Source organism: Acinonyx jubatus, chromosome F2, assembly GCF_027475565.1.
Source record: "Acinonyx jubatus isolate Ajub_Pintada_27869175 chromosome F2, VMU_Ajub_asm_v1.0, whole genome shotgun sequence".
In the NCBI taxonomy this organism is placed as follows: Eukaryota; Metazoa; Chordata; class Mammalia; order Carnivora; family Felidae; genus Acinonyx; species Acinonyx jubatus.
Window position 1 is genome coordinate 70,308,282 of NC_069394.1, and position 259,535 is coordinate 70,567,816.

General features: G+C 45.3%; 1 protein-coding gene across 4 annotated transcripts; it reads right to left on the reverse strand.

Annotated features, from left to right (window-relative positions):
• Nucleotides 1-24,297: 24,297 nt before the first annotated feature.
• On the reverse strand, nt 24,298-213,655 carry CHD7 (chromodomain helicase DNA binding protein 7). 4 transcript variants are annotated; one of them, XM_027042926.2, is made up of 38 exons: nt 213,314-213,640; nt 147,112-148,948; nt 107,508-107,938; nt 93,019-93,160; nt 88,556-88,693; nt 87,419-87,484; nt 80,762-80,817; nt 74,212-74,326; nt 70,919-71,002; nt 69,041-69,178; nt 68,823-68,944; nt 67,983-68,226; nt 66,102-66,278; nt 62,452-62,595; nt 61,037-61,292; nt 55,180-55,390; nt 54,231-54,426; nt 53,732-53,899; nt 53,059-53,238; nt 50,010-50,120; nt 49,715-49,920; nt 47,545-47,744; nt 47,188-47,347; nt 42,295-42,384; nt 41,714-41,817; nt 40,225-40,354; nt 39,760-39,832; nt 39,545-39,602; nt 38,638-38,866; nt 38,177-38,385; nt 37,380-38,051; nt 36,303-36,463; nt 33,476-33,703; nt 32,808-33,251; nt 29,172-29,393; nt 27,781-27,921; nt 27,484-27,588; nt 24,298-26,207 (listed from the first exon to the last, which is right to left on the reverse strand). In XM_027042926.2, the coding sequence occupies exons 2-38, from the start codon at nt 148,771-148,773 to the stop codon at nt 25,272-25,274; spliced, it is 9,009 nt and encodes a 3,002-aa protein (XP_026898727.1). In that variant the 5' UTR covers nt 148,774-148,948; nt 213,314-213,640; the 3' UTR covers nt 24,298-25,271. The 4 variants fall into 4 exon arrangements, with proteins under 4 accessions (XP_026898727.1, XP_026898729.1, XP_026898728.1 ...); XM_027042928.2 differs by having other exon boundaries at nt 36,303-36,460; nt 213,314-213,639; XM_027042927.2 differs by lacking the exon at nt 213,314-213,640 and adding an exon at nt 212,626-212,747.
• Between the last annotated feature and the right edge of the window lie 45,880 nt (nt 213,656-259,535).

A 259,535-nucleotide genomic window follows, 5' to 3' on the forward strand; every position in this document is an offset into this window, starting at 1 on the left:
GTGACCGTGGGTGAGGCCATCTGCAGGCATACACAGCCCTGGGATGGGGCCGGGGGAGACCTCGTTCTAGACCTGCCTCTGCTCTGATCTTGCCCTTGATCCCGGAAAAACCATGCATTCCCTGCTTTCTCAGCAGGAAGATGAGGAAATTGGAACAAACAAGTTTTAAGGTCTCTTCCAGCTCTGAAATTCCATGATTTACCAATTTACCGGTTGTAAAACTCTTCCTCATTTCAACATGTTGCTGCGGTTTGGCTGGCCGAGTACATACATACATACACATCTTTAAAATTGTAACTCTTTGCTGTAGTGAGCCGTATCATGGACGACAGCAAAAAGGTTTAGCTAGTCAGCAGACATTAGTCACGTATGGCTCTTTACGTTAAACCTTGGTCTTCCATTATACGAGCTACATTTCTAGGGCTGCATGGCCACACGTGGCTAGTGGTTAGGGTTAGGGTTAGGAGAGCACAGACATAGAACGTTTCCATCATCATGGAAATTTCCATTGGACAGTGCTGTAATTAGCAGGGAAATCATTTCTTTTGTTTTTTTATTTACAAAAAAAATTTTAAGGGGGGCGCATGGGTGGCTCAGTCAGTTGAGCGTCTGACTTTGGCTCAGGTTTGTGACTTCGAGCCCCACAGTGGGCTCTCTGCTGTCAGCATGGAGCCTGCTTGAGATCCTCTCTGTCCCCCTGTCTCTCTGCCCCTGCCCAGCTTGCACTCTCCGTCTGTGTCTCAAAAATAAGTAAACATTAAAAAAAAAATTTTTTTTAAGTAATCTCTACATCTAACGTGGCATTCGAACTCACAGTTCTGAGATCAAGGGTCACATGCGACACTGAGCCTGCCGGGTGCCCCAGAAAGAAAATAATTTCCAAGTAATGGACTAGCTCAGGTGCCCAAGACGGGCTACCATCCCATGGGGAATTCTTCCTCAGAAGAATGATAGATTGAGAAATCATGATCTCCAAAGCCAGGCCCATAAGCAAGTAGTCATTTTTTTTTTTTTTTGGCAGATTTTAAGGCATCCCCAAACCCCATTTAAAAACACCTTCCCCACAAGCTTGCCATGGGGTTTCCCCACCCACTCTTACTCGCTTCTCTCCCTCTCTCCCACCCCTGCCAACTTCCTCCTGTCTCCACAGATCTGGTACCTAGTGACCCTGACGTAATAACTGAGGGAAGCAGCAGTTAGACAAAAATACAGTGTTTTCCTCCATTCAAATGTGTCGTTGATCATAGGGCATAATATTGTTTGATTTTGGTCTTTTTATTTTGGGATAATTTTTGATGTTCAGATGAGTTGCCAAGATAATACAGAGTTCCTGTATCTCCTCATGCAGCTTCCGCTCTGTTAACATCTTACATAACCATCATGCAATTATCAAAACGAAGAAATGAACGTTCCTATGATTCTGTTGGGTAAATGGCGGACTTTATTTGGATCTCATCAGCTTTTTCACTCATTCCTGTTTCTACTCCAGACCCAATCTAGCATCCCACATTGCACTTGGCTATCACATCTCCTTGTCACCTCCTCTCAGTGACTGTTCCTCAGTCCCTCCTTGTCTCTCATGAGCTTGACACTTTTAAAGAGTGTTTTGTCAGGAAGGTTGTGGAATGTTCCTCAACTTGGCTTTCCTTGATGTTTACTCATCATAAGATGGAAATCATGCATTATTGGGAAGGCTACTTCAGAGGGAAGGTATCTACAACGTCCCTCACAGTGCACCCTATCAGGAGGTACTGAAGTTCTCTCCAGCACAGGGATGACTGAGGCAAATTAAGCCCCTGAGAGAGTAAAGTCAACGCCCTGGCTCTTGTGCCCCAGGACTCAGCCAGTGGCATCGGGGTGGGAGCCAACCTGGAAGACAATAACCATGGGGTCTTCACTGGAGAGGTTCTGTGATGGAATCTGAGGGCATTATTCCTTTTTCTCGCACCCTCCTAGAAATTCTCTGAGATTCCCAGTAGCTTTTTAAATGAGTTTCTTTTTTGCTTAAATCAACCACAGCGAGTTTCTGGTGCTTGCAACTAAGAATGCTCACAGATGGAGAAATTGGAACCAGAGGTGGTTATAGGAAACAGACTTTGAGGGAACGAGGGAAATCTGGGATTGGTTAATAGGCCTAGTTGGGGAAGGTAGCAGGGGGGGGGGGGAAAGTGCAGGTAAGGATGTGACTCTGTCAGGTCCTCCAGCACGGTGACAAAATAGTTCACTGTGACCTGTCGTCCTCTGAATAAAGCACCCATTCACAGCAGGTTTCAGGGGAACATATGACTACTGCCAAACAAAGGTACGGAAACCATAAGGAATTAAAGCTCTAAGGGTGGGGTCGGTATCTCTACAGGGGATGGGCAATTAACGAAGGTTCAAATATGTAAATTCTCGGCCCAAAGCATAGTCAGACGATGCGAGACTTGTACGGCTGTTAAAATAAACTCTTATTTCTTGCAGCCATATGCCTGAGGAAGCCAAAAGCCAAACTCAAAGTTGGATCTCGCAGGCCGATGAACTCTGTTGCCAGTTGAATTTACAGCCTCACTATGCCTTTTGTGCAAAATTTAGAGCATTGATTAGGAAAGAGTAAAAGCCTACAAGTTGGAAAGCGGATCTGGGGAAGATCCAACAGGCTCTGGGGACTAAGAATCTCTGGCTCCCCCCAAACCTGTCACAAAGGCCACGACTGCCCCTCTCTCCTCTGACGAAACCACCGTTGCCCTGTGGAAGAACCCCAGTCACTTCATCTGAGCAAAACTGTCCTTATACCCCACACTATGACACTCTTAGACTTCTGAGTGTCGTAACTAGAGTAAGTCCCAGCATGTTCTGGAAGGTCAAGTCTAATACCAAACCTGAGCAGAAAAGACTCACATACCAAAATAAGAAGTTTATTTTAGCACAAATCTGGCAGATGGATCGGGGGATGTATTCTGAAGAGCCACACCAAGGAGGGAAATACGTATTTGTAGACTGAACTGGATTTTATTATGGGTGTATTTTCCAGAGAGGCTGGATTCATTGAGTTAGCTCAGGCAGCTGGAAAGAGTTTTAGTTATTTGTTCAGTTGACTAAAGTCTGTAATGATCGACAGTCCCTGCTGAATGAGACTGAGATGCCAAAAATTAGTTGATAAAATGTAGTTGAGGGAATCCAAGGACTTGGAGTCTGGGGAGAGAGGAACACTCGGAGAAGGTTCAGCATAAGTTGTGAAGCGGAACACATTCCCTCAACCCTTATGTCTCCAAAGAGGGCCTCAAGAAAGCATCCCTTCATCAAAACATCGAGAGATGCATGGGTGAAGTCAGGGCCAGTGTTCTTATATGGCACCATGGTTGCCATTTTCTATAGGCTAGGTTGCTGGTGGTCATAGGAAACACCCACTCCTGGAGACCTGGAACACCACCGAAGCTGACCAAAATCCCATCCTAGGAGATTCGATGGAATCTGAAACCCTTCCCCCATTACTGTGTCGCCTCAACAGTTAGTGGAATCCTCACTCCGGCTCTCCCTTAGAGGCGAAATGAAGGCTACAAGGGTCAGAGAATCTGATGGAAGTCCTTGAAGCGTGCGGACAGCCTCTTAAAAAATAGTAAATAAAAAACTATGCTTTTTCTCTGGGAGAGTTGCAGAGATAAGCTCTCTCACCAAAGACATAAGGGGTTGTATAGTACACAAATCAGTCACAGTCCATTTCTGTTGCTTCTGACTAAAAAATGCTCATTGATAAAGGAATCGAAACCAGAACTGTTTACAGGTGACAGACCTCAGGGTGATGCAGAGGATACATAGGGTTGGGCGAATGAAAGACAGGGGATTATCATGAGGTTAATAAAGCGGTTGCTCTAATTGCCCTGCTCTTTCAGGTGAGGTCTCCCTACTGAAATAAATAAACATGGCCTCTGGGACTTTCTGTGTAGGTACTGACTTTTAAAAGGCGTGTATTCTTTTGGGGCGCCTGGGTGGCGCAGTCGGTTAAGCGTCCGACTTCAGCCAGGTCACCATCTCGCGGTCCGTGGGTTCGAGCCCCGCGTCAGGCTCTGGGCTGATGGCTCAGAGCCTGGAGCCTGTTTCCGATTCTGTGTCTCCCTCTCTCTGTGCCCCTCCCCCGTTCATGCTCTGTCTCTCTCTGTCCCAAAAATAAATAAACGTTGAAAAAAATATATTTAAAAAATAAATAAATAAATAAAATAAAAGGCGTGTATTCTTGGGACGTCTGGGTGGCTCAGTTGGTTAAGTGTCTGACTCTTGATTTCGGTTCGGGTCATGATCTCAGGATGGAGAGATGAGTCCCGTGCTGGGCGTGGATCCTGCTGAAGATGCTCTCTCTCCCTCTCCCTCTGCCCTTCCCCCACTCCTGCCCTCTCTCTCTTTCTCAAAACAAACAAATAAGAAAAGTAAAGGAAGCAATTTACCAAAAAGTGCGTACTTTTTCCCTCCACCTCCACGAATAGAGAACATCAGACGTTTGTTTTCGCCTGGTTGGGCGGCAGGATACCTCTGGATCATCTTGTTCCAGGGGCTGTGCCAAAGGTCGCCGGTCATCTCTCTTACCCAAAAGACCTCACACCGATCTACTGCAGTGATAACGTCACGATGATAAAACGTGCAGAAAGTCACAGGTGCCGACGATGTCTTGGCAAGGGATATGTAAGCCAAAGGTATCAGATACATCCCACGGAAACAAAGGCCACCTCAGTCAAGTTTCTGGGAGGGCCTTACGGGCCTAAAGTGAAGAACTAATCATTGTGCCTTACAGCCCCTAAGAAAGCAGCACGATGCCTTGTGAACTTCTTCGGAGTTTGGTCGCGACACATGGGACATTTGGTAGGCCGCCCCCCGCCCCCCCCCCCCCCCCCCGCGTCCATGTACCAGGTAACTTTAGAGACTACTCTCCATGAGGAGGGGCCAGCTCACCTCCAAATTGCTGGTCTGAGGCAGCATCAGCCCTTGCACTTGAGCCTTATGACAGCAGATCCAATGGAGCCAAAGCGTCCATACGAAACCTCCACTGGGCCCCCTGCAGTATCACAACAGGGGCCTGTAGGTTTGGGAAGCAGAGCCACAACCTCTCGGCAAGAACTCTTTCTCTTTTGAGAAACAGGCATGGCCACCGGATCTTGACGGATGTTGAAACTCGATGGGTAGGGGCGCCTGGGTGGCTCAGTCAGTTAAGCGTCGGACTTCGGCTCAGGTCATGATCTTGCGGTCCGTGAGTTCGAGCCCTGCGTCTGGCTCTGTGCTGACAGCTCGGAGCCCGGAGCCTGTTTCAGATTCTGTGTCTCCTTCTCTCTGACCCTCCCCCATTCATGCTCTGCCTCTCTCTGTCTCAAAAATAAATAAACATTAAAAAAAAAGAAACTCGAAGGGTAGAACACCAGGACAACCGGAATTGCGCATCACAAAGTGGGCCTCCTCTCGTCCTCCTGGCCATAAGTCAGCCCTTCCCAGAAGCACCCAGCATTCAGGCTGAACAGATCCCGAAGGCACAAGGAAACTGTCCGGGCAGATGGCTCACCTCCCAGTCTGCCTCCTCCTAGTCTGACCCTTCCCTCCACCCACACCTGGGCCTCGCGGAGCATCCTCCCGATCAGTTGACCGAAAGTGGAAAAAATCGATCGGTGCCTGTATGGTTGTGCACAGTACGCAGCTGCCAGCCGGATGGAGGCTGCTGAAGAGTTACATCCGACTCAGGGGTGGCCTTGAAAGACGGTTAAGAAAAGAAATCTTCCCAATCAATATAACCTTGGCTGTTTTTCATTCTCTATTTTACCTCAAAGGAGAGAGGAGATGCTGAGGTCAGTCTACATAGGTAGTGGTTAATCGTTTGGCCAGATGGTAAGGAAATAGGAAAGTGTAAGATTTACGAGTTGGCGACCAGATTAAGGAAAGCATATGGATGGGCCCCTAAGAATAGGCTTGGAGAGTGCCAGGTACATATGCACCAAAAGCCCCCTCGCAGTGGAGGAGGCTTTTGTTAATACGGTGGGCGTGATGATTTATCTTCTGGGTATCTGTCAACCACGATCCCTGGCAACCCTGTGTTCACCCGACAGGGTCATGAAGTGAGTGGCCATGGAGGGTGGAAGGGCAGCTGAGCACGCGCTCAAAAGCGTGGGCACTCGGCTGGCTGAGTATCCCACTTACCTGCCGCAGCGATTTGCCCTGTCGATAGGGTGCCATACCCAGCCAGCCTCGTTGTAGCTGGTTAATCACACTGCGTTCTTTCCATAACTGAAGGGGTAGTAATTCATCCTCCCTGGAATAAACATGTAGTCTGGATTTGGATTACATTTGCTTTCCTTCCTAGAGTGCTTCTCCCTACATGACCCACACAGCCTTCTTAATCATCACAGTATCCCTCATTCACCTAAAGTTCCTTCTGTCCGAAGCACGTACTTCTGACCGAAAGGAGACAGTGGGCTCATGTCCACAAGATTCACCAATTTTACCATGCAACCCATTTCTTGGAAGCAGGTGCCTTTATGGAACAGCAGAATAATCTATTGAAGCCTTAGTTCTAGCAACAGCAAAAGTAGAAGAAAATGTTTGCTCTTACACCGAACCAAATGACATTGCCAATATACAACCATTTTTGACCTGTAAAGATGATGAGTTCATGCCCGTCGAGCTCATGGTTTGGGGTCCACAGAATGTGCTGAGCTAGCGATCAATATGTAGTGTTCTTTCACGTGTAAGAGAGGGTGATCATGACAATGGTATGGCCTCATGATCACTTGCAACCATTTTGTTTTCCAATCCCACGGCACTGGCTTTGGTTTAGAGGTCTACTAAACAAGGGAAGAATGCTTCCTCCAGGTGAGGTAGGATGGGTCCCATTGTATTGGAAGCTGAAACTCACACCTACCCATTTCCTGACTCTCCTGCCATTGGATGAAGAGGCAAAAAAAGAGAGAGATGGGGAAAGAGAGAGAGAGAGTGTGTGTGTGTGTGTGTGTGTGCGTGTGTGTGTGTGTGTGTGTGGTGATGGGGGTGTTATGGATTCTGGAGTAATTGATCTCCTTTCAAGGAGGAAATGGAGTTGCTGATCCACAATGGAACAGAGAAGAGCCTGGATGGGACGCAGGAAGTTCCCTGGGGTGCATTTTAGGAATGCAATATTCTTGGAATCTGGAGTCTTGAGTTTCAATACGTTTTCCTTTATGAGCCCAAACTGGTTACTCTGAGTTGTAACTATGAACTCTGGCACATTGGGCTGCACTTTGGGTCCATAGCCGTAAAATGGAGGTAAGAAAATTGGCCACCTGTAGGGAAATGGTTAGGGACGCAGGCTTACATATCGGAGAGTTCTTAATTCAAGTCCTGGGTTGGCCACTTTCTAGTTGTGGCATCTTGGGCAGATTGCTTGACATTTCTGTTCTCTTTCCTCATCTATAAAATAGAAATGACAATAATAACAACCCATATCAGGACTTTTATGGGAATTAAATCCACATATGGGAGATAATTATGGCTAGGATCAATGATGTTAGCTATCATTATCTATGTTTTTTCTGAATTGATGTGAGTTTTAAGGAGGAGTATCTAAAATTACACAGTGTTAGTTATCATGTAGGATACATCTGCCCCTTCCTTTATTTGATGATTACTTTAACTGGATTTCACCTTTGTGAAGGTGGGAGGAGGGACCTTTGTGTGCTGGTGGAACCTGAGTGTTAATAGCTGTTTCTCACTGTGTGGCCTGGGGATGGTCAGTCTCCCCGTCTGTGACCTGAGTGGGTTAGACTTGGTTTCCTTCAGTTTTTTCCAGCTCCCACATGCTCAGGGTGGAAAGAGAGGAACTACAGGCTGCACTCCTTCTGGACTCTCATATCTCTGGGGTAAGTCTTGCAATGGAATTATTGCTAGGCATTGAATACAATAGAAATGTATTCAGATCCCAATTTTTCCCAGCATTAGACCCAATGACAGTTCCCCTCAAATATTTCAGTGAAAGGAATCAGAACTCTCAAATGAGCTAAGACATAGCAAATGCTCAGCATAACTTTGGAGCAACCAGATGAGTATAAGCTATGACACCACACTCTTCCTAGATAGGTGGAGTTCAAAAGATGTTCCAAGGTATTTGTTCCCTTTAAAAAATATGATGTGAAAGTGACTTGGAAAAAATGACCCAATCTTTATAGAAGAGGCTCGTTTTGAGCAGTTTACCGACTATATATATTAAACAAATAACTTGAAGAAAAGGAAAAGATGTAGTAATCCCCAGAATGCTGAAAGAGAATAATTACTGGGGACTTCATATCATTACTGTCAACGTTTTATCCTTAATTCTGCAAGTTCTCTGAATTTGCTTCCTCTCATTACATTTCCTAACCAGATTTCAAAGTGTTGACTAAACAGAAGATTCTAAAGAGAAAGGTCCAGCAAGGCGTGTATTTTTAATAAGTTTAAGTAGTTATAACTCTGCAAATTAACTCTCCTATTCTTGCCTTCCTTATCAGTATCCTGACATGACAGTAAGAGAATATCATTTGGTGCATTGCAAGTGTTAGACGTAAATGTATGACATCAAGAAATGTCTTGAATAAGGGACTCCCTAATTTAGGCAATGACACTTGGATAGGATTCTGGGGGAAAATGTTTTCTAAATCAATAAACAGGCAGTGTTTGCAGGTGATGTGATCATCTATGTGGTGGACGTGCAGAACAAGAAACCGCTAGAACTAATGCAGAGTTTAGCAAGGTCATTTGTATGAGCAAACTATTAAAATAGCACTTTCTGACGGCAGAAAATAGCCAACTAGAAATTTTCATAAAAAGTAAAAGAAAATCCTTTGTTCGTAATCGCAACAAAACCTATGAACTGTCTATGAATTAACCAAAAGTCCTCAAGTCTTTTGTGCAGAGATCTGAATTTGATAAGCACATTGTTGATGATCTAAAAAGTGGGGAGATGGTCTGTGCTCTTAGACGGACAACTTAATAGTTTAGGTCTGTCAATATGTCTAAATTAAGCCATGATATAGATACAATCGTAATCATGATCAGTTATGGAATATTTGACTTATATTGGAAGGTTATTATATTAACTTATATTATATAACATATTAACATGCATATGGAAGAATAAGACCTTCAAATCCATCTCGAAAATACTAGAGAAAGAACTCTCCACATTAGAGAATAAAATATACCATAAAACCATAGTAATAAAAAAAAAGTGTGATATTGGTACAAGAACAAAGAAGCTAATGGAATATTACACATACATATACACAGAGAGGAACTTACAAACCAATGGAAAAAGGATGAAACTTTTAGCAGCTAGCATTGGGGATACTTGTTCACTCTGGAGAAAATAACACTGCATTTTTATGGAATAGCATTTATAGAAGTGGCATCCAGATAGATAAAAACCTAAATGTGAAAGGTAAAACTACAAAGTCAAGAAAACCTAGGATAAGACCTTTCTGATACAAGCTTGACAGCATACTTTCTTTTTCTTTTTCTTTTTTCATGTTCATGTATTTATTTGGAGAGAGAGAAAGAGAAAGAGCACAGGTGGGGGAGGGGCAGAAAGGGAGAGGGAATCCCAAGCAGGCTCTGCACCATCAGCACAGAGCCCGACATGGGGCTCTATCCCACGAACGGTGAGATCATGACCTGAGCTGAAATCAAGAGTCAGACACTAAACCGACTGAACCACCCCGATGTCTCCTGAAGGCAGACTTTCTAAATAAAACCAAATTAACTAGAAAAAGGCAACCCTGATGGAAAAATAGGAAAACCAGTTGAACAGGCAACAAAACGAAGCCAAAAAGGCTAACAAACACGGAGAGATGCTCAAACGCATTGGTAATTAGAGAAATGCAAATAAAACCGCAGGACAGAAATTTACACCTGGCAACAATTAGCCAGACGATAGCAAATGTTGGTGGGGGTGCAGAGACAGAGGAACGTTCGTTCATGATTGGTGGAGGGGGGACTGGTACAGCCTCTCTGGAGACCAACCAGTCACTGCTCAGCCACAGTAAGTGTATGCACCCATCAGTGTCCTTGAAGTCTTCTTCCTGGGACAAATCTCAAGGAAATGCGTATACAAGTCCCTAAGAAGACATAGGGAGGATGTTCTTTGCAACATTCTTTGTAGTGGCTGGGGGGAAGGGCCAACCTAGTGTGCATCACTGGGAAATGTGTACCTAAAATGTGGTGGGTGCATGTGCCATGTGGACAACCCAAATATGTCCCTGTCCTAATCCCTGGAACCTGTGACCATTACTTTATATGGCAAAGGGGACTTTGTAGGTGTGATAAAGTTAAGGCTTAAAATGGGGTGAGTATCCTGAACTATCTGGGTGGGCCTGATGTGATCACAAGAGTCCTTACAAGAGGAAGGTAGGGGAGGCAGAGTGAGAGGGAGGTGGGCTGACAAGACCAAAGTCGGAGTGATGGGCTTTGAAAATGGGTAAGGGCCACAGCCGAAGAATACAAGCAACTGCCAGAAACTGAAAAAGGAAGGAAATAGACTCTCCCCATCAGAGCTTCCAGAAGGAACCAGTCTGGCCGACCCCTTGACTTTTAGCCCACCAAAACGGACTTCAGATTCTCATTCCCAGGTCACTAAGAAGAGAACACGTTTGTGCTGTTGTAGGCCCTTGAGTGTGTGGAATCTTATGGCATCAACAGGAAACTAACACACGCTGATGTTATGCCAGAATTAGAAGCAATACAGTAAATACACACATAGCGACATAAATTAATCTTGAGATTTTCAATGTGAAGAGAAAAAAGTTCTTAAGAAGATATCACGTACATGGATTTGAAGACTCGGTATTGTTAAGATGTCATCTTGCTCAAACTGGCATATAGAGCCAAGGCAGTCCCAATAGAATTCCCAGCAGGGAGTTCTGTAGAAATTGACAAGTTGATTCTAAAATTTATATGGAAATACAAAAGAACTAAGCTAACTAAAACAGCTTGGAAAAAGAAGAATAAAGTTGGAGGATTATACTACTTGACTTCCAGATTTATTATAGAGTCATAATAATCAAGACAGTCTGGTTCTGGCATCGAGACAGACATATAGACCAATGGGCAGAACACACGGTCCACAAACAATGCCAAAAATACGATCCATAAAAAACCAAACTGCTAAATCAAACTTCATCAAAACTAAAAACTTCTGCTCTTCAAAGGACTCTATTAAGAGAATGGACAAAAGGCGATAGGCTAGGAGATTATATATCTGACGAAGCACTTGTATCCAGGTTACAGAAATAACTCAAACTAAGTATAAGAAAACAAACACCCTGGGGCACCTGGGTGGCTGAGTCGGTTGAGCATCTCACTTTGGCTCAGGTCATGATCTCGTGGCTCATGAGTTCAAGCCCCACATCAGGCTCTCTGCTGGTAGCACAGAGCCTCCTTGGGACTCTCTGTCTCCCTCTCTTTGCCTTCCCCCTCCACTCGTGCTCTCTCTCTCTCTCTCAAAAATAAATAAACATAAAAAAAAAAAGAAAAGAAAACAACACCCTCCTCCACAAATGGGCCGAAGATTTGAGCAGACGTCTCACCAAAGAGGATACGCAGATGGTGAATAGCATATGACAAGGATGCTCGACATCATTAGTTATTAAGGAAATGCAAATTAAAACCCTAATGAGATACCACTATTAGAACGTCTAAAATTAAAAGGAGCATCTACACCAAGTGCTGGCGAGTATGTGGAGGAACTGGAGCATTCAGACATTTCTGGCAGGAGAGTAAAATAAGGCAACTTTGGAAATAAGTTGGGCAGCTTTGTAAAAAGTAAAACATACACTTACCATGTAGTGCAGATATTTCACTCCTCTGCATTTATCCCAAAGAAACAAAAACATAGGTCTAATTAAAAATAAGTACATGGCTCTTTGTGGGAGCTTTATTTCTGAGAGCCAGAAACTGGAAATAACCCAAATGTTCCCAAGCAGGTGACTAGGGAAAGAACTCGCCGTATCCATACAACGGAATGCTGCTTAACCACCAAAACCAAAACCAAACGAAACAAACGACTGATACACACAACATGGATGAATCTCAAAACCAGTTTGCTGTGTGACAGAAGTCAGATAAAGAAGAATACATACCATGTGATTCCATTTCCATAAAATTCCAGAAAATGCAAACTGATCTACAGTGGCAGAAAGCAGATCACCTGTTGCCTGGAGGTGAGGGGATGGTGACAGGTGAGAGGAGGGATTACGGAGAAGCCAGAGGGAATCTTCGGGGCCGATGGACATGCTCATTGTCTAGAGCGTGGTAGAGTGTAGTTTCACAGGAGTCCACACGGACGTGCTCAGTGTGACGCACGCCAATGAGCCCTCAAGAAAGCTCTTCAAAATACGATAAACTCGCAAAAGTTAAAGAAGTAGAACGAGATACATAACAAAATGCTGCTTACGTAATTAAATATGCATACAAAACAACACACATTTTAAAAGAATATAAGCAAAAATAAACACACCTATATATACACGATATAGAAGATTTGATACACACATTAGAAAGCTGTCCTCTAGGTGGGAGGGAGCCGAGGGACCGGAAAACTGAGTAAAAGAGAATTGAAGAAAGAAAGAAAAGAAGAGGGAGACTTCTACAGACCCATGAGGATGAGGGAGGTACACGATGAATTCGACATTGTGCGTAAAAAATAGTTATTTTCTCTTTATTGATTATTTTATTGTATTTTTTTAAAGCTTATTTATTTTGAGAGAGACAGCGATAGCCAAGTAGAGGAGGGGCAGAGAGAGAGAGGGAGAGGGAGAATCCCAAGCAGGCTCTGCGCTGTCCGTGCAGGGCCCAACATGGGGCTCGAACTCACGAAACCACGAGATCGTGACCTGAGCCGAAACCAAGAGTCAGACGCTTAACCAACTGAGCCACGCAGGCATCCCATTTTATTGATTTTTTTTTTAAAGTTTCCTAGGACACGGGAAATTTCTATCTCAATTCAAAAAGGGAACATTTCTGAGACTTTTATGAAACTGATCAAATAGTTTTGCCTTCAGAGGGAGACAAGTGACATCTTAGCACTCTGGGGGTTGACTTGCGGCTCGTATAAGCCCCAGCTCTGAGGAGTCTGCTAGAAATCCTGCTAGCAGCAAAATGCTGCCATTCAATAAGGGCATAATTACCTCGATGTTAGTAAAACTCCATCATCCCCTCTATGTAGGCCCATTGCACAGATGTTTAAATACCTTCAAGCTGTGTGTTCATATGTACAGCTAATAACTCCTAGCCGTGGTTCCCCTTTAAATAAAGCCAACAGTAACCAGGAGATATGCTTGGCAGAGGAGTGTTCCCCTGTGTAAAACATCATTTACTTTTAGTTTATTGCAGAGAAATGTGGGTGGGGGGGGGTGCTTAGAAAATAATTAAAAGTGTGTGCTTCCTTATAACATGCTATCTCTACTAACTGAACTTCTAACCTGACATAAATACATTGCATACTGTAACCTGTTTCTCCTGATTATTAACCTTGAGTGTGGCAACCTATAAATCATTCCCGAAACAGCTGGCGCTCAGCATTGCCCCAAAGGTATATGATTACGATCGTTTTATATATATCTTGGTATGCAGACATGAAAAATTCATTGAAGAGGTTGGTATTGTAAGACTCATTGTAATGAATTTTCTCAAAAACATAGATCATGCTTAAAATAGGTGTCTGCTTATTATAATGCAGCCATTTATATCTTCTTGAATTACCTTGCCCATAGCTCAGCCATTTTCTTAAAGTCAAACACGATGATACCTAAACAGATTTACGGCAGTCACTTTGCCCTGCTTAAAAGTAGAAGTTTGCTTTTTTTCCCCCCTTTTGGTATTAATGCCTACCGAATCCAAGGGTACAGCGTTCTTTATTTCTTAAAGGAATCATTTGGAAGGTCGTTCCTTAAAGGCATCCCCATTTACTTGGGTCTGTCAACCATGAACACGTAGAGCCTTGAAACCCCAGAAAGCGTTATGCTCCTCAAACTTACCAAGATGTTCCAATACTCTCTCGAGAACGGTTCGTATCCACATTTATTGGAATCATAAAATCCTACAGCTGGAAAAGTCCTCAAATGTCAATGAGGTCTTCGATGGGCAAATGGAGCAAACCAGGACGGTGGTGACTTCTTCGAGGTCACACATCTGGCAAGGGGGAGGTTCCACATTTGGAGCCACGTCTCAGGTTTATGATGAGAACAAAATAATCACTTGGGGAGTGCTTTCTGGGTGAGGGTACAGTGTGCTAAATGCCCAGTGTGCTAAATTTACCCAGTGTCCTCACTTGCAGGCTTCTTGAAGCGGGCGCTGTCATCACCCCCGTTGTCATCCTCGTCATCACCGTCATCTTCATCATCACCATCATCCTCCCTTTTCATCCAGCACAACAGGCCCAGAGAGAGGGTGCAGCTTGCCCCGGGGCAAACAGCCTATAATTGGCTGAGCAGGATTCAGCCGGACTTACTCCAGCCCGAATCTACATTTCAACCACGACATTCTATGACATTCTACCGTGTTTTCCTTCCGCGAGGTGGTTTCTTACCGGTTCCTTTTCTGACGTGTTTGGCCAGACTTGTAAACTGTTACTGCACGAATTGATAAAAAAACACAGGGTAGTAGTTTGCTAGCGCGGCTGTAACAAAGTGCCACAGATTGGATGGCTTGAACGAATTTATTTTCCCACAGTTCCAGGGGCTAAAAGTCCAAGATGAAGGGTGAGCTCAGGGTGGGCTCCTTCTGAGGCCTCTCCTTGGCTCGTAGACGGCTGTCTTCTCCCTGTGTCTTCACAGGTCTTCCCTCTGTCCACGGCTGTGTCCTAATCTCCCCCTCTTGTAAGGTCACCAGTCATTGCAGATTAGGGTCCACCCATATGGCCTCATGTTACCTTAATTACCTCTCTAACGACCCTAGTTTAAAATACAGTCACATTGTGAAGTACTGAACGGGAGGACTTCAGTCCAGGAAGGCAGGGGACACAATTCAGCCTATACCACGCAGTGGTGTGAAAATCAAATAGGCTCAGTGCCTATAGGTGTGTAAAGCTTCGTCCTTTACCAGGGGTGAGCTGTTAACATCAGCAAAGCCTTGGTCTCCGTGTCTGTTTAAACTCAGCTTCGGAAAACAAGAGCCGGCTCCTGCAGAGGACCTGTTTGCGGGCATTTCATCCACTCCTCGGGGCCCAGGGCCCGACCCAGGGGTCCAGCGGAGTCTGCTTCATCCACCCGTCACCACACGCAAGGGTGTCACTACTGTGTGGGGCCCCCGCATTTGGGACTGAGCAGCATGGCGGCAGGAGGAAGTGTGGACTCCTCAAAAGGCCAGCGACAGACGCAGAGGCCTTTTTCCTTTGGCGGGAGCTCCTTCCTCGTAAGGATGGAAAGCTGAGAGCAACTCTCCAGGGCCTTTTTGATTGGGGTTTGGTTTCATTTGTGTCCCAAAGGGCAGATGAGAACAGGAGTGGGTGTCCTGGGCGTGCAGCGGCCAACGGGGGCCCAGGAACCTGGGTTAGCTTGGCAGGGACGCCATTCAGGTCCCAGAAGTCAGACAGCAGCACACGGACTCATTTCTGTCTTCCAGATTTGTGTGAGGGCAGAGGGGAAAGGCCTAAAGGTATATTACATTGCCCTGAATTTCTTTTTTTTTCTTTTTTTAAAGTAAGCTCACTGCCCCAAGTGGGGCTTGAACTCATGACCCCAAGATCAAGAGTCGCCCAGATTGCCCTGAATTTCTATCAGCCTCCACGCTAATGAATGAGGGAAAGAATTCATTCCACTCAAACACACAAGTCACACAAGAACTGGGCTGATACAATGGGGACAACCTTCTCTGCGGGCCCATCACCACGCAGGGACAATATGCACAATAGTTGACATTGTGGACATGTTTACTTTGTGCCAGCTCTGCTCAGTACTACACGCATTATCTCATGAAGTCTTCCAAACAGGCCTGTACCGGGCACGCTGTTACCCTCCCCGAGGCGGCCATGACTGCAGGCCCTTACACGACAGGGAGAGGAGGGCCTCCCCTGGGCAGCCTGTGTGTGTGGGGGGGGGGGGGGGGGGGGTTGCGGGGGGGGGCGGATACTGAGCCTAACTGCGAGCTGGGTTTTCCTCTTCACGGGCTGGCCTTTCATCACTTCTTCATTTCCAAGTGGCATGGAAAGAGAGCCCCAATCAACGCGAGTCGAATTTTCTGCCTCTTTCTCACTACCCTCTCAAAGAGGGAGTCACAGATGCTTTGAGGGCCACATGAAACTCAGGGACGCTCTCTCCAGAAAAACACACACACAATCGTGCATCAACTTCTGGAGATGTGGGGCCACCTTCACCTCCCTGCCACAAAGCCCATCCGGGGAGCCAAGTTAAGAATTCCAGTTGAAAAGTTTCTAACCTCTGCATGCCTTGATGTTCTTAGTAATAGTGCTACACACACAGCAGGTGAGACCTCGTTATAGGTCTCTCTGGAGTATTTGCTTTTGCCACCGTGTTCATGTTTCTTTGATAAAAATGACAAATATAAGACTCATCGTTGGTTTCAAAAAGGGGGCGGGGGCGCCTGGGTGGCTCAGGCGGTTAAGCATCTGACTTCGGCTCAGGGCGTCTCATGGTTCGTGAGTTCGAGCCCCGCGTCCGGCTCTGTGCTGACAGCTCAGAGCCTGGAGCCTGCTTCGGGTTCTGGGTCTCCCGCACTCTCTGCCCCTCCCCCACTCGACTCCGTCTGTCTCTCTCTCCCTCAAAAATAAATAAACATTAAAAAAAAAAAAGAATCCTCATTTAAAACATGATCTTTCAAGAAGCAGGCCCCCACCTGTTACTGAATCATAAAATCAATGAGGACAGGCCTGATCACTTATTTTTTACTGAAGTAAAACACAACAGAAATGCTTCGAGTATATTAGAGGGAGTGAGACCATGCTGTCTCTTGCGAAGCTTTGGGGAAAATTACTCATATTCCAATATGAATACGTGCGACGTGCCAGTGTGAGTTGCATTTGTCTCCAGCTGGAGCGCCAGAGCCCCGTGAAGGCTCATACCCAGCCTGACTCCCCACTCCCGGCTGGGCCCTGCGCTCGGCCCGACATCGGCCTCATCTCTGCAGATGTTCCTTACGGACCAGATCACTCCAGCCACTCTGTCAGTGCTTCTAGACTCCGTTCTCTGAAGCCATCTTCTTTTGGAACTCATTAGACGATGGTTTTAAGGTCAACGTGTATCGTCCATTCAGAGCCAGATGCTAAAGATTTTGCATCTTCGCTATTTGTATTTTCGGTTTTTGTTTTTAATTTTTGTGAGAGACAGAGAGAGAGAGAGAGAGAGAGAGAGAGAATATGAGTGGGGGAGAGGCAGCGTGAGAGGGGGAGAGAGGATCCGAAGCCGGCTCTGTGCTGACACAGCTTTTGTGATGGCGAGATCGTGACCCGAGGCGAAGTCGGGCGCACAACCAACGGGGCCACCCAGGCGTCTCCGCATATTCACTATTTGTAATCCTCACGCGACACTACAGGGAAGGCATGATCACGATTGGTGCTATTTGTTATTATTCCAAATTTACAAGCGAAGGTGAGGCTCAGAGAGGAGTCCGGACTCTCGCAGGGCTGGGCTGCCAGACTGTGTAGGGTGGAGTTCGTTCCCCTTTTGGTGTCAAGAGTGTGGTACAAAGGTCGCTGAGTTTGGGGTCCGAAGACATGCCTGTAAGACCCAGCTGAGCCGCCTGCAAGCGTTGGGTTCCTGAGACTTAATATCTTGAATCTCTCGAGTCACAACTGACCTGCGATTTCAAAGTTGCATCCACTGAGATAACGCACGCATGCTTTGAAATCTGTAAGTTGCAGCCAGCTATGTGTTATTTGTATAAACTACGTCAGCGACATGCGAAGGCCCTTGAGAGCAAGGACCCTGACTGCCTTCTTTGTCCCTCACCCCCACCCCCCAGCACACCCTCCAGCTGCACATGAAATATTTGCCAATTGATTGCTGCTTAAGGACAAGAATGATGCCTATTATTCCCTTTCTCTAGCCAGCTTTAAAAAAAAGTGTCCTTAATACACAAAAAGACTCCCTGACATTTGTCCTTGAGAGAGAGGAGGCTTCATGGAGGAGGCACAACGTGGCCGCCTTGAATCCATCAAGCAAGAGCGTCCAAGCCTTGAAGGAAATCAGCCTGTGGACGCTGGCGGCAAGGATGCTATTCTCGACCGCCGCCGAAGCCACTTTTCAATCGCTCCCGGTGGCACCTTCGGGAGAGGTGGCGTCAGGACCGTGTTCACGCGGGAGGGGCTGATGTGCAAGTCGTTTCAGCTAAGTTTCTGAATTTTGTGGGGATTTTTTTTTTTTTTTTCTGGCAATAACTCAGAAGCCTAGATGGCTCGCCTTCAAGTACAAGAAGATTAGTTTCAGCCGCTCGTGCTCTGGGTGAGGTTGTCAGGTGCGGGGAGCTACAATTACCTGGAGCCGAGGACCACCAATCACGCCCCCCTGCCCTGTCCCAGGATCCATGGGCTCAGGATCTTCGTGATTATTCCATACATTTAGCCACAGCCGACAAGCAACTGGCTAGGATAACTTGTACAGCTATTAAAACCCGAGTGGGCCCCGACCCTCGGGTTACGGTGGCTATGTCATTGTCCCCTTGAGGGCAGGGAGGGGCACCGCGCTCCGTACCACCCACGGGGCTAAAGGGGCCGCATCCACACGCACCGACTGCGCACGCGCGTGGCATTGCCATCCACCCTGTCCTCCCTGTCCTCCACGTGGTACCCATAGCATCGCTTCGGAAGCTACCCCGACTAGGCTTTTCTGATGACAAAAGCATAGGACTGTTGGAGGCCTGCAACGTTTGAAACCCCGCTGGAGATGCGTCTGGAGCTCCACACACATAAACAAGTGATTCTCAAAGTTGCTTTCCTACTTGCAGGTCCTTTGCACCTTGGCCTCCTAGTTCCTTCCCACCATTGACAGGTCAGTTGCTCTGTTCGGCCTGTTCCCAAACCACACTAAAAACTCGCAGAAATACAAAAGGCTTTTGTTTCCCTGACATCATCAACAGCGACTATCCCCAAGAAGAGGGTGTTTGGTGGAAACCTCGGCGTTTGGGGACTTTTTCGGCTTTAATCCTATGCATTCTCCCTCCCACTGCCATGCGTTCTGATGGCCAGTGGAATTCTTCTCTCCAGAGCCGGCTGGGGGCCGAGGGGCAGAGCCCAGCCCATTGTCATCGCGTTGCCATTGCTGTAGTTACTCTGTTTTCTCTCTCAGAACACGCGGGTTCTGAGCAAAATGGGGGGTTGGTGTGCAACTTTACGTTTTGGAGAGTAAAGGAGAAAGGGAGATTTAGGGGGACGGGTTTACATAACCCTGCAGGCTATTTCGAGTCAGCCCGGCTGCTCCCCAGAAGCTGGCCTTGGCCGAAGAAGCCGACACCGAGGGGCTGAGAAACAGGCCAGCTCCGTCCAGGGGAGAACAATGCCTCCGCAGTCAGACACAATGGCCGCCTCTCATTTTCCAGGAACTCTTACAATAAGATGGAAAGGGTCCTGGAGTTGCCTCACTGGGCCCCCAGCTAGGGAGAGAACATTAGCTCAGCAGCTACAGATATGCAAATCTGCTTTGAGTGCTCCCACAGCCCGGGGAGGTCTGGGGGGGGTGGGGGCAGGCTGAAGAAGCACTTCGGGGTCCTGCGGGGCCCATCGCCTATCCTTGTGGGGACCTAAAGTTCCAGGCTTAGCTGGGCCTGCCTTTTAGGGCCAGATACAAGGTTCGCTAGCCAGAGATCCTAGAGAATAAGCTCCAGCCACTGTGCGAAAATACTATCACTCAGTGGCACAGGTTCTATCATGAAATCAGCACGGTTGTAACGCATGCTTGTAATTGCTTAAACTGTTTTGTTTTGTTGTTTTTTAAACTTAAACATCTTTCAGCCATCCTTTACCAGTACTGTTGTCTGGCAGCATGAGATTCTGGAAACATCTGGTTTGTTCTTCTTCAGATCATGACATCAGTGGTTAGTAAGAGCGTGCAGCTTACTTTATTTTAGGGTTGGGGTTTTTAAGATGGCAGGCCTAAGTTAACACGAACGGCAGGTTTTTACTGAAGACTGACAGTCCACCACTAGATAGAGCTTACACGGGAGAAGCCTAGATTCTAGTTCCCTCCACACTTGTCTACTCGGCCTTGGGCAGTGACCCCACCTCACCAGCTAAATAGGGGTGGTGGCAAGAATGTTGACCCACCTCACTGGGGTGTGGTGTGGATTAGCTCACAGGTGCCTTTCAGCGAACAAAAATGCTGAATGCTAACATGTCAAGAGCTTCCCGACTCCTAAGGAAACACGGTCCAACACGTCCAACAGGATGAATTTTCTGTTCTAAGATGTGACGTGTATTCTCCTGACTATTAAATTTACAGCCCGCTTAGGTTTCAGTCGCCCAGCCAACATCCAAGTTGAAGTCTCTCGAACTGTGGCTGACAATGACCAGGTGGTCTGGGCTGCGACTGGGGAGACACCAATGGACTTAAATAACTGTCTGTAAGCATCTGGAGGTGGGTTCTGCCATGTTTGTTCAATTGATAAAACTTTCAACCGGCTTAGGAGCTGAACAAATGATACAAGTAAATGCTTCTGAAGATAAAGATGTCCGATGAAAGAATACTGTATTTGAAGTTTTAATTGTCATCACCCTAGTCTTCAACTTCATTTAAATTACATGGTAGACATTCATTCAATAAGGAGATGGAAATTAAAATTCAACTCTACATTCGCAGATTCAGAGTAAGATCTGCAGATCAACAGACCCATTAGAAGATTAGAGCCACATTGCCAACACGTATACACAAGGAGTTGTTTTAGTTTTGGTTTAGAGACTCAAGAATAAGGACGGGTGCAGAGAAGAAAGTTAAGGAGAAACCTTAAAACATACAAATGACGTAAACAGTCCAAAATGCTTTGTAAATCATCCTAACCCCCGCCACAAAAATCTCCGAATTGGGTGGCTCTCCCAACAAAAAAATTCAATGATGAAATGCTTTTCACCGAAGGAGTCTTAATGTTAAATATTCCAGAAGGCAATGTATTCATCTATTTTGCCACATGTAGTTTACTTTCCTATAAAATGTCTATAAACCTGTGGTAAATCTTATCTGTGCTAAGAAAATACATAAAATTGCTCATTAGAGAGCCCAGTTGAATGAATAAGATATATTCTAACTTTTAAGTGCTTGTTAGTAGAAGTCATTTACATTGTTTTGCTTCCTAATTTAAATTTATGGATGGCTCTGGAGGCACAGTGAGGTTCACTGCGTGCACACATCACTTCAACAATGCGCGGACCTTCTTAACCGCCCCTACCTGTTAGAAATAACGTCTAAGAACTCTTCGCAAAGATAATTAACAATTTTCACTGGAGAGAGAATTTTGTAACAGAACACGGAAGGAAAATTTTCTGTTCCTAGTATCTTTTCTTGTCACGTTAATCCTGGAATTCCTTAAAAAAAAAAAAAAAAAAGGCATCGCAAACCTTGGTTTCACCTTTGGATATACTTCAGAAGAAGTAATCCCCAAATTAATTCAAATTATTCCCATACTTTAAATTGGAGGCTCTATGTCTCTGAAATATATCCCAAACGGCTTTCCACCTCCATTAGCATCCACTTCCACCTACAGCCGTCTCCCGGCTAGAATTCCCAGCTCCCCTTTACAAGCCATTTTTTTCACATGGCAGCCATGGTGATTCTTTCAAAAATACGAATTTGAACATGCCGCTTTCCTGCACAAAACCTTCCAAGCGCTTTCTACAGCACCTAGAAGGAAATCCTAACCCTCCGACAGGGCTGTCCCTGCCTCCTCCCTTTTCTCCTAGGTAGACAGGCTGCCCGAGAAGACCCTTCTTCCAAGCTCACTCAAACTCAGGGTCTTTGCACTCGGCTCTCCCCTTCGCCTGGAACATTCTCCAACCAGATCTTCATCTGGCTCCTGCTTCTCATCACTCAGCCGGTAAACAGAGCTGCCCTCTCCACAGTGCCCCTCCCTGACCACCCCCTTACATTATTTAATAGTCTGCCTTGATCTATAAAAGTTTTATCTGTAATCTGCTTATCACCTGTCTCTCTGCCTACTCGAATGTAAGTTTCGTGACAGCAGGGGACTAGTCTGTTTTGTTGTGTTTTCGTTGCGATAGTCTCGCCCTTGAAACTGCATCTAGCACATAGCACCCTACAAACGGCTGGTGATGAACATTAATTATGCTAGCTCAGCAGTTAAGTGCCTGGGCTTTGGAGCTGGATCAATCTGGGTTCAAATATCAGGTTTGCAATGTACTAACTCTGAGGCTTGAGTACGTTTGTCTCTTTCAAAGACCTGATTTCTGTATCAAATGGGAATATTCATGGGGCAAGATAGACCCAAATTTAAACGAAGTCACCAGGACTCAAGTTTCCCTCGTCCGAGCTCATGCTCTTCTACATGACACAGGCTTTCTCTTAATTCCCAGTCTGAAATTTAAGATCCCTTGTGGAAAGGTGAGGGGGCGGGAAATGTAAAAATACAGAAGCCCCAAACACTTCAAATCATCATCAGACAATGATTTTCTTTCAGAGACCGAAGAGTGCAGTATCGCAGAAGACCTTAGGTAGGCTCTGATGTCAGACTGCCTGGGTTCCAACCCACTGCCGGCCAACTCCAAAACCTCTGTAAGTCTCAGTTTCCCCGTGGAAGAAAAGCACTTCCCTCACGGAGAAGTAAGATTAAGCGGCAACGCCAGGGAAAGCACTCAGCACTCAGTACGTAACGGACACTGAGCGCACAAGGAACGCTAGTTAACGAAGCATCAGGCGGAATTCCAAATGTTTCTTACTTAGGTCAATTCAAGATCTATCATCAAGAATTCATTTCGTTAGAAGAAATAAAAAAATGCATTTTCCAACATGGAAGTCTGAATGACTTTAAAGCCGTGTTAACAAATAAATCCCAGATAATGCAGAGCCAGCTGGTGGCCCGTCTCTCAAGTCAGGGCTCCTTCTGGCCACAAGCAACTGACGCCTTTGCTCTTGGCATTTTCTTCTCTGACAGAGAGTCACATCGCACGTTTCAGTTACACAAGGTCATGGGAAAACTCCCAATACTATCAGTATTTTAGAAAAAGACCCTTTTAGGACTCATTTTATTAAATAGATCCTCCCTACCTCAGGTCTTCTTTTAAGGCTTAAAAAAAAAAAAAATCTTCGCTTTAAATATTTAAACTCCCTACACTTTGTGCACATCTAGTCTCCCTCCCCCGGCCCCCCCTCCCCACGTTCAAAGAACTTCATTTCAGAAGATACTCTCTTCAAGGCACTTTTTCCTCCAGTGCAAACTACCCATTTTTTGACTTTCGAGAGAGAATAGTAATGATGGTGGAGAAAAGCTACCATAGGGTCTCCAACATGGAGGCTTCAGGCTGTTCCTTTTCCAGAATCGTACGGGCAGGTTTTCTTCTCGGGATGTAAATCAACCAAACCTTGGTGTCTGTAAGGAATCTAGACAAACCGTTTCGTAGCGCATCCGGTCGGGCACGGACCGCGAGGGCGCGGAGGGCGCGGAGGGCGCGGAGGGAGGCAACGCAGACCAGCTCATCCACGTCCTTCCCTCTCCTCTCTAGCTGCATGGAAATGGAGCTTTGTGTTCAGTCAGGTGACATGAAAGGTGAAAACAGTAGCTCTCAAATTACATTTAACCTCAAATAGCAAAGGTCACGAAGGAGAGCACAGATCGGCAGCTCCCGAGACTGTACGCGTGCGCACGCGGTGGCTTAAGCGGGCCTCTTTTAATCCCACATGGGTTTTCCACACCGTTTCTGGCATCAAGCACCGGCCCGCAGGACACCAGAGCGCCTTTGTGTCCCTTGCTGACACTCCGGCATTGTGTTTTCCTACCCATTAACCAAGGATAAATGACCTAGATATTCTGCCTATTAAAGCCTCATTTTTCTTTTGCCCTTTTGTTCTTTAGTGTACCACATTATCAGACGCTGCACACATTTTAAAGTATTCTCAGTCTCAGATGCCCTTTTGAGGGAGTAATAGGAGGTTTTTGTCTGTGGTTCTGCGGAGATATCTGGAGTGGAATTACGCGAAGGTAATTTAAGGTTTTTCGTCCTGTCTGGTCTGAAGACAATCAGTTTAGCATATTACTAACAGCTCATCTAGGATAAGAGGATATAGCAAGAAACCGTACAAAGGCCAGAATGCTGTATTTGCATCTATTGCGAATACAAAAAATAGAGTGAACACCAGTTCCCCTACATACTACATTCTCTAATTACATCTCTGCATATCATGGGTCACTTTTATTAAAAGCATCATTACTACAGTTGGCAGCAATTTACATTTTATCTTACATGATAGCAGTTTTCAAAGAAAAAAATAAAAGGACATCACAACAAAGAAAAACAATACATTTACAAAGTCATGTCTGTAAACTTCAAGGCTAGTTTAGAGCTGAGGTAATGCTGTTTTAGCTTTGTGGCTAAAGTAACAAAGTCCTTTAATTTAAAAAAGGTACCTGATTCTCTCTTCTCTCACTCTTTATTTATCTATTTATTTTGTTTATACCAGTGCATTACAAGACCACGAGACAATGGAACTGTAGTTCTGTCTGGCAAGAACCCTCCCAGTAGGTTAATTTCCAAAGGGACCCTTCACATTCAACAGCTGCCTTATTATTGCTGCGCCTCGGGACAGAGACGTTCACACTAACGTGGAGATTGTCAGAGTGTATGGATGTGTGTGGATGCGCAAGTGTGGGAACCCCCATACAGTCAAAAGGGAAACAAATGAGCAAGTATGATATGTATGGTAAATTTCATCTTGACCTTCACAGCAAAAAAATTAAAATTAAAAAATTAAATATATAACTTCATACTTCCTTTGAGCAGCACTTCCTTCCATTAGTGCCACTCAGTTACAAATTGCTCTTTATTATAATACCAATGGTACCAAAAGGAAAAAAAAAAAAGAAGAAGCAGAGCATTATGTAAGTTTCCTTAAAAAGACATGATCACCTCTCAAATTTCATCTCTCCTAGGGATAATAAATAATGCACTGCACAATACTTAATGACCAAGATACCTTTTGACACACCTGTATAACATGACTTGGACTTTTTTTTTTTTCTTTTTCTTTTTTGCTACACTATGTTACAGAACAGCTTATAAAACTAGGTATGAACATTAACTGTGAGTGTAAACAGTAGGACTACCACTTGTCAAAAGTTTTAAACACTTGAACTGGAACTGGTACTGGTTATTCATCATTTTCGTTGTTTTCTAGTTCATCCCCCCCATCGAGCGAGTCCAGCTCTTCACCCTGTGCTCCTTCGTCTTCGAAGACGGAGGACCCCGCGGTCTTTTCCGGGTTCTCCTCGGCGTCGCTGCCGTCCAGGTTCTCCTCTTCCTGGAAGGCGCCCCCCTCGGCCTTGTCGGGGGCCTTCTCTTCGCTGGAGCCCACGGCGTTCTGGAGTCCTGCTAACGCGGGGAACCCAGGCAGTGTCAATCCCCCCAGTCCCGGAGGTAGAAACATGGACGGGTAGAAGAGGCCTGGCGCCACGGTGGACAGGAGGAAAGGGTTGAAGGCGAGCGGGTTGGAGGGCAATCCGGCCGGGGCAGTAGCAGCACCAACAGATCCATTCGCAGAGTCAGTAGCCGAAACAGCATCTGTGCTTTTCTCGGAGTCTTTGTTCTCGTCTTCGTTCTCGTTGCCTTTCTCTTCCGCTTTCGGGGCGCCGTCTTCCGGCTCTCCCTGCCCGGGAGCGGCGGCGGCGGCGGCCGCGGCGGCGGCGTTGCCAGCAGCAGCGGAGAGCGGGTTGTTCAGCAGCCCGCCCAGTCCGAACACGTTGGGCAGGCCCGCCATGCCCGGCAGCATCAGGGGCAGCACGGCCGCAGGGTTCTTGGCGTCGCCTCCGGCGGCGGCGGCCGCCGTCGCCAGTCCTGGAGGGAAGCCCATGAGCCCCGCGAGCTGGAGAGACTGGAGGTTCTGGAGGTTCTGAAGGCTCGTGAGGTCCATCCCGGCAAACAGGCTGTTCACCAACAGGGGGTTGATTCCGGAAGTGGAGGCCGCCGCGGCCGCCGCGGCCGCCCTGGCGATCTCGCTCTTGGGCCTTCGTCCTCTCCTGCTCGCTCCTTCCCCCCGCACCACGGGGCCGGTGAGAAGGCGGTCAAACATCGACTCGGGAACAAAACCCTGAAGCAAACGGGGACAGGCAAACAGTGGCTATAAACGTCGCTGGCGAAAACTTAAATTTCAGGGTGGGCCTTTCTGATGCGCTGAATATCGACACTGAGTGGAGATACGCAAGCAGTCATTTCCCTCCTAAAAGCTCAATGGTGAAACTTACGAAAGAAGAAAGTCTACCTGTTGGCACTACGTTAACTCACGGAATTATGGCGAGCTGCAGAAAAATGGTTAAAGGCTACTCTACCGGTGAGGTGAAGGTCAAGCCGTCAGCGTCCGTAACTATCTCGAGAAACAACACATCAAAATGAAGTTGAAAAGTCTGGAACATTTAACTATAATTACGTTTTAGCGTCTACCCTGGAGAAACAAAAATTGTGTTCACCCCAAAACCTGTACACAAAGGTTTCTAGCAGCTGCACTCATATCTGCCCAAGTCTGGAAACAACCCAGATGTCCCTCCATGGGTGATGGACAACCGCACACAGGGGCACGTACCTGTACCGGAGGAGTGCTCAGCGGTAAAAAGGAACAAACCTCTGACACGTGCAACCACTTGGATTGATCGCAATATAAAGTCCTCTTAAAAACGTTATATAATTTATGCCTCTGCTTACAGGGCATCCTCAAAAAGACAAAACCCCGGATGGAGCGCAGACCAGCAGCTGCCGTGGACTCGGGGGAGGGGGAGGGGAGACTACAAGAGAACTTGGGGTGGGGGGAGATGAGGGCACTGTCTGTATTCTGATTATGGTGGTGGTTCTTCAAGAAACTGTACATGTGCTAAGACTGCTGGAACTGTAGGTCAAAAGAAAAATAAGAAATTGTAGTGTATACTTGAAACAAGTAAACAAAAAGAAATCCAGACTTTAACAAATTAATATTTTTGGAAGAAACTGAAGTGGAAAAAAATTTTAGGCGAAGGTGTATTCTTTCTTTTAAAATCAAAATTCCCAGTTAACCTTAGTGACCTCAACCACCGCGAATTCCATCCTACAGGTGAGCTGTTCATAACCAGGTTTACCTGGGGCATTCCGCCCGTGGTGAGTCTACCTCCAAGACCGTGAATGCGTGTTCCTCTACCGTCCTTGTAAATCAGAGCTGTCCAGTTCTTCCACTTTGGATTAATGATATACCAATAGGAAAAACGATGATTTATTATGTCTTTTAAGTGAAGAATAAGTTATAATTGAATAATTAATGGTCAACGGAAAATAAAGAGAAGCCCAGGGCAACGGTTTTGTATAAACCCCTTTCCTGGTGGAAGTGCCGAGTTTGTACTTACAGACTGCTTCACTATCTCAGTCCAGTCTGGAGCGACTGCAAATTCAGGGTTCTCTTCCAGCCACCTGGGCAGGTCCTTCATCGGAGGCGCCATAGCTCCACCCATCTGGGGAGAGGCATTTGGAAACTGATCTAGAAGCACGTACATCCCCCGCCCCCCTTCCCCGGTATACACGCACATATCCTATACAGATAGTCTAGGAGAAACCAGGATTGCTTTTCCTTAAAAAGGATAAAATGCTGCTTTCTGGGATAAGAAATCACACAGGGAGGTCATTTCCCTTTCCCAAACGTTCACCTTCTTTCCATTTCGTTTATTGACAACAGGCACCCTTTCTTCTCCTGTCAAAGTGTTTATATCCAATTTATTAGGGTTTCGACATCTATGTCGTTTCTGTTTCGGTTTCTGAAATGAGGAAAACAGCACATCCGCATTCTTCTGCAAAGAAAAAGCCCCCAAATGCGTATTTAGTATATTGTATTTAGTACTTACTCTTTCCTGCATAAATGACAGAATAGTGAAGCCATTTTTTCTTTCTTTCTTTCTTTCTTTCTTTCTTTCTTTCTTTCTTTCTTTCTTTCTTTCTCTTTGTCTCTCTCTCTCTCTCTCTCTCTCTCTCTTTCTTTCTTTCTGTTTTTTTTAAAGTAATCTCTATGCCCAATGTGGGGCTCGAACTCACGACCTGGAGATCAAGAGTTGCACACACTACCTACCGAGCCAGCCAAGTGCCCCCAGTCATGCCATTTTCAATTACTATGGAAGGTTTGGGCATCGTTTTAGTTATCAGAAACTAAGATTTTCTTTAAAAAGAAAAACAAACAAACAATTTTTCTCTTTGTACACGTAAGCTGAGAATCTGCTTTTCCTTTTGTTTATCAGTAACCCCACATAAAGCCTTTTCTTTAAATGTTTAACTAAGTCACGGTATCTTTAAAGGAAACTTTCTCAAGTACCCTTACTAATTTCTACCCAGTGACGTGGATGAACACAGAGATGACCTCATGTCTATGATACAGACTGTACATGGACAGGAGCAACCCGGGGATAAAAGGCCCCGTGCAGGAGGGGGCCTTCTGAATGGCAAGGACTCAACTCGAGCTGAACTCAATGAAATAAAATGTGAAATCCTACACTTAAGGTTTTTTTAAAAAAACCAGTCACTAAGTACATAGGAAGTAAAAGATTTGTTGTGCTGCCAGCTTACAAGCAGTTTCTGTGACAAATCATCTGGAGATATTGTTTAATGTTTAAGGGAAGGCGTAAGTGTTAGTTGTTCGAAAGGGAAGCTAATAAAGTCTTGGGCTGTTGTTAGCTAGTCAAATTTCTGCAAGTAACAGCTTCGTAGTACTCTGTGCTCGTCAGACCTGGTCTGAACCAATTAAAGTGCATTCGTGAGTGTCATCCCACTAATGAGACCACCTGAAAACCAGGCCGTGTAAAGAATAACTGAAGAAATCATGTCTATTTGGTGGAAGGAGAAAGTAAGGGACTGCATAATGGGCATCGTCAAGTAACTACGAGCTTTCCTTCCTGACTTGAAGCTAGTTTTTCTAATGTAAAACACACAGTGACAGAAACCTGGGAACGTTCGAGATGAGGCAGAAAGACCAAGAATTTCTGTGTTCTACCGGGGAATCGTGAGGGCTCCCCTCACGGGACTCCTCCCAACTAAACTCTGCGATACTTACTGGTACATAACTTGGCATATCAACAGTGTAAGTAGGATGCAGCTTCAGCCATTCAACTAAGTCCTTATTTTTAGGAGCGTCCTCCCCCACCAGCCTAGTCCCGTCTTCAAGATTTATCACGGGGATCCGCGTGTCTGGGTCCAGCTGTCCAGGAGAAGGAATGTTTCTTGTAGGTGGGGTCTCTATATCTTCTTCGAAAGCTTTGGTCACCTCAGCATCCTCCTGCAGAAAGTTGACAGTGGTCTGAATTCTCATAGGATGAGAGATTCCAGAAATGTCTTATCCCAAGAAAATGCTATCCTAGCATAATGGATCTTTGACCAAAAAGGGAAAAAAGCTACCTGAAACACTGTCAGTTTTGGAACAGCTATCAAATTAGAAGATGAAGCTTTAATATCACTCTCCACACTACAGAATTAAGTAATTAGGGAGGAAATCCACAGCCCGCCAATGCTCCATGTTTGAGATCTTAAGCCACTAGGGCACGGGCAGTGTAGTCTGAGCTTGACATGCATGAAAGGTAGCCTCTCAATCTCTCTCGGGGATCTCGGGATAACATCACTAAAGAAATTATAATTGAAGGAATCCAGCAGCCATCTCGTGCATAGCTTTTTGGCACTCTCTGAACCGTACAATTTTATTGGTAGGACAATATTTTGAAGCAGGTGTGTGAGGCAACACTGAAAATATCACGCCCAATTGGAAGCCTGTTCTCTACCACTGTCCAACCGGTGGTCCCCACACTATTACTCCAACCTCTAGACAACTTTTCTGACAGCCCACTGTCTATTCCTACTGCTTCTACTTGGGCTCAGTTCTTCGTCACTGCCCACCCCCACCCCAAATTACTGTGATATTCCTAAATGGTCTCCCTGATTCTAGTTCCGCTCTTCTTTACTCAGACTTCCACACTGCTGTACTGCAGTCGGTTTTCTAAAATGCACTCTTCCTAGTTTAACTAGGAACTAGTTAAACTATTTAAATTATTTGGTAACTGAATTCCCCATCACCTTCAGGATAGAATCCAAGTTCTTTAGCATGGCAGCCAAGGCCCTCCCCGATTTATATCCTACCTTGTATCCAAGCTCACTTCTGTCGAACTTCACCTCCTCATCGAATTCCCCTGCTGCCGATGACTTTCAGTTTACCAACCATGGAAGGCTGTCTCTAGCCTCAGTGCCTTTGCACATGTTCTCCCTGTAAGCTCTTTTCAAATGACCAACACCTACACAATCTTCAAAACTTAACCAAAGTATGACCACGTCTAAGGAAACTTCCTCATCTGTTTCTCCCCGTATCCTTCTCCTTCCATTCCCATTCTTCCTTTGGGCTCACAAAGTACCCGAGGCATGCCTCACAGCTAGGATACGATATTATTTATCAGTCACTCATCTTAAACACTGTGAGTTTTCCAGTGCAAGCACTTGTTTAGCACTTATTCTTTGCATTGTACTTTGGGTGGGGGGGGGCAGGGGGCAGGGAGTGCACACAGGGACAACTTCTACCATGTTGTTGGATGTAGGATGACTGTATCCTTACTTTTCATGGCAACGCAAAATGGTCTCCAGTTTGAGTATGGACACAATGAAAGATTTTAGGACTTGTCTTCTTCCATATAAGTAACATTGCTGACCTTTATGCCTCTTTACTATTCCATTTATTTATAGCTCAATCAGCATTTTCCTTGTATTTTATGTGTATGCACATGACTTCGCACAATACCAAATACGTAACCCCTAAATTCTAACATTTGACAGTGAGAGAAACAAAAATTTAAAATACATTCTCTAACATCTCTTAGGAATTCTGAGCTGGGTTGTTTATGTGACTTTAGAAAAAGGAGAGACATCAATAAGTTCTTAGGGATGACTGAAAATATGTAAAATGCATAAAGTCAGCCTGAAGTTTAACACAGAGTACATAGTTACAATAGGAAATAGCACCTGGTTCACACTGTTAATTCCTGATGCCCGGACCACAGACAAATACGTGCTACGATTCAAATATTAAATACAGTAGTGAATAAATAGAGGTGGGAGATGCAGAAACTCACCAACATGTTGATGCTTATGGAGAAAGGATTTTCAGGGAACAAAATCTATCCAAGTGCTAGGGTGGTTTCGAGTAGGGAGGCTAATCACTAGTGGTACACTTTGGGGACCACACACCTAGAAACGGCATTTGAACTTAGGGAATAACCAGTCACAGTTGATCGATTACAAGGTATATTTTTATAAGATTCTAAAAGTAATCGTATGCTCCACAGAAATGACCATTATTATGATTGGTACATGGTAATGAATTTTAAAATTAACTTCTAATCACCCAGAAGCTTCTGTTTCAGTCAGACCCCACCAGAGGGCAAATCCCAGTGAATGCTATTTTGTCATTTCTAACCTTTAACTCAACCACTCCTTTTACTGCCCTTTTAAGTTATTTGGCTTTCTTGAGATTTAAGAAACAGCGGGGCGCCTGGGTGGCTCAGTCGGTTGGACGTCCGACCTCAGCTCAGGTCATGATCTCACGGTCCGTAAGTTTGAGCCCCGCGTCGGGCTCTGTGCCGACAGCTCAGAGCCTGGAGGCTGTTTCAGATTCTGTGTCTCCCCCTCTCTCTCTCCCCCTCTCTCTCTGCCCCTCGCCTGCTCATGCTCTGTCTCTCCCTGTCTCAAAAATAAATAAAAACATTTAAAAAAAAAAGTTTAAGAAATAAAAAAATGACCAAATAAGAATAGGGTTGGAAAAAGTAAGAACTGTTGAAAGAAACGTCTCCCTCCTCCCTGTTTCAAATTCCAGTGTTTCCCAAACTGTGTCCCACCTGCCCAGGGAAAGAGTCTCTCCTGGAGTGCTGGCTCCTCGTTCACAAACCAGCTCCAGTGTCCCTATGCTGATCCGGGTTCCAAATCAATAAGGCTTAAGATGCCTGGTACCAATTTGTCCTTTTAAAAATGGACTACATGAAATTGGGTTCTTTGGGGTAAAACCCTCGTCACTGCCCAGGCAGCGCATGTGTAAGCGGGGTGACTGAAGATTAGGGAAGGGGTTATTTTGGTCCCACTGTCCTCATTTCCTTTGAGTTGAAAATGTCAAAATCCATTGGCACATACATTTCACACAAACCTAAACTAGAACGGGTTTTTTTTTTTTCGATTGAGATTTTAAAAACAGCTGCAGTTACAAAGATAGGAGAATTTGCCATCACTAGCTCTGTATATGAACACAAATCTCCAGTCTGAAACTCAACATTTATACTAATCTAATAAATGTCAGAACCCCAAACAACAATATTTTTAAGAGCAGAAGCTTTTTCCGCCTCAGGAATTCAGAGATAACAATTATAGGCTCAGAAGAACGTGTTTTTGTTTTGGGCTAGTCTTCCGAGAGTAATCAATGTATCAGGATCTCGGGAGGAATAAATCCTCAAGCTACATTTGGTTCAGGCCGAGTGATCTGTATCAATGCTCGACACAATTTTTCAGCCCAGAACCACGAGTGTTCACTGTGATCCTATTTCTTTAGTGGAAGAAGCCAGCTTTAATACCACATCCCTGAGAGGAGCACAGGCCAGTGTCGTCAGAATGGCAGGGACTCTGACTGCCACCGTGGGCACACACAATGGAAGTGAGCTCCTTAACTTACTGCACTCAATGACGTCCGTTTGTGGCTCATGAAAAGCAGATCAAGACCCTCCACGTTTTTCCTCCTTCCCCGCCTCCTCTTCATGGGAGGCTCTCCATCCACCAGGGAGCCGTTAAGCAGATGCCTCGTGGGTGTGCGTGACAGGCCTGCCTGGAGCAGCTCCATTTGAGTCTTAAAGGCATCGGACACCGGTGTCGAGACATTAGGCAAGATAAACTTTGAAGTAAGAGACGAAAAATTTGAGGTAGAGCTTGCAGCCTCTCTTGAGGCCTTTGATAAATCTACAACTTTTTCTTGTCCGTTTTCTGAGACCACTTGAGACTCCCTCAGCTGAGCAACCATTTCCATGAGGTTTCGCCGCTTGGCCGCTCTCTCGGCCTCAATTTCAATTTTTCTCCTCCTCCTCCTCCGCTGGCGAGGGACAGAGAGGTTTAGGGCGTCTTCCTATTGAAAAATTACAACACGACAGTGAGCCAAAACTGTATCTGCTAACGGGCTGGCTTTCAGAAAAAAGAACAAGAAGCTTCAGGAACTAAACATGCATAACTGCTGAAAAAGAGCTGAGGAAACGGCAGCCATCTTGACTCTGAGTAGGACCAGTGAGACACGAGCTTCCAAACTGAGCAAAGACTCAGACAGCTCACCTCTGAACAGCAAAACAAACTCACCTTTGACAACTGAGGAGAAGTCGTGAGGTCCTCGCTCCCACTAATGCTAGCTTGGCCGACCATGGAGAGCTCGGCAAAGCTCCTCTTCTGCAGGGGACTGTCCATGGTGGGTGGCGTGTAACCAGGGATGAGGCCCTGGAAATCAAACATCTGGCGCCTATTTACTGGCCATTTGCCTTTCAGCACGGCTTCACAGATGTTGTCTAATCGGTTTATCATTACTCGGTCCTGGAGGGAGAAGAAAAGTCACACAAAATTGCAACAAAGACGGGGTGAAAATCACTAGATAAATATTTCCATCAAGATGCTAAAGAGCATAAAAGGTTTCAAAGGCAATCGCGGGGGGTGGGGAGGGGGGGCAGGACACGCCTGGGTGGCTTGGTCGGTGAAGTGTCCAACTCTTGATTTTGGCTCAGGTCATGATCTCACGGTTCGTGAGTTGGAGCCCCACATCGGGCTCTGTGCTGACAGTGGAACCTGCTTGGGATTCTCTCCCTCCCCCCTCTCCCTGCCCCTCCTCTGCTTGCTCTCTCTCTCTCAAAATAAAGAAATAAACTTAAAAAATAAAATTAAATTAAAAAAAAAAAAAACAACTCAACCAGTGGGAAAAAAGTAAAAGAAAACGAAAAACAAGTGAGTAAATAAACAAAATCCACAAAAACTACTTTGCTGTGGTGGGAGGTCCTAAGATAGCCCCAACATAGAAAACCTAGTATTTTTCAACTATCAACACCGGATCACACAAATGAGAAAACATTACGTAACCATCTCTAAAATATCCCCCACATTTCCAGAGTAACTTCTGTTCAAGTTTAAAGAATTGTTGGTGAACACCAGCAGACAACAATGGAACCCTGCATTTAGCTTCTGGATGTTCTGGTGCTTCAGATCCACAGGCTGGATCGAAATGTGTCCCAGGAAGTGGGACATCATTAGCGTCACTATTAATAAAGTTCAGCATTACAAAATGGGCACCAACCTAGGAACACCTAATGAATGTCAATTTGCATTCCCCACCTATTATCACTTCAAATTTCATTGAAGCGTGTACATTAAAAATTTCTAATTACAGCTCTTAGGCCCAGTTTCCATAGATTAAAAGTGTCTGCCACGACAGACTTTTTACTGATCTGGGAAACTCTTCTATACTCAATAAGGGAGATCGGCATAACAGAGAATACAGAGAAAAAAAAACATCTTTGATAGTACACTCTTCAGCTAAAAATTTCACATTGTTTCTCACATAGCTGACACTGTGGAAGACCAGCCTGGGGATCAGTCAACGGAGACTGTTTTTGTGTTGTTTGTTTTAAACCAGACAGCCCTGTTACGGTGATTAGAAATGATTATGTCCCCACCCCAAAGAAACAGACCCAAATTACATAGGGATTTATTATAAATTATGCTAGTTAGCCAAAAAAGTAATTTCCATTTTGCTTTTGGTTGCAGATAACTACATTTGGAATTACCTCATAATTGTTTGGAGCAAATGGGTCAATAGCCCACCCTCTCCCAGGCTGAGTTTCCAAACCTATGAAGGTGTCTTAACTCTGAAAGCTCTGTTTCAGATTTAAAAAAAATTAAAACCCACATTTTTTACATGTCCACATATTTTTCCCTTGTGCATTGTTGGCGGGACGGCAAATGGTGTGACTGCTACAGAAAACAGTATGGAGGCTCCTCAGAACAATCAAAAATAGAATTACCACGTGACCCAGCAATCCCACTTCTGAGTATATACCCAAAGGAACTGAAAGCCGGTTCTCAAACAGATATTCGCATACTCGTGTTCACAGGAGCACTATAATAAGCGAAGAAGGGGACGGAACCCAAATGTCCCAAGGACAGATGAAGACAGGAAGATGTGATATGTACACACAATGGAATATTATTCAGCCTTAAAAAGGAAGGAAATCCTGTCACATGCTGCCACGTGGATAAACCCTGAGCATCAGATGACAAGAAGTGCAATAAGCAAGCCACGAAAGGGTGACTACTGCGTGATTCCAACAGAGAGGAGAGTAGTGGTTGCCAGAGGCTGGGGGGAGAGGAGAGAGGGAGCTGTTTAGTGGGTACAAAGTTTCAGTCATGCAAGATAACATGCTGGAGATCTTATGGTGATGTGAATATACTTAGAACTACTGAAGTGTACATTTAAAATTGGTTAAGATCAGGGGCGCCTGGGTGGCTCAGTCGGTTAAGCGGCCGACTTCGGCTCAGGTCACGATCTCGCGGTCCGTGAGTTCGAGCCCCGCGTCGGGCTCTGTGCTGACAGCTCAGAGCCTGGAGCCTGTTTCCGATTCTGTGTCTCCCTCTCCCTGACCCTCCCCCGTTCATGCTCTGTCTCTCTCTGTCTCAAAAATAAATAAATGTTAAAAAAAAAATTTTTTTTAAATAAAAAATAAAATTGGCTAAGATCATAAATTTCATGTTGTGTAGTTTTTACCACAATAAAAAAAAAAAAAAAAAAAAAAAAGGAAGAAAGGAAGGAAAGAGAAAGACCTGTACACATTTCATTTTGCTATAGGGTGAGTCTGTGGAAACAAGCCATAGACCATACTGCACAACGTGATCGATCGCCAGCCTAAAAAACCTCAAGGAGCCAAAGATCCATATGAAGGGTTCTTTTTACCTTCCTTTCATGTCACCTCTCCTATCCTGTTACAAAAGTACCGCACAGACTTTAAAACATGAGAAAAATCTACAGTCCTCATACCCTGTGTCAAAGTTGACCTTACACTTACTTGAAAAATCAAACTGGAATGATTTCCCGTACCCCCCACTCTTTTTTGGCCCACAAAACAAAAACCTAAAAACCCCCACCAACCTTAGGCCAAAATGAGAAGGCAAATGTTCTTTCATGAAGGAGCTGAGCTACTGAAGGGTCTCCATCCTCCATGTAGAACCCATCTCGGGTTTCATCCCTAGCGGTGCTCATGGAGGCATTGCTTTCTTCATCGAAATTCTTCCCTCTAGAGACAGCTCCTGCTAAGAAATGAGTTAGTGTGCATTACTCACGACCACAGCATCACTGGAAAAGAAGTTTAGAGAGGACAGGGTGAAAAATTTGAATACCACGTGGCTCCATTTTATTGAGTACCTACTTTATGGTATTAGGCATCTTATAATCTTGTTGTTAAAGCTGCTAACGGGCCTTTTGTGCAGATGGTGTTCTCCTCATTTTATGGATGAAGAAGCAGACGGGCTTAGGGAGGTGACATCACTAGTTATCTGACATTGTGCCCGTGCATCTCGGAGGAGGTGGAATGACAACCAGGTCTCTGACTCAAGAGCCTCTCCATGCGATGTGGTCCCCCCCCCCTGCCCCCACAGCCCTGCCCACAGGAGGGAGGCTAACAACCCACCAGAGCACCAAGCCCCAGCTCCAGAGGGACAGTACGACAGGATGCTTTATTTGGTTTTCCTTTGTGTTGGGAACAGCAACCAAACTGAGACTCACAAAGAACACTGGTTATTTTCAGATTCTACTTCTACCCTTTACTTCTGATTTAAAACTAAAATTAAGCATCATTTGTTTGAAATTAATCACCAGTATTTACTCAGTGAATGACCCTTGTCCTTCACGTGTATCTGTCCAAATTAAAGTCATCTGGAATTCTTCTGATACCACTACCATCAAGCTGACCCCTCCTCTTAATCTGGAAATTGTTACGTGCCCGTAACACCCTTCTGGGCGTTGAAGTTGCTCGAAATACCGTGTTTCCACGCCACATCGGAGCAAAATGTACGCCTAAGCATAACCTGACACCACCCGTCCGGAGGAACATGTACACAAATTACCCTGAAAATGTAAACAAGAGCCCTTGTCACGTGACAGGAAACCATGGCCTGTCACGACCGCCCCGGTGGGGCCGGGAGAGAGGACCGAATGGCGAGGCATTACCTTCAGGCTGGGAAGACTCTTCTGACTTATCATCATCCTCCAGCTTTTCTTCTTCGTCCTCTTCAGAACCTTTTTCCGAAATAGACTTGGGCCCTGTGTCGGCACCGACCTCCATCCCTTTCAGGTCACTTTTCACAGAGCTCGCCTCGGCCTCACAGCCCTGCTTACTGTCCTTCTCCCTGCCGTCGGTCTCTTCTTCCTCCTCCTTCCCCTCGGGTTTCTCTTGGGTGGTCATGCCGCCAGACTCCTCCGCTTTGCCCTCGCTTTGTCCCGCAGCCTTCTCTTCCTGGGCGTGAGCAGACGGGAGGACGGCAGGAGTCTGGCCAAATCCAACGGCCAGTGGAGTCAGGGAGGACAGGTTACCTGCCCCTCGGTTCTGGGCAAAATTTTTGTGCGCATCCAAGAAAGATAACTCGGGGTCATTGAGGATGTGATAATCCGTCCGGCTGACCCCGTGTTTAGCAGCGCCGACCAGCAAGTCCCGGTCATGCCTCCCACATTCCCACCACTCTGGCAAATCCAAACTCGGCTGGCAGAGCTTCAGCCTCTCTCCCAGCTGAGGGTGATGAAGAACCTGCTCGCGTATTTTCCGCAGCAGTTCGATGCGGTAGAGAGTTCTAGAGGCACGCTCTTCTGTGATTGGCTCAATCATGGAGGAGAGGTCAGGTGGTTCTGTAACATGAAAACAATTGTATTCACTTGGAAAAAAAACCTGAGTACACTTTCAATTGTTCACTCTCTATTTTTCACTTTATTCGGCCTTTTACCATAGAACTTTCGTTACAAGAAGAACCTACCATCATCTGGCTTAGTGGGCATTCGACACACTCGCCTACACATGGCCACAAAACAACTGAAGTATTTCTCCAAACTCTCGTCAGACTTTTTGTCAAGTCTGGCAAAGGCTCGAAATTGGTTCCAGTCAAACTGCTGTTTCATGGGGTCAAAAATAACTCCAAAAGTGGATACCACACGGTAAAAATCAGCCTCTTCTCTTCTTGTCCACCTATGAGCAAGAAGACATTAGCTTAAACTGTACTTGAGTAAACAGGCTTAAAGTTTATTAATTCTTTTCCCCTTCTCCCCTAAACTTAATGTATGGTACTTATTCTGGGGGCGAGAGACAGACAGACAGCTTTGATGTACTGAGACTTTCTTTGATCATTATCTGGGACGTGATTCTCGCCTCTTGCCGGCTGAGAAGGGCAGAGAAGAGAGGCACATACCAGGAGCTCAGTAAAACCCTGCAGAAACTCACTTTTGCCGTTTCTCAGATATTATAGCTTCCCTTTCCGCTTCTAGTGCTCTCACTTCCTCCCGAGGCCGCCGTCTCCGCCGGTCAGTCTTCATTAGAGCCTCTTGCCTCATTTGTTGCCTTTTATAGCTGCGCTGATAGGCAGTAATGAGCCGGCGCAGACGGGTGGTCAGGGTCGAGGTGTTGGGCCAGTAAAGTTGGCCTAACTCAGCATTACTCTCGCTGTGCTTGCCTGGGGAAGTGGAAAAAATATTTTTGAAATGTGTAGCTGCAATCTCGCAATACACAGGATTTTCCATCAAAACAAGATGACTCATTAACATTCAGATGACAGTGTGGGAAAGGGCATCTTCGTGCTCTCATTTTTAAAATATAAATAAAGGATAATATTAGTATGAAACTTACAAACTGCTTCTTTTTTAACTCCTTGGGGGGGGGGGAGCATGTTTACTCATCAGTTTTACGTAAAGAAACATACTTTATGCCACGAACGACAATATGAGGATGTTTTCCTGTAATGTACTTGGCATACCAATCTTGAACATAAGAGCTAATCACATGATTGCTCGCTGATTATTTTACATTAGAGGGAAGGTCAGTTTTCTACAAACTTGCACTATTTCAGACACCTAGCAAATGCCCTCCCTACTCCCAAGAGATAGATTTCCAAAGATGCTGAAAAGCTTCCGCTGACCGGTAAATAAATACATGTAAATTACCTTAACCCCAAAAATAGTTATTTCATCAACGAAATTCAATGTTATGAAAAATAAACAAGAATTAAAATGACTCACAAAAGGGACGAGTCGGCGTAGAAGAAACGACACTCATGGAGAAGCCGAGGGCAGACACGTGAGCGATGCCTCACGGCATAGTTTGCTCTGCTCTGCGGGCTTCTGCGGAGCCTTACCTGTGGAGCGGATCTCCATGGATTCTTCCTTATCTTCTGGAGGAGAATTTGCAAATTCCTTGAAAGCAAAGCAAGAAACAGAATCGTTTCAATTTGGGGTTTCACTTTGCTTTATCTTTTAAGGAGAAGGCCACCATCTATAAAGTTTAACAAGTCGTATATGGGCATATAATATTTTACTGGTGCCGTAAAAGTCAATATACTCAAGTCCTTACATCTATTTCATCCTTGAATGGAGTCCTGGTTGGTTTATATTCCGGGTCTTCATCTTCTCTATCAAATTCTCCCCTGTATCAAAATTGTAAAAAACGTTTAAATCGTACAGATAAGCAACAGACTGAGGGGGCTCGCAAAAGACTACTAGCCTGCCCAACGCCAATTTTAATTCTGGATTTGACATCAAAGGCGACCCTATCAGGGTTTGAATCGTGCGGTCATGGGGGAAGGGGCTGGGGCGGGGGAAGTGTCATCATTTGGAAAAAACAAGCATGTTTCAGATTATCCAGATAATACATTGTGTTTAAATAATCATTATGACACATAAACAGACTGTCCTGGTAAACGTCACGGAAGTTCAAATCAGACGCCACGCAGTGCCTAGCGCGGTATAAGAACTGAACACTGCCAATAGATGTGACACTGACATAAAGTTTATTAAAATTTTTAAATGTCCTTCTTACCCGTCACCGCCATCTGCTAGCATGTCTGTTCCTCTTTGCTCGGCAGCTATGGCCTTGGCATCGGGCATCCCGACTCGTTCCAGGAAGCACAGTGCGGGGTCAGCTCGCATGGAATTGTACTTCTCGTAGCCTGTGCCATAACCACCGGCCCACAGAGGACATGCACAGAAACAGCAAGAGGGCCATCACTGACAAAAATCACAGCACTGCCCCGGTATACCAAGTTCATCCCTCAGCTGAGACGATCACTTAGGAACCTTGTTTTAGGGAAGCATTCCATAGGACGCTCACTGCAGGCCAGATGTGGGGCGGGGCGGGGTGGGGTGTGGGGTGTGGGGGGCCCGAGTTACATTTCAGGGATCTTAGCCGAATGACCACAAACACTACCGGAAAAACAGGTTCAAAATAACTGCGAGATGCCTGGGAAGAATTTTGACCCCATTTTCCCCAAGACCTAATTTTGCTTGACATTTAAAAGGCTTCATAATGCTCCTTCATGACCTCCGCAGGGTACTCTGCGTCCGCCCCGTCCTCCTGTGAGCGGCTTCAGTCCTGCAGGAACTCGCACCGCTGGCTGAAAATCCCTGTCTACGTAAGGCCAGCGAACCTGTCTTATTAGGTTTAGGATGATGCATGTCAGTAAGACGACACTGTTCCCTCCATGGTTTTCAAACTGCAATTTGCTTTTTGACTGCCCGAGTTGACTAGATGGAAAATGGCAGATCCCAACAGTGCACTGCGGGAAAATGATTTTTAGGCCGAGCTCACAAAACGCGGCTGCAGTACGTAGGCAGAACAGCACAATTCAATTAGGATGTGTACTACATAGAACGCATCGCTCCTAACTGCTGCAGAGCCGCAAGCCAAACTGTAATCATGAAAGGTTTTATAAGCCATCATTCTCCCCTTTAGTCAGGCTGGGCTGCTGAGAATACCTCCGTGACCCCCAGAGAATTGGGATTATAATCAGGAATCGCTCGCTGTATATATCATGCCAGTTCTGCATCCCCCAGCCTTTCAAAGTTAACAAGGCTGCATCCCACTCAGGGGAGCCGTGAGTTCTCGGCACTGACATTTGTGAAATATTGCTTGGAACAAAGCCCAGGAGGCACTTGTACAGATTAATAGCAGAGGTTAAGCCCACCGTCCACTTTGACACGGGTTGGCAGAGCTAAGCAAGGGGAGCCATGCTTCGAAGCAAAGTTTAGGGAGAGCTATAGGACGACTTGGCGATTATTAAAACAAATATGGTTTGGGTTTTATTTACAGCCAAGAAAGAAATGTTTTCTTCTCAAAGACTCAACAAACATTCAAAAACAGCATCTGATATTTACAGTTCGTATTAGATTTTTAGTAGAGGAAAATGGAAGAAGCCAAGAGTCCTCTGGAACTATCCTCATTAATATTATGACTTTGGAAAAGAGCACGCGCAGAGCTCTAACGACAAAGCCACACAGTCCAGACGTGGTCGGACAGAAACTTCACTCACCGTGTTTGAACACTCCAATTAGGAGGGACTTATCTGCTTCCTTATCCCACCAATCTGTGGGGACTTCCGCATGGAAGGGTTCAGGGATCCACACATCAGCCTCACTATAAAGACAACCGTTCACATAATGTTCGCAACACACGTAAGATTAAAAACGGATCCCGGGCAACCACAAACACGGTACACGGGCTCACACACCCCCTTCCCACAACAAGCATCTGGTCGTGGGGGGGGGGGGGGGCGGCGCGCGGAGGGGGGGAGCGGGCAAAGGTTAAAAGAAAGGGTGTCGGCCAGTTGCTTTCTGCCGTAGCCAGAAATGAACTTCATCGCACGGGGCCCCGTTTTGAAGGTCACCTCAGAACGCCAGCCATGCAGTGCACACCTTTTTATATGACACGCGCACATCCACACACGCTCTCCCCGACGACCGTCGCGCGCCCCCGCCCCGTGCTCCCAGGCGCAAAAAAGGAGATGCGGCCCCGAGGGTCTCTGGAGGTGCCGAAACCCAACCCGACCGGCGGTGTTTCCCGACCTCCCGGATTATGACGCGGAGGCACAGAGCGGCGTGCGTTTGCACTAACCTTGAGTCAGCACCCTCTAAAATCTTATCTGCCTGGTCTCCTATAACTTCTTGTCTTAGGTAGTACAGCATGCGGACACGCAGCAGGACCCTGGAGAGGAAGACAGAGGGGGGAAAAAGTTCTTCACTTCAGGACTGTTTGCCAACAGTGGCTTTTTGGCAGCTGCTGCTGTTCATCCATCATCCTGCCAAGGCTGATTAGCCATGCTGTATGGTAGGCTTGAAGCGTGACAGATGGTGGCACATAATCACCTCTGTGTGGTGCTTTCTGCTGGCTTCCAACAGGCCTGCCTGGCAACCGCTCGCGCTGCACAGAGAGGGACCGGGCTCAGCCCAGCCCAGGCGCACTTCATTCCGTTCTACCTAGTGCAGCTTGTGAAGTTTAGACACGTACCCTACCACTGCCTCTGAAGTATTGAAGCAAGTTTGTAAACAACTGAGCAGATGGCTTTCAGTAACTGTTCTGCTTCATTATCTCATAAAATTTCCTCAGCTGCTGCCTTAATACCATTTTTGGAAGCACATCAGAAGTTGTAGGAATAAACGAGATATAAAATCTGGTTTTACTACCTTACAATAAACCCTCAATATGGAATGTCAGGTTTTTCAGATTATACAACTTTGCTTCCGAGAAAGGAAGATGGTGATGGGGGTGTGGGAGGGGGTGGGTCCTCACTCTTCTCCCTGAAGGAATATTAAGCATTATTTATTCTTTCTAGTTTACGTTACCTGGAAGCCTAGGCTGTGGCTTAAAAAATAATGGCACAAAGGAGGTTAAAATGCGTCCGGTTCCTTGAAGTTCTTAGTCATTTCCAAAGAGTAAGTTTCTGAAAAGGCTTGGAATTCTAGGTACCAGAGTTTCAATCGCGTCTGGATTTCTTCGGTGGCATAAACTTAATTCTTTCGGTAAAGCCCCCCTGGCAAATCCCGGAGGCCCACGTCTACTCGGAATCCAGCATCTCCTGCTGGACATCCCCTGACCCGCATTCAAGACTGGTATTTGACGAGTGCCTAAGTGCTGTCCCCTAGCTGGCTGATCCCATCACTCACTCACAGAGCTTGTTACTGCCCACGTGTCACGTCTGCAGATACTAGCTCATCTGATCTTCACGATAATCCTACGGTGAAGCGGGGCACGTTACAAGTTCCATTTCACAGACGTGAAAACTGAGAGTCACAGAAGACCGGTGACATATCCAAGGTCACAGGGTCACCTTGAGCACGGACCACTTGGGAGTAGGCCTCCTGACTCCAGCACTGCACACTGTCTCTCAGGACGTGGCAAGTGTCCTTGAAAATATCAAAATGACAAATACGGGCAGTTTCACCAAAACAGACTACTCCCGCACACACGCCCAGGTACCCCGTGATACGCCTTCCTCTCCACCAGGTGTCTGCTTCTGAGCACCGGGGACTCTAGATAGACAGAGTGTGAGGCTGTAAATACCTGAGTACGCCCCAGGGTAAAATTTTAATTTTTTCGAGAGTTTTCTTTCGATAGGATTAAAAACTGGCTGTGCCACACTGAACTGGCAAAAGGAAACTAACAGTATGGCACTCCATGGCTGGCACCTCACTTCTTCTCTCGTTAGAGCCCTTACGGGCCAGGACCTGCTTAGAGAGGATGCTCAGGAAAGGCAGTTACACAGGAAGCACTCTCCACCCTTGGCCGGATTCTGTTTTTCACCAAAACTCAGCACAGTGGCCATGAGCGGAATGGATTCGCTCCCTTTTCTTATTTTTAAAATGTTTGTTTCTGGGAGGAAGGAGAGCACAAGCCGGAGCGGGGGAGGGGCAGAAAGGGGGAGGGAGGAGGACAGAGCTTCCAAAGCAGGCTCTGCACTGACAGAAGAGAGCCCGGAGCCAGGCTCGAACCCACACACCGTGAGATCGTGACCGGAGCCGAAGTCGGACACCTAACTGACTGAGCCACCCAGGCTCCCCGGTTTCTCTCCCTTTTGATAGAAGACAAAATTTCTTCTTTGGGAGGAATTTTAGTTACGTGGAGGCTTTCAAGAGCTAACTGTGAGTGTCACCTTTCTTCTAGAGGAAAAATTCGAACCAGTGCAGCTGGCAAGCTCAGTGCCCCTGTGGAACACAAGGTGGGCACCAGCAGGACGGTGGTAGGTACCACACGGGAGACGGGCTCTGACCCTAAGGAGTCTGCCCTTGGGAAATCCGACAGACCAGCCTACTAATGAGTCTCCCCAGACTTCATTCACATTTGACTGGCTGTCCCACTAGCGACCGTTTTCTGGACCTGCCCCCAGTCCAAGCCCATATATGGCAACGAACTCTCCTGCCCCTTCATCTCCTTTAACCCGAGACAGTTCCTCTGTCTTTGTCTCTTGAAACTTTTGAAGAGAACTGACTGGCTCTTTTCTAGGAGGCCCCTCAATCTGCGTTTCTTATTCTCTTACCACTCACGAACCTCTCCCCACTTTAGGCCCTGAGAAGTCTCGAGGCAAGATCTATCAGGGAGAAAAAGGGACTCCTTGCGTGTTCCAGAGAGCGGACGGCAAGCCTTGCCGGTCTTCTCCTGCGACCACGGGCAAAGAGCACCCTAGCTACGTCTCACATGCTAATCAGGGAGGGGACTCCACAAGAGTCTGCCACTGATCTCAGAACGGGAAATTGAAAACTACTGCCCCTGTCACTCTAGGACCCGGGCACAGGAGCCACTGTTCCCACACTGAATCACTTCACTTCCGGTTTGTGTGCCTCCAGAACTCAGAGGGCTATTGACCCAAAGCTGACATAAACCACAGGAAACAGAAGTTTTCTAATAGCTGTAAGTGGGGCAGCATTTTAGGGAGAGCTATAATGCCACAGCAGTAACAAGAAAACCGTTTCCGAGGCACCAAAATGGTCTGAGGTAATGGTTTTAAAGACTCAAAAAGGAAAAAATTTGTCAGTCAGAATCTAGTGATAGCGATCAAAGGTAGTCCCCAAAGGCACTACCATATTTAAGAAGGGACAAGAACCACCATCACTGCAAGGCTGGAGCAGCAGGGGCTCCCCGGGAATTATGTCACATGAGGCTCGGGTGACCTCATGGAGAAGGCAGGCATCCGAGGGTGTGGGGGTCACTGACAGCAAGGGCACTGCCCTCATCTGTTCTGGACTTCCAATCTGGCTCTGCCCCCCTAACTAGCTGAGGCCCTAAGTACCAGAGTCTCCATCTCTTTGTCAGGTAAATGGGGAGGAAAGAAAAAGGAAGGAAGGAAGGAAGGAAGGAAGGAAGGAAGGAAGGAAGGAAGGAAGGAAGGAAAGAAGGAAGAAAGAAAGGAAGGAAGGAAGGAGGAAGGAAGGGGGGAAGGAAGGAAGGAAAGAGAGAAAAAGAAAGAAAGAAAGGAGGAAGGAAAGAGAAAGAAAGAAAGAAAGAAAGAAAGAAAGAAAGAAAGAAAGAAAGAAAAGGAAAGAAAGAAAGGAGGAAGGGAGGAAAGAGAAAGAAAAAAAGAAAGAGAGAGAGAGAAAGAAAAAGAAAGAAAACCAAACAAACAGCACTACTTGTCTCAGACAAGTCAAACGGATAATCCACGTGAAGCACCCACGGGAAGCTGTGCTCAGACTTCTGTGGCTACTTTGGAAGAGAGATACACATTTCTTTATATCCTGCTTCATCCAGGTGAGATCCTGTTGCAGAGCTCTGCGCGACTAACAGAAGTGAGTCCTAAGGAGGGCTGAGGGACTTGCCCAAGGCCACACGAAGCTACAAGTGGCAGAGCTGTTGGGTGCTGGCCCTACGACCGGTTCTCGAAACGGCAGGCTCAGGGCACGGGACGAACCGCGCACGCGCTGATGCTAGTCTAATGTGTGTATCGTTAACAGAGCTCCAAGCAATGACATAAATTCAGATTCAATATTCTTCAATGACATACAATCAGTTTCTGGAAGGAAAGATAAGGAATATGATTCTAAGCTTACAGGTAAGAGAAAAGGACCCACTGACTGAGGTGCTCTTAAGCAAAAGATTCCAGGTAAACTCCCCAGTCCCTCTGCTGAAAGCAGCCGGTGGAAGGTGGGGTCATATAAAGCTGACATTAGCTCTCTAACAGGCCTTGGTTAAAACTTAGTTATCTGCAACGTTCTCAGCAGCATGACTCACAGTCGCGGAGAGGAGCCCATCACCCCAAGTGCCCACTGACAGATGAATGGATAAACAAAATGCGGTGTACGTGTCTAATGGAGTATCATTCAGCCATAAAAAGGAATGAAATTCTGTGGATGAACCCTGAAAATGTTATGCTAGGTGAAAAAAGGCCAGACACTGACAGACAAATACCGTCTGATTCCACTTATGAGGTACCTAGAATGGGCAAATTCACAGAGACAGAAAGGAGAATGGTATCTGCCAGGGGCTTGGGGCAGGGAGGGAAGCGAGCAAGCTACCGTTTAGCAGGTGCAGAGTTCACACTGGCATCAACAACAAGCTCTGCGGTATAGACAGTGCCGATGGGTACGTGGCATTCTGAAAGTAATTAATGCCACTGAGTTGTGCTCACAAATGGCTAAACGGGAAGATTGTGTTGTGCACCGACGACAACACAAAAACCAAATCAGGCATCTGAAGCTATGATATGATTGGCGTGTGACTTGGCACCATGTTTCAAGGAAAACAGTAAAGGGGCGCCGGGGTGTGGCTCGGTCGGTCAGGCATCCAACTTCGGCTCAGGTCATGATCTCACGGTTCACGGGTTTGAGCCCCACGTCGAGCTCTGCGCTGACGGGGTGGGGCCCAGTTGGGACTCTCTCGGCCCCTCCCTCTGTCGCTCGCATGCGCTCTCTTTCTCACTCTCAAAAACATACGTTAGAAACAAGGACACGTACTAAAGTTGTAGCCACACAGTATTACAGCTCAGCAGTCAATGTCACACACCCTTTGGCCACGTACTTATTGCAGTGGTGCTTCAGGTGTTTCTTGTAGCTGTCCTCCTGGAACAAGGCATCCGGGTTGCAACCCGCCAGCCAGTCGGCATCCTGCACCACCGGATGGGTGCTCTGGGCTTTCACCTTCTTTCCTTTCCTTCCCCTGGGCACCGGGGCCGATAAACCTAGAGTTGTAACAATAACAATAATAATAAATAATAGCAACAACAGCAACAAAAGTTTTGTACAACCCCAATTACAGTGTCAGACTCGGACATTTCCCCACATGTGTGGCAGGGAGATATGGGGTCTAGGTTGTGTCACAAGGGTCCTGGGTGGCTCTCCGGGACCCTGCGGTGCAAACGACATGAAGTGGACCTACCAGAATGGTTGACCAAGGCTCGCGTCTGGCCGTCCGCCGTGGGCGTGATCAAATCCCAGATGAAGCTTTTGATATTCTCATCCCCCTTGTAATGATTGAGGCAGTACACGAGGATGGCCCTGCAGATGGTTTCCACGTCTTGCTCAGTGAGCTGACGCTTGTAGCGCCCATGCGAAAGGATATCTGTCCACCGTCCCCAGCTGCAAAGCAGATATTCAGCATGTAGACGGTGCCTTTCAGTTTAGATCTGGGGCTTTACTTTCACAGGCAAGCAGCAGCGTTAGGGAGGCCTTGGCCGCCCTGGCAGGCCCTGCCATTTGCCCCGGCCTGGGCCTCTCTGGCTTCTATGTACTCAGTTCCTCAAACTGCAGGGCTAATCCTCACCTTCAGGCCTTGGGACACGCTGCTCTCTCTGCATGGAACTCTCTTCTCCCCGCCCAGCACCGGACTCTCTCTCTTACCCGGGCTAATCCGCGACGTCCACCCATTAAGTCACGCCGCTGTCTGTGGGACCTCCTCTTACATTCCCCCTAGCCTCAGGAGCGGGAGACAATACTCGAGCTGCCAATTCAAGGACAGACCCGCGGCTGACTCTCCCTTTGCGCCATCTTCCCTGCCATAGTACCCTCACTGTTGATTGCCACTTCTGCTTGTTCACCTTCCCTGAGGCAGGGCCCTGACTGTCCTACTCATAGGTGCATCCCTGGTGTCTGAGTATCCTACCCAGTGCCCCGCCTCCAGGAGGTGTCTACTACATAGTGATGCCTAGAGGAGGAGGGCAGCCCTTTCCTCAAAGACACCGCACTCGAAGCATACTTCTTAGCTTTAGGAGTCCTTGATATATCCCATTTCTAAAGCTATCGGCAAAACTCTCAGCTACTAACTTTGATGGTTAGGTTGAAACATACAAGCAGGTGCAAGTAGCAAAGGGCTCAGGGATCTGTCCTGCTGAGACACAGAATGGGCTTCAGCTGAACTTCATTTATTCCACAAGAAATCACTGATTTGGCACTCATTTTGTGTCTGCTAGCATCGCACTCTTCCCCGAGGACACAGAGAAAAGAGTCTCGGGCTTCGTGGAGCTCTAACTGGGGCTCTCTCAGGAGAGGGCTGCTACTCAAAGTCATAAGACAACATGACGGGTGTGATAGAACGTGCAGACCAGACTCTCTGGTGCAGGGCGCCAAGGTGATGCCTGTGCTGATGTCGACGACAGGAGCTGTTGGGCAGAGCAAGTCTGTGTACTGGGTGTGTGTGTGTGTGTGTGTGTGCGCGTGCTCACACTCTAGGCAGTGGAAAGAACTTCCAGAAAGACAGAGATGAGACAGAGCATGGCACACTGAAAGAGATGAGGCGGTCTATCCCAACAGAAGCCTGAGCTACCCACAGAAAGGACCAACAAGACACATAAGGGCCAGATAAGAGCCCTGTAGGCCAGATTAATAGAGAGTTTGTGTTTATTCTGAAATTAATGATAACCCACTGGAAGAACTAATCAAAAGCAGGATATCACCAGACCTATAGAAAAATTATTTTGGTGGCAGTTTTTTTTTTGACTGGAACTTGTCTGCAGTCCCACAGTGTGCTAAAGAACTCTTTGGAGATTCAGGTATCTACCTTACCATCATTCAAAGCACTGGGTGGCGTTTCACACAGATTCAGAAATGAATTAGATGTGGCTCCTGCCTTTCAGAGACATGTTGTCCAGCAGGACAAACACGACACATTTGGAGTTGAAATAACCACCCCTGGATGTTTGAGATGAGCTGCAAGACCTTCAGAACCAAGACGACTGCCTTTGACAGGTTTTTGTAACAGAAAAGAAGTACTGAAAGACTACTATAGTCACAAACTGCATGTGAAGCTAAAACAGGAAACGCATCTGTGGTCTTGAGACTTCATTCTACGTTATTAGTCACCGACAGGTAAGTCTGGATCTGACATCGTTCCTTAAGGGCCAAAGCTGTGCTCCTTCCCATCCACGAGGATCCGAACAACCGTGAGCATCTTTACCAAACAACCCTGGGCCCCGTCAAAGTTGTTGCAAAGTCATTTGCTTGGCTGCACTATGGGGAGTCACAGAAATCCAGACACAAAAAATACCTTCCCTACGCTGGTCAGAATTTGACATTTAGAATAAAATTCTGTGTTTCACATGAGTCTGACTCACCCATAGACGAGCAGATTCTTCTCAACTCTAAAGCACTCACTCCTCGCGTAGCCCTGGGACCTGTCCTGGGGCCGCCGCGGCTTCGTGCAAGGCTTCTCTTCGGAATCACTTTCCAAGTCTGAAAACTCCATCAGCTCGTCTTCTTTCACTGCACTGTACAGCCTGGTTTGCTTCCTCACTCTTGGAGTGTCAATAACCAGGTTGTTCTAAAAAAGACAGCAGATAACTTTAAAACTTCTAAAAAAGCACCCCTTGGGTTGTAGTAGATAGGGTTTGAGCAGGACCTCTCACTCACCCTCCCGTTTAAGGCATCAATATCCAATTCAGCCTTCTTAGCCCACTTTTGCCAGAAATTTGGATCATCCAAGGAAATGTCTGTCCTGTTTCCAGATGCAACAAAACTGGCCTAAAGGGGGAAAAATATGCACGACTTTCAGATGCTTTTCTCAGAGGCAAAATGCAAAGCAGTTTTCATTTACTCGGTCAGCCAAACACGTATGCGTTCTTGCACTGTGTGCTACATGCTGCAGTCTGAGGGCGAGGATGAGAGACCGTCCCTCAGGCAGCTCTCTGTCCAGGGGTTTCAACAGGTCAGGAAGCAAAAGGTGACAGTACAGTGTGATCAGCGGCAGGTAACAAAGGTACGTGCAGGTGCAACTGATATACAAAGGGGGGCCCTAGCCAGGTTCGTGAGGGGGTGGAGGTGCAGGGCGGGCACTGCTGGGACAGAGAACTGGCTCCCCAGAATATAATGCCTGGACCAGGCTGTTAAAAGCTCACAGACCAGGAAAAGCATGTGGAACCGTTCACGACAGAGCATGTGCAAAGGCTCAGAGGAGAAGCAAGGCAGTTGTGTCATGTGGCTGGTGATAAAGGTAGTCAGGGGAGAGCAGCAAAAGGTCAAGCTGGTGAAGCGCGCAGAAACCAGGCCATGCGGGGCCTTGCATGTCCCGTTAACGGGGTTCTGAGGTAGCAGGGAACTCTCTCAAAATGGAAATAACCTCAAGATGGACACAATCGTATCCAAAGCCACCTGTCAGAGAGATCCTACCGATGTCCTGGGGCACGGGAGGGTAGAACAGGCTACTAAAGTAATTTACACAGGGAACGGCGAAGACTGAAAATGGCTCCGGCAGAAGTGGACAAAAGGAGACAGGCTAGAAATGCGTTCTTTAAAAGGTAAAATGAAAGGAGTTAGAATCTGGGTGGATGTGAAGCATGGAGGAGAAAGAGGAGGAGGAGGAGGTCAAGAAAACCCTCAGCAGCCAAGTCTAGCCTCTGAACGGCATCACTCAGGCAAACAAGCAGGCTGTGAATGTGGGCATGTCCACAGGGTGGAGGGACGGGAATGAGGTTCTGCACATACTGAACCTGAGGTGCCTGTGAGGACACAGAACAGAGCCTGAGAAGAAACTGGAAGACGTGAGAGAGAAGGTGCTGGGTCACAGAGCCCAGAGGAGGGAGCCTTTCAAGGCTGGCGTGGCCGGGGTGACTAGATGTCCGAGCACAAGGAAGGAGACGGACCCTGATCTCACACCACACACCAAGATTCACACACAAGGGACCAAGACCAAAATGTCAGAGTAAAAACCGTAAAGGAGTAAATGTGTGTGACCTTAGGTTAGACAACACATCAAAAGCACGAATAATGAAAGAAAAAGATGGGTAAACTGGACTTGAATGAAATTAAAGACCATTAAGAAAAGACTAGGAGAAAATACTTGCAACCTGTGTTACCTAATGAGAAACTTTTATCGACAATATATAAAGAATTCTTAATATTCAACAATAAAAGACAAGTAACTCTAAAGATTTGAATAGACATTTCCCCCCAAATGATACATATATGGCTAACAAGCACATAAAAAGATGCTCAATAGCATCAATGAATGCAGATCAAACCAGAGTTGGGTATCACCTCACACTCACTAATATGGCTAGAATCAAGAAGTCAGAAAATACAAAGTGCCAGTAAGGACATGGAGACATTAGAACCCGAAAACACGGGTGGCGTGAAGGGAGAACGGGGCAGTCACTTTAGAAAACAGTCTGGCAGCTCCTCAAAGGGTTAAACACAGAGTTAACACATGACCCCGCAATTCTATTTATGGGATCCACAGAAGAGAAATGAGAAGATGTGTCTGCACAAAAACCTGTTCATAAATGTTTGTAACAACGTTATCCATAATAACCCAAAGGTGGAGACAACCCACATTTCGTTTTCAACCAGTGAATGCGTAAACAATCCCAATGTCCATTATCAACTGCTAAAAGAGGTGCATCTATGTAAGAGAACACCATTCAGCAAAAAAAGGGAAGGAATTACTGATACATGTTACAACACGGATGAATCTCAAAAAACCATGCTGAGTGAAGGAAGCCAGACACAAAAGACCACATGTTGTATGATTCCATTTTATGAAATGTCCGGAGCAGGCAAATCTATAGAGGCAGCAGATTAGTGGTTGCCAAGGACTTGGCAGGGGAGGGGAGGGGAGGGGAGGGGAAGGAGGAGGAAGAGGAGGAAGGGAGGGAGGAGACGCTGACTGCTAATGGGCATGGGGTTCTGGGGAGATGGAAATGTTCTAAACTTAGATGTGGTGATAGCTGCACAAGTCTGCAAATATGGTAAAGGCACTGGATTGTACACTCAAAAATCGGTGAATTTTATGGTAAGTAAATTACATTTCAAGAAAGCTGTTAAAAATAAAGGTGTAAAGTGGGCCCGGGTGTGGATGGGTGGAGCGACGTGCAGCGGGGGCCCTCAGAAGGCGCTCTCAGTCAAGCGGTGGTGACCTTCACCAGAGCTGGTCTGATGGCGGGGGGAGGGGTGCAAGCTGGAGGTCGAAAAATAAGCAGAAAGGGAGACCGTGGGGACAGCTGGTACAAATAACACTCGTGTGGATTTTAGCTGTGAAAGAAGGGTTATGGAGTTGTAGCTGGAGGGCAAAGCAGATGAGAGGCTTTTTAAAGATAGGAGTGGCTTGACTGTTGTTACAGGCTATGTCAGGAATCAGGATCTCAGGAAGTATGATGTCAGAGCTCAAGAAGTAGAGAGCATGGGGTCAAGGACGCAGGTAAAGGATTAGGCTGGGAGTGGGGGAGCTGACAGGAGGCCAAGGTGAGGATGACAACCAGTGCCACATACAGAGAAGGGGACCCAAAACACACACAAAGAAGCTTCTATGCATCAGGGGTTCCACGGGGAGTTAATAATTAATTCTTAACTCTCAACTACAAAGCAAATGGTACATGTGCACCTGGTGAGCACTTTATAAGGTCCTGCTTTATGTGAGCTCTGTTACACTTCTATAGAAAACCTGTCTCTTCAGGTCAGTTCGCACCTTAGCAAACGTGGAACCTTTGCCTTCAGACTCAATGGTGATAGTGTGGGTTCGCCGCAGGAGAATCTGGTCAATATCTTCTTCGCAGAACTTAGACCCTTCATCTTCCTCATCCATGAGTGCACCGTAGGCCCCCTTTCGCAGAAGATCCTCTATTTCTTTCTTGGAAAGTTGTTGGACCTGTTTTAGAGAGAGATTTAAAATAATTTAGAATTGAAATGTTTTAGACCACACAAATGCTTCGTTGTACTCAAGGAGGATAAACCTGACTTAGAAAATGTGAGGGCGCCTGGGTGGCTCAGGCAGTTAAGTATCTGATATCGGCTCAGGTCATGGTCTCACAGTTTGAGAGTTTGAGCCCTGCATCAGGCTCTCTGCTGTCAGCACAGAGCCCGCTTTGGATCCTCTGCTCCCCACCTCTCTCTGTCCCTCCCAGGCTCATCCTCTCCTTCTCTCTCTCTCTCTCTCTCTCTCTCTCTCTCTGGAAGGAAGGAAAGGGAAGGGGAGGGGAGGAGAGGGGAGCAGAGGGGAGGGAAGGGAAAGAAGAAAATATGACAAATTAGGCTGAAAATATTGAGGCTGAAAAACAATCTGATGCTGGATAATTTCTTACTATTAGTTACATAAAGCAAGGAGCCAGAAGAAAGGAAAGTTCTGGGCAGGTGTGGATTACCCCGTTGGTAGCGTTTTCTCTCCCACTCATGGACTGCAGCACAGCTTTGTCCAGGCCGAGCTTCAGACTAGCCTTGTCAAACATTTCCCTTTCGTAAGAGTTTCTTGTGATCAGCCTGTAGATTTTCACAGATTTGCTCTGTCCTATTCTATGACATCTAGCCTGAGCCTGGAAGAGAAAGGAAATGAATGGCCACCACGGAAAGAAAAGACTCAAGTCTCAGCTACAAGAGCACCTGTTCCAATAAGCAGAGGCGCAGTACAGAAGGTTAACGTCCTAAGAAATTCCTTTTACATTATTAGTAAATTGATTACTCTTGGTTTATTGGCCCGATCATGGAACACTGCTTTAGGGACTACATGGCTTTAATGTATTAGTTTCACTGGGGCTTCTCCATCACAGAATGACTTTGGAAAAAAAAAAAAAAAAAAAAAAAAAGAACGAAAGAATGAAAAGAAAAGAGAGAAAGGGCCTCAGGACGATATTCTTGAGTGTTTACCTGGAGATCATTTTGGGGATTCCAGTCGGAATCGAAGATGATGCAGGTATCAGCAGCAGTAAGATTAATGCCTAAGCCTCCTGCCCGTGTACACAGGAGGAAAACAAACCTATCAGAATCGGGTTTGGAGAATCTGTCGATAGCTGCCTGGCGGAGGTTGCCTCTCACTCTGCCGTCGATCCTCTCGTATGGGTACCTGGAAAACGTCGGGATTAACAAGGAGGCCTGATACTCGGCGACAGGACGCTTGTTTCTTTTTGTAAACGAAGTATTACAATATGGGGTATGTAGTACCCAAATGACATCATTTATCAGAAATAACTGCAGAGCAAACAGCTTTTAGGGTAGTTTGGCATATAATCGGTTGAATGCTCAAAAATTAAATTTTATTTTACTTCTTCTCTAGTAAAATAACTTAAGTCTAAAAATAGCTGACACCTCTGGGGCGCCTGGGTGGCTCAGTCGGTTGAGCGTCTGACTTCGGCCCAGGTCATGACCTCACGGTACGTGAGTTCGAGCCCTGCCGTGGGCTCCGTGCTGACAGCTCAGAGCCTGGAGCCTGCTTCAGATTCTGGGTCTCCCTCTCTCTCTCTCTCTCTCTCTCTCTGTCCCTACCCCTGCTCGTGCTCTGTCTCTTTCTCTCTCAAAAATAAATAAACGTTAAAAAAAATAAAAATTAAAAAAAAGATAGCTGACTAAAATAACAAACAATTTCAATCTTAGGTAAGACCGATTCTCCTCTAGTCAAATGAAAGAAATGGGAAACAAAACCGCCACGGAAAGTATGCGGAGTCCTACTCTGGTCACTGACAGTTTTTAGAAAGAGAGGGGACGCATTCTCCCCACTCCGTCCCCTTTATCACGAATGTCACTTGGAGGTGAAGTGCTTGGAGCCCTGGGAAAGGTCATTTTTTATTTCCTTTTTATTCTCGTGGTGCGGTGGCCTCACCGTCTTTGAATGAGGTAGTCTTCCAGTATGTCCAAGCAGCGCACCATCTGGGAAAAGATAAGCACCCTGTGGCCACCAGCCTTCAGTTTTGGCAGTAGTTTGTCAATCAGCACTAGCTTGCCAGCAGCCTGGATCATCGCCTGGAGCTGAAAATCTGGAGAGTCTGCATTGTGTGTTTCTTTAAACTCTTCCAAAATTTTCTCTTCAGCACCTGCAGAGATTGGACAGCATAACGTGAATACCGTAAAAGGTTTTTATTACTAAAAACAATGAACTTGCTTTCAAAACCCACTGCTAACTGTAGGAACCAAAATGCCACACTCATGTTTATGAATATGAATCTATCCACTTACTAAGAGTCAGGTCTGCACAAAACCATGAAAGTATAAAAGGGATCAAAGTTTTAAGCACAACACATTTAAACATTTGGGGGGGGGGGCGGGTAAAAACCACATTTTCCAACAAACAAATGTTTGCTGTCTGTAGAAACTGAATTTCAACAACAGACTGTCAAGCCAGAAGTGGCAGAAACAAGCCACGGGCCAGATACCTACAGAAAATTTGGAACCTAAATTGCTAAAGAAATGAAGAATTGTTTACTAGCTGAATATAAACACAAACAACAAAATCTGTTCTGAAGCTGAGAAACAAGGGAACAGAGGTCTAACAATTATGTTGTCAGGGCAGCGGTTTTTGTAGATAACTGCGTGTTAATACAGCCAAGAGGAGGGCACCGAAAGGGAATCCCTTTTTCAGGATAATTTTCAGAGACTTTTTAGGGGTTCTGAACGCGTATCTCCTATTGCAACCTCGAAATCTCCCTCTACGTTCACGTTCATCTGATAATTTCATGAGGTACAAAAACTCTATCTTGAATTACCCAAAGCTTTTCAAGCTTTTAGAAAACGGCGGCAGCAATCAACCCTGTGTTGCGAAAGGCTTCTACGCCTGGCCCTCTTTTTCTCATAGCCTCGTGCAGATTTCTGCTTGTACAAAGACCTGGGTGCATCAGAGAAGCCTCAAGAGGATGACACCGTCAGGAGAGAAGCGCTCACGGCTCCCCCACACCCAAACGCCAAACACACACAGGCTAAGCTTGCTTCGACTGCTTAGGTGGCTTAGCCAGAATTAGACGGCACCGGTCTGGCCTCCTCCCATCTCGGGGGGTTAATCAGGCCACGGCTGCTGCGCTCAGCACCTCTCCCTAAGGATGGGGGTGGGGTCACCCATTCTTTAGAAAACACAAACAAATCCACCTAATGGGATTGGTTCCCAGCCTTCAAGTGTGCCAGAAACTGTAAACTACCCTTCTTACCACTGGTTTTAAACATGTGAACTCACAATACGTCAGATGGGTACGCACAAAATCTCAAAAGGGGCTTGAAGGCCAGGTGGGGTAGACCCCACGGCTACTCGGACAGAACTTCTGCAAGCAGCAGCAGATGTGAGACGAGTGCCATCCCATTTCCATCTGAAGGGCACTTGTGCAGATCAAGTTATGGCACAGTCATATGCAGAAGTACAGCTTGGTAATTATTAATCAACAGAGAATCTTACTGAGAACTGATTAAAGGCACTTCATGCCTTTACCCAGGCACTAAGGCCCCTGCAAAGCACACTGACTTGCGAGGAAGGGGGCCTGGCCGGAAATGCCAGCGGGGTCGGAGTCACTGGTCTCTCACTCCCTTTTCCACGTGAGCAAGAGGCTAATACGCAAGACTTTTCTCTGAGTGGGGGAAAAAATGGGAAAGGTTTTGACTAGGAAAAGGTAAAAACAAAATGCTGTTGAAGAGCATTCGCAGGAATGTTCTTGAATAAAGCTGAATAATATTTTTCAAAACATGACACTTAGAAATCCAGGTTCTAGATTCAGGACAAGAAGGCCATCAGGAGACAGGGGAGATGGATTTAAGTGCATAAATTACATTAGGTCTTTTTAAAAAGTTTATTCCTGTGCCATACAGTATAAGCTCTTGACAATTCAGAACTAGATTTTACTCCTGATACTTGGGCAGTTATTTTTTTGTCCATATGAAAATTATACTTCGAACCAAAATATAGTACGTTACTTAGTTTAAAACAAGCTGATGGTTAACTCAATAGTTTTCAAAAATGAAATAATCACTTTAAGTATCAGACATTTGAGTAATTTTAGTAAAAAATTGAAAATATAAATACTTTAGGCAAATTAGCAGAGAAATTTTTTTCATTTTAAATTTGTTCAGAGAAAAGAAAAGTGACTTTCTTGCTTTTTCATTGCTACTACTAATTTCTCATGTTATAAAGAACAGTCAAACTTAAAATGCATTTGCTCTTACTTGACAAAAGCTACTGCCGAGTTAGTCAATCCGGCTCTTTGTTACCAATTCAGGTTCTTAAAGTGGCGGGCAGTTTTAGAAATATCAGCAAACATCTATCCTATGTGATTCCTCTAACGCCATGTTTATCACGGTCAGATTGAAGGAAGGAGGTCAGGGAAGGTGTTGGGGAGCAAACCAGTTTCTAACTTCTGAGGTCACAGGCAAATTTTCAAGTTTACCAATTAAAGATCTACCTTGATGTGAGATTCATAAATATCAATCCGAAAATTAATAGGTTATGATAAGCCAAAATACTTTGTGGACACTGCCCTAAATTAAAGCACTGTTCACGCTACATTTCAAAACGTGTGTTTGCATCAGAGAAACTTGAGACGAGTGTGGAAGTCTTTTCACTTAAACAGATGGTCACTGTGAAGGCAGTGACCGCTCTGTTATCTAGCTACAACAAGAAGTTATTATCTAGCCAACGGTGTCCAGCCACAAACAAGAAATTATTTTCTTTTGAAGACAACCAGAAACACAGTTACTATTTTCTATCCCAAATTCATTCCATTGTGCAAGCTTCAGCTTATCTTCTGTCCCCTATTCTCTCTACTCCTCCTAACCCCCAACAAGGTCAACAAATGACTCTTAAGTCACTCCTAACCATTAGGGGACGCTGACCAAGTTTTCAACATTACTTGTAGTCTCACATGGGGAACCTAAAACTGGACCTTCCATTCTATTGAAGCTGGGGCCAGGAACACTGACCGCATTTATGTTCCCCGGTTACCCGCTTATCTAAGCAAAAGCAACACCGACCAAGTGCTCACAGTGTGCCCCCAAACACTGTGCTGAGCACTTAAGATGCTCGCCCACACTGAAAATATTACTCACTTACCTAGTTTGGTTCTGCCGTCAGTTCTAATTCCTTTCCCTGTGCTTTGCTTACATGACCATGTGTTACCAACTTTGCCTTCAGCTTCCACAATTACAGAAATGTTGCACTTTCCGGGATCGAACTTTAGCTTGACAACCAATACAAATGTCAATTTAACCTCCACCACTGAAAACTTCCTTGAACCCGCTCAGTGAACACGTGTGAGTTAGCATCACATCAGTATACTTTCTACTCCGGATTGTGGATAAAAAGATGGGCGGTACCAGCCCCGGGGCAACCTTGGCGAAACCCAACATCCAGTCCACGGAAGTTATCTGGGCAGTTGTAACATCGAACGTGCCCGCGGGGTGTGCGCATACATTTCCTTTACGGTTTCTCGACATAAACGCGTATACACACACCTGCTTAACAGATACTTCATAACTTGTAGGGACAGAAAAAGCTGACCCCAAGGTGTGACCAATTAGAACAACTGCCGCAGACATAAGCCTCCGAAATCCTAAGAGACTCCTGGTGAACAATGAGTTGTTATATAAGATGATCCTGAAGAGCAATCAGCCAAGGAAGAGACCCAGCAGCTGTGTTTTTTTTTTTGGGGGGGGGACCCCTCCCTCGAAATGTTCAGTGCGTGTAATCAGCAAGTAAGCAGACAAGATAGACTTGATGGAACTGCGCGTGGGTATCTGACAACGATCGATGACATCAACCCTTTCGCACGCATTCTGCTGGCAGCATTTAAGCTCCTTTGTGAGTGCCTTCCTTTCCCCCCTTGGAGGCCACTAGCCTTCATTTGCTTTCTAGCAGCTATTAAATGCAAAAGTGTGTGTGTGTCACACGCACGCGTGCTTTACTCATACCATCAATCACCCTAAGCCTCAACACCATCTCCCCAACCCAGGAACAGGCTGGTTGACACTCACCATAATGGCCTTACAGGCTCTTAAACACACAGCATTAGTAGGTTGGCAGCATTAAACACAGAGTTGTCACACAGAATGCTCTCTTTCGCGGACAAAGCTAAAAGCGCAAAGCTTGGAAGGGAAGTTCATCGATGTCGTACCACAGCAAGGACCTCAGGTGATACCCCGAGACTGTCTTCCAGGCGTGGACCACTCTGTCACTGAATAACAAAAACTTGGGGATCTGAGGTGGCTGACAGGTGTGTAAGCCATGAAAGGGGGGAAAGATTGGAAACTCTTTAAATTAGCTGCCCTTGAACTCCATGGATCGTGGTAAAGATAAAACCAAGCTCTGTTCCCCTGGAAAAGGAACCTAATTGCATTGCTGGCCAGTTATAATTGCGCACAAACACCTCAGTTGAACTGGTCATCACTTTTCTTTAACCCGTATGAACTCCGGCCAGGTATGGCAGCAAGAGCCTCCTGGCAGGTCTTTCTGCCTGTAGGTCTTTCTCTGCTCCCTCCCATCTGTTTTATGTGGTGTTGCCAGGTCAGGCATCCTGAATCGCTCCTCAGCTCAAACACCAGCCATGGTTCTCCACTGTCTACGGACTAAAGCTAACATTCCATGAGCTCGCATTTAAGCCTCTCCACTGTGGGGGTCCCAGGATGTGTGTCTAAGGGTCACTGTCCCACGGCTACTTACATGGACTTTATACTTTGGGCAAGTTCCCCTTTGTTTTCCTGCCTCTTTGTCTTTTCTCAGATGTTATTACACCAGTCTAAGTGCCCTTCCTTTTTCTAACCCTGACTGGCAAACTCCTTCCCACCCCCACAGACTTGTCTCAGTGCCACCGCTTTCTCATCGCTCTGTAATCTCCATCCCTGACAAACCTGAAGGCTCCCATACCCTCCAGAGTGCCCCACACATCACAGGCATGCAATATGGACCCGCTGAATATTTCTGGAAGGCTACAAGACAGGTTTTTGCTCAAATCAGTTATAAGACACTCTCAATGTAGCTAGGAAAACAGGAAGGCTATAAAGTATTCATCAGTAACGGAAACAAACTGTTCTCAAAGTTTTAAAATGACCCCTCATGGTTGATGGGGGGTGGGAGGGAGGGGAGGGTGGGTGACGGGTATTGAGGAGGGCACCTTTTGGGATGAGCACTGGGTGTTGTATGGAAACCAACTTGACAATAAATTTCATATACTGAAAAAATAAAATAAAATAACCCCTCATTCTTAGGGAATAAGTCCTAAAAGCGTCTAGACTGAAACTTCTTCCTATCAAAGTCTCCAGACAGCTGCCAGCCGCCTTCTCCGCCAGCTCCTCCTCAACTTGTCTGATGCAAACGCACACACGGAACACGCGTGCGTTTGTGTGCACGCATGCGCACTCCCCCCGCCCACACACAGCCAGAAAGTCTCAATTGAGGCTAATCTCTCTTTAGCTGTTAGCACGTTTGATGCTTTTCAGCCAAGAACACTGACACCTCCTTCCAAGGGGTGAGACAGAGGCAGGGAAGGAGGAGGCAGGAGAGCTGAGGTCCTGTCACAAGCACCAGGGAGGGCAACGGTCCTCCGCCTTCAGCCACCACAGGAGGCGTCAAGAAGAACGGGAAGGCGGTGAAACCCGCGTTGAGATGACAGGATCCAGTCACGACTACAACCCACGAAGTCCTCTGGAGGGAGAAAAGGACTCCTGGAGGCTGGACAATCGTTTAAAACGCGCTTCCCAGCGCACAGGCTTACCGTTAATAAGGTATGGGTGATTGCAGCACTTCCGTAGCTCCATCATAGTGTTTAAAAGGTTAGGTACGTTAGCTTGACCACCACCTTTGGAGAGAAATGTGAAATTCTTCTCAAGGATGGCTCGGTAATATTTCTTCTGAATGTTCGTGAGCTCAACTTCAATAATGGTTTCTTCTTTGGGGGCCAAGTTCTTTTCTACATCCTCCTTGAGACGTCTCAACATCATTGGCTTTAGAATAGCCTGGAGTTTTTGCACCTGAAAAAGGACCTTAAGTAAATACTGGCATCGTGATTTGCTTGCATGTTAAAACACATTCTAACATGGAAAATCAGGACTATCTTATTCGTTTACCGTTCATTTTCATTTGTCAAAGCCCAGTAAGGGGATGAAGCCCTAATCTCTCAGCTTGCGTCACAGAAGCGCATGAAGGTTGAATGAGTCGGCGTTAAATGGCCTGTTTCAGCCAGGAGCCCGAGCAGCCAGAAGGCCTGACAAGCACACAGCAGAAAAGAACTCAGTGTATTCACTGAGCCTTCCCTTCTGTTTGTCTCAAGCCATAGGGATGATGAGGAAGAGGGAAGACACGATGTCATGGGAGTGCTGTGCTTTAGTTCCCTTCCTTTCTGGAAAGAGCTAACAGAATGAGCAAGCCAGGAGGTACCTGCTCCGTCCACCAACAAACGGGCAGAACATCTCTCTCTGGCTCTCGTTTCTGCTGACTGGCAATAGGACATACAGCTCACAGGACAGTTTTTATTTTAAGAAAAGCAAAACCAACATAAAGCAGACTTTACCCTGAACTGAACTAAGAGGCTTTAAACAGTAAGTTGTAGGGGGCAGGGGCCATAAAGACCAAGATTTCCAGTGTATCTCTATCTGTTTCAATTACAGTACAATAATGAATACCCACACAGCTCTTAGGATATATAAAATAACCAGCTGCTTTTCAAACACAATACCTCATTTATTTCTCACAGAAATCCTGTGGGGTAGTTTAAATGAAAATACAGAGAGTCAGAAAAGTAAGTTAACAAGTATGACTAGAATCCCGGAACTCCAGGGGGCGAATAACTACAAATTGCCATGGCTTCTGACACTGAGCTCACAAGTGTACATAGTGAAATCACCATCCTGAATAGCACCGCGGTCTCTGAAAATTACATGAGTAGGTAATAAGTAACCTCGCTGAACAATTCTCAACAGCCCGTCACCAGGGCAGACACACAAACAAGAACATGTCGACAATGAAGACTCGGAATGTCCAAGGACAGGAGGCGGAAGGCTCCCCTGACCAGGAGGCGAGAAAAAAACTGACACAATTTACATTTTTACATAGCTAAGTAGGAATGCTTTGCCACTTCTTGGGTTCGTCTTCAACGACGTGACTAAAGCACAAAGTAGACGTGGTAAGTACCTGTTCTTCTGTTTTCAGATCACCAAATTCTTGCATGAAGGTGGTTTCTGAAGGGAAACGACTCGGTTCCAAGAAATGAAGCAGGCTGAAGAGTTCCTCCACCGTGTTCTGTAGGGGGGTCCCCGTCAGCAGCACTTTGTGCTCCTGCGGGAACACAAGGAAAGCAACGGACTGAATCGCGACAGAAGCGGCGTCTTAAACCCAAAGCCTCTTTTTCCAGACATCCATTTGCCTACTTCTCATTCGTGCAGCTCGGCATCCACCACACGTGACGTGGAGGCGGTGGGCGCGAAGGCGGAGATACGAGGAACACTTGGACCCTGCTTCAGACACGTGGCGGGGGCCCTCTGGAACGCTGCAGACCCCATAAACATGTCTTGCCCCTTCATTTCTTCCAGGGGTTACCAGGTCGGCATTTTAGTGCCATGGCGGTGCAAGTGGCCTGAGTCCCCATGCTTTTTCCCCTCCCCAAGTTTTTTTCCTAAAATCCCTGGACTCAGAGAGAGCTCACATGCTTCTTTCTGTTCTCTACATCAACAGCATTCTCATCTCCCCATCTGCTTCCTGCATGACTCACTTTAGAGACAAAAGAAGTTCTTCTACAGGCAACAGCATATGAAAAACCATTTTGTTCTGCAAAAATTTCAAACTAGCAAAGAGGTCAGCTTGGTTTTAAATACCACAATCACTTTTTTTTTTTTTTTTAACAGATGCTATTTCTAACTTTGTTTCTTTGAACCAAGTTAGGTATTTCTTTAAGATAATTCTTCCTGTTTACGAGCTCTTTCTCCAGCTTTCCTCATGCATCTGTTCTCTTGTCTTTGTGTTTTATATGCCCAACACAGAGGAGCTGTTTCGCAGTGACCGGTTTTAACGGTAGTGAGTTCATTAATCTTGAGGGCCTCATTGGTCAATATTTTGCTTGGCCATTTCACGCACAGTACAGTGAATAAAACTAGTTCAGAAAGTGACCCTACCTTCTCGTAGATTCAAAAGCAATTGTTCCGACTTAACATGAACTCTGACAAGAGTTGGCTGCAAGCAGAGAGTATGTGCTCGGGAAATACTAGATAAATGATACAACTAGGGACACGATAATTTTCGTAATATGTACCACGCCTCATCTGCCAGTGAAGCTCTTTGAAAGTGAGGTGAAGCAGTGCAGTTTGCTTTCATTCCCCCTCTTCTTCCTTTTGGATAAAGAGGTCTCTCAGGAAGATACACAGACCACCATCATCTTCGGACTCATTAAATTCATAGAGTAAGGAGTCTGCAAATCAACTCAAGGGTTTCTACTGTAAAACCATCCTGGTGGGTAACATGGGCCACAGTCCCTGACATACTCAAGTTCTGAATTACTCAAGAATTTTTTACACTGTCACAGATTTGGGAAGGAGCTGCTGCACTGGAACAGCTGTATCGATACTGAAGATTATCTCCCAGTTTTCTCGTATCCCTTATGACCGAGCTCAATCCTTAACCTCTAACCAAACGCTTCAGAAAAAGCCTTTTAAGTTATTGATTTCAAAGTAATATTTGAAAAAAAGGAAAGGGGCTCCTTTTTCATGCTGTTTTCCCTCCAGGGCTGTTTAAAGCCAGTTATACCAAATGATTATACACATGACGTTTTTATAAGGTTACATATGAGTAGTGGAACAAAACCAGGTTTTCATTTGAAAGTGACTGTGAAATAACACCTGATGAATACACACAGTATCATAAAACATCATGTAAGAGACTGGGGCTACCAAGCTTATCACCTCCAAGCTCAACTACGCCACGGGATACGCTTTTGGCTTGAAAACGTTACCGTCCCTCCCTGTTAGCTCTGATGGAGTGATACACATTTCATTTCATTGCAGCAAACTCTTTAATTTGTGTAAGGCCTCCTGACAATGCAAGAGGAGATGACGGAATCAATGAAGGACCACGGCCACCTCCAGAGAATCCCCTCCTTGTCAATGATGCACAAGGGGATGCCGTGCTCCCCAGGGCTTCTATGGAGGATGGGTGGACCACAGACGTCGGTTAGGAAACACTGCAATTTATAACCAAAAAGTTATCTGTATAACAGATTCTAATCCATTAATGAAGTGTTGCTGTAAACAATGGAAAATCCTTTCAAGTCTCCCAATGACAATTAGATTGTTTGCTGAGAGAGTTGAATCTGTACGTATCATTGGAGGACTGCTTTGCAGTTAAGCATCAACTGCCTGGAAGCACATAAACTAGTAATAGGAAACAACTTAGATAAACTCAGGTGACGATTTAAGCCTTCGGAAAAGGATACTGCGAACCACTGTGAAGATGGGTCCCTACTCAGAAGATACAGGTCAGTATTTCGGGAACATTCGCATTTCCCTGCCGATACAGGTTGATTTCAACGTAAGGCTAACGTATCGCCTGAGAGAACGAACACAGTAGCAGAGTTTCTCTTTTCCACTTGCTTACCTATGTCTTCAAGACCATGCGCTGTTTCTAAAGTATTCTAATTTCTTTTGTGGATTGGCCATCAAATATAAACTGATTTGAAAAGTCTTAGGATGGGAAATCCCATCCTTACTAGCATAATTCAGGCAGACTTTTTCCTTTAAACACAACTAGACTTTGTTTGTTTTTGATTAAAAGAAGAGCTGGCTAATGAATAAGAGAATCGCTTCAAAGAACCAGCTGCAACAGAAAGCTTTTAAGTGTTCTTTTCGGTAGTACGAGTCTTCAGTAAAAAAAATTTATAGCCGCAAACACATAGAATGTTCCTTCCCCTCTCAAACTCTCAATTAACAAGAGATCAAATTAATCTGCAGAAGGCAACATCAAAGAGATTTTTAAAATTTTTTGCACTTTTTAAAAACTTCGCAAAAACATTCAAGGCATACTCAATGACAGTAACATTGCTTCTAAAACGTACATTAAAAATGAAAACAAGTGATCAAAACCCACCTTGCAAACTACAGATAGCAAAGAAGTCTGAGGATGACTGAAGTCACGTAATAATTTCTGCTAGGAAACCATACACACAGAAGTATGGAACAGAAACTCAGTTAAATCCTACCACCTCTACAACATGTTATCCCATAACACTCCTACTGAAAAAAACCTATCAGAAAAACCTGACCACCTCTTCGGAAGTGGGGAGAGGAAGGGGCAAGCATGGTCTAAAACTCCAGATCAAATTCAAGGTCTCATAACGCCCCAAACTTCCAAGGGTCTGTGCGAACTTGACCAATCCCAGGTATTAACCCATCTTACTAAGAACTTCCATTTACAAGCCCTACTGGATCCAATGTGCCAAAACCATGAGCCCTGGAATATAACTTCATTACCATTCCTGGACCAAAGCCTGGCCCAACAGCATATGAAATGGCAGTGTTTATAAGCAAAAGGGAAAAGTAAATAGTTGAAATTCATCTCAGTGAAACTATCCCGACTACAGCCTGCTGTAACACAATTGCACAAAGATACCGGCCAATCATGTAAGAATCAAGGACAGCAGCAACTTTTGAGTAACTAAAAGCTCAGGAGGATATACCACCATATTTGACAGGCTTTGCAAACCCTACACAGGTAGCAGTCAAATTCAAAGCAGTGGGAACACCGAGTCAGTAACGATTCTGTTCAGGTTCAATGGAATCATCACTATGATCACTGACCAAGTCCATCATCTTGAGCCCCTCCAGAAGCTTGCAGTTCCTATTCTTCAGCCTGTGGGCTTCATCGATGACGACACAGCGCCATGGAATATTCCGCAGCTCAGGACAATCCGTCAAAATCATCTCAAATGTAGTGATGATGGCATGAAACTTATAGGACCCCTTTATCACTCGACCCTATAAGAACAGTTCTAAATTACTATTTAGCATTAGCGATCACATTAACTTTGATTAATAAAAAGCATGAAACATATGTATTTCTCTTTTGGGGACATCTTTATTTTGGGTAACACATGCATTTTGTTTTCAAGGTATTTTGCAGGGGGGCTTTAAAACCCTTTTTTTAAATTTTTTTTTTTTAATGTTTTTTTGTTTTGTTTTGTTTTCAGAGACAGAGAGAGAGAGAGAGAGAGAGAGAGAGAGAGAGAGAGAATGCACAAACAAGCGGGGGAGGGGCAGAGACAGAGGAGAACAGAGGGTCCAAAGCGGGCTCTGCACTGACAGCAGTGAGCCCGATGTAGGACTCGAACTCAAGGACTGTGAGATCACGACCTGAGCCGAAGTCGGATGCTCAACCAACTGAGCCACCCATGCGCCCCTAAAAACCTTTCTTTTTAAAGGAACTCTGCAAATCATTAGTAAAACTTCTGATTCAATTTCTCTCCAGATCACATGTAGTAAAGCGCCACTAAGTATGTTCATTCTAGTTACAGCCTTCAGACTCCAGAAAGGTAAGAAGCCAAAAGGATGATGTACTAAGGCAACTTTTTAAAACCTTTTTTACTTTTGAAAACTTTTTACTTTTATTTTGCTTGGGTAACTTATTTTTTACTTTTTTTCTTGAGAGGGAGGAGTAAGTGGGGGAGAGGCAGAGGGAGAGAGGGCGGGGGGAGGGGGAGAGAGGGGGAGAGAGGGGAGAGAGAGAGAGAGAGAGAGAGAGAGAGAGAGAGAGAGAGGGAGAGAATCTTAAGAAGGCTCCACACCCAGTGCAGGGGCTCAACCTCACGACCGTGAGATCATGACCTGAGCTGAAATCGAGAGTCAGATGCTTAACCAGCTGAGCCACCCAGGTGCTCCTATGTTTTACTTTTGAAGGGCTAAAATGAAAAACCATTCACTTAGGATAGAACTTACAACAAATTCTCGAATGTAAAGATAAGTACCAAAATAGATTTCAATATTTTTCTCCTTGAAGTATTTAATTATAGTCAGATTTTACACATAAGGCAAACATATAAAACAAAACTCTGTCCTATTTCCAGCTGTAGGACTACCATTTACCACCTGTAGCTTAAAACTACTTTAGCACACACTATTCTTCCTTCTTTGTCATTTATAATGCTTTGCCGTCAATATCATACAATAACTGTATACAGGTAACAAAGAACAAGTAAGAAATCATACCAAGTGCTACCTAGAGCCAAAGGAGAAGTTCCTCCCTTTGGGTGTATTTCACTCAACATTATATGCTCGGATGTGCCACTCAACATTGCATGCCTAATCATTTTTACTTCTAGTAATAGTTTCACAAAATATTCTTTCTACTTACATTGAATAACACCATTTTTTGTTTAGCTTTTTCTTAGGCTTGCAAAATAAAACCAATTAGTGCATCAAAACATTAAATGATTTTCCATAGTTCACCCAAAGTAAAAATATTTCATTCATTCTTATCTAATAATCAGGATGACCAAAGGTATAAAAAGTAGCTATATTTACAAGATGAGAAAGTATAACACAATAAACTGGATGAGAAATCTAAAGCAAATTTCTCCATTTTGTAAAATCTAGGCCTTTCCCCAAAATGTCTGAGACCATTTTAACATCCAAAACCTTAAAACACACATAAGAAGCATCAAGAATCCACTTGTGACGTTTTACCTGGGGATCTTTGAAGTACATTTCATACAACTGAATGGTCCGACGACTAGCTTGACTCCCATGATACACAACCACGTTCAACTCTGTCCAGGTACGGAATTCCCTTTCCCAGTTGGGGATTGTGGACAATGGGGCAATTACTAAAAAAGGGCCATGGATTCCTTTCAAATATATCTCATAGAGAAATGTAATGGACTGGATAGTTTTTCCCAAACCCATTTCATCTGCTAAAATGCAGTTTCGCCTTTGGGAAGGAAACAAAATGAGAAAAGTTTAGTAAGTATGGATATTAGGTACTGCTGTCTTTTTACAAAACATATGCTATTATATTCACAAATGCCTACCTCAGATGATCTCTCAGATTCAACAGAACACATTTTCAAACAAAATCCTCTAAGACATCATTATTTCTACATACTTCTATCAATGTCGGTGTTAATGTTTGTTGGATAAATATTAAGCATACTTCCAATCCTTGCTGTTTTTCATAATTCTTATTAGAGGTTAAAGTGTTACACTATTATTTGATTAATATTAATATTATTTTTTTAATTTTTAAGTTTATTTATTTATTTAGAGACAGAGACAGTGTGAGTGGGGGAGGGGCAGAGAGAGACAGAGAGGGAGACAGAGAATCCCAAGCAGGTTCCACACTGTCAGTGCAGAGGCTGATGCGGGGCTCGAACTCACGAAACCGTGAGATCATGACCTGAGCCCAAACCAAGAGTCAGACGCTCAACTGACATCCACCCAGGCACCCCTGATTAACATTTTCAATGATTACAAAGGAAAACAGTTCTTAGGCCTTCTTCAAAGTGAAGAAAAACATGGTTTACATACATGTTGTACCAATTGAAAAGTAGCCAGTTTACTCCCTCCAACTGGTATTCCCTGAGTTTGTTATTGTTTTTGTACTCCCTGGAACTCTCCGATTTCTTCCAGTCATCAGCAGGAGGTCGCTCCTGTTTCAAATATAGTAGATCCCATTAGTGGTTTCTCCAAGACCACACTGCTATGCTATTTCCAAATTAAACCCTTCACCATTAGCCAATTCTTACCACACGCTCTGTTTCTGGCTCCCTGGACATTAGTTTCTCAAACTCTTCGATCTTTGCTTGATCTATGTCCTGCCTTAGTTCCCACGTGCTGTCTTCGTAAGGCAGGGAACACCACTTCACCAGGTAGTGAGTCACAGGCTGGGCCAAGTTTAAATAAATCAGAAATGGATTCATTTGATCAATGCGCGCGTGCGCGCACACACACGCACACACTCACACGAAAAACACGTGTTCTACATTATTTAATGATGGATGCTACCCCAGCGACAGAAAGAATGAGTTGGTGGTAGTTTTAAAACTACACCCATTACACCGTGGTTCCTAGTTAACAGTGTCAAGTCTAAACTGGAAAGAGTATTGCTGGGTATTATCAGAGTAAGTTAAATTTTATCTAATGCACTGGCATGTTCAAAAGTCAAGATACATAAAGAAATAGCTAGTACATAACACAGCTGAATTTAAGCCTTACTCTTATGTGTGCAAATCATTTATCAGGTGTCTGATTCAGACTTCTACAGTAAATCATCATAGCCAGTATTTACATGTTTACATAATTGGCTAGTTTCTTAAAGAATGAGAAACAAGCTTGAATTTATTAGTATCTCTGCCTTTTTCCTAAAGAGAGAGGTATTGTTTGTACCTGATCACTTTAAAATAAAGTGAGGTCTAGTAGGCTGGAGAACAAAATATTTTGGGTAATGCAGATCAACAAAATTTCCTTTGTCTTTCCTCTAGAAAATACTTGGGTTTGTGGACATTCACTTCAAGGCTAAGGTACACTGACCAGGTTGTGATGTTAAAAACACTCACTGTCCTATGTAAATATGCAATAATTTTCTCATAAGTAAAGCAAAGTAAAACTAGAAAAGCAAACATCCCCTTACAGATACTGTCTTTGAAACATCATGGACTTCATGATACAGAGTTTGGAAAAATCTGGGAGTTCACTGCAGACTCTCACTAGATAAGCAAGATCTAAACACTTTATTTTATTTTATTTTTTTATGTTTATTTGAGAGAGAGAGAGAGCGAGCAGGGGAGTGGCAGAGAGAGAGAGAGAGAGAGAGAGAGAGAGAGAGAGAGAGAGAGAGAAAATCCCAAGCAGGTTCCGCACTGTCAGCACAGAGCCCGATGCGGAGCTTGAACCCACAAACCGTGAGATCATGGCCTGAGCCGAAACCAAGGGTTGGATGCTTAACCGACTGAGTCGCCCAGGCATCCCAAGATCTAAACATTTTATATAAGGCTTAATTTACACAAAGAAGCCAGGAATGACAGAGCTCATGGTGGGTGGGTATATCATCACCAAGACATCATGCTTGGGAAGGCACTAGACTTGTCTCCACTCTTATTGCCCTAATCAACTGTCCTTTACAACCTCACAGAGTTTTGCAAAGCAACACGAGAATGCCAAGATCTCATAAAGAGGATTACTTTACATTATTCTCTGTGCACTACATTAAATGAGGTTCATCAACGCACAGTAAGGACGTACAATGTTAAATAACACTAAATTCCATTCTGCTAAGAGCACTCTTAATTATGTATAGGAAATTTGTGCTTCATGACAGGTTTAGACCAAAGTGTACTAAATTCTTCTTTATTGGTCATATTCTGAAATTCTGCAAAATGCCAATGTATTTGTTTCATATTGAAAATTGATTTCTTTTAAAAAGCTCTCACACTAAACAAAGAACACACTTAGCGCCATTATTAAGTCATAGAACTAATAGTCAATAAGTTTCAGTTAAATTTAGACCAACTGTGTCATGATCCAAGGCTCTGACCAGGACCAGATCTAGGATCCCATAATCATTCTCCACAAACACACATAAGCTGTCTGAGTCACTGCCCCCTAATACAAGTGATCTCTGTCACCTCTCCCCGTTCATCTGTGCTTCGTGCAAAGTCCATTATCCGGTCAACCTCCACATAATCTGGATTAAAAAGCTCATCTTCAATCTGCGCCAAAGGAAAGAAAATTAAAAAGTTAAAATGTTTATTTAATTCCTGAGAGTAAACACTATTTCACTTTTCACCAGGCAATAATATTTTGGGTCACAGTAAAATAAAATTTATATTTGGCAAATTCTATTATATTAATTGAAATGCTACAATTTAGCAAAATCATTCCCCATGAGGAAATCAGACTTCTCAGACTTTGTTAACTGGGTCTTTTAATTACTGTGTGAAACCTTTTTACTGTGAGAGAATGTTTAAGAATATTTTAAATGAAGTGTGAAATTACAATTCACTAATGAGCAATCCAAAAGGCTTATGGCATGCAATGCATTTAGCATTCTTGAAACTACAGCTTGCAATAAAGAAGCCAGGCTATGCACAGTAAGTGCTCTCGGAGTCTTGTAACTACCGGAGTTGTCTGATGCCTTATAGCATCGTTTACAGAATGCTATTCAAAAGCTAAAAACACCGAAACCAGTGAATTTCATATTTTAGTGTGAACAGTATGGGATGTTTGGTCGCCTTCGCCAATCAACGTTAGTACCTCCTTGGAATACAGTTTTGTCATTAATCTAAGTGCTCTAATGATTTATTTGTACTGAATATAGAGCATCTGGCTAAAAATATTAAGGATAAAGAAATGAGGCTTAAATAATTGGGTTATTTAGCCAACGTATTAACAATCTTCACAAAAGTAAAGTAGTACTACTTGCTTGCAAAGTTATCTCCTAGAAAAGAATAGAATGTGGCCCAAAGGGAAATTACAGACTAAATCATACTTTAGAGAAGCCAGAGACAGATAAGTTAGAAAACAAAAGACACATTAGTATGTGTTCCTAGAGATCAACTTATCGGTAACAAAACTGCATTAAAGGCCTTTTGCAGAGACATATTAGAAGTCACTTAGACACCGCTCATATGCCCTAAACTGCAGGTCGGAAAGATAAGCTGTTTGGTCACAGTCAGCTCAAGGATGACAAACATTCCCTGGGCTGCTGTGCCCATTTACAATGTCTGGTCCGGGGCCTTTGAACTCTGAATTATGAAAAAAAAAAAAAAAAAAATCAGAAATACAAAAGTGTGTTTCAGATGCCTCGGGCCCTTACACAGAGTTGATTAGAAAGGCAAAAAATCCACTGAAACGTTCAGTGTATTTAAAATGTTAACGTATGAATGCACTGGCTCTGTTCGAAGCTTCTAGATTCAGGTATGCAACACGTATGCCTTATTCACACTAACATCAACACTAAAACTCCCCATAAACTGGGTTCTGATGCTAAAAGCTCCTTTTAAGACATCTTGTCCTTAAACAGAAGCGTTCACTGATGAGTTAAAATCCTTAACCTTACTCCTAAACACTTCCACCTTGCCAGCAACTCATCCGTGCCATCATGAGTGGGACGCAGTTTCCAGTTTGAATAAAGATTTTAGTGGCGGCGGCTTATGAAGAAGCCTAAGGTGAAACAAAGAATGCAAAAGCAGTCGTAATTAAAAATGCCAAAGCAGCAGAGCCGTGGAACACCTGAAACCGGGACTGTCTACGGGAAAGGGCGCCCGTGTGTGCATGTGTGTGTGCATGTGCGTGTAAAAGAGGAAGAGAGAAAGGGAATTGCTATCCTTTTGTGCTGGCCCTTAGACCACCTTTTCAGGCTGGAATTAGTGCTATTTCCACTCAGGACAAAACTTAAGATTCCTAGTTGCTGAGTTACCAAGCAAGATAATATATTTCGATTGTGGTACAGGTTACTCACACAGATCCAAATAGATAAGGCTACACAGCTAGAGCCGGGCACAGATCCCCGAAGTGCCTCTGACACCAGCAAATGTATTTCAAATACATTTAATAAACAGAACCAGGACTGAAGGATGGGGGGAAGCTACCATCGCATGTTTTCCTTCTCCCTACACTGATCCATAGAAAAGGTCAGCAGAACATATGGCGTCTCTTTCTGAAAGGAAGCTAATGATTTCAACTTGCCTAATGTCACCAACATTTGACTTCAGTTGCATGAAGAAGGGCACAAAAAATAGAATTTTGTGGTATTTTCTTAGAAACTGCCCTTCCCCGCCCCCCCCCCCCAAAAAATCACTTAAATATTCTCCAAGAGGTGAAGACTGAGTCACATCTGAGTAACTCCATTCCCCTCAGTGTTAATTACTGTGCTTCGAGGAAGCTACATACTCAGATCAATAAAGGTGGTGATGCAGACACGTGCCCAATAAAACCACCACCACCCAAAGGCCCATCCAACACAAACTTTACGGGCTGCCTGTCGGGAGCGTGGAAATCAGATTCCAGGAGAACACAGACTTGTGACCTGAGATTATGAGGATTTTATGACCCAAAAGTACTGAATATTCTTCCATCCCTACCCCCAATGGTCCAAAAGGCCGGGGGGGGGGGGGGGTCTGAAGGTTGTGAAGGTTGTTAAACAGGTATTATTTTGCATCAAATGTCACACATCTTTGCAGTTTATATGCTGTTAAGTTCTTTAAGGAGAGGAAAATTAATCAATCAGCAAGTTTAATCTTTCAATGTGAAGGTGAAACCAAATTGGTGAGCAAAAGTCCAGAGACGCCAGTAAGCAGTCTGCAAAAGCATTTCTTTTAATGTAACTGAGCTTTTTGGAGGGGACTTGGCGCTACCTTAAAAAAAAAAAAATGCAGATTTCCTTCCCTGCGCTAGGTATGGTTACCTTTTCATCATCGATAACCTAGGGTAAGGGGAGACAGGCAGAAGACATTACACCAACTTCTATACCATAGCACATCACTTGTAAACTCTGTAATCAGGCATTGACTTGAACCAAAGAAATCTGCCGCATACTTTCCCTTACAGAAGTAACTTACATTCTAAAAAATGTTACCTTATACTTACTGCAGAGTCTTTAACTCACTAAACCTTAACAGAACTTTTATCCGCTTACTTTTTTCACTGTCTGCTAACTGTATTTTCATTACAAGATTTTAATGATACCATCATATTTCCACATAATATCACAAGGACCAGTATCTTCTAGACTAAGCAACAGGAAGAATGAGAAATTTCCTGTTTACAAATTTTTTTAGCAATAACCAGCTACCAATATGCAAGTAACAGCACAAATGAGGCAAACTAGTTTTTCTTAGTAATTTACTAAACTAAAATTCAAAATTCAGAACACTTTAATAAGGTTGCTACTTAAGAAAATTAAGTGGGTATTTCATACCTCTGAAAGGAATTTGTTCTGGCCCTGCTTTGCCTTAAATCGTTTGATCTTTTGCTGAATTCTCTTATCTTTCTCCAGATCTTCTACAGATGCCCATTGACAATGAAGATAAGAGCTAAAAGAATAAAATGATATACTTGAAACATGTAGAAAATAATCTTTTGTTATTCCAAAAATCAACTAAATAATTAACGAAATAAACTGTTTACTTAAAGAGGCTACTGATCAACATTCAATATAATTACTCATGTTTGAGAATAAGAAAAAAAAAATCAGTAACGGTGCCTAAAATTTGTCTGCAGTCCTGAGCCTCCAGCTCTCTTATTTATCTCCCATGAAAAAAAAAAAAAAGGAGCTGGTAACAAGCTGTTTTCATAAGTGAATGGAGTACACTTCAATACAAAACAATTAGCACTACAGGGTGGCCTTAATTATGAATTTACATTTTGAGTCTTTTATCATTAATTGAGAAAGAAAAGGTTTTCATCAAGTTAAGAGAATTCGAATTTAAAACAGCAAAGGTAAACCGAACTTGGTCCTTCTAGAGCAATTGGAGAGAAAAGAACCATCGCCTGCGTTCTGAACACACAGGCCGTCAGCCAGCCCCAGATCAGTTCGCGCCCTCCCAGCCGCCCTCTGCGTTCTTCCAGGAGCTCTGCTGTGATGCCCCTTTGGCTCCCGTGAAGTTTTCACTCTCTGCTATCTCCCCGGTTCCTCGCACTGAGCGACCCCCTCCTCTCCAGGCTCACCGTGGCCTGCTTGCAGCACAGGTGTTTTCTCTAATCTCAACGGGAACACTCTCACCCTCCCTCTTAAAACTCACAGGTATAAAGTTAATATTTTATGGTACCTTTGACATTTGTTTGTTATTTCAATATTCTTTTGTACCATCCTTCTCTCCCTGCCCCAGATAGCCCCGACTGCCTCTTATTTCTCTTCCTGGTGATGACATGGAAAAGAAATGAGGTGCGTGAATATATACCTATTTCAAAATCAAGGTGCTACTACTCTTAGAAATTACAGCCATTATAAAATCTGTCAAAAATGACTAAGGATACGGAAAAGGCTTGTGACATTAAGTATCGTATCGTTTATATTTATGTGAAGTCTGATATGCATTTTCAAAGGTAGGACTGATTTAGCCCTGCAATTGACTGAGGGAGATGAGGACTTTACATATGCCTTGATACACTATGAATTGATATAAACCCTGTACACACATGCACACAGAGAAAACAGGCTAGATGAAAATGCCTCAAAATGTTAATAATGATCATTTCTGGGTGGCAAGACCGCAAGTATTTTCTTTTCTACTTTCAAGTACATTCCCAATTTCCAATAAATAATATGCAATACTGTTACAATCAGAAAAAAATGCTATGCAAATAATCTAGTCTCGTCGAACTATTGGATAGAAAAAGGCACGTGCATAGGCTGAGGCTCACGTGCCTTTAAAGCACCACCAGTGTGGCCGTGAGGTGGGTGCAGGCATTCCAGTCTTCCCCTCCCTCTTGTAACCTGGGCTGAAGTTTTTGGACAGGGACTCTGCCTTACTAAATGGAGAAAAACCACAGGCTTTTCCACTAAGATCAGAAAGGGGATGCCCACTACCTCCACTCCTATTCAATACTGTATTCAAGGCAGTAGCCAATAAATGGAAGGTAAGAAGTAAAACTATCTCTATTTGCAGATGATATGACTGCATAACAGGAAAACCCTAGAGAGTCAATTAGAAAATTAATTCAAATAAGAAAATGAAATAAGTTAGCAAGGTAGCAGGATATAAAATTAACATACCGATGTCAACAGCTTCCATTTACATAAACCATAACCAGTTAGAAGATATTAACAGTAGAGAAAACTTCTTTTACACTATCAACAAAGATTAAATTCTTAGCAATACATTTAATAAAAAATATGTGAAAATTATATGGAAATATTTAAAACCTTTTTAAAAACCACAGAAATAGAGTTAACATACTTGTCTTTATGTATGTATGTATGTATGTATGTATGTATTTATGTATGTGAGAGAGAGTGAGAGAGAGAGAGAGAGAGAGAGAGAGAGCACGTGCAAGTGCACAGGGGAGGGGCAGAGAGAGAGGGAGACAGAGGATCCAAAGCGGGCTCTGCACTGACAGCAGAAAGCCTGATGCAGGGCTTGAACTCGCAAACCATGTGATGGCGACCTGAGTGGAAGTCGGATGCTTAACCTACGGAGCTACCCAGGTGCCCCTAGACATCCTAGTTTTTAGATAGTATGGTTCAACATCATATATCATGAATTTGTAAATGTAACACAATATAAATAAAAATATAAACAAGCATTTTAAGGTGCTAGGCAAGTCAATACTCAACTACATATAAAAATAAACATGCAAGAACATCCAGGAAAACACAAAAAGTAAAGTTTTGAGGGGAAACTAGAGATAGCAGATATTATATTACCTATACCAGATATAAAGCCTCTGTAAGTAAAACAGTGTGCTACAGGTTCGTGAGTAGACAGACCAAAGGATTAAAACAGGGCACAGATAGGGTTCTAAATAAATGTGTACATTTAGTATGTGACAAGGGTTACATCTCAAATCACTAGGGCAAAGATGGACTTTTTAATAATGGTGCTGGAACAATAATATTTGGAAAAGAATAAAACTGGAACAACCAAGTATCATTGTGCTTACACCATACACAAGAATAAACACCAAGTGGATTAAGCACCTCAACACAGAAAATGAAACCATGCAGGTACCGGAGGAAAACAGGGCAAATTCCTCTTTAATTTGGGGGTAGAGAAAAGCTTTCTAGCTATGGCTTAAAATAAATAAATAAATAAATAAATAAATAAATAAATAAATAAATAAATAAATCGTATCCAATACAATGAAAGATTAATAAATCTAACTACATAAAAAATGTTTAAGTTTACAATGCAATAAAAATATAAAGTCAAAGGACAACTGGAATGGGGGAAACATAGCTGCAACATCTAACCCAGAGGACTAATATCCCACAGATAAAAAGGACTCTTCAAAATTGAAGGAAGCATAACAGAAAAATGGGCAAAGACACGAAGACACAACTGACAAAAGAAGACGTAACAATGGCCATTAAACTTATGAAAAGATGCTCTACCTCATTCACAATTAAAAAAAAAAAAAACAACTAAAGCCAAATAGAATTTCTCACAAAAAGGGAACCCACCACACTACACTGGAAAGGTTGCGGGGAGAAAGGTGGGCTCGCACACTCTGGGTGCTAATGCAAAGGGACACAACCCTTAGGGAAGGGAATTTAGCAATACTTAACAGAACTACACGTATGTTTGCCTTGGGATCTAGCAATCCCATTCCTAGGAATTCACCCTCAAATTATGCCTCCAACAGTTTGAAAATATACAGACAAGAGAATATATACCATAGTGCCGTCTGTAACTATAAAATATCAGAAGCCATTTACATGCCCACATACATAGGAAACTGGTTGGACAAGCTATGATACAGCCATACACTGGAGTACTACACAGCAGTAACAAAGAATGAGGAAGAACCCATGGATTGATGTTGAGTAACTTCCAAAATACAGTATTATTAAACACCAAAGTGCTATTTTTATGCATAGGAAAACAAACAGCTGCTACTTCTGTGTGGAAGAAAGGGGAAAGTTACATATATTTTATACATATAAAATACTTTATGTATATATATTTATACACACACACACACACACACACACACCCCTCTACATGTTTCTGCCAAATATTACAGAAAGGATAAATCTGGGATTAATGAGAAGGTAAGTAGGAATGGGGTGGAAGGGAAGGGAGAAGGATGCATCTTTGAGTATCCTCTTGAACAAGTTCTGACTTTTGAACCATGTGAATATTTCATGAACTTGAAAAAAAGAAAATAAATAAGATCAACAAGAATGGTGAGGAGCTAAAATGGAATACAAATACAGACAGAAACTAAAGACCAACTGAGTATCAAATAAATAACATAACCACGCTGAAAGGGGGCAGGAGGAAGAAAAGAACTAAGCCAAGGAAATTCTGAACCAAGTATTTACTTAGCTTCTACACCCTTTGGCTAACTACAACAAATTCTAAACAAATACTAAATGAACTTTACGGTTGGTACTCTTCTTTTTCCCAAAAATATGGTCTAGTAATTTGGAAAACATTTCCTATATATTATAGGACTGACATATAAACAAATATGTTAGGGATAATAAGAGCCGGGTTTCTCGTGGCTGAAGAAGGGAGTCATGAATATTGGAAGGGAAAAGGAGAGGATGAACCCCACGGTGCTGCTGATATAAAACCACAACTATCGCTCTAAAGGCGCTGGTGTTCATTGTCTTTAGGTAAGTAGATAGGTAGGTACACAGAGGAATGTGTGTGTGTGTGTGTGTGTGCGCGCGCGCGCATACATAACACATGTGTTTATGTCATGCATATGCACACACGTGAGTGTACATGCATGTACGCATGCAGGTGGCCCGCAAAGCCCCATTCACTGAGAGGCCCCGGAAACGGTGACTCCCAGCGGCAATGAGCACACCGAGCACTCACATCTTGGTTTCTAAACGCCGTTCTCCAGGAGACACAACCAAGCCTCCTTGGAGAACCTTAAAAAGAGAAATTGTAAGAGGAGACTGGAATATCCTCTGGTGCCAGAAAGTAAGGAAGTGCTCAAAGAAGGATGGGGACAAGGCAAAAGGAGACAGGCTCCAGCCTGGAGGGGCTCCTGTGGGCCAAATCTGGGATAATGTGAGCAAAGTAAATAATGATAGGATAGTAAAGAATTATGGACCATTGAATAAAATAAGACCCCACAAGTCTACAGAGCTGTAAAGAAACAAATGAGTAAGAGGGTCAAAGCCCTCCTTACGGTGGAAACTCAACTAATAAATTTAGAACGGGTGATGGAATTAGTAAATCACCACTCAGCAACCATGATCATAGCTAATAGTCTCAAAATACCTTTCCAGAAGACTCTTGTCAATTACAAAAGGGAAAACAGGCATTCTCTGTTCTATTTTTGCACTTTTTCTGTAAATTTGAAATTATGTCCAACTAAAAGGTTAACAGAAACGGTTGATTGTATGGAAATTTTAATTTCCCTTAGAACTCAATAATATCAGACAGAAAAGCTCTTTTTTAGAACTATGTTTGCCTCCTCTCACATGACCAACGAAGGATGACAGGTCTCCCCGGCCTGGCAGTGGTTCCTGGTCAAGAATGAATCAGGCACGTCAAGCCCCACTGCCACATGCTGATTTGGATGGAGGCCTATCCAGCGGTGCCATTTTGTGGGAATTGGTACTTAAATGTCTTTGCTCTACGTTTTATTTGATAAATCTACCGGGGAACTCTCTCTGGTTCATTTAGTTACTGCCTCCTTACCTATCCCGACACTCTCCTTATACGACTAGATGGAATCGCATCATACGTATAATTTCCACCTGTGTACATACGTTCACCGTGCTATGAGTATAAAATGATGCCAACACCCATCTGATACTGACCGAGCATTTTTGATCGCTGTACTCTGCAATTCACTGACCTCTCACACTAACGATGGCAAGAGACTTCTTCATCTTTTTACTTGATGACACGTGTTTATCACAGAACTTCAGAACTACATTAGTTTATCAACACATTGCCAGTTGCAACAAGAGAGAATGACAGAAACCGTGAGGTCTGATGCTTTCATATTCTAAAAGGAGGGTTAAATTTTCTTAGGCTGCTTTGACAGCAACTCCCCAAAGCCTCTTTTAAACTCTAAAACTTATCAGTATGATGCTTGAGTTCCTTGCCTTACAAATTTTTCATTTAATTTTTACGTTATCCATGAAGATGTCTGTCTTTGTTCTGCGAGTGTTACTTCGGTTAGAAAAGGGCTGCAGGCTTCTTCAGCAGGATGACTCCTGATCCCGACAGTGCCACCGCCTCCCGAAAACGTGCCTGGCCCTACATCTACAACGCGGAACAACAACTCACTGGTGTTGTTCTTCAGTTAGGCGTTTTTAAACTTACGCAATTCAAATTCACTAAACAAAAACAGACAAACAAAATCACAGCTCGCTGCATTTCAAAAATGTGAGGGATGTCACGATTTTCTAGAGACTTTGCCTGATAGTAGAGATCTCATCTCAAGTGCCTGGCCATCTTGCGCCCAGGCAGAGGAGGGAGGGTGGCCTCGCAGAGTAAGATTCATTCTCAGAGGACAGGCAAATGTCACTTTGCTCACTTTTCTACTATCGTGTGAGGCTTTAGCCCTTCTAAAAAGGATTTCTTGGTTATACGTGAAAGTTGGCCGACTTTTGTACCAATTACACGTTTCCCAGAAAAATTAAATTCCTAAAATTCTCAAAGACACAAAAGTTGGGAGGCAACAGCCTGGAAAGCACTAAACAAGCCGCACCAAAACTTCCCAATTCGCAGTTATTTTTTAAATCCGTATTGAGGACTTTGAAAATATATCCCCCGATTAAAAATATATATATATATACACACACGTATGGATATATATCACGGTTTACTTACAAGTTTTTGTATTTCACGTAGAATTCCTCAACTTCTATCTCCTCTCCAGAGTCCTTCTGCAACAAAAGAAAATTTCAGGCACATGCTCCAAACCAGCTACCAGAATATTCCAAAAACGATGATTCACTCCCACGTGAACACAAGCCAGGGGCGACGAGCTGTGGACGTTCTCGAACGGATGAGCACGTCGCGACCGGTAGGAGGCCGGTGACATGAAGACGGACGCGCTTCGGCCCGTGCGCGCCACTCGATGTGCTACAGCTTCTGAGACATGAATCATTTTAACTCCTCCCTAACCACATGCAGCTTCGTTCACAACGACCTGACCCCAAATCTGGCTCTGTGCCAAACCCACGGTGTTAAGTAGACGCCAAGTGTACCATTTTCTCAGGCAGCAGCCAATTAGCAACTGCTCTCCTGAATGCCATATGTATTATTTTTGGCTGCCCCATGGCAACTTTACATTGTGGGTTTTCTAATGTTTTAAAATATTTAAAAGACATTTATTCCTCCATATAGTTGATAACTCCAAACAAGAAACCCTGTAAAACTAAACCTTGTTCTTACGCTGTAATTTCAGTGCATCACGATTCCCAGCTTTAGTTTCGCTCAATGGTACAATTAAAACCTCTCAGACAAGATGTCTCACACACACAGCAGCCAAATAAAATTAACACTCCCACTACTACACGTAGGTAAGGTTAAAATCGTGATATGCATCGGCCGAACCAAGAGTTCAGCGGTGAGACTATCTAGACCATCTCCCTTGATCCCACCCTCCGCAGGGTGTGAGGAAGATGCCCTCACGTGATATTTTAAGTATCTCTCTCAATATTTTTTCCCCCTTTTGCTTTTGGGCTGTTAAGTCATAGTATGTAATTTTCTCCTGGAACATTTGATCAGATAAATCGGGGATAGAAAACGTAAACACCACTTATAGATGTTTAGGGATTGCTTTTACACTCTTACAAGAGCACCCGAGCCTGCCTTAAGGGTCACGCTTGGCTAAGCCGCCTCAGAGATGCTGCGAAGAAAATTAAGGCAAGCAGGAACACGGGAGAGGACAAACAAAGGAGCAAAGACTTCTCTGCTGGATGACAGGCTGGCACAGGATCTGCTCAAAGAGGCTACGATTTCCCTCAATCCCCAACGTTGAAACTACCACCGAAGACTGTGAACGTAAACTCTTCTTTGAAACTCTCACATGTGTTGCTTAAACCTAAATTGTAAACTGTTTTTCCACCAGCCTAGAAATCAGCAATTAGAAGACAGGATATTCGAGAGTGCGGTCAAAGCCCATCAGTAGCTGGTTCTAACCTACTCATCTATAAAGGTCATAACCATAAAGCAGCTTTTGAAGCCATTTTTCAGGACACCGTCAATGTCCATAAACTTTCAGTTATCCAAAATGAAAACGAGTGTTTGCTAGATACCCAGCAACATAAACCTGGAATTAATTTAGAGATAAATTCTAGTCAATCGAGTGACAGTCCATCTAGGACCCGCCTTACTCTTTCGTAGCCCCGATAGTGCACCTTCTGCTCACACATTAGAGCAGTCAACTGAAGATTCCAATAGACAGGAAGGCCAAGACAAGACAGAAGACAACCAGGGTAAATGGAAAGCCAAGATGAGCCTGGACCTTTTGACACTGGTCATGGCATATCATGAACTTCAATCCTGGAATGGAATTCAAATGTGTCGTCGACTGCTTTTACTCTTTTGAAGCTAACTGCATTTCTTTCAATTCAGAAAGAGTGCTTCAAAATTACGTACCTTTGAGACGGTAAAAAGACAAGCTTTATCATTTCTAGGCTCTATTATTTTCTGATTTCCTCCTTCCCAATCTTTCTTCCTATACAGTCTTTTCCCTCTCATTCTAAATAGTCTCGCCATCCCATAATTTCTAAGTGGGCACCAAAGCATACAGGATTAACTCTGGAACAACAGGGATACTTTCCATTCCGTCTCAATCCTGTTGCCAAAAAGCTCTGACTCACAGCCATCAACTGTCTGTGTCTCTGACAGTCATCAATACCCATTTTCTTGTCATGACTGGCTGCTCCTCCAGGAACCTGCAGTGGAGGTGCCTAACAAGAGGGTCTAGAGCTGAGAGGAAGCAATTAGGTTCCAAGACCTCGTGTGGTAGCACTTGGAGCCGGTGCAGAATCCTACTAGGGCTCGCTCCTTCCTTCCTTCCTTCCTTCCTTCCTTCCTTCCTCTCTCTCTCTCTCTCTCTTTTTCCTTGTTTTTTAATTTTTTATTTATTTTTGAGAGAGAGAGAGACAGACAAACAGAATGTGGGCAGGGGAGGGGCAGAGAGAGAGGGAGACACAGAACTCAAAGAGGGCTCTAGGCTCTGTCTGAGCTGTCAGCACAGAGCCGGATGCAGGGCTCAAACCCACGAACTGTGAGATCGTGACCTGAGCTGAAGTCAGACACTTAACCGACTGAGCCACCCAGGCGCCCTTAACAGGGCCTATTTCTTTTGGATATCCCAAATTATAAGCCTGTTCTTCCATTCCCTGACCACACATATTGGATCACCTTCTTGCCCCTTGAACAATGAGTAGGGCTGTTTTACACTCTTGGTTTCATATAAATACAATCCTCCTGACTTCTTCTGCTTTACTAAAAGCAAAACAATTAACAAAAGTAAGTGAATGCGTAAGCCCTTGGGAACACCATTTTAATTATTCACTAAATGGCAGTTTGGCCAGCCTTTGGTGGGAGTGGAAACAGCCCCAACAAACTACCCCCAGGCCCCAACTTTCAGATACCATTCTATATCGGGAATAACCAATGAATAACGGACTCAAAGCACTATTTCTATACACGCGTGCACACACACATACAAAGAACCAGAATATTTATTTCTGAGCCCTCTAAAGCCCTCAAATTTGAGAGCCCTCTAAAGTAATTTAATGTGTTCAATAGACTATTTTTTTTTAAGTTTATTTATTTATGGGGGGGGGGCCGGGGGGGGGGGGGGGACAGAGAGAATCCCAAGCAGGCTTCTCCTTGTCAGTGCAGAGCCTGACACGGGGCTCTATCTCACAAAACCATGAGATCATGACCTGAGCTGAAATCAAGAGTCAGACGCTTAACCGACTGAGCCCCCAGGCGCCCCTCAATAGAAAATTTTAGAGAGCTGTGTATATCTTTTCATTAGACTCTAAAGCTAGCCTATGAAAATCCTTATTATTCATATGAAATTTTAAGTTCCACATATTAAGCCATACTTGTTCCCATCACTCACAGGAACCCAAAACCTCAACCGGGCAATAAACTGACTCCTCTGGCCACCTGGATTCTAGAATAGCAGTCCAGTAAATGATAATCCTGTAGCCTAAAATAATGAATGACCTTTCCCAAGCATTCTATTACTAAATTAAGCAGTCACACTGGAAAACAAAGCTAAACTATAGTGCCAAAAGGGAAAATAATAAGTTGAATAATTTACAGCAGAAAGACTAAGCACCTTGATAAAGATATCAATAAGCAAGGTATGAATCACTTCCTACTTGTGACTCAACCTACTGTATACTCTAGCAGAGATACCAAATCATAGTTCACCTTGGGAGAAAATAGGACATGATAAATGCGATGAAGAGTTTTGCCTGCTTTACATACTATTTGTTGTTGTTCTTGGTGGTGGTGGGTTCAGCTAAAGAGGATTAAAACAAATACCCTGGAATTTAAAATAAGCTCTTAAGAAAACATATCATGAGTTAACTTAAAGAAAAATAAAGAATTTCAGGGAATACAGCCAGAATTCACTTTTACAACTGTTTTTGACCTTCTGCTACAAAAAGGATTTGAATTATTCCCCAAGGACAGATGCCTCCAAGCAGACAGGGCTACAAGACAGGCTAAATGTGGAAAACAAAAGAATTAACCATTGTACAATCCAAAAGTCCTTTTTTTTTTTTTTTTTTTTTTTTTTTTTTTTTTTTTAAACAAAAAGGGAGAGAGTGTGTGTGCCAGTGGAGGAGAGGGCAGAGACAGAGGGAGAGGGAGACAGAATCCCAAGCAGGCTCCACACTCAGGGTGGAGCCCGACATGGGGCTCGATCCCACAACCCTGGGATCATTGCCTGAGCTGAAGTCAAGAGTTGGACGCTCAGCCAACTGAATCACCCAGGCACTCCAAAAGTCCACGCTTAAATCTACCTTAGAATTCAAACACAAGTATCAACTACATCCCTTTCCATATCCCATATGTCTAACACATATGAATTTGAGTTTAGAACAACATACGTGCCCGAGCCATCCCGATTAAACATGAGGTGAGTTACAGAGGCTCTGCCAGATGAGCTCTGCGTCTGCATGACTCCATCACAATGGGTCATGCTTCTCAGGCTGCAGTGATGAGGTCAACGGACTTTGAAAAACATTATCTGAGTCCCCACTATGTGTCAGCACCATGTAGGGTAGGCTCTGAGAGCTCACCGCAGGTTTCTACGGTGCTGCCAGGGGGAGATAAAGGTACCTTCTTACAGCTACTCCTTCAATTATTCATGGTAACAGGACACAGACCAGCAGACATAGCTAGAATCCACAGGAAGATCTCAAATTTCCTTTTGTTTCTATTTGCCACACTTTTCCCCCAATGTTCATAAAGCTGATAACGAAAGTAACTATTCCAAGAACATTAGCAGTTTAAGAAGTCAGTACCTGCTAAGGTTTGCAATGTTCTAATTATTTTTTATCGCCCTTTATGAAAAATACCAGTAATGTACAAGCAATTCAATGAGCTCATCTCTTCTTTACTGTAAATCACACCTCAAGGCATGTTTCCCCTTCCAGAGAAATTTTCCATTCATCTTCTCCATCCTAAAATTCACCAACTCAACAAATATTCCACCCCCATATACACTTAAAGTGAATTTTAATCTCCTATGATAAAACAAACCTGGCTGTCCATAAATGGTAACAATACCTATTTCTAACTGTGGGTACCTACCTTTTAAGGGTAACGAGAAAAGAAAAAGCTGTGAAGTGGGCAAAGCAGAAAGAAAAAGCAATGTCCTACATAATGCATAGTCTAAGTAGCTCTGAATAATAGAGCTAATTATAATTTGCAACACCCAAACCTGCTGTGTATGCCTGCTGAAGCACTATCAACTGAATGAAAATTAATATATCCCATCCAAACCACATGCTATTTACTCAAACAAGTCACTTCAATTCTGCAGAGGGGATTATTCCTTAAAGCACATCAAGTATTTAAATTTTACCATATATCTACAAGTCACAAATTAACAGTTCCAGAGTCATTAGCAGGACAAAAATGCAACCTTTCTAATGACTTAAACAGTGCTCATTTCTGCTTGAACAGGGGAGAAATTTGGTTGAAGTTTTCTCATTTGGTTCATCAGCGAGGAAACTGTCATGTTCAGAGAGTCGACAGATAGCCATCCCGTATACCCCCCCCCAACCCCACACTCAACGTGAAACTATCTCGACGTGTCATTCTTGATTATTTTCGTGGAACTAGAGTTGTATATTCTGATACAAACCCACACTCTGGAGAACACAATAGAAAAGGAAACAGTACTGCAACAAAGGTAAAGAGAAGCGCCCTGCTGGTGTAATACCATTCTCTAGGGTCTCTGGACAGTAGCTTGTGAAGAGCAAAGATTCCCTCTTTGAGAAGACTGGGGTCTCACCTCTCTCCATGGGAAGTTACACTCTGTACACAACTCACATTAAAAAAAAAAAAACCAACTTATTTTGCATATCAAAAAATGAGCTTGTACTTCCACCTACCTTGAAAGCAAGTAAGAAGAAAGAGCTGCATTTGACAACGACTCAAGCTGAAAGACAGATACCCTGTATCTAAAGGACACCGCTTTCTAGAGACACTGGAGATTGTACGTCAGAATGTGGAGATGTAGCTCATCTCGATATCTGTGTAATTCTTCAAACAAAACAAAGCATTTGCTCTAACCGGGCAAGAAGGGAGCTAGCTGGTTGGGATGAAATGAGGAATCTCAATCAGTGGAAGACAATACAGGGTTACTGGACTTCTTTGTCACAGGGTAGATGTGCTCCTCAATGACAAAGTTATCAGACTAGTGACAGGTACCCAGATTTCACCTTTGCAGATCAACACAAATGCTGAAGAATTTTGAAGAATAAGTCACATTATCTTCAAAAATTACACTTTGCACTGACAAAAAAGAGATTAATGAATATTTTAATTGTACATGAAGAAATGTTATGAAAAGTATGAGAAAACACCTACTCACTAAAATGATAAACTTCCATCCTGGGGCGGGGGCGGGGGCGGGGCAGGCAGGGAACTTCCCTGAGGGAGATGAGAGGTAAATTCATGCTTATGACTTTTATGAATAGTATTTATGAAAAAGGCAGCCTATAACTCTAAAAGCCCTATACATTTCTTTGGCGACTTTTGAGTTTCTTGCCTACTCTAAATCATGTCACAAAGCACTGACTGTCTGATATATTTCAGTTTCATTTGGGGCTAAACATCCTGAAGGTTTATATTTGGCTAACAAATCAGACAGGATTGGAAATATCACCAGAAGTTTTCTTTTAGAATAGTGAATTTTTTAAAGGAAATTATAAAGCAGAAAATAATTTAAGAGTCCTACACACACCAGAGGTTTTGATCGCTCCAAATGGTGCTTACCTGTTTTTTTATTGAACGACTGCTCATGATTTTTTCTACCACTGGACCTTCTGCATCAACAGATTCCTAAAACAAACAAACAAACAAAAAAGTAGGCTACATCAATCCAAATGGAAAACATTTCATTGCAAGCCATCAAAACAAGAAATCATTCCTTTTGCATCTACCTCTGTACGTTTTAAATTCATACCCTTTAAATCATACCCTTTTAGTCGCCGGGGGGAAACAGGATGGTAAAGAACAAGGCTCTTGCTCTCCAGAAAGGCAAAAGGAAAATCTGTGTTTATTACTTCATGATTATGTGGTTTAATTACGTGGACTAGCAGGGTCCCTAAAGCCAGAGAGCATTCAGAAACTCCAGCTGCCAAGAGAAAACAATCTCTGCATGACAGCAGTCAAAAATGTAACTTTTCCTCATCTATACCCATGGGGTAAATATCCGCATCATTCTGTTATTGTAGGCAGCTTTTATCTATGTTGGCCACGTAAAACGTTACGTAACAACTTAACATAGCACAAAGCACCAAATAGAGTAAAAAACTGCATCCAATATACTTTTCAATGGGTTACCAGTTTGTTAACTGAAGTACAGTAATAGGAACAGAGGGGCGTTAAAAAAAAAAAAAAAAAAAGATCTTTACAATGATCAATCCTACATTACTACCCATATTTTATACAAACTATTTTATCCATCATTTACATTGCACAGAGAATAAAGTATGCCCTGCTGGGTACTACAAGGCAGTAATTTCATAAAGGGGTTCTGACGGTGCCTAACAGCAGGAGACAAGCTTGAGCGGTTTATTAAAGTCCCAGAAGCTACGGCCCTGAATTCTTCAGAGGTAAATTCAGCCTCCTTGCATCGTAGCTCTGACTCTTCCTCAACACAGACCATTAATTCTCCAAAACTGTGTCAAGTTACGTATCATAGGCTTATATAAAAATGAATTTCAGCGAACGGGGCTTTGTGAAAGACACTGATGAACAACTCATTTCCCACAGCACGTTAGCCAACAGTAAATGAACGTTCTCCGGCTCAGAGTCCAAGGCTTCCACGGAGCTTTTGGGACTCCAGCTATCAAGTCTCCAGTCCACCTTCCGCGGCGTGCACAAGAGCCACGCGAACGGGCCGCTGACCTGCTGCTCTGACTGCGAGGTGTTGGAGGGGGAGTCTCTCCCAGCAGCGTCTGCATCATCTGCTTCCTCATCGGAAATCTTGAACTCCAAGTCTTCCGTGTATCGCTTCCGCTTCACCTGCCTGCTGGAACGTCGCTTCTAAAAACACAAACACAAACACAGACACAAACACACAAACAAAAACAACAAAGCAGGTGTAAAAAGCCGTCACTGATGCTCTTTGTAACCTCTCCCGGGATGCTAAGAGATACATTTTTAAAAGTTAACCTTCAAGTAGAGCTGATAACCTTATCCCTGTAAGTCACATAAGAAACCACAGGGGCAATGAACATAATGGAAACGGGGGGAAATCACCACTCCCAGCCACCAGACCTTCAGCTGGGGAATGGGAGGAACAACCAACCTGACTCCTTACTCAGGCAGTGCGCTGCTCAAAAGGGGAAACAATACAGAAGCTGGGCGATGGGTATATAGGGGTTTGTTACACTTTTCTATTTTTGTAGGCTTCAAAATTTTTCTAATAGAAGATCCAAAGAAGTGACGACATTAGAAGCTAATCAGTAGATTATAAAGTTCTATATAAATACTGAAATGGTATTTCAGAAGGCCATTTAAATAAAAGGCTTGATTTTAAGCTTGGCCCTAAAAGAAACAGACTTTTTGTTCAAAATAATTCTATATTGTTTTGACCTTTTTGGTAAAGAATTAGTTTCGTCAGTTAATTAAAAATGAGGCGAACTGACCTTTCATTAATGTGTGTATTTGGTAAAACCTAACCTGACTGTAAAACGATACATGTGAGTTTTAAACCACTGATAAATATAAGATTACAACTTATAGATGAGTTCATGAAGCACACAGAATAAATAAAAATACTGAGAAATGAACACTTATGAACTTTTTTCTAAGAATTATGAAATAAAACTTTTTAAAGAAGCTTGTGAATTGTGAGGTTGGTCAGTAAGGCAGAGTGAGAGGCGAGCAAGCTCCCCACCCCCCCCCTCCGCCCCCGGACCGTGTAGACCTAGGAGGAACAAGCAAGGGTGTACGTGGCTCCAGTCAGGACCAAGGAAGCCCAGCACCTTGTCTCAAAGGGTAGGGCTGGCCGAGTTTTGTTTTCTTACGTTTCTGCTCTCTCTGCTCTCAAGAGGGCATCGGAGGTAGCTGACGACACAAACTCGGTTGAATATGACCATCAAATGAGTCGTCTGAGGCTCTGAGCCCTTAGTCCTACACAGCCGTGACTGCAGAGGTGCAGTCCGACCCAAGGGGATGTGGGGTAACATCCTATTAACAGACTTGTTAGTGGTTTAGGCCAGTGGGAGTAGCAGCGGGGGCCAGAGGTTCCTCTTCTGGCCTTCCAGGTCAGCCCCGCCCAGAAGCAATTCCAGGTCAGGGCAGAGCAAGAACCAGCAGGGGTTCTGCCATCTGTGACCCTCCCGACGTCACGGGAGGCAGTTTGACCTTGTGAGCCCTGGAGTTGAGTGCTGAGTTTTTCAAGTAGCCCCGGTTCTCACTAGGTGACCTTGAACAACTTATTTTGTGGACCTCAGTTACCTGGTCTGCAGAACGGGATTCGTGACAGCTAACTACCTCCTAAGTATTCTGTGAGGATCACATGAGGGAATTAGATCGCATGGCAGAATTCACGTAAAGCATTTAGAACAGAGCATGGTACATACTAATTCCAGATGCAATTAGTAGGATTAAAGTCATCATTAATTAGCTCTACCTTGCCAAAGAAAAATCAGGAAGCACTGGGGCTACAAGGCCAAGCTACCTTGCACAGCTTCCTTTCTCTCTACCCAAAGTCGATCCAAGATAACTCCTGGTCTCTCAATCTCTTTAAGATATAAAAGGCTGTTATCAGAAACAACATTCTCATTCTGTGACATGTAGCATACTATCTGTATTTCCTTTAATAGGTCAATTTAACTAAATTGCCATGGATTGGTCTGTATTTTCATCTTGTTTGTCATTACCGTAAGGGGAGGAACGTGCCACTAATGACGCATCTGTGATGTTTTGTCAGGTTTCCCTGGTCGGGGCCACGTCGCGGTATCCTTCCAGCCCCAACAACTAAACGCCCTCAGCTAGAGTCTGAGACAAAGCCACTTCATACCAAAGCTCACTACTGAAGAAATGTTCCACTACAATAAAACAGGAAGCTTTTCTTTTTTGGAATAGAAATCTATGACTGGTGGGTATAACTTTCTTAGCTATGGAAGCTTCTCCTCACATCAGCTTGGTGTTACAAATGTGTGCAGCGGTGATGGGGTTCGTTGGTAGTGGACACGAGGCCACTTCCTAAGAGCGAAGACCCTCAAAATACAATTACAGCTCCATTTTCTGAAAATTCTCCAGAATGCTATGGCCGTCTCTACCTTCTAAGTAATAATTGATCTTAAGTTCATTAATTTTGGGTATCAAGAGTCCTTTTACAATTCCCCAACATGAAATTAATATATGACATAACATGCTTCTCTTATGGTCTGTTAAACGGTTATCTGAAAGAGTTCTGTGAAATCAAAATGTAAGCGTTCCCTTTAAACCACACCTCAAAACGTCTGAATTGACACTATCTGAATTGACCTATTATTTTATGGGTCAACTTGTTAAACTTGATTGCTTGAGAAAAGCTACATACAGTTAAAGCAGCCATACTCAAAGAGAAGATTTCAATGTGTTTCCAGGATGTCTGTTGTAGTATTTGGTGACACAATTTTGAGTTAAAATGATACGGCATTTACTGGTTTAAACAAATCAATCACAGAACTTTAAACCCTTCATGCATATCCTACCGGAAGAAACAACAAACAGCAGCAAGCATCACTTCCTGTGTCAGAGACACAGAGAAAAACCTGCCTGCAAAGTCAGATCTTCTTGTGTGGTTGCTTGTATTAGCTACTAAACCCCTAACAGTTAAGCACTAGCCAATTAGAAAGCATGCACTAATGTTCATTTGAGTTGAGTTGAGTTTTTCTGTAACTGAAATGCAGAAGAAAAAAAAAAATTAGTACTTCCTAAAGTCCAATGGAGTCTCTATTAATACAAATACTTTTAAGAAACAGCAGCGATATTTGTGAGAGAACAAGGGAATTTTCTTGACCTGTGTGAATAAATCTTTTTAATGTTGTCTAAATACTACTGTCAGAAAGGTCCTAGTTTAGGCAAACACGATTCAGGAAAAAAAGACCCTTGAGCATAAACATACAATGCAAAATCATTAAAATACTTTAGTTTAAAAGTCCTCAAGCAATTAAAAGATGCCCACTTACCTTGCCTATCTTTTCAGTGACGTATGAAAGGAAAAGCACAAAATTAACCCCAACTGCCAGAGGTGTCCCAGGTTAGTTACAGAACCACACCAAACCACACCGCATTCGTCCACACTCGCGCTCTCTTTCCGCTCCCTCTCAGGCCCTCTTAGCCTAAGCCATTCTGTGACATTACAGCTACCAGGGAGTTCTACTGAAAAACAAACAGACTGGCAAAACAAAAACAAAAACCAACCCTGTCTGACATTCTTTAGAATAGAGCTGCACACTGCCAATTTTTTTTTTTTTTTTCTAACTTTCAAGCAAACTGGTACAGGTGTAGGTAGCCAGTGCTTAGTGGGGACTGAGCGATCAGAAGAGGCAAGCAGGCCGTTAGGGGCCGACTTCTATTCTAGCAGGACTCCTCAGTGACTGCTCCAGGATAACTCAGATGTCATTCACAGAAGTGACATTCCTAGCCATCCCAGTGGACCGCACTGGCATGCTTCCAGAGAATGTAACAAGGAAATAATTTTTAACGGTCACGTGCAGGGACTCTTACCTTATAGTCCAATCAGGGAAGGCAGTGCACTCTACACACAAGAGCCTAAAGCCCTAATGCTTATTTCGGTTTTTCAACTGCTTCCTATAAAATTCTCCAAAAGTCAGGAGAATCTAACACTGGAAAGTTCTGCACAATTGCCATCCAGAGAGTCACTAACTTGTTCACAGAAACTGGATTATTACATGACTAAATGTCTCAACTCTGGCCACCGGATGTCAGAACACTTAAGACGAGCTACAGATTACATGTTGGTTTCTTGTTCTGCAAAATAAAAGAATGGACAGGCAACCAAACTTCAGAGAAAATCAGAAATGTGAAGGAAGCTTTAAGTGACCGAGTATCTTAACAATACGCTAACACTAATATACACATAAACAGCGGAAGGGACGCTTGCAGAAGTAAATGAAGATACTCAGCTTTATCTATCCCGGAGTCAAAGATGACAAACCCGAGACGTCGGGAGTTTAATTTCGTGTTGGCCCCCTAGCTCTCACTGCTACGGATGTGATGTTCCAGACAACAACAAAGCCATCTTTAAAGCAGCTCTATAACAAAGACAGGGGAGGTCTGGTGTACTTGGTGTGCGGCTAAAGTTACCCATGCTAAATAACCAAGGCTTGGGGTCAGAATGATGGTATTACCTGAACACCTGGGTCCTCATCTTCTTCAGGAGGAGGAGATGCTGGGGGCGTTTTGTCTAAGTCTGAATTTTCAGAACCTTCTGTTTTTCCCTTGTTGACCTTTTTCTTCAAAGCACTTGCTTCTGAATCAGGTTTCTTATTACTAGAATTCAAAGTGGATCACTTAGTGTTCACTTTTTAATGAGGTTTTCCACATGCCCCATGCCTTATATTTCCCACATTAATATCCCGAAAGTATCGATGACAACTGATAAATCAATGCGTGTTGGCCACTTACAGTTAAATGGCACTCTCAATTAAGTTTTTATGGCAAAACCCCATACTGATGACCTTTGGCAAATACCTGACCTAATTAAAGAGAAATTTCATGCAAAAACTCCCAATACCACACAGAGTACATTTGTTATCTAGACAATGCAAAATCCCTGCCAGTACACCAAACCATAGTGAAAAATCAGATTAAGAAGTCGTTTTGCTATCAAATTTTTAAGGCACAGGATACGTTTTGTTTTGTTTTGTTTTGTTTTTGAACGTCAAGGAAAACTAGACTATAATGATCATTTCTTTGTGTCTCTTGCAGAGAGTTTTAAAACTCCTATTTAAGCCCTTTTTATAGCCAACACTGCTAGGTGTCCTCCATTATGTCACCCAGCTACATTATTATCTGACGACAGCCTCTTAAAATATAACAAAACATATGGCAATTTCCTGTTCTACATGATTTTACTTAATGCTGTTTTCTTAATTTAAAATAAGCTTCATTTTGGTGCTGGGCATTTTTTTGAGAGAGTCACAGTAGCCTTTTTTTTTTTTTTTTTTTTTTCCCAAAGCTAGGTCTCTGAAATACAAAAATACAGCAAAAACAACCCCAATAATTAAAGTGCATGTTCCACAGTATGTTTCTGCCAGACGTTAACAGGATTGGAATGTTACATAAGTCAAAAGACATGAATGAACCTTGAGAAAAAAATTTTTTTTTAAATTTAACTTTACCATTGGCTTCAAAACCTTTATGTGACATTCTTTTAGAATGTACGCTTAGTGCTACTTTCCATTCCAATTTCCAAACCGGACCCAAGGTTTTCTAATATTAATTATCATGTTTTGCAACGTTTAAAATAATCAAACCTCAGTAATGGTTATATTTTTCTATTTCTAGAAACCATAAAATTCTAATAAATTTGAAAACACGGTATTTTAAAAACCTTTACAAAGTTTATTTATGAAACTTCATAAATTCCCAGAAAAGTGTGCTGACAGAATGCATTAAACAGCATATTTTCTCAGCCTCAGCTACTACAAAAGACACCAAGACATCTCTATGCTTTCATTTAAGTAAAGCACATGTCACGTAAAATATTTCAAAAGTATGTTAGCAGAATAAAGTATCCATCACCCGCCTAAAACGTATCTTAGTAACGAATAAAATATTTGGTAGTCCCAAACTAGTTATATTTAAATACTCAGACCCTGTTCTATTTTGTGAACATTTTAGCAGGGTAGATAGCCACGTAAGGAAATAACTTACAAGAATTCAAGATTAGAGCAAACGGCAGTTAGGTTTAAAGAGTTCTTTTAATTTAAAAAAATTTTTAAAAGGCAGTGTCCTAAAAACTTGAAGTCCCCAAAGATCCATGGAAAGAATAATATTTTTTAAATTAAAAAAAAAAAATCCATACAGCAGTTCCTCACCCAACTGTCCTAGTGTTTACGCTACACATGGACAGAAGTCTCCCCTACTATGAGGCTCCATTTCCAGCATTTATTTCCGCTCTAACTGCCACAAATTATACAATACTACAGCTGAACGCTGGGCCCCTTTCCTTTCATCTGCACGCCAAGAGCAATCAGATTACCCTGGTAACCAGCGGTCACATGACCAGCACCTGCTCTTTTGGCTGGATGCCACTGACTAAAGCCATCTGCTTCCCTCAATCAGCTTTCAAACATTCTCAACACCTGCGCTGCAGTGTTTTGTGGTTTCTTTTATCAAATCAGTGCAAAACTGCTTCCAAAACTTTACATATTTCTCAAATTTGTTTAAATCAGAGGTAGGCCTGTCACAGAGTTGAACCACTGCCAGGTAAAGTAAGTCGGCAGCCAGTGCCTTTCACCGTGACCTCTCTGCACCAGAGCGAGGTACACAGTTTAATTTAGTGGGGTTACCGCACCCTGTGTGAACTATCCTATAGGAGTAAAAAGGCTTCCTGTCTTAAAGCCGCCAGAGCCCAGGTTTGCTGAAATATCAATTTGCTGAAGGAGAGAAGCCCTAATGATTTTCCACCTGCCCTGCCCATGAATGAACTGCGTGGAACCTCCAAGGCTGCTAAAGTCAGACAAGACCTCTCCAAATGCTCAGGGAAAAAAAAAGCCTGTAGCCAAGGGAAGCACTCATCCCAGATCTGATTACCGAAAGATTTCCAAACTCATTAGACCTTGCACTATTAACGTTGCTCAGAGACAGGTAAGCACTTCGATGCTGACACCTTCTCGTGACATCAACACACAAATCAAAAGCGTGCCAAGAAGTCAAAAAAGCTACAAAATCTTCAATGTCCCCCCAAAGACATCACAACCAAGGACAAGATAAAGTCATGTTAATTAAATTGCCTTTGCTACTGCTTTGCAATCAGCTAATCTGGATTTTCAACTAAGTGTTATATTACAACTGCTTTGTCTCCAGAAAACTAAGGTCAGAATTTTTCTTTCAACAAATGAGGGTAATACAGACTGTGGGGTAGGCTGATGTGCATCAGACACACCTTAGCTCAAGTTCCAACTCTGTCATGTATCACCTGTCTGTCTGTGACCCTGAACAAATCACTTCGTTTCCCCGAGCCTCAGTTTCTCATCGGTAAGATGAGGTCAGTAATTCTATCTTCCTCCAAGATTCGTTATGAAGTTTAAATGAGATAATGGATGAAAACGCTGGCGGTATGTGACACAAATGCCAGTATTCACACACACATCTGGAAGGCAAACAGCTGGGAACGCATTCGGGGACACCTGGGAACATATTCTCTGGTGTGGCTCAGACCCACTCGGGCTGAATCCACTGCAGACTCGGGAGACAGAACCCCACTGCACCAAAGACCGTTTCCTCTAAAGCCACACCAGTGGAAGCGAAGTCCTTTATCCACAGTCCCCAGCACAAGCTGGGAGGACAAACAAGCAGCCGATCCCAAGGGCCACTCCCCTCCGTGGCCACTGCTTTAGTTCAGGCAGGTGTCATTTCCCACCTCGCCTGTTACAACCGCCTCCCCGCTGCCTCGTCACCCTCGTGATCCACGGGCTGGGTCACCCGCTATCAGACTGCCGAGGAAAGGACACACGTGCTACCTCCACGGTCGCTATTTAATTTAAATCTCTAACGTTCAGAGCTAGTCTTTTATAATGCCAAAGCCAAAACGTGGCCATACAAACATTCCTCTCCCAAATTATAATTTGGAAAGCTGGCAGGCACGCACGGGGCAGCTCTTCCAGCTGGGGGTAAGAGAATGTTATTAATAAGAAACATCCCTCGAGCGGACACTACAATGTTGAGAATGGAGCCACTGAGCTGCTTGGCACAGACACAGAACCTCCGACAGCTGCCGTGATGGCCACTCGCGCGGGTTTAGCCGATGCTGGCCTCCACGTGGTGACCTCCCGGAGGGAGGACCCCAAGGGGTGAGGGGTGGGGGTGCTTTCTAATTCTAGCCCTAAATGGCCTCAGCCCCGGAGGCATGGTGCCTCCCCCGGACCCGCTCTGCCTCCCGCACTTCCTACTTCAGGGACATGGCACTGCCACCAGAACGTCACCTACAAACCCACCCTCCACGCACCAGCACAGCGACCAGCTAAAACGTAAACCTGACTGCGCCGTCCTGCTTCAAGTCCGATCTACACGATGACGTCTGAGAGTCCGCACCGGCCTGCAAGGCCTTCTGCGATGTTTGCAACTGGCAACGTTGTGTTTCCACTTTCCTCGCACCCCAAACCCTCCGCACCTTCTACGTGCAGACACACAGAATGTGCTCACTAACGGGCACACCTGCCTCTTCCACCTCCGTTCCCCTCCCGGCTCCATCTACGGCTCTGCAAGACTCAGCTAGGCCATCGCTCATTCACGAGAAGCCTCACGCCACCTACGTGAAGGAAGGTACCCTGCACAAGGGGTATTTAAAACACACAGCACGGGGCGCCTGGGTGGCGCAGTCGGTTAAGCGTCCGACTTCAGCCAGGTCACGATCTCGCGGTCCGTGAGTTCGAGCCCCGCGTCGGGCTCTGGGCTGACGGCTCGGAGCCTGGAGCCTGTTTCCAATTCTGTGTCTCCCTCTCTCTCTGCCCCTCCCCCGTTCATGCTCTGTCTCTCTCTGTCCCAAAAATAAATAAACGTTGAAAAAAAAATTATAAAAAAAATAAAACACACAGAATACGGTGGGAGCACTACCACAATGAACTGAAACCAAAGCTCTGTGTGTGTGTGTGTGTGTGTGTGTGTGTGTGTGCGCGCGCGCGCGCGCGCGTGAGTGTATGTCTTTCTCCAACTATCACATAGGCTCAAAAGAGGAAGAAGTGTGTCTTATTTATCTTTGCCTTCCTAGTGCCTGGTCAGGTAGGTGCCTTATCAATTTTAGCAGATCGATTTAATTGCACAACACAAGTTAAGAGCGACAACAACAACAAACACGTATACGGCCCTTACCAGGCACTACTCAAAAGTGCTCTTCTCATTAACTCGTTGAAGAAAACCCGACGCAGATTCTGTCTTCACGAGGAGACACCTACGAAGCTCAGTGAAATGGGATTAACATGCTACCCAAACAGAGTGAGACGCAGCACGTTTGCAAAACCGATACATCTCTATACTTCTCCTCCCCGCTCATACAGTTCTTTCATTTCCTCAGCCTCATCTCCCACTGTGGCTGGTGTCACCGAGATACAGAGCCACCCGCTCCTGAAGCTAGACAAGCCCTTCCAACCTTGGAGGAAGCACATTTTCTGGGGATGGTGCTAGCAGTCTGAAGGGCCACTGTCCCTCCACCAGCTCTATTCCATTTCACATTTTATCACGAGAGTGGGTCATACTGGTGGGCAGCTGGATGTGCTCGGGGTCCATAGCTTAGTGACATTTAGGTCACCTCTGCTAGACCAGGCTCTGAAGGGCTGCAACTGTCCCCAATGTGATCCAAACATATGCCTTTAAAAAAAAAAAAAAAGTATTTATTCTGAGAGAGAGAAATCGAGCACGGCAAGGGCAGAGAGAGGGAGAGAGAATCCCGAGCAGGATCCACATTGCCAACACGGAGCCCGATGAGGGGCAGGATCTCAGGAACCGAGAGATGGAGACCTGAGCCGAGATCAAGAGTCGGACACTTAACCAAATGAGCCACCCAGGCGCCCCGAAGCATAGGCCATCTTGAAGAGACCACTGAGAACCCAAACTCTGTATTCAGAGAATACACGCCATACAGAGGGCCGTGCTACGGCCATCCCATACCCGTCACGGAAGGGTTCGTATTCAGCTTTTAAGAGTCTACAATGAAGGGCTAAGTGACAGTACCTGAAATGGGGTCGCATCAACTCCTTCCACCTAAGACACAGCACATAGACAACTAATTCTTTTTGGTGAACAAGAGTACAGGCTTTTTAAACAAGTAAGGGCCAGAACTTACTAGAAATCCAGCTAGCTGCCCTGACCTACTGCAAAACAGAATGCAGCCACACACTGATCAGCATCAGCATTAAGGACCCAAACGGAAAGGTAGTTTGAAAAGGAACCGTATTGTGGAAGCACCTGTGATGACAAGACAGCCAGTGAAGAGGTCTGGACAGCAGGAGGGGGGCCCTCAGACAGATCCTGCAGATGGGGTGATTCCCACCACACTGGGGAAAAGCAACCTTGAGGCCGGGGGTCCTGAAGGTTAATCGGATTTTTCAGAGGCTCAGGCCAAAATGTCATCTTTTAGAAGAGTAAACAGTGCTGCAATATATCCTTATATTTCACATGCTTAAAAGGTTTTTAAATGAAGAACTGAAGCTAATGAAGGAGAAGAGGGAGAGAGACGTTCCCGGCACAGGAGGTCTGCAACGTGTCGCGATTCTGAAAGATCTGGCGGCTGCCATAATAAAATCTGGAATGAGCTGTTCGGATCAAGGGCCCAATGGTGGTAGAGAGAAGAGCATCGAGCCTCTCAGCTTGAGTATAGAATTTTCCTCTACGTTTTTAAAAAAAAAATTTTAAGTGTATTTTGAGAGAGAGAGAGAGAGAGAGAGCGAGCACGAGCATGAGCTGTGGAGGGGCAGAGAGAGACAGAGAGAGAGAGAATCCAAAGCGGGTTCTGCACTGCCAGCACGGAGCCCCGTATGGGACTTGAACCCACGAACTGTGCACCAGAGCTGAAAGCGAGAGTTGGACGCTTAACTGACTGGGCCCCTCCTCTAAGTCTGTAAACAATGAGAAAGAAACTTAAAAGACAAAGAAGCAAAACAAAAAAGAGACAAGATAAAGTACTAAAAACTGAAAAATATCAATTAAGGCAACATAAAGTGGGATACATCATCAAGTAAAATCAACCCAACAAAACAAAACAAAAATTTTAAGGTCCTAAGATGAAAACTTGTTTTAATGGCTACACTAGAATGTAATAAAATGCAGGTAATAGAATAAACTGATGATGACAGAGACAGAGCAAACCCTGAGCAACAGACAGGACACACAAAAGCCAACTCCTCGCCGTGAGGGCAAAGGCCCAGGAGCACTCGGGACACTGGTCCAAACGTGTGAGATGCTCCACGGGGCCACCCTGGGCAGAGAGCTCCCGGGCGGGATGGCGGGATGGGAGCAAGACCCTCGCCTTGCCCCCTGGGCCCGTCTGCCCCCCCCCCCCCCCCCCCCCCCCCCCCCCCGCACAGTCAGCCTGCAGGTGCCGAGCCGCCCGGCCTGGGGCCAAATACTTCGCTCCAAGCAGGTGCCCTGCCACCCCAGCCCCTAAACCCCACCCATAAGTTCTTCACCCTACTCTCCTGGTTGAGAAAGAGAAAGAAGAGTTGAGAAGAGAAAAAGAGAGAGGAGGGGTGGGGGGGTGCTATTTTACTTCTGAACAACAAGCGTATGATTTCAATGACAAATTAATAGGCTTTTTTTTAAGTTCTCTGAAAGTGACTGGATGGAACACCTCTAAGACACTTAATTTAATCTAAATTGTTACCTTAAATAGCTCTTCTAGCATCAAGTACTCCTTAAGTACATTAACTATGCTAAATTTTTAGGAAGGAAAGAACAAAGAAAGTTAGATACAGAAACCTAATTTGCTTTCATTTAAAATGAAAGTATATTGCAAACAGTCATCATGCCTCATCTTTTCATTTTGTAATCAGACTTTCCAAGGATGAAGAAACTGAGGGTCAGATAGGCTACGTGCTCAGCCCAGGAAGTTGCACTGCTAGGACTGTAGCCAAAAGCTGTCTGGTTCCAGAGCCCACATTTGAGTCCTGGGACTGATCTGAAGGCATCTTCTTCGTGAGATCTCCCTAGGAGTCCAGTGCCGGCCTGGCCTTTAGGGGTGTCCTTCGGGCCTCAGAAATGTTTCCTGCTGAATGTGTTCTGTGACTTGGGACGATCGCTGGCTAGCCTTATAACATAAGAACCCTGTCCTGAGGATAGCTACTGGGTTGCCCCCTTCTTAAAGAAGACTGTGGAAGGAGGGAAGGAAGGAAGGAAGGAAGGAAGGAAGGAAGGAAGGAAGGAAGGGAGGGAGGGAGGGAGGGAGGGAGGGAGGAAAGGAGGGAGGGAAGGAGGGAGGGAAGGAAGGGAGGGAGGAAGGGAAGAAAGAAGGAAGGAAGGGAAAGAAAGATAGAAAGCTCTCCTGAAAAGAGTCAAATCCATTTTTAATAACAAATGTACTCTTTTTTAAAATGTCTATCTTGAGAGAGAGACAGAGAGAGAGAGCAAGCGGAGGAGGACAGAGAGAGACAGGGGGAGAGGGAGAATCCCAAGCAGGCTCCGCACTGCCCGTGTGAAGCCCAAGGCGGGGCTGGACCTCACGGACTGTCAGATCGTCACCTGAGCCGAAATCGAGAGTTGGACACGTGATCGGCTGAGGCACCCAGGTGCTCCAACAACGAATATATTCGGGGCGGGGGTGGGGGGGAGGGTGTAAAAAAGACTCATCATTCAGTCAAGAATTCTCACTGAAAATCTAAAGGCTACTGAATTTTATGGATTATGGATCGAATTAAGATCTGCCAGTAACACGGAAAAGAAGTCTAGTTAGAGAATATGTTCTCTCATCGCAGAAGCGCAACACAAACATTAGCCACCTGGCACCGTGGCACAACACAGACCTGGGCACATCGGGCGTCACAGGAGTGAGGCAGAAAGCACACCCTCTGACTACAGGGTGCTCTTCAAGCGCCAAGCGGGAGGCTCACGGGTGGCTGCTTGTGCCACACTGCAAGAGGCTGCTCCTGCTGATGCACAGCATCCCCACGACTCAGGAAGGGGGACACTGGGCTAACTTGGGCAGCTAGAACCGCGCTCCCTAGGTTCCCTAGATCTTCTCGGATCTGCCAGTGTGGCCGGTACGACACACGAGACACGCCGCTCACCCACATTTTAATAGCTGCCACCTACCTGCAGGGAGGTAGGGGACAAGGCAGAGCAAGTGGTGAAACCAACGAGGAGGAAATAGCACCACCCACCCCTAACAGAAGCCCAAGGACCACGACATTATACTGTTCCTGCAGAAATCAGGGCTACCCACACATAATTAGTACTCTCGTGGAAGTTCACATCAAAATAAAGTAGAAGAATGGGGTCACTTTTCCTAATTCACACCATTTCCCTAGTTGACATGTTAAAGCTAAGCCACACAGACTTCTCTGAGAAGCTGAAGGAGCTGGTGTTCCAGACGGCTGATGCTCTCACGGTGGCTCTGCACAGCACCCAGACTTGAAGGGGCCCTCACCCGGGCAGAAAGATCTTTGTGCACCCATCACGTGACAGATTTCGCAGCTGCACAGAACTTCACACTTTTCAGAAGCATGTCCAGGCGCAGATATTTTTAATGATCACTTAAAAAATGAGCCTACGATCCCTTCTGCCCTTTATCTTCCACTCCTAACATCACAACCACATCTACTATGGCGACACATCTTCTGCCCTAAAATTCCACTTGAGAGAGACTTCAGAGGAATGCATTCCAGAAACATCCCCCTTTGACATACCACTGCCACCCATGGTCTCCTCACCTCTCGACGTTCAACTGACGGGTGCTGCGAGAAGTGGAGGCGGGAGTCTACGCATCCTCTCCCACATAAAACCACAGTGGCAGCAGGCCACTGCTCTCCCTGGATGGGCACGCGTCCCAGGGTGGTCACTCCTGCATCTAGCACGGTAGGAGTCGGCAGAACCTGCTTTTTAAGGGTCAACGTTGTCGGGCCTTCTCCTCCCCCAAGGACTACGAACTGCACCACGTGTTGCTAAAGACAGCAGGGTCTGTACTCAAGAGCGGCTGACGACTCTCCCTGCCTGTCCATTCAGCAGATTAAGACAAGTCAGACAGAGGAAGGGACATAATGTGGCCTGTCACCAGCAAGAGAAAGATTTCTGAGGTGGCCATCCTGAAGGAAGAAAGGATTTGGGATGAAAAAGACCTAATGGCCCCCTTTTCAAAGAGAAGGTAACCTTTGAGACCAGGAAAGGGTCACCTGGTCCCATCCCTGACCTGGAGCTTGTTAATGAACCAGAGACCTGGCAGGGCAGGCCAGTGGGTAGAGACACGACGCTCACAGGTGCCTTTTCTCCCTTGCTCCCCTCCAATCCTCAAAGGGCTCAAAGTCCATTTTGTGACCATATGTTTAAAAAGTCTGTATCCTCTTCTGGAGGCACGGTGTCCAAAACACTTAATTCAGTATTTTCAATTATCCAATGACGTGGGTCAAAACTAAATCACTGGATGTAAATGAAAGAACAAGGAAGCAGAAGAAAAGCTGTGGGTTTCATTTATTTTATCAGCTATATACCTGGTGGACAACTATCTGACTCTCTGGGTTTTCTGTACTTACTAAGCAAAACTAGTTCAATGGTTTGCTTTTGTGTCTAATCTCCACTGAAACGTTTTTACGTGTCTAGGAGCACACTATAAAACACGTATTGGGTTGCCAAAATATACCAACGTTAGGCTCACTGGCTGACTAAAAAAAAAAAAAAAAAAAAAAATTCCTCAGGTAAAATGCTGCTACTTTCTTAGATCATAATGGAGAAGACAGTATCTGAAAAAGCAAAGTCCCTCAGAAGAAAGTGGCCACGTAGATATTAATGATAATGACAGCGTGGTTTGCAAACAACGGACCTGACATGTTTTCGGTGCTTCGTGTTTTTCAAAAAATAGCAGCAGCGTGTTTATTATCCATTTAAAAATAAAATATCTTCATCACTCTTAACTGAGAAACAGCATTTCAGTTTCCTGCTAACTTGAACACTGGGGGTGGAAAACCAGAGCAAGGAAACTAACTGCACCAGCAGCCAATCTCCGTGGCTTCGTTTCACGGGAGCTACGCTAGTCAAGTCACAGTCTTTGGCCAAGTTCCCTTCTGTATGCACATTCAAAGAATCTTTATATAGCTAAGTGGACCACTAAAGCATTCGAGAGTCATTCAAAGGAGGCGCTTCCTCCAAATTCTCTCTCATTTCACGGGGCCCGTGCATACACAACAGAAAACGCATTGAAAGGAAGAATGCAAACCCTCCTGTTTCAGCTTCTTGGATCCTTCCGTATGCAAACTGGCATCCCCTCCAGCCCACAAATGTCTTAGCTTTTATTTTCAATATTTACTGCCAATGTTTGAAAGCTATAAGGACACCTGGGGAGAGCACGAGGAAAAAAATGGGTAGAAAAATACATATTTAACATAAAAGGGAAAGGGGAAAGAAAGATACTATTTCTATTTCTAACAGAAAAGTGGAATGTGGCCCCTTTTTCTCATTATTAAGATTTTAAATGTCTTTTTCTGAGATGCTGAATGCCTTTTCCTGTTTCTCTACCATCCTATGTAACAGCCTCTGGCAGATTCTTTTAGGTTCTCCTGTGCGGACCAGACGAACGTAATTCGACTTTGGTGGCCCAAAGGGTCAGTTCACGGAGAATGGCCACAAATTCAAGCCTCAGCCACTTTATGGAATGAAGCAGAATGGCAGGTAGTGAGAAGGACATCCTAAAGGCACACAGAATCAGCCCGGTGATAACAGCCACCCTCTCTGAATGCGCTTTATCACGGACAGCGTGTGAATGATGCAAAACAAGCCAGACCACCAGTGGGTCACTTGCGTCATCACCCGCTCAAAGGACAACGCCGTCTGTTTGTAGAACGTCACCGATGACAGGGCGTACAGGACTGAACAGGGAAGATGCGAGCAGTTCTACGCGAAATTTTTCATTTCACTTCTGTGTATTCCCTTGTATTTCAGCCCTCTGTAGGAAAATTATTTTCTGTATAAACAAATTCATCAAGTTAACTTATTCAAGGATGGAAATAACTGGTATCACATAACATTTCGCAAAACAAAATTGCCACTGCTCTATTCCAGTGCTTAAAAGCAAACTGCTATGGCAATTCAACCCCAGTGCTAACATAACCCAAACCCCCTATTACCTTCATCACTGCATATTCAATTTACATAATTATTCTGCTATGCTGTTCAGAATTTACATGTAGTTGTATGCACTTCTACTGATCTGTGCTTCAGGGATGCTATTTCCTTTCTAGACTTAGCAGAACACGAGGCCACAGCTCGATGTACTCAATACATCCGGCCGATAGAAACTGCGGCTCAACAAAATAATGGGTCGGTTTGTGCCTTTACTGAAAATCTCTGCTCAGTTACCATATTCTTGGACAGCATCCCCATCTGACCATCAACAACAGGAAAGCTCTTAGAAATTTCCTCACCGCATTTCATCGTAAATCAGCAAGTGGCCCTACAAGTGGTCAAGTCCCCGGGGCCAGCAGCGTCACTCCAAACACTCCCGGCGCACCCCTCAGCATGGCTTGAGTCTCTCTTGCCGCGTGCAGATCTCCATACTCAACAGAAATATTCCAGTCAATTATTTTCACACCACTTGGGGAAAAACAACTATCGCCTATAGGAGGCATCCACTGAGATGATGCGTCTAAAGCGAATGAAGGGAGGGAAACGTACCAAACATTCCTCTTGGGAGAAAATGATCACATGCCCTTCCGCCTATCAAAAGCGTGTGACCCTAATGCAAAGCCATTACTCGGATTCAGCAATGCCAAAAATTGACTCTGCACAGACCATTCAAACGTCAGGATGAGCAGCTGAGAGCACGCAGACGAGGCCTGCCCTGGAATTTTGCCCTCGTGGGTGAAGACAGGCCCTGTCTTTGCATCAAGCAGCACGTGTGCCCAGAACCGAGCGGATGTGATGCCCTACGTTCCTAACACTTGTTTATAGTTGTTGGGGACATTTCAACAAGTTCACTGTGAAATACAGCATTTTAACATCTGCCCCAGTGTATCCCACAGGAGGTTAAGGGTATGCTAAAGAATGTTTTTAAAGACAGGATGAGGTCCGTGTAGACTCAGAACCAGAGAATCATACACTTGGAAATTTATGACACCATCCAAGATATAGTGGGGGTTATTTTTTTTTTGTCCTTTTTTCTTTTTGTTAATCAATTTTTGTCATTCGGTGCTAGATTCAAAATATTAAAAATACAAACCGAAGGCAGATATATATATATATATCTTGAGACTAAAACAAGTCTTGGTGATATGTTTTCTGAGCTCTAGGAAGCTCTTTTAGAACACAGACACTTACACTTCAAGTTTAAAAAACAATAACAACACATTCTTTTAAAATTTTGCTTCGATTTCTTTCTCCTTGGAAAAAATATGCACATGCCTCCTCCTATCAAAAGCACAATACTTAGCTTTTGGGCAATTATATTTCTAAAAAAAAAAACCCGGTAAGTCAGACCGAAATTCTAACCCTATGTTCCTTGCTCACATCCTAACACTTAACAACAGTACCTACAAAGAAGAAGTACTTAATGGAATATTTCTTAAGTAAACGAACAAAATTTATAACGGGTTGCAGGATTAGAAGAGTGTTCATATGCAGAAACAAATAATAGTTTTCAATTAAGAGACCACATACGGAGGCATCAAAGAACGTTCATAAGTAAATGCAAATATCGTCACCTAGAAGAATGAGGTGTTGAATAGAATTCAGTTATTCCAGCACCATAAAAAGTACCGATGACAAAAATTTTTAAAGGACTATGATACAGACTTCCAACACACTACAGAATAACGTATTTGGGGATGTCTGGGTATTCTTAGCACAAGTTGAAAATCCAAATTTGCTCTTTTGCTTTGCAGGAGCACCTCTGTGGTCACAGAAATCAAGTCCTCTCTCTGTTTCCGCGCGTACTCACACAGGAAAGTCTACGAGTCAAAGGCTGACAGGCCAGCGAGCTCAAAAAGTTCACGTCAAGCATGTCCATCACGGAACGGAGCGTGCATGTGTCCACGCGTGTGCGTGTACATGCATGCACACGGAGGGACGACGTGCAGTGTGTCTCCTAATGGAGTTTGCAAACAGGTTCAGATTAACCGAGTCTGACCATACTTCCATCTGGAAACTATATTTTCTAACATGAGCCATATTCTGAAAAATAGATTCAGATGTTTGGAATTGGTTCAGAACAGTTGTAAGAAATGTTCGGTACAAATGAAAAAAATTAGTCTTCAATGTCTTCTCCTCTCAGCTTTTCTTACTGAGTAAATATGCCTTCTGGGGGGTCAGAGTTGGCGGGGGAAGTACAGAGGGAAGGATGGAGGGAGGAGGGTATTTCCTAGAAGCTAAAACTCGTGCTACTCTTGCATGCATATCTAATGGATAACTGCTATTTGATTTCTCCCACGTTGCCCACTAGCATTTCAACCCTGCCCCGGGAAGGCTTACTCCGCCAAGTGGAGAGAATTAATTCTCCTGTTTCAACTTCTGGGAAACAGGGCTGAAAAGCTTAGTGAAATATAGTGACCTGTCTTGCTTCTATAATCCTTCTTTCCCTGTTTTGCATTGTCCTTGAAAATGAGGTTGCTGGCCTATACTTACAAATAACTATGCTGGTAATTTGGTTCTATTTGTTACATGACAAATTTCTACAAAAATACGAGCAAGTGATTTGAAAATAATCAAGAATTTTTACCCAGTGAAGTCTACAACGTACCATCCGAATAAAGGGTTCGTAGTAATTGAGTCCTAAATTTCAGAATGCATAAATCTGTTAACTTCTTAGTTTGGGTGTCAGGGCAAGGAACCCGACAATAATGACAAAAATCGAGGTGCCGCCCCGCCCTCCTCCCCCACCCCTCCGCCTCCCCCTCCCCCCCCCACCCCCTCTCCCGGGCCCGGACTGTGTGGTGCTCATTTCTGTACTGTGTTTTGGTGCTGGTGGTTTCCGCCCACAGCCTACCTTGACTTTTTGCTGGATTTGGGTTTTGGCGTGGCAGTTTTTGCTTTCTTTTCCTTTGGCTCTTTGGGAATCTTAGGGGCTTTCGGGGTCTTGGGTTCCTTGGGCTCTTTTTTCTCCTTGGGTTCTTTCGGTTCCTTCGGATCTTTTTTTACCTTCGGCCTTTTCTTTTTCTTCTTCTCTTCTTGGGACCCATCTAGTGAGTTCCTATTTAGTTCTTGGTTATCAACCCCACCAGGGAAGTCATCTTTACCAAAACTTTTACTGGGATCCTCGGCGACAATGTGGTTGTTTTTCTTTTTCTTCTTCTTCTGCTGTGGCTGCTGTTCCACTGATGGCAGGCAATCATCACTCTTCACTAGCTGAGCGTTCGGTCCACTAACCTGAGTCATATCCGGCACTGGTTTCTCTAGAAAGGGCTCCGATGGAGAATGCTGAGAGACAGAAATAGGAACTGAAATTAGTTTATCATTCTTCATATTGAAGAAAGGAACCGAAAGTCAGTAGCTGATGCTTCTGAAACTTACTGTATACTCAAAGCAGCAAATATTTTCCCAAATATACAGTTGTAAAATCTATCATTTTCTCTCATCCAAAAACCAAGAAAGCTTTTACATAAATAGTAAAAAGGGGTAACTACTCAGGAATACCGTGAAAAAATTCAATTCAGGAAGAAAAAAAATTCTCATTTGGCCGAAGCCACCGTCCGTTTTCTTAACAGCCCCTACGTACATAGGACACGGGGAAGGACAAAACAGCGGCAAAAGCTAAGGAAGGAAAGTAGATGGAATTCTTTTCCCTATGCGGGAATGAGAACTCGGATTAAAGATACACAATTAAGCCACTTTTAACAAGATCAAGTGTACCAAGCGCTGAAAGATTCAGGTCCCATGAAAGTTTGAAATCAAGGTATCACACACAAATCTTACACACAAATGACATAGGTCATTCCTGATTTAAATCACATTAAAATACCAAATTAAAAGCACATATCCGAACTTAACGACCTTGGATTTGTTACATTCCTTGGACTAATACGAAATGCAGAGGATGTTTTTCTTAAGTCACTAAAGCTTTACAGTTTCAAATTTTACTGAAGAACAGAAAACCCATATAGTCGAGCTGGTACACCCTGCGGGAGGAGTTTGGAAACTCACTAGGCATATACCCAGAGATGGGCTAAAACACAGTAGAGAACACCAACAATTAGGATGGGATGCTCAGTGGTCAGCCGAGATCAGAGTCTGCTCCAAACCAGGACAGGGGTAGAGCATCATCTCCACTGTAAATGAGGACATCTAGCGAACCTTTACATTTCAACAAAATTACTTTAAAATGTTGTATCTGCAAATGCCAATTTTTTGCCTTTGTCATCTGCTTCTCCAGACACTCAACAGTAACCATAATAGCAACGGCAGTAATAATGGCTGCTAGTGTTCACTGAACAATCTTCCCATGTGCCAGGCATGTGTTAAGCACTTCACACCGCTGACACCACGCAATCCGCACAGCGGCCCCGATGAGGAGCTATGTGTGGACACTGACGCTCTAGGATGCGGTAGCGTGCCCGAGGAGTTACAGGCCCTCCCTCCTGATCACACCATCTCCAAAACAGGGAGAGGGTGGGAGAGTCCCAGTCGAGGTCTGCAGAGGACTCAGGAGCAACCCAGAAGCCGTGGCTTACCATCAGCAAAGTACTATAAATTAGATTCCGGTACGACCTCCACTTACTGAGCCTCTATTTCATGCCATGTACTGGGCTAGGTGCTTTCGGGAGTTACTTCACTCGACTCTCAGAGAAAAATGTGATAACCTGCCCCCATCTTTCAGAAAGGAAGTAAGTAAAGTTTGACTAGCTTATGTGATCACCCAAGGCCACACGGCAGGAGATAGAGCTGTGATTTGAATCTAGGTTTTCTAAACCAGTTTTCTTCTGACTCTGTGCTTCTCCTCAAATCTTACATATGGGCCTCCTTCCGGGAAAGGCTTCTCAGGTTTCATTTGATTTCCAAAGTTTTCAGTGACCCTCCCCGCCGCCGCCCCCCCAAATTTTTAAGACATCACTACCTGAAAACAAAGTGGTTATATTCTTCCCACTAAGCCCTGTGATGGTTACTAGAGGAACCCACATTCAATTCTCCATCTGCACTAGTATAAGAGACAGAGTCCAGAATTGTGAGGTAAGAGACACAAATTCTAGTGCAGGCCCGGCCATGAGCTATATTATCAGTGGGAAATCATTTCTCTCATCTAGGGTTCGTCTTCCTCATCTGCAAAATGAAGGGCTTGGGTTAGATGATTTCCAAAGTCGCTTTCAAAATCCAATGGTATTAGAAAATCTTAAAATAGGGATTGATTGCCCTTTCTTAGGACAGCTGAAAGAGGATGAACCTGAAAGAGAGGAAGGCTGTCCACAAAGAGAAAGAAGCAAGGGTAGAAGTCTGAGGAAGGGCACACAGGTGGGAGTCTTCGTGAGCAGGCCTCCACACAGGGAGAACACGGCTAACCCAGCGCTGAAAACAGCTAGCCTCTCCCTATGCTTCTCCCTCACACGCACCCCCAATAAATGTCAGCCAAGGCGCTGTCCAAGGCACCATTACCCAAGAATTAACAGGATCTGATTTAACTGTGTGATTACACTGCAGTTGCTGAAGTTGAGTTTCATTGCTACATATTATTTTCTAAAGTAAATAAAAAGGAAAAGGCCATATCTTTTTTCTCCGCCCCCCCCCCCCCCCCCCCCCCCCCCGCCCAAGGGACTTAGAGATCAAACTTATTTGGGATAAACTATTTTTCAGGAAACGGAAGAAAAAGTATTTCCTGGAAAGGGAAGCAAAGAGAAAAGTCTACCAGTGAACAATGCTTAAAGCTTAGAATAGTGAATTCATCCCAGGTATGTGTACCTTGCTTTAATCTGCATGGCATTTACCCCAGTCACAAAGTGCCAGCTTCTAATGACAAATACCTGGTACACATTTATGAACTAGAAAATGCATAGGATATCTAATACAAAAAGACTGAAAATTTATCTACATACTCTAGCATACAAATGATTTCAGATGCCCTTTTCAGTAACAAATGAAGCCCTCAATTAGTATCCCTTAAAAATTTTAATCTTCCATAAGAAAGAAAAAAACAGAAAGAGTAAACACAAAAAAGGTATTAATCCTATTTGATACGCAGCAGAATTATGTTTTGGGACTGTATGATATAGGGTGGGAAAGGTGCTCAGAAATATTATAGTGTTTACCAGACCCACATCTCCTTAAATCTTGTAGAGAAAAGCTGTTTTTGTAAACATTTAACAAAGAACAGATGGCCTGCCTTAATCATGTGGGGGAAAAAACCTGGAGCTCACAGTAATACCCCGACAAAAGTCTCCCAGGCCCAGCCATGCCCCCCCGCCCCCGCCCATGCATGGTACAGTCTTCTCTAATGCTACTTAATTTTACAGCGGACATTTTCCCATCAATTCCCACTGCCTGACAGGTAATCAATGCCATTAACATCTGATATTACCATATAGGGCATTGCTAAAACCTCCCATTTATTAGAGCAAATGTGGAGAATGTTAGATACCAAAGGCATTTTTAAATACAGCCTATAGGACTTTCCATTTGACACATTTTCTATCATAATTCTATATGCCTGTTGGAATATTATGGGATATACAAGGTCTGTGCCATGGACTTTTGCAACTAAAACAGAATGACTAATATTTAAACTGTAAATAAAAATGATCCTAGGTGTGTGTGTAAGGGGGGGGGGGGTGTCAAAAAATTACCATAAATTTACCGTAAAATTACCATAAACTTTTATCCTTAACTCCTTTGTTCAAAATGTATACATGAGACAAACACACAGACAAGTTACCTCATGTCAAACAGAATAGGCAGGATGCAAAGGCGACCGAAGGAGAGCCGTGACCAAGGGAGTTGGGGCAATCCCTCTTTGACCTTTAAGCAAACAAGACCCAAACCGCTCAGGGGCTTTCACAAGAAAAGGAAACGGTGTATAGGGAAAAAACTTTTCATCTACCTCAAGTATGCTTTTCATCCAATATTCAGCAGCTTTGTCTGGCTTAGAAGCTATCATATTTACTCATGTTTCGCCTTAATTATATTCTTAAAGCCTCAACCTGTTGGCAATAGTAACAGGAGTGAGCACCGTGATATTAACACCATGCAGTGTTTCCAACACCTATAATCTGTGCAAACTAACAGCACGCTGCAATGTAGGGCACCTACGGACAAACATTTTATTTACTGAGTGATACAGACAAGCCTAAAATCGAAACACTGCTTCATGATAAAGAAAAGCCACTACCAGCTGCGCAAGACTAACATGGCACTTCTGGGAGACACATCCCCTCCCATCGCATTGAGCTAAAGGGAGGCACCTGTGTTCGCAGAGAGACGGAGATTCTGGTGAAGTGGCAGGCCAGTTGAGGCCGAAGGAACAACAAACACAAGCTTAAAGCGCACTAACTACAACTTCAATGATTTGTAAAAATTCAAACATCAAAGTGCTCACTTAAGATTGTAAAGTACTTCCCCCCGCCCCTCCCCCCACCCGCCATGGCTTTGGAAACACATCTTACTCCGAAGCTGTTCACTCTTATTTTCCCAGTATTCCCTAGGTTCTTGATCCCTTGACACTCTTTGAAAAAGGAATTCCAGGACGGTCACTGAAGCTCAGTCTTCAGCTCAGAGCACACAGCGTTCAGAAGTGCATTTAGCAAAGGCTCCGTAAGTCCTGTCGAGACTCTTAACACCCTTCTCTCGTCAGTGACATTGAGAGCAAGAAGATGCACTTGATATCTGGTGCCCAATTCAGTTCTTCATTCAACAAACATTTCGGGACAGAACAGTCAACAAGCCAGCCACAGTACCAGGCTGATGCTAAGGAGGCTTCCTGAAAAAAGTCCCCCAGGTTCCAGCCAGAGGTCACTTCCTCAGTGGACCCAGCCTGAACAATGAGTTCATGCCTGAGATCGGGTGACTGAAAGCATAAAAGTGTATGACAAGCAAGCTTTTGAAGCCCTGTTTAGGGAGGAGCAGACCCAAGATGCGCAGGTAATTAGTTTCAATGGTCAACTGATACACTTTTCAGCTTGGACTATTTGATATGAAATAAGTATCAAAATATTCTTAAGACATCAAGGGTTGGACTATTTTCTGCTTAGCTAAACTTAGTATGAGAGTCAGGGCTTCGAGTTCAAGCCTTTTATATGGCAGTAGTTTTATTCAGCCCATTTGAAATTTCCACAAACAGTAACATACTGAATGAGTACATTTATGAACAAAAACACACAAATGCATAATTATCAAGCTTGTCAGTGATATGAGTTGAGAAAGCAAAATGTATCCAAGCACATTTTCTTAAATTGTAGGTATTAAAAGGTGTTACATGAAAAGATGACTCAGATCACGTACGTTTAGAGAATCCTGGGCTAACCAAATAGGTAAGTTTTCTTTACTACAAAACTCTCCAAGCCCTTCCTACATTCTGAGTGGGGGATAATGCACAGTGTGTCCTAAAGGTATTTAATCATTGATTGCATCCCTTTTTTTCTGAGAATAACTTGAATAAAAGTATTCTTCAAAATATACTTCGGATTATACTGACTTAGCTAAAGCAGGGCAAATTCATCTGCTTCTCTGGGGTGGGGGAAAGTACGTGTGTGCATGCGTCCGTCTGTACGTCTCAAAGCAGTGGTTATCAAATGTTTTACAACATAGCATGTGACTATCAACAAATCTAATTCTATATAAAATGTGCTCAAACAGCTCACTGAATTGGCAGGGTTTTTTTATGCTCAATTTAAGTCACTGGTAGGAACAAAATAGGAATATTGGCATAGTCATGTAAGGCTGACTTGTACAATTTTTGTTATATTACAGTCAAGATAATTACCAAGCTAAATTTACGGAATGTTGAAATATCATAATGCAAGAAATTACCTTTACAAGTACCTCAGAACCATTAAATTTTAGAACTGAAAAATTGTTTTAATTACTGCCAAAATATCTCATTTAAAAGTCATCTGAAGACATTTTCAAACCTTTGGTTTTCTGCTTATGTCTTTACTCTGTCCGTAGAATAGATGTGCCATACAGACAAAATCCTAAATGGCTACAAATTAACATCGGCCACTTTAATGGCATCTAAATTATAAACACATTTTGAATTTAAGTAGAATCCAAAATAATGAAAATAATGAACCAAGCAATCGTGTTACATTTAATAGTAAACAATTTACATCGGATATTGAATACTGCACATCTTCTATGTATTTAGGGGTAAAACATATACCATAAGAACTGTCAAACAGCACTTTTAATGTGGAAAGCACTGTATTGTGGTGTTTCTACAGTCACTCTAACGAGAAGAACATTGCAGTCAAACTCCACCGATGCTAAACCCCTTTCCAAGTGTCTGAGAAACCCTCAGCGCACAGACTCCCTCCCAGCGGAGAACAGGGCATCTGGCCACCACCCCTCACTCTCTGCCACCCCGTCGCTGCCCTTCTGGCCATCTCCCCTTCCCATCCTCCACTCTGAGCAGGCCGCCACGCCGCGCGGGGAGCTGTGGGCAGGAAGGTGCAGGGCTGCAGGCTGGACCCATGCCGGGTACCTGCGAGGCTGCCTCCCGCCTGCCCCACTCAGGATGACAGGGAAGAGGGCCAGGGAACAGCCTTGGGTTTAGGGGAGAGACAACAGCCAGACTGATGGGAAGTCCTGAAGGCATCCCAGGACACCGTGCTGAAGGTTTTTAAACCACGTACCACGTACAGCTACACGCGCACTTTGCAACCCTCTTCTCCGCCCGTGCCTGTATGTAACCACGTGAGGTTGCCAAGGTGGGTGGCATTGTTGCTCTTTTACAGATAAGGAAACTGAGGCTTTAGGATGAACTTTCCCAAAGTTACACCGCTAGAAAAGGGTAAACCTTAAATTCTAACCCCGATGTGGCTACCAGCCAGCGTGAACGGGATCAGGCTTGCCCAGAGTCAAGGGAGATGAGAGGTTCTCCAAGCCCAGGAAGCCGCTGGCTGTATTCCTCCAAAACCATAAAGGCCTTAGTTTTAAGACCCCGACTGTAATCTACAGGTTAAAATGGCTTTTAGCTGAATATCAGTTTGGGACTTTTGCCTTCAAAGGATTAGGGGAGAACTCTAGTTTAATTCCAAACTAAAGCTGTGGAGAATCACTACGTTTTCTCCGAAAGAGAAGAATGTGGATAAGAACTGACATTTACATTGCCTGCTAACAAACATTATCCCATTTGAATATCAGAATCACCCTGTTTGACAGAAGTTGAACTCAATTCAATCAATCTGCTTTGTCCCAGGGAGTGAACGGAGTCTTTCAGAACCAGAAGAAAATACGCCCGCTGTCTGCCTTGCCCTGAAAACTCTCCCAAAAGCACTTTAAAAAAAAAACCATCTTACATGATTTTTAAAAGTTCAATCTACATATGGGGCACTTGGGTGGTTCAGTTGGTTAAGCGACCAACTCTTGGTTTCGGCTCAGGTCATGATCTCACAGTTCGTGAGTTCGAGCCCCACATCGGGCTCTGCGCTGACAGCATGGAGCCTGCCTGAGATTCTCTCTCCCTCCCTCCCTCTCTCTCTCTCTCTCTCTCTCTCTCCCTCCCTCTCTCCCTCTGCCTCTCTCCTGCTTGTGTTCTCTCTCAAAATAAACTTTAAAAAATAGATCAATTTAAAAAATAAAATTCAATAAAATAAAATAAAAAGGATATAACATACTTCTTTACCCCACTTGGTAACAGAGCATTCCACTTCTTAGGAAAAGCACCAGAAAAAGGAGCAGGCTCGCATCTAAGGGCAACGTATTTGAAACAACACGTTTACACACACACACACACACACACACACACACACACAAACCCCTAGGGCACAGAGTTGAACTGATGTAAATGGAACATACTTTTGATGTACCTCCACTGCTTCATAAATGCCTGGAAAAATTAGCTTAACTGTTTATACAAGACTTGAATTATGTTTTTACATGTGTTAGCTTTCCCAAAAGCATATACAGGTAATCAGACAGCATTCCTGATCGTCAGGGCCTCCTACCCCCTGAAGTGCTTCTCCTAGAAAGGAGAAACGAAGAGGGGCCGACAGAACCCATCGCTGCTCGGGGCAGCGGAGAAACAGAAACAACCACAGATTTAACCACTCGAAGCCTAGCGCCGTCCTGGTGAGTAACCTCGTAGGTCTCCTGGGCCACAAGCAGGAGGGCAGCCCCCTCTGGGAAGCAGGCCTGCCCCCCTGTGAAGACTACATCCACTCTCCCCCAAAAGCAAACCCCCCGGGGGAAAAGCAGGGTCTGCAACGTGGGCATCGTGGTGCACCTGACTCTAAAAAGCAAACTACCGTGTGAAGCCCTTAAGGAGTCTCAAACACTTTCAGCCTCTTGTTCCGAATTTCTTTCTTAGCTCCTTACAGTGGCAAATCATCAAGTAGTATCTTTTACGAGACACTGCTTCCTACAAGTAGAGAAGATAGCGAATATGGTCAGGCGCCTCAGCAAAGTCCGTTTTCTTGCCTCTCCCTTCCCTCTTTTTTCTTTCTTTTCTTCACCACCTTGCGTACCGTTTTCCCTTAGGAGGCTCAACTCAACAAACGCCAACGAATGGGAATCGACAGAACAGACTCCAGTTCGCAGGCACCGGTTTTGCTTATTTCAAGTTGGCTCTTGGGCCCATGGGTCCACACTACACTCAGAAAAAGGGCGTCTAGAGGCTTGCGTTTGGCAACAGATGCCCAGCCCTGAAGTGAGGAGCCTGCTTGGGATTCTCTCTCTCTCTCTGCCCACCACTCCCCCCCCCCCCACTCCTGCTCACATGCACGCATGCATTCTCTCTCTCAAAATAAACATTTGTTAAAAAATAAATAAAAGCAGTTAACTTCACTTTGGTAGCTTTTTACCGTGCACTTTGCATTGTATTTTGCTACCGCTGCTATACCCAATAGCAAGTTTGATCCTTAGACTGGAAAGGTGAAACATATGCACTTTGGCTCCGGAAAAGCAGTTCACACCCAGTTTGCACTGAGGTCTCTACTACTCTATAAATGTTAACAATAAATGCAACGTACTATGCTATTCCTGCGAATTTAAAAAGTCAAACTTCGACAGACTGAAAGGAAGGTGTGTCTTTATCTAACACTGAACAATCCCAAGGATCTGTGTGGAAAGGGGAGAACAATTTAAAGAAACAAAAAAAATCAATTTGTAAGGAGCTCGGTGATAAAGCTAATTTACACACGTTAGGCAGGCAGGTTCTCTAGAACTCAGTGACTGTGAGTCTAGCAAATTTAGTTGGCAATAAATGCTTAATGATAAACTACTGTAGCCCTATAAAAACTCATTCACTTCTTATAGGAGGCAGAATTCCAAGATGGCCCTATGATCTTCACCTCCCGACTGTAGGGGGACCTGTGTCTAGTTCTAGGCAACAGAACACGGCAAAGGTAACAGGACTTCATGGTGTGATTAAGGTTCCAAATCAGTTGGTTTTCAGCTACTCAAAGGGCAGGTTTTCCTGGGTAAGCCTGGCTTAATTAGGGGAGGTTTGTAAAGAGGGTGTGGGCTCTCCCTGAGGGTCAGGGATTCTCTGTGGTTGGCGCCGAAGAAGCAAGCGACCAGAGTGAGGTGACCCCAGTGGGGAACTCACCATGGTCAGAAACGGCAGGCAGCCTCTAGGAGTGGAGGGGAGCCCTGGGTGACGGCCAGCAAGAACTGAAGCCCCCGGTCATACAGCCACGGGAAATGAACTCTGTCAACAACCAGCAGGGACTTGGAAACCGATTCTTCCCCAGTTAAGCCTCCAGATGAGAACGCAGTCCTTGCGCCTGACCGTAGCCTTGTGAGGCACAGAGTACAGGACTCGGCTAGGCTGTGCTCAAACCCCGACTCACAGAAACTGGGAGATAAGGAAGGGGTACTGTTTTACCCCAGAAATTTGTGGTAATTTGTCACACGGCAGTAAACAACTAACAACCCCTTTTCTCATGCTAGACATTTATCCTCCCACATGAAAGACAGCACACAAGTATTTCTTTATACCTTTGGGATGTTGATGCTGCTGATGGTAACACTGAGCATCTTTGTGCCAAGCACCATTCCAGGCTCACAACAACCTTAGGAAATCGCCCCCATCTCACAAATGGGAAAACTAAGGCACACGAGGAGATTAATCAATTTGCCAAAGGTCATAAAAAGTTGGCTATAAGAAGAGTCGGGGTTCGACCCAGACAACTTCTCCGGACAACCCGGCTCTCGGCCACCAGGCCTGCTGCCTAACCCCTGCTGCTAAACATCTCCAGAAGGGAGGAAGACGTAAGGGCAGGGAAAGCCGGGGGTCAGGTAACAGCTGGAGAGGGTAGGACCCACTCAGACGAAATACGGGACGTGGCTGCTATAGGCAGGCTGGGGCCCGACACTATTTCATAGTTAACTGCCACTGAAATCATCACAGGGAGAGGATTTTCGTAAGAAAATCGCTCCGTTTTCAAGTAAAAAATATAAGAAACTGCTCTATAAACAATATTAAAGGCTCCTGATGTTTATTTTAAAAGAAACTTCACTGCACATTAGAAACAGTCTGTTTAACACTTAAAGGGGATGGTGTCCCCATGACTCCTTCCAGCTGGAATCACACATGAAACAGAAGATACCAAAGCAATTAAGTATTTTATAAACACTGCTGAGGGGTCAAAAAGAGGGAGGTTCATTCACTGACTAATAACGCAGTAATAAACAAACAGCAATGTTATGCAACTGAGAAAATTATTATAATTGAATCTGCACAGCTGGGCAAGAATAAAAGCCTGCTTATGTATATTAGCTCACAAATGCTTCGTGTGGGTAGGTTTTAGTTTTAGGACTGTTTCAGATTTGAGTCTCTTTTATAAAGTCAGATTTTTTTTTTCCCCTTATCTGGATATAATTCCACAATTACAAGTGCAGAACAGAAAATAAGTCAATGAACTGCCCCACCAACTTTTGCTGTTCTGTTTACACTACAGAGAAATAAATGTGTACACGGTGATTAGGAACTTAAACTTTCTTGAGCTGTGTTCATTTTTGATGAGCACATTTTACCTGATTTGTGCACAGCGGTATGAATAATGAATGACTGAGATTTGGTAGCATACTGGACGGAAAAGCCCGGAACAAAGTAGCTTTTCACAGTTTAACATTTAGCTCCTGCTGTGTTCTTGGAGTTTCCTTCACACCTTGATATTTTCCCCTTTGCGGAAGATGGGCAGGGAAACGCTGCCGATTACCATAGTTAAATTTACACAGACATGTCACAAAAGAGTGACTCCTAGATTTCCCTTGAACTGAAGTCACAGCGTTTGAATTAGAGAAACATTATTACTCTCTTGGGTTCAAGACTAAGCTTGGTAAAAAGTCCACCATCCGTCCATCAATTAAATGTGGCTAAAATGCAAACCAAAACAGAATATTTTTCTTTGGGGAAAATACTCTATCCAGATATTATCCTTATTACTACATGGATTTCTTTTTCTTAATTAAATGACTAAATCTGAACAAATCAGCGATCTATGTCAAGTTCCCGTCTGCATAAAAACCTAACTAACTTCAAACACAAATGGATGATTAGCTAACCATCAGGGCAGAGGTACAAATGTATCTTCAACAGGCACACATTTTACATCAATGATATCTATTTTTATGAGATAAAAGTACTAAAGCTTTAATGGTGGCAATTAAAACAGCCAAGAGTTTGAGTAGCTCGATGGCTGAGTCACAGACCTTTTACCTATAATGGGATCCATTATATCCCTGAACTCAGTTTGAGGGAGTAAAAGAGGAACAGATTTTTAAATATGGTTATAAAACAGCAGTACCCTCTGAACTAAGCTGTTTCAGTTTTAAACTGCTGTGTGATTTACCCTGGGCCTCCTTGTCAACATCCATTCAGCAACATTCTTTATTTATAGTTCTTAGATACTTGTATCTATTTGAAAGTATTTGAACGATGTGAAAATGCTACAAAAATGCTATTATGTAATAACTTGTGTTTACATCATTTGTTTCTATTGTAACTTATTTACATTAAAAAAAATCCCTTTTGAAAATGCAGAACTTGAGGTGGCTTCTGACAAAATCATCATTTGTGCCTAAAATGTAAGCATTTACATTTTGATATTCTCTTTTTTAAAGTACCATTTAGAGGGAACAAATAATTAACTGGTCACAATAAGAGGGTGTGTTTCAGCAACAAAGAACAGGAGCAAACGAGAGAGTGGCGATGTTTCATGGTGATTTAACATTCCTCCCCAAAGTAGGAGGATAACAAACCCTGTAGTTGCAAAACGTAATAATCATCCAACGTCTAGTCCAACACTAACCACTTCTCCAATTCAAGAACCTAAACATGTTGTCTTCAGCTTCTATCACAGCAGATTCAGAAATGGAATCGGAAACTATCTTGGGGACAATCTCACGAGTTTTTGTGTCTGTTACCGTCACCATCTCCAGAGACAGCTGGCAAACAGGAAACATCGGGCAGAATGGATTCACCTCCGACCACGAACGACCAAGCTAACGGGACGGCAGGGCAGCCAGAGTGGCCCGGGCCCAGATGGCCGAGGTCCTCAGGGGTACGTGGGCCCACAGCCCCCGTTGAGCACACCAGCACTGGGTGAAGGACGCCAGACGCCGACTTGCGTGTATTCCTTTCACGTGCTGGCCCCTCTTCGGCGACACGTTGTCAGAAGGAACAACAGCAGGATGGACCAGAAAACTCGCTATTAGGGCTGGGTTTTGACCATTCACTCTGTGGGGCTTCGACAATCCAGTGGGAAGCCAATCATCTCAAGATCAGAAAAATGAAGGAGCTAGATGAGCAGATCTGTAAAATCCTTTCCACCTCCACGACTCGGGTCTCTGCTGTTAAAGTCGGACTTCAGTCCTGCTCGGATGGTAACTGCCCCAGCCGTCTAAAGGGAAGGGAGTGTTTGTAAAGGTGGAGTGGGGAAGTGGGGACAATTTCAGAAGGAAATGTTAAGAAAGTTTTGGAGATAAACACAAAAAATGAAACTGATTTGAAAACCGACACTAGAAAGCACAAAATTAAATAAGATATACCAGAATTACTGTAACAAAATGTTAATGAACAACTTCCTTTTCCCATAAAAAAAGGGAAACTTTCAGAGCAGTATTCCAATCCTACATAATCTCATTTCCTAGATACAGAACATCTACCAGGTTTTCCCACAGAAAGCTTAGCCTCTGCTCGATGTAACATATCATAAAATAATGTCTGTCGAACGGCTCACTGGGCACAAATAATAATGCCTAGGCACACAAAATGCATTCCTGGACGTACACCCCTGAGGCCGCAGACCCACCCCAAACAAACCGTGGAGAGGTGACAGGGAAGAGGGAAGAACAAAGGTAGGGCAGAACGAACAAAAGCCAGAAGTCATTCAGCACGAGCCCCAAGACCACGAGAAATCGCGCACAGGAGCGACGCTCTCTCACCCGGACGGAGGTGCACCGGCACTCTTAGCGGGGGCAGGGTTGAATTCAGGGAAGGAAGGACAGGGACTGGTCGGGGACCCAAATTCCTCAGGGCGCAGCCGAGGACGTGGGCCACAGTGGCACAGACACGCGTGGCACCCTGTGGCAACCCCCTTCAGTGATTTCAAGTCGTCTGCCCCCGCCCCCAAAAGAAGTCGGCCACCCAGGACGATTTGGCTGCATCCTCCAAATTTATCTCCCAACCTACTTTTGGATTAGACTTGCCTTTACACAGTTCTCTCCACCCACAGCACCCTTCCCCCACCTCATTCGGTTTTTCAAGTATTTATCGAGCCTTCCTCGACCCCACGCTTCCTCCAGCTCCTGCCACCGCGTCTGCTCCCCCCGTGGAGCAGAGTCCTCGCAAGAGTGACAACATTTGCTGTCTTCCTCCTCCTTCCGTTCACTCCTGACTTCGCTCTACCTAAGCACGGCGACACTCTCCTCAAGGTGACCTCCGGCGGCTCCTCTGCCTGCCGTGGCTCCTGACCTCACAGTGGCAGCTGACCCCACTGCCCACCGCAAGCTTCTTTGCGTGACCTCCAGCCGCAGGACAGCCATCTCCCCTCCCGCCTCGCGGGCTCTTTCTTTACTCGTTTCCCATCAACTTCTCCACCTACGGCCTCTGAGATGCTCCAAGCCTTCAGCTTTGGATCTCAGCTCTGTCCGGGCCTCCTCTCTCTTCCGGTACCATCGCTCTAAACACTGCCTACAGACGAAGGATCCCCACAGCTGTCTCTTGTGCCCAGACCACTCCCTTGAACCCCATACTTCTCCAGCTGTCGGCTCGGCAGATCCACTCGGATGTCCCAACAGGCGTCTGCGGTTTAACTCGTTCTACGACAAATTCTGAATTGTCTCCACCAAACTCCAACTCCAGACAGTGTCACTCTAGCAGCGGAAGCAGCCAAAAACACGGAGTCACCCCTGACTCTTCACTCAGACTCCTTCAAGCCAGTCTGTTAAGTCCTGTCGGCTGCACCTTCCGCACGCACAGAAAACACCCTTCAACCACCTCTCCCGCTACCCTCCCCGTCCAGGGATTGCGAGGCCTTGCCCGGACTCCTGCGACGGCCTCTGTAACTGACCCGACTTCTTGCTCTGCCCTCTGCCCCAGTCTTGGGGCACAGGGCACTGGCCGCACAGTCTTGAGTGGTCCTTGAGAAATGTAAATCAAACCACCTCGTGTGTCTACTCAAAACCTCCGGGGACACCTGGGTGGCTCAGTGTTAAGCATCTGACTCTTGATTTCAGCTCAGGTCATGATCTCACAGTCATGAGACCAAGCCCTGTGTTGGGCTCTGCAATGACAGCTGGGAACCCGCTGGGGATTCTCTCCCCCTCTCTCTGCCCCTCCCCCACTTGTAGGCGCACGCTCTCTCTTTCTCTCTCAAAATAAAAACAACAACAATGACAACAATACCCTCCAATATTTGCTCATTTCATTCGCAGTAAAATCTGGAGTCCTCACCATGGCCTATAAGGCCTTATATGACGTGGCCTTATTCATCCACTTCGCTAATTCATCTCCGACAATCCTCCTTTGTGCTCTTCCGCCCCAACCACAAAGATTCCTTATTTACAGACAAACAACAGGGGTTGAAGGCCCTTCTACCTCAGGGCCTTTGCATAGGCTGCCTCTACCCTCAGAACTCTTTACCCAAATATCTCCATGGCTATCTCCCTTGGCTTCCTTCAAGAAGGTTTAGGCAGTAACAGATTAAAGGAAATATGACACGGTGCTAATACTTGCTGAATTTGGGTGAAGGACAAACAGGTAGGCGCTCACTGCATTATCCCTTCAACTTTTCTGTAGATTTAAAAATGTTCAAAAATCAAAGGTGGATGTTTCCTACCACAACATCATTCTCTCTTCTACCTCGTCTTTGACCACCCCTCCCCCGCTCACAGCAGAGCCACATGCATGTTTCCACCTGAGCCTGGATATTTCCTCCAGCACCTTGACCTCAGCAGGCCAAAAATCAGAATCACTTTCCTCCACTAAAAACTTGCTTTCCTGTCTTGCTCGCCGTCGGTACGATTCCCAGTCGCCCAACCGTGCTTCTTCCGCACCCTCGCTGGCCCCCATCCACACTTCTCCAGTCCAGGCCCGCCCCAAACGCCTTCCTTCCAAGCCTTCCCCCAGCTGGGCTTGCCTTCTTCAGTGTTCTCCGTGTCTCGCAGCGGAGTGATCGCTCCAAAGCACAAGCCACCCGCGCTGCTTTCCTGTGTACGATTTGTCAACGATCCCCATCCGCTACGTTTAAAACTGAGGCTCTCAGTGTGGCTGGTCGGGGTCTTCCCTGCGCCCCCCTTGTCCAGGTCCTGCCTCTACCACAGGCTGACCAACACAGCCACGTAACGCACTCTGACCTTTCCCCGCTCAGTGCCAGTGGAGATGGCACTCCTGCCTGGGATGCTCGCTCCAACCTCTGTGTTCGCATCTAAATCCCACTCAACCTTCGAGCTACAATGAGACGTGACCTCTTCCCTGATCTCTCCTAGTGGAGCCAAACGCTCTTCCATTTAAGAGTACCATTTACCACATGGCTTGACTACTTATTATTAGCTCCTTCTAGCCCTCTGCACCATGAGGCCCTGAAGGAAAGCAACGTGCTACGCTCGTTTCTTGGAATCCAGCGTGTGTCACACACACATATGCGTGTGTGTTCCTAACCCAAAGCAGAGACTGAAATATACCACAGGCTTAGTATTTATCGATTGAATATCCCCAGACCTCACTCAGATGTAACACAGACATCACATTCTACCTCTGTCCTGCTCACAGGTGTGCCCTTCACCTTCGTACCTTGTACCTCTGAGGTACCCAGAAGAATGCCTTCAGCCACTGTGGACCCAACAAATGCATGCATAAATAAAGGCACATTGGGTTGGCTGGGCCAAGGCAAGACTGAAACGTTTGCTATCCTTCAAGAGGACCTGCGTGGGGTCTGCACTAATTTCCCCATCACTCTTTTTCCCCGATTCAACCATCGCTACTCCTCCTGGCCCTGCAAATAATTAATTACCTACTCCCACACAAGTCTACGTTTCTCTTTTTTCATCACAGTTACGTCATCGTATAACTGAGGCTTCTTAAAGGAGGGAACCGCTCATTTTTACACTTCCACAACCTCACCCACACAGTGACTGGCACCTTGAAATGCACAATGTTCCTGATGAATGGATGGATGGATGGATGGACAGACGGAGTCACCACCTCATCTCTGAATATCCTAAATATGACTCAACAGGCAACAAATGCTGCCTCTGTGCTGTGAACTGACTGAGACAGATCCCTCGTCACATTCCCAGAGACAGTGCCCAACAAAGGCACTCCTTGGAAAGAGACCTAGAGAAAGTTCTCAGAATCTGACCTCTAAAAATGAAAGAGGTACACTTTCTAGTGACTGCTGAAATTACATTGATCATGCATTTCTATCAGAAATGGCTTATCACTTCAGTGTACGTAAATTTTAAAATAAACTTTAAAACGCTAACAGTTTATGCTCTGACCACAACCCATCTCCTGGCAGGTGTGGGGGGGATGATTATCTCTTCCTCTGAAGCCCAGAGAGGATGCCTGAGTGGGTGGGTGGCCCAGGGGGGAATCGACAGCCCAAGGGGTCGCTGCTGGGTACGCAGAGCTTCAGTTCGACCCGCCACACCCCAAGACCACACAGCTCCAGAGGAAGCCCAAGGTCCTAACTAAACCTCCAACTGCAACACCCAACTCACCATCTTCGCTTCCTGCCCCTCTATTCCTACAAACAAACAAAAAAGTTTGTGTTCTTCTTCCTGAATTCTTCCACCTAACTGCTGAGGCCACCACTCGCCTAGTGCCCAAGAAGGAGACGTGGCGGTCCCGTTGTCCGTCCTCGACCCCTCCGTGCACGCTGCCGCTGTCTCATTTCCAGACCCATTATCCCCCAAGTGTCTTTTCCCAAGGCTCGTGCTGCCCGATGTGCCACGTGGCTCCCAAGCACTTGGAACGCGGCAGGTCTCAACTGACAAGGGCTAGAGGTGTCGATACAGCAACGAAAGTAAACCGCCTGCATCTCACTAATAGTTTTATATCAAATACGTTGTTGAAAGGATCTCCAAATATCACGTGATCAAAAATATTTTGCAATTACAGTAGATAAAATACATTAAAATCAATTTCACTTTTTTTTTGGCTTTTTTAACGTGACTACATTTTACACAACACGTGTGGCTCACATCCTGTGCGCCTGGACAGCACTGCCCAGGGACATCTCTCAGTTCCTCTGCTGGCCTCACCCCTGCACTCTCACCCCAAGCCCCTCGGTCCCAGCTGGCTTCCACACACCGGGTATGATTCGGCCCAGAAGGCAGCTCCACACGAGGTCCCTGAATGTCATTCTCCCCACAGCCCCCCCCCCCCCGACACCCCTTCCGTCCCACACCTGCCATAGCCTACTGCACGCAGGACGAACACCTAGAGAATGTATGTGCCATGCCCTGAGGGGTATGAAAGGGATCCTGACCTCACCCAGTGTAGACACACAGGAGGTGAGGGGCGCCTGGGTGGCTCAGTCGGTTGAGCGTCGGACTTCAGCTCAGGTCATGATCTCGCGGTTTGTGAGTTTGAGCCCCGCGTCGGGCTCTGTGCTGACAGCTCAGAGCCTGGAGCCTGCTTCGGATTCTGTGTCTCCCTCTCTCTCTCTGCCCCTCCCCTGCTTGCACTCTGTCTCTCTCTAAAATAAATAAACATTAAAAAAAAGGAAAAGAATGCACAGGAGGTGACAGAGTATTTTAGTAAAAATACAGTCGCAGTTGAAGCAGTAACAGAGTAACTTACAAAGTAGGTACCAGCCACAATTGTAAGCACACCACACGTATCACCTCACCTAATGTTCCTAACGGTGCCGTTAGATAGACACTAGTACGAGTCCTGTTTTAGAGGTGAGAAACTGAGGCCCAGAGTTCACCAAGGCCACACAACTTCTAAGTGACAGAAGCAGGACTCCACGGCCATGCTGTTCAACGTCGCCTTCCAAGATGAGGGGTCGCAGCGCGGGGAGGCCATGAGCGGCTGTGGGGGCTTAGAGGAGCGGCCCAGAGCCCGCCCTGGGGAGGTGAGACAAGGCTTTGCAGAGGAAGCGATCTCTCACCTACAGGTGAATGTTCTGGGCCAAAAGCCCAGGGGTGAGAAGGTCTGGAAGAAATGAAATCAGGTCACTGTGCCTGAGAAGAAGAAAGAAAGGGCTGTAGCGAGAGGAAGACAGGTCTGTTTATTTGTGGTCTAAGAAGGAACTTTTTGACGGGCGCCTGGCCGGTTCAGTCGGAAGGGCGTGTGACTCTTGATATCGGGGTTATGAACTCAAGCCCACGTTGGGTGTAGAGATTCCTTAAACAAATAAACTTCAAAAAGGCGGGGGAGGGGGTACTTTTCGGGAGAACCTGCACAGTGAGTCTGTGAAGACACAAGACGGGTGAGGACCCAGAGGCCTGGTGAAGAACTGACTAAAAGGGGGGGACACAGAGACAGGCCCCTCCCACGGCATCTGGAGATAAGGGACGAGAAGGGGACACTGCGGCCCTCATTCCTTATCCTGATGGCCCAGCCACATCTTTCGGTCTCTTACCCAAAGAGAACCGGGCCATCCCTCATCCTCGAGAAGGAATCCCCAGGCAATGCTCTCCACCAGCGCTGGCCAAGGGCTTCTGAAGATTTTACTAAACTCCACACAACCGGGACATGCATCCTAACTTTAAAACAATTTCTGACTACGAGGTTGTGACGTTAAAATGTTACAAAATCACTGGCATAAGCACTTTCCCCAAGAGTACACGGTGAGTATACCAACGGGGATGCAAAGCAACCAAAAAAGCACCTATTTGTTTGGAGCAGGGGGATTAAAATAACCAAACAGCTAAGCAAACATGATACACTTGAGTGGTCTGCAAAACTTACATCCATTTTATTTTTTAAAAATTGTTTATGTTCCTTTATTTTGGGGGGGGGAGGGGCAGAAAGAGAGGGAGATAGAGAATCGGAAGCAGGCTCCAGGCTCTGAGCTGTCAGCACAGAGCCCAATGTGGGGCTCAAACTCACAAACCACGAGATCATGACTTGAGCTGAAGTTGGATGCTTAACTGACTGAGCCACCCAGATGCCCCTGACATCCATTTTGAAGATGAAAGAAATGTTTTTAAAAGACTTTAAAAGAAACGCTTATCTTACCAATTCAAGCAACACCACAGCCCCCCTCCTCCCCCGCTCCCTGCACCGACCCCCCCCCCCCCAACCTGTTCATTCTCCTTTGCTTTTAGTGGAAACAGACAACAGGGAAGTGGTAAGTGGGAAAAGCAGTACACAAAAACTGATATGATTGATCCCTTATCCAAGACCTTCATGGGAATCTGACTTCTTGTGTTGACTGAAGGGTTTCTACCGATGTGTGATACCTTGGAAGTACAGTAATTTGCTTTTCAAGTGGACATCCTCCCATAAGTATCTTCATAAGCTTTAAGATGGCTATTTTCACATGTTTAAAGATGGTGTCTGCTGGAGGAATGAGGGTGGAAACTGCAAGTCAAGGAGTCTTGGTTCTAATACTGGGCTGGCCACTGACACACTACGACCATTGTATCATTAGCTTCTACATGCTATTCGTTCAAACTTCACACTTACGGTGCCAAGTATTGCACTAGAAATGCACATACATTCTCTCCTAAGATTACAAGTCAGAGAAGTTTAGAAGGGTTTTTCTTATTTGTCTTTTGTCCCAAGAGCCAATCCCACCTAGTACACGGTAGGTACCAAGCGCTTTAGAACGACCTCTTGGTGAACTGCTACTCAAATGCAGAATTCTGCTATGATTCAACAAGGGTTAATTTGTTATATTGTAGGGGAGTCTACGAGAATATGAGAAAAGTTGGGCTTTAGGGCTGAGAGGGGTAAGGGCTCGGTCACGTGGAGCATGTCATGTGGCCCTTGATGTCAGGGTTGTAGGTTTGAGCCCTATGTTGGGTATAAGAGATTACTTAAAAACAAAACCTTCAAGGAAGGAAGGGAGGGAGGGAGGGAGGGGGGGAGGGAGGGAGGGAGGGAGGGAGGGAGGGAGGAGGAAGGAGGAAGGAAGGAAGGAAGGAAGGAAGGAAGGAAGGAAGAAAGACTGAGACAGGTAAGAGTCTGTCTTCATCTCATTCGACCTCACAGGAGCACCTGACATAACTCCTTACTCCCCCCTTGTACCGCCCTTGGTTCGAGGACACACACCCTGGTGGCGTTTCTGCCTTCCTGACTCCTCTTCTCCTTGTAGTTTCCTGGATCTCCTGGTCTAGGATATTAAGTGAGGGACCGGACAAGGGCCCTATCCTCACATTTTTCTTCTACCCATCCACTCTGAACAACCTCGTCCAGGCTTATGGAAGAAGATTGTACCATGATAACTCTAATTCCTCTCCTAAATTCTAAATTCCTGTGTGTAGCTGCCTATCTGAAACCTCTACTTGAGTCTAGTCAGTAGGCACCTCCAAATTAACATGTCTGCATCAAACGTGAGTTTTCTGCCCTGACCTTATTCTCCCAACTGCTCAAGCTAAAACCCTGATGTCTCTCATGGTCTCAAACCCCAGTTCCAATCCATCAGCAAATCCTGTCAACACTACCTTGAAGTCTGTTCCCACTTCCTAGTACCACAACCCTAACGGAAGCCACCATTATATCTCGCCTGATCAACTGTCCCCCTGTGTAGCACATTTGCCCTATCTAGTCCTCATAGAAAAGAGCAGAGTTAGTCTGCTAAAGTACACAATACATTACATCACATCACGCTCAAAACTCCTCAGTAACTTTCTGTCTCACTCATAGTAAAATTCGAACTCCTTACCATATGGCTTGCAATACCCTACTTGATCTGACCGCCCCCCCCCCCCAGTTACTCCTCCTAACCAAAGCCCCTACTGCTCCTTCACTCACTATACTCTAAACACGCTGGCCTCTCTCCTGCCCCTCAAACATACCAAGCATACTCCTGCCTCAGGGTCTTTGCACAAGATACACTTACTTCCACCAGAAGTTTACATAACTTGCTTGCTCCCTTTACTTTATTCAGGTTTCCTGCTTAGTGTTACCTCCCAAGGACATATTCCTTAACCAACTTACCACAATATCACTCTCTATATAGTTCACTATCCCCTCATGCAGTTTTTTTTTCTTCAGAATTCATATCACTTAGTATTAAACACACACACACACACACACACACACACACACACACACACTTTGGTTAGTTGCCTGGTTGCCTCTCAGCCTAGAATGTTAGCTTCATGATCACTGCTATAATCATTGCTATGCCTAGAACAATCTTTCGTACAGAATAGGCAGTAATAAATATTTATTCAGTGTAGTTCAATTAATAAAAATAAATAGATGAGAGAAATACCATCAAAGTAATGTATCCTAAAGAATAGTAAAGAGGTACCTAAGTAAGGTTTGAAAACACTAACAGCCAAGTGCACTCAAGAAAAATAAAGTAAATGAAATGCTGCATAATAATCAATTTTATAAAACCTATTAAGAAGAAAGGAGGTATGAACAGGAAAGGTATAGTCCACTAGGGACCCATAGGACATTTGTTTAAGCCGTCTGGTCACCAAGGTCCAAAAGATACAAGGGATCAAGGAGAACTTGACCAAGAAGAGGAGGTCGGCCACAGGGCAGAGATCAGTCCCAAATAAAGTAACCCTCAAGAAAACCAACGCCCTTTGTTGCTACTATATTCTCACCAAACAAAGTCTGATTATGAAACTGGGCTCCCATGTACGTTGACAGCAAAAAGAGGTGACGGTGAAAACTAAAATTTGTAAGAAATGTAAACTTCTGGGTGGCCTCCACTGTCTTTCTAAACCCGAGTACCATCTCATCGGACTGGGCCAATCCCAAACATTCTAATCAACTCTGAATGTACATCTATTCCAGATTTCCAAAGTTAGGAGCCTCTGTGAAGCTCTGTAACCCAAACAAAATGGCTTATCTTCATGCCATAACCCTACCCACTGCTTGCTCTTTACCAACATTTACTACCCACGCTCGCCACTCGGTACTAGTTACAAGCGAGATGGGAGGCAGGAGAAAGGTACTGTTTATCTTCACATTCTCCACATTCACTGCGTACATTTGATGGACGGACAAAGGGAGGAAGGAAAGAACCAATGAGCCCACTAAGGCCCAGCCATCCTCTGAGGCCCACCCAAGCAACCACACTCCCCTCCCTCTAAATAGTCTACTAAATAGTCTTGCTTAGTCTCTACTAAATAAGTCTATGCAGCAAATCAACTTGTTCGGTTACCTAACTCATCACGGTGGATATACTAGCAGGCTATGCGACCCAATAATCCAGGGCAACACGGGACTTTCTACAGAGGGACGATGGGTGGTAACCCTGTTCTCGAGTTCTTTCAGGCCCAAACTACCCCCACACTGTACTGGAAAGCAGGCCTACGCAGCCCCCAAAGCATGTCAGAGTCCCTAATGAGCGTCGCAACTCAGACCGTGAGGCCCAAGCCGGCAGCTTGTGCGTCTCTGATTAGATAACATTTGGTGACAGCGGTGTGTGGAAGATACCGGAGTCATTCTGACATTCTAGTGGTCTTCAAACCAGGATAAGAGCAACCCTGGAGAACTCCGGAGAGTTTCTAAGGGACAGGGACCGTCTGAGGGGTCATTTTCCAATTTCCTAAGCCACACACGCTCTTCTAAAAACCACCAGCCTCTGCTGCTTCTCCATTTTCCTTTTTACAATCATTTCTTTGTACCAAAATGCCTTTCATCCCGAACCTTATTATAGTACATTGGCCTGGGGTATAAAACCTGCGGGGCACCAATCGAATTGTGGTATGAGAATGAATGCCTTCCTCTAAGGGAGGTGTGAAAAAATGGTGGTCATGCGGGCATTTTAATGCATTTATTCTAACTGAAAAGACTAAAACAGAATTTTTGTTTTGATTTTTCACAATTCTTGTAAGGGACAGAGAACTTTGAGTTCTACTGCTCCATCAAATATGACTAGAATGGCACTAACACAGCAGTCAGTAGCCAGATGTGGCCATTTAAGGTTAAACTGATTGAAATTAAATAAAATTTAAGATTTAGTTGCGTGGTCACACCAGCCACATTACCAGTCTTCCTGACCACAAGTGCTTATGCATCTTGCCATAACGAGCAGTGCAGAGGACATGTCCATCATCCCAGAAAACTCCACCGCGCACAGCCACTCTGGAGTTTTGATCAACTGGTTCGGAAGGGCTGAATCCCTTCCTTCGGGAAGTCCGGATGTACCTACAATCATTTTTATGACCCAAGTGCCATGACAAGGTGAGAGAGTCCCACCCGGGGAGACAACGCACGTTAGGAATTCAACTTTCAGAACAGAATGTTCACCCTACAACCCTCTTATCTGGTTTCCAAAGAAGAGGGCTCCACTCTCCACCAGTAAGATAGAAAACTAAAACTTTCACCTCTTTTTTTGAAAATTGTTGAGATTCACATAACATAAAATACATAACAGAAACCTTTTTCAAGCAAATGATTTAGTGGCATTTAATATATTCACAGTAAGTCGGGCTCTTGATGATCTGACGAATCTGTCAAATTATCTTCCATCAAGACCCTCCTCACGACCTAATTAACAGAACACAAATCTAGGGGGACCTGCCCACGATACACAGCCCATCCACAGCAGGCAACTTGGGTCCACTTAAGTGACCAAGCAGGATGCCTGAGATGCAGTGCCCAGGTCAGATCAATGTAACCTTCACAGGACAGCTGTCACCATGTAGCCCTGATTGCCACTCTCAGACAGGAGTATCAAGGGGCAGGGAAGAAACTATCACATGCGGGGAAAAAACTATTTCTACATTTGTTATAAAACTACCTGTGTCCAAGAAAAGTTATCTCTGATGCCAGTCAATACTTCCTACACATATAAAACATACCACACAAAAATTTTAGGGTCTGATGCCAGGAAAAAACCATCTTTCTGAGGAAAAAAAAAATTTTTTTCTTCCTTCTTTCTGATGATGAGAATTACACATCTTGTCATGTTTCCCTTTGCACACTCACCAGGAAGCTCAGAATATAATGCGACGCTGAGTCCCAGCAACCAAGGCTATTATTAGCATATTTCCTTGTCCTTGTCCTTACATTTCCAGGACCCAATTTCCTGTCTCTATTTCACTCCCTCCCTCTCTCTCTCCCTCTCCGTCTCTCTCTCTCTCTCTCTCTAATAACCCAACCCGGTGCCAACTGTTTTTGGAAAATTATCAACTAAGAGTAAAATGTGGATTTCTGTTATTCCATTTACCCTGTGCCACTAACCATACATTATAAAAATTGGGGACAACAATATCGATCTTAGTTTAGGACTAATTTGCCCCGGAATAACAGCTTATAACAACTAACGTTTCTCTGCTTGTCTTCAATGCTAAACAGACACCAGCACCTTCTGACCAAAAGAGATCCACAGATGGGCACCTGGCTGGCTCACTCAGTAGAGCATGTGACTCGGGGTTGGGAGTCTGAGCCCCATGATGGGTGTAGAGATTACCTTAAAAAAAAAAAAAAAAAGAAAAGAAAAGATCCACACAGGTATACAGACCCACCTGGAAATATGAAAAGTATGACTTAGGAGACCCATAAGCAAGTATAGCTGTTAGCCATAAGCATCTGAGAAAATATTTTTGAAGTTTTCTTACAGGAACAATGAAGCTGCATTTAATGTCAAATTGTGAGAAATCTTTTTCAAGGAAAAAAAAACCAATTTTATCACTTGTGACAGCTTTCAACTTATGAAGCCAAATAACAGCAAATGTTTCATATAAACTATGGGTAGGGGCTTCGTTGGGGAAAAAAATTAAATAATAACTTTCTGAAGTATCACTTATACTTTTAAACCAAGGCACTCTGTCCATGCTACTTAAAATAGCATGCTGTGTTTAGCAACAATTGGCCAATACACTGCAAAGATTTGTTCCAAAAATAACAAAGTGAACTGTGTCCGCGTTACCATGCGTGGATCACCATATTCGACCACCATCTAGCAGAGCCAAAAGATATGGGGTACCCATGGTGTTAAGGCCATCTGGAAAGAGGTGAGAGATTTAAAAAAAAAAAAAAAAAGTCTCACTAGCCTCATTTCAGGTACTCAACAGCCACCTGTGGCTAGTGGCTACTGTACCGGACAGAGAAAATACAGAACATTCTCGTCATCACAGGGAAGTTCACAGGCTGTACTGGCTTACGCACTTTCTGTAAACACATTATTAGTGTGATATCAAACAACAAATGGTAGACTTTCTTTGAGAAATTACTTGGGAAGTACTAGATACTCTGTGACAAACTTTAGTGCACAGTTGTGTATATTTAAAAGGTGTTAAATCTTGAATTAAATGAAAAGTACGTGACAGGCCTGGAAGCCAACCACTCTATAGTATTTCCTTAATATGAAGGGAGCATTTCATTTCATACACAGACTGTGTGTAGATTACAGTTCAGTAAGTTAATATTTATGAGCATTAATCTGATGGACATTAGATAACAATGATCAGGTTTTCCATTTACTTTTCTTAATCCCACTCTTCTTAATATTTTTGTAAAAAGGAAAAACACATAGTGTATGAAGTCTGAAGATAATGGGCAAAAGGAGGCCCTTTCCTTTACATTCAAATTGAAACAAAGGTATGTGATCTTTCCTAAACGACATGAGTCTCCTATCTAGCTCTGAAGTTCTATAGCTCTAAACAGTAAACTTTAAAAAGTGGCAACAGTACTGAGTTGCACAAACATTGTTTCCAAAATTGCAAACCTCACATGTGAAAAATGTGAATCACCTTCTTTGGCCACTTTAAAAAAAAAAAAAATGTACTACTAGGGGCATCTGGGTGGCTCAGTCAGTTAAGCGTCTGACTCTTGATTTCAGCTCAGGCTGTGAGAGTTGTGAGATCAAGCCCCACGTTGGGCTCGACACAGAGTGCGGAGCCTGCTTGGGATTCTCTTTCTCCCTCTCTCCTTGTCCTTCCCCTGCTCATGTGTGTGCAAGTGCACATGCTTGCATGATCTGTCTCTCTCAAAATAAATAAAACTTAAAAAAATATATAGCTACTAAATCAAACTGCAAAAGTAAAACCTCTTTTTTTTCCTTTTGTGACTGTCCCACTTTGAAACGTGAAGTTACGTTTTATTTTTTATCATTATTTTTTAATGCTTACTTAAAATTTTTTTGATATTTATTTATATTTGAGAGGAAAAGACAGAGCATGAGCGGGGGAGGGGCAGAGAGTGACTGAGACTTTATCTGAAAAAGGATCCAGGCTCTGAGATGTCGGCACAGAGCCCGATGCAGAGCTTGAACCTATGAACCGTGAGATCATGACCTGAGCTGACACTGAAAGCCCAACCGAGACACCCAGGCGTTTATTTTATTTTTATTTTTATTTTTTTAATTTTTTTTTTTTTACATTTATTTTTGAGAGACAGAGAGACAGAGTATGAGCAGGGGAGGGGCAGAGAGACAGGGAGACACAGAATCTGAAACAGGTTCCAGGCTCCAAGCTGTCAGCAGAGAGCCCGACGCGGGGCTCAAACCGTGAGATCATGACCTGAGCCGAAGTCAGATGCTTAACCGACTGAGCCACCCAGGCGCCCCCCAGGCGTTTATTTTAAATGTATATATCAAAAATGATGTTTATTTTTGAAAGAGCGAGAGAGAGCGTGAGCAGGGGAGGGGCAGAGAAGGAGGGGGGGACAGAGGATCCAAAGCAGGCTCTGTGCTGACAGCAGAGAGCCCGATGCAGGGATGCAGGGCTCGAACTCGTGAACCGTTGAGATCATGACCTGAGCCAAAGTCAGATGCTTAAGCAACTGAGCCACCCAGGCGCCCTGTGAATTTACGTTTTGAAGAAAAAAAGTAGATTAGGATAAAGAAACATTAAAAAGAGCCTATGTGAAGGATAGTTCGCTGAGTTCAAAACTGCCATTGGGCTATTCCACAGGAAGCCACTTACCAAACAAAACTACAATGTCATCACAGGGTATATGAGAGCACACCCTGAAAATACAGGAAGATGTTGGTAAAAACAATGGGGTAAAGTGGATCACCAAATTCGTGGTGAACAGCTGTAAATTTGTTTATATTTAATAGAGTTGAGATTTACTACATAAAGGAGTGTGTATATTTCAGAGGGTCAATGTCTCGGATGCTGGCGGGGACACTAGAGCATCTCCCTAGGAACACGAAACAGGATGCCGACTTAACCCCTGCCCCTTGAAGTTTCCAAACCTAGGAGATGATTTCCATCTCGGTTCAAACTGGGAAGAAACTAATCACTGGGAAAGAAGTGGGTGTTTTGTAGACAGGACCCCATTTCCGAGAGAGCAAAGGAAAGAGAAAACACAGTAGGGTGACCCGTAGGCGTGTGCCTGCCCCCTCCCAACAAAAGTATTATGAATTCTTATTTGCTCCGTAGGGATTCTGGTAAGCTGATTTTTAAGGCGTTGGTATACAGTGTTCTGCTTCACGAAACAAGGGAAAGGTTTTCTACCTTGAGGTGAAAAAGCAGAAATTGGGGGAGAAGTTCCCAGAGTTCAGCTCAACAAACCACATCAGCAATAGCTGTAACAAAGCAGTTAACTTTCATCGGAGAGTTACCGCCTGCCACGCGCAGTGCTAAACACCTGACTGCCGCTGTCTTGCAACCCTCACAATGATCGGGAGCAAATGGTACCTGGGATCCTCGGGAAGCAAGTTCAGGGACACTAACTAAGCAGCCAGTTTTCCGACTGAGCCCAAACTGGAAGACGGAGTTTCCGATGCAGTCCCCGTGCCGGCGAGGCCCACGGCCTCCACACGCCTGCACTCCTCACTCGCCAGCAGTGGCCCAGCACCTGGCCACGCCAGCCAGCGGGTGGCCCGCTGGACAGAACAGCAGAGGTGCGACGTGTTTAAAAAATGAGAAGGGAAACACTAAATGAAACAAGGAAACGGGCACCGTTTCCCGTTGACGCACTCTTGGAATCAAATTTATATTTGACACGAAATGTTACTCCAGCCTGGAACACGGCCTGGCCTACCAAGGAGTCTCGCTCAAGTCTCCAGGGAGGGCGACACGTTAAAAACGATCCTACGACCTGGCTCATTTTTGCTCTACGGCTGTCCAGTCTCTTGGATTGCTTTTCTCCCTTCACCAAACATACCCTAAGCTCAGAGGACTTATTTACACGTAAATACTGGTTTTTCACTTTCTTGCAAACACTAAAGCTACGCATGAGCTTCAAGCTCAGCTCTAAGGACGGACCTTTTCCAGAATCAGACTCTGGAGTATCTCCTGCCTTCAGCCATCCTCTACCGTCGTTTCAAAGTACGAGGAGGAACACGTGACTGAATCAGAAGTCGGGGTACGGAAGACACTGAGGGCCGGCGCTGCTTTCACATCTGACCGTGGCCCGGGGGACGAGTGTGGCCCGTTGACAGTCCCCGTCGTTGAGGGGGATATGGCTAACGTGCACCGGGAGAGCATCCGGAAGAAGAGCTGATAAAAATGAGATACTACTTCGCTCCCTCTAAATCATCAAACTTTTTCCCTGAAGAACTCGCACTTGGCTCCTTTAATCCGTGGTATGCCTCCGTGCCTTTCAACAGCTCTCCTTTGTGAAAATCTCTTTGCAATATTTGAGCAGCCAGAGACAGAGTCGGCCTGGTAATGGACCAATTTAGAGCAACGTCAGCACATCCTGCTCGGCGACTGCCCCAGTTCCACTCCTGCCTGTGGGTACTGACAGATCATCTGTAGATTTACAGCTGTGCATACAGAGAGTGGAGAGGAACATTAAGATGTCAAGACTGAGGGAAACTCCCCATTAGGCCCTACCGTCCATTTCTGTCAACCGCCACAGTGGTATTAGAGTTTAGCCATCTCTTCATGCTGACATTTTGAGGTGGCTGCAACGTTAACAGCGAAAGCAAACGCTTCATGACCGAATAATCCACGATTTTATAGGACTGTTTGTTTAAGTTAAAGAGAATGTTCATGCCCTAAGAGTCCACAAAGAAGCATGGTCTAAAAATTTAGGATCTCGAGCTTTGTTCAATTAGAACTTTGTATATTCCTGCACTCGGTAAGAACTTGAAATCGATGCGTGGCCCCTTCCTTAAAAAGTTCAGAAATATAACTGCAGAAAAAGCTTTGGAGAAAGGAGGCTGTACAAGTCCTCGCCTATTCACCAGCAGAGAAATCCACCTGTGATGCCCCCGGCCCCCTCTGATGAGCAAGCAACAGGGACCTGAGGGTCCACCAAAGGGCTGCGCGTGGGTTTCCTACCCTAGAGCTACGCAGCGGCTCCCGCCTGCCCATGGAGAGACGGGAAGGGCACAAACTAAGTGGGAACCCCATTCAGGAAACTCGGCAAGGTTTCCAACATCACTACTTCAGCCGCCTCTGCTTGGGCCCCAAACAAAACAGTTCTCAAGGTTAACAACCTCTTACTTCAAATTAAAACAGATTTTCTTTTTTTTTTTTTTTTTTTTTTGCCTTCACAGGGTGTTAAAATCTAAGAATTCTCCTGAAATTGATGGGAAGAATTACTTAGAATTAAACATAAAGGGCAGTGGAGGAGAAGAGGCCAAATACACTCTAAAGCAGAAGAGAAATGCGCTCTCGGTGAAGGGGAATCAAAATGGCGTGTTCCCTCTAAATCACTGGCTGGGTGGGGATTTTAACGCAGTCACTAAAACAGGACGTAAGGAAACGCCTTGCAGCCTCACCGGGCCATCTCTCTCACCGTCCCACCACAGGGAAACAGCGAGCAGGGTACTGAGTGCCTCTGTATCTATGCTGACTTTTGACTTTTTTACGTGGTGCCAGCTTCTGGGCATTTGGACAGCTTCCTTAACTCCTCCACAGGCACCACCGCCAGTGCCATGCCCCCGTCCCTAGAAGGCTCTCCGATGCTTCTCACACTGAGCCAAACACCCTCACTCGTGGTGACACGCCATCACCTACTAAACGTTCCGCAAGGCGAAAGCACAAGTTTGCTGCGGACTTCCTTTGCTGATACAAGAAATGTACTCAGTAAGAAAGGAAGACTGAGGGCCCTCGCTCAGTGGCTACTGAGAGATTACCTATAGACTGACAGCTGGAACTACAGCAAATGGACAGTAATATTAAGATGTCAAGATGAAGGTAAATTCTCCAAGTTAGGCCTAGCAGTGCTTTTCCCCTAATTGTCCCCCTGACCCGCTTCCCAATTTTCCTTCCCTGGTTACCTATTGCTTCGCAGGGCCAGAGATGGCCTTTCTGAAGGACTGTTAAAATGCAGAAGGAAAAAGCAGCAAAGAAGAAAAAGGTGAGGGGGGCGGGGGGGTGTGCATAATGGTAAAGACAGGGCTTTCTCCCTTATCCTTGGAGAACCAATTTCATAAATAGGCATCAGTGACAGAGAGGCAAAGAGAGATGGGGGTGGGGGGAGGGGAGGGAATAACTACTGAAAGTATCCAAAAACCACCTGAAACTAAAAATCTTGGAAGAGGGGAGCCTGGGTGGCTCAGTCGGTTGGGCGGCCGACTTCGGCTCAGGTCACGATCTCGCGGTCCGTGAGTTCGAGCCCCGCGTCGGGCTCTGTGCTGACAGCTCGGAGCCTGGAGCCTGTTTCAGATTCTGTGTCTCCCTCTCTCTGACCCTCCCCTGTTCATGCTCTGTCTCTCCCTGTCTCAAAAGTAAATAAAACGTTAAAAAAATTAAAAAAAACATCTTGGAAGAGATTGTAAGAGAAATGGGGAAGAGAAACACTATGTTTTCCTACAAGAAAGTAGAAAGACCTTCAGGCAGCCTTCTCCGAAACCTAAACAAATGAAGTTTCACTTCAATAACCTATCCTTCCATGAAGTGTTGAGGATACTACACACACACACATAAACACACACACACACACACACACACACACACACACACACACAACACTACACGTGTTGATACCTAAAAAATGCTGCTACTTCTCCAACCCCGCAATGAGGGTGCTAACAACACCTGTGTTCAAGCATACTGTCGGACGTTAAGCAATTTAAAATGTATTTTTATATTACATACATTTTGTTACATATGTACTGTTTATTTATATAAAAAAGCGTTTATTTTTATTGTTGAGAGAGTGCCCACATGAGAAGGGGTGGGGCGGAGAGAGGGGCACAGAGGATCTGAAGCTGGCTCCAGTCTGTGCTGAGAGTGGGCCCAACGCGGGGCTCAAACTCAGGAATCACGTGATCATGACCTGAGCCCAAGTCGGACACCTACCCAGCTGAGTGCCCCTAAAATTTACTTATATGTGCATAGATTTATTTATATTCTGACTTGTTTCCAAAAAGAACGTGAAGCAACTGCTATTGAAAGAGGCTTCAATATGGCGGCCGCCAGTCACCTTGGGCTCCTGGTTCGCATTCTATGGAGACGGAATTGCAGACCGACTGAAATAAGAAATGTGTACAAAACACACACTGGATTTCGAATCCTGTGTAAAACACCGAATGAGTAGTTTTATACTGATTATGTATTGGAACAGTATTTTAGATTTTGGGGGGTTAATTACATGTACTACTAAAATTCATTTTACCAGTGTTTTTTAATGTGACCATTAGAAAATGTAAAATAACACACGTGGCCTGTATCTGCAACTCCCACCACATTTCAACTGGGCAGCACTGGTCCAGAACATAGTTGGCACACGAAGAAATGACAGCCAGAGATGACACCTAAATAACAAACTTCCCTGTCCATCTCGGTGAAGGCCTTTATCTCCCCCTTTCTTCTGCCACATTGCCAATCTCTGCCCTTAATATAGCGCTTAGCACCTAACACTCAATAAATATTTATTTAATGGAGTTGAATGAAAGTAACAAGATACAAGATTAAAATGCAGTACCTAAAAGTGGCTTATCAAAGGTTAAGAAAACTCACTGGCTGCTTAGGACACTTAGCCGATGGTTAATATCCAGGCTTGAAAAGTAAATTAAAAAACTAACTTCTGGGGCACCTGGGTGGCTCAGTTAAACGTCCGAGTTTAGTTCAGGTCATGGTCTCACGATTCGTGAGTTCCATCCCCACATCAGGCTCTCTGCTGACATCTCAGAGCCTGGAGCCTGTTTCAGATTCTGTGTCTCCCTCTGTCTCTGCCCCTCCCCTGCTCACGCGCTCTGTCTCTCTCTCTCTCAAAAAGGAATAAACATTTTTTAAAAATTAAAAAAAAAAAAACACAACAACTTGTTACCTACAACATTCTTGATACTCAGAGAAAACAATACTCTTTTACAAAATAAAAGGCACCAAGAGACTAGGCTACCATTTAATATGCGGCTCACTTCATGCTTTCAGACAGTGGGGTGAAAGGAGAGACGGGGCAGAATTTTTTCCTTTGCCTTCACTCTAAACTTGGTATTTTCCATTTTAACCCACGGAATCTCTGACCTCTGGGATAAACCAGTTACGCTGAGGGAAGATACGAGGAGGTTCTCATTAAGCTGCAGCATATACAAAGTGCAGTAGAAGAAATACCTTGGAGTCCTCACAGAGAAACAACAGATCGACCAGCAAAGTCAAGGGCAGTCAAGGGCAGAGAGCTTGCTGGAACCAAAGGTACCATGAAGAAATAACCGGCCAGCCACCACCGGCACGCGGGAGAGCAGCGACCCTCCTGACATCGCTCCGTGAGCCCGTGAGACGCCCTGTTCCCATGAGGTCTAGCTATGGGCGCCTGCTCTCTGAAGGTGGGTACACTCAGACCGGCCCCTGAACGCCACGCCGGTCAAAGCCGGGTTTCCTTTAGATATATTTTGTTCTCCCCATCTCCACTAGACATCCATGGGGGTAGGAAAGTACACGTAAGCATGTCGAGAGTGATGCTCGTAGAGATACATGCACTTTCTACTAAAAAGGTGTTTTTCTCTGCTTCGGATCACCATTTGCATAAGTAAAGCTCGAGACGCATGGCCACTTTTTCCATAAAATCTATTTAGTAGTTGCCAATTACTCTGCTCATGTCTGGAATTCTATATTTACTGGGTGAACTGAGAGAATTTCAGTAGAATAGTTGCTCTACTTGAAAGTTACCAGGAAAAGGTTTTCCCAGAAAGGCTGTTTTTTAAAATATTTATAAGATGTCATGGAAAGACAGAGAACTGGAAAAGTTACAACCACTGATTCTTCTAGGTGTTTTTCCTTTTTTTTTTTTTTTTCTTTTAAAAAAAAATCTCCTGGGGGAAAATTAGACACAGAAATTATTACCCATCACCTCCATCTTGGAGGCACTTAAAAATTTCTTTCTGCTTCTGTTTTTCTTCACCATGACTGTATTTCAGGCCCAAATTAATGCAAAGGGTACAAATGTATTCAAAATATTCTAAGGACACAACATTGCAGATTCTAAATTCCACCAGAAGTTGCCTCCCCCACACCCCCTACAAGAGCAGGATCTGTAAGCGGAGAAACCTGTATCTTGTGCAGCAGTTTAACTTATTCAGAAACTCCGGGATTTACCTGTAACCTGAAGGACAATCCACTTAACCAGTCTTTTCTAGATAAGCTCTTCAAATAAACAAAACCATGTTGTGAGCTCTCCTTCCAGGTGGCTCTCACCCACAACCACTGTGCACTGATAAACATTCCATTCTCTCTCTCTCTCTCTCTCTCTCTCTCTCTCTCTCTCTCTCCCCACTCCTGAAGTGCTGCAGGTGCCCCAAAGGTGCTGTCCCTGCCGGCGACCTCCCAGTGCACCTCACGGACACAGAACCTGCTCTAAGCATCTCACCGTGACCGACAAGGTCCCACAGGGGTGCCACACAGCTTCCTCTCCCACAGCCCAGTCCTACATTCCATGCACTCATGATTTCCTAAGCCTTAAATTCTTCTCCCTCCCCCTTCACCCAGCCTCCTCTCAACCGGGACTGACCCTTCACATCTCAGTGAGGACATCACTGCCCCCAGGGTACCCTCCCAGACCCCAACCTCACACCCCCAAGACCGGATTGGGCGCTATCCCCAAAGCACGCGGCGCTTACTCCGGTGCTGTGCTTTCCATGGCAGACACTTGCCCGCACTATCTCCCACCACCATCAGGGGCCTCAGAACCTGATAACTGTTCCCTAAAACTAGGGAAACAAAAGCAAACAACTCTGACAATAGTTAACATCGAAATAAGTGCTTCAAGTTATTTTTTAAACTTTGCAACAAGCAATTCTGAACATTTGCCCAATGATAATAAAACATTTTTGAGTCCCCACCATGTATCTGATACCATGTTAAACATTAAAAGATATTATTGCTGATCTTGCTATGCCTCTAACCAGGGAGGTAAATCTGTCCTCAGTTGAGACAGATGCAATCGAGGCCCTGAGGTTAAGTCCCCTGCCCAAGGTCACGGGGCCAGCGATCAGTTGGTGGTACTTCGACTCAAAAGCTGCAGACGCCAAAGTCTACATGCTTCCCTTCATGCTGGTGGCTCTGAGAGTGGGTCTCCGGGGTCTTGTGAGATGTTATCTGCCCCTCGCTCTCTTTCTCTCTAAACATGAGTAGACTTTTCCAAAGGCTCATAACCTGCATGCAGACCGTATGCAATGGCAGGTGTCAGAATCCAGCATTTGAGAAAAGGTAAGACCATGCCACTAAGTTTTTTTGTTTTGGAAAATGATTATTTTTCATTTAAAACATAGTTTTTGGCTTATTCCTTTTAAAGCTTGCTTGCTTGCTTATTTATTTATTTATTTATTTATTTATTTATTTATTTATTTATTGTTGAGGAATCTCTACACCCAACATGAGGCTCAACATCACGCGTGCCCTTCTGACTAAGCCATCCTGGTTTATTATGTTTAAACGATCAACAAGTAAGTATTTCAAACTGTCCTCAGTTTAAATTTCTAAGACAATAAATATCCTCACATATAACCCACATAAACCAAAGATCTTTGAAGTCCTCAATGATTTTTAAACACATAAATGGGTCTGAAATGAAAAGGCCCGGGGACCGATATCCTTCTCAGCTACAGAAAAGAAATACAAGCTAGGGTTTCTTCTTCCGCCGCAAACTTTATCAAATAATCAGGAGAGTCTGGAGCACCAAAGAACGTGTCCACACTCTACCATGAACACTACGGTCCAATGAACTCTGGTTTTTCTAACATTTTCCTTTGTTGACTCTTCAGTATAAAGTTAAACTTACCTTTAAAGATACTTAAGTGTGTATATATAATTTAGAAAATATCTGTTCAGAGCCCATGAGACATTTAAAAAGCCTACCTTCTACCTTTAAAAAAGTGAAAAAGTCGGGGCGCCTGGGTGGCTCAGTTACTTAGGTGTCCGACTCTTGATTTCAGCTCAGGTCATGATCTCTCGGGTCAGTTCACGGGATCGAGCCCCACGTTGGGCTCCACACTGACGGCACGGAGCCTGCCTGGGATTCTCTCTCTCTCCCTCTCTCTCCGTCTCTGCCCCTCCCCAGCATGCGCGCGTGCGTGCGTTCACTCTCCTTTTCTCAAAATAAATAAACATTTTTTTAAAAAGTGAAAAACTCAAAACAAGAAAGCCAACAAGCCTATCTGAACATGATAATTCAGCAAATCACATCAATATTTCAACCTGATCTGGCAGTTCCCCGGCTACACAATATGGCTGTGAACCACCGTTCTACATGAAATGCAAAATAATTTTAGTAGTTCTGAAGCAAAACATAATTAGATGGATATATTTGCTGGAGCCGAATGTGAGCCATTCACAGGGAGAGAGAGGTTTTTAGGATTACGTGACAGCATTTTGAATTACCCACATCATTATCCCCATCACACCTGTCAACTTGGGCTAAGGAGGGGAAATATTTGCACAAATCAAATTTAATGTTTTATAACTAAGACTACATTTAATGATATTTAACCTGTTCCTTAAAAATAAAAGTAATTTTACATTGTATTTACATGTGAAATCCCATAATTATAAAGTGAGGTCTGCATTACCGGAGACGAGAACTAAAGCCTGGAGGAGAACTAACATGAATACGCACCAGCAGCTGGCATTATACTAGGCACCTGGTATACATTAATTTCAACACCTTTTGTGACAGGTCCTATCTCTCCTATTTCACTGATGAAGAATCTAAGGTTCAGAGAGGTTAAGCTGTCTCAGGTCACCAAGCTGAAGTTCAAACGCTTTTCCAACCGTAAAGTGTGTGCTCTTGGGAACAAGATTTTACACCTCCCTACGGATTATTTTCAGAACTGAGTGCTTCAAAAGCTGAAGAAGATACAAAGTTAAGCAGAAATTAAGAAGGCAAATGCCATGAACAAAATTTTTTTTGATTTTTTTTAACATTTATTTATTTTTGAGAGAGAGAGACAGACAGACAGACAGACAGACAAGAGTGTAAGCCAAGATGGGGCAGAGAGAGAGGGAGACACAGAATCTGAGCCGTCAGCACAGAGCCCGACGTGGGACTCGAACCCACAACGTGTGAGAACGTGACCTGAGCCAAAGTCTGGCACTTAACCAACTGAGCCACCTAGGTGCTCCTAAATACCACAAACGAAATTTTTTAAAGGCAACTGAACTTAAATAAAAATACCTCCTATGTATGTGTTTACGCCCTGCCCCCATCCTGCATTGGTCTATAATGGTGTACTCAAGAAGGGGGAGCTGGAGAAAACGGGCACCACACCTCGGGTCCCACAGAGTCTAACGCATACGAAACCCTCCAGTTTTCAGTGACTTGAACACCACATATTCCTATCCATCCCCCGAAACGCCTACTGAGGTCTTTCGTGCTCTTAAAACCCCCAGGGAAAGTTCAAAAACCCCCCACCCAGAGGTCATATTACCATCACAGGGCATCTCCTTCAAACTGTGCTTGTCCTCCAGCAAAGTGAGAACATGCTGGAACGAGAAGTCAGAATCACCACCCTGGAAAGGTCTCCTGGCCAATAAGATGCTTTCCAAGGAACAAGAAAAGAACACCTCCTGGAAACTAAGTCACATTCACTTCTGCCCTAGAAGCCACCCAGGTTGGCCGGCCTCAGGGCCCACACTTTCAGCCAGTTCTGAAGAGGGGCGTCTTTGCTTTGAGGTTGATGTAAGGGGACAACAAATGAGCAGGAATTGATCTTCTCTGTTCATCCCAGAGCCCTTGTCTTCCCCGAGGCTCTCTGCTCCCAGCCTCTTGTCAGACTGGCTTCGTCACCTCTCCCTTCACTCGGTCCGGGCACCACAGGGCTCAGAAGCCCTTCCCCATGGGCTGCAGGCTGGGCTGTGAGACAGGGAGCAGCTCTCTCCCAGGCAGCTCCCACCGACCTCGGGGCTCCTCTGAGCAGTATCCAAGTGTCTGCTTCCCCGAAACCCGTACGTGTCCTTGTGCCCTAGGTCCCCAGGAGAAGACTTTCCTGATCTCCACTTTCCCACTCCCACCGAGGCTGAGGCTTCTAAGTCTCTGTTCTAAATGCTGGGATACCTCACACGGATGTATTTCCTAACCAAACCTTTTTACTTTCACATTGCTTCAATCCCTTCTGTTTCTGCTGCCCGATCCTTGTTCCAAACTGTCCTTACGTGCCTGAACCACAGGCTCACGGCTAAACTTCTGGTCTCCCAGCCGTCCTGTGTGCTGTCTAATCAATATCACAAGCTCCCCGCTGAAGTCCAAATTCCTTAAAACAGAATACAAGATTTCTACCATCTGGCTTGCCCCACAGCAAGCTCCAGGTCCCGTGCCCCCATTCACTGAGTCCTCCCCAAACCCGAAACGCCGTCTTCGGTTCACCTGCCCTCTCTAGCCAAATGCCAAGCACTCACATCCTCAGGTATTTCCTCTCTCTGGACACTTGTCACATAACTGTGTGTGGTCTTTCACTCTGCTTTTCTTTCCACACGTGGGTCATGTTTTCCCACACTGATTAGAAGTTCATTAAAAACAGCTCTAGGGGCGCCTGGGTGGCGCAGTCGGTTAAGCATCTGATGCTTGGTTTCAGCTCAGATCGTGATCTCACGGTTCATGAGTTTGAGCCCTGCATCAGGCTCTGTGTTGTCAGTGTGGAGCCTGCTTGGGATTCTCTCTCTCTGCCCCTTTGTGGCTCGCTCATGCACAAATTCTCTCTCTCTCTCTCAAAATAAATAAACATTAAAAAAAAAAAAAAAAAAAAAAAAAGAACAGCTCTAAAATCGCCTCCTATGCCATCCAAACTCAAGTTGTGATCATAATGATCTGTACATATAGATGTTAATTTATCCCTCCTAGGCCTAGGGCACAAACACCACATTTATAATGGCAAGCCATCGCTGTGAATGCCAGAGCTTGAAACTTAAATGTCTGCTTATAAACTCTGCAGGGTAACAAAAGTCCCAGCTCCGAGAGGGAGGACTCCTGTTTCCGTGTCGGGTAGCCGAACCTCTTAGAGACCAAACACGTTCTGCGGATTAATGTGGACTGTGATTTTCTACCCTTTGCGATTTAAGTTCACACTAGCATTCAACAGCTGGTAAAATAAATATTACAGAAGAACACATTTTGAAGCTTCCCAAGGGAAAAAAAAGTTGTGATTTTCTAAGAGAGGTGGGAAGGCAGGCACAAGCACAGCAAACTTTGCTGGAAACCAAGGTTCAGTGTATTTTTAAACCAGAGGGAGAAGAGAGAAAGAACAGGAATCCAACTCTGTGTCCCCACCAGCAGTGACGACCCGTACGGGCAGGGGCCTGGGGCCAGCCGTCCGTGACGCACCCCCACAGCACCCCGCACCACGCCTGGGACGGGAGGAATCGGGGCTTTCTGAGTAAGGGAATAAATGCAGAAGCCAGTAAGTGAGAGTGATAGGAGGAAGGAAAAAAAAAAAAAAAATGAGATTCTGGGGCGGCCTACGAGATAAAAATTAAGGAAGTCGTGATGAAAACGCTTTTGACGACATTCAAAGGCAACAGCTATCGGACGAGTTCCCCGTGTTACGTCTCACACCGCGAGGCGGACGGGACCCGAGTCCCCTTACCTGAGGCACAGGCACTTTCTGCGGGGTGCTCTGGGGTGACGGGTGGAGCTGTGCCCAAGGCTGGTGGTGCGGGTGTGGGGGTGAAGACTGGTGGTGCAGGCCCGGGTGGGGCTGCATCGGAGGGCAGGTTGGCAACTGCTGGAAAGACGGCTGCTGACCGGGGTGCTGCTGGCCAGGTAGCAGTCGCTCCTGGATCGCTTGGGGGTCTGCGAGGCCGACGCCGGGACAGCCGTTTGGTCTCATGTGCCCGGCCAGCTCCCTCGGTGCTGAGGACATGCCCATAAACGGGCGAGACTGCTGCATGTTTCTGGGGCCCATATTCCTCTGTCCTATTCCCATGGCACCGGGGGGCTGGTGAGATGGCTGAGGGTGGGGCATATTTGGATAACTGCCAACGTCCATTGGTACCCCAGCGCTTCCGGGCCTGACTTGCGGAGGCGGTGTGCCTGCCGGATTGCTCATTGCTTTCATGGGTGACATGGGAGGTGCAGAGGCGTAAGTTCCCTGAGGCTGTGAAGGATGCATAGTTTGTGTGTTCATTTGGTTAAGTGAGCCGCTGGGGTGGATGGGCTGCTGGTGCATTAGTCCTTGCCCGCTGCTCGATGGGAACCCTACAGCACTGGGGTATCGTGGTACGGACTGATTCATTGGAGTATTATTCGTAAGGCCTAAATTCTGATTCATCCCTGTATTGTTAACTAATCCCTGATTTAGGTTACTGTAAGGATATCGGGAATACTGCCCTGAGTTGTTCATGGTAGGTGAGGGGACGGTCTGGCTCCGGGAGCTGAAGTTCAGGGTCTGCGGCCTCCCAGCCCCTTGTTGAGGAGGGTTGGGGGAGAACCTGGGGCTGTGGGCGACGGATTCTCCGTGGAGGGCAGCAGGGGGGTGGTGGTGGAACTGTTGCACCGAATGACGCAAGGAAGGCGCCGCGCTGGGGCTCTGCTGGGGCACGTGGGCCAAGCGGCCGGGCCCTGAGGTGGCGATGAAAGGACTTCCCTGGCTGAGGCCCTCCTGGCCCTGGGAGAACTGGCTCATCCTCTGCTGCGGCTGGCCGTGCTGCTGCAGGGAGAAGTCCCCGCGCGCCATATAGCTGCCCATCTGCTGCATGTGCTGAGGGTGGCCCTGCGTGGGGGGCCCCGACGGAGCGGCCTGGGGCTGCTGCGGCTGGGGCTGCTGCTGGTAGGGGGCCCGCGCCTGCTCCGGCACCTGAACGGCCCGGGGGCCCCACAGGGAGCCGCTGTCCACGAACGGCGGCCCGTGCCTTTCGTTCTGCATGCCGGGGTAGACTCCCATCTGACCGCCACCGCTGGCGCCGTGGGGGACCTGAGGGACGGGAGGGGCGTGGTACTGCGAGTGAGGGGACGCGAGCCCGTTCCCAGGGGCGCCGCTCATCATTCGGTTTGGCTGTTCCAGCAGATGCATCTTTTGCTGTTCGTACTGATTATAGTGATCGAAGTGGGTCAGCTTGGTCTGATTCTGATTCGCGGGGGGGTGGTGCAGGGAGGGCTGCAGGGAGGCAAAGCCCTGGTCTATCGGCATCTGCTGACCCATGGGGTTCACTGGGTTTTCAGGGTAACCACACTCTCCGAGGCCCTCGAGGCCTTCGCTGAAAATATTCCCGTCCTCGCCAAAAAGACTCATCATTCCTGGATCCGCCATCGTCTTCCAACACGCGGCTCCTCCAAACTACAGCTCAGGAGCGCGTCTGTGCTCCCACCTCACTGAGGTGTTTGTCCTCAAAGCCTATAATCCTTAACTAATCTTCTTCGTGTCATTCCGTATTTCTTTAATTCTCTCGGACCCTGCAGTGTCAGGCAAAGTCTGGATATAGGTCCTGGAAGAGAGTGGGAGGTGGGGGGGGTGGGGGGTGGGGGAGGGAGGAAGAAAACAAAGAATTAGGAACAAATGATGAAAACTGCCAGTGTTTCACGCATTTCATTTTGGTCTCCGTCAACAATACTAATGTAGCCCCCTCGCTGAGCCGTATTTTATAAATCTAGTTCACTTTAAGAGAAAGTCATTAGCTTCTACCAGAAGCATTATTATGATCGGTTACTTAGAAAGCAAGCAAAACACTAACCTTAACCTTAAATTAATCCATTCACTCCACTTCCTAGCGCTCCATTCTCGGATGGAACAGAACAAAAGAACACAACATGAAACAGCGGCAGCTGCCACAGCAGGCAAGCAGATGTATGAATATAGCCAAGCAGCCCATCTGCTGAACTAAAGCCCTGGAAATGCTCTGGTTACCGACAGCCCGCCCTTAACCTTATTCCCCTGAGCAGTGTAATCAGATGAGCAGCCGAGGCACCGAGGGCTGTGAAAAGCTCAACTCAGTTAAATTGACTAGAGGATTATACAAATACCAAAATCGGTCATTTCGTACAAATTAGATATTTACGGCCCACAGACAACTATGTAACCGCAACGGAGGCGTCGAGCGAGAAAGCGCCCACGATGATGTTCAAGCGAGGGAGAGTCCTCGACGATGCCGGAAAGCACGCTCGCAAACGGGACGATAAGTTCATAATGCCATTATGTTTCGTGGCAGAAATACTCGAGATTCAGAAAGACGCCAGAATACAGGCTTTCGCTCTCCAAGAGGACCGATTTCGCTCGGGGCTCGGGGCCCATCGCATCGCATCCCCGGCACAGAAGTCCAATCACAGGTCATCGTCCACCGGCAGGCGCCGGACCCCGAGGATGGACCCAGAGCCCACTGACCCCTCGGGGAAAACTCCAGCTGGACGGACAGTTTCGAGACGGTGACTATTCTCATCAGGAGAAACCGAGAAACTTTCCCCCAAACTGGCCCGAACTGAAAATTAGTTTAACAGAATAAAGTTCAAAATATCTGTGCAGGCTTCAGCCTTGCCTGGACCTCTTCCGGGAGAGAGCCAGTAGGGGTATCGCACAGCCGTCAGCGTCCTGTGTCTACAGCACGAGGTATACACTACCTAAGGCTCAAATAGCTCCTAACAGATTCTGTGTCCGATTGAAACAACCAATTTAAAGAATGCTTCACCAGTCAGAGCAGGAAAGTGTTTTTGTTGAATGCTAATTAAATCAACAACCTAATAAAGAACTAATTCACGTAGGAAAAATGTCCAAAATCTTAAACATCTTTGGAATTTAACTCATTTTTGCCTCTTTCATAAGCACATTCGGCATTGTGTGATACTGACCAACTTGAAAAAACCAGGATCTTGCTGAAGAATTTCAAAAGTGATGTTCTAAACAGGCTGTCATAAAATCTACTGACCCACTTCTCCATGAGCACGGGCATGAACAATGGGCGACCAGCACTGCTGAGAACTTACCAGGAAGAGAGAGAAAACCCAGTTCCTGCCTGTGCAACTCAAACATATTCCTAACAAGGGGAGAATTTTGCTTACAGAAAATGTAAACAGCATTCCCGCTCACTGTCAGAACTACAGACACAACACCTGAGAAGGTCCCCAGGTCTGTAGTTTTCAGGTGACAGCTGTCAGCTGAAGTCAAAGGTCTCCTCACTCCGCCGCTAACTGCCATGAATTTTCTGATTGACTTTCTCAAAACAGAGGTCAGAAGGGTGAAAATAAGGTGAGCGTGAAAGCCGTTTTATTTACCGACATGCTGCTTTACTACACAACTACTTTCACATCCAAAATAAAGAGAAGCAGAAATTTCTGGTGCCAAGTGAAACAAATATTTATAAACTGAATTTACTCCTCAACAGCCTAAGTAGTCAGTCTTCATTTACTCAAGACTCATTCTAGCTTCCAAGGAAATAAATACTAGAATGGACTTGATAAGAGCTTAAACCAGCCGTGCAGACTAACCGCTTACCAAAATAACCTTTCAAATTAGCTTAAGGAAGGTAGTGTCTACTTGTATACACGGATGGCCTTGTTTTATAAGGATAACAGCTTCATCCTCCAGGGTCCCCCACGTGTCATGGAAGGCCTCGCTACGTGGCTGCATGGGGGTCCCAGCCAGCTCTGGGGGGCTCGGGGGAAGCATCCCAGGGGAAGCACCCCAGGGGGAGGGAGTGGCCTGGTTGGAGCCCAGTGGCAAGGCAGCTCTGGAGTTGGAGTTGACGCTTACTTTGTATCAATCGGTTTAAGGCTGAGCAGAAAGGGAAAAAGAACTGGCCTACAGGCATGGCCAGGGACAAAACAGAACACTCGCTGAGAGTAAGTAATCCTACCTGACGCGTGGGCTTCCGCTGCCAGTCAGTCCCCCAATCTTTCCGACTAAGAGTCCATTTCACAGCAGCAGGTGAAATGACAGAGTACCAGGCAGTCAGTAAGTGCGCCACCCACCCCCACGGAGACCCCCGGCAGGGGAGCTCTGGGACAGGACTTCAAAAACTGTGGCTTCGGGCTGTCACTAGTGATGGCTCCCGCTTGCCCGGACAGCCACCACCGCCTTCCTGCCCCTTTTCTGACCTCAAGACTTGGCTGGCGACTGTGCTAGGAATCCATCTGGTAGCTGGATTTCATATTTCTGATCTGAGCTAATCTAATTAATTTATTTTGGTCTTTTTTAATTTGATCAAGTCCATTTGCATGCCCACTTTCCCAAGTCACAGCTGCAACATCTAGTTTTGTTTCTATCAAAGATGCTCATTTAAAACTCTTTTTTGGAGGTGGGCTGCCCCCTTCGCTGCACTCAGAGCCTACATTTTCTATGTCAGGATGGATCAGCTGTTCAGTGAGCCGTCAGATCAGAGCCATCGATGCCATTTTAAATTTTGTAATAGCCACATTTTAAAAGTAACCAAAAAAAGAGTGCAATTACTTTTAATAATAACTTTTATTTAACCCAATATATGCAAAATACTATTGCTTCGACGTATGATCAACATGAAAAAAAAAAAAAGAATGAGATCGTTTACGTTGTTTGGTACTGAGTCCTTTGAAACCCAGTATGTATTTCACACGGCATGTCTCAATTTCTACTAGACACATTTCAAGTAAAAACTGTGCACATGGGGGTGATGGCCACCACACTGGACAGCCTAGTTACAGGTTGTTAGAAAGAAGAAACAGAAATATAAGTTGTCAGTGTTATCAAATAATTCTCACAATTATCACTTGGATAATAAATATTCAAAATGTATGTTTGATTTGGCTTTAAATAAAAGTCAAGCTAAATCTCAAATCACATTTACTTATTCAAACTACATTTACTGAGGACCTACTTATGATCCAGGGACTGGTCTAGAAATATCTCAGTGAATAAAAACCAACAAAATTCCCTTTGTCCTCACGGAGCTCATCTGCAAGTGATAACCCTTAGAGAAGAAGTAAGATTCAGAGCGGAGTTACATTAATGAAAATTTAGGATGCCGTTTTACAAAATAGTTCTTGGGAATTTATGATGACAAATATTTTAACTATGTGTGATATTGTACAGTAAACAGTACAGAGACATACAGTGAAGACAGAATAATGTAAGTTCCACTCAGTGCCCCAGTGGCAAGTATTTTCTGAGACAAGAATGACAGTGCAGGAAGTAAGTGCTGTGTCTGGGGGTGAGGAGGGGCTCCACGAGACAGCTCAGCGAACGGCGTCACCTACACTGCAGCAGAGATGCACTGGGAAACCACTGGGAAAACCCGAGAATTCGCAAGCACTTCGGATACCTTCTAATCCAACCCCCCCCCTTTTTTTTTTAACATTTATTTATTTTTGAGAGATTTTGAGAGAGACAGAGCATGAACAGGGGAGGAGCAGAGAGAGAGGGAGACACAGAATCTGAAACAGGCTCCAGGCTCTGAGCTGTCAGCACAGAGCCCGACGCGGGGCTCGAACTCACGGACCGTGAGATTGTGACCTGAACCGAAGTCGGACGCTCAACCGACCAGGCCACCCAGGCACCCCCAAACCCCCTTTCTCTAACAGAATAAAAAACCTTTTTACAGACCGAGAGAAGTAAGCATCTTCTACAAAATATTTTCATGGCAAACAATTCCCAAAGGCGAAAGAGAAGCATAGAGAAGAAATGGCAGCTTACCAGCAAGAGCAACTTCCTAGAGGCCTAAATTGGGTCTGTCTTGCTCAGCGATAAGTCACTAAACTGTGGAGACCACCAAACAGAAGAAGCCTTTCCTTTCAAACCAATGTTGTTAATTACACTACCTGTAACTTTTAGGAAGCAAGCTCGTAGTAGCAGCATACTGAGGCTATTGGGTTAATTGGGGGGCAATACGCAGAATGAAAAGGAGGCAGATCCAAAAAACAAGTAAACGCCACACAGAGAATCATCGATGAAAGCAAAAGGTATACAACAAACCAAGATGAGAGAAGTAAGTTGGGCAAAAATATATATTAATATTTTGAAGCGAATTTCTGACTTGCAAAACTTCCCATAAACAAGGCTTAACTACGTGGCTCTTGCAAAAGTAATATGGCATTTCTGCAGCCAAGTTTCAGTTTGGTATCACAGTGATCTGGGAAACTGGCAAGGAAGTAAATGAATACAAAACACCTTCACGTGCAAAATATCTTCCATAGCCCAATCACTTTGTATCCAATGTGCAGGTAGAACCTCATCCAAAGGAAAACTTTTTCATAAATATCTAACACAATATGGGCAAGCGTGGATTCAAGATGACTGCCTTTTGGTTGGTGAAGACTATTTTGAGTTCCATAGCTTGATTCGTAATTGTTCTCTTTAAGTTTCTCTCCTGCACCTCCAAAGAGCCTGAGGCATATAACATGACCCTGATGATGATTCCTGGGATTGGGTAAAGTATGTATCAGCATTTCCAAGGCAGTGTCTAGCAGCTGGAAAAACCCATCACCACCCACAGTACAACCTGCAAAGACACCTCTCATCATCGAGGTTACAAACTATATCAAAAGGAGGAGGATCCATAAGCTGATAGGTGACCACACAAAAGGTGAAGGGCTCAGCACCACTGAATATTCATATTCATAGATCTATCAGACCACGAGGCCTGTGGACATCAATGCCCACTAATGGCCCCGCAGAGCCACTTGGGAAAGAGGAACGTCTACCCAGGCCAATGCTCGCTGTGGCAGAAGGGAATTACCCAACAGACAATGACCCAGGTAAAGAATCAAGAAATGCTTCAAGTCACCAACATCAGTTCACCGCAAGTCAGTTCCAGATTTGCCTCATGGACCAAAGGGTGCCCTTCCTGAACGACCCACCCCTGCCCCGGGGAAGGCCACATTTTCTTCCTCATTAGTATGTTCAGGCAGCAGCAACTCGCTATGAACGTGCTGTCCCCCCCACCCCCCAGCAGCCATGAGCCACAGGTTGCTATGTACATTAAAACTAAACACAATTTAAAACTCAGTACTCAGTCCCACGAGCTACATTTCAAGTGCTCACTATGCAATGCGTGTACCGTCCATCCATGCAACATATCCATCGCTGCAGAAAATTCCATGGCCACTACTATATATTTCTTATTAGAGAGATAACATTTTTAGATGAAACCATATTAGATAGTAGCAATACCCCTTGTAATGAAATCTACAGCATTTGTTCCATTTATCACATTTTATGTGAATTAACTATATTTGCAACCTGTAAGATTTCTCCTTTCTGTAACACCTCCCAACATATATTTCTATTTCTTAATGAGTAATTTTTATTGTGTTAAGAATGGTTCTCAAGTATACAAAATGTGACACTCAGGAATAATTAATGTCAAAATCCTTTTCACTTAGAATTGCCATAGTACCACTGCCCTTGAATGAAGTATTTGCAAACTTAATTTTTATAACCCAGAACCTACACAGCTAGATAGTAAAGCCACTATTTTTCTTAGTGGCTTTGTGCATTATTTTTATTCACTATTTTTTTGGAAGAAAAAGATTAAAAAAAGAACAAAAAAGGATTCAAGGTGCTTCAGAAGGTCTATGTTGGTCCGAGCACCATACGAAAAATAAAACCAAATTACATTTACACAGTTAGTTTCCATTTATAACACTGGATAATCCCCAAATATGCCGACACTAATTGAAGAGATATGTATTTTTATAGGAAAAATTATGCTCGGAATCGACGTTGTACAGGGTAACGCTACCCTTTACGTCAGCATTTTCTATGGCAGCTAATACTAGCTCCATCCACCCCTTTGACCCAGCCAAACAATGGGAAACAACCCTCTATCCTTCTCATCATTCGTTCATTTCAGAAATATTTAATGAGTGCCTACTTTGCATAACACATTTATGAGACACTGGGGACACAGAGCTGACCTAAACAGACGTGGCCCCTGTTCTGTGCAGGCTGCTATTCTAACAGATGCCCTTCTCATATCCGACATATTCCAGCCACCAACCAACCTGCTAAGTCTGCCTCCCAAATATCCCACAAGCCCGCCTCTTCCTCTTAGATCACACCATCTCGGATGGAGTCGGGCCTTCCTGTGTTAGTCAAGGACAAAACATTAAAGCCTGGCTGTATCTCCCAAGTCAGGTCTCAACAAGTTCACACAGCTGAATGAATGATCTTCCAAAACACAAAACACACCATGTCTCTCCCCTGATCAAAATCCTTAAAGGAGTTTCTCTCAAGTCCAAATGCTCCAGTGTGGGTGGAAGGCACTTCATAATCAGATCCCTCCATTCTAACCTCCCAAATCCCCACCCTGCCCCGGAAACGTGCACAAATACCCAGGCTAGGTCTGTCAAACCACAGGAAGTTTACCAACAATCACCCATTCAGTTCCTCGCACCTTCCTTGCCTCCACACCGGCCTCCTTGCCCCCTGGCTGTGCAGTCCAGCCTCTCTTTTCATCTCAGTTCTTCTGTTGCCACCTGGGGAAAACCCCCTGACCCTCAGCCCTTTCCTTCTCAGGCTGATTTTGGAGTCCTCCCTAGTATTTGTGCTGCACGGAGGGAAGGGCTACAAAAGCACCGAGCGCGGTCTTGCCTGCCCTCCTCCCTGCAGACTAGATAGAGCCTTGCCACTTGAAGGGAGTCCTGGGACCCCTGGCACTTCTGGGGAGCTGGTGAGGGATGCAGAATCTTGGGTCCTAACCCTGACCTCCTGACCCAGAAATCTGCATTTTGTTAACAAGGACCCCTGCTGATTCCTGTGTCTGTGAAAACTGGGGGAGCCCCAGGTAGGGCCCCACTGCTCCTCAATTAACACGAGAATGAATAACCAACAACAAGCAACTCATCCCAAAGAATTACAAAGCAGAGAACACAAAGATATGCTATCTTACACTTACAGAAGGCCTTGGCATTCCTAAGAAACAATACTAATACTGACCTCATCCAAAGGATTCTGAATTAGTGACAAATTTTAATTTCTAATGGTTTACAAGGAGTGGACATCTAAAAGTGGTTTGATTCTAAAGATACATCCATCTGCTTGCCAATCACTTTGCATGACAAAAAAAAAAGGCAGCTAACATTAATATCTAATGCTACATTACATAACACACTGTTTCACAGGCTTCTTGCAGAAACCTTTCAGTTATTTCTACATCACTTTGAGAGTCTGGATATTCTGAGCTGCCTTTCAGATAAAGATGATTTTTGTTTTCTATATAAGGTGCTGGGGCCAATGCTTCCCTTCAAGGCAACTAATGAAACAGCACTCAGCTAACAGCTCATACCAAGCACACGGCCACAACACTAATTTTTTTTTTTTTCTAAGTTGGCCAAAAGACACATACTGTCTTATATAGAAGTTGTGCCTCTAAACCACAGGAATCATGGAAATCAATGTCCTTTAGAGAACAACCTTTACGCCCTGCGATTCCACATGGAAATATCACTCTCGAAAATTAGCTCCTTCAAAGACTAAGCCCACTGAGAAGGCAGCCAGCTGACCTGCTTGTGCCACCACAGACATAAGAAGAACACCTCTAGGGTGACCTTCTTTCTGCACACAACTTCGCATGGCCCAGCAGCAGACCACTATACATTCTGAAGGCACTTAGAGCATTCAATGTAATGTGGCAAAAGAAATGAGAACACCTGTATACGCGTATATACACAACATATGTGTAAGGTATGTATCATGTAAACTGTGCAATCTATCCCAGATCTTTTTTTTAAGTTTATTTATTTATTTGGAGGGGGGTGGGGGATAGAGAGGGGTAGAGAGAGAATCCTAAGCAGGCTCCATACTGTCAGCGCAGAGCCCAACGCAGGGCTCGAACTCACAAACCACAAGGTCATGACCTGAGCTGAAATCAAGTCAGATGCTTAACTGACTGAGCCACCCAAGCACCTCTATCCCAGATCTTTTTAATGCTATCTTTTTTTTTTTTAATGTTTATTTATTTTTGAGAGAGACAGAAAATGAGCAGGGGAGGGACAGAGAGAGGGGGAGACGCAGAATCCGAAGCAGGCTCCAGGCTCTGAGCTATCAGCACAGAGGCTTGAACCCACGAACTGAGATCATGACCTGAGCCAAATTCGGACGCTCAACCGACTGAACCACCCAGGCACCCCTTTTTAATGCTATCTTAATTAATTTTATTATAGATGAGGAAGACACCAAACAGACACAGGTCCAGAAATAGGTAAAATGGAAAATTTTTTAATGTAATTTATTTGGGACAGGGAAAAATTAAACTTCAGAAATGTATTTCAATCCACCTGGCAAGGAGGTTTATACTGCAGACCAATGGAAGAGTAATATAAACTTTACCAATTTGGTCATTGCTGGTACGTCTTGTTTAATATTGTAAAATATTCTAGCACAGTTTAAACAAACAAAACATGCTTGATCTATAAAGGCAAATGATGCCACATGTTTATTAGCCTAATAAAAAATCATCATTTAAAAATATATTTCCCTTGGGATGATAAATGTATATATTATATATAATATATATATTTCCCTATTCCCTCTATCTAGACCACTTTCAAGCAATTGACTACACACACACACGCACTCACCATCCAGGTGATGTCAAGCCTACAAAAAGTGACAATCGACTAGAAGGAGGGAAGAAAGGAGCTGCCTGAGACCACCCTCTGTCCAGAGGTGCCGGCCAATCACAAACTCCTATAAAGCTGACCCGGAACCACTGGAAGATGCCAAGGTGGGACACAGGCAACATGCTGAGGGGCTGGAAAAAAAGGCAAACAGCTAATTGCTCTTGTAAGAACTACAGTTGCCTCTGATTAACTGGTCTGTCAATCGCCTACATTCTTTTGCATTTTCAAAGGTTCTAAAAAGCTGAAAAGAGGATCTTGTCTCATATTCCAGGGGAGTTTAAAACTCCCCAATTCTGTACCCAACTCCGCCTCATTTGAAATACAGGGAGAGAAAGGTTGTAGTAAACAGTCTTCTCTGATACACGCTGCCAACATTCTTTTCCTTAGAGGAGAAGGGGGAAAAAAACCTTTGGTGATACCACAGCTGAAAATAATTTATCTATTTTCTCTGCTACAGCAGAGCACATGTGATGAGAAGCCTTATCCATCATAAATAAACCTGAGCACATAGACAGGCAAAGTGTCCCAGGATGAGGGTAGAGGTCATACGGTAACCTGGAAGGTTTTCTAAGAGTCCGTATTTCATGCAAGAGAGGAATACACAGGAATTAGAAAAGTCTAAATTTCCATTAGGGAGGCAAGCAATATAAGAATGACACGGAACTGCAAAGCAGTGTGAGGGGGTCATCGGAAGAGTATCAGAGAAAGTGATTTTGGAAAACTACACTTACACTCAAAAAGGTAAATCTCCAGGGGAAAAAGGAAAAAAACAACCGTAACTTATTCAGGGACCACAGCATTAAATTTCTCCTTCAATCGAAATTATGTTTGACAAAGTAAGTGGAAATAAGACTGGAATGTACAGTAAAGAGCTTCGCATCCATTGTTTCATAATCATTCTGACTTACGACGAAGTTGGAACCATTGTTTCTGTGCCTATGACACTCAGCATAAATGTGATGAGGTTCTACAGTGCCGTCATCAAAACTATTTGATAATCAAAACCATCAATTACGTGCAGCTAAATAAGCCTGATACATCTTTTACCCAAGTTGAATGTCTTCATTCCTACTGGCATTTAATAAAAGACAAGTTTTATCCATAGACTCTATCTTTAATTTTACATTTTCCTGTACCCATAGCAAAGGCTCAGCCCTAAACTGGCCCCTTTTCCTCATTACCCAGAAATTTTCTGAGCTTCTCTCCCCAATTAGCTGAACACTGTGGGCAAAATGAGATATCTTTTATGTTACTCTAAGCAAGTTAATTCATAAGCCTAAATCTATCCCCCCCCCATTACATTCTGTAACAAATTCTTTTATTATTTTACTGCAAAGCACCTTACTATTCTATGTTGTTGAACACTGACTGTAGTGACCCACTTCTGACTCACTTATTCCTCCTGAAAATGACTCCATTAACCAATTCTAATGTTAAGTACTTTTTACATGAGCGTACAAGAGTCCTGATTTCAGGACATCGTTCTAATTTACAGGTAAAATTTACGTTTCAGTTTTGAAAAGGGATCCTACTAATGTAGTTATAAATTCCTACCTTGTGTAGGAATTCCTACCTTTGATCTATGATCAAAACAAAGTTCACCTCAAGTTAGCAAGAGGATGTAAAGTAAGAAAAGGCAAGGTGAGAAGAGGGGCTGCTACCTGCTGTGACATTTGTTTTCCATAATGAGGACGATCAAGAATATTAAAGCTACCAACGAAACCCAACCCTGTCGTTGAATTTGGTATTTGGGTTCAGAAAAAACGCCAGACAGACACCTACTCAGCTTTAAAATACAGAGTCCCCTAAGGCCTCAGACTGCTGCACCCGCTTGTCGGTATTGTTTTAGTGAATTTAACTAGTGTATACCACTCGTCGATAAAATTATGATGCAGCTAAGGAAATCTAAATGAAGTCTCACCAGTGACACTGCACCTACCCACACGTTTCATGCTCCCTCCCCCACATTCATTATACCTCTAAGCATACCAATACTCCATGCCCATTTCTCAGAAATAATTTGAAGATATTGAGAAGTTTTCCTGTAAAACAATTATAGAGAATATGAATAAAGGTTTCTAACCATGCTAGAGTTTGGTGCCTTTCGGTGACTTTAAAAAACAGTGGCTATGACAAACATGTATCCAATTTTTTTTTAAGTTTATGTATGGGGGGGGGGGAGAGAAAGAGAGACAGCATGCACACATGTGCACAGGGGCGGGGAAAGGGCAAAAACAGAGGGAGAAGAAGAGAGACAGAATCCCAAGTAGGCTCCACGCTGAGCCACATGGGACTTAATCCCATGACTGTGAGATCACCCAAGCTGAAACCAAGAGCCGGACAACGAACCAACTGAGCCACCCGGGTGCCTCACATATCTCAAATTTCTTAAAATAGCCTTAAACATTCTGTGTATAAATCAGAGTGCCCCATTAAATAGAATACTGCTCTACACTACATTTTCCAGATTGCAGTATATACCTGGAAAGAGCAAAAAGTATTCTGGAAGACCACATAGCTCAAGTTTCTACTTCAAAAACATACTCACAAGCCCTCTGTGCTCTGGGCTGGGCACCTGTCGAGACCTCTGCATATTCAATGACCAACATTCCTTAGCGCTAAAATTAAAGCAAGGAGATTAAAGCTTTTTTCTCATCATGGTAAAGGGAAAAGTTTTAAAATACCATTTGGTATTTGAAGTTGTTTAGATCATCAGTATCCAAATAATTTTTACTGGTTGCGTATGAACTTGGTAGTTAGTAGTTTTTCACCTACCAGAAAAATTTATAACTTCTTTGTAGGATGAAATTAAATTTTTTTTCCTTTTTAATTTTCCATTTTTGCATATACTTTTATTTGAATAAGTGATGTCCTGTTGAAAGGTTAACTTGCAAATATATACATGTCGATATTTCTTTCATCACAACCATTTTAATTTCCCCTATTGCCCTTATAAATGTGCCCAGAGCGGTAAGTTCATTAAGACCCTGTATCTTATGTCTACCACTGTGTATCCCCAATGCCAGACCCCGTGCCTCACTTGAAGGAATCAGCCATTGTATAATAGGTATCTCAGGAGATCGCCAATGCCCCTCCCTCCTGCCACAAAAATGTAGGAGAGTCAGTAAGCTGCACTGGGTCCCTGAGGTTTTATTCACACAAGGGAGGAGAGGGACTTGGGGTGGAACAGGAAATTAAAATATCTCCCATTTCTCCACTGATACCGTGCTGTTTAAAAGGGGAAGCGTGTACTGGTAACAATTTTCTCGTTCTACAGCTCCTTGTTTGTGCAATGATCTGCTCCAGCCTTCAGAATGAACCTCCCCAAACAATGTGGTCTGGCATGTTTCCCATCAACAGGGTCCAAAGAACCTGACCACCCCTTCTCCCCACTGTACATTCTATCTATACTCTGGGGTGTCCAAGAAAGAAATGCACCGAGGGTGCCTGGGTGGCTCAGGCGGTTCAGCGTCCAACTCTTGGTTTCGGCTCAGGTAATGACCTCACGGTTCATGGGTTCAAGCCCCAAGTAGGCTCTGTGCTACCAGCTAGCACAGAGCCTGCTTGGGCTTCCCTCTCTCCCTCTCTTTCTGCCCCTGTCCCACTCATGAACTCTCTCTCTCTCTCAAAATAAAGAAATAAAAACATTTAAAAGAAAGAAATGCATCAAATGCTATTTATTGCTTATTATATTTGAACTCCTTTTCTCCAAAAAAGTGCAAAGTTCTCTACACACTGCCTTTTCATATATTTCAAGTTCCGTCAATATTTGCCAACTACCCAATAACAAGTATCATTAGAAACTATAATGTTATCTGGCATCTACAAGCAAAATAATGTTTGAAATAAATTTTGATTGTTAATTTCACTGGGCCCCTTTGGTTCACAGCTTATACTTAAGCATTTCAGATGTAAATCCAGTATAAAACAAATAACCATGTGAATATGCTAAAAAATAGTAACTGCTCCTTGAGAAATCAAAACCATATTTTCATAAAATTATTTTCCTGCATTATAATATTCTTATGTCTTCACATAAATATACTTTGAGTTCTTGAGCCTGTTTTTTGTGAATTTCTTCTGACCCCTCCACTACTATCAGCTAGTGTTTTGTTGTTCTTGGGGAAAGTGTTTTGGTGGAGATAAGAACAGAATGCCGAAAAGCACACAGGCACCCTCTCGTTAGCCCCATGTAGCTATTTCAATTAACTGAAATTACATCGAGTTTCAAACCCACTTCTTCTGTCCCACGAGGCACATGCAAGTGCTCGACAGCCACATGTGGCTAGTGGCTAGTGGCCACTGAACTGGACGCAGCAAATACAGAGCTCTGTTGAATTTTCATCACGGTAGATAGAGGACTCTATCCGAGCAGAGACCTAGAGGGCTAGCCGGAGAAAAGCAGGTCGAGGGAAGCAGAGAGGACTGAAAAGTCCTTTCCTGAGGCTGAGGGAAGCAGGATGTACTCAGATGTCTGCAAATACCTCAATATGGCTTAACTCGAGTGGAGGCTAGATCTCGAACGCTCCTGTAATTCATTCTGAATTCACAGAGAAGTCACTCTCAAGGTTTTAAGCTGTTCTGTTTGGGAGAGATGTACATTTTGGAAAGAATCCCCCTTACTGCCATGTGGCCCACAGACTGGGAGAGGCAGAAGTGGCACAAGCCTAGGGCCAAGAAGACCAGTTTCAGGGATCTTGCAGGAATTCAGGTAAAAGATGATGGCGCAGCAAAAAAGGAGACGGACCTACTCAAGGTACAGCACTACCCAACCATCTGACTCAGCTTCTGATTGGGTGCTGGAGGAGGAAAAAGAGTCTAGGACGACAGGACTCTGGTTTGGGCAATTGAGCAGATGGTAATACCAATCAACGAAACACTGGGAACAGAAGAGAAGGAGAGTTTTTACGGGGTGGAGGAGAGGTATAGCAATGATCCACATAGCGCTGTCCAGGAAGCTATACAGTATAAAAGTGACGAGCTCAAGGGAGAAGACTGAGCTCAAGACATGGCTGTCTGGGTCACTGACAAACAGAAGGAAGGCAAAGTCTTGGGGCAGATAAGATCATCCAGAAAATATGTTTAGTGATAAGAGAAAACAAGGGGAGAATTCTGAGGGACACCAACACTTACAGGGCCAGCAGAAGCGTCAGCCAGCAAGGCAAGACAAAAGCAAACACCAAAAAAAAAAAAAAAAAAAAGCCTTAAAACGGAAGTGATCAACAGGTTCCAAAGCTGTAGAGAAAGAGCAGTATCCACCAACCAGACTCCACAGGCAGGATATCAGTAACTCTGTTAAGAGCAGTTTCTATAGGGGCACTTGGGTGGCTCAGTCGGTTAACAACTTCAGCTCAGGTCATGATCTCACGCCTCGACTCGTGGGTTCGAGCCCCGCGTCGGGCTCTGTGCTGACAGCTCAGAGCCTGGAGCGTGCTTCAGATTCTGTGTCTCCTTCTCTCTCTGCTCCTCTCCCCACTTCTCTCTCTCTCAAAAACAAATAAACATTAAAGAAAAAAAAAGTTTCTATAAAGTAGTGGAGGCAGAGGCTCAGGTGCTCAAGTTAAGAGGGTGACAGGAAAGAAAAGTAGAGATGGCTGCCCACCTTCAGCAGAGGAGGTGAAGAGACGGCAGGCCGCAGTGTAGACTGATCAAGGACTGGGCTCTGTCTATTCAACGTGAAAGAAATGGGATTGTGTTCGGGGCGCCTGGGTGGCGCAGTCGGTTAAGCGTCCGACTTCGGCCAGGTCACGATCTCGCAGTCCGTGAGTTCGAGCCCCGCGTCGGGCTCTGGGCTGATGGCTCAGAGCCTGGAGCCTGTTTCCGATTCTGTGTCTCCCTCTCTCTCGGCCCCTCCCCCATTCATGCTCTGTCTCTCTCTGTCCCAAAAATAAATAAACGTTGAAAAAAAAATTAAAAAAAAAAAAAAAGAAATGGGATTGTGTTCAAACATAAGTCACACAACCCTGTGAAAATCCCCAAGTCTCTCTGTGCCACCACAGAGAGACTCTCTGTGCCATAGAAAATGGGGATAATAATAGCATTTACTCCAAAGGGTTATTAAAATTTAAGTGCATTAATATTTGTAAAGCACTTAGAACAGTGCCTGCCACATGGTAAGCACTATGCAAGCATTTGTTAGATAAAATAGTAACACTGACAGGAAGAGACACAGGCGGTGAGAGGTCCAAGGAGAGACACAGAAAAAAGGGGGACAATTAAGGGCATGAGTCTCTGAGGAGAGGGCAGGTGTGGGAGAAGACCCACACCTCTTCCACTGGGACAAGCAGAAGGATGGGTACAGATGCAAAGTTAATAATAAGCGAATGTGGTTTCATTCCCATGGCTTTGAGTGGCTTGTTCAATTTCGAGACAGGCAGGAGTCACAAGGTGGAAGTTTGAAAAAAAAAAAAAAGAAATTGAAGACACAAATAAGTGGAAAGATATTACTGTGCTCATGGACTGGAAGGGTTAATGTTATTAAAATGTCCACACTACCCAAAGCTATCAAAAGTCCAACGGCATTTTTCACAGAAATAGAACAAACAATCCCGACATTTGCACGGAACCACCAAAGATCCTGCAAATAACAGACCAAAGTGGCATGTTCACAGGGCACTACGGACCCCCTAAGGTCTGAGACCAACTCTGAAATGACATCAGCTTCCAGAAATGAAAATTCCACGTATCTCTCATTCAAGTGGACTAAATTAGATTTATTTATAAAGCACAGCACAGTCCCTGGCACATAATTAGTAGACAATGCAGATGATCAAACATTTTTTCTTCTTTAATGTGAGAAACTTAAATATGCAAAATATGTCAGCCAGGCTGTGTGGCCTCGGTCCAGTTAGTCAGCCTCTCTGGTTCTTGGTTCCTCATCTGGGCAGAGGGAAGTAGAGAGCTGGCCGCACAGAATGGCAAATACCCCACCACTCTAAGACACTAACCGAAGCACTTCGCAATTGGAAATGTGTTCAGTGTAGCCGTCCTCTTCTGAAATTCACACTTCCAGTGATAGAAAAATAATCAAAACTCAAAAAAAGCACAGATAATTTTAAAAAGTGACTATACAGATAAATGGAACACACATATATTATGTAAACAATTCAGTAACTCTCGAGTTACTATTCTACAGGTTTCATTCTGAATTCATGGAAAAGTAAATCACTCTAAAGGTTTTAAGCTATGCTATTTAGAAGGATATACATTTTAGACGTGCCCCTTACTAAAACGTGGGAACCACCAGGAACTCAAGTAACTGCCCCAGTAAGGTAAATTAGCACCTGGTTTCGTGGTGCGATCAGGAAACCACCATACCTCAGAACACATTCACTTACAATGCCGTAACGGGGCATCACAGGGAACCCCTCCGCTCCAGCCCACCTAGAGAAAGGGCACGCCAGGCGGTGGACACTTGGGGGCACCTCTCTATCAACAAGGCCTCAGAGGCTTGCCAGGTCCTTTCCTAAATGTCTAAAGCGTTGGTCCAAAGACCAAGCAGTCACCTACAGCAAATTTCTCAGAAGAATGAGACCTCACGTGATCCTTACTTCTAAACAAGGCTGGCAGCACACAATCTCTCCCTAATCACCAATAATATAAACTCTTGGCCACACAACTGTAATCCTTCCATTAAATTAACAACTTAACGGGTTCAGAATGTAACATGGCATCCCATGAAGCACCAAAGAACTGGATGCGAAATGTATTCTTCCCATTTCCCAATTATGTGCTCAACAAACTTGGGTGAGAAGTAACCTCTTTAACTTCCTTTTCCAAAAGCAAAATAGGTTAATGTCAGCTGTCATCTTCAGGGATGCTGTAAGGATAACTTCAGTTCAAATTCCCGCCACAAATATGTTTAATATAAAAAATACATTAAAATTTTTCTTATGCACTATGATTAGTCTTGAAGGTCTAGCTTAGGACACTCTTTCCTCAGATGCCCTAACTGTGCAAGGGCAGATGGGGAGAAAAACTCTCCCATCAAACACACACACACACACACACACACACACACACACACACACACACACACAATTTCATCTTCAAGCCCTCCTTGACCTCAGCTTCCACGATTTTTATTGAAAACCTCCAGAAAAGATCACGGAACATTTCTTTAAAACATCTCCTTCCCTAACAACCCACCATCAGTACGTTCCCCCGTATCTGGAATCTAGAAGGGCACTTCTGGGGTTTGCAGGGTGCAAGCCCACCAGGTCCCCTTCCTGGAGCCCCTCATCTTATTCCCAGCATTTAACACCATGGCTAGGATAAAGCGGATGCAGGCACATGCTTACAGAAGGAATAAAAAGTAAGAGCTCTTTTCAATAAATAATCCACAAAAATTAGAGTTTCTAGTTCTTGATATAGAAGGGCAAACTGGAGACACCTGAATGTTGTATTTGCAAATCCCATCAACGGTTTCTGACTTTGTCCCAAAGCTTACCTCCCTCAATTTTACATATCCAATAGCACCGGGCAGAACCTCCTTTCAACACAGGGTATGATTTCACATCAGCATTTTCTCATCTTTATCTTTTATTGACTGTTATCAAAAATTAAGCTTATAAATGTTAAGTTTGTTTACAAAATCATCACCTCTCATCAAAGATTAATGCTGCACAATTGTGACGTCTCTTCAACGCTTTAGAGAAGCTTAAAACAGTCATAAGGAAAAATGAGAAGAAGGGAATATCACGGCCAGGGAGGGAGTGGAAGAAGCAGCATCTAGAAACTGGAGGAAAACCAGCTATGAAGACGGCCAGATCTGGCTCGAGCACTTTCTCTACTTCAGGCCAATTAAAGCATCTCTCTGGCCTTCAGCTTCCTCATCTATGAAAACATAAAAATAAGCGTTCCATCACCTCCCTCAAAGGGCTGCTTAGAAGTGATTTTACTGGATTGTCACACATGGCCATTAACAGAATGCCTTGCAACACAACAGTCGGTAAACGTTAACTGTTCTCCCCACATTCTGCACCAACCTTAACCTAGTCATCTAGGTTTCCTTGCTCCCAGTTTCACTCCCAAACATACCAGGCGTGTCCACAGGAGCGGACAGCACCAATGTCCAATGGTATTCCACCAAGTGCTCAGCTCTTCTGCCATATTAAGAACCAAAAACTCCTTTTAAAAATCACCACCACAGAAGCCTGTTGCCTTACCAGGGCAGAGACAGGGCAGGCAAAAAAGGACAAGCAGACTGCAGAGCAAGTCCCTGGACGGACACCTTCACAGACGATGAAGGAAATCCTGCTTTCGTGCATCTGGGATCTGGGAATCACAGGACGTGAGTGCTAAAAGACTCAAGACCTAATCCAATCACTTGACCTTGCGGAGAAACAGTGAGAAGGTAAATGCTTTGTTCAAGGTCATTCAGCTAATCAGAGAGACAATGAAGACCCACAGCCCCACGTCTCTCGCTCCAAGACTCACTCGTCTCTCGCTCCAAGACTCGTGCTGGTTCCCGCTGCAATAAATACCCGAAACGGTTAAAGAATGTATCCCCTTACATTGGGGGATACATTGGGAAAATGTTAACAGAAAATTGAGGCAACGCAATTTTAAAAGAGTACATCCAACCAGCATCTAGGGAGTAAGCTCAAGTCATAACTTGAAGCAATTCCAAAGAAGGTGGCATTCGAAAAACGTTCTGTTCTAACCGTTGGCATTATCACTGAACGTGGTGTTGTGCCTCCAAGGTCACTATGCTGAAGGAAACAACATTCATTTGCATAACTTCTGGTGTATTAAGTCAACTATGTCATGAGAATTTTTTTCTTTTAACCAGCAGAGTAGGTGCTTCCCCAAAACGTTGCTGAGTGCTAAGCCCTTCTACACACACAGCTATGTGCCCTCTACGCATCATTTCTATATGGCCTGCATCTTCCTGGATGGCAGTTAATGCCATAAAACCATTCAATTCAAGGTAAATGGAGAAATCATTTGTGTGACTGAGTTGCAAGCTTTTTCCAAAGAACACCATTTTTACTGGGAAAAAAAAAAACAACTAACAAACTCTGGTTATTCAGATTTGAGCGTGTGGCATTTTCTCAAAAATGAACAAAATAACTCTGTCACTTAAGGGAAACAATTCAAAGTTTTGTTGCCAACGATTAAGGTTGAGTTTACAAGCAAAAATCAGAATTTTGGAAAATCTGGATCCACTATCACGAACTTGACAACTTCCCGATACTTAAAGAATTTTTTGATTAGACAGGTAGCGAGAGGAACAAATAAGTTTTTAAAAATACTGTATAATGAAATATGTCAACATCTGAAAGATTTATGTAACTCACTGAACCAATACTTTCCAAATTACCAATGCATGATGTTACAAAACCACACACACAGATAAAAGACCCGTTCGAAGTGCAAGATACAGCCAGGCATTTTCATGAAACCAAATACAAAAATTTCACTGGTATGACTTCAGACTACACATTGCAACTAACCTTCAAAAAACTACTCCTTATAGTTTTAGGGTAGCATAAAATTATCTAAAATTATCTAAAAAGGCCATTCAAATATTCATCCCTTTTGGATTACAAATCTGCATGCCACATTTTCTTCACGTTCTTCAACCAAAACAACATCTTACAACAGATGGAATACAGAAGCAGCTATCAAATTCTAACAGTCTTCTCTTGGGCCAGGCAGTAAAGACATTTACAAAAACATAAAGACGAACACCCTTCACTGTCACCAGACTTCTGCTTAGGAAAACGCTTAGTTTTCGTAAAAATTACCTATAATGTATTATTGGTCAACAGCATCACCGAAAAATGCAACATACACACTTAAAACTTACACATCATAAAACATTTTGACATGGCAAAACAAAAAACAAAACAAACAAACAAAACAGAAGACCTTCCAAATATGACAATACAATACCCTGGACGCGAAGGGCACGGCCACAAGTTTTACCCGTGGGGAACTAGAAACTCAGTAATTACCACTGCCACAATCACCAAAAAAGCCGCAGATATCCTCGACAAGGGAGAGCCAGAATAAGGAGGCACAGACCATCACGAAGGCTACTTGGCTAAAATGCCTGGCTTTCCAGAGAAGTTGGGGCAGGGAATGCAGAGAAGAGAAAGTTCCAGAGGTAGCAAATCAAATGACTAGGCAGCGTCCAGTAGAGAAACAGAAGGGAATACCTTGCTTTTGCTTTATAGCTTACTATGAAAAGACTTTAGCTTTCACCCATTTGTTCTTTTTACAAGAATGAGGCACTCACACTCCTGTTCTCACTGCTTTGTGCGAAGATCAGAGAAGGACCCCCAAGCTTTTTTTTTTTTTTTAATGTGTGTAGCTTCGTTAGCTTCAATAACCCTAGGAGAAAAGCAGTACAAATATCATTCCATTTGCAGATGGTGAAACTGAGTCTTGAGAGTTTAAAGACTGCCACAGTCGGGTGAAAGACCCAACATCCCTACCCCGAGTCTTCTGGACTCTTGTTTGATCTCTCTTCCACACCCCGCTGGAACACTTGTTCTCCAAGTGTGGTCCTGCACCAGCAGCATCAACAACTTGGGGAACTTGTTAGATATGTGACTTCTCAGGCCAACCCAGCCCTACTAACTTTGAAATTCTTGGGTTGAGGCCCAGCAATCTGTATTTTACAAAGCCTTACAGGTCATTCCAGTGTATGAACGGATGGTCTAGGAACAGTGACACCCCAGGTAGACACCCATCCGCCAGAACAATTGTGTAAATAATACGAACGAACAACTTTAAACCAATACCATACAGCTGGAGCTGCCATAACAAAACACCAGACTGAAAGGTTTCAACAGAATGTACTTCTCACAGCTCTGGAGGCCTGAAGTCCAAGATCAAGGAACCAGCAGGATAGGCTTCATTCTGAGCCCTCTTCTCCTAGCTTGTATGTGGCCATCATCTCATCCTGTGCTCGCAAGACCTCTTTGTGCACACGAAGAGAAAAATCTTTGTCCTCCTCTTCTTATAAGGCCATCAATCCTATCGGATTCAGGTCCCAACCATATGACTTCATTTAACCTTTATTATCTCCATAAGGGCCCTATTTCCAAATATAGTCACATTGAGATTGGGGCTTCAACATATAAATTTGGGAGGGGGGGGGCAAAATTCAGTCCCTAACCAACTTCAGAAGGAAAATGTTCAGGTCCCATGTAAAGGTTGATGCTGCTGGTCCCGGATCTCACCTGCAGAATGCGCGACACGAAGGCTCGAAGAGACAGACGTTTGCTTGGAAAAGCAGCAACTGCCGTGGGAATCCCAGAACTGATCCAAAGCAGCTGAGGAAGACCCACGGGGATTTCCATGGGAAGACAGGAGCCAGGGAAAGTCATTTCCCACGCTGGTGCCTAACGGTGACCGATAGTGGTAAACATTTACGGAGCCAGTTGCCTACGCGCCAGGCTGTGTGGCGAGGCTGCAGGTGTACTCGTTCGTGTAATCCGTGTCACCCCCATTATAGGAACGGAAACGGGGGGGCCTGAAGGTTAAGCAGCCTGCCAAGGAGCCACACTGCTGGCAAGAGGCGGCAATGGGAATAATCCCCAAGACAGTCAACCCCCACTCTCTACTAGAAGGGAGACAAGAGCACAGGCAGGCATCTGACCTTCAACCAGAGAGGGCGACCCCAGGTGCCAGAGGCCATCGGCACAACGGTACAGAGGACAGCTGTTAAGGAAACACAAAAGACCAACACACGCGAGGAAAGATACTCGACTGCGCTGATAATCAAAGCGCACCTATCAAACTGGCAAAGGACAATAACGTCCTGAGTCAGCAAGTGCAGAAAACATGGGCAACTCCCAGACCACTGAAAAGATTATGAAATGATGTGGCCTTTCAGGGCAATCCAGGAACACACACCATATAGAAAAAGAACACAGCCTGTGACCCCATGATAATCGTTTCTAGAAATGTCTCCTAAAGGTGTAGGGAGATGTGTGTGAAGGGCGAATCTTTACGGCAGCAATGTTTTCAATAGTGAAACACTAGAAATGACCTAAATGTCCATTAAAGGAGGACAGGTAAGTGAAGTTACATGATACAGGATGTCACCATTTGAGCTACTTGAAAAGACAAGGTACAGCTCTGTGTTGATAGGAAAGGATCAGCCACGGCATTTTGCAAAAGGGGAATGACACATGTATGATACATTCACAGCGTGGAAACCTATCTCCCATTAAAAGGCCTAGGGGAATAATTAGTGTACCTACGTTTACTGGTCATGGGGGCTTTCACTTTCTACTTTCTACATACTTTGTGGTGTAAAATAGTTTGGCATAAGCATCCTTACGATCGGTCCGATGTTAGAAAAAATTTTGTTACGATTTTTCCCCCACGTCAAATGGATCTAGCCTCCATCCAAGTTCTGCTAGCTGGTAACCTTGGCTGGGTTACTAAATCTCACAAGGCCTCGATTTTCTCATAGGTAAGCAGGAACGCCTGTGGGGAACAAGGACACCTGTTGTCTGCTCGCAGGATATATCCTCGGCTTTCCTTCACAGTGTTCCCAGAGCAGTATACACATACCCCCGCGTGTTGTGACGAGGGTCTGTCGAGGTGAGATCTCCTTGAGGGCAGGTCCGTGTGCCCTGCCCTGTGCACCCCTATTGTCTCAGGGCCCCCAGAATGCCTACTACAAAGAGCGGATCAAGCAGTAATTCACGAACAAGACAAGCAACAGCGAGCATATTTAACCAACACTAATAAGAATGTGTCAGTCTGATATTTCACTTTCAAGAGAATTTGGGGGAAAAAAATTATGAATCCTTGAAACCTCACACACATTCCAAATATTTTAATGGTATAAAACGGACCTGCCTAAGTTTCTTAATTGTGGAGGTTCAAAAGGAATGATGCCCAAATTTTCCACATTCCTGCTTTGAAAGATTAAAAACACATTTCAGTCCACTCATCTGAAATCATAATTTAGACTTATCTGAATCAGAAAGACAGTCTGTCATCTCCACAGCTCCCTATTCCGAGGGTGGCAGATTCTTTCCCATATCCAAACAGTGTCACCCAGTTACTCAAGTTATGGTCTAGAACGCGAGACGCTATATACAAACGTACGGTCAAACTTAAATCAGTCAACTTTTACAGCTGGTTACTCCACACTTCCTCATCCGTTGCAAGGCTAAGGTTTAACTACAGAGCCACCTGAGTGGCAGTGTGACCAAGAGGAAAGTACTAGCGAAGAAGTTGGGACTCACCATGCTCCCCTGTCTGTGTCAAGACCATAGTAACGCCCTCTCTCTGGATAAACAAAATACGCAGTGAGATAAAAGTGATGTAATTTCAAGTTCTCAGAAAAGCCCTACACAAAGAGGTACTGCCAAGTCTAGTAACTAACCGAAGTGTTTACATCACAACCAAAAGTAACTAAATGAGTACACGACAATGGCACACTTTCCTTCATTTTCGAGCAGGCAAATCGCTGTATGTCTAATGTGACAATAAACTAAGGTTGAGAATGGAATTCTAACAATTTCCTTTTCAGGACAGAATGTAGCACCTTCATCAAGTGACCAAACTAAACATCACCAGTAAACGAGACGAGGAGATGTCATGTGCCCCGATGTGACACCCTGAGGAAAGAAACGCCATCACCTATGCATTACTCTGGTCAAAAGAGGCTTAACCTAAATCTAAACGGGAGGGGAGGGGCGCCTGGGTGGCTCAGTGGGTTAAGGGTCTGACTTTAGCTCAGGTCATGACCTTGCGGTTCATGAGTTCGAGTCCCGCCTCAGGCTCTGTGTTGACAGCCTGGAGCCTGCTTCGGATTCTGTGTCTCCCCTGCTCTCTGCCCCTCCACCACACTCTCTCTCTCTGTCTCTCAAAATAAAACTAAAACATTAAAAAAATTTTTTTTTAATATATAAACAGGAAGGGGAAAAATCTAATTTGCTATTCAGATTGCTATTTTGGCCATCTCAAAGAGATATCTAATTTCTGAAAGCCGCTACAATATAACAATATTTGCTGTCTTTCATGAAGTTTTGTCTGCTGTATTCATGCCAAAAACTATGTGCCACAAAGAAGCAAACCAATGACACCTTCCCTCCAATGATGAACTTCCATATACCTGCACGCAACAAGTATTTATTGAGCACCTGCCATATTCAAACACTGTTCTAGGCACTAAGGATGCCTCAGGAAACATCGCAGACGACAATCCTCCCCTTCATGGAGCTGACCTGCATTCTAGTGAGGAGAGTCAAACAGAGTAAGTAAAACGTACAGAAGTAATTAAAAGGCAAAACAAGAGAAAAACTAGAGCACAGAAGGGGGATCAGTAGTTTAAAGGAAGGGGTGTGATTTTTTTTTTTCCATTTTATTTCAGATAGAGAGCAGTGGAGAGGGCCAGAGGGAGAGACAAAGAATGTTCAGCAGGCTCCACATTCAGCACGGAGCCCGATGCGGGGCTCAATGCCACCACCGTGAGCTCATGACCTGGATCCAAAGCAAGAGGCGGACCCTCAACCGACTGAGTCATCCAGGCGCCCCTGAAGGGGTGTAATTTTAAAGCGGGCAGCGCAGGGAAGCCTCCCAGGGAAAAGGACCGTGAGGATGTGGAAGGAGCTGAGGAGACAGCCCGATGCCCAAGAGGATTGCTCCCGGTGGCGGGGGAAACCAAGTGCAGAGGCCATGCACTTCTGATCCCAAGGACCCACCAGAGCGTCTCTGGGGGCAGCCACCGCTCAGGGGGCAGCAAGGGGGAAGCTGAGCCGAGGAAACTCTTCGGGCATCTCTCTGTTGGAAGCAGACTGCCCGTGGAAAAGGCAGACAGCGAGCCCCTGCTGCGATCCCGCCAGCAGGAAGAAGTGGCCCCTCAGGCAGGGTGGCGGACGTGGAGAGACAAGTGGTCAGATTCTGCACACAGTCTGAAGCTGGAGCCGACGGCCTGAGGATGAATCCGACGCAGTAGATGAGCGGGGGGAGGCCAAGGAATTCCGAGGTCTCCATCAGGACCTCAATGTGATAAAGGCTGTGAAAGCAGTGCTGGTGGAAAGCACCCACGTGATGCCGTCTCACTGTGCACCACGGTCCTATGAAGTAGGCTGTGCAAGGTCAGTGCTCCCACCTTTAAAAATGCAGGAATGAGCAGGAATGAGGCCTGAACGGTAAGTGGTTTGTCCTATATAGGAGCATCGGAAATAAAACAGGAGCCTGGATTTCCTTCCCAAGTTTAGGGGTTTTTCCATTGTATCATGTAGCTGGTTTTTTTGTTTCTTTTTTTGTTTCTTTTTTTTTTTTTTTTAAAGGTAGAATGTTACCATATACAAAACCTACAGAAAACGAAGAAGCCTTGTCCCAGGGATTTCAACGACTCGCTTGTATCTAAGGACTCACTAATGGGAAGTCTTCTACAGCCAGAGGCCGGGGAATGCCGTTTACCAAACTGTCAGGTGTATACAGGGCCATCTGTGTGCTAAGAAGCTCCCTGATGTAGCCGGGCTCTAGCTGGTTCTGTGAAGAGTACACACAACTAGGAGAACAGCAGTAGGTCATGTGTCCATATTAATGGAAAATACACCCAAAAGTTAGCCCCACAGAGTCAGCGCTCAACCCTGATCTCTTCTAGGAAGCATATCAGGTCTGTTGCTGCCGTTTCTTAAAAAAAAAATTTTTTTTAACTTTTATTTTTGACACAGAGAAAGATAGAGCATGAACGGGGCAGGGGCAGAGAGAGAGGGAGACACAGAATCTGAAACAGGCTCCAGGCTCTGAGAAGTCAGCACAGAGCCCGACGCAGGGCTCGAACTCACGGACCGTGAGATCATGACCTGAGCCGAAGTCGGACACTCAACCGACTGAGCCACCCAGGCGCCCCTGCCGTTTCTTAATATCACCTGCAAAACCCTAATGTCTCTCTCCAGTGACATTTCTCACCGATCACAGGACACGTGCATTTACCTAGCCTGTAAACTCAAAAAGCAAAGGTTTCCAACAGACTATTTCTCCGGCTCCTCTGTCGCCGCCAGAATCCCTTTTCCCCGCCCACTGTGCCAACTGCGGCCTCCATGCCTACCCTCACCTGTACCAGCCTGAGTCCTTCCATCCATTCGTTCCCCGAGCACCTCTCTGATGGCAGCTAAGCCTGTTCTAGGCACTCAGATTCCCGTTTCCCCGCCGGGACACAAGGAACACCAATTACGAGTGGGTAAGTGTTATGAAGGCGGAACAGGAGGCTGAGGTCGAGGAACAGGGACAGGGGCCTAACCAGGGCTACAGCCAGGGCGGGCCTCCCTGAGTGCCCACCAGAGGGGAAGGAGGGGCAGGAACCAGTCAGGTGAGGGAAGGCAGGTGGGTAGGGCTCCAGGCAGGAGTGGAGGCAGAGGCAGTGGAGGCAGGTTCATCCTGCACCTGAGGCAGAGAGAGTGCAGCACACGCAAGGAGGGCAGAGCAACTAACCAGAAAGGCCAGGGAACAAGTCCGGCAGGGCCGAGGGGTGAGAGCACCTTAGAAATGACGTCAAAACTCCTGGCCTGTGTGAAGGTAACGAGAAGGCGACACAGGGTATTGAGCAGAGAAGTGAAAAGATCAGGCTTGGGGGGGAAGGGTCACCTTAATTACAATGTGATGTTTTTTCCATGATTTCTCGTACAATCTGTTTGTTCACCCGACACGGCAGCTCTAGAAGAGCTCCTCCTCAGCTCTGGCCACCTCCTCCAAAGCCTCTAGCCTCCAGACACTGGCCACACCGCCACCCCGTAGAGAACACTGCCTCCGCAAGTAAAACAACGTTTTGATCCTGTCGTTGTCGTTTCGGGATTGTGACTGCTCCTGAAATAAAACTAAGCCCACTGATCCTAGCTGTACAGTAAATGCCCGTCACCCACCACACTCTAGAAGAAAACATGCTTACAAATCACTCCACAAACACAGCACCACTTTTAAATTAAAACAAGCGAAAACTTCCTTTAAGTGTTCACACAAGCTTCTATAGCAATTTGGAAGGAACCGTTTCCTTTCAGGGATACATACTGAAATATTTTTCTTTTTTTTTTTTTTTAAAGTTTATTCATTTGGAGGCAGAGAGCACATGCACGCTAGGGAGGAGCAGAGAGGGGGAGGGGAGAGAGAGAATCCCAAGCAGGCTCCCCGCTGTCTGCTCAGATCCTGACGCAGGGCTCAATCCCACAATCTGTGAGATCATGACCTGAGCTGAACTCAAGGGTCAGACGCTCAGCTGACTGAGCCACCCAGGCGCCCCACGAAATATTTTAACATAAAATACAATGCTGCCTAAGATTGCCTTCTAAGTAGTACCGAACATGGCGGAAGCTGGCGAGTATGTGAATGGAGTAGGTCTGGCTGTGACATCGGATTCTACTGTTCTGTCTCCTTATGTGTGTTAGAAAGGTTCCACTAGTTGAGCACCTGAAGCACCTCAAAGTACTCGAGGTCTCCACCAAGCCCTCTTCTTTTGTTCTGTTACCTTTCCCTGTGAAATAGGATGTTGCTTAGGATGATAACAAACATAACCCTAGAGATTAAACTATAGTGATCTGTCAACAAACATTTCAAAAGAGAAAACTGTAATTTTAGAGCAAATAGCTCAATGAAGCATTTGGGCTTATTTTTTAAAACCAGTCCTGCCTAAGGGTGCCTGGGTGGCTCACTTGGATGAGCGTCTGACTCTTGATTTCGGCTGAGGTCATGATCTCACGGTGACAGTGTGGAGCCTGCTTCCTCTCTCTCTGCCCCTGTCCCCAGACTAGCTCTATCTCAAAATAAGCAAACTAAAAAAACAAACCAGTCCTGCCTAAATATCTTCCTTCCACCGAAATTATTGTAGCCAAACAAATCTTACCATTACAGATTTCTAAAGCTGCAGATGATCTGTTAATAGATACGCATTTCAAAATTACCTTCGTATATCAACCTCCATATTTTCTACTTCGTGTGTGACTCCCAACTCTCTATATAAAAAGTGGTCAGTGAACATGGTCAGCCCGCTTATAGGATCCCTGACTTTCAGGGTTGGAAAGGACATTCAAGGCTCCCTAGTCAACCAGCCATCCGATGTTTTCAACTTGAGATTCACATGCATATGTACTCTGATAAGCTTGATACGTGATTGAACGCTTCATACTACGTATGTTACCTTCAGCAGGAAACGTGGAGGGCCAGGAAAGCTTGCTTGATCCACGATGGCAGATCAGTAACTGGTGCCTTCCTGGTCTCTCAGTCTAAATAATTATCACTCGAGGAAATAAAATAACGCCAACATCTCTCCGTGTCGTGTTAGAGCACCTACTGTAGGCAATTACAGGCTACAGGAAAAACCTGTGCCCAGCACCCTCCAAACAGCGTGCTTCACCATGCTGTGCTCGGTCGTGGGGGCTTCCCCACAATTAGCCTGAGGAATAACACCACCCCCACTCCTCGCTCCACGTTTAAAGTCGAAGTCATCAAATAACGGAAGATTTCATTACCACCCTGTACTGACACAGACCAGTATTAATTATTATTTGAATTAACCTCTGAGCCATGGTTTTCATCAGTACTCAGAAAAGACAGGGACAATTTCTAATTACATGCCACCCTCATTATAAGTCACAAGGCCGCAAGGCTGTGTCTGATGAGGCTGCCACCCTCCGCCACAAAACCGCTTTGGACCTCCATCGCCGAACATTCTCGTCTCCTCCGTGCAGAAATGGACCTCGGCGCTCAGAGACGCTTTCCCTGGCAGTTACGGCTCTCCTTGAAAATTGCGATGGGGGCCTGTGCATAAGTGTATTAGCAGAAGCCCTTAATGCAAGGTGAGCAGTATCCAGTGCTGACACCTCACTACATAGCTGAGTGGCCCTGGTCCCCCCACATCTGCACCTGTCAACAGGACATCGGGGCAAAACGCGTTAGAAGTAAAGGAGATGCTGTGCTATCACACCGATCGTGTCCACCACACGTTCGCTGGTTCTATTCTATTTAGCATAAAAATAATGTCTCCCGGGCGCCTGCGTGGCTCAGTCGGTTAAGCGTCTGACTCTCGATCTCGCCTCAGGTCAGGATCTCATGGTTCAGGGGTTCGTGCCTCGTGCTGGGCTCTGCACTGACAGCGTGGAGCCTGCTCGGGATTCTCTCTCTCCCTCTTCAAGCCCTCTCTCTCAAAAACAAACATTTAAATAATAATAATAATCATCATCATCATCATCATCTCTCGCGACATCTGCGTGGCTCAGTCAGTGAAGCGTCCGACTTTGGCTCAGGTCATGATCTCATCACGGCTCCTGAGTTTGAGCCCCACGTCGGGCTCTGTGCTGACAGCTCGGAGCCGGGAGCCTGCTTTGATTCTGTGTCTCCCTCTGTCTCTGCCCCTCCCCCCATTTGCACTGTCTCTCCCACTCTCAAAAATAAACATTAAAAAAGAATTTTAAGAATAATAACAATACCTCATATGGCAAGGAACAAATTCCAATGGTACAGAAGAGTAAAAATCGAAACACAAGTTTTATTTCTGTCTTCTACCACGAACTTAACCCATTAGTGCACATGCAGGTGTGTCCGCACTCATCAGGTACTGTCCCCAGCATTCTGAGGCAGAGGTTTAGGAGGTGGACGTCACAGCCACCCGTCAACATCCCAGCTGGAGCTGTTCCTCAGGGAGGTTCGGTGCTGCCCTCTTCGAACCACACTGCCCTTTGCGGTACACCTTTATCTATTCTTAGCAAAATCCACCATTTTTAAATCCTGAAAGCGTCAGGTTAATCATCTGTGACACAAATATTCACATTTAAAATATCTCAAGATTAAGGATTCAGGTGTGGCATTATAGGATCCTTTTAAGGTCAACAGGAATGGAGGGCAGATAAAAACAGATCTATGTTCTCGACAAAGATACGGAGTTTCTGAATTTTGATTAGAACTTGATTTCAAACTTGACAAAAGTCATTGGTACAGCCACTGTGAAAAACAGTATGAGATTCCTCAAAAAATTAAAAACAGAAATACCATGATCCATGATCCAGAAATTCCACTACTGGGTATTTACCCAAGGAAAATGAAAACACTAATTTGAAATGATCCAAGAACCCCTACGTTTACTGCAGCACTATGTATTATCATATATGTAATAAGGCATAAGAAGCAACCCAAGTGCCCATCAAAAGACCAATGAAGAAAGATGTGATATGTATACACACACACACACACACGGGAATACTAGTCCACTATAAAAAATGATGAGATCTTGCCATTTGTGATAACATACATGGACCTCAACATGCATGACAAAGACAACGTGCATTTTACATTTTACTTCTGCTAAGTAAATAAGTCAGAGAAAGACAAATACTGTATGACTTCACTTACATGTGGAATCTAAAAAACAAAACAAAAAGCAGAAACAGACCCATAAACACAGAGGATAGACTGATGGTTGCCAGAAGGGATGGGGCTTGGGGAACGGGCAAAATGGGCACAGGGAGTGGGGCATGCAGGCTTCCAGTTATAGAACGAGGAATTCCCAGGGATGAAAGGCACACGCATCCATGGTACCGTCAGAGCGTGTGGTGACAAGTAGTCGCTACGCTTGTGGTGAGCACAGTATAATGTCTAAACCTGTCAAATCACTATGTTGCACCCCTTGAAACTAACATAACATTGTGTATCAGCTATACTTAAAAAAAAAAAATAAACCAGACGAAATCAACCGTATGTTACAGTGATAATTTACCAACTTTGGTACAGTGGGTATGGTGAAGAAAGACGTCATTTTCCACAAGAGAGAGAAAAGCGGCTGAAGTGACACATTCTGAGGACAATGGACTCATTTCTAGGAGAGACATGGCAGGTCATGGCATCCGTCCTCCACTGGTTCAAGGATGAGCACGTGTGTTACTGAAGAGAGCACTGCGGTGGGGACCAACATCATCAGGAAGACAAAGACCGACTTTTAAAATTAAAAGTCAGGGGCGCCTGGGTGGCTAAGTCGGTTAAGCGTCAGACTTCAGCTCAGGTCACGATCTCACGGTCCGTGAGTTCGAGCCCCACGTCGGGCTCTGGGCTGATGGCTCAGAGCCTGGAGCCTGTTTCGGATTCTGTGTCTCCCTCTCTCTGACCCTCCCCCGTTCATGCTCTGTCTCTCTCTGTCTCAAAAATAAACATTAAAAAAAATTTTTTTAATAAATAAATTAAATTAAATTAAAAGTCTACATAAGCGTTCCAATGAATTCAGAACAGGTATTTTGATACCTAAAATTTCTGTCAAGGATCCTACCCTCCCATTCCCCACTTTATCAACATAAGACAGCCTTTCATCTAAACAAGATGTAAAGAAAAAACTGGTATTTGGAGAATTCTTTCCCAGAAACCAAGAGTGAATTTTTGTAATCACTTCAAAAACAGCTACCATAAACTAAGGAGATCAACACCTGAAATTTAAAACAATCTCCAAAACTATTCCTGCCAACTTATATTTGTAAATCTCCAGTCTTAAATACCTCACTACTAATCACAAATTATAAATATTTGAATTTATACAAATTATTACTATAATTTAAACTCCTTTAAATTCTATAAGAAATCACCATCTTTAAATGTCAATGTCAGAGCACCTGGGTGGCTCAGTCTGCTAAGCATCTGATTTTAGCTCAAGTCATGATCTCGCAGTTCATGAGTTCAAGCCCTGCATCAGGCTCTGTGCTGACAGCTCAGAGCCTGGAGCCTGCTTCAGATTCTGTGTCTCCCTCTCTGCCCCTCCCCGACTCACACACACACTCTCTCTCTCAAAAATGAACATTTAAAACTTTTTTTAAAAATTAAAAAAAAAAAAGAATCGTAACTAAAGTTTCCTTCCACCCTTACAGATTCCATTTCTATTTAAAAACTTAAACACTGCCGGGGATGGGGGGGAGGGGGAGAGCGGGGAGGTGCGCCTGGGTGGCTTAGTCATTAAGCATCTGACTTTGGCTCAGGTCATGATCTCACAGTTCATGAGTTCAAGTCCCACATGAAGTGAGCGCGAGCCCCACTTCAGATGAGCCAGGGCCCCGCTTCAGGTGAGCCCCACTTCTCTCTCTCCCTCTCTCTCCCCATCTCTGCCTCTCTCTCTCTCTCTCTCACACCCTCTCTCTCTCAAAAATGACAACAACAACAGCAACAAACTTAAACATGGGAGGCCTAGGTGGCTCAATCAGTTGAGCATCTGACCCTTGATTTCAGCTCAGGTCACGAACTCACAGTTTGTGGGTTCAAGACTCTCTGAGCTGACGGCATGAAGTCTACTTGGGATTCTCTGTCTCCCTCTCTCTCTACCTCTTCCCTGCTCACTCATGCGCAGACACACATGCACACACTGTCTTTTTCTCTCAAAAATAAATAAAAATAAAAACTTTAACTTGTACTGGATGCCAGCCACACCGCACTAGGTCCTAGGAGCAGAGAGTAAATAAGAATCTCTCGATGAACTCAGTCTAGTGAGAAGAGCAAAGAAAAAAGTAACAACGATACTAATTTAGCACTACGATAGTTATAAGGTGACAACTTTCACCTGAAAGTTTTTGTTTAATGTTCAATTAAACCAAAACCCATAAACCTACTCCTTTAGGATGTTTGCTGGCTTCTATGGGAACGCAAAAATAGCATCAACAGGCTTCAGTGATTTTTACGCTATATTTACCTTCCCTACGACTTCTGACTTTACACTAAATTCTAGTCAGGCACACACAGGATTCCCTCCCTTAAGGGAATCTCCCATTTTTTCAAGCTAATCAAAATATGACGAGCTACACCAAGCACCTTAGCTACTTATTAGGGAATGTACAATACAACTCCCTATTTTAGAGATCAGAACTTAACCATTAACAGGCATAATCAGGAAGTTATTAATAACAAATATTATTACACTGCCTTCAAAGAGCTTATAACATAAAAGAAAACAGCCGTGGAAACTCATATGATTTTAGAAACTCGCAAAAGCAGCAGGCTGCAGGCAGAGACGGTGCACCAAGGACAGAGTAACGGGTCCTTCCGGGAACGGAAAGGGGGGCGAACACTCCACAGGGACACTCAAGTGACCCAAGGACAAGATGATGCCAGGGTTGCCTCTGCACCTCACGTGTGTGTTTACTTGTTTACCGACTGAATCATCTACGAGGAGACATGTACCCCAAATAACTAGAAAGACAAGACAATGTACAATAGGGAGGTTGCATTCAGCTGGAAATAACTAGAAATGGCTTTGCAGAAGAGGTAGCATTTGAAACGGAACTGGCAGACAAGCAGCATTTTGACAGGCCAAGATGGGCCTGACCGGACAAAAGGGAACCAGAAACAGGGCAAGCCAGAGCAAAGGCCCCGAGGGGCAGAACGACTGTGTGTTCAGGGACCACGAGTCATCCGGGTGAGCCCGATGTGGGGACACGTTTAAGGAAGAGGGGCCACGGTTGGCACTAAGAATGGAAGACCTGAGCGCCAGGCGCAGGCGGGCAATTTGCCTCTGGAGAGGCAAACGCTTAGAAGGGCATGCAGAAGTGTGCAGCGGGGCACGCGGGCATCGCGGCGGCTTCTGCAACGTGCGCAGGTGGAGACGGGCGCGGGAGGCCTCAGCAACAGGCCGCAGAGGCGGCCGGCGGGCGCGGAGACGCCGGCGGGATCTGGGAGGCCGCGTCGCGGAGACAGAATCTACAGATGCACAAACTTGGACGACGATCTGGATGCGGGAAGGGAGGGAGGGGGAGGGAGAGAGAGACTGTCAAAGCAGAAGAGAGCGGAGCGGAGACCTGACCGGAAAGCAGAAGGGTAGGAAGCACGGGGCGGTGATCAATGCCCGACACCCCGAGGACGCCCGATGCGCGGGCCTGGGGTCGTCCGTTGTCCTTCCCAGACAACGAAACCAGCCCTCCTTACCTAATCCCACGCCTCCTCTGTTGGTTTCGCCACGCCAAATCCGGCCAAAAGGCTGGGCTGCTTTCCGCACGTGCCTTTCTTCCTCCCCTTTCCGTCACCCTTTCTTCAAATCCTGCACAGAAGCCAACTCCGCCAGGTGGCCTCCCAACGCTTTCACTGGCCGCGAGTGACCAATGTTTACGGTCTTAACCCTCAGTGGTGGACTCGGACGGGAATTTGCAGGCACCCGGTCTCGCCACGGCCGACTGTCGACGTGAGCTGGGGTGAGTTATCAACAACTGCCCGATTCTGACAAGCGATTCTTCGTAATTACTGCTGAAATCCCATAAAGTAAACTCTCATAGAAGGGTAACTTGTGGGGGTGCCTGAGTGGCTCGGTTGGGTTGACCCTTGATTTTGGTTCAGGCCGCGATCTCACGGCTTGTGAGTTGGAGCCCGGCACCGGGCTCCATGCTGGCTGTGCAGAGCCTGCATGGGATTCTCTCTCTCCCTTCCCCTCTACTCCCCCCGCCCCCCTCTTGCTCTCTCTCGAAATAAATAAACTTACAATTTTTTTAATGGAAAAAGAAGAGTAACTCGTAACCTTTTTTCATTAATCCAATCCATTAATCAGTAAATGAGACATTGTTACGCTACAAGACATATCCAAGTTATTCTAAGTTATACCATTTCATGGGAAATGAGTAGATGACTTAAGAGTAAGACAGCAAATTATAATCTTCAAACATAACTGGACTATAGCAGAGTCACTCAGAAGGAAAGCAGTCAAATTCCTTTCCATAGAGAGAGCGGCCATTCAGGAAAAGACTCTACTGACTTGCAATATTTCAATTGAAATAACTATCAACAAATCTAGTTTGTCAATATTTGCATATTGCAGCCTCTGAGGATGTAGGAACATACAAGTTCCAAGGTGATATTAGCATTAAAAAGTGTTTATCGTCTGACTTTCTATCACAGATTCAGACAGAGCTCCTATGCAAAACCCTGATACTAACATGTATCTTCAAAGATCTTTGTAGATTAGCAAACAATTTTCAAAGAATTTCCCCTTTCCTCATACACTGAAATTGACTTTCAGCACACTGACATTCTTAAATGGCAAAATATTTTAGCCAACAGGTTTAAACTTCTTAAATCATGAAATCAGAGCTAAATTATTATACTTTTGTCCTCGTAATTTGAAGATGAATGTGCTACTCTCCGATTTATCTTTTTACGTCTTACAGCTCCAATTCTCACTTTTCATTATGACTATTCAGTAATTAGTGCAAGATCCTCTATTAGCAAGAAGTTCCATAACATGCAATCATGTAACAAGTGGTCTAGTGTCCCCCTATGTTTTTTCATTTCCTACAATGTCCAGACGTTGTTTTAACATACTTTCCATTTAGCATATTTTTCTATGTAATTATATGTGAAATTCTATCCAAGCACAAAAACACTGCCTGGTATCATAAATCCACTATTTTACCAAGTGTTTAAAAATATTAAATACTATGAATGAATGAATGAATGAATGAATAAATAAATAAATAAATAAATAAATGCATGCTATAAGTACGTGCCATGCTAAATTATTCCTAACTGCTTCCTGTGTGCTACCAACTTATTAAGCAATTCATAACGGCTCAACCACCTAATCCAAATTCAAATTTTAAGGGTGCCTGAGTTCAGTTGGTTAAGCATCTTGATTTCGGCTCAGGTTATGATCTTGCAGGCTCTGTGCTGACAGCTCCCGAAACAAACTTTAAAAATTAGAAAGAAAGAAGTGGCCGACTTCGGCCCAGGTCATGATCTCGCGGTCTGTGAGTTCGAGCCCCGCGTCGGGCTCTGTGCTGACGGCTCAGAGCCTGGAGCCTGCTTCGGATTCTGTGTCTCCCTCTCTCTGACCCTCCCCCGTTCATGCTTTGTCTCTCTCTGTCTCAAAAATAAACATTAAAAAAAATTTTTTTTAATTAAAAAGACAGAGAAAGAAGAGAAAAACTTGCCACATCACCCAACAGCAATCAGATCAAATGCACACAATCACCGCTGCATAAAAAGGTCTGTGTGGTCTGTGTGTGCATTAGATACGCCACGATACGTGGTTGGATACTCCACGATATTGGAACTGCACAGCCAGGGTCCACCAAAAAAATGTGACTCACCCTTTCAGGATGCCCATGGTAGAAAAGAAAGGCCCTTGACTCTGTTTTGGAGTCATGAGGACTGGAATCGGGTACGTCTCATCCATCTCCTATGCATGTGGCTTTGGGTAAATCCTAAGTTTCTTTTTCTATAAAATTTCATATGGATTATATGCCAGTGTGTGTTAAAGTGCCTGGTAAGCAATAACACATGGTACGGATGTGACTTACTTTATTACATAACGTTGGCCACTGCATACGGGTGGAAGCAAAGAAGGACTATCACGTGTGGCTTTTCTCTCCGTTTTTTCTTCCGCATGTGTCTTTGTACTTTATATCTACATCTCAAAGAGTGGATGGTGTGCATTTCTCTAAAGTCCAAGCATCAAACTATTAGCAAGAATTCTGCCATTTTTGCCCTATGAGGTTTACTTGCAGACACTTTATCAAAAAGTAGTAATATTCAGAAAGTAGTTAGGAATAATGGGAGTGTGGCACATGTTTACCACATTTAGTATTTTTTGCAAACTTGATGAAACAGTGAGTTGTCTTTCACGTGTAATTTCACGTTTAACCAAGTACCAAGTCTAAACCTCCAATGAATCCAATTTTTCAACCACACCCAACAATTTAGTAGTTATCAACCCAGTGCTGTGAAAGAAAGAAAGAATCGTATTTACACATACACACACCATTGTGTCCTCACTGAATTTATACCCTGGTTGAAGGGGAAGGGGCAAGGCATAAATAAGCAACCCCACTTCCTACTTTGTAGGGAAAACAGAAGTCCTCTGAAGCTTAAATATGCTCCGTAACATCCCCCCGCCCCCAGCCACTGCTCCTGCCTTCCTGTTACCACAGAACAGCCGTGCTCTTCCAAGTTAAGGCTGGTCCTTCTACCTTTAGGCTCTAGCCCTCCTCCCTCCCCCCCCACCACCTCTCTCAAGAATCTTACTCTATCAACTACCCTCTGCTCTCCCACAGAATCCTGTATATCCATCTCTCCAGTGGCTCCTTCCCACTTGCCTCTACATACTTAAGTCTCTGCCATTTCATGGAGGGGGTGGGGAGGAAGAGGAGGAGGAGGAAGAGGAGGAGGAGGAGGAGGAGGAGGAGAGGAGGAGAAGAAAAAAAGAAAAGAAAGAGAAAGAAAAGAGAAAAGAAAAGAAAAGAAAAGAAGAAAGAGAAAAAGCAGACAAATCTCACCAGGTTTGGAGGAGGGGGGAGAAAAAAGCTGATGGAGCTGCATGTTGGGTGACTGGCCAGGGGCTGCTACTGTCAGCTGGGTGACCGCACAGTCCTTCACTACACCAGGGGCATGGGGAACAAGCAGGCATGAAAATCCAGGCAATGCACCACTAGGCTAAGCCATCTACCCTAGAGAAAGTGAATCTCTCATGAGTTTGCATAGGCGCCCCAGGGGGGTAGGGCTGGCCCCATGAACGCAGTCACCCAGCTAGCCATTTCAGCAAACCAGAAGCCCAGAAGTCACCCAGGATGCCTTCTTCCACCTATGCCTCCCCACATCCAATCTATCTTCAAACCGCATCGGTTTTGCCTGCTAAACCTGCCTCTGGCCATACCCCACAACCGCCACACTAGATCAGATCACTGTCGCCTCTCCCTAGGCTGGGCCACAGTCTTCCCCCACCATCTCCAGCCCCTCCATCTGTGTGCACAGCTCAACCAGAGCACTTGTGCCCCACTGTTCCCGTGCTACAGACCGAGCTCTCCCCAGTTCAGCCACCGAGACTGCAGACAGGAGGACCTCAGCTCAAGCTCACCTCCCCCAGGTAAGTCAGTCCTTCCATATCTAAGTCCAATGCCCATTACCCACTCCATAGCTCCTCTCTCTCTCTCTCTCTCTCTCTCTCTCTCTCTCTCTTTTTTAAGCCATTGTTATCGGTTGCACTTTCACATGTTTGTGTGGTTACCTGATTATCCATCTATCCCACTAGCCTTGGGCGTCTGGTATAGTTCTGCCCACCTCTGTATCCAACACCCTGCATGGTGCTGACATTCACGTCTTTAAAGACTTTTTTTTTAAATTTTAAGTAATCTCTACGCCCAACATGAGGCTCGAACTCACAACCCTGAGATCAAGAGTCACATGCTCCACTGACTGAGCCAACCAGGCACCCCAGCCCACATTCATAATTAACTTTTTTGGGTCAGCAAATAAGCATGAAACAACTAAATCTATAGCCAATACCTTTGGGAGACAAGATAAAATACATGATCAAGTACATGTGCGCTGAGGAAACACAAGGGAGACATTTTTCTATGAGTAGGTTTACTACAAAAAAAAAAAAAAAAGGGCAGGAGGGAGCATGAAGGAGAAAAAGCCTCAGGAGTGGGCACAGTTCAGAAGAGGGTATGAGGGTGGGTCACGCTGGAGAGGGAGGATGAGCTGGGACACAAGGCATGATGGGGGGCGGGGGGGGAGGGTCTTGAAAGAGTAGGCAAACATTTGACACTGTAGATCCAGGAGCTGAGACACGCTTAGATCAAGATTAATTTGGCAGAATGAAGTCTGTCACAGGAAGGAATCATGAGCTGTTTCAGAGATGAGGCAGAACCACAACAGATCGGACTTAATGAGTGGCCGAGTGCTGTGAAGGAGAATGGTCTGGGTGACGGAAATCTGAAGAAGTTGTCCAAGATGGCGCCAGGATGGCAGGGCTGCTGGTGGGACGGCCCTTCCAGAAGGACTGCAACAACACGGTATTGGGTTTACACTCAAAGACGGGAGCGGAGTATTAATGTTATGATGCAGCTAAACGAGAGGAGAGCTGAAGCCATGGTTCCAGTTACAGAAGCATTAGGAATCTGTCTTTTTCCCTGGGGGGAGAGGAGAGGGTGGGGGGTAGAGAATATAATTTCCATTGACAGAGTTTAAGCCAAATAGGAGTTTTAAAGAACTTATCCACAACAGCTGCTAAGATGTAAGTATTATAACGGGGAAAACGAAAGTACAAACAGCCTTCTTTTCTTGTTTTGCTTTCTTCTGTTTCCCTACCTTGACCAATGACGGGAAGAGAAAGCAATGAGATTCTAACACATTCTCCCCTAGTCCCCCCATTTCAACACATCACCAGTCACCCGGCCAAAGGTATTTTATGCGAGAGTTGTGTACATTCACTGTGGAAGACAGTTGCAGCAATGGCCCCAGTTTGTTCGCACCTCCCTCGAGTAGTCCCTCCCACATTGCCTGGCCAAGTGAACTGAATAATTGAGATTCGCTCGGAGAGTCTAGTATCTCAGAGCAGAAGCTAATTCCATGTCACTTTCCACTCACCAGGATCTGAAATGCTCGGATAGGAAAAGGATTAGGAGAAGAGAATTTGTTTTTAAGTTCACACCTAAAACCACAGCCTCCACCTTCTCACAAGCTTGTGGCTAGGTCTTAATATGAAAAGCTTTAGCAGAGGACTAAATAGATTCCAGTTGTTCTCTGAGGATGGAACGGACAATCAAGTTGAAGAGGGGACGCCGAAACAAGAGCTACAAGAGGTGAGGTGTGATACAGATGTAACGACTGTCCTTACCGATGTAGGAATCAGGACGGGTGCCTAGTCTAAAAACGTGTAATATTTGTAATAAGAAAATCCAGTATTTTCCCAGCGCATGTGGAAAATTACCATTAAAGCGAGGGGGCAAAGTCACTAATGTTTCCTAAGTGTTCACTGTAGCCCAACCACAGTGCTGGGTGCTTTACACGCCACACACGCCCACACACCCCCATATAACCTTCCCAACTACCCCTGAAGTATCGTCTGCCTCTATTTTGTAGGTGAGGAAAAGGAAATCCAAGCAATCAAGTAACTCCCCAAAACACAAAACGAGTGAGTAGAGGAGCTGGTTTTTCTTTATTTTGTCCTGCCTCAGAAACCAGCGCTGCAGGGGAGAAAGCACAGGTCCTCACTCCCCATCGCCCGTGCAGAGCGGCACCAGGGGCTTAAGGATTTGCACAAGAGGCAGAAAACAAGCCTAGAGCAAGGTAAACATCCTTCACAGAGAAACCAAACAAGCCACAGTGATGATGGGCACCTCCCCCCAACAAGAGTTGGGGAGAAGTTTTTAAACATCCCCAGGAAGGTTAAAAATATCTCATAAGTTCATTTGGAGCTGTTGCTAAACCAGATAGCTTTCAAATGAGCAGTTTCCTTCTCACCCAAACCTGGTTTTCCAAAGAAAATTCATCCTTTAAAAATTTTAATTATCTGGGGCGTCTGGCTGGCTCAGTTGGTGGAGCACGTGACTCTTGCTCTCAGGGCTGTGAGTTCAAGCTCCGCGTTAGGTGTACAAATGACTTAAACAATAAAATCTTAGAAAAAAAATTTTTAATTTTCTGATGAAAAATTATTCGAAGAGAAAACCGTATTAAGAAACACTCCAGAGGTACCTGGGTGGCTCAATCAGGTGAACGTCCGACTTCAGCTCAGGTCACGATCTCCCGGTCCATGAGTTCGAGCCCCACGTCGGGCTCTGTGCTGTCAGCGTGGAGCCTGGAGCCTGCTTTGGATTCCGTGTGTCCCTCTCTCTCTGCCCCTCCCCCACGCGGGCTCTGTCTCTCTCTCTCTCAAAAATAAACATCAGAAAACAAAACAAAAGCCTTCTCACTATATAGCAGACAGCTACACAAAAGAATTATGATACGATAACATATAGTCTGTATTCTAATGACTGCACATATCTTTGGGTAAGAAGCACCCTTTCCATCACAACCAGTGAATCCATCCAGTCCTGAACAAATACTCTAACGTAACCACGTGGAAAACAGGAGGAGGACAAGTCATGCACTTCACGTCAAGGGATGTGCATGTTTGGAAATATAAGCAGGACAGTCCTCAAATAGACAAGGCCTGCTCGCCTCCTACGGATTACTGAACCCAGGTGACTGACACTCTGGCCCTCTGAGCTGGGAGGGACCTCTCCCACCATTGCCTACCATTTGCTGAACACTCTACGGAGAACTCAGGACATTTTCCATGAGTAGTCTCACATACGTGGTGACAGTCACAGCCATAGCCGCGGCCTGTAAAGGGGTGTTAACGCCACTCGTGTTTCGCACCACCTCGCAGGCCGGTCTGGTCAAACCGCTGTATCTGTTCCCATCACGGGGACACCCTGAATTGCCCCAAGGTTGTGTCCGTGTACGCACGTGTGCTCCTTTTCCACCAGATTCCTTTCTCGCCCAGACACACGTTATTCACCAACCTCCCTCAGCTCGAAATTCAAGCGAACGTACTGTTCGCATCTGTGCCACCAGCCCACCGTTTCTGGAAAGCGTCACCTCCCGAGGCAATGACAGACTTGCCGGAGCCTGCAACCCCACTGCCCCTCGTTACCACGCCCGTGGTTCCGCTCAGAGGGCGTGCGCCAGGCACTGGTCTCTCCTCGGAGACCGAGCCTAGAGGATTTAAGTAGCTTTCCCAAGGCCACGTGGTACAGGGAGGCGTCTAAATTAGAACCAGGTTCTGACTCCAGAACCCAGGCTCTTAACTGTTAGGTTATACTGCCTCCGATGGCTAGCGACAGCAGACGTAGCATTTGGAAACGCTCTGCGTATTTAGAGACCTCTGATTGGTGTAAATGGCTACCCAGCCAGCACTGAGGCTGGCAGTATTTTTAGGTTCCTACGACTGTTCAGTCACTTGATGTGCCACCATCTCACCGCATGAGACCAAACACAGTCAACTCCTAATTCTGTGGTCCCGATTCCTTCGGGCTTAGTGCTGCCTTCGTGTAGTTTGGGCTGAGATATATATATATATATATATATATATATATATATATATATATATATATATATATATATATGGAACCTCTCCTGGCATTTGTCAGGTCAATACCGGTCTCAGCGCAGCAACCAATAAAAAGACCTGTTAGACAGTGTGCACCCGCTACAGAACAGCCACTGGTTGCTATGCTTACTCTAAGATAGGAATAAGCTTTAAAAATGTCCTAGACCTAGTCTGTGAAGGTGAAAAGCTGCCAGTTATGGCTGGAAAGAGCCTAAGGCAAGCAATCACCAAGTATCAATTCAGTAGTTTGATCCCTGATGATCTTTTGAAATCTGTTTAGAATCTAAAATATTTCCATAGAAACAATCTCTAGCTACGAAACAACAACAACAAACAAGAAGAGGGGGGAAAAAAAACCACTTGACCTAACCCATGATGCAGCTGAGAGGGTGGAATGTGACGGCTGATGCTGGAAGTCGGTGAAGCATGAGGTTGAATTGATGAAAGTTAATTCAACTGTAAGCTCCTTCAAGTCCTGCCCTATTTCTTATTCTAGTTTTCTACGCCCTCCCCATGCTGGCAGAGAAGGCTCTCAGGAAGGAAACCGAGGAGTTGGGACACATTCCACAGCAATGAGGAAGAAACACGGGGCTGGCTATGCAGAACAGGTTAACGCTTAAAAAAAAAAAAAAAAAAAAAAAAAAAGATTAAAACATAATGAAAGAGAACTCATCACGAAAATGTAATCAAATAGAACTCATTGCATAGCCCTGGCTGGCTCGAGATGACCAGAAGCAGCAGTTGAAATACCAGTGCTTGGCATTTTTTTTAATGTTTATTTATTTTGAGACAGAGAGAGTTAGCATGAGCAGGGGAAAGGCAGAGAGAAAGGGAGGATTCCAAGCAGGCTCTGCACTGAGCGGAGCTCAATCCCACGACCGACCGTGAGACCATGACCTGACCCGAAACCAGGAGTCGGACGCTTAACCAATTAAGCCACCCACCCAGGCACCCCCAGTATTTGACAATTTTGGAATCATCTCGGTCCTTCTCGATGGTCACATAATTTTTTGGTGACGTTCGAATACTTGATTATGTCACTTAAGATACAGCAATCTACAGGATAAAACAGAGAAGCCCCTGTCACATTGTACACAGTTCCTACCCGTGGCTACAACCTAAATCCACAATGCCATCTGAAAACCACTCCTGGAGCACCTGAGTGGCTCTGCTGGTTAAGCGTCTGACTTCGGCTCAGGTCACGGTCTCATGGTTCATGGGTTCACGGGCCACGTCGGGCTCTGTGCTGACAGCTCAGAGCCTGGGACCCGCCTCGGATTCTGTGTCTCCCTCTCTCTGCCCCTTCCCCCGCTTGCACTCTGTCTCTCACTCAAAAATAAACATTAAAAAAATTTTAGAACTACTCATGACGCAGGGAAGAATCCAGAAAACCCTGACCAAGGTATTACTAGCAAAATATTCTACAGGTAATTGCCACAGTCACACTTTCAGCCTTTTCTTTTAAAGATTTTAATAACTAACTGTTCTCCACTTGCGTTAATGCTCACTGTGAGGCCAAGAATGGCATCATCTACCCTCTTTATTTGAAACCTTCAGTCATGCAACTAGATACCGGGGCTGTCCAATCTTTCCGTCCTTCACTTTCACGTTCTCTTTATAAAGAAGCACGGCAAGTCATAACAATATTAGTAACTGCTCGTTTTAATGAATGACTGGTATGTGCCAGGCATGGAGGAAGGTACTGTTATGAACCCCATTTTCCAAGTGAGGAAGCTGAAGCACACAGGCTAATTAACTTGCTCAAGTTCCAAAAGGTAGGTGAGTGTTGGAACTGGGTTGTAAAGCCAGGTCCTCTGATTCCAGAGCTGTCGGCTTTAACCTTTATGCCACGCTACCGCTCCAATGTCTGTACAGTTAGGTTTAGTCTTTAAATTGTTAACATTTCGGGGCACCCGGGTGGCTCAGTCGGTTGAGCGTCCAACTCTTGATCTGGGCTCAGGTCATGATCTCATGGTTCATGGGATTGAGCCCCACGCTGGGCTCTGCACTGAGCTGACAGTGTGGAGCCTGCCTGGGATTCTCTCTCTCCCTCTCTCTCTCTGCCCTGCCTCCCACTTGCAAACTCTCTCTCTCTCTCTCTCTCTAAATGAATACACATTTAAATAAAACAAAATATTAAATTGCTATCATTTTGTCCGAAGTTCTTCTTTCTTCTGGCTAGTGGAGGAGGTAGGTCTGATTTCATCAGAATAGGTCCACATTTGGATTTGGAGAAGTCTACCTAATCTCAATTCTTCGTATACCAGCCTCACACTATCCGATGAAAAATCCTCTCCGATTACCCTAGATACAAAAACATTGAAGGGGGAGAGGGGAGCCCTTCCTTGCATTTTATCACTAAGAAATTAGATTTCAAAATTCTTATAAACAAGAAGCATTCATTTTACTACTGCTGCATATGTAAAATGTGGGCACTAGCCTAGTACTAAGCTCAGAATCTATACTCAAATACCTGATTGTTTGTCAGGTCAGGCTTTTAGTGGTTAACAGTACATTTCTTGTTTTGCTGTGAGTTTTAATAGAGTTTGGCATCAGTCTTGTGGAATAGTCTTGGTGACACTGTTTTATGGTACCCAATGTGTTGACAGCAGTCTGGCAGATTAACTCTACAAAAAGTTGCCCACTGTCTGCTTACATTAGGTCCAGTAGCCAAGCAGGGTCATGTTGAAACACCTGATTCATGACTCCATCTACGCTGCAGTCTATGTGCTGTTCACAGCATACAGAGCGAGGCAGGTTAGAGGTGGGACCAGGCAGGACTCAAGCGACATAGAACTGTGAGATCTTTTTGCTAAAGATTAGAGGCTCAGGTTCTCATTTCAGATGCATTCAGTTGATTTTCCTTTTTATTCAGTAAACAAAACGGAAAAAATACAAGTACCTGCAAACTGAAAATGTGATTTTTTTCCCCCCTCAGGACTGTATTTCATTCATTCTAAGACACACGTTTTTTCACATCTCAATACATCAAAAGTAGGTCTTACAACCATCTCAGATCTGATGAAAGACAATAATAGAATATAACTGCATATATTCTGGATTCTATGGTTTTCAAGTTTTATATTACCATCAGCTCATTAGTCATAATTCACTTAGGGGGCAATGTTAACTACTTGTCCACGTTCTTCCTTTGCTTATCATCCTCTGTTTGTCATAGAAGATATAATAAGGAATATGGGAGATAAAGACAGGGTAACGTAACTTCAAGGAGACATAAGCTTTGAAGCTATTTTATGCTAAGTGCAAAGCTGTTACCCTCCTGTGAAGACAATATAGCCTGAAAGTTTCTCTCGACTGCCTGTAGCCCAAATGTGTTTCTTCTAGGAGAAAGACACAATTCCAAGGTGAAAGAGTTCCAGATGCTAAAGTCTTCCTACCAGCTTACATCAACTCGCTCCAAGACACAATAAGCCTTTTAACTCAAGCTCGAAAACCTCAAGGGCTTTCTCCTCCACCTCCCAATATCAAAATCATGCTCACATATTTAAACAATTAGGTGAGACGTACAGAAGCTAGCACTAAATATGTCTGAAATTTGAGTGCTAAATGTGCAGTTAATATTAACCAAATTCAGATCTCATCTCTGCAAATTTTTTTTAAAGAAGACTCTTGTTTTCTTTGACTTTAGAAAACTTTGAAAAGGAGGAGGGGGGGAAGGGTTCTTTAAATTCAACCCTACTGCAGAACAAAATTTCTTCGGGAGAGAAAAAATAAGCCAATTACTGCTAAGTGATCTACAAAACAGAAAAACCCTGAGAGGGAAAAGTTGGGAGTATTTGTTTCAAAAATAGAACTAGCAAAGGTGATTTTTTGTTTTCCAGAAAATTTCCCTGGCTATACCACAAAACACTGAAAAATTTTCAGAGTCCTTCTTTCCACATAATGTACCAGATAGTTTCTCGGTGGTGGTTTTTCCTGATTGTAAAAATGTCTTTCAGTTCGGGGCACGTGGTAGGTCAGTTGCTTAGGCGTCAGACTCTTGCTTTCAGCTCAGGTCACGATCTCACGGTCCAAAAGATCGAGCCCTGTGTCAGGTTCTGCGCTGATGGGGGGGGGACTGCTTGGGATTCTCTCTCCTCTCTCTCTGCCCCTACCCCCACTTGCTCTAGCACATGCTCTCTCTCTACTCTCTCAAAATAAATAAACATCCTTTTTTAATCTTTCAGTTCAAAATTTTAAAAATATAAGAATTAAAAAACACCTGAATCCAAATAACTGAGTTACTAACAGTTACTTAGTAAGTAGTAACTTACTGAGTGTTAACAACACAACGAGCACTGTGCGAAGTATTCTAGACGCAAATGCACTGTTAGGTTAATCCAAGTAAGCCTAAGAGGTAAGTGCGATAGCATCCCCTTGTTACAGCTCAAGAAACTGAGTCTTAGATAAGTCAAAAGAAAACTTGCTTATGGTCACAGAGCTAATAAGTCGCTTGTCCAAAAGTTGCACAGCCAATACGTGGTTGGATAGAGATTCAAACCAGATCTATTTAACTACGGAATTGGAGCTTTTAACTAAGTGTAACTGCCAATCCCTAAAACCACTCATTTTTTAAATTGATGTATTTTCTCCAATCTTATCCTGTGCTTATAATTTAATTTGTATACAACTGGAACCACAGTTAATATTATTTTGGATTCTACTCTTACAAGCTTTATATTTTTTAAAAACATGATTTGTAATGCTTGCATAATATTCTGACTTGAATATAACACAATTTGACGGTCTGTAATTTTTCACTGAGAAAAGAAATGCTGTGCCTTCTTACTCATAACAGCTGATTGGGTTGCAGATTCTTCCTTAGGATACACAGCGGATACAACTTCAAGGGCCGTTCATAAAGGCCTTGATACATACAATGCCCAGTTCCATTCCAAAATGTTTGTGCTTCTTGAATTTCAGCCAGCGCTGAGCATGCAAGTTTCGCCAATATTCTGGCAGCCTCAAGAACATATTTCAGGGGCGCCTGAGTAGCTCAGTCTTGAGCATCCAACTCTTGATTTCTGCTCGGGTCATGATCTCATCATGGTCATGAGATCGAGCCCCGCATCAGGCTCCACACTGCATGTGGAGCCTGCTTAAGATTCTCACTCCCTCTCCCTCTGCTCTTCCCCAACTTGTACTCGAAACGAATGAATGAATGATTTTGGTTTTTTTTTTTACTAATTTGACAAGGAAGGAAAAAGTACCTCATTTTAATTTGCATTTCTCTTATTACTCCACAATTTGAAAATTTTCATGTCCATTGGCAGTCACATTTTCTTTCTATGCATTACCTACTGACATCCTTTACTGCTTTTCCACTGGGCTGCGACTGTTTCTCTGCTGTATTCTCTCACAGAATATGCTGATGCGTCTTTTTAACAGATCCATATGTACACAAAGTAGATGAATTATAAAACATGAGACTGTTCTCCCTAATGCTGAAACACATACATTTAAAAGAAAGTTGAGGGGTGCCTGGCTGGCTCAGTTGGTAGAGCTCTTGATCTTCAGGTCGTGAGTTCAAGTCCCACACTGGGCATAAAGTTTACTTTAAAAATTTTGTTTTGGTTTTAATATTTATTTATTTTTGAGAGCAAGAGACATAGAGTGTTAGCGGGAGAAGGGCAGAGAGAGCAGAAGACACAGAATCCGAAGCAGGCTCCAGGCTCCGAGCTGTCAGCACAGAGCCCGACACGGGGCTCGAACTCACGAACCGTGAGATCATGAGCTGAGCTGAAGTCGGCCGCTTTAATATTGTGCCATTTCTTGACTTGGAAGTTGTACAACTTCATCCCTTAAGTAGCTTGACTTTGGAAACTTTTTTTTTAGTTTATTTTATGTTTATGTTTATTTTATTATTATGTTTATTTTATGTTTATTTTAACGTTTGTTTATTTTTGAGAGAGAGAGACACACACACACACACACAGAGTGTGAGCAGGGGAGGGGCAGAGAGAGAGACACAGAACCTGAAGCAGCTCCAGGCTCTGAGCTGTCAGCACAGAGCCATACGCGGGACTCGAACCCAAGAGCCCTGAGATCATGAGCTGAGCCAAAGTCGGATGCTCAACCGACCGAGCCACCCAGGCGCCCCTGGAACCTTTCTAACGTGACCATTTTGTCTTCTCACACATCTTCCCCTCCTCAGATCTTTTCTCTTTCCGGATCTAGTCCAAGTTCAGAATATCAAAGCTAATTTCTCAGCTCCACAGCCAGCCCCCACCCGGCCCGCCCCACGCCCTCAGTCTCCACCGCTCCTCTTCAACCTCCCACAGCCGGGGTTCCGGCCATGCTGGCTGGCCCACTCCAACCACGCTGACTCTTTGCCTCTAGTCCCTCCTCAACTGCAATCCGTCACATGTTGCCAAACTAACCTTTCAACTTCATTCCATCACGTGATGGAACTCAGCCTCTAACCGACACTCGGAACTTCCAAGTTCACCACAGCCCCCACCCTCCTTGTCTAGCCCTTTCTTCCCAGCCAACCGCGCCCCTCCCTGAGCCTGCCGGCCACTCTCGGGCCACGCTCAGCTGACCAGGGGCTGAGAGGAGGAGGGGGCAGGTGTGTGGCAGTGGCTGATCCCTCTCCCCCAGCTCCTATTCTCCCAGGGAGGACACGGGGGACCAAAATCCTCTGCGCCGGCCCCTGCAGGATGCCGTGCGACAGCCGTCTGTTTCCCACCGGGACCCCTGGCTGGCGGCATCTCCACGATTTTGTTCACGTTCCTTCTCAGCTACTTCCCTCTCCCGAAGGTCAGTGCGAGTCAGGTCTCCTGATCTCCGTTACCAAGCCCTGCACTGGCTGCTCCCGGTCGGTTGCTACTCCACTGACTGTATCACACCTTTTTAGCACTCAATTACACACTTTGCTGTCCTGTTCCACACTGTCACATGTGGGTTGACCTGCACTTCCTAGCCACGGAGACCAATGTTAGTATCTCTCACACAACGTAGCACAGTTAGAACTGTTTAATGTACAAACATTAAAGTCATACCGAAAAGTGAGCCGGAATAGTCTAAAGACCTGCATACTCATGATTCTATTATCTTTGAAAGGAGTTCATGAAATTACAGCTTTCACCAGGCATACTCAGATTTCCAAAAACTAAAAAGATCTTAATATAAACCTCACAGAGAAATTGCCATTTACTCTTTAGAGATGGAAATCTGAAAACATTATTGAATTTTTCTCTGGCGTTAACCGGCCATGACTTTGCATTCGTTAAAGTCCTTCCTAGGGGGCTCCTGGGTGGCTCAGTCGGCTGAGCACTTCAGCTCAGATCACGACCTCACAGTCTGCAGGTTCAAGCCCCGCATCGGGCTCACTGCTCTCAGCACAGAGCCTGCTTCAGATCTTCTGTCTCCCTCTCTGTCTGCCCCTCCTTTGCTGTCTCTCTCTCTCTCTCTCTCTCTCTCTCTCTCTCTCTCTCTCAAATAAACATTAAAAAAGGAAAACCTTTCTGGATTAAAAATAAAATAACAAGTCTTTCCTGGAATTGACGTGGTTACACCCCTTTACATAAAGGCTTGCTCTAACACGGATTTGGATAGGCCTGGTCTTCTGTAACCCCATTCCTAAAAGCCTGATGTACTTCAGTGAGCCTGTGAGTCAGACGTCCGCCCCGATTCCTGTGTCACCAAACGGCCCCTCCCCGGGCTACCATCACCCACTCCGGCAGTGACTTAGGTCACACCCATTTCAGCAAGGAATTCCCTCCCCAAAGCCTTTCAGTCCCTAGTGTCATAGCTTCCCCTCCAACCCCACATTAGAACACGGACATCACCGTGCTAACCGACAAAAGCCCTGGAGGGACCCGCGGTGCACCTCAAGGGCCTGCTGGAAACACCACCACGGTGGGAAAGTGCGTCGGACGATGGGGTTTGAGGAGGCCAAACACCTCTCGCCTCCCCTTCCCCACGCACGTTCTGATCGAACTTTGAGACAGCCAAGCAGGGCATGCTGCCTGTCACCGAGAAGGCCAGCAAGGCCTCGGGCACAGGAGAACGTCACGCTGCCGGAGACAGAGCCTCCACATCACGCTCGTGCAGAGGCCTCTCTGGCCGTCCCACAAGGAACAGAGGTGGAAGCAGGGCCCGGGCTTTGCAGGCAGCCCCGCCCCACAGCAGGCTCCTAAACTCCCAGTCAGGGTGGTAGGAGGCAGGCAGCAGCCGCCTAGGCACCGAAGAAAGATGCAAAAGGGCAGGAAGTGGCGGGGGGGCGGGGGGGACTGTCCCCGAGACACTGGTTACTCCTCGGCTCTCCTCCGGCGCAAGGAACAATGACGGCAAAGGCCCAGCAGGCCCGGACTGCGTTCTAATAGCCAAGCGGGTGTCAGGGAGAGTGCAATGTAGTGGAAAGAGCGAGGACGCCAGGACACAAGGAGAGGGCACCCTCCAAAGAGAAGGAGCCTGCAACAGGCCAGCAGCGGCCAGGATCCGGGGAGCCAGGAACTGACGACATCAGTGCAGGCTTGAGATGTGGGGCCGAAATCCAAGAGAAAGAGCTCCGTTTGGACTTTCAGGCTTTTGTTATGCTTTGGCAGGAAGGAAGACTTGGGTTTTAGACAGGCTGGGGACATTAAGGATAGAAGTACGGGAGAGGTGCTGGAAACAAAAATACAGATTTAGGAGTTAATCACACGGAAGCAAGAGCTGACACCGCGGGCCCAAGATCAAGCCGAGATCAAGACCCTGAGCGCAGGTTGTCCACAGGGAGTAGGAAGAAGAGGAAGGAGGAACTGTGAGGGCATCAGAGGCGAGGTCCAGAACCCAGCGGTGCCCCCGTGCCAAGGTTCAGAGGGACGAGCGTTAAGAGGCCAGGGAGGGTAGTGAGGGCTCAGGCAGAAAGGAAGGGAGGAGAGGTGAGAAAGAGCCTCCGTGTGGATGCTCCCCTTCACCCGTCCACGTGAGCATCCTCTTATGGACAATTCTGCCGGGCAGTCTTCAAAGACGGAGCCAACCCACTCGCCACACTACTGTGTTGAGATGACTCCCATTTTAAAGTTATTAGGGGCCCTTGGAAACGACACGGGCTTGAAATGCGCTGTCCCAGAAGAGTGCCGCTGCACGTTCACCTGTTCGTTTTTCGTCCATCCGCCACATAAACTGGAACCGCACGGACCCCAAGGTTTTAATGATTCTGGGCCAGGAACGAAAATAAAATGTAACAAATATAAAACAAGCTATGGTCCATCCCTTTTAGCACCACCTTTAAAGTGGACTCGATTTTTAAACTCTTTTAAAATTTTTTTTTTAAACGTTTATCTATTTTTGAGACAGAGACAGAGCAGGGGAGGGGCAGAGAGAGAAGGAGACACGGAATCTGAAGCAGGCTCCAGGCTCTGAGCTGTCAGCACAGAGCCCGATGCGGGGCTCAAGCTCACAAGCCATGAGATCATGACCTGAACAGAAGTCGGACGCTTAACCAACTGAGCCACCCAGGCGCCCCATCGATTTTTAAACTCTTAACCTGTTTGTCCGTCGTCACCCCTTCTATTAATTGGTCTGCCAACTCGCAGCTACATCTGACTCATTTGCATGTGAGAGAATAACATCACTCGCGATATTGAAAAAAATATCGTAAGAATATATGTATCGGGTTTCCTTTCTCCTAAGCTATTTTACATTTCCCAGGTATGCCCACCATGTAACTAACACGTTTACCCAAATGTGTGGCTTTTTAGAACACGTGAGAAACACCTAGATAAAAAGTCAGTTTTTAGATGGATGGCCCACAGAGATTCTAATTCAGTAGGGTGGGAGTAGAGGAATCTGCATTTTTAGCAAGTGCTCCAGGTGACTGTGTTAATTCTAAAGAATGAGAATGATAAATATCCATTTTAATGTTAGTTATTCTAATCTTTCTATGTCAACTTTTTGTTCCCTTTTCTTTATTTTAGGGAGAGAGAGAGCACGCATGAGCGGGGAAGAGGAGCAGAGGGACAGAGAGAGAATCTTCAGCAGGCTCCGCGCTGAGCTTAAGACATGGGGCTTGATCCCGCGACACTGGGGTCATGACCTGAGCAGAAATCAAGAGTTGATGCTCAACCAACTGAGCCATCCAAGTACCCCATCACCTCAACTTTTAAAATAACTACATAAAATCGTGAAAATCACCTAAATGGACTCAGTTTATGGTCCCTTGGAAAAAACAGATGAAAAAGCTACCTCAGCCCAGCTCACCACTGCACTCTTCTTAAAGACCAATGGATGCATTATTTCTGCAAAGCAACCTTCTGAATCCCGTTGAGGTAGAAGGTGGAGAGGAGATAAAAACATTCTTTAAAAGCTGCTTTTCTTCCCCCAAAATGATGGATGCGCATTTTCTATGCAACTGTCTCAAAACGTGACAAAAGGGAAAGGTGGGGTTCCTTTTACAAAGTAGAATACTGGAAGAGTAAGAAACACACAAGTAAATTTCACAGGGATACGTATTAATGCCGTAGTGCTTTGAATCAAAAGCCCCATTTCCTTACCTCTAGCCTGGTGTCGGTAGGTGAAAAAGTCAAATCTCTTACTAGATCCAACGGCTGCCCCAAGCAGCCATTTTTAGAGAAGGTAAAGGTAATAAAGAGTCATTTTCCAGCTTTGCCAAAGGAAGATGTTGTTGTTGTTGTTGTTGTTATTGTTGTTACTACATTATTATTATATTATTGTTATTACTATTGTCACTATTACCATGGCAGTGACCCATAAAGGAAAGTACCAATGATATGAGCCATTTCCCAAAGTTCGAAAAAGCCTGAGTGGCAGAGAATGTTGATGCTCCTCAACATCAACCTTTCTGCTCGCAAAAGCCTGGGTTTCCGGGCAGCCCCTTGGACAGCTCACTGCCTTCCGCTCACCACACTGAGACAGTCAAACGATGCTACGACACACTTTCCAGCTGCAGCACAGTGGCACTGCTTGCCAGCCAGCAACTCAGCTACAGCAGCGTCACCACCGGTGAGCTCAGCCGTGTGGGGAAAGGACCCTACTGCGTTATGGTATTGAGTTCTCACAGATGTATTTGAAAGCACAGAAGACAGCGCCTTCCTTATCCTGCCGGACCCCAGCAGCCAAAGGGAATGACTCTCAGCAGCCCATACCAGCCACAAAGTTCCTGAAAACACCAGCCCAGATGTTTACTTTTGTTTTTTAATGAGAGGGGAAAGTGGAAAACTTAAAATGCTAATTCCAGTGATAAACCTAGCTCTGAAGCTTAACACAATCAAGACAAAAATTAAAACTTGAATTGCACACACACACACACAAAAATAGCAAAGCTTAAGTTTCAACTAGAAGCTCACTGTATTCAAGCTAGTCAACGGTTTGGGCGGGGGTGGGGAGTACCCTATAAATATCAAGAAAATCTGGAAACATCACCATAGAATATTTCTACAGGGAAAAGCGGTATTAGCATTTGGGACTTTATTTATTTATTTTTTTAAGGCCCTAGTAGAAAAAGAACACACATCCACTCCATACCATACAAGTCTACTGATTTATACATTTGAATTTTATACCTATTTAAGCCATGCAACGTATGGCTGCGGAAGATGGCATGCTCTCCCGTGTGTTAGCGGAAACGCTTCACAAGGAGGAAGCACATTCACCCAAGTTAACATAACTACAAAGAACAAGTGACTGGGAGCCTCAGTAGCATCCCAGGTTCTTTCCTGGGCAACTCAAGTCCTATGTAAGGAGAAAAGGATGGTAAATGTATTACAACTTGGATAAACGCTGGCAAGAGACGTTGAGGAAGTCAATTCTGTAGCAAACTGAACACTCGGATGCCGGCTCTTCTTGGACTGACAAAGGAACACAGGAGCAGAACACCAGTTAAGTCTCACAATGAGCACGCATCTTTTAGGTTGAAACCATTCGCAATTAAGAAGATACAACATCTGAGGAAAAGAAGCTTCAGAGCTGTAATTCGTTAACAGACACCTTTCTGCCTCTCAATTTCTCTCCAGGAGGCAACCCTCCAAAATACAGGTCTGTAAGATCTTGATAAGCTCTTCCTACCCTTCTAAGGCCTACATCATCTTGATGGGACCAAAGCAACTTTCGCACAGAGGTTAATGCCAGGCTATTAAATGAGCCTGCCCTGATTGGAGTCTGAAGTCTAGCTGTGATTGGGAGCAAATTTACTAAACGATCTCTAAAACTCCATTTCCTCGCCTATAAAATGGCAATTATTGTTCCTACCTCAGCATTTTGATTCCCCCTACTTCAGGATTCAGGGAAACCAGCTCACGTAAATAAGGAGTTGAGCAAAATGGGAACTTGTCACAAAAAGTCCATGCTCCGCAAGTGTTAGCTACTGAGATCAAGCCCTTAGGGTCAGTCACCGTTATTTAAGAAACTTTTGGTTTTGACACAATTGCTTTAACTTGCAGTAAAGATGCAAGAACAGTACAGGGAACTCCCATGTATCCATATTTATCAGCTGTTTGCATTTTGCCCAACCATTTTATTTTGCTCTTAAAGTCGCTTTTAAGTGAAAATACAATGGAATAAAATAAAACGAAAGCTGTCTACACTCCATCTCTTCCACTGTCGTGCCAGTCTCAATAGCAGTGGAATCCGAAGGGAACTACCCCAGAGCCTTCCCCTCCCAGAGTAAGGGAACGTTCTCACTTTCCAGGTGCTACTCACACCCCAGACCCTGGCCCCAAGTCTACTTCCACTTCAGATCCCATCTCGTCTCTTCCTTAAGCAATAAAAATAGTTTGGAGAGGACAGGACTGAACCCAATGTTCAGCAACCTGAAGCCCAAAAGCTGCAGATTGCGAGAACACGCTATAGCCCTCCAGTCTGAATTGTGAGGTTCTGATGTTCCGGAACCGATCAAATATGCCCACACCACTGCCTGTCTAGGATAACACCATCCAGCATTTTTGGAGAAGTGCACGTTTGGGGAAAAGAAGGAATGACTGGTTGGCTAGCAAGACAGCCACCATTCAGGTCGTTGGTGGGTATCTTAAATATAGCTCGAGAGGAAGAGCTACTCCCTCCAATTTGTCATTTTTATACCTGGAATATCTCAACTGCCTCTGAGTAACCAACAAGAAGTTAGCTAAATAACATCTAGTTATACACCAGGAGAAGGGCACATATAATTTTATGTCTACTCCTGAGGAAAAGTGAAAATGGCACAGCCAATCGCTAATGCAGCCCCCACTCATTCCTTTCTAGTCATAATTTGGGGTTCCAGGGGCTGTTTAAATTAAAAAAAAAAAATCAAGGGGTGCCTGGCTCAGTCAGTTGAGCGTCCGACTTCGGCTCAGGTCATGATCTCACAGTTCATGAGTTCGAGCCCCATGTGGGGCTCTGTGCTGACAGCTCGGAGCCTGGAGCCTGCTTCGGATTCTGTGTCCCCCTCTCTCTCTGCCCCATCCCCACTCATGCTCTGTCTGTGTCTTAAAAGTAAATAAAACATTAAAAAAAATTTTTTTTTAATCAAGACACATGGTTTAATAAGCTCAATGATAAAGAGTTAGCTAATAATAATAAAAACTATTCAGTACATATACCACATACTATACCAAGTGCTTTCGGTAAAGTATCTCACTTCATCTTCCACCATAACCCTGGAGCTGGTAGTCTTATTATTTCCATTTTTATGATTCACTCCTTGATCTATCTGATGTCAGAACTCAAGTTCTCAGCCACCACAGAATAAAAACGTCTATAAAAACAATTGCTTTCGCCTCCATGGCTGAGGAAGGGCATAAAGAGCAAAAGGCTTGGGACCTAGTCATTAGACATGTGACCCCACAAATACAGGAGGCACAAAAAGAGGAAGCGAGGACAGAAATAACCTGGACTGACTGGCTATAGCAATAGAGTAGGACATAGGAGTACAGGGCGCTGCTGGTAATTTGCCTAAAAAAGACAGAACTGATGGTCTCAGAGCTGGTCAACAGAGCAAGATGGCTACACATGCAGATTCTGGATACTGGCCGATCTGGATTCAAATCCCTCCTCCATCACTTGCTAGAGTTGTGAGGCCCTGGACAATTTACCTCTCAACCCAGGTCCCCACATCCACAAAATGGAGATAATAATTCTACTCACTTCCTAGGTTCTGATAGGTAAATGAAACAACCCATTAAAACACTCTGCATCATGCCTACTCGATTGGAAATGCTCAGTTAATAACTGGTGGTTAGTAGTTATGCTATTACTGGTATTTTTAATGCTGTTTCGTGATTTCTACACCACTTTGGCCGATTGCCCCAATACACGCCTAATAGAAAAAATAAAGTTTTTTAATTTAATCAAGATTTATAACTTCTCAAGATGAGTCTGCATGATTGTTCTGACAAAATCAATACACCTGCAATTGGCCAAAGCAAAATCCCAAGCACAAACAAGGTCAAGTATACAAGAATACAAAATACTGCAATAGAGAGGTTTCAAAAAAAAGTTCACCTTGAGGATGTAGGCTAACAGTCTCAATATGTTAGTCCCATCCATAAAGTAATTTCTAGACCTGTACACTTTAAAATACATCACCAATCAAGGCATATTTTTGATAGTAACCTGGGCCCAAATCGATTTTATTATTCACTTAGTGCAAAGGCAGGAACTGCCTTGGAAACTAAAGCTTATCATTCTACAAGGGACGTCTCACTATTTGCCTTAGTATCACATTAAACATAATAGTTTTTAGATGTGTTAAAATTATAGACATTTGCTAATTATGCTTTAAACATCAACAGAATGGATTCTGTTATGGCTATCTTACAGAAGAATATCAAGAGAACAAAGTGGACTCTTAAAAAAAAATGAAAGTATTCCCCCAACTTGCCACAGAACTAGGGGAAAAAATTAATCACTGAGGTATCATGTATCCTTTATCATACCTACTGCAACTACTGGGTAAAAATCTCTTAAGTGAAGGATACCAGGATACCAGGGAGAGTACGCGACGTCTCAAAAGTAACACAGGTGTCTGATCCCCTGCCTTTCCCTACACAAAGTCTCAATGTGGCAATCCAGGTCTCGATGTCCCCGTGCTGACAGTGGCTCTTTGCCTGCCCTCCCCCGCCCCCAATACATGAGATACTTGGTGGAAAAGTCAAATCTGCTATCTCACTGGCCGCTGCAGAGTGGGGCTGGGAGAGGGGAGGGCAAATAAACATCCTCTTTCTTCTTCCACTAACACCCACATCACAGGAACCAGCATGCAGCTTTCCACTGAGTGTCTGCAAAGCCAATGATTTCTTAAACTAGAAGAATACACTGTTGATGAGACCAAAGAAGAAAATATATTTTAAAACAATCAAATTGAAGAAACAGTGTTATAAGTCAAAGAGTAGGTGACCACAGTCCATCAGAAGGTAGAGTCAACACGCCAAGCTTTTCTACTATTCCACCAAATGGAAACATCCTACTCCTGAATTTTACATTTCGCCAAATAATCGCTCACAACAGCTAGCGGTAAAATTCTCAGATGAAGCATGTCCCTATGACCAATGTAAATCCCTAAATTAGCCTGCAAAGCCACACAATCTTGCCTACCCCGAAGGAGACGGGAAGAACTCTGGCAGACATGACATCACAGTGGCCATCAGAAAAGCCTACGAGGAGCAATGTAAATGAAAGTACCTTTGAAACAGACCCCTCCCCAAAGGCAACGCGTCCCAGAAAAGATATCTTTAAGTCTGATTTATAACAAAAACACATGGGTAACAGCATCACCTACGTAAACCAACAAATACAAAAACACAAACATTTCCCTAAAATGCTGTTTCAAGATAAATGTTCAGGATCGTCATAGTTTATCTCATTAGAAGCTTCTCTGGATTTAGCAGTTAGCATCTCTCATTTGCTACCGACCATGCTGTATAATCCACTTTTTATAACGATCGAACAAAGTGGCTTTTAAGATAATTTGTATATCAAAGTTTACACATACTCCACTAAAAACCAGGTAAGTAATCTACCTCGGATGGTATTTTGTCCACAATCATTTAAGTACTGTATTCATTTCTACCACACCCGTGTATAACTGCGGCCCCTAAAATATGCCTGAGCACAGGGGGGACCCACCAGCTATCAGCTGAGCACCCAAGGACCTTGTGTCAGGACACAACTAGCAACAGACATCCACCGGCACAATGCGGAGATACAGAAGAACAAGATGTGGCAGAGCCTGCTTACCATGGGATTCTATTCTCCGTCGATGGTAAGCAAATTCCTACCAAGTGCTACGTGTTAGGCAAGTAGTAAACGAAGTGCCATAGAACAAAATGCAAATAACAGAGGTTTCTGCCCACCCCACCCCCCCACTCATTGACCCTCACCAGCGCTCCTCGATGGGCTCACCCTACACCATCTTTTGAGAAAGCTGGCAGATTATTTGGGGAAAGTTCTGGAACGCTACCGGCAATGGAAGCAAGACTCAGCAATGGCATCACGGTCCAGTATCTGCCACCTCAGTCATATGCTATCAGAACTGATAAACACCCTCCTCAAGTCTGGTCCCCGACAGGTGCTCCCTGCCTCAGGAAACAGCATCACCAGCCAGTCAGCTAGCCAAGCAGGGTATGTGCTAGAAACGTACATTCCCCGACATCTTCTCCCTAAGAGCCAATCTATGCTCAAGTCCTGTTCATCGAACATCCTAAGTGTTTCTCAGACCAGTCCGTTTTTCTCCATCCCCACGGCCACCGATATGTCCAAACCATTATTACTTCCCCATCGCACGGACCACAACGTCAGCAGGCTGGATGCTGTCCCTGACCTATTCTCCCTCCTCTGCCCCATCGCCAATTCAGTCTTCCACAAAACCTGAGTCTGCTCGTGTTAAATACTGCTTAACACTCACCAGTGGCTGTTTAATTTTTTTTTAATCCCAAATTCCATATCCTTTAAGCCCCAGCCAGGCTGACCTCTGCCTGCCTCTCTAGTCTCATCTAGCTGCTCTCTGTGCACCTCAAACACACTACCTGCCTCTAGGTGAGCTAATGCCGCCCTCTTCTACCATCATTCAGATGGCAGCGCTGAAGCCACTTCCTAAGGAGTGACGCCCCACACAGCTAGATGAATCCCCAAGTCTCTCTCATTCCTCCCCATACCCACTGCATAGCACCTGGGACAGTGCCGTTGCTTTAGTTCTGTTTTCTCTGGGTCCACCATGTCTTCTCCCAGCAGCACTGTATTCCCAACACAGCACCTTGCGGGTGGCAGGGACCCAAGAAATACTCGAACTGATGAACAAGAAAACAGACAAATAAGGAAAACTGACCGCCGTCCAGAGGCATTTGCCTGACACCTACAGCAATTCAGTGGCTAAAAGGGCCACCGAGGAAAGTGTCACCGATTCTACACTGGCATAAGCACACAAGCCCACGGAGCACTCAGCCTTTTACGGCCAGGTTATGCTTCTGCATTCCTGGTCTACATTATTTTTTTAACAGAACCCTCTAGAAATACTTCGCTGAGAAAACAATCATCCTTGCAGTCACCTAACGTTAGTTAAAAGGTACAGGAATCCAGTTACGGGAATGAACACAAGCTTCTAAAATGAAAACAGTAATCAAATCTTAGAATAATTATCTCTACGTTTTTCTACGTGGATAGTCATAGTTTTCCAAAGCAAAAAAAAAACCTCCAAACTACTACACGGTAGAGACAGATAAATTATTATTGGCTTAAGAACGCCTTTAAGACCTACGTTATATCCTTAAGCCAAAGGTACTTTTTGCTCAGAACGTAAGAGGGAGAGCTAGCCTCCTCCAGAGCCAGCTCAGTCATCCAACAAAGACAAACCCAGTGCCTCCCCTATGCCAGCACCAAGCTAGGCACCAAGAAGACGACAATGACCAACACGGCTCTGCAGTAAGTGGGTGACCAGCCAGATGCAGCTCATTTAATTAATCGCTCTGGGCTTCAGTTTCTTAATCTGTAAAATGAGAAAGCTGGACCAGCTCTCCAAGGTCCACACACTCCACATATCCAAAGTTCCACTAAGGATTGTAAGATGAATTTCTATTTGACAAAATCATGACGATTTCCTACTTCTCTTTGTTATCTTTATCACGCAGGTGTGGTTTCATTTAAGAATTTTAATATATTGATGAAAGTAAAATATTAAAGAGCAGTAGTAGCATTTTTAATTACCTTCCCAGCTCCTAACTACCTCCGTGATCAGCTATGGAATTCTGCCGTAATTGCAACCCGACCTGAAGGGTACCCAAACTGAAACACAACATCACATCTTCATATTTTTATAGAACAATTAAGCGATCGTTACTCCCAACTTCTTTTATACTCCAACATCATCCATCATCCTTGAGTATCAAAGGTTTTCTTTTAGAAGTAATACAAAATAACGAAGTTTTCTAGAAAAACAAAAGGAAAATTTTATCTCCCAAACTAATAAAGCTATATGGCTTCATAGGAAGTACTGATAAGATACACAGTACTACTAAATTCTGAACTGCTAGTGACATGGAAACATAGCTCTTCAGAAGGATACACAAACGTGTCCATACGAATGGACGAGACAATGAAGAGTCACCCAGGGCCCACGTGTTCCTGACATGTCTCCACATCACCCCAAATGTCCCTTCTCCGTCTTTTTCTAGCGAATTAGGTGAGCTTCGTGACCTAGATCTATTTAAGTGCTTGTTTGTTTACATCCAGAAAGCAACTGAATACTGAAAGGGAATCACTTTGTTACAAAGCTGAAGTTTTAAGGGCCATTGTTTGTAGTCACACATTTTGCTCAGCCCTGACTAAGCATTTTTATTCTTGCAATGCCTTATTTATAGATAAGATGGCCACCGCATCTGCTATCAAATCCGAAAGGCCAAATATGGACAATAAATGATGAAAGATAATGGCTCCCTCCAAAGTTAATCTTAAAAGTTAAACGTGAGTGTTTGGTTACCTAAAGTCTCTCCTACTGGAGGGGAAACTCTCTGAGGGGAAGCATCGCCTCTCATGTGTTGTTTACACTCTGAAACGTCTACCAATGATCACTGAATCAACAGTAAATAATGGATGGTGACTTTATAGCAAGCAAACTTTCTCAAGCACAGGGAAGAAAATGTTGTAAGCCTAGGTCTGAAACAACTACTCTACACTTTGCACTTAGATTACTCCGTGGGTCACACAGAGCTCCTACACTGAAGCACTCAGACCGTGTTCTCTCATAGATGAAAGTGCTCTTTTTGCTAAATTGACCTCACTGCTTAAAAACCATACTATTCCTATAAATATCACATTATTGACTGTGTTTGTATGAGAAAAAAAGTTGTAATATCTCTTTGATACGTTATCATAAAGGTACCCCTTGTGCTATTCGTTTTAACTCAATAAAAGACTCTCATGAAAAAAGTTTTGGAAATTGTCCCGTAAGTTGAACTGATGAAAACTAAACCAAGTACAGGTGAATCTACAAAAGTTCTATTCTAAAACTAAGTTACTGGGTGTGTTATTTTGAACTTGACTTCTATATTTAAACTTGGGGAAAAGACATCATTATTTTGTCCTCAAAAGAGGAAAATAATGTGTGAGTTTTTAAACCATCACCATCATGTGTGCACAACCTGTATCATTTCTCTACCCTGACTTCCATGTCAAGAAAAAGAAGCCATTTTTTAAGTTAAATTAGAAATACTCCTGTTGATTAAACCAACGTAACTAGAGTCTGGAATTCACATACCAGTCTATACTATTATTCCTTACCTAAAAATTCATTTGAATCTTGAAAACCCCAGAAAAAAAAAATTCCTCAGGCTTCAATTACTGGCTTGCACAGAGGGAGGGAAAAAAAAATAGAATATATCAAGAGAATATAAATGATAAAATACATAGTGCTGGAAAATAATTCTTAAGTGTCACCGTGAGGAAATTCACCTGTTACAAGCCTCACAAGAATCCACTATTCCCTCATCAGGACACTAAAAACGGGAGAATGCCATATTCCCACTATTTGGCAAAATAAGAAAATTTAGTTCCTAAAATCTATCGCCAAGTCCCTATCCATTTCCAAATTCTGTTTACTTTGTAACTTTTTTCTACAGTACAGATTTTCCAGGGAAAATAAACTTTTCGTGAGCAAATCTGAAAGACATAAAATGTCTCCTACTTATTATTACCTAGAAAGGCAAAACGAGTACTGCTCCGTGCCCCAAGCATCTAGCTTTCAGCCTCTTTATTATCATTGTCAATGAATGGGCCCCAGTCAAATGAAAGCTGCCATTTTAGGGTAAAGACTGGAGGGCTTCTGTTGTGCAACAGCAAGACAAAAACACTCCGCGACAGATGTACTCTGGGGGCTGGGAGACGGATTCAACTTCATAAAATCACTGCTCAAGTTATTTCTGAAATAAGAATTACCTAGTACTCACACATTACTACAATCTAAATAGAATTATAACTGGGATAAATCAGGTTCCCATGCTGCTAAGGTCGTACTCATTAAGATTTGTTTGTCATCGTTAGAATGGATCTGTAAGGAAATAAAGAGAACTATTTTTTTTTCCTATCTGATTATTACGGAAAGTGAGAACTCCCCCCTCTCCTTATTGGGAGAGAATTGGGGGGAAATACACTCCACCTCTTTGAAAGGTATTGCCCACTGCGAAGACGGCTTAAATTAATATTTTTAGAAAATAAAAATCTGGGCCTTCACACAAATCCTTTAAAAATAAATTAAAATATTTAACGTACCCCAGAAATCAGGCCCAGAGGATGGGCCGATTTCAAGATAAGTTATTTAAATCGATTGCTAGATAATATACAATGGGAAACTAAAAAGTATACTTAGCGAGTGGAGAGCTGGATAGTGTATCTAATTCTAGCAATTCAAAAGGAAACTCTCCATGTGGGTTGCTACTTTTCTTTTGTCCATTGTCTGTTCAGAAGAGGGGGAAAAAAAACTAGTTTAAAATCGAGGCGTGAACAGTCTCTAAAAGTGACCTCCGGGAAAACCGTCCGACCCATAGCAGGAGCACTCCCCGCGCCGCCCGCTCTACGGGGGCGCTCACAAAGCGGGCGGCCGGCCGGGAGTTTGGGGTGCGCTCCCACGGCGCGGGGCTCCTCGAGGCAGAGCCATCCGGAGAAAGGCGGCTCGGTAATGATGGCTGCTCGGGGCCGGCGGCTCCTTCCCCGGAGCCTCCCGACCCCCCCCACCCCCCCCCGCCCGGGATCCGCCGCCCTCCCCACCCCACCCCCCCACCCCCGAGCGGCGCTCGCGCGGACGCGGCTGCCCTGCGCCGCAACCCACCGGGTGCCCGCGCCCCTGCACCCCCGGTGAGCCCAGTCCCCGGTGCGAACCAAACAAACAACGCGTCCCCCGCCGCCCTCCTTCCTCTCCCCGCTGACCGCTTGGCCTCCAGCCACCTCGGCCGTTCACGCTCCGAACCGCGGATCTCTGCGGGGTCAGAGCGCACCCGGGCCACCGCGGGGGCCACCTGGTGAAACCCCCCCCCCCCACGGCGCTGACCCCCGGCGGGGTCGGGGGGTGGGGAAGCCGAGTTGCCCTAGGGGGGTTAAAGTCGCTATTATGCAGTCGCCGCCGCCGGCCCGGCCAGCTCGGCAAGGTGGGGTCCCCTCCTCGCCGCGCCTCCCCGCGCTCGCCCCGGCCCCGCTCCCTTTCTTCTCCTCCTCGAGCACTTGGGAGCCGCCGGGGAGCCCCGGGAGCCCCCAGCTCCGGGCTCGCAACTCCGCGCCCGCGGCCGGCACCGGCTGGGGTCCCGACGCCCCCAGCGCCGCGTGTTCGCGCCGCCCCCGCCCCACGCGGCGCCCCGCGCACTTTCCCCGCCGCCGACCCACCTCGCCCGGTGGCCGTCCCCGCGCGGGCCGGCGCCGCCGCGCCAGGAGGGACGCACTTTGTTCGCGCCGGTGCGGCCGCCGCTCCCGGCGAGCGCGGCGTGGTCGGTCCGGAGCGGGGGGCGGGGGCGGGAGGCGGGGGTCGCCGCCGTCCCCGAGCCGCCGCCGCCGCTCAGCCGCCCCGCGCCCGCGCGCCCATCGCCCACTCGCACTTGAGTTGGAGCCCAACTTTTCCTCCTTCCTTTTTCTTTCGAATGGAGCCGGCAACTCGTGCTCGGCGCCGGCGGGAGGAAACGCGCTCGCGCTCCCCCGCGCGCAGACACGCTCCCTCCTGTCCCCCGTCCCCCCCCCACGCCGGCAGCACAACAAAAAGCCATTTACATGCGAGGAAGTGACCCTCGGCCGGACCGCGCGCCCCCGCCGCCGCCGGCCCCGCGGACGCAGGCAAAAGTTGGGGCGCCGGGCGGCGCTCGGGGCGCGGGTTCGGGCCCCGCGGGCGGCGACGCCGGCGACACGGGTCGGGCGGCGCTGCGCTCCAGCGCCGGCCCCGGCCCCCGCCCGCCCTCGCCCCTCGCCCCGCACACGCCCAACTCCTCGCTCCCAACTCCTCGCGCGGCCCCGGCCCCGGCCCGGAGCGATTTCCTGCCGCCGCCGCCCCTCCCGGAGGCGCCCGGCGAACTCTCGCGCTCACCGGGTCGGTCGGTAGGGCTCCTCCGCTGCCCCGTGCCGAGGGGAAAACAAAACGCAGAGCGGGCTCCGGAGTTGGCTCGGCGGCCGCGGCCAGGGGGCTAATCCACGGGCGCGGAGTTGGCCAGGGGCGAACGGGGCTCTGGCGAGTTTCAGGGTCTCCGGGTCCCCGGGCCGCCTCTTCAGCGGCGCTCCTTTGTGTAATTTCACTCGATTCAAGTTTAATCCGATAGTTCCCGAGCACGAGCGCGTCCGCACTACCACGGCTCAACCCCCGCGCCGCCGCCGCCGCCGCCGCCGCCGCCGCCACCGCTGCCGCCGCCGCCGCCGCCGCCGCCGCCGCGGCCCCAGCACGCCAGCGCCTGCGCGCGCCCGGCACGCCGCGCGCGCCCGAGGCCGCGGGGCCGCGCGCGCCCGCCGCCGGCTCCCTCAGCGCCGCGCCCGCGCGCCGCCACCTGACGTCAGGCGCGCCTGGCATAATTTATGCAAGAATTCGGCCGGGGTGGCGGAGGCCGAGGGAGAGGCCGAGAGAAAGGGGGCGGCGCGGGGCTGCGGGGCCGCGGGCTGCGGAGGGCGGGCCGGGCGCCACTTCCCGTCCCCGGGCGGGCGCCGGCGCTGCGGGCGGTTCTCCCCGCCGGCCGGTGCGCGACCGCCGCGCAGCCTCTCCGGCAGGGCTGCTCCGAGCGCTTGGCCGCCGCGCGGCAGCGCCCCGGGCGCGGGCTGGAGAGGGTGCCACGTTTCCCCGCGCGGCACCTTCCCGGAGTCAGGGTGCGCCGCCCCGGGGCAGGAAGCGGCGGCCGGGAGCCAGCAGCGGTCCTCCTGGCCACAGCGAGGGGTTTCCAACGCTACGCGGACGGCGGCGGCTCGAGGGGTTTGGACGTCCCTTCTGTAATTATCCTTCAACTTGAAATTATTTTCCCACATGCAGTTATTTAGAATGGACACTTAGCATTGCATCTAGATGTCTCTTGCCTCTCCACATTGCTCTTCCTACGTCCTCGTTGACAGGACAGCCGGATCCACTACTAAATCAAAAAGTTTAACTAGATGGCGTTGATTTTGTTGAATTTGTTACCATGCCAAAAAGGGGGGAGAGAGCGCAATGGTTATGAAACAAAGAAATAGGTTGTGTGCCCATTATTAAACGTGTCAGGGCTAGAGTGTTTCAATCATTCTTGGGCAAAAAAAAAAAAAAAAAAAAATGGCACTTTTATATGATCTCCTAACCTTGAATGTCCACACCTATTCTTTTCTCCTCCCGGTACGAAATGAATAGTGAACCTGGAGAAAATTTGCTTTTACTAATTTTCCTTTTGGGAGATAAATCGACAAACGTTTACCAAGCACTTTCTGTGTGCAGATTACTGAGCAATTACAATTCTTTTAAAGTCTCTACAGTTGTACACTTTAAGATGACTGTATTAGGTTAACGATTACATTTATTTTTTAACCAAGGAAGGAACTTATATCAACCAAAGATACTCCTAAAATAAATACAGAGTACAGCAACATGCTATTATTGGACTCCAGAATAAACTGCGAAAATTGCAAAACTATGCAAAATATACTTTCTCCTCGTTCACCACCTGTAGTGCCAAGACTAATCACAATATTTCCAGCTGAACAAAAGATTAATCAAAACCATTTTGCTACGTAACAACTAGAACTCTTCAATAACTAAATTTGATTATACTAGAATTACCCCCTAAAACATTTTTCTAATATTAGTAATTATTGTCTAAAGATGTGTTACATTATACTGTCATTTATTGAAATGCATTGGTTTTGGCTTTGTCAATTATTTGAGTGGTGTTTTAACAGAGCTAAATGTTTCAAGGGATTTACAGATAAACAGCAGAAAAAAAGATTGACACTACAGAAAATTCCGACATGAAAAAATTGGAAAACACTAAAATCAACTTCTACCTGTTTTATAGCCCCATATCGTAAACCAAGAATCAGAATTCTGAGATTAGGTTTACATTTTCATTAAGTTAATATCTCTCAAAGCATATGGGGGCTGCTTTTGGTGGATGTGTGTGAAGAGAAAGGTTAAATACAGGATACAATGTCTACAAAGAAATCACCAGTACCTTGCTGTATCAGAGGACATAAAAGTGACATAAAAAGAACTATTTCCTATCCTTTACAATATACCCCAGCCCATTATCAGATGTGCATATGTTTCAAGGGTAATTATGGGGGGGGGGGGGGGCATCTGCATAGAGTGAAAGTATGTTAGTTAACCTTTAATCAGCAAATGGTATTAAGTGACTATGAGGAGGTCCGCTTGTGCCCTTGTGTATTTAACTAGACAGGTAGGACACTTTTCTTGAAACATGAGAAATGGTAAAATAGTACAGCCCACGCAGAGTAGAAACAACACAGTCGTACTGCCCCTCCCTGACTTTTTCTCCCTCCTGATCCCAACCACCATTCTGACAGCCATGATGGAGAAGACTCCAAGCTTTTAGGAGTTGCACGGAGGAGGGGGGTGGGGGTAGGGGTGGGGGGGGGGGGCAGAGCTTCAGGGGCCTGGAAAAGCAGAAAGCCTCGGGGGCAAACTCTAGCCAGCTCTGGCCTACTGAGGTCTTCACTTTCACCCAACCTCATTAGCCTGGGTTGTTTTCTCTCCATTTGCTTCACTATTGAAGTTTTCCCAATGAGAATAATTTGAATTCACAAGCTTTCCCTTTAAGTATGCGAATACCTTAGGGAGAGATAAGGGACTCCTGGTCACTCACAGATGATTGTAAATTAGTTCCGTGGGTCATTTTCTTCCCAACACCTAGTTGAAACTAACAAATTTAGAGATACGTTTATTCATTCGACATGGAGTGCCTAAGAGGTTCCAGGCATTGTTCTAGACAATGGAGATGCAGTAGTGAACAAAGCCAAAATGCCTGCCTTCTTGAAGTGTACAGTCCAAACGGTTGGTAGTTTTGATTTTGTGGTCAGAGACAATGGTGATTTTGGAGTCTGAGCCCTTGGGGGACAGGGCAGGCCCATGTCCCTTGCAGCTGGAAGGTAATGGAAAGGTACCAGGGACCTGGGAAGCGGACACAGAAGTATGGAGTAGGTGCCAGCAGCAGAAGGCAGTTGAGAAAAATACCAAATACAATTTAACCTGCTACAAAAAGGTTTTCTCAGCCCCTTGAAATGAATGAAAAGTCTTCCAAGAACTCAAACAAATGCTACATTACTGTTTAGACAAATAGTTGTCTCTGTTTGGGAACATAGCCATAATGTATCAATGTGGAATACTTCATGAGGCCAGGGGGAGAAGGAATGGGGGGGGGGGGGATAATTTATGCATCCAAAGTAACCGAGGGTGCCTGGCTGGCTTAGTCTGTAGAGCATACCATTTTTTTTCTTGAAAGATATTATTTCAAACTCAAGTATATCAAACTCAAAACCCTGATATCAAGAGTCACCTCCTGCTCTACCGACTGGGCCAGCCAGGCAGCCTGGGCATACTGCTCTTGATCTCAGGGTCATGAGTTCAAGCCCCATGTTGGCTTGCAGAACCTACTTAAAAAATAAAAACCTGAAAATGACCCAAACTTTAGGAATACCTCATATTTATTTTTTCCCCATTTTTTAATGTTTACTTCTGAGAGAGGGGCAGAGAGAGAGGGAGACACAGAATCTGAATTCCGTGCTGTCAGCACAGAGCCCAATGCAGGGCTTGAACTCATGAGCTGTGAGATCATGACCTGAGCCGAAGTCGGACGCCCAAGGGACTGAGCCACGCAGGCATCCCAGGAACACTTCATATTTAAAACTAGAGCCCTGGGGTGCCTGGGTGGTTAAGTGTCCGACTTTGGCTCACGTCATGATCTCACAGTTCGTGAGTTCAAGCCCCGCGTCAGGCTCTGTGCTGACAGCTCAGAGCCTGGATCCTGCTTCCCATTCTGTGTCTCCCTCTCTCTCTGCCCCTTCCCTGCTCATGCTGTGTCTCTCTCCGTCTCAAAGATAAATAAACATTTAAAATAAAGAAAGAAAGAAAAATAAAACTAGAGCCCTATCTGTTCTTCCAAATGTTATCAACTTTTAAAAAATTACAGATACTACACTAATTCTAGTGTTGAAGACCTACTTTGATGTATTTCGTAATTCATCTTTTGAAAATGTGGTTGGAACCAATTTCCAAGTCACAGAAAACAACTCTCTTTAGGACCACATCTCTTTTTCTCCGCTAAAACTGTACTATTCTACTTCATCATTTATCAAACGTGCATCCAAACGATTTTGGCAAGCTCCAAATGATACATTTTGCCTTTAAATGATGAAGATTTGCTGCCGTTGAAGATATAGAGAGAAATAAAGTACATATACTTAAAGAGCTATAAAGTGCTGAAGGGAGCACCAAAAAGGAAAGTCCAAAAAGCATTTCCTGCATCGCTGGAATCACGGCGTCAACCTTCCTCTGTAATTTTTTCATAAGGGAAAGAATGCAGTTGGATTTGTGAGCTCACCCTACATGTTCTATTCATAATGAAGCGACGTGCTATGAGGTTTTGCTAGTCCCTGCCAAGGTCAAGACGTCAGGTAAAAAGAAAGCCACAAGGGCTACAATTAGGCCACTGTTGGCTCGCAAAGAGCGCATGTTTAGCTAAGGTTCAGCAAACATTTTGTTGAATGCCTACTTTCTTGCAGGAAACATTTATTGAGGGCCTAGCATGTGCCAGGCTGTGGGCATCGGAGGACATGGCTGGCTCCCTGTCCTCAAGGAGCTCATGGCTCATGCCAGCATAAAGAAAGAAGTGATTTTTGCCACCTGAGACAGCAGAGCATGTTTCCTAGAAGCAGGGAGGCTTGGGCTGGGTCTCGAGTAAGCACAGGAGTTCATCGAAACAAGGAGGGTGGGGGCAGTCCCGACAGACATCCAAGAAGTCCGGCGGTTCTAAAGCCTGGCGAGTGCTCGTCACTGCTAGTGAGCCCACACTGGGTGGAACATGGGAGGTGAGCCAGTGTTCCTCTTCGGTCTCCTCTGATCCTCCCTGGGTGGGCTGGCTGTCCTGGTGTTCTCCCAAAAGTGCCTATCTGCATCAACACTGGTGGACACCGAATTATAATTAATTGCTGTCCTATTTTGTTATTAGGTTACAAGCTACTTGGGGGCAATGAACATGTCTTATCTTTTAGCATTCATTCCTAGCTGGCGTAGAGCCTTCCGTGTAGAAGACACTCAGTAGGGGCACCTGGGCAGCTCAGTCGGTGAGGTGTCTGACTCTCGATTTCGGCTCAGGTCATGATCTCATGGTTTGTGAGTTCGAGCCCTGCATCCGGCTCCATGCTGACAGTGTGGAGCCTGCTTGGGATTCCCTCTCTCTCTCTCTCTCTCTCTCTCTCTCTCTCTGTCTCCCCTTCCCCCACCTGTGCTCTCTCTCTCTCAAAATAAATAAATGAACTTTAAAAAAAAAAGGTGCTTAGAAAATGCTTACATACTTACATAAATGGTGGTGGTGAGGTGGTATGAGACTGGACTGGAGAAGTAGATAGGGCCAAGGAGAGCTCTAGATGTCACCCCCAAAGGGTTTGGAGTAACTGATGAATTCAGCAAGACAGTAACAAGTCAGATCCTAGAAAGGTCTTGGAAAGATCTCTGCGATATGGTGCAGAATGTGGAAAACTAGACCTGAAGCAGGAAGGCAAGTGAAGTGGGCCCCCTAAGACAAGAACGGGGAAGATATAGAAGCAATTGCCAACTTCTTTGTCTCCTACAGACTCAGGACATTACTCCTCATGTGGTCTGTCATCCCATTGGGAAGACAAGGCAGAACTGAAGAACCACTCCGCCCTGTGGTGGAGGAGGGCAGTGTTCTTAATGGAGGGAGCACTGAAGGGGGAGGGGGGGTACCGCCGCCAATCTGGGAAGAGCCATCTCACCTCTTCTGCCCTCGGTTACCAGCCCACTGAACTTATCCCCGAGCTCATCCCAAGGAATAGGGGGCAATACCTGCAGTCTCTTGTCTCCATTTCCGGGCTAACAAATGGAAACCCTCAGTGCTAACTTAGCCAATTATAATTAGATTCTTTTACAACACATTTAAAGTGGGAAAATATCGTGTCTTATTCAACAGTTATTGAGCACTTCCTGAGCCTCACAACACTGCTGGGTACCACAGAAACAAAACTAAAGCCAACCCCTTCCCTAAAGGAGCTCTCTGAACCTATTGGGCGTGACGCACATTGAAGCATGTCATTACAATTGAAATACGTACAACGTAGAGTGGTTAGCTCAGAAGGGACGACTAATTTTGTTTCTGCCCAAATAAGCAGGGGAAGCTTTACAGAGGATGTGACATTTAAGCGGAGTCTTCAAGGACTCTGCAGATGGCAGGGGTGGGGAGGTACACCAGGCAGGAAAACTGTCCGGGACATCCATTGGGCAGATGGCTAGCATCAGCACCGCAAGTAATTTGGCTCAAGTACAGCATAAACAGGGAAAGGACAGGAGATGAGGTTGGAAATATAGGTAGAGCCAGATTGGGGAGGGTTTTGTAGCATATTCAGAAACCTTTATCTTACTCTATAGGTGGCAAGGAGCCACTACGAGATTGTCAGCAGGAAAATGACAGAGACGAACGTGGGTAGATTGGCCGCGTGAGCCAATCCACAGAGCAGGGAGGCCATGAGGAGACATCACGGACGGTGAGAGTACACCATGACAAAGCCCTTGACCAAGGCAGCGTTCGAGGCATGGAGGTGAAGGAATAAATGTGAGAGATATTCAGGTGACATGGTTGATAAGCTTTGGTGACTGACTGATTATTGGGAAGTGGAGGAAAAGGAGGGGTGAAGATTCACTTCTAAGTCTCTTCCTTGAGTGACTAGTAACTAGGTGCATCACTAACCGAGATCAAGAATAAGGAGCAGACGCAGTGTGTAGAACACATGCTTTGGTCTGGGAATTCGAGGGATCTGTGGAATAATCAAGTGGGGGTGCCCATGAATTAAGAGATAAGAATGCAGAAGACTAGCCCGGTCTGGAAGTATAGGTGTAAGAATCATGAGGCATGAATAGTACTTAAATCCATCGGCATGGATGGCCTTGTTTGGAAAGACGTACAACCTGAGACAAAAGCAGGCTGACGATAGGAACCTTTAAAGCCCCGTGTTTTCTCAGTTATTTATTACTGTGTATCAAACCACCCCAAAAAGTAGTGGCCTAAAACAAAAATTTATTAGTCATCTGGTGGGTTGACTGGGGGTTGGGCTCAGTTGGAAAACCTGGGGTAGATGTCTCTCTCTCTTTCTCTCTCTCTCTCTCTGTCTCTCCCCCTTTCTCTCCACTTGGTCTTTATCTTAGTCATCCAGATGCCAGGACAGTCTCTGAGAAATATTCCAAGAAGGCAAGCCCCAAACACAAGCACCTATCAAGCCTAGGCTGTCTTCGTGTCTACTGATGTTCCAGTGGCCAAAGCAAGCCACATGGTTGAGCCCAGAATCAATGTGACATGAGTAGGAAAGTGGGAAATTGCATGACTGCCCTGAGGAGTACTTCCCTGGGGAACACTACGCATCTGTGTAAAACACATGTTAGGAGACAGGCAGAAAAAAATAATAAAGGGAGACATCAAAAAAGAAGCCACTATGGGGTGCCTAGATGGCTCAGTTGGTTAAGCGTCCGACTCTTGGTTTCCACTCAGGTCATGATCTCACAGTTTGTGGGTTCGAGTCCCATATTGGGCTCTGTGCTGACAGTGTGGAGCCTGCTTGGGATTCTCTCTCTCTCTCTCTCTCTCTCTCTCTGCCCCTCCCTTGCTCACATTCTTCCTCTCAAAATAAATAAATTAACCTTAAAAATGAAAAAAATAAAAGCCCCTGAAGAAAACTCACAAAGGTTAATCAGAAAGGAAAAACAAGACTTCAAGAGAGAGAGTTTCTAGAAGGAAAGAGGCAACAATGACAAAGGTCACAGAGAGAGCCAGCAAGAAAGGAATGAACAGCGTTCATTGGATTTGGTCATTGTTAACCTTTTTATTTTCCAATGCTGAGGGCAGAGGCTAAATTGGAGAAGGGTGAGACAGCTCATGGGAACTGGGGACGTATAGACAGCTGGTGTAGACTTCAGACTCTCAGTAGCAGTAGTGTGGTTATGAAATGAGAGATGGGGTGAGAGCCAGAGGAGATCACATTAAGGAGAGGGGAGTAGGCTTTCAACAAAACAACAGAAGCAAACATCAGGATGATAAGCATTCCTGTGGAGTAGGAGACAGGAGCAGGAGGCGAATGGGCCACCACATCGGAAAGGGAGGCTCGCAGGGAAGAGGGGTGCTATCAAGCCCTGGGTGGATGGCAGGAAAGACAAAAAACAAACAAACCAAAAAACAGAAAAGGTGGGTGAAAAAGGCAATAAATTTATAGGTTGGGGCAGGGAGAGATGACAGAGAAGTTAGGCAAATTCATTTATAGTGGCTTCTGCTTTTCTTATTAACTCAGTGACTAATCATCTACTTATCGAAATGTTCGCGGATGGTGAAGAGATTTCAGAAAAGAGTTCAAGTTTTGGAATGGCCCCTGCTGGGAAGAAAGAAGCTGCAAAAAGAAGTAAAAGGACTCTCATTAAATCCTGAGCTGAGATTGTAGCCGCACTAAGTTGTTATGCAACTTCCTTTTTTTTCTTTTAATGTTTATTCATTTTTGCGAGAAAGAGCGTGAGCAGGGGAGGGGTAGAGAGAGAGGAAGAGAGAGAGAGAGAGAGAGAGAGAGCATCCCAAACAAGCTCTGCGCTGTCAGCGCAGAATCTGATGCGGGGCTCGATCCCGTGAACCGTGAGATCACGACCTGAGCCAACATCAAAAGTTGGACACTCAACCGACGGAGCCACCCCATTTGCAACTTTCTTAAGTGACGTTCACCCCTGCAGAAATGGAGCACAGGTGGTGAATTGGCAGATCCACCCAGGGGAGTCACTGTTTCCTGTGGAGACCCAGAAGGATCCAGGCCATGCCAGAGCAGCTTGAGTCATTACCTGGTGACACGAAGTAGCCACAATCACGGGTCCTTTGTTTAACTGTAGGACATGAGTTTTACATAAATATTGTATGATAGCTAGGGGATAGCTGGCCATCTCAAATCCTTTTTTTGCCAATATATATGGTAGCAACAACCAAGAAAAAACTAAGCATGTCTCCTCTTCCTTCTGTTTCGTTGAGACCCTGGGTGGCTGGTTGGCCCGTTTGGTTGGATTCCAGTGCTAACCAGGCCAACGCCTTGGGTGTTGTTTTTGTTCCAGTGAACAGTGTTCAGTATCAGACATAATATCATCACTGCAAGTTCTCGGACAATTCTAGGCTAAAGTTCGTCAAACTCAAAGTTGTACTTTGATATGTAAAATGAGAACAGGTCATAATTTAAGGTCACCTAATTCCACGTCTTACGTGTCAGATCTCATGATGCTCCTACATCTAACTCTGGTTTAGACATTTGCCAACAACTATCGCTAGCACATAATACTCCAGGCACCTTCTTCCTTCGTCCGAATAGTCACAGTAGACAGAATAGGAGATCTGGGTTTTGTGGATCGTGGACATACAACCCTCCCGTGCAGATGAAGAATCTGACACCAGAGAGGTTGCCCTGCCGTTAAAGACAAAGTTGGGATCCGAACCCTGGCCTTCTAAACCCCTCCTCAGTGTTTTTCTCCCCAAACAGAAATCTGATAACAGCTGAAAGACGGAAAGACTACTTGCCTTTCCCACGACCCACCAAGAGCCGAACTCCTTTACATCGAATCGTTTGCACGTCGCTCTGCTTTAAGGGGGGAAGGTCACATTGAGACACAATCTGTACCCCGATCACAACATGTTGCCTTAGGCCGCGGTTCTGAATAAGATGCATTTGAGAGTCGTGCAACCAATGGTGGTTAATCTCTTCTCCTCCTTGGAAACACTACCGGCTCTCTGCCTTAACTGCTCCACAGTGAACTGCCACAGTCACGGGGACTCACGGAGCTGGTACACCGCGCGGCTCTGGGAAGGGTTGGCTCGGTACCAGCACCCGGGACAGTGCCCGGCATGTCGGAAGCCAGCGACAAGTGCTCAGAGAATGACTGTTGCCCTTAAGGTGCTGGGACAGCTGGATCCAGAAAGGCAAGACTAATTTCTAAAAAGGATTCTGGGGGCACCTGAGAGGCTCAGTGGATTAAGCCACCGGCTCTTTGACTTCGGCTCGGGTCATGATCTCACTGTTCGTGGGATCGAGCCCCACGTCGGGTTCTGCGCTAACAACGTGGAACCTGCTTGGGAGTCTCTGTCTCCTTTCTCTCTGCCCCTCCCCCACATGTTCTCCCTCTCTCTCTCTCTCTCTCTCTCTCTCTCAGTAAATAAATAAATAAATAAACCTTAAAAAAAGATTTTGTGTATCTGAATCTGAAAGGAGAAAAACTTTCTCATCTCACCTTGCTCTGTAGTTTAGCCTAGCGAACTTCCTCCGGAGAAAATACTTTTCGATATGTTTATAATGTGCTTATGAGATGACTGAGCTGCAATACTGGGGTTTGTCATTTAGATAGCCGGCAAGAGTTCATGCTAACCCATCTCCTCAGCTCCTCTCTGGAGTGTCTCCAGCGTGTGAGCCACTATAACTTCAGTTCACAGGGTAGAGCGTCGTGGGTCAACAGGGCAGGAACTGGCGGGACACAGAGGTGTGAACTGTCCCAGCCCCGTTCCCGTCCTCACGGTTTTGTGGTGGGGGCCCCCACAAGCCACGGCCCTTGAGTCATTCCTGAGTCACCCGGGCTGCAATTGCACGATGTGTCACCAACAGCCCATTCGTTCATTACCTCTCGGAGAAGAAGATGTATTCTTACCGCCCCCCCCCCCCGACGCGTCAAGGGCAGAATATATGCGTGTGGGCTCCCCGATGGCACAGACTGAGGCAATAGAATAAGTATGACTGATTTTGGGGGACCAACACCACATTCCATAGCGTATGTTTCCCTTGCTTCATGCTGTTTTTTATTTATTTTTATTTATTTTTTTTTAACGTTTATTTATTTTTGAGACAGAGAGAGAGCATGAACAGGGGAGGGTCAGAGAGAGGGAGACACAGAATCTGAGACAGTCTCCAGGCTCTGAGCTGTCAGCACAGAGCCCGACACGGGGCTCGAACTCACAGACCGAGAGATCATGACCTGAGCCAAAGTCAGAGGCTTAACCGACGGAGCCACCCAGGCACCCCTCATGCTGTTTTTTAAAAATAAATTGGCATTAAGTATACACTATATAAAAATACTTTTGTAACCAGTTCTAAGTGGCCAAGCGAGTGGCATTAGGTTCATTCACAGTGTTGGGCAACTCTCACTACTATTCATCTCCAGAACTTTCTAATACTCCTAAATGGAAAGTCTGTACCCATTAAACATGAACTCCCTGTTCTGCCCTTCCTCCAGCCCCTGGCACTCTCTCCTTTCTTTTACCAACTCTAGGTACCCCGTGTAAGCGGAATCACATAATATTTGTCCTTTGATGTTTGGTTTATTTTACTTAGCACAATGATTTCAAAATTCCTCCATGTGGTAGCACGTGTCAGAATTTCCCTCCTTCTTGAGACGGAATCACGATGCATTGTAGTGTGTGCCACATTTTCTTTTTTTTCTTATTTTTTTTAATGTTTATTTATATGAGAGAGAGAGAGAGAGGCAGAACACGAGCAGGGGAGGGGCAGAGAGAGAGGGAGACACAGAATCCGAAACAGGCTCCAGGCTCCGAGCTGTCAGCACAGAGCCCGACCCGGGGCTCGAACTCATGGACCGTGAGATCACGACCTGAGCCGAAGTCAGATGCTCAACCAGCTGAGCCACCCAGGCGCCCCAATTTTCTTTTTTTTTTTCTTGTTATTTCTTAAAATGTTTATTTAAGCGAGAGAGAGAGGCAGAGCATGATCAGGAGGCGGTCAGAGAGAGAGGGCGTGCCACATTTTCTTTATCCGTTCATCTGTTAATGGAAACGTGGGCTTTTTCCACCTCGGAGCTATTGTGAACAGCGCTGTTCCCAACAGGGGCAGAGCCTCATCTTTTCTAAGACCAGACCCCATCCAACCAAAACCCTGGCACTTTGTAGCTCCTCCTTCCCCGATACCGGTTCATGCCAGCTTCCCCGTGGCTTTGCCCGCTCCCGCCGCGAAGGCCTTACCACCTGTCAGCACAAAGGAGGCCGGCTTCCTCATGCACTGCTGTGCTCTCTCCTTGCAGTTTTTCTCTTGGTTCTGCACGTTCCCTGCTCCTGTCTCTGGGTATGGACACATGGCTGGACCCATTGCCTTCCCTGGGAACCACTGCCACAGGGTCAAGCACACCCAGCCCTCCTCTTCATGAGCGAACACTTAGTATACCTCAAGGTCAAACCTTTCCAAACCACGCTGTAGGCAATAGCAAAAGTACCCCCACAACGTGGAAAATTTGAGTCAAAGGACAGATATGGTTGGTCGGATAATGCTTTATAAGACTTTCTCAGATTAGGGACGCCTGGGTGGCTCGGTCAATCAGGCGTCCGACTTCAGCTCAGGCTGTGGGTTTGAGCCCCGCTTCGGGCTCTCTGCTGTCTGTCTCCCTCTCTCTCTGCCCCTCCCCCCACCACTCCCAAAAATAAATAACTAAAAATAAAAGACTTTCTCAAATACTCCTAAAAATTTTAATGACATAAAATTACTTGCTACTTTGACTATTTACTGCTAAAAACTGGCGATCAGTTTATCTGTTGAGCTTTTCCTATGGGGTTTGTGGGTGTTACTGTGGATAGATTAAATGTCGACGTGCTACCTCCAGTGCCCTCAGAAAGAGTACCTTTTTTTGTCAGAAAGAGCACATTTCCTTTTCAATGTTTTATTTATTTTTGAGGGGGGGAGGGGCAGAGAGAGGGGGACAGAGGATCCGAAGCCGGCCCTGTGCTGAGAGCAGCGAGCCCAGGTGGGCTCAAACTCACAAACCACAAGACCATGACCTGAGCCGAAGTCGGACGCTCGACCGACTGAGCCTCCCAGGCCCCCCTCAGAAAGAGTACATTTTAATGAGAGAGATATGGAGCACGGTGGTATACTACGTGGTATACTACGTAACGATGGTTTATCTTTACAATAGAAGCTACATAGGTATTAGAACCAGGTATATATTTTGGTGCCCATGTGCTATAGTCTCCAAGCTGTACGGTTATGTGTGTGTGTGGGGGGGGGGGGGTCTAGATGCAGAAGAATGTAAATGACATGTTCATAGTTGAGAGGGAAAAAGACCAAAGAATTTATAAGCACACATGCACATACGTATATACTATATACACTTATACATATGTGCATATATGTGTATTCATGTGTGTGTGTGTGTGTGTGTGTGTGTGTGTAAATGGATAGATATGTCGAGAATGATTCCCACAAGGAACTGGCGATGATGGCTGCCTCTCAGGCAGTTGAGGATGCCAGAATACCTTTTTCCTGGACAACCTCTCTGGTACGGTTTAAATTTTTGACTGTGTGCACATATTACTTTCAAAACTTTTTTTTAAATGTTTATAAAACTAGCAATAAAAGACAGTGTGTGGGAAGTGCTAAATGAATAGCGTATAAACAACATGAAAGGATCTCACAGGAAGGAAGGCGTGCTCTAGGCTGGGGCGGCCGGGACAGCTCATGGCAGAGGGGCAGGCTTTAGAGCTGGGATGTGCAGGACGGGCAGGCCTCGGGCGGACGGAGGAGGCGTGTTGGAGTAGGGGGTGGGGGGACGGCACTCCAATGAGAAGGCACACAATAAGCAAACTTAGAGTCTATGAAATAAATCAATCGACCTTTGCCTGGGTGGAGGAATGTGGCAGTCTCTTATTTACTTAATGTATACACTGGCCCATTCCATAATGCATTTCAAAACATTTATAAGACAAAAAGCGGCACAGAAGTATTAAAGTAGAAATAGAAACTGAGAGCAGGGCCTAGGGGGGAAATATAAAATGTTTAACCAACAGAAGTAACCAGTTACTGAGCTTTGCAATCTGAGCCTCCTGATGGCCAGAGTGAAAAAGGAAAAGCATAAATATAGAGCTCTTGCTAGGGCAGGAAGGGTAGTATAGCACCTTACTGAGTACCATTTCTTTCTGTGAAATTTTCTAAGAAAGCGTCGCATGGGAATTCATGTAGGAGACAGGGAGTCACGGCCCTGAGCAGGATCCGTGTAAGCCAGGATGATGATCAGGAGCATCTTGGTTGAAGGTCATCCACGATGCAGTTCACTGGTCTACTTTAACAAAGTTCTTGGAAGAGTAGATGGTAGATGAGTATCGCGTCTCCTAGAGAATTTTCCCTGAATATCCCGCTCTCAGCTGGAAATTCTTTGTGTTTGGTGTGGGGGGGTGGGTAGCGTTGGCTTGTAATTAAAGCCAGAGAACAGGTCACATGAAGACAGAGCCTAAATGGCTGGCATTCTGTATTACTGGTCGATGGCCAGTCACATGTTTTAAGATCAGACCAACAGGTAAAAAGTGTGAGCAACCTATTAGGAAAAGCTGAGAAAGCTAGCAAGCAGAGCTTTGCCAGAGTGACAGGCAATTTGCCGTTCCCCTAGCGTGGGACCACAGGTGTCCCTTGAGACAAGTCCAGAATTATCCTCAGAGAGAAGCTTTGCCTTATTACAGTGCTTCGATAATTGCTCATTTGACCCTCTGTTTTTCAGCCCTGGAAGAGGATGTCAGATATGACATTGGTCCACACATTTTCAAGTCACTTGTTTTTCATGGCTATAGAAAACATCTAACGCTAAGCAAGATAAAATGTTGGGGGGGAGGAGGGGGTAGGACCAGATTGTGTTGGAGTACTCCCGGGAGTTTAGACTTTCCTCCGAAAGGAATGGGTAGCCATTGAAGGTTTGTAACCAGGATGTACATAGGGAGTAGTACATGATGTGTAGGGGGTTAATCCAGTGACAGTTTATGGGGTGGAATTGATGGGGAAAAGAGACAGGGAGGGGGAGGGTATTGTAATATTTTTGAAGCCTGTAGGAGGGCAATAGGTGTGAGAATCAAAGAGAAAGGCTGCTCACCTTCTAGAGAGAAGGAACTGCAGGTCTTCGTGACTGAATATGAGAGCTAAGGAAAAGTAGAGGACGGCTCAGAGCCCTGGAGCCTGGGTGAGTTACAAAGACAGCAAACTGCAGAAACAGACAAGGTGTCAAGACGGACAGTTTGCGTGGGGGGAGAGACATTTGTTTTCAGATGCGTTGCTTTCGAGATGATGGCAGATGATCCCAGTGAAATGATCCAACGTCGGCTGATGATAGAAGAATGGACCCGAAAACAGACTTAGAAACTATCTGAATAAATGAGATCCCTGATGAAGTTCCTCATTTCACCTACGAAATCTTCTTGCCCCCAGATCAACTTGCATCGGATAGCACCTCTAGATCCGACTACAGTTTACTGGAAATGTGGGAGGGAGGGGGGGTGGGGCTGGAGGAGGAATGTGTTCACATCATGAGGATGTGATTGGCAACCTCCAGAAGGCGGGACGTGGCATGGGACAATTGAGCTGGTGTTTTCTACAAATATATTGCAAGAAGAAAAAAGATGGAAAGAGCATCTAAAGAGTAAAAATTTAAGGGGCTCCTGGGTGGCTCAGTCGGTTAAGATTCCAACTTGGGCTCAGGTTGTGATCTCACTGGTGATGGGTTTGAGCCCTGAGTGATCAAGCCCCCTTTGATTCTCTGTCCGCCTCTCTCTCTGCCCTTATCCACTTGGGCTCCCTCTCAAAAAAATAAATAAACATTTAAAAAAATTTTTTTAAGAAGATATTTTCAGAATGGAGTTTTTTATTTACATATTTTATTTATATATTTATTTTGAGACAGAGAGAACCGTGGGGGGAGGGGGAGAGAGGAAAACAGAGGATCCGAAGCAGGCCCTGTGCTGTCAGCAGAGAACCTGATTCAGGGCTCGAACTCACAAACCATGAGATCATGACCTGAGCTGAAGTCAGACACTTAACCGACTGAGCCACCCAGGCGCCCCCAGAGAGATTTAAAGAGCCACATCAACCAAGTGCAATTTGTGGACTTTATTTGGATCCTGATCTGAACAAACTAATTCTTCAAAAAATCTATGACACAACTGAGGAAATTTGATCTGATTGGATATTTTTAGATATAGTAATATATTTGGGATTAAGGCTTTTTTTTTTAAGAGTCCTTATAGTTTAAAAATATATACTGGCATATTTACAAATGAACTGATATAATTTCTGACACTTGCTCAAAAGAATCCTGTGGGAGTAGAACACGTGGAACGGTGGGGTACAGATGAAATGGGGGTGTGGCCATAGTGGGTAATTGTCGGGCCTGAGTGATAAATGCCTGGGGGGAGGAGAGCATCATTACACAATTATCTCTACCTTTGCATACGTTTAAAATGTTCCATGGTGCCTGGGTGGCTCAGTCGGTTAAGCATCCGACTTCAGCTCAGGTCATGATCGCACAGTTCACGAGTTCAAGACCCGCCTTGCGCTCTGTGCTGACGGCCCAGAGCTTGGAACCTGCTTCGGATTCTGTGTCTCCCTCTTTCTCTGCCCCTCCCCTGCTCCCGCTCTGTCTCCCAGCACCTTATATTCTGCCTGACACAAAATACACGCTCATTAGGTATTTGCTACTAGCATTGTTGCTTTATTACTGATCAGAGTGGTCAGAACACGCAAGAAAAGAGCCAGACTACGCAGCATGACAGAAGGCAAGAGACAGCTTTGATGAGAGGGCAATGATATTAGTGCCAGGTTACCATCAAGGAATCCGACGCCTTCATCAGATTAGGTAATCTGGAGGCCGCTGGCGATGTCAATATCTTAGTTTCAGAACGACGGGGCAGGTACAACCTGACGACAGGGACTTGAGCTGCAGCGCTGGGGAAGCAAAGGGGGAGGGGTGGATTCTGTAGATTTCCCTATTTGGCCACGAAAGAAAGGAAAGGGGTAGAGCAGACAGGACAGGGAGCCCTTGCTCAACGTGAGGGGGCTCTGGCAAGTCTGTGGGAAGAGAGGAAGGAGCCCACAGAGGTGCTGAGCCAGGAGCAGTGTCCTCAGCCAAGGAAGAGAGACAAAGGGCTGGCCCTTGGAAGAGGTTATGCAGGGCAGTTGATTCACAGTGAGTGAGGTGTGGACAATGAAAACAGGATGAAGCCACAGGAGGAATGAGGGTTTCCAAGAACACTGGAAGGGACCATGAGGGAGGAGTAAAGACCAGACAGGCAAGGCAGGAGCACAGAGAAGCATTGACGTGAGAATGGAAAAGGGACTAGCTGAGCACAGGCCTTGGCGTCTGGATGAGGGGCTGTGGATGACCGATGACCAGCCTGGGGGCGGCAAGAGCAGGTGTTTGGAGTGCAGACCGGGGTCCCGGGCACTGTCAGAGGCCCGAGCACACAGCCCGTGCACCCAGTTCTGTTGCAGAGATCGCTCTGTGGCCTTTGAGGAGTTCTCCTCCAGGGCGATGGGAGAGGGGCAGCGGCTGGCACGGGTCCCGAAGCGGCATCCATGGTGGCCCATGGGGGACTAGGGGCCTCCAGCTTCCCTGGTGGAACTACAGGTGGTTGACGAAGGAGGGATAGGAACCCTCCCCAGGGAGCCCAGGGGGAAACCCAGCACAGAGCAAATCCAGCCAGTGAGACTCAAGGTCGTATTAGACGTGTTAAAGTGTGCGGTCCTTTCCCTATTATTGCTGAGCCCTTCACTCTTCTCACACCCTTCACTCCTGTCCCCCATCACCTCTTCTCTCAGCCTTATCCCAAGGGCAAGTTGATAGCACGGGTTTCTGACATTACCTGGTAATAGGAAAACCGTGGCAATGTAGCGACTTGCTCGCTGTAAAAACTCCTGAGTCTAACTGTCGTGACCTTTTGACTCAGGAGATTAAGACTTGGGAAGAATACATTTCGAATCTAGATTCATCTGGATTATGATGTTGACATATTACGAAGTTTTCACACTCAAACTTTCCAAACTCAGGGTGGCCTACGTTTCTGCTGGCCCCCAGTACTCATTGGTCCTTCTATTCCATACCGATGGCATTTTTAGCTGGGCACACGGCTGTTCAAAATAAAGCCTGTGTATCTCAGCCTCCCGTGCAGCCACACAGTATGTAGGCAAAAATGTTGGATGTGAGCTTCTGAGGAACTTCTGGAAAGACACCTGCTGCACGCCCTTCACCCTTTCTTTACTCCTTCCTCCACCCTGCTGCCCAGAATTTGAGTCTAGCCTCCACCTCAGACCACAGAGAGAGCGGCACAGCCTCTGGATGGCCTACGTGAAAGAAAATCGTCGTCTGAAGATTTGAAGTGAGACACACGCCAGCCCGACACCGTCTCTGCTTGAACTTGTACAGAACTGGGATGAAATTTCTCTTTTGTTTATGCTAATGTTATCTCAGGATTTTCTGTTAAGTGCAGCCAAAGCTAATTCTAGTTGATGTACAAAGTTTTAAAATTACCTAGCTATTGGGGCGCTTGGGTGGCTCTGTCAGTTGAGCGTGCGACTTCGGCTCAGGTCATGATCTCGCGGTCTGTGAGTTCGAGCCCCGCGTCGGGCTCTGGGCTGACAGCTCGGAGCCTGGAGCCTGCTTCGGATTCTGTGTCTCCCTCTCTCTCTGCCCCTCCTCCACTCATGCTCGCTCTCTCAAAAATAAATAAACATGTAAAATTAACTAGTTGTTGGTAAAAAGAAAAACTAACATAAAATTTGATATTCAGAAGAATATAATAACATCACGGAAGTAAAAGTGTAAGCCAAATGATCATGTATTAAGCCAAACCTATAACCACGTGTTCTTAGAAGTATATTCAGTGACCAGTTTTCTTTTCTTTTCTTTTCTTTAACATTTTTTAAAAATTTATTGTTGAGACAGAGAGAGACAGAGCCTGAGCAGGGGAGGGGCAGAGAGAGGGGGAGACACAGAATCCGAAGCAGGCTCCAGGCTCCGAGCTGTGGGCACAGAACCCGATGTGGGGCTTTGAACCCACGAACCGCGAGATCAGGGCTTGAGCTGAAGTCGGATGCTTCACCGACTGAGCCACCCAGGCGCCCCTCAGTGACCAGCTGTCAACCGCTTTTCTTGCGCTGGGCCCGGCATCAGACTCTGAGGATGCCATAAGAAATAAGTCACCGCGTCTGCCCCGTGCACGGCACGTCTGGGGCAACTGCAATCTGATCACAGCAGTGGGAATAAGCAGAGGGTGCTATGGGCACACACCCCCTCCTCCCACCGCCTGAGGGAGGGCCCAGCCAATGCTTTCTCACACACGAGGCCCAGCCGAGACGGGAAGAACAAATAGGACGGGGTCAGACAAAGAGGAGGAAAGGAACGGCTTGCCAGGCAGTGGGACCCGCTGGTGCAGAAACTTGGACCCGAGGAAGCGTGGCACTTTTGCAGGGCTGCAAGAATGGTCGTGCCAAATGAGGGTCACTCATGCGGAGCCACGCGGGAACACGACAAGGCAGTGCTCCGTTGCACGGCATTAGCAGAGGCCGAAAGTGACGCGGCACGAGGCTTAGAGCTTGCAGTTCTAGGGTGTGGGAGGAAGTCATTAATGGCCTCGTAGAAAAAGGGCTGATAGACTTCACTCGGGGGGGGGGGGGGGGCTCGCTTGGGCTTGCAGTTTGTAAGCCAGAGTGTCATGGCCCCGGGGCACACATCTGGGTGACATCCCCAAAGGACAGAGGCGTGCTGGGGGAGAGGCAGAGGGGAGGGGGTCTCGGTGAGGTTGGAGAGCAGGTGTAATAAAAATCAAAGCCACGGGGGAACGATGGAGGCTGTGGGTGCTTCCCACGCGGGCTGCACGTGAATGCACTTCAGAAGTGGGGTGGTTCCGGCAGTGTCCCCCACGAACACGGCAGGACGAGGCTCAGGGCGGGGGTGACAGCTCTGGAGTGGTGGCCGCCCACTGTAGGCAGAGAGTTTTGCTGGAGAAGAGCTGGGGGGGGGGGGGAGGGGGATGCAGAGAGCGGACCACGTCCAGGAGTGTGCATGTTGGAGAATGAGGAGGGTTCCCTGCAGAAGGCTGGCGGGGGGGGGGGGGGTGGTGTCACGCAGGGAGAGACTGAAGGCGGGTCAAACTCCAGCTGCCACACAGACAAGTCAGGGGCAAGGCATGAGACAGGTCTTCAGCCCTACTGTGGGCTTCCAAGTCTGTTTAAAATATTTTTTGTAGTAGGGGCGCCTGGCTGGCTATCAGTGGAGCATGTCAGTCTTGCCTTTGGGGTTGTGAGTGCGAGCCCCACTTTGGGTGTAGAGATTCCTTAAGAAGAAAATAAAAATAAATGTTGGGGCGCCTGGGTGGCTCAGTCAGTTGAGCGTCCGACTTCAGCTCAGGTCATGATCTCACGGTTTGTGAGTTCGAGCCCCGCATCGGGCTCGTGCTGTCAGCGTAGGGCCTGCTTCAGATCCTCTGTTCCCCTCTCTCTCTGTCCGCCCCTTCCCCGCTCACACCCCCCCCAAAAAGAAACATTAAAAAAGAAACCTTAAAATATTTTTGCGGCAAAATACAAACAATATGAAATGTACCATTTTAACCATTTTTCAGCGTACAGTTCAGTGACATTCATTATACTCTCACTGCCGTGCAACTATCACCACGATCCCTCTCCAGAACTTTGTCATCTTCCCAAACGAAAAATCTGTACCAGTTAAACAACGGCTCCCCATTCCCGCTCTGCTTCTGTGCCTGGGAACCTCTGTTCTACTTTCTATTCTATTTTGTCTATGAACTTGACCTCTCTACATACCTTATATAAGGAAAATTATACAATATTTCCTTTTGCGTCTGGCTTATTTCACTTAGCATAATGCCTTCAAGGCTCATCTGTATTGCAACATGTGTCAGAACTCCCTTCCTTTGAAAGGCTGAGCAATACCCCATTGTATGTATATGCCACATGTTGTTTATCCATTCATCTATGGGCGTTTGGGGTGTTTCACCTTTTGAGTAAAAAGTATTGGGGGAGAAGTTAGCAGGGAAAGGGAGAAACCAGAGGAGAATAGGAATGTAATCCACTCTCTCCTTTTACATAAAAATGTGGAAATTGTAGTCTATGGAAGGTCTTAATGGCCCAAAGTCAAAAAGAACTTTAGTCTTCTGACCTTCAGACTGCTTTTTCTTCTAGTACTGAGTTGACCCCCAAGCTGGCCTGAATTCGGCCAAATTCCTTGAGAGACTAGGAAAACAGGTGGGGCAGATGACTAGTCCGGGCAGCCTGAGAACGGAGGCTGGAGTCCCGAAGCTCAATGCCACACCAGCACAGACATGGAGCCTGAGAGGCTGTTCCCAGGCAAAACTGTCAAAGCTGTTTTGGATAGCACCCCGAAGTGCGATCTATGCTCCTCCCAGGGAGATTTCTATTTTCAGGGGCACCTTTAGAACATTGAAAAATTTTAGGAGTCAAGAGAATGGGACTGTAATGGTACAACAGGAGAGACAGAGTGCTGTATCCAGGCAGGAGTCACCTCCTCTGCTTGCTGGTGAGGTTAGAAGGTTCCAGAGAGAAGTGGCTGGGCAAGTGCCCACCCAGGTCCCCTTCCATGGAAAGAATGGAGGCTCACTCACAGGTGCATTAGGGTTTTGCCTGTTTTTTCTTCCTCATAACTCCATGTTAGCTTTCTTAAGAGAAAATGCATCTTGTATTCATTTGGCCATCTATACAGCGTGCATGGTTGCCTCCTGCACATAGTAAGTTCTCAGTCAAACCTGGGAGGATGATGAACCACTGGCCAAATATTTCAGACTTGCATAAAGGAGCCAGGGATAGGGGAAGGACTTTTGCTGCTCCTTTATCCTTCAGATTTATCATGACTCAGTAAGTAAATACTGTCCCTGAAGAACATATTCCTCTGTTAATCTTTTTTTTTAAATGCTTATTTACTTTTGAGAGAGAGAGAGTACGTGTGTAGGAGCGGGGGAGGGGCAGAAAGAGGGGGAGACAGAGGATCCAGAGCGGGCTCCCCACTGACAGCAGAGAGCCCCATGCGGGACTCGAACCCAGGAACTGTGAGAGCATGACCTGAGCCAACATTGGATGCTTAACTGACTGAGCCACCCAGGTGCCCCTTCCTCTTTTCATCTTTGACAGCGAGCACTGAATGAGGTATATACTTCATTAAATATTTGCCTTACTTTTCTCTATCCATTTTTATTAGTCACACACACACACACACACACACACACCCTTGCTCTTGTCTAATATGTAGAGCCAAACAATATCCAGACTGTACCAGAATCCTCTTAAACTTACCACAGCGGAGGCGCCTGGGTGGCTGTCGTTTAAGCGTCCAACTCTTGATCTTGGCTCAGGTCAGGCCCCGGGGGGGGGGGGGGGGGGTTCCTGAGATCAAGCTCCACCTCCGACCTCTGACTGTGCGCTGACAGCTGGGAGCCTGCTTAGGATTCTCTCTCTCTTTTCTCTCCGCCCCTCCCCTGCTCATTCTCTCAAAACAATCACACTTACTACAATGACTGTTTTTTATACAGGGTGCCCCAATTGCCTCTACGATCAGCTATTACCCATGAATAAATGCAAGTATACATCAATCCCTACTTAGGGGACTGGAGTTTATGAGAACGTAATTGTACTTCCCTCTTAGATTTTGTTTCCTACTCTGTGTGTGTGCGCGTGTGTGTGATTTCTATGAAAATCAGAGGTCTCCAAGTCCGAGGCAAATGTATAGAACAGTAAGGCTAATTACTATTTGTCCAGTGTTTTGAGGTTGGTGGTAAATACTATCCTCACTTGATCCTCACCTCAGCAGTGTGAGCCGGTCGGGATAGTAAATAGTTGCTAATTTATAATGTGGAAATTAACTTTCAGACAAAGCTTGGCAGAAGGCATAAAACCAACTGATTTGGACGTGAGTCTTTTAATCCCAAATCCTAACCTTTTCCCACTGTATTATGTGCTGGTCATCACTACCTACAATCTCCTTTAGACTGGCAGTTTATTTTCAATGCTCAGTTCCCTTGAAATCTCTGTGAAAACCAACAAATGTAGCAAATGGCAATCTTAGATCTCATTTTAAATGTGTTTTTCTTTCAAGTGATCACTTAATCAGGTTTGCCATGGTTAAACAAGGCTGAAATGGACTTCATTGTAGATACACTCCTAAAATTAACTATTTTTAAAAAGTTTCACTATCAACAGTAAAAAACGTCATTTACCACTCCATAAAGTTTGGAAATAAGACTTTTTTTAAAAAAGGCTTCAAACTGAAAACCACAGGTAAAATGTCAGTAAAGTGTACTATAGGACTTTTACCAAATCAGTGCCTAAAATGTTTTCTAAACTTGAAATTATTCAAGCCTACATACACAAGAGAAGCCCTTTCTCCAGAATTTATTTTTTCCTTATCAATTGTTGCAATAATCATTTGGTTTGTCCTGTAAACGGATATGAAACATGCTGGGAGAATACTTTTCCACAGAAATGGTAAAGAATTATCATGCATATGTTTTTCTTCCGCTTCAAATATTTTAAGTACATGACTCGCTTTTACCTTTACATAACCTCATTTATTTTTGCCTTATTTTACTAAAGAAACTTTCTTATAAAAAAATTTTATTTCTTACTAAATTATACTTCCTTCCACCAAAGTGTAACAAAGTCAACAGACTGGTTGTACAGTAATGACAAAACCAACAAGGATCTCCTTCAGAGTTAAGGCTGAAGGGAAACACTTTGTAGTAGTTAAGATTTATTCCCTTGTCCTCCCCCCTAAATATTACGTCTCTCAACAATGAATTCTTGTTTAACTTTATTGAAAGTGCGTAGCAGGATGGTGTTTAGAAATACTACAGATCTAAATGCACGTATGTAGCATCGCCAGCTCTGAGTGAGCACAAGGAAGATGAGAATTCCAATTTGTTACAGTGACATCTAGTCAACAAAAGAAAAATGTTGAGAGTACAGGATTTTTTTTTAAGTCAGTATCAGGACAATTTCTTAACGTGTTGATAATTGCTGTCCTTAAAGTTAATAATAATAATCAAAGAGCAGATCTCTCATCATAATAGTCTTTCCTTCCACTGTCATTATTGGGGCATTAGGTTCAGCTCAGTTTTAAAGTTTCAGAGTCTGGGCTCAAAATGAACATTTCTGCCTGTTTGCATTGAACAGCGAGCCACTGTTCCAGAATTTCACTTCACAAACCACACACACTATCGCTGCTAAAAGAGATTTATAGTTAATTGTGACAAAACCATCAGAATGGTTTAAGTAAAATTTATTGTCTCGTTTTTTAAAAACGTTAACTCTTATGGTGAAACTTGCGGTTAAGAGAGGAGGAATTCAACGCTGAGAAACACAGCAATGCAAAATAAATCCCTCAGTAGATCCCTAAGGCTACCCTAACTTTTAGTCTCCCCGGTGATCATTGTGCATTCTTAAAGGGTAACTGGGCTCCGACCAGGATTGCCTGGGACCATGTTGGGAACTGGGAACAATAGTGAGCAGGGCGCAGCCCCCGCCCTGAAGAGCTGACGCGGGATGCAACACACAGACAGCACAGCCGCGCAGGGCTCTGGGCGCCCTGAGAAGGCAGGGGTGCACTTGGTCCCTCACTTTGGGGTTAGGAGGTGAGGGAAGGGAATGAAGCCACCTCCCAAGAAAGGAGGAGACCGGGGCCGTGTTGCAGAAGCTAGAGTGGACTCTCACCTTGGAGAACTGGAAGCAATTCCGGGAGGCTGGGACTCGGGGCAAGGGTGGGAGGAGTGGCCGGGTAGTTGAAGATCCAGCTGGAGATGAAGAGGGCAGACAGGATTGGGAGGGCCTTGCAGGGCGAAGTTAAGGAGGGAGGACTTGTTCCGAAGGCAGAGGAGAGCCCCTAAGAGATTTCAGCCAGAACAGCACGATCGGATTGACCTTACCACACAGTGTCTATCTGGTGGTGGCCGTGTCGCGATGGGGGAGGGGCAAAGCCCGGGGCCGAAAGACTAGTGAGCAGAAAACGACGGTTCTCCAGGTGGAAGACGCTGGGGGCCTGCACGGAGGAAGTGAGAGCACGGCAGGAGCGACCGCAGACGACCAGAAGCACGGAAGTAAACGGGCCCTGGGACTTGATGACTGCGGGGTGGGGCGGGGGGCTGATGGCCACGTAAAGCGGTTGCTAAGATGGGAGACGCGGGAAGTGTGCAGGAAAGGTGCGGAGCTCGGTTTAGGACACAGATTGTTAAGATTTCTGTGGCACCCTAGTTAAAGATGCCCGGACCTCGGGCCAGGGCGGGGGTTTGCGAGGGGACCAGACGGCATCCGGAGGGCGCACAGAGGGGAAGGCGCCCCAGGACAGCTCCCCGGGGGTCCCCACCCCACAACCGGACAACTGCTTACAGGCCACTTTTCGTCCAATGTACGCTGCGAGACGGGGAGGGGAGCTCACTGCTCTCGTCTTCCAGGTGAGAAAAAGGAGACTTTGGGCTGGGGCTGGTTCAGGGTCACCTGCCGGTGGGTCTCGACCTCGCGTCTCCCGGCCAATCCCGCCCCTACTCTCCCCTAAAAGGATGGACCCTAAAAAGTAGCTCACATCCGATTGCCGAAACATAGTCTTTCTCAAATTTTCCCTAGAGTGGATCCCATACGTGGAATTTTCATCTTGAATGCCTTTTGTTCTTTTTCTCCCAATCCTCATACAATGTTAAATGGTCAACTCTTCCCCTCCTAACAAATATCACCAGACACTACAAATATGTAAAGAAATAGTAATAAATAAATCGGAGAGAGGCAAACGTTGGAACCTATCTCCGCCCGCAAGCACACAACTTCTCGAAGTTCGCTGAGCTGCATAAATAAGCCTTGACAGATTCCGGCTTTACGCCTATTCACTGGGCACGTCCATCCCGCGTCCTCCCGGCTCGAGGACGTGCCGAGTCGCTCCCCCCGCCCCGTCCCTCCCGCCCCCGCCCCCCTCCGGCCGCACCACCTGCTCCCGGCGCCTCCCCCGCTCCTCCCGCTGGCCCGCCCGCGCCGGTTCTCACGCGCGAGCCGCGGCCCTCCCCGCCGCTCCCGTCCCTTTCACTTCCTCGGTGCTCCGGCTTCGGAGCCGGACTGCAGCGCGCCCAGCTTCCCAGCCCCGCCCGCACTCCCGCTTTTCCCCGCCCGCCCCGCGGCGCCGCGCCCCCCACGAAGCTCTCCCTCCCGCGCCGGCCCCCCGCGAGGCCTTCAGGGGCGGTCCCTGGCCGGCCGGCGCTGATTGGCCGTCTCCCCGGCGCCCCGCCCCCGTGCACGCGCAGGAGGTGGGGCGGGCCCGAGGCGGCCGCGCGCGCGCGCGCGCGCGCGGCGCGGCCCCGCGGGCGAAGCGTCCGTGACCCGCGTGCCGGCCTCGGCGTCCGGGCCCCCGCGTCTGCGAGGCGGGGGCGGGCGGTGGCGGGCTGCACTGGGGCTGGGGATTCACGTGGCCCCTCAGGCTCCCCGCCCCCCCCTTGTCCCGGCAGCGCTCCCTGCTCGCAGCCAGTCGGGCGTCCCGCGGGGACTGGGAGCTGCCCGCGGGGCCGTCGTCGTCCCCAGCCCGGTAGCCCGGATGTCGCTGCCCCCCGCGGCGGGGCGGCCGACGCTTCTCTCGGCCCCGGGAGGAGGCTCGTCTTAAAGGGACAGCGCCGAGTTCGTGCCGGAGGGGGCGGGGCGTCCTGCCCTCCGTGCGCGACCTGTGTCCCGCGGGGACGCCGCGGCGCCCGCGCCCCGGGCCCCCTCCTCCGGGCGGGGCGCACTTGGGGCGCGGCACGCCCTGCCCCGGGATGGCCGCAGATGGCCGCCCAGAGGCCGGGTTTTCTCGGGCCCGAGCCGTGGCCGGTGGCGCCGCGCGGGGCCGGGAGGCGCCGGCCTGTGATTGGCCGAGGCCGCCGTGAATGCAGGACATTGTCTGGTCGCAGCCGTCTCTGTCCCTGCCCGCCGCCCTTCCACCGCCCGAGAAGGGTGCGGAACGAGGGCCCAGGTCCTCAAGGTGCCCCCGGCCAGGGAGTGCCTCCAGGGGTGGAAGCACCTAACTTTTCCGGGATCGTGGATTCTGGGAATGGCAAGAGGTGCTGTTTGAAAATACATCATTCTCAACAAGGAAATAAAATCGTCGTGTTTGATACAAGGGTTTCCTTTAAGATTAAAAATATTAGGGTCATTGAAAAGGGCCAGCTGGTAGAAAATCGGGGTAGTTTTGTGTTCAAGGGCCTTTTAATTAGGATCTATGATAATTCGTCTGAATATCCTTCATAAAATTTTAAGCTGTATATCCATACATACATATTCATGTTTCTATGAAATAACCTTGTTGTGGACAGTACAGCCTCTCTGGGTCTTAGTTTACATACTTGTAAAAAAGACACGCTTGACTGGTAGCTTTCCAAGTTTGTTTCTATTGTTAAAATAACTCTGATTCTGACTCGAGACTTAAAATCCTGGTATGTCCTGTGTGTGGGATCACATCTCAAGGTCTTGGAATAGAAGAGATCTTTTAAAGAGCCACGGAGATTTTGGTTCTCAGATCTAAATGAATATATGTGGGAGTTATTTAAGTGGAGTTGTAATCTTTCAGTGTGTAATTTTGCAGGAAAGGAAAGTGAGAGCAGTAGAGAAGTGTATGCAGATGAATCAGTTACCAATCCATGTGAAGAGCAGGATTTTCTTTCATCCCGAAGAAGTTTCCTAGGTAATGGAATATTATAATAAAGAATAACCATCTTTCTTATTTTGTTCCCACTATCAAAGGAGTAGAAAGATGGCAAAGGAAAGAAGACACATATGAATGAAGAGATCACAATTAGAAATGTTTGTTGAGTTCTGAATGTAACTGAATTATATTTGCTTTTTAAAAAGCTGGATAGGAAAAATTATTGTAGAGTTAAAAGCAGTCTTGTGTTAATACAGATTGTGTGTGTGTGTGCGCGTGTGTTTAAAAATCTATTTAATTTTTTTTAAGTTTTTATGTTAAATCCACTTAGTTAACATATAGTGTTATATTAGTTTCAGGTGCACAATGTAGTCATTCAACATTTCCATACATCACCCGTACAGATTATATTTTGTAGCATCAGTTTAATGCTGTCTTCAAAATTAAAAAAAAAAAAATCAATGGTTTCATTTAATTGAACAATCAACAAGAATTAGAGACTTGGAAATGACAAACAAACGAAGGAAGGAAAACATCCAGAAAACGAGATGAATTTAACAGACATGATTCACTGCAAGAGACATGACCTCATTTCTTATTAGAGGGATTTCCACTAAACCAGATTTGATGTTAAATAAATTTATTTTACAGACTTTCCTCAAAATTATACTAATTTAATATGAGGGTTTTGTGTGAGTCTGTGTGTGTGTGTGGTCATTGTAGTTTTGTGGTAGGAAAAAAAGAGATACAGTGAAAAATTTAAAACATTGTTGCAGCTTCCTCAGTGGCAACTGTTCCAGGTCCTCAACCTCACCCATCACAAAATAGGAATAAAAAAGCAGAAATCATCAGCAAAAACATTCTAGCTGTCACCAGAAATGTGTGGATGTCTGTGAGTGATACAAATTGACCTTTGATTATTTAAACTTCTAGCATTTAAATTGTTAATTTCTAGGGGCACCTGGGTGGCTTAGTCGGTTAAGTGTCCCACTTGCAAGCAGGCCATGATCTCGCAGTTCATGAGTTCGAGCCCGGCGTCGGGCTCTGTGCTGACGGCTCAGAGCCTGGAGCCTGCTTCGGATTCTGTGTCTCCCTCTCTCGCTGCCCCTCCCCTGCTCATGCTCTGTCTCTCTGTCTCAAAAATAAATAAACATTTAAAAAATAAATAAATTGTTGATCTCTATAATTAAATTGAATTGACTTAAAAATTATTGAATAAATGATTAACATTTAGGGATTAAGCTGAGTGAAATAAGCTGTTTATAATCAACACAAGCAGCAGGTTATATAATACAGTCTATAAGGTATGAAATGACTAGCCAACTAAGTTTGAGACTTTTCCAGCAAGTCTTTTCCTTAAGACTTTTGCTTTGGTATTCTCTATATAATTATAGACCAACCTATAGAGAGTCATAATATTTACAGAACACTTGGTATATGCCAAACAGTGTTTTCACTATCTTCTTAGAAGCTCATGAAAACCCTAGGGGGCGGCGACATTATTATCCCCATTTTACAGATGCAGAAGGTTAGGTAGCTTGCCCAAAGTCCGACAGTTGGGGTGCAGTGCTGGGAATCGGGCCTAGAATCCTGCCTGACTCTGCTCAGAGCCGTGTGGCTGTGTGTTCTCAATCGCTCACTTAAGCGGACCTAGTCATTTCTGAGGATATGATTATTAACCCATTTTTGATCAGATTTTTTTCAACAGTCATGCATTTAACTATGTTAGCCCTTTCATCCACTTATATTTCAGGTAACCCAGTGGATACAAGAGTGCCATCTGTGTGTGGTTTGCTGCAGAAAAGTGAAGCATGCCTAGCATCTTGAAGAGAGGCACCCCCTCAAATCTGCACCTCTGTTCTCTTTCAAACAGACACGGATACGGGCAGTAGCACATGGGAAAGTCTCTCACCCTCTGCTTTTCCGTGTTTTCTCTTTCTCTTCTTTCTTTGTCTTTTTTCAGGTGCACGGCTTCGTAGCACCCCTAAAATCCCCACTGGCCGTGCTTGCTGTGTCTAATTGGTGTCGGTCCCGAAAGAGGTGCTGGGGTACTCAATCATCCAGTTATTGGCTGAATGCTGACAAGTCAGTTCTTCAGAAGATGGACAAGAGCGGAGGAACCAAGGATGCATGGCAGGAATTTGGGGATTCGGTAGCATAAAACTGAGAGAAAGGGCCATATCTTCAAGACGCCCCCCACCTTTCTTCTTCAGTCTGTGCCTTTGGCTGAGAAGTGGTACATCCTTAATGAGAGTCGAGGGTAAAGGGTCTCTGCCCCTCCCGTTTTCCTTGGCCTCTTTAGGCCTGGTTCTACAGGTAGTAGCCAGTGCTGGGCCCATCTGTGGCTCTGCCAAAGACAGGGGAAAAGGGACAGTCAGCCTCAAATCAGTCCCTGTCATTGCTTATTCACAGTGCCCGTATCAGAAGGGTTAAGAAATCAGAAATAAAATTATTCTGAAGGGGATCGTTTTCGACTCATTAATCCGTGTGATTTCTGATGCTCATTATCACTGAAAATTGAGTTGGCTAAGTCTGTTTAACTTCTGTGATTAAGGATCAGCGTTAGGATTTGAGGTTCCAGGGACTGAGAGGGATAAAAGGATTGTGTTCAGCCGTCCTCCGCCCCCACCCACCCCACAGCCAGCACCCAGTGCTCTTTGTCCTTGGCCAACAAGTGCCTCTCCATCTCCAGTAAAACACTGACAGGGAGGCTGACAGAGCAGCCTGGGGGACGGGACAGCATCGGGCCAGCCCTATCCACCATGTCCCACTGCCATCAGGGGACATGACAGGTGCACCTGCAATCAGAGTGTTAATACCTAAGGGGCCAATCGGGGCAGGGAAGATGGCTCTGTAGACCTGACTGAAGACTGGCCTCATTAGCCAGTGGTTGTCTTTTTATTATTCTGTTTTTACAATGTCCCATAACTAAGCTCTTGCCATCTGATATTTGTCAAGGCTAAATATTTAACCATCTTACAAAAGTGTGACACTATTTTAAATCTAACAGGAAGCACCTACTCATTTGTCTTCCTAGTTCTTCTTCACACTCGACAGGTGGCCACCCTCTCTTCCTGGGTTCCAGCACATGACTGGTTCTGGCGTGTGCCATCTTTCTTTAACCCCTCAGCCTGGGGCGGGGGGGGGGGGGGTGATGGCTTCCCACGGCGGCTGTCCCCGGAAGCCTTACCTCGCTGATTCTTTTCACTCTGCCCACACTTCTTAAGAGTCTTTTCCAAAGTCCCAGTGAATGTGCCTTGCCTTTCCTCCTTTGATGGTGCCTGCCCCAGACATCCATCATGGTCTGGCTCCTACCCACACCTCCAGATTCATCTGTGGCCTTTCCCTTCTGCATGTTTTTACTCTCACACAACCAACTATCCCCCCCACCCCCACCCCTCCCCACACACACTTTGCCCCTGGAGTATGCTGTTCTTTCTGTCAGAAATACTCTCTCAAGACTTCCTCAGTTCCTTCCACGTGGGCTGCCTCTGTTATTGCATTTACAAGAGCTTTGCCCTAAAACTGGAAGTTCCTTGAGGTCGGAGAGCATGTCTTATGCATCCGCACACATAGGTGCTTAGCACAGTGCCGAACACACGGGAGAACGTGATGAAAGAATGGTCAATACAAACCGAAAACGTTTCATTTCCTCTGTTGACTCTTTTTCCAGATCAGCTGTCTAGCTTTTCAAAATTTCATCAATTCAAAATTGAAGCTTCATTCATTTCAATCTTGTCAATATTTATGTAGATGAAATTATACCCTTTCATTAGCATTTCCATGATAGCATGCTTTTGCTACACTGTATAAACAGATATGCCCTCAAAACTTGAGTAAATTAATATTTCTAATTCAGCTGTTTACAATTTAAGGTAAGTTGATTTCTTTGTTAGTGCTGAAGGTTTTCATGTTGTATAACAATCATTTTTTAGGTTATGTATTTTGGAAATTCTACTTTCCTTACATCAGATTTGCCTTAAGAAAAGTAGTCCTATGTTGTCCTCTACTGCATAAGTAGATTGAACTGAGAAGTATCACGTTACTGTTTTTTGCCTGTAAACACAAAAACAACGACGATGATGTCACAGTCATATTCTTTTCAAGGCAACTGCATCGTCTGTGTGTTTTCGGGAGTTAGAGGAGGGGAAGGACCAGGTTCTCCTCTGTCCTTTCCCCGTGTTTCTCTCTAGCTGTAGCAGAGACGTTTTCTATAATTGGTTTTCCACGTTTGCCAAGAGTCTGTTTCCTCTTAACATTCAACATGTTTAACAGAAGTCTTGTAATAGTTCCAAAAATAATAAAGTTGGTCCCAGGCATAAAAATGATCCATACACAACACGTTTTGTTGTTTTCTTTTCTTTTTTTTTTTTTTTTTTTTTTGGTCATGGCTTTGGTTTGTTAAGTTCTTTTTAATAATTTTTAGTGTCAAATCACGTGGCAGTAATAAAAAGGTTTTCTTCACAGTAATAAAGCCCACTGAAGAAATACAATCATTGGCTTGTATAGGGCAAGAGTGACCTGCACAAGGAGGCCCCCCCCCGGAGGGCGTGGCCACGTCAATGTCGCGCATTTCTGATTTTGATGGAAGGGGGAGGTTCCGGTGATATTTAACTCTGTGTCCTCAGAAGGAACGGAAGCTTAATTCGAGGTACGTGCCTCTGATATATTGGTAAGGCTCTTCTCAGTCTGATGAAATGTATTTCTCACATTGTCAAATGCTAACGTAAAATGCGCTTTATCCCTTTTCCCGTCACTCCTAGAAGGTGGCTATGGTGTCCCAAAATAACTTTCTCTGCTTTAATCGATATTTGACAAGTGAAAAGATGTAGTTTCCCTCTAAAAGTGGTAATTTGTAATGATAATGATAATGATTATTGTTAGGGCATCTTTTAGTTTTTTTAATTTTCAATTTTCTTTATTTATTCATTTTTCCTTCTTTACTTTGAAAGAGACGGAGACAGTGTGAGGAGGGGAGGGGCAGAGAGGCGGAGGGAGAGAATCCCAAGCAGGCTCTGCACTCTCGGCACAGAGCCTGATGCGGAGCTCAAGCTCGTGGAACCGCGTCATCATGACCGAGGGCGAAACTGAGAGTCAGTTGCTGAACCGACGGAGACACCCAGGCGCCCCAATTATAGCATCTCGCAATGGAAAGAGCTTTAAAATGGACTTGGAAAGAGCTTTAAAATCCCGGAGGGAAATCAGAGGCGCTGGCAAACGGGCGGCTGTGGAGCTGACAACAAAATCTCTTACGATTTCGTGCAAGGCCTTTTAACCGTTTCTTCATCTCAGGATGAATTCGAGTCCAAAAGATAAGACCAGGGAAATAAAAATAACCCTGAGAAGGGATATCGCCCCCTGCGTCACTGTTTGAGAGCGTGTCCCAAAGCTGGCAGTATTTTCCCCTGATTCACACCCGGGTCTGGGAAACCCGTTGCATGCTTGTCCCGGGTCCCCTTCTCTCTTCTGAAGGAGCCCCGTCTTTCCCACGGGACCTGGATGGGCCGTGAGCTCAAGGTGTTCAGGGGACCAAGGGCAACCCCGATGTGAGAAACCTGACTTAGAGCACCCCCAAATGAAGATAAACCGAGAGTGCCACACCTGGTGAAGTGGGAACCCCTTATGTATTCTATATTTTACCCCCTTGTGTATTAATTTTGGGATAGATTTCCAGGAAACAGAAAGATTTGGGGGGAGGTGTGCAGATAAAAAAGTACTTCCCTCCAGGGCTGGATCAAGACGCCTAGTTCAAATTATGTTATCACCCTCGTGGTAGAAACAGAACAAAACAACAGTGTGGGGGGGGGGTGCAATTGTCATCCAGTGGGGAAGGATTGCATCTAGAATCAATCTGTACTCGTTTCCTAGGGCTGCCGCAGGCAAGTACCACAGACTGGCCGGCTTAAAAGAGAGGGCGTCCCCTGGTTCTGGAGGCCGGAAGTCTGAAACTCAGGTATGGGCAGGGCCACGCTCCCTCTGAGCCTCTAGGGACAACCCTTCCTTGCCTCTTCCTAGCTTCTGTGGCTCCTGCTTGGCGTGAAGCTGCCTGGCCCAGTCTCCGCCTTGGGGGCCACAATGCGCTCTCCCGGGGGGGGGGGTGGGGGCCCTTCTCCTCAATGGATTAAGCTCCCTCTCCTCCAACCCTCTCCTCCAACTCCAGTACGACCTCACCTGCAACGATGCCATTTCCAAATAAGGCCACATTCCGCCAGACCTGGGGATCCTGAGATGAGGAAGAGGTGGCCTTTGGAGGAGGTCCAAGTCAGGGGGAGAGGGCAAAGGAATAGGAGGGGCTCACAGGGTGTCTTCCAACCAGATGCCTGGCTACCCCCAACTCTGATTTTGAGTGCATGGCCCTGGAACCTGGGTTTGGAACCAATCCCAGACATTCCGACACAGGCAGCCTCACCTGTAATCCACTGCCATAGGTGGCAAGACCCTAGGAGGGCTCCACCCCTCCCAGCCTGACCAGAGCAGCACCCCCCCAATGTGGGCTGCGTGTGTGTGTGTGTGTGTGTGTGTGTGTGTGTGTGTGTGTAAGAATTAACCTACTTGTGGGGCGCCTGGGTGGCTCAGTCAGTTGGGCGTCCAGCTTCGGCTCAGGTCATGATCTCCTGGTTCGTGGGTTCGAGCCTTGTGTTGGGCTCTGTGCTGACAGCTAGGAGCCTGGAGCCTGCTTGGGATTCTGGTGTCTCCCTCTCTCTGCCCCTCCCCCCTTCATGCTCTGTCTCTCTCTGTCTCAAAAATAAATAAACATTAAAAAAAATGTTTTTTAAAGAATTAACCTAGCTGTGGAGAAAGCAATCAGGAAGTTGTTGTTAGAGTACAGTGACAGGTGACAAAAGCCTTTAACGGTGTCATGACAGCCATTTTTACTGTTGTGAAGTCTATAACACTGACCTCAAGCATTTCAGACCAGAGCTGTTCATTCATTCACCAAATATTTCGGTGCCAAGTCGTACTCCATGCTTTGGGGTCTGGGGGGGTTTGCTCTTAATTTGAAAGCACCAAATTCAATACATTTAGGAAATCAACAGAAGATTACAATTAAATTTTTTTTTATTTTGCCAATTATGGACATTTTAAAAATTGCCATCCTAACGGCAAGGACTTCAATTATTTTGGGGGGGGGGACTTCAATTATTTTATTTTAAATTTGTCTTTGTTTATTTCTGAATTGGTAATCCCAAAAGGTACAAAGGATGACAGGGCAAAGTAAATGTCTTTCCCACAGTAAGGCAACTGCTGTTACTTGAGAAAAGCCATTTTAACACCAAAAAAGTAAAAAGGACAGAATCTCGGAGGAAAAGAGAGCCTTTTCCAAAAGAGAACAGGTAAGGGAAAAATATGAGTCTATATTTTTCCTTTTTTTATTCCTCCATTAATTTTTTCCAAGTATCTTCAACACTTTTTTGTTGTTGTTTAATGAATGAAGCATCGTTCCAGGTGCGAGGCATACATCAGAGAACGAAACACTGAACAAACCGTCCCCTGCCCTCTTGAACTTAGGGGAACTGCGGGAACTGAGTCTGAAATCGGGACACAGAAGTCCAGGCAAATGAACAGGGAGAAGCCAACAGAAGCGGGAGTCACCCGGCGTCCTTTGGGCACCAGGGGGGACGAAGGTGGACGTGCCTTTAGTCCCAGCCACCTAGCCATGCCCAGGACTGGTCAGAGGCCAGGCCAGCCAGCCCGGCAGAAGGACTTCCCGTCCGGGTGTCATCGGGACTCCAGAGGCAGAGTCTGACAATCGAATTCGGTCCAGACGTGAGCAAAAGTGTAAGAGGTGTGGGGAGGCGAAGGGGATCTTGAGGAACAGAGAGGAGCGTGATTTTAATTTTTTGACGGGGTTTCTGTTCATGCAAAGAAACCAGCTAAATCTGTTTGCCATTTATTTGCAGGCTTCGTTCTTCATTCTTCCAGCATCTGAACACGCCTCCGAACCGAGGGGGCGCCTGAGCCATGGTAAATGACTGGGGCTCTGCCTCTGGCTCTCCCATCAGGACATCCGGTGGGAAGCATAAACTGCAATCTTTACACTTTTTTTTTTTTAATTAATAGACTTTTCAAAGTAGTTTGAGGTGTAGATAAAAGTTTTGGTATGTGCTCTCATGCGTCCCAATTTCCCGTTACTAACATTGTTCACTGGTTGATGATTTGTTGTGATCGATGAATCCATATTGATGCGTGATTATTAACTAAAGTCAACAGCTTACATAAGGCCTCGCTCTTTGCGGCGCACCTTCTGTGGGTTTTGACAAATGTATCATGACACGTATCCACCCCCGTAGTGTCACACAGAAAAATTTCGCTGCCCTAAAAATCCCTTGTGCTCTGCCGGTTCAGTCCTCCCTCCTGCTTAACCTCCGGCGACCGCTGACCTTTTTTTTTTTTTTTTTTGGTATGTGTATTTTATTTTTGAGAAAGAGAGAGAGCACGAGTGGGGTAGGGGAAGAGAGAAAGGGAGGCAGAGGATCTGAAAAAGTAGAGAGCCCAATGCAGGGCTCAAAGCCAGTGAGATCATGACCTGAGTGGAAGTCAGATGCCCAACCGACCGAGCCACCCGGGCACCCTGACCATTGATCTCACTGTCTCCACAGTTTTTGCCTTTTCCAGAATGTCATATAGTTGGGACCATACAATGTGTGGCCTTTCCGGATTGTCTTCTTTAACTCAGTGGTACGCATTTAAGGCTTCTACATGTCTCTTTGTGCTTAATAGCTCATTTCTCTCTAGGGCTATTTTCCATTCTCTGGATGGACCACATTTGTGGTTCGATTCATCCATTAAAGGGCATCTTGGTTGCTTCTAAGTTTTGGCAATCGTGAACAAGGCTGCTATAGATTTTTGTGCGCAGGTTTTTGTGTAAACAAATTTCCACCTCATATGGGAAACCACTAATGAGAGTTGCTATAGGATCGTATGATAAGAGTATGTTTAACGCTTATATTTTTCTCTGAAGAAACTCTTACCTTTATGTAAAATTTTGAATGCAGGAAAAAAAATGCAGCGTAACATTTTGTCTTACAATACTAGGTCACATGCAACTTATTTCTTGATAGGAGTCCGTCAGTTTGGGAATCTGTAATTCACATCACAACACAAAGCTACGAAAACTTTTTAACACAACTTCTTGGGCATTTGACTTTAAAACACAGACTTTATTTTTTAGAGCACTTTTAAGTTCACAACAAATTTGACGGTCCCATACCCCTCCCCCACATTTGTTTTTTAATGCAGTCGTTTATAAAAATATAGTTGCACGTATATTTGTTAATTAAAATGGTGATTTAAAAAAAAAAAAACAACACCTACAACTTTTAAAATTCAGGAGCAACAGCAACTCACAGAAACCGGGATAAGCCACGCACACTTGTGTAATGGAAACATCATTTCTCCTGCCTCCCACCCCCTGCCTCGGTCATCACTCAGTTCACGTGTAAACTTGGTGACATCATTTTTTCCAGGCTTTGCAAGCGTATTTACACTGAAGTAGGATTTTCTGCTTTTGTCATTATTTTCACAAAAAATGGGATCTTACCATAAATATTGTTCTGTAGCCTAAATTTTTTTCTTTATATTATGGATTTTTCAGCTTAGTGCATAAAAACTTTTTTTTTAAGTTTCTTTTTTTTTTTAACTTTTTTTAAAATTTATTTTGAGAGAGAGAGAGAGAGAGAGAGAGAGAGAGAGCGCGTGCGCGCGCGCACAAGCTGGGGACAGGCAGAGAGAGAGGAAGAGAGAGAGAGAATCTCAAGCAGGCTCTGCATTGTCAGCACAGAGCCCCATGTGGGGCTCGAACTCATGAACTATGAGATCATGACCTCAACTGAAATCAAGAGTCAGTCGCTTAACTGACTGAGCCACTCAGATGTCCCGTATTTCTTTTTTGTTTTTTAAGTTCTTATTTATTTTTGAGAGAGAGAGAGAGAGAACAAGATCAAGTGTGCATATGCGGGGGAGGGGCAGAGAGAGAGGGAGAAACAGAATCCCAAGCAGGCTCCATGCTGTCAGCTCAGAGCTGGACTCAGGGGTTGATCTCACGACCCCATGAGATCATGACCTGAGCCAAAATCAAGAATCGGACACTTAACCCACAGAGCCACCCAGGTGCCCCCTTTGTGGTTTTTTTTTTTTAAGATTTTCTTTTTAAGTAATCTCTACCCCCAACATGAAGCTCCAATTCGCAACCCCTAGATTGAGAGTTACATGTTGTACTGACTGAGCCAGCCAGGTACCCCAAAACCTTATTTTTTAAATGGCCTGTAATATATTCCCTAACTTATCCCTTTTCCTAGTGTGGAAATGCAAGCAATTTTGCTTTAAAAATCACATTTAGGTAAATATTCTACATATTCACCTTTATATATTTATGCTATAATTTTTGTAGGAGAGAGTCAGAAGAATAAAATTGTTATCATCTGGTCATTTTACACACACACAAACACACACACACTCATATATACGATTTCCCCTTTTTAAATTCCTTCAACATTTTATGAACAAGTAGATCCTTAATCCTGGATGTTATGAAGCATTTTTATTTCTTGCCCATTTGACGGACAAAAGTGGTATCTCTTTGTTTCAACTTATATTTGACTGATCAAGACCATCTTTTCATATGCTTGGAAACTATCTGTATTTCTTCTTTTGTGAATTGTCTGTTCATACCGTTTGCCAATTTTTTCTATTAATATAATTTTCATTAATACAAATACTATATTAATGTAATATTATTATTTAAAAATTCAACCAGTATAGAAGATAAAATTAAAGATAAAATTCTCCTTCCAGAAACTAGTTATCATAGTCCAAAGTTGGGAGGTATTTCTCTACATAATTTCGTATTTCTCTACATAATTTCCTCTGTGTGTGGGATACATACGTTTATAATGTGCATATGTGTGTATATATGCATATGTGATTGTATTATGTATATTATTCTGCATCACACTTTTTAGTTAACAATATGTTTTGCATAGATTTATATATTAGTTTTACTAAATAATATATTATATACACATACATATATCTGATTTATATTGCCATTGTTTAGTATCCCACAATCTTTTTTCTTTTTTTCCTTCTTATTAACTGAACAAGCATATACTGCTAACTGTCCATGAAGCACTCTTCTGGTGTTTCATACAAATCAGGCCATTTCATCAATGATCTCATGGAGTATTACTGCTATCCCCATTTTTATCAAGGAAACTAGGTTACAGAAAGGTTACGTACTTGCTCAAGATCGCACTGCTAGTCAGTTGCAGAATAGATTAACATTTTACTTGAAAATTCCCATATCGATAGGCTTGAGGTGTTCCCAATTTTTTGCTCTTTCGCATTGTGCTACAAGAAGCAGCCCAGGGACCCAGCAGGAAGCTTGAGGAAGGGAAGGGCAGGCAGTCAGGCCCAGGGGGCTGAGAAGCTTGGAAGGAGGCACCAAAACAGGCCGGAGAAAGAAGGGCTAGGGCTCTACGCAGGCAGCCTGCAGAAAGAACACGTCTGTACAGCTTTTCTAACGAAGGAGTAGACCATGGAGCCAATCAAGTGCAATTTGTCTTGAGGACAAGGTTCAAAGAAACCAACAAGAGCCAGCCTGCTGGGAAGAATACTATGTGGAAAACGTGATTATTAAGCCACAAGCAAGGACTCCAGTAGTCATTATTTTTCAATAATTTGGACGCTCCATATGAAAGAATATCACATGGTGTTATCAAGTAGCATATTAATATGATGTTACTATATTTACTTGGCAAATAGTAGTTGCTGAATGTTCACTCATATTGAATTGGATCAAATGCATACAGAGGGAATATTTGCTGTTTATTTTTGGATGACATTTTATAGCTAAAAGAAGAGAAAGGCTATTTGTTAGGGCAAAGAATTAAGCGATGTGTAGAAGAGAAAATAAGCAGTTGAAAAGTAAAAGTAGACGAGAAATGATAAAAAATTAGTAGAAATTGCGCAGTGCCTTAGATTGGTCAAATAGCAAAATGGGCAGAAATTTCCTCCCTAAATTGCACTGAATTTGAAAATGCAGAAGTGAGATTAATTTTAGGTGTTGAAAACGAATTGAGCTCCTCAAAATTCTATTTCTAGAATGAATATCATTACCTTAAAAGTCCTTGTTAGGGGGCGCCTGGGTGGCTCAGTCGGTTAAGTGTCCAACTTCGGCTCAGGTCGTGATCTCATGGTTCATGAGTTCGAGCCCCACATGAGGCTCTCTACTGTCAGTGAGGAGCTTACCTCCAATCCTCTCTCTGCCCCTCCCCTGCTCATGCTCTCTGTCTCAAAAATAAATAAACATTAAAAAAAAGAAAGTCCTTGTCGCACAGATAGACATATATTTTTCCTGGATGGGAACATTAAATATCACAACAATATCAACTTTTCCCCAAATTAAACTATACATTAAACCCAAGTTTTAAAAATTCCAATAGAATTTTGGGTGTTCTGAGGGGTGGTGGTAACAGAAATGTAGAAATCTGTGACACAATAAAAATATCAGAAACAGGCCCGAAAATGCACAAATTTTGCCATCTGAAATTAAAGCATTTCAATGCAATGAGGGGGAAAAGGGCTTACTAAGTGACACTGAAACACAAGATTTGAGAACGGCCCATCAAGTTGCAAAAAAAATTTTTTTTAATAAAAATTTTCATTGCTGGTAATCCAGGACAGAAAACCGAACGCGATCAAGGTCTAGGTGGAATATAAAATGGTGCATTTCTGGAGGAAATTACATACATAGAATCTTTAAAAATGCCTATCCTTTATGAATAAGTACTTCTACTTCTAAGAATATATTCTAAAGAGATCATTGTTTATGTGTCCAAAGATTTAGCTGTAAGAATGTTAACTGAGCCTTTCTTGTGTGTGTGTGTATGTGTGTGTGTGTGTGTGTGTGTGAGAGAGAGAGAGAGAGAGAGAGAGAGGGAGAGAGAGAGCACGCACGCGCGCGCGCACGCACACACATATATGCATGAGTGGGGGAGGGACAGAGGGAGAGAGAGACAGAGACAGAGAGACAGAAGGGGAGAGAGAATCCCAAGCAGGCTCCGTGCCCAGCTTGGCCCGACCCAGGGCTTGATCTTACAACTGTGAGATCATGACCTGAGCTGAAATCAAGACTGGGTCGCTTAACCAACTGAGCCACCCAGGCTCCCCTTAACTGGGTTTGGGCTATTGTGCCGCAATTATTTACAGAGCTAGTCATCAGAAGGAGATGAGTAGATACATTTTAGCACATCCACACAATGAAGTACTACACGGGATTCAAAAATTAGGTAGGAAATCAGTGAGGTAACATTTAATTCACCTTGTGCCAAGTAAATGCATAAGAACTTCACTCGTCATGGTGTATTTCACCCTCAGCACCACCCTACGAGGAGGGGCGATTATTACTTCCGTTTTATAGATGCGGAACCCGGATGAGGGGCTCCAATCCCTGCTGGCAAGTGACAGAGCCAATGTGTGAACTGGACAGCGAGGCCCCTAGGCTACACTCCCGATCACGACGACTAAGGAGATTATGTAACAACGCCGGACCATTTATTGGAAAACAAGCGATGGGCACAGTGTGACTTCCTTTTCACAAAAGAGCACGCGTGTGTGCAATCAGAAAAAGAAGCTGGACAGCAATACAGCAAGATGCTAAGTTGTTTTCTCTGGGTGCTAAGATGCTAGGTCATTTGAGCAGATGCTTCTGGTGCCCTGGTCCCCACCCCCAGATCATCACCTGGAGTCTTTGATCCCAGGCCACAGGTCTCCGCGCGACTCTGCCTCATGGTCTGTCTGGTGGTGTCCAGGGAAGGCTGCATTGCCAGGGAGCTGATGTCCCCAGAGCAACTCCCACCAGTGACAGAAGTCACCTTTTGCTGGGGTGCGTCCTTGTCAGTTTTCGGGGGGGCCTCCGTGGGAATGAGCCCCGGGGTACCCAGAGCAGTAAGACTCCCAGCACACCTTCGTTAGCTTCCTCTCCTCCTCTCCCCGTCTCATTTCTTCATGCCCTCTCTGTGCTCCTGGGAGCATTGCCCCCTGAAATTACTTGCACCCAAATCTTGTCTCAGAGTTGGCTTCATGGGGAACCACACTTGGAGAGTACTTTTAATTCTTCACCTTTTCTTTGTTTTCTTTATGTTTTCTGCAGCAAACCCTGCATTTTAACAAGTTATAAAGGAAGACCTTTTTTTTTTTTTTTTTTGTAGAAAACGAATGTGAGTGGAGAGGGGCAGAGGGAGGGAGGGAGAAAGCAGTGGGGGGGGGGGGGAGAGAGAGAAAGAGAGAGAGAATCTTAAGCAGACTCCATGCACTGACAGCACGGAGCCCAACACAGGGCTCGATCCCACGACCCAGGATCATGACCTGAGCCGAAATTAAGAGTCAGATGCACAACTGAGTCACCCAGGTGCTCTGACAATTTTTTTTTAAAAGGAACTTACCGGACTTCTGGGTAAATGAGGTGGATTGAACACATGCCTTTATCTCCTTCCCCAAACCTTGATAAATACCATTAAAGGAATAAAATTTACAAACACACAAGGGAAACAAGGCAAAGGGATTGGCAGTAAGAAGTGCCAATACTACGTGGACTTGGCAGAGTGTGATGTCCATGACCGGTGAGCTGAGGTCACCACAGAAGGTGGGCTGCAGGTGTGGGGCCGGCCTCGCATCGCCTCTCAACACTGCCCGGCCGGGGGTCCAGCCTCCACGCCTCCTCCCATGGGAGCTGGAGGTTGACCGTGGACGCGGGCACCAACGAGGGGTGAAGGCACGATTGAGAACTCTGGGGAGTAGCTTGTGAGGTGGGGAAAGGCAGGACGAAGGGATGGTTGCTTTTATTATGAGCCTGCCATACTATTCGACTTTTTGGAAACTATGTGCATATACAATTTTAGTCATTTTTTGAATGCTTATTTATTTTTGAGAGACAGTGAGAGCACAGGGGAGGTGCAGAGAGAGAGAGAGAGAGGGAGACAGAGGATCCGAAGCAGGCTCCACACTGACAGCAGAGAGCCTGATCTGGGGCTCGAACTCACGAACCATGAGATCATGACCTGAACTGAAGTCAGATGCTTAACTGACTGAGCCACCCAGGTGCCTTTGGGTAATTTTTAAATAAAACACCGAAAGGATGTTTTTGTTATTTAAATGTGGGAAAGTCAGAGCTAGGCTGTGGACACATACTCTTGGATAGCGAGTCTGATACACATACACGTACACACTTATTCGTGGCGGCAGCGGCCCTGATTGTTGAAAGGTGGAAACAGGCCAAATGTCCATCAGTGACGGAAGGGGCAAGCGAAGCGTGGTAGTCCCATGCAGTGGAGTGTTAAGGCAGGAAAAGGAATGAAGTGCCAATATCCACTACGACGTGTAGGGACCTGGAAAACATGCTGAAATAAAAGAAACCAGCCACAGAAGGCCACCTGTCGTATGAGGACGTTTATATGCGACGTCCAGAACAGGGAGATCCATAGAGAGAGAACACAGATTCATGGTCACCAGGGGCTGGGTGGAGGGGCTAATGGGAAGTTAACTGCGGAATAGGTCCAGGGTCTCCTTTGGGGTTTTGAAACTAGAGAGACGGGGTGGTTGTATAGACTGTGAATGTACTAAATACTACTGAAATGTTCACCTTAAGATGGCTCATTTTATGTATTGTGAATGTCACTTCAGTTTAAAAGAAAGAAAGAGGGGCACCTACCTGGGAGGCTCAGTCGGTGTTTTTTTTAAAAAAAAATGTTTTTTAAGTTTATTTATTGATTTGAGAGACAGCATGAGCAGGGGAGGGGCAGGGAGGGGGGGGAGAGAGAGAATCCCAAGCGGGCTCCGCACTGCCAGCACAGAACCCCATGCGAGGCTCGAACTCACGAAACCACGAGCTCACGACCTAAGCCGAAAACGAGAGTCGGACACTTAGCCAACATTGGACGCGGTGTTCAGGTTCCCTTAAGGGAAAGAAGGAGGGGCAGCTGGGAGGCTCAGTCGGTAAAGCGTGTGACTCTCGATTTCAGCTCAGGTCATGACCTCGCGGCTCATGAAATCAAGCCCCACAGCGGGCTCTGCGTGGACAGCACAGAGCCTGCTTGAGATTCTCTCCCTCCCTGCCTCTGCTCCTTCCCCACTTGTGCGTGCTCTCTTTTCAAAATAAAGACGTCAACTTTTTTAAAAACGCAAGCAAGCGAGCCAAAAGTATTCAGGCTGAGAAAGAAGTGGGAAGGCAAGGAGAACTAGGGAGCACAGCAGCACGGCACATGCTAATTTCCTAATTTCGTCAGGCAGACGGGCGACGTTGCCTGACAGGATGAGCCCAGGCCCTCAGACCAGCCAACCCCACGGAGACATACACATGCCACCAAGTCATGGAGCCTCAGGTGGCGAAGGGCCCGGGTTCCCATAGGTCTTTTTTTTTTTTTTTTTTTTTTTTAAGTTTATTCATGTATTTTGAGAGACTAAGAGACAGCATGTGGGGGGGTGGGGAGGGGGAGAGAGAGAATTCCAAGCAGACGCCATATCGTCAGTTCGAGGAGCCCGACACGGGCCCGAACTCGTGAACCTGAGATCATGACCTGAGCCAAAATCAAGAGTCTGATGCCCAACCCACTGAGCCACTCAGCTGCCCCGCAGAGGGTCTCGATTAGTAAGATATTCAGAATTAGAAGGAGGATTACTCCATTTGCTGAGTTTTTCTCTAGATTTAGTAGACCCAGAGGAACATAAGGAACATTAAGGGACCATTCTTTAACATCTCTTTGCACCTAGCTTGTTCATGTCCTGTGGGGCATTCCCCAAATCCCAGCTTCGTCATAAACCCATACTGGGCTGCTTAAAGAGCTGAGTGCTTTCTTACTCTCTAAATCCGTAATCCACAGCCGCATTTGTTATGCTCTGAATTGCGTCCCCTCCTCACCTCCCAAATTCGCATGTTGAAATCCTAAACCCCAGGACAGCAAACTGTGACCTTTTCTGGAGATAGAATCTTTACAGAGGAAATCCAGTTAAATTTGAGGTCATAGGGGTGGGCCCTAATCCAGTATGACTGGTGTCCTTATAAGAAGGGGAAATCTGGATACAAAGACACACATAAAGGGAAGATGATGTGAAGAGACACGGGGACAGATGGCCGTCTCCAAGCCAAGGAGGGAGGCCCAGAGCAGACTCTCCCTCACAGCCCTCAGAAGGGACCAACCCGGCTGATACCTTGGTTTCAGATTTCTAACCACCAGAACGGTGAGACAATACATTTGTTGTTTGAACCACACAGTTTTGTTTTGTTTTTTTAAGTAATCTCATCCAACGTGGGGCTCGAACTCACAACCCCAAGATCAAGAGTCACACGCTCCACTGACAGAACCAGCCAGGGGCCCCTAAACCACCGTTTTTCATACTTTGTTATGACAACCTTAGAAAACTAATACACCATTGTATAATAGTCCTCGCTTTTCATCCCTAATATGCCCAGTCTGCATAAATACTTTCCCCGTCATGCAGTGGCCGGTCGCATGTAAGAAACTCCCTGTCCTTTTAGAGTGTAAGTTTTTAATAGGACAAGTCCTAGGAAGAGAGAACTCTGTGGCCACAGCCCCCGACAGAACCATCTATGACAACAGTCCTCAATAAGTACTTTAATAGTACTAATTGCAAAGAGGATGTTGGGATATCAGTGCTTTATCAGAATTGTCCCCTGCTTGAGGGAAAGGTACAAAATGGAGTCTGGGGCACCTGCATGGCTCAGTTGGTTGAGCGTCCAACTTCGGTTCACGATTCATGCGTTCGAGCCCCATGTCGGGCTCTGCGCCGACAGCTCAGAGCCTGGAGTCTGCTTCAGATTCTGTGTCTCCCTCTCTCTCTCTGAAAAATAAACCTTAAAAAAAATTAAAAATAAGCAAATAAAAAAGACGCACTGGAGTCTGGCTAACTTGTATGCCAGCCGCTCCCAAGTCATGCCCGGGCACATGTGACAAGACATCGCAGGGGGGCTGACTTTGTGGCCATCTCCCAAGTTCCTGTACACGTGAATTCTCCTGGGGACCGGAAAGCGGCCAATTTAGCGCAAAACTGTCAAATGTTAAGACTGCAGCGGCCTGCTCTCTGGTGACTGGCTCTCCCTCCAGCTAGGGGCCTTCACTCTGTCCTCAATGCTCGCTAGCAACGCTCAGGTTCTCTTAAACGATTTCGGGAGCCCAGCCCCCAAACGCAGCCCTCTTGGTCAGCTGCCACCCACTGTCGTTTCTAGAACTTGGGCACTGTCCCCACTTGGATCTCATTGTCCCACTCCTCAAATCACACCTCTACACCTTGGACACCCGCTTCAATTTTAAGCTGAATTCTGGGGTAAGTAATGATGAAAATTCTATCTTTAATGTCATATCGAGAAAGACCTATGTGTTGTATCTATGATCTTTCATGAAATCTCCACGTACGAATATCTCACATTCCGAATGGCGTCTGGATGTGTCCTGTAACAAAGGGCCACACGCTGGGTGGCTTAAAAAAGAAACTCAACTCTCTCACAGTTCTGGAGGCTAGACCAGCTCCAAGTCAAGATGTCAGCAGGGCTGTGCTCCCTCTGAAACCTGGACAAGAATCCTTCTTTGCCTCATCCTGGCTTCCGGTGGTTTGG

Bases quoted from the DNA above. Each gene is read 5' to 3' on its own strand.
- CHD7 (XM_027042926.2), bottom strand. From the start codon at position 148,773: ATGGCGGATCCAGGAATGATGAGTCTTTTTGGCGAGGACGGGAATATT. The intron at 29,394-32,807 runs GTAAGTTAAGGA...AACTTTCTGCAG, and splicing joins AACGGACGTCATTGAGTGCA to GAGGATGCTGAGGTGACCAA. The intron at 27,922-29,171 runs GTAAGTATCGCA...TTTTCTTTGCAG, and splicing joins ATATGCCAAGTTATGTACCA to AAGAATGCGGATGTGCTGTT.